Below are 288358 nucleotides of genomic sequence, written 5' to 3'. Positions count from 1 at the left end.
TAACTTCACAGTTGAAACAATAACACACCATACTACAGAAATTGCTTATGAAAACATACTGAATATAAGCTCAGAGCAATAGAATGGGGCTACCTCAATAACAGATATGGCAATAAGTAAAAAAGACAAGAAAGCCCCTTGCTTTTATATGCTGTACTTCAATAAGACGTGGGAATAACAGATGCAAAACTGTAGTGAGTGGTGCCATCAAAATGCAGTGAAATGAGATAGGCTGGCAAAAAAATAAGTCACGGATATATTTTTCTTGTTCTTGTAAAAACTCACCTTTTTAGAGTCAAATCTACAAAGTGTAAATTTCCTATGTTCACATTATTTTTGGATATTTGTGATTGGATTATCATACATTCTGGGAAATCCTGCTAGGAACCTGAATATAAAACACTAATGTGTATTTTATAAATATATATATATATATATATATATATATATATATAAATTGCTATGTATGCCTATTCTTACAATATTATCAGCCCATGGATTAAAAAGTTAATTTTGGAATTCCTATCTAGTTCATCATAAAGTGTTGGAAGCAACTGACTAATTTACAGAATGAATACATAGTAGATATATAAACAGATCAAAGTGACCATATGAAAAAAATCTGAAAAATCTGTCCTGTGGTCTCTAATGATATTGTCTCATTCTGTCTGGTTTTTAATGAAATGATAATTTCTTTATGATAAGAGAATGAAACATATTTTTTAATTAATAGAAAAAAGGTAAAATAAGAGATATGAAACCTTAGGAAAATGGATCAGTATTGCTTTCATCTCATCTCTACCAAAATAGTGGTCAGCAAAAAGTAAGCTAGGAGCTAGCTACCTTTAACTTTTATCTAACAGTAAGTTTCAATTGTTTCTGCCCAAGATCAGCATTGTTAAGCATTTTAAGTTTTATTGCTAACATATTTCAGACTGTTTGATACTATAATATTACAACCTATGTGCCAATTAGGTAACAGAATATGAAACAAAAAAAGAAGATTTAACTAAATAAAATTAAACTTGCCAAGCACCAAGAGATAAGAAAGGAATGTTTAGGAGTTCAAACGATTTCGGGAGAAAATCACAAGTGAAGTATATCATGTCACTGAATGATTTGGTATGTTGGAAAATTATAGCTGTATCTCTGTTACTCTCCACTGAGACTTTGCAGAGACTATGTGATGCTTTACTGTAATGGCGATAAGGAGTGATGAGGAGACTACCGAACACAAAATAATCAGAATGTTTAGTGAGCCAGCGATCATACAATTTTCTATAAAAAATATTCCCTTCTTGGAGGTTTTTCTGTTTTATTGTTAACATTAGATCACAATGGACTGAAGGCTTTTTTATACTAGCCCTCACATGTTATGTTCCACCCAATGCACCCATGCTGTTGTGTGAAAGTAAGCGTGATGAATTGTTACAAAGCATCACACTATTTTCTTTTGTCTTTCCTTTAAAGTTACTGAAATGCATTACCTGAGCAACAGCTAGCATTCCTAGTGCCAGGTCCCCCACTATTTCCGGGTGACTTAGTATTTCCCAAAAAATTCCTAGTGTTCCTTGTGTTTCCTAGTGGAGAATTTTAATAGTGTTCCCCATTGCTTTTGAGTGGTGTATATTCCTAGTGTTTCCAAGTGGAGTAGATTTACCACCAGTGCATCTTAGTGTTTCTAGCTTTCCAAGAGGATTCAGAGTAATCCCCCAGTGCGTCCTTGTATTTATGACTTCCTGATATCCTAGTAATCCTATTCCAGACCCACTTTGTTCCTTAGTGACCATTTGCAAATTCGTCCTGGTGTCTCCCAGTGTGATCTCCTTACCACCAGTGTTCCCAGTGCCTTCCAGCCTTTTCCCAGTGACTCCCTGTGTGTTCTTGCCTTCAATCAGTATCCTTGCATGTGTTGTATCCTCTGAATATTCCAGTGTACTTGTGCCTCAGTTTTTCTGTGTACCTCTGCCAGCTTTCGGTCTTCTTACATCTCCATAATCCCTTGTGAGTTGCAACCTGCATTTCGTCAGTAGCACTCTGTGTCTGCAGTCTGCTTCAGTGTCTCTCTATATATCCTGTTTCCTAACCAGTGTCCTTATGTATTTCTGTCTGCTCCTAGTTATCCCTGTTTGTCTCTTTGCATTGTTCCCACAGAGTCAGAGAACCACAACCTGAGGATCGCCTGCAGCATAACCCATCTTCACCTTCAGGAACTGTGGAGGAGACAAGGTAGTTTCTTCAAATGTCCCTCACCTTCACTAGATGTGTGAGCAGAGTAGGTTCTCTCTAGACAGCACCAATATGTATCCTTCCTGGCTTAAACCACTGTACCCCAATGGTATCATGAGTACTGGGACCCCTGTGCACCTCTGTGTTCCTCATACATATCATTACCCCTTTGTTCCTGTAAGCTCAGCATCCTACTTCTGTAAGATACTCATGTATTTCCATCTGTCTGTGAGCCCTGCACCCTGCTGCTGTAAGTGTCTCTTACTAGTATTCTGTGCCTTGCCCACCTGTAAGCTGCCTTTTATTTTGATAGCTGAGGTGTTAGCATGAACAGGGGTGTCAAAGTCACCAAGACTGATAGTGGATATTTCATAGGAGAGAAAATAGGGTAGCCTGGCAGAGAAGTCAAGGAAGCTTGACACTGTTTTAGGAGCCCAATAAATCAAAGCAATCCTCAAAGAAACTAGAGAGAAAAGAGGGATAAAATGAGATTCAAAAGAGGAGCAGGATATAGAAGGCGGTGAATAAAAACCTGGAAAGTACTTCTTGGGGATAGGATTCCAATTACACCCTGTTTTTTTCCACTGAGTCTTGGTGAGTGAATCCAGTAGAGGCCATCATGGGAGAGCATACTGCTGAAGCTAGGTTTCAGTAGGAGCAAATAGGTTAAAGGAGTTTGAGATGAAAGGTTGTGGAGAGATTACAGACAGAGCGAGCATCCTAGAGGGTACATGAGTACATGGGTGATGGTTATTGGAAGAAGGAGAAAATAAATTAGAGTGCATGGATTGCAGTTGCCTCCAGAGCAGGGGAGTATCTGTCACGAGGCAAACAAGGCGTTTTCCTAGGGCGGCAGTTTTCAGGGGGGCGGCACCGCCCCCAGGCAGAAGGGACAAGGGACTAGGGCTTGTCAGGTCAGGGCAGCTCGGCATGGCTGGGGCGGGAGGCAGGCTCAGGCGGAAGGCAGGGTTTAGGCCTCTCTCTTTTCTCCCTCTCTCTCTTCCCCCCTCTATCTCTCTTCCCCCTCTCTCTCTTCCCCCACTCTCTCTTTCCCTACTCTCTCTCTCTTTATCTCTCTCTCTTTTTGCACAAAATAAAAGTAATCTGGGAGCTAACAAGCCGCTGGATTACTTTTACAGGTGGCGGAAGGGCGTCCCTCCCCCTCCTGCCACCGACGCCTTTACCAGGCTCTACAATGCAGTCTCAATGCAAACGATCAGAATGATCTGTGTCTGATCGCATGCATTGGGAGGCCAGAGGAGAGATTTGGGGTGTAATAGACCATAGATCTCTCCATAAACAGGAACTGGCATTGCCCATGTTATCACAAGGGATGTTCATCCCTTGTAAAAGAAATAAAGTTGATCAAAAAAAAGTAAAAGGTACAGTGTACAAAAAAAAATTTAAATAAAGAAATAATAAAATAGCAAAAAAAAATTAAAGCACCCCTGTTCCCCCATGCTCACACGCACATAGATCCCTTACACATATGTAAATGGAGATTGCACCACACATGTGAGGTACTGCCATGAATGTCAGAGTGAGAGTAACAATTCTAGCACCAGACCTCCTGTGTAACTCTAAACTGGTATCTTGTAAAGGCTTTTAAAATGTTGCCTATGGAGATTTTTAGGTACCACCATTTGGCACCAGATGGTATACCGTGGCTGGTGTGGGACAAATTCAGATGGTGGGGGGCGCCCAATTTTAGTCTTGGGGGTGCCCAATTTTACTCTTGCCTAGGGCAGCACAAAACCAAATTACATCACTGCTCCAGAGGAAGCATATTAGGTATACTGGCTTTAAATCAACATGGTAGCATTTTAACTGGGCCATTGTGTAGACTCTGGGGTGCTTGGAGAGTTGTTGGAGTCAGAGGATGAGGCTATTGAGGAGAGGTGACTGCACTGTCATGGACACAGAAGTACAGAACATAGGGTATCATCACCAGCTCTTGACTGTATAAGCTAGCTAGTAGCTACAAAGACAGCAGTTTTGCCAAGCAAACAATAAGACAGTGGACAGTGGACAGCATGCTTCTTCTAGTGGTGGGCTGCCTGAAAAGGCTTTTCATGCTTGGTGAAAACAAATAAACCCTGGTGAGAATGCATGCCGGTTATTGTAGGAGATTCAGTGACATCTTTGCATATACAGTCTGTATTAATTGGTTCCAGGTTTGTAGGCACCTTACCATGTGAGTGTGATTTTAATATACAGGTGAAACTCAAAAAATTAGAATATCGTGCAAAAGTTAATTTACTTCAGTAATGCAACTTAAAAGGTGAAACTAAAATATGAGATAGACTCATTACATGCAAAGCAAGATAGTTCAAGCTGTGATTTGTCATAATTGTGATGATTATGGCTTACAGCTCATGAAAACCCCAAATCCACAATTTCAGAAAATTAGAATATTACATGCAATCAATAAAACAAGGATTGTACATAGAACAATATCGGACCTCTGAAAAGTATAAGCATGCATATGTACTCAGTACTTGTTTTGGGCCCCTTTTGCAGCAATTACTGCCTCAATGCGGCGTGACATGAAATCTATCAGCCTGTGGCACTGCTGAGGTGTTATGGAAGACCAGAATGCTTCAATAGCGGCCTTCAGCTCTTCTGCATTGTTCAGTCTTATGTCTCTCATCTTTCTCTTTTTTCAATGCCCCATAGATTCTCTATGGGGTTCAGGTCAGGTGAGTTTGCTGGCAAATCAAGCACAGTAATCCCACGGTCATTGATCCAGGTTTTGGTGCTTTTGGCAGTGTGGGCAGGTGCCAAGTCCTGCTGGAAAATGAAGTCAGCATCCCCATAAAGCTCGTCTGTGGAAGGAAGCATGAAGTGCTCCAAAATCTCCTGGTAGATGGCTGCGTTGACCCTGGACTTAATGAAGCACAGTGGACCAACACCAGCAGATGACATGGCTCCCCAAATCAACACAGACTGTGGAAACTTTACACTGGACTTCAAGCATCTTGCAGTGTGTGCCTCTCCATTCTTCCTCCATACTCTGGGTCCTTGGTTTCCAAATGAGATGCAATAGTTGCTCTCATCAGAAAAGAGGACTTAGGACCACTGAGCAACAGACCAGGTCTGTTTTTCTTTAGCCCAGGTAAGACGCTTCTGACGTTGTTTGTTGTTCAGGAGCGGCTTGACAAGAGGAATACAACATTTGAAGCCCATGTCCAGGATCCGTCTGTGTGTGGTGGCTCTTGATGCACTGACTCCAGCCTCAGTCCCCTCCTTGTGAAAGTCCCCAACACTTTTAAATGGCCTTTTCCTGACAATCCTCTCCAGGCTGCGGTCATCCCTGCTGCTTGTGCACCTTTTTCTTCCACACTTTTCCCTTCCACATAACTTTCTATTAATGCGCTTTGATACAGCACTTTGGGAACATCCAACTTCTTTTGCAATTAACTTTTGAGGCTTTCCCTCCTTATGGAGGGTGCCAATGATGGTTTTCTGCACAACTGTCAGGTCAGTAGTCTTTCCCATGATTGTGATTCCTACTGAACCAGACTGAGAGACCATTTAAAGGCTCAGGGACCCTTTGCAGGTGTTATGGCTTAATTAGCTGATTAGAGTGGGACACTTTGAGCCTAGAATATTGCACCTTTTCACAATATTCTCATTTTCTGAGATTCTGGATTTGGGGTTTTCATGAGCTGTAAGCCATAATCATCACAATTATGACAAATCACGGCTTGAACTTTTAAGTTGCATTGTTGAAATAAATGAACTTTTGCACGATATTCTAATTTTTCGAGTTTCACCTGTATTTTATCTGGAACCTTGTTTCTTAATAAATACTGCACTCAGATGCGTTTTCATGGATATTCAATGTTTTATCGAGTCCATTTGAAATATACTATTGAATGAAGGGGAGCCTGGAGAAAATATGTTTGGGGAACCTAGAGCTGTTTGACCATCCTAACAGGGGTTCAAAACCTTCTGGTGAGTGTGGAATTTAATTGTCTAACAGAAGTGGTGAATAAGATTTGTCCGAAATACTGGCATGATCCAGCATCCTCTTAAAAGACTCTTTATTTTTTCTTTATGGTGTTTGGAAATGCAATTAATTGGACTTTTTATATTATTTTGTTTATAATAATATGTCGAGTAAACGCCTTTCTATATATCACTTTCATGCATCATAACTTGTTCTGGATATAAGTGGCTTTACACCCAATACATCTATGCTTCTTGAAACAAAAAATGTGTGATTTAAAAAACAAACAAACTTACATATCCACCTAGGTGGATGCAGCATCATTCTACCTACACCTCTGAGACCGAGAAGCTGTCAGAGACCATTGATCATTCAGTTCCCAGTCTTCACTGAGCAGAGAGCAGTGACTGTCAGTTACTGGGCTCTCTGCTCTTCCCCTTCAACGTTCACTAGAATGCCAGGCTGTGGAGGGACTGGGAGTGGCTTGCTCAGGCTCTCAGCAATCCAACAGCAGAATTTTGCCAACTGTTGGCTAAATATGAGTCACAGGAGTACAGAACTAAGTGCATTCCTGTGACCCACAGGAGAAGTAGGGACAAAAGAGCTTTGGCCATACTTCTCCTCTACTTGAAAAAAAGAACCCTGAAGTAACAGGGATTTGATTTTGTGATATAAATTACTGTATGTATGGATATGGTATTGGATGGTATCTGTATACAAAGGGTCAATATCAAAAATACTTGCCATACACACAGGCTGAACAAAAAAGAAAGGGTTTACTCCATCCAAATTCAGTGCAGATGGATTAATTTCCCGCTCAAGAATACATGAAAAGTGCTTGCATTTAATTGGATGCAGGCACTGTTTGACCCAAAAATTTATGCCTGGATTCTTTGATTTCTTTTACTCGAAGGATGTTGGGCAAAGTGGTGCTGACAGGGCTACCCACTGGTTTCATCTAGTTCATTATACAATTTACTGTATGGCCATCTTTAGACCTGATTTCTGACATTGATCAGACCTTTGTCTCCTTGTATTCTAGCTTCAAAAACTAAGGTTGTTGAAAACACCTACCTGCTATTTCCTTTGATTATTGTTTGAACATTACCTTTATAGTTTTGTTCCTCTTTGTTCACTTTTCTTTTTTTTGGTCTAATGTTAACACATTATAATTACATATATAAATATATCTATTTTTTTAAGCAGGACTAAAGGAAAATCTTTTTTTCTATTTGGGATAAAGTAAGGGAGCGTTTTGACCCCTGTTTTTTTTTTTCTTAATCACCATGTCTCATTGAGGAGATTTCCCTTCACTTCCTGTTCCACAGACAAAACAGTAAGTGAGAGCAAAGCCCTCTAAGGTGTGGTAGTCCCTGTTTGTCACCAGGGTAATCAAAACTAGTAATTCAATGGGAAGAATTTCCCCCCTATTCTTGTTCTGGTGACAACTCAAAATTAGAGTTTTTCTTTCATTTTCAGTGATAATGATAACCAGGTGTTCTAATCCCTCTCCAGTTTATAGCTGGTCATAGACAAATAAAAATTTAGCAGGCTTGGCAGGGACCAGACAAATTTTGATCAGCGTGTGCATGTCCCTTTTTGAAAGAAGTTGATTGTTTCCTAGGTCACTGGAAAAGCTGTCTGGTTGGATGCTGCCACCCCATGTGACTCTGGTTGCCATCTTTGGGTCAGGCAGAGTTTATTTAAGACCCTGACTACCAGGCTTGGCATGCATTTTGTGAGAGGACAGGTTACCCATCTGTCAAGGAAAGTGTGTAGTGGTTCTGGTCGTGGGCCCATCCTGGACAACAGGACCTGCCTCGCTCTGCAATACTGTTGCAAACTGTAAGTGCTCTCAGTTGGGAGTCTTCCCACTGGGTTGTTTGTATATTTGGGTCATGACTTACATACATGTTCTGGTAATTGAAACTGGATTCTGTGTGTTTACTGCCACAGTGCCACACTGCACCCACCCACATTGCATGTAAAGTATTGTTCATCCATTATTTTTTTTCTATCTGTAATGACTAAAGCCTGATTGCAGGCCACTAGTAACATGTTTAAAGACTATGAAGAGTTTGAATAATAAAACACATGTCGTTCTTATTCCAATTTAAAAAAACTGTGAAGTATCAATGATAATTAAATGAGATAATTTGTTAACCATTTGCAACACATATAATACTTTTATTCTATATTCTCCTAATGTTATGGTGACATACTTTATTTAATTATTTTTATATTGTAATTTGCTGCTGTTACTGGCTCGTCACCTTTTTGGCACTGATACTTGAATTAGCAACCAAGTAATAATGAGTAAGAAATTTCATCAAACTTGGTTTTGCAGCTTAATGATTGGTTTTGTGCTTTTAGAAATTATGCAAAAATGATCCTCTAATTTTGCCTTCCAGCCTTTGTCAACCTGAGATGCATTTGCTAGCAGAAAATAAGAATTGATTATAATAATATACAATATTTCATATTTACCTAAAGAAAAATATATTTAAAACTGTATTTACTTAGTCATTAGTAATGGGCGAATGTGTTTTGGGTTAGATTCAGCAAATATGTCCAAAAGTCAGAAAATTGCAAATGTTAATACAAACCCCACTAAAGTCAAAGGGAGGCAAATCTTTAAAATTAATTTTCTCTATTTTTAAGGCTAATATGAAAGGGATTGTCAAACTAAGGGCATGGATAGCAGAGTACTACTTGGGGGATATGAACCAATACAAAATACATTAAAAAATACTGCTCAGCAGCAATCAGCTCTTTTAATAAGGCTAAAGTGAAAGATTAAGAATTCAAAATTCCTTTAAATAACCTGCCCTAAACCTGCCTGTGAAGTGGCACATCTGTATGTGCAAGTATGTACAGCCAAAAAGGGTGTTGTTCTGTCCTTGTTACACATTTCCTTGTGTGCAGCTTGACATGCAGCTAAACCCTCATATTCTGCAATAAGACAAACTTAGTGTAATCTTGAAGCTTTATTAGCAAAACAGGAGGGGTGAAAAACCAGAAAAGAAGTACATATAATCAATGTAAGAACATGCAGAAAACACAATGAATACTTAGGCTATAGATGGCAGAAGGTTCAAGCCTACCAGTGATGCTGCCTCTAAGGGATGCAAAGAGATGCAAGTTTTAGCCCAATGTGTGCTCTAATAGCTGGTTCCTTCTCTCCCAGCCTCTAAGACGGAGTCTGAGCTCCCAAGATGCATCTCTTTCCTTTCTCTCAAAATTATGAGAATTTTTATTAACTCTCAACTCTTATCTAAACAGTCTCTAGTTTCTGTAAAACAGTACAATTAATACCAGCTTCATCTTGTGGACGGATGTAATATTGCAGGCTAAATTTTCCATGCTGGAGGCAGAATAGGTGTTCTCGATAATGGTATAAGGATTTTGAGAGCAACCCAAGCAGCAAAAACAAAAAAACAGCATGCATTCCCCAAAATCATTAAGAGACCCTTATGCTTGATGAGGGTCTGGTATGGATTTAATGGAAGATCCTAATGAAAAAAAAATTCTAAATATGTAGAGTCCTTCCTTGACAGGTCATGTTGAGTAGATGTGGGGGTGTGGGGGGGATTATTGGAAACTGGAAACTCCTTTGAAGAAAAGGGGGCCCCCAGATATCCAGCTCCTCCCTCTATGTGAATGTCTAAAGGGTACATAGTACCCCTGGTTACTCATTTTAAAAGTACAATGTAAATAAACACAAAGTTCTCTATTAAAAATATTTAAAACATGTCCCATTGTTTAACTGTAGATCCATCATGAATCAGGATGAGTACCAATCCCATCAAAACAAAAAGAAAATACACACATTTACAATCTTCTTCTAATAAAGACTAGTCACAACTGACAACACCTTGGCCCTCTGACTGAATGTAAACAAAGGGACATGGGGCATTGCCTGGTGTTATTATCCAAATATAGCCATGGCCAAATTTGATAATTGGCATCAGTAAGCATCCATTACATTCAGCTGCTAGCCAGTGAATCCCCCAATGAATCACACAGCTTTAGCTGGGGATGCATCATTAGCTACTAGTAAATAGGCAGCCTCCAGGCTTCTAGCAACCAACAAGGGAGGAAGATGCATGGCTCTGAGGGGTACGCTGTCATATTTAGTGGAAGCTGTTCAAACCTATGCAATGTAAAGTCACAGTGACACTATTTTGATGTCTTCTTTCATTTGACTTGAGTGCGATAAACTGCAATGTAAACGCTCAAAAGTTGCATGAAAGTCGCATCGTAATGCTATTAATGTGACAGTTGTGCAACAATCAAAGCAAAAGTCAGCAGCCAAAGTCACATCCAAGTCACTCCCATCCAATGTTGCATCAAAGTCGTAATGTAATGTCACAATGGAAATCACATGACTTAAATAAAGGAATCCCAGGTTATTTTTTTTACAAGCAGAAGTAAGCTACTGGGAGCTGTCATTTGCTGGCAAAAAAAAAAAACAGAATAGTTTTTTTTTTTAGTCAATGTCAGTTTTGCTGTAGTAGGCTACATACATCATACAGATGCGGCACTTCAAAGGCAGGTTCAGAGCAGATCAAACAATAAAAGAGAAAAATTCCCAGCTCAACTTACCAACCAGCTTGCAAACAAACTGAATTGTCCTTGTCTAACAGTATGCGTTAAAAACAGGGCTTTAGTTAGCACACATTTTCAAATACATGCGTAAGCTACAGAGTTTCTTTATAGCATCCCGATAGTCTGCAGTTCCTAACTCTAAAAATTGTGAGAGCCCCCATAGTAGAGGTACATTTATTTAATGGATAGACCAAGGGCAGGTGAACCTGAGGGAGCCCACCCCTCCTTAAAGGTACAGGAGCACACTGGACACCCAGCAAGTAGCACAATGGCAGTTAAGGTGTCCAGTGCGCCCCCTCACCAACAATTCAACAGTACAAAAATGACCACTACCCCAGTCTATAATTGGCCATCACATCAAGGAGCACATGGAAGGGCGATACATGTCAAACAACAAAAGAGAAAAATTCCCAGCTCAGCTTACCAACCAACTTGCAAACAAACTGAATTAGCCTGTGCAACAGTATGCGTTAAAAACAGGGGTAAGCTGCAATGACATGCATACGCTGCAGAGCCTCTTTACAGCACCCTAATATTCTGCAGTTCCTAACTCTACAAATTTTAAAAACCCCCATTGTAGAGGTACATGTATTTAATGGATAGACTGCAGGCGGGTGAACCTGAGGTTCAGGGCAGACCCCAGGTATGTTATTTAAAGGAATTTTGCATTTTGAATGGTTCACTTAAAGCACTATTATTATTATTCAGGATTTATATAACGCCAACAGTTTGTGCAGCACTTTACAAAATTAAGGCAGACATGACCCCAACCAAATTGAATCTAAAACTTTTTTGCTTTGGTACATGTGCCCCAGGGCAGTGCCCAACCCCCACTGTCATTTGTTTAAAATTCCTTGCCTAAGAGCCTAGAAAATGGTCCTTTTAACATTTCAGTGGGGTTTGGATTTGGCACCTGACCTTTAGTCGTGTTTTGGAAATCTTACTCTAACAAAACCCAGGTATGTTCTGCTCATCCCTAGTTATAAGCACTGTGCAGCTTAATGTGCAGCTGTATATTTGTATTTATAGTGGTTCTTTATATTAACTGTATTGCATTTCAGTCTTTGTCTTTTTTAATGATCATTCTCCTTTACTTTCTTATGTTTAAAGCTTGATATAGTGAATGACCTTGGATTATATAGGGCAATTGTTGTACTCCCTTCTTAAAATTCAGTGCTCGTACTACTGTTTGTCATAGGGATCGTGCATTTTTCAGCTATTTAAATTAGTAATTTAAAATTTATTACTTAGTATTTTTCATTATTTTCCTTTGTAAAGTGGGTCAGGTTGTGAGTGTGCTTGTTCTATTTGTACTTTTTAATTTGGTATTTTTACATTCTAGAATGCATATTTTAAATGTAAATTTAAATGTAAAGTAATTTTTTACATTATAAAAAAAATGCAGAAATGGAGCATATTTTTCTCAAATTAGTTATGTAAAGTTAAAGCTGAACTTCAGGATATGAAAACAATGAGGCTGCAACCACAATGTGAGGGTTAGCTGCTTATTTAGATCTAGGGGATTTGGAAAAGCACTTTATACTTACAGTACATGGTCCCCCACTCCTTCAGGCTCCTTCATGCTAGAATGGTCCCCTTAGCAGTCTAAGGTTCTCTGACATCAAGAACAAAGCCTGAATATTTTCTGAAGCAGGTTTAAATTAGGCTTGATTTGCTAGTTGACAGTGTTGGGTAATTAGTTTATTGCATGTACTGTATGTGTAGTAAACTGGTTCTTCCATGTACACCTACTTAGAATAGTAAATTCTTGTAGGTTGCCATGTGTTACTAAAGTTGACTTTTCATATTTTTAAATATGTTTAAAAAGTAGTTCTAAATTCACTCACTGCATGCTTATTTTGTATTTGTCACTGATGAAGCAAAAATAAATAAATAAATACATGTTATAAATACATGTATAAATAAATAAATACATAGCAAATAAGTAATTTTTCTTCTTCACTGATGTGTGCTAATGAGGCTGCACTGATGGGAGCTAATGAGGCTGCACTGACGTCCACAGATGGGCACTGATTAGGCTGCACTGATGTGCACTAGTGAGGCTGCGCTAATGTTCACTGATGGGCATTGATGAGGCGGCACTGGTGGGCACTGATAAAGCCACACTGATGGGCACTGATTTGCTGCACAGATGGGCACTGATGGGAACTGATGTGGCTGCACTGATGATGTGCCACTGATAGGCACTAATAGGTGGCTCTGATGGGCATTGATATGCTGCACTGATGGGCACTGATAACCTACACTGAAGGGCACTGATAACCTGCATTGATAGGGCTCCACTGATAATCAGAACACTGATAATCATTGCCCTGATTATCAGTGTAAACAATGTACTCACTGTGCCCTGTCAGACTGGTTGGTTATTAACTCTTCTTTCCTCACACAGAGACAGCATGTGAGGAAAGGAAATGCTAATAACTGGCATGTCTGTTTACATGTGCCCAGCTGTGATTAGACACAGCTGATCACATGGTAAAGGGCCACTGTGATTTTCCCTTTACCACGATCTGTGATTAGCTGTGGTCAAGGAACACAGTAGTCACAGAGTGTGCCTGATGTGTGCCCCAGAGGGTGCATGGGAGGCATGCACAAGGAAGGACATCCACAAATGTCCTCCCAGAACTGGAGAGCTGCACTCTAGCTGTCTTTCGACTATAGTGCTGTCAAGATGCGGTTAAGCAGTAAAACATCATTTACAGTGATGGGGCCAAACCTTCAGGTCAGTGGCCACATGCAGCCCTTGGGCACTTATTGTTTGGCCCATGGGGTACCTACAGACAGTTGTCTGCATTTTTCTACTTTCTAAAGCTAGTGAAGAAACAATATTCTTTAGACTGGCTTCGTGTGGTTAAATAGTTCGGTTTATTTATTTCTTTTTTTTACTATCTTATTTTTTCTGTGCTGTCTATTCTTTTCCTCTTCATAGCCCTGGTGGCCACTCTGAAGCCCAATGGTCCCATGCGGCCCTAAGACACTTTGTTCAGCCATCTACAACTCTGCAGACATTAGTCTGTGTTTTGTTACTTACTGAAGCCAGTGAAGGATTAATATACTATATAAGTAGTTAAATTATTTGGTTTATTTTTTCAGATTTATTTTTCTCTGTGCTGTCTATCACTTTCCGCTTTTTTAATTTATTCCTTCACTTTTATAATGAATTTTGCTGAGAGAAATATCAAATTTGGCACAGGTAATTTTTAGGGGGCTGTATGGAGCACATCCAGCTTGTTGGAAAAAAATATCTCCATCAACACCACCGGATATAGCCATTGGTGATGATCAAGTGTATTTTGATAGTGGGGAAGTCTCCCTGCCATCAGAATACACTAGCTTGGTGGGAGCGATTCCCCTATCTAACTAAAGTGTGTGGGTGAGGAAAATGAGTAATTTTCTTTCTTTCAACCAGCTGACTAAACAAAATATAAAATGGCTCATGCATGGCCAGTCTCTTACAACAGTGTAAGAGAGTGGAAGAGACTCTGTTACTGTATTGCTTCACGTACTCATTATCGTAGCTATTTTTAAAACCGTGAATCGCATTATGTTCCAGCTTCTGATACTAAGACTAATAACCAGCTCACCTATGCTTTTGCAAAATTGTTTTTACAGATATTTCTGCTGTTTTTGATAATAGGCAGCAGAGATCACACTCATTTCAACTTTGAATCTGTGGAATCTGTGGACGTTTTTAATATCGTTTTCCTTTATTTCAAACTGTGTTCTGCTAAAAATGGTTTGCAGTACTTGATGGGGAAATTGTATATTTTGTATTTCCTTATTATTGTTGGCTCACAATATCTAATAAGGAGACAAGAATGGTCACTTTAGATGACATACACCAAAGTAATGTTACTGCAAACTGACTATCACGTACCTGGTGATGGAGGCCAATGGAGAGAGGGCTTCCCTTGCAGCTAAATTTCAGACTCCCCAGAGAAGGGGGACAATGGGAGTCAGGCCCAAAGTGGCACAGGTCGCCTGTAGGAGTGCTGGTTGGTGGTCTACCCAGAAGCACAGCTGATGTACGGAGATAGGTCTGCAGACAGGTGGCATCTGTGCGAGGTATGCAAGCCCTTCCGGGATTTAGAGATTTACTGGATAGCCGGTTCAAGCCAATGTCAGGTACCAGGTGTTAATCAGACACAGAGGATCGAGAGAGAGAGTATCCCTAAGCCAAACCGAGGTCAGATCAGAGGTTAAGCAGAGTAGACAGGTCCAAGAGCAAGCCGAGTCAGTATCAGAAAATCACAGGTCACAATAACACAGGAAACAGGAACAAGGTACGGAGCTAGAGATCATCCAGCAACTTGAGGAAGTGATGAGCCTCCTTATAAAGGCCGCCTGGCACCAAACTGAGGCTGATGTGTGCTTCTGCGGCCATGCAGGGTACTGGCAGAAATGCCAGATCTTCCAGAACTTCTGCAATAGACAGGACCCTGACACTGACCAGGTTCTTAAAAGATCATATTACTTGCAGTGGGGGGGGGGGGGGTGGACATTCCCTACACACAAGTCCAGTATATAACACACAGCTAGACTGGAAATATTTGTCTCGACCTATAGTATGTGTTAAGCATGTTTCTATTCTGATCATCGGCCACGCCATACAATGGAGGGACCAGTGGTGGAAACAGCATCTTTAGTTATGTATTCTTGTTATGTGTTCTTTTACTTTAACTGTATCTGTCATTATTTGTAATAAATGTTTTACTTATAAGTATTTGTGTGATCTCTCTTTGCACATATCGAATACAACCCCAAAACCCTAACAAAACACATGGTACCAGAAGTGGGGTTCAATCTGTGTAAATTAGATACAAAAAATTATGCAGAATTGTGCTAGATTGTTTGTGCTGGGTTTAATGTTGTGTTTTGTATTGTAAACCATAGTACATTCAGAAAACGTAGAAAATGTTTCAGATACTTAGCTGGTTTAATTGACATGCTGGTAGGTGGTCAAGTGCGAGCCTATTCCTGTGTTGGGTGGAATCCCATTGCGCTCGCTTTCCTTACCAATCAGTGAAAGAATTATTTTGGTTTGATAAACTGAGGGAGAGACTGATGTACAAGGGAATGGTTTTATTGCCATGAAGCTTCAGTGTGTGACAATAGTAAAAGCATTGGACTCTGGACTGTAGGCAAGTTTCAGAGAAATTAGCTTTTTTAGATTTGAAAACGATGAGCTGATGCTTGTGAGATGAAGATTGTGAGTACTGCAGAAACACAAGAGATGTGCGTATGTCCGAATCGCAACGTGTTTTGTTTGTAGCTGGTGAATGTTGAGGACATGGTACTTGTATGAAGACATGATGAATGCATTTTGTTTTGTCTGTGGTAAATGTGAGAATGTTACCTGAATTAAAATAGAAAGGTAATGCTAAGTACTGCTGATTTGTAAAATTTGTTTTGCTGCTTATGTCTGAGGGTTTACGTAAGTTTAACATCAGAATGGTTAAGTAATGAAATTAGGCAAAAGCTCTGTAAAGTTGTATATGAGAAAAGTGAGTGCTTTTGAAATTATTTGAAGCAGAGATGGCTGCAGGTTTGGGATGTCTATGTGCATGTGACCCCTCCCTTGCTCCTCGATGGTCAATGGACATATCGGGGTTTATTTACTAAAGCTGGAGAGTCCAAAATCAGACTCCTTTCTGCATAGAAACCAATCAGCTTCTAACCTCAGCTTGTTCAATGAAGCTTTGGCAATGAAACCTGGAAGCTGATTGGTTTCTATGCAGAAGGGAGTCTGATTTTTTGATTAAAGAAATATCAAAGAAGGAAACATAATGGATATATGAATTGGACTGTTTAAAACCAAAAGGTATGAAAATAGATATTGATCTTAACTGTTTTTTGACAAACTTTTGAAAGAATACTTCTTGGATACTCCACATGCTTTGGGTTAAGAAAAAAGAAAAAAACTGAATTTGTGATATATGGGGATTGTGAAGGAATTTTTTGATATATAAAGGAGGATTACTTGTTTCATTTTATGTATAGTTTTTGGTTTGTATTTTTTTGAGATATTTTATGTATTTTTTTTACACATTTATATATGTATTTTTTTATATATATAAATTTTGATTGTAGAGTTCTTCTTTAATGTGGGTATGGCCCTTTAAATGTACAATGTTAACATTTTATGCTGCTTTTTTAGTATTTTGATGCTGTTATATGGCCTGGGATATTTGTGGATGTTTTTTAAAAAGGAATTGCAGGGTGTAAGGCGAGGTTGGAAGCTTGTTTGGAGATTGTGCTGCTTCGCCGTAACATTCTGTAATTGGAGATGCATATTCATGGAGTTGTTAATGTGATTGGTTAAGCTGCTCAGCAATGCAGAGTGCGGGTGGTATATTAGAGAGGAGCTGACGTCTGCATCCAGACCGCCCCTTGAAGACGTCATTCATGACGAAACTAGTAGGGCTTGCTGGATGCTGACGTTTGTGGAGGAAATTGAGTCACGAGCACTGTAGTGAGTGTACGGGGAACAGGAGACTGTTATACCATTTGCTGTTTTATGCTGTTATACTGGTGTCGGTGAAGACACCCTTTTTGTGAGTGTAAATCTTTATTAAATTGTTGGATACTTTTATAAAAAAACTGGCTGCACCATGATTTTCTCTTTCATTCCCAAACATGACCTCGGTGGAGAGATATAAAAAGAGAGAGTGATATAATGCTCCTGGAACCATTATATTGAGTGGTGGATACCTACCTTATGGATGATTGTGTAGCTATTGATCATCACACCTGAGAAGTTGATTTATTGCATCTGCTCCCAGAGCAAAAAGCGTTTTTTGCTGATCTAGAGATTGATCAGCATGGAGCACTGGTGAGTTACCCAACTTTACTTTTGGTGGTGGATTTTGCACAATTTCTTTGAGAGCACCTGAATTTGAAAAGGATTTGTTTGGACATTTGAAGAAATTCAGAATTGGACACTTTTTTTTATATTCACAAATTTATTTATTTAAATTACTTATGCACTAAAAAATAGTTTTGCACATAATTTTGATATTTTTTTATATTAATTGAGAACAGATATATATATCTTTTGCACTAATATTTCTACACTAAATTAGGAATAGTTTGTGTTTTAGCGCATTCCTTTATTTAAGTTATAGCACTAAGAAATTTATTTGGTTTCTTTGAGGTGAAATTGCTGCTTTAGAGTATTAAGGGTGTGGCGCTTTTATTACACTTGTGAAACCCCATCCTGTCTGAGAAAACCTGCTTGTGTGAGAGAGAAGAGCTGTTTCCAGCTCACCTCTCAACTCCCCCTAATAGAAAGTCTGTCTGTGAAGCAAGACATTTTATGACCAAGCTAAGAGTAACAGCTAAAGTTAGGACAATGGTGAATGATCACTAGATATGTACATGTATATCTTTGTATTGTCCTTATTGGTGATTGTAATGAAGTGTAATTTAAGAATACAACACTAGTGATTTTGTTTCTCCAAGTTTTCTTGTTAACACAGAAAGAACCAGATCTTAGAAGTTTTGGAGATTCCAAGATCTGTATGGGATTCAACAATAGGGTGAAATAGAAAAATCAAAATGGATGGTGACGTATAATGTTTGTGCACAAATGTGGAGAGTCTGTGAATGTAATTTCAACCATGGTAAATTGACAACTTTTGATGGACGTCCTTTAGTGAAAATCCACGTGGTAATAATTATTTAACGTATTAATTAATTGATACAAGCTCATTTATTTTGGATAATAGAGTGCACTCAGGAATCAACAACAATGGCCATATGTTTTGTGTCTTATGTAATATGTGTTCTGTGCTAACCATTCATTTATTTCTAGGAAGGAAATTTATTGATACCTCGCTAAGATCTTTTTCTTTATTTAGTTCCTAGATAATACTAAACAGCATTAGTATAGGATTGATTGGAAAGAATTAAAGAAGAAGATTACAGCCTCCATGGACAATTTGCACCATTTTATGATTGTTTTTTTTTATGTTTTTGAGAAATATGTAAATGTAATTTAAAGTTTTTGCTAGAGCCAATTTTAAACCTATTACAGACCTGTGGTAGTGATCCCTTGTAGACCGCCAACTCGGGGTTCCCCAGAGCGTGGAGTCTAAGCCCCAGCCTACTTCTTCACCATAGCCCGTGGGGATGGACTTGCAGCAAGCTGGAACCAGGTCGTGGCCCCCAGGTACGCCCAGCTGAGGATGCGGAGATCAATATCCTGAGAAGAGTGTAACCCAGGAGACAACAGAGAAGCCAATAGACAAGCCGAGGTCAGGACTGGTGGAGATCAATCACAGTCAGTGGCGAAGCTGGGGTTAGTACACAGGTAGTCAGCTACAGGATACAAGCATAGTAATAGACAGGAGCTCAGAGAACTAGGAAGTTGCTCAGGCAAAGTGGCCTAGACTGAGCATGTCTTATATAGGCAGCAAACAAGGAGACGGGACAGGAAGTGATGGAAGGGAAATAAAAAAAACCCAGAGAATAGCAGACAACACCCATAGGTGAGCACAGAGAAACCACACATGTGAAAGGAATCAGGAACAGAACTGCAACAAGGAGGTAAGAATACACAAACAAGAACTGCAGGCTAACTTGTGACAAAACCGAGCAGAAAATAATGTGGATGCTGCATGATGGCTATTTCAGAGTTTTCTCTGGTTAATTTGAATATGAAACAATAGAGAAAAAACTTGTTTTCACACCTGGGATGGTTTACTTGATTTTTGTGTTTTGAAAGGTAAAGAATACCCAAACATTTACACTGAAAATGTGGTTGTACATCTTTCTGTATTGTCCTTTCCTTTGTGTATTTAAGCTAGATTATGGTGGCATGTACTTTGGTATATTCTGCCATAATCATTGTAGTGGAACTGTAAGGCAGAACCACTGGCTGAGTGAAAAAAAGAATCCACAGGATTTGCACAGTACAGGGAGAAAAAGGGTGATACTACAGTAAAGGTTTACCTTGTTTAGAGGAATGACAGCTTGAATTTATGCTAATGATATCATTTTGGTTTACTGCAATGGATGCAAATTTTAAAGTAAGTCCTTTAAAATAAGGTGCTCTAAATACTGATATATACATTTTTGTATCTGACAGTCAGCGATTCTTTGGCCTCCAAGTTTAATACCCTGAATGAGTGTTCATAAAATTTCCTTGGTAGATAACGATTATGAAATAGGTTCCCAGGTTTGATTTTCCTCAACCCTCCCTGATTGCTTGGGGGTGGGACTGGCATGTAGAGTATGATGACACATATGTATGAATAATTTGTACACACATATTGGGGACAATGTAGACAAGAGCCAGTTAGCCTGCCAGAATATCTTTGAATGTGGGAGGAGGCTGGAGTACATAGAGGAAACACATACATTTGAAGATGGGCATATAGTTGTGTGTGTGTGTATATATATATATATATATATATATATATATATATATATATAGATACAGAGTAGTATAAAATTCAGGTGGCAGATTGGTGGTGTTCCTGTAAAAACATTTCACCCTAATGAAAGAAATCTGATTTTTTTCCTTTAGTGTTAGGTCAGGTCACTAGGGATTATGGATTTACCTGTTCAGAAATCTATAATGAGCTATATGGGAATTGTTGTTAATTATGGAATGTTGGACTGACAGCCTTGGCAACACACCTGCCTTGACGTCAACCAGAAGCATGTTGAGGAAAGGAGACAAATGCTTTTGACAGCAGCAATCATCAATAAAGACTTTGCCACTGATCAGCAGCTGAACTGTTTGTGCAAATTTCACCTGCTTAATTACCTGAATTGTTTCATCTGCTATCATGGTCAAGCACAGGAACTGTTCTATCTTGTCATGATGGTCAAATCAAAAGTTCAACCTACCATGGTGCTCATGTGTCTGCACGTCTATAAATTGTGAAGTGTAACAGTCCGGAGGATAAAATGGACTTTGTATTCTACAGTTCTTTGATTTTTACAGTGTTTCATGTGCTGAGCTGCAGCTGCGATCTGATTATCGGATATCTAAGACTCTGCTGTCCAGATATGGAGGACTGTAACAAGCTTCTATGCTTCTAAACTCTGTACTCTCCTGTGTTTTCGAATTCTTGAAAGTCAAAGTTTGGTGTTCTTTTGTAAGTCCAACATGTAGGTTTTTGTTTTTGTTTTTTGAATTGTGGATATTTTTATATTTTTCAGCCCTAAGATAGCCGAATTAGATTTTCTGTGTAGGTAAATCAGATAGGGAAAGTAGACATCTACACTGTAGATAGATACACTTTAGGGCCCCATTTTTCATTTCAGGTAAATTTTACCAGGGGGTGGAAGAACATATCGATTAGTCCATTGTTTACAATAATTAGGTGCTTTCTCTCCACTGTTGACATGTTGCCTTTATGTACAGTGTGAGGCATCACTGTATGATATTTGTGAGCCATGGGGTGGAGTGATAGGGAAATTGTATATTTTATATTTCCTTATTATTGTTGGCTCACAATATCTAATAAGGAGACAAGAATGGTCACTTTAGATGACTCACACCAAAGGAATGTTACTGCAAACTGACCAAGTCCTTAAAAGGTCATATTATTTGCATTGGGGAGGCTGGACATTCCCTACACACAAGTCCAGTATATAACACACAGCTAGACTGGAAATATTTGTCTCGACCTAGAGCATGTGTTAAGCATGCTTCTGTTCTGATAATCAGCCACGCCATATAATGGAGGGACCCATGGCGGAAACAGTATCTTTAGTTATGTTATATTTTCTTTTTCTTTAACTGTATCTATCATTACGTGTAATAAACGTTTTACTTATAAGTATTCGTGTGATCTCTCTTTGCACATATCGAATACAACCCCAAAACCCTAACAAAACAGTACTGCAGGCACAAAATTTTAAAAGCACAAAGCAAAAATACCAATTCAACAGGTTGTATGTATTGTACATGTCCCACTCTTATCTCCCAAATACCAATGCCATTAGGAAAAAATCCTAACATAGTTACATATCAGCATTGTATTTGACTATCCCCTTTCTCACATAGAATTTGCTGAATTTTAAGGCTTATTTAAATATGTCTTTGGCTAATATACAGTAAGTAGACACATGTAGGGGAAAAAAAGTAATTTGTTTTCTTATTTACTTGCTGGTGTACTTTTTGCTAGCATTAGAGCCGCTGCATTCTGCTGTTAGAAAGTATGTCTTCAAGATATCACTCCTACAAATTTGCATGTGTAATATCACTTCTACAAATGTGTATGTGTAATTACTGTATGATCCTTAGGCCAATTACTGTGTAGCACATTTTATTCAAAAGGAGGAATCAAAATAAATATAGCTTTAGCAGTTATCTGTAGAAACATATAGTGGGAAAGGAATTCGTTTTCATATTTACTTTATAACAATTTTCCTATTTACTATACTTGTTTAGAAGTACTGGGGCTGTTTCATTCTGCTCTGTGTTTTGAAGACATTACCTCTGCATATTTTTCTACCAGTTTAAGGCCATATGACAATGCTGTAGCTTTTGGCTCACCTGCTTTACTCACCAATCCTAGCGTAACATTTTGCCTTTTGAGCTTTTGAATGTATAAAATACTAGTAAAGGGCTGCGTAAATTGTCAGCGCTATATAAATACCTGTAATAAATTTAAAAAAAACGTTTTTACTTGTGGATTTGAAAGAATAATAAATAACCATTTATACCTATATAGACAGGTAGCAGCTCTTGTAGTACTATCATGAGTATGAATGGCCTCTTATATTTTCCTATAAAAACACACTAAACTGTAGTACATAGTTCATAGTTATATAGTTAGTCTAGCTGAAAAAAGACAAAAGTCCATCCAGTTCAACCATTAAAAAAAAAAAGTTATAATCCTATGCCCACAGTTGATCCATAAGAAGGAAAAAAAACCCATCAAAGCATGATCCAATTTGCTTCTGCAGGGTCAAAAATTCCTTCCTGATCCCCCGTGAGGCTATTCCCTGGATCAACTTTACCAATAAATGTTAGTATCGATTTATATTCTGTGTATCTAAGAAAGAATCCAGGCCTTTTTTAAAGCAATCCACTGAGCTGGCCAGAACCAACTTTTGAGGGAGTCTATTCCACATTTTCACAGTTCTCACTGTGAAGAAACCTTTCCATGTTTGGAGATTAAATTTATTTTCCTCCAGATGTAAAGAGCACCCCCTTGTCCTCTGTGATGACCTCAAAGTGAATAGCTCTACACCAAGTTCACTATATGAACACATGTTGATCATATCCCCATTAATCTCTTCTTCTGAAGAGAGAATAAATTCAGTTCCTCTAATCTACCCTCATAGCTGAGCTCCTCCATGCCTCTTATCAGTTTGGTTGCCCTTCTCTGTACTTTCTCTAGTTCCCCAATGTTCTTTTTGTGAATTGGTGCCTAAAACTGAACTGCATATTCCAGATGAGGTGTAACTAATGATTTGTACATAATGAATGATGAGGCACATAACAACAAACTGGATTTACAGTTGTAATGCATTTCCAACAGTAATATTTATGTACTCTATTGCAGGAAATTGGACATATGTGTATAGACTCCTAATTTTTTTTGACTGGCTTCACAACTATGCATCCTCTTTATAGTGTATGTAAGGGCCCAGTCTCACCTATGTGCTTATGGACCCATTTACAATAGCATGTCCATTCACTCTGACCCACAATAAATTCTTAGTGGCCCCCCGCTCAGACTAACAAGGTCTGATGAAATGAATGCCACTTGCTAGTGAGGGTGCAGGGTTTGTCCAGACCCAAAGCACTCTGCAGAAAAAAGAAAAGATAGCCCGACCGGGAGGGAAACATGTTGGGGGCATGGCTTGCTAACCACTCATACCAGGCGAGGTGTGCAGTAGTTTGGCTATTTTTCCTACGTCTACACCATCTCCATTCATTTTTAATGGCACCACAATGCACTAAGGCAGTGACCTTAGATTGCAGCATGCCACAACACATGGCAGAACATGTGCGTGCAGCAGGGTGCATTGCATTACATCAAAAGAGTTCACGATCAATTTTCAGCACATCAGGGTGATTTAGCAGCCCATTTATTTCAATAAGCTGCCTTAGAATAATGCAAATAAATGCGTGACAAAACCTGCATTACCACACGTGTTAACACACTAGCACTATAGCAATATAAATCACAACGATGAAATGACAGCAGTTGATTACTATCTCGATCTAGCTGAGAATATCTCCACAACACATAAAACATTCATCTTGGATTTATTGAATTTCACGATGAGAAGCAACTACTTCTGGTTCAATAATATCTTTTATTTACAAACCAGAGGCGTCGCGATGAGGGCCAAATTCGCTCCCAGCCTGGCCAACCTCTTCATGGCCAGGTGGGAGGAGGATATTATTTATTCCAAAGACTGGGCAGAATTAATATTTTACAAGAGGTATATAGACGATGTTCTCTTATTGTGGCAGGGGGAGGAAACAGCCCTAATCAATTTTTTTGGGACATTAAATAAAAATAATCTGAATATCCATCTCTCTTATGAATATAGTGTTGACCGAGTTAATTTTTTAGATATCACCATTATTAACAAAGGAGGATATTGTATTACGGAGGCGTACTTCAAACCATCTGACAACCCCATAGAAAACCTTTGGAGGGAGTTGAAAGTCCGTGTTGCCCAGCGACAGCCCCAAAACATCACTTCTCTAGAGGAGATCTGCATGGAGGAATGGGCCAACATACCAGCAACAGTGTGTGCCAACCTTGTGAAGACTTACAGGAAACGTTTGACCTCTGTCATTGCCAACAAAGGATATATAACAAGGTATTGAGATGAACTTTTGATATTGAGCAAATACTTATTTTCCACCATAATTTGCAAATAAATTCTTTCCAAATCAGCCAATGTGATTGTCTGGATTTTTTATCTCATTTTGTCTCTCATAGTTGAGGTCTACCTATGATGCCAATTACAGGCCTCTCTCATCTTTTTAAGTGGGAGAACTTGAACAATTGGTGGCTGACTAAATACTTTTTTGCCCCACTGTATGTGGCAAGCACTCTGGATTTAAAGATTGACAATGTGGCCCGTATGAATAGACACAACATGCTCTCAGGACCACCTACATTAAAAAAGAATATGTTTTGTCCGTTCATTACCCCTTATTCTATCCAACACAAAACCATACGCCATATTGTGAAGAAAAACTGGGAAGTTATCAGAGTGGATCCCATTCTCTCTAGTGTTTAGGAGCGTACCATCTCTACGCAACACGATTGCTCCCAACATAACTGATCCTCCTTCTCATCCTAGCTTATTCAGTAATCTCAAGGGTTTCTTTCCCAGTAAGAAGTGCCAGATTTGCAAACATAGCAGGATGTCGAAAAAGAAAATTGAGTCTTTTTCCTCAACCACAACGGGAAAAGACTATAACATATCCACCTTTATTTCTTGCAATACCCGACACGCGGTGTACCTCCTGGAATGCCCATGCCGGAAACAGTACATAGGCTACCAGGAGACTCCGTGACCGCTTCCGCGACCATGTGTACAACATTAAAAGAGGATTCTGCGAACATTCATTGTCAAAACACTATAGGGATTTTCATCATAGAGACCCTTCCTCCCTTAAATTTGTAGGGATAGACATTGCACAACATCACTGGCGCGGCACTAATAAATGTAGACAGGTCTCACGTTTAGAAGCTAAATGGATTTTTGAAATGAAATCCATGACCCCCTTAGGCCATAATGTCGAGGTAGATATTAATTGCTACATCGATAACAGCTGAATCTTATATGAAGTTTTCAAGGATTTTATTGGATGTACATAAAATATTAGTATCATGTCTTAATATATTCTAGTTACATTTATATTCTTATTTATATATACTTTTTATAAAACATCTGTTTATATATCTTATTATTATATTATTATTATATATTATATTATATATCTTATTATTGATCTTACACATTTTCCTAAACTCTTCATGCTTTTTCAGATTTATAAATATTTAATACGTTGTCTAACGGACTATTGCCGCTATTATCATGGGATAATACATTTTGCACCCTAATAATCATATATTTTATCGATACATGATCAGGGGCGGACTGACAACTCATGGGGCCCCCGGGCAATAGGAAATCATGGGGCCCCTATGTCCTCGCCCAAACCACACCCAAAAAAGCCTATGAAAGGTACCAGGAACATCTCATGGGACTCCCTACTGACCTCGGGCCCTCGGGCAGTGCCCGAGTACCCAAATGGTCAGTCCGCCCCTGTACACGATTCTCTGTATACTGTTATCATTTAACATTATGTATTATACACTTATTTTATTATATCTTATCATTTTAATTTTTATATTCATATATACTCATGTTTAATTTGCTAGTGACTATGGGAAATCCATCATATACCATATAATCCATCAATATATCATATTACCCATTGTTATCTTACTTTAGATTTATGCATTGTTATAAAATTATGATCACCAGGAAAATGGCAACCGCATTTCTCGCACATGCGCAGTCATTTTATGCGCACACGTTTTCTAATATACACCATATTTGTATATCGAGACAGAAATGAAACGAGCGCTGGACAAAATACAGAAAGCGACATGCATGAAAGGCAAACACCAAAAGCCTCTAATAATAAATATGAACAGAACATGCAGCGCTGTTGAAAATCAATCATACATGTAGAAAATAATACATTATAAGAAGAGTGATAAGGCGACCGCTGCTAAATAATGGCCCATCAAAATGTTCATAAATTGCAATGACATAAATATCTCCAATGAGAGTGTTCTTGTGGTACACAGTGCACAATATCACAATGAAGTGGTGAACAAATTGGTGACTTCCGTGACCATATTCCTCCCACCTAAATGAGTGTAGATAGCACTAACCAGAAAGCGCAATAGAAATGCGCATTTGAGTATTAACCAACTCCTGGTCATCCGTCTATTTAAGCTGGATCACTGGGAGGGTCATCAGGCTAGCGTCCGCTGTGGTTAGGATATTCTGCCCAGTATTCCAGGTACCTGTCCAGGCTGGAGAAGTAAAAGTGTTAGACCAGACCATTATCCACGGCACCTACCATCTGAGCGACCACCAGAGGATACTCCCATCACCAGGCCATACCTTCACAGGACATTCGGCTACATGAGATCTTTATACGCGCATTAAGATTGCGCTTCCGGTGAGTGGGCAATCTCTCCATATCTCCATGTCGGGATACTGGAATACACTCGTTTTTGATTGAAGTTATACTTATTACCTTGGACTGTTCACCAATCTGTTTATAGGACTCTATTACGTAGGATTTTTATCTTGCCGATTGTATATACCGTTTATTGATTTATTCATCTATTTTTTATAGCGCTGCACTCCCTATTTTATGTTGTATACACAAGAAAGGTTTTGTGGTTCCTTTTTAGTGCAATAGCTGCTTACATGGTACGCTTGCTAGCTCACACACTTACACACTTCAAAGATGTGAATGGATCATAACATGCATTGTTGGTTTTTTTATGCATCACTGCAGATTATATTACCTATTGATTACAATGGAAGTGTACATAAAAAGCTTGATTGTTGACAATGTACATAAATTAGCATGAAAATGTAATTGAAAAGGTCACCCATCCAGTATCTCAGGTTTCTTAGCAAGTAGAGTTACTGCCAAATGCAGCACAGGTCCTGGGTGCTGTTCCAGGTCCTGACAGATAAAGCCTCTGTTTTAGCAGAGTTGAACTCATATCCAGATAGGCTGCTAAATTAAATTAGGAAGTTTTGTATGGGGATCTGTAGAGTGTCAGTAGTAAATCATAAGCAAAAAGGGAGAGTTTATATTTCTTATGTTGAGAGGCAATTCTACGTAATTGATATTTGCCCAGATGGCTTCTGAACAAATAAACAAAACAAAGGATGACCAATAAAGGAGAAAGTGGACAGCCTTCATGTGTTCTATCTAGAGATGAGCGAATTATTCAAAAATTCGATTCGACTGATTCGGCGAATTCGTGAAAAAATTTCGATTCGAGTCGAATATATTCGCTGCGAATTTAACTTATACAAGGGTGTTTCTAGGCTTCAGAGAGCCTTTATATTAGTGCAGAACACTGTACCTTTAATTTAAATGCCCTTGGAGTCTGCTGGGGAAGAGAAATAATACTGTCAGTCAGTATGACATGCAGATGAGTGCCGTCGATCTTAGAATCACCGCACACTTCACTCATTTGGGCAGTCACGGGGCCAAAACCAGAGTGTGGAGCCACAGTGTGGCGGTGGAGGCAGCAGCAATGGGAGGCCATACAGCACCCTATGACAAAATGGAACCCACCAGCAGTGTGAGGAGACCTGAAAGTGGCACATGGCAGAGTGTGGCGATGGAGACAGCAGCAATGGGAAGCCGTACAGGGAGCCATGACACACTGTGGACCTGGCAGCAGCATGAGGAGGTGGTACAGGGGCCCATGACAGATTATGGGCCTGGCAGCAGCATGAGGAGTTGGTACGGGGGCCCATGGCAGATTACGGGCCTGGCAGCAGCAATGGGAGGCCGTACAGGGACCCATGACACACTCTGGACCTGGCAGCAGCATGAGGAGGCGGTACAGGGGCCCATGACAGATTACGGGCCTGGCAGCAGCATGAGGAGTCGGTACGGGGGCCCATGACACACTCTGGACCTGGCAGCAGCATGAGGAGGCGGTACAGGGGCGCATGACAGATTACGAGCCTGGCAGCAGCAACTTGGACAGGAGGACGTTCAGCTTCTGCACCGTCGGGTGCGTGCTCGCAAACTTTTGTCTCTTGGAAACGGATTCCAAGAAAGACTGCTGACGGAATCCATGAAGAGGAGTAGCAGGAGAAGGAGCATCTGAACGAGCGGAAGATGCCAACAAGCGACAACAGGGGCCCATGACAGATTACGGGCCTGGCAGCAGCATGAGGAGTCGGTACGGGGGCCCATGGCAGATTACGGGCCTGGCAGCAGCAATGGGAGGCCCGTAATCTGCCAGCACCCTATGACAAAAAATGGAACCCACCAGCAGTGTGAGGAGACCTGAAAGTGGCACATGGCAGAGTGTGGCGATGGAGACAGCAGCAATGGGAGGCCGTACAGGGACCCATGAGAGACTGTGGACCTGGCAGCAGCATGAGGAGGCGGTACTGGGGCCCATGGCAGATTACGGGCCTGGCAGCAGCTATGGGAGGCCCGTAATCTGCCAGCACCCTATGACAAAAAATGGAACACACCAGCAGTGTGAGGAGACCTGAAAGTGGCACATGGCAGAGTGTGGCGATGGAGACAGCAGCAATGGGAGGCGGTACAGGGACCCATGAGACACTGTGGACCTGGCAGCAGCATGAGGAGGCGGTACAGGGGCCCATGGCAGATTAAGGCCTGGCAGCAGCAATGGGAGGCCCGTAATCTGCCAGCACCCTATGACAAAATGGAACCCTGGGCTGGGGCAGGCAGAACCGCCGTAACTTTATCACGGTTTTCCCAGGCCACCGAATGGCGATGCTGCATATGCTGACGCAACGCTGTAGTCCCAACATTGGCCCCCTGGCCACGCTTGACTTTCTGGCCACATAGTCGACATACGGCTACGTTTACTTCCTCGGGCGGCTTGACGAAAAATTGACACACCGCCGAGTAGGAAACTTTGCCCCTGCTACTCCTCACTGGCTGACTGCTACTTCCTCCGTGCACACCGGCACCACTACTGGCCGTGGTGGTAGGCTGCAGTGGAGCTGGTGCTCTACTCCGTGGCCGTTTGCCTCCACTGACACTGCTGCGACCCTGCTGCCTCCTGGCAGCAGCAATGGGAGGCCGTACAGGGACCCATGAGAGACTCTGGACCTGGCAGCAGCATGAGGAGGCGGTACAGGGGCCCATGGCAGATTAGGGGCCTGGCAGCAGCTATGGGAGGCCCGTAATCTGCCAGCACCCTATGACAAAAAATGGAACACACCAGCAGTGTGAAGAGACCTGAAAGTGGCACATGGCATGAGACACTGTGGACCTGGCAGCAGCATGAGGAGGCGGTACAGGGGCCCATGGCAGATTAGGGGCCTGGCAGCAGCTATGGGAGGCCCGTAATCTGCCAGCACCCTATGACAAAAAATGGAACACACCAGCAGTGTGAGGAGACCTGAAAGTGGCACATGGCATGAGACACTGTGGACCTGGCAGCAGCATGAGGAGGCGGTACAGGGGCCCATGGCAGATTAGGGGCCTGGCAGCAGCTATGGGAGGCCCGTAATCTGCCAGCACCCTATGACAAAAAATGGAACACACCAGCAGTGTGAGGAGACCTGAAAGTGGCACATGGCATGAGACACTGTGGACCTGGCAGCAGCATGAGGAGGCGGTACAGGGGCCCATGGCAGATTAGAGGCCTGGCAGCAGCAATGGGAGGCCCGTAATCTGCCAGCACCCTATGACAAAAAATGGAACACACCAGCAGTGTGTGAGGAGACCTGAAAGTGGCACATGGCAGAGTGTGGCGATGGAGACAGCAGCAATGGGAGGCCGTACAGGGACCCATGAGAGACTCTGGACCTGGCAGCAGCATGAGAAGGCGGTACAGGGGCCCATGGCAGATTAGGGGCCTGGCAGCAGCTATGGGAGGCCCGTAATCTGCCAGCACCCTATGACAAAAAATGGAACACACCAGCAGTGTGTGAGGAGACCTGAAAGTGGCACATGGCAGAGTGTGGCGATGGAGACAGCAGCAATGGGAGGCCGTACAGGGACCCATGAGAGACTCTGGACCTGGCAGCAGCATGAGGAGGCGGTACAGGGGCCCATGGCAGATTAGGGGCCTGGCAGCAGCTATGGGAGGCCCGTAATCTGCCAGCACCCTATGACAAAAAATGGAACACACCAGCAGTGTGAGGAGACCTGAAAGTGGCACATGGCATGAGACACTGTGGACCTGGCAGCAGCATGAGGAGGCGGTACAGGGGCCCATGGCAGATTAGGGGCCTGGCAGCAGCAATGGGAGGTCCGTAATCTGCCAGCACCCTATGACAAAAAATGGAACACACCAGCAGTGTGTGAGGAGACCTGAAAGTGGCACATGGCAGAGTGTGGCGATGGAGACAGCAGCAATGGGAGCCCGTACAGGGACCCATGAGTGACTCTGGACCTGGCAGCAGCATGAGGAGGCGGTACAGGGGCCCATGGCAGATTAGGGGCCTGGCAGCAGCTATGGGAGGCCCGTAATCTGCCAGCACCCTATGACAAGAAATGGAACACACCAGCAGTGTGAGGAGACCTGAAAGTGGCACATGGCATGAGACACTGTGGACCTGGCAGCAGCATGAGGAGGCGGTACAGGGGCCCATGGCAGATTAGGGGCCTGGCAGCAGCAATGGGAGGCCCGTAATCTGCCAGCACCCTATGACAAAAAATGGAACACACCAGCAGTGTGAGGAGACCTGAAAGTGGCACATGTTTGGGGCATGATTCATGGCGGATTTAGTCAGTTGTGTCAGGAACTGGTGGTTTGAAATCCAGACTAATCCACGCCTGATTCATTTTCACAAACGTGAGTCTCTCCACACTTTGGGTGGACAGTCGTGTCCTCCGCGGAGTTACAATACCTCCTGCCGCACTAAACACGCGCTCCGATGCCACGCTACTGGCCGGGCATGACAGCCTTTCAAGGGCAAATTCAGCTAGTTGGGGCCAAAGGTCAAGTTTCGTTGCCCAGTAGTCAAGAAGATTGTCTACCTCGGTTGGCAGGGTGCTGTCCAAGTAGGCCCAAGCCTGTTGTTTGAGGTCCTGCTCCAGGTCCACCTGATGCTGCTGCTGCTGCGGCTGGTTAGTAGTTTCCTCACTGCGCTGGTGAAGAAAGCTACTCATCATCGACTGCAGACTGAGGCAGCCGCTGCTGGTGGAGCTGCCACTGCTCCTACCACCCCACCCCTCCCCTGCTGCCATGGCAGCGGAACGCGAGCGCACAGGGCCCACAGTGTCTGAGGATGGACGTTGGCGCACAAAGGCAGAGACCAACTGACTACATAGGTGGTTTTTATAGTACGTTATTTTGGCCTCCCTCTCAGCAGGTGTGAAAAAGGCCACCATTTTTGAACGGTAGCGAGGGTCCAACAAGGTGGACAGCCAAAAGTCATCCCTCTGTCTGATGGTTATTATTCGGCTGTCGCTACGCAAGCAACCGAGCATGCTATGGGCCATTTGTGCCAAGGAATGTGAGGGACTCCCTGCCTCCATCTCCACAGCATACTGCCACGGTGCGTCTGGGTCTTCTGTCTCCTCCTCCTCCTCCTCTACCAGATGCTCCTGCTCCTCCACTCCTGTCCGCTGAGTGGAAAAACCACCCATTTCACTCAATAATTCCTGATCACCAATGTCCTCCTCTACCTCCTCCTCTTCTTCCTGTCCTGCCCCCACAGGGGTCATGTGGCGTTGAGATCTGTGCGCCACGTCTACCGCACCCTGACCAGCCATTGTTAACAGCATTTGTTCCAGGACGTGCAACAGAGGAATGACGTCGTTCATCCTATAGTCCTGCCGACTCACGAATAGCGTGGCCTCCTCAAAGGGCCTGAGCACGCGGCAAGTGTCACGCATGAGCTGCCAATGGCTGACATCTAAGTTACACAGGGGAGTACCTTTATCCGCTTGTAACATCAGGAAATCTGTGATGGCCTTTTGCTGTTCGTAAAGGCGGTCTAACATATGTAGGGTTGAATTCCACCTTGTTGCAACGTCGCAGATCAGGCGATGTTGTGGAATTCCGTTCTGCCGCTGCAGCTCAAGGAGGGTGTGCTTTGCGGTGTAGGAATGGCTGAAATGCATGCAAAGTTTACGTGACATTTTAAGGATGTCTTGCAGTGGGATGGTGGATTTTAGGAACCGCTTGACAACCAGATTGAACACGTGAGCCATGCATGGCGCATGGCACAACCTTCCTTGACGCAGAGCAGACACCATGTTCTTTCCGTTGTCGGTCAACATGGTTCCGATTTTCAGTTTGCGCGGAGACAGCCATCTGTCGATTTCTCTGTTCATTACACTGAGAAGTTCCTCCCCTGTGTGACTACGTTCGCCAAGGCATACCAGGTGCAGCACAGCGTGACACCGTTGCGCCCTGCACATGTGATATGCCGGTCGGGTAATGGGACTTGGCACGGGGGTGGCGGCTGAGGACACGGCGGAAGAAGAGGTGGTAGAGGCGGACATCTTTGCTGGACCAAGGACGTGCAAACGTGGAGGCAAAAGCGGCGTGACCTGTCCAAGTCGCTGGTGCGGCTGTGCCGGCACCACGTTCACCCAGTGGGCCGTAAATGACATGTACTGTCCCTGACCGTAGTTACAGCTCCACACGTCGGCGCTGCCGTGCACTTTGGCAGAGACCGACATGCTCAAAGACTGGCCCACCATCTCTTCTACATGTGAATGCAGGGCTGGCACTGCTTTTTTGGCGAAGAAATGCCAGCTTGGCACTCTCCACCGCGGCGCGGCACAAGCCATCATTTCTCGGAAAGGTGCTGAGTCCACCACTTGGAAAGGGAGGGACTGCAGCACCAGCAACTTGGACAGGAGGACGTTCAGCTTCTGCACCGTCGGGTGCGTGCTCGCAAACTGTTGTCTCTTGGAAACGGATTCCAAGAAAGACTGCTGACGGAATCCGTGAAGAGGAGTAGCAGGAGAAGGAGCATCTGAACGAGCGGAAGATGCCAACGAGCGACAACTCCCCTCAGCAGAGGTGTTGGAGCCTTGACTGGCTGATAGAGGGCGATTGACGTCGGGTGACGGAGCAAGTAACGGAGCGGGTGATGGAGCGGGGGCTGGGGCAGGCAGAACCGCCGTATCTTTATCACGGTTTTCCCAGGCCACCGAATGGCGACGCTGCATATGCTGACGCAACGCTGTAGTCCCAACATGGGCCCCCTGGCCACGCTTGACTTTCTGGCCACATAGTCGACATACGGCTACGTTTACTTCCTCGGGCGGCTTGGCGAAAAATTGCCACACCGCCGAGTAGGAAACTTTGCCCCCGCTACTCCTCACTGGCTGACTGCTACTTCCTCCGTGCACACCGGCACCACTACTGGCCGTGGTGGTAGGCTGCAGTGGAGCTGGTGCTCTACTCCTTGGCCGTTTGCCTCCACTGACACTGCTGCGACCCTGCTGCCTCCTGGGCAACCCACCGACTGTTTTGCTCGCTGGCAAGCTGGCACCCTCTTCTCCTGATGATGCGGAAGCAATAGCCTGATGACGACGAGGCTGCCAAGTGCGATCAGCCTCATCATCATCAATTAGGGTCTCCGCCTCACTACTAGCCCCCTCGGCTGCGTGTGGGTCAGGAGACAGACCTGTCTCTAGACCGGCTACCGAGCCACTCTCCTCGCCACTACTTCTTCGCCTGGCTGCTGAAGAGGCGGATGTCTCCCCCCGTTCCTGACCGCCCTCTGTTAGCTCTTCCTCACTGTACAGTGGGGCTCAGCCCACAGCATGCGATACTTCGCTTGGTGAGGGAACACCAAAGGACAGGGGCAGGTAGAGGACACGTGATTTCAGTGGGCTTGCTCCCGGGCCATGCCAACTAACGGTTGTGTCTGACGTACCCACCGACCGTTGGCTGTAGGTGTCAGAGGTGACCTGGGAAGAGGAAGACGACCGAGCCAACCAATCGATGACGGCAGGGTTGTCGGTGGAGACACGACCGCTGGATGACACCGGGAGCACTGGCCTCTGGCTGCGACTAGTGCTGCCTCGACCCCTTCCTCTGCTGCCACGTCTGCTCGCTCCTGAAACATTGCCTCCTCTGCCACTCCTCTGCGTGTTGTCTGACATACTCTTTAATTCAACGATTCTGTGTCCCTGAGTAACAATTCTGTGTCCCTGAGTAACGATTCTGTGTCCCTGAGTAACAATTCTGTGTCCCTGAGTAACGATTCTGTGTCCCTGAGTAACGATTCTGTGTCCCTCAGTAACGATTCTGTGTCCCTGAGTAACAATTCTGTGTCCCTGAGTAACAATTCTGTGTGTGTCCCTGAGTAACAATTCTGTGTCCCTGAGTAACAATTCTGTGTCCCTCAGTAATGATTCTGTGTCCCTGAGTAACGATTCTGTGTCCCTGAGTAACGATTCTGTGTCCCTGAGTAACGATTCTGTTTCCCTGAGTAACGATTCTGTGTCCCTCAGTAACGATTCTGTGTCCCTCAGTAACGATTCTGTGTCCCTGAGTAACAATTCTGTGTCCCTGAGTAACAATTCTGTGTCCCTGAGTAACAATTCTGTGTCCCTCAGTAACAATTCTGTGTCCCTCAGTAACAATTCTGTGTCCCTGAGTAACAATTCTGTGTCCCTGAGTAACAATTCTGTGTCTGTCCCTGAGTAACAATTCTGTGTCTGTCCCTGAGTAACAATTCTGTGTCCCTGAGTAACGATTCTGTGTCCCTGAGTAACAATTCTGTGTCCCTGAGTAACAATTCTGTGTCTGTCCCTGAGTAACGATTCTGTGTCCCTGAGTAACAATTCTGTGTCCCTGAGTAACAATTCTGTGTCCCTGAGTAACAATTCTGTGTCTGTCCCTGAGTAACGATTCTGTGTCCCTGAGTAACAATTCTGTGTCCCTGAGTAACAATTCTGTGTCCCTAAGTAACAATTCTGTGTCCCTGAGTAACAATTCTGTGTCTGTCCCTGAGTAACGATTCTGTGTCCCTGAGTAACAATTCTGTGTCCCTGAGTAACAATTCTGTGTCCCTAAGTAACGATACTGTGGCCCTAAAGTCTCTCTGTCCCTAATACAGACAGGTCTGTCTCTCTTGAATGACCGGAGGCTAATGGAGAATTGTAAGATGGCCGCAATTTATAGCTCCACCATTACACAGTGCTGGCTGGCGGGCTGCTGATTGGCTAATGCGATCACATGTCATGAATGAATGCATTATGGGTCAGCGCGCCTTGTCTGCGCGCCTTCCCAGAGATCCCCGCTCCGTCGCCACACATGTCGCCGCCATTTTTGGGAAAATTCGATTCGTGCATCCGAAGTTTGCTAATTTTCGGATTCGGCGCGAATCGAATTTTTCCTGATCTTCGAAACAAATTCCACTTCGCCATGTTAGATTCGCTCATCTCTAATCACCATATCCAGTCAAAAATACCTCACTATCTTGAGGAATGCAAATGATGCACTATAAAATGCAGAACAGCCCTCTCCAAAAAAAAGGGGGGGGGGGAGTTGGATGTGCTTTCAAAAAGTGCTCCCAAAGAAAGACCCAAAGAAAAAAAAAGAAACTCTACATGTTTCGCTCCAAAAAAACGGAGCTTTGTCAAGAGTTAAAAGAGGTTACATATTGGCTGGAAGCTGTGGTCAGTTTCACGTGGTTGCAAAAATGTATTTATTTATTTTTTTGCCACCATGTGAAACTGTGCACAACTTTCATTTTACTGTTATAAACAGAAAAGCAGCATTGTCAGCCTAGTATAGGAAATGTGTAAGGATTATGGTACACCTCCCCTCATCTCCATATCATATGCACGAGGTGTTCTGTAGTCCACAGAACTGGGCAGGGCAGATAATACTGCTAACTGATAAAGCACAGTACAGTCACAGGAGTGCACATGAGGTTACAAACTCACCAGATTTATGACAACATGAATCTGGATGAACAGATCTAGCAAAATGCTTTTAGGGCTATTGCATGTGCCTCCTAAGCCAGTTTAGTGTAATGCCAAGTGTATTTTATATTTTTTGCAAAATCACGTACGCTGTACTTGTATTTACGATAGCATCCCCGTATACACAGGAATAGAGGCGCATTCATTATTTTTGTTAAGGACAGGCTGTATGCTGTTGGCCTCAGGAAGTACGCTGGGCCTTACACTTAAATTATTGCCAGAGAACGGGTATGATCATATTAACCGCTTCCCGGCTGCCCTATAGAAAAACTACTGCTATAGGGCGACAGAGCTGTGCAAAATCACGATATTGGCGGCTACAGCTGTCGATCACTGGATCCCGGCTAGAGATTCCCCGCCGGCACGTGGTGATTGCCAAGGAACAGTGACAGAGGAGAGGTCCAGATCTCTCCCCTGTCAGCACCAGCACGCTGCTCTGTATTGCTCTGCATAGCAGAGCAATACAAAGCAGCATGCTTACACAGTACAGCACACACAGACAAAATAGTAAAACAGCACACAGTTAACCCTTTGATCACCCCAGATGTTAGCTCCTTCTTGCCCAGTGTCATTAGTCAGTGCATCACTGCATTAGTGTCACTGGAAATGTCAGTGGCAGTTAGTCAGTTCTCCCCAGTGTCAGAATGCCCACCACAGTCTCGCAAACCCGCTATAAGTCGCTGATCGCCGCCATTACTAGCATAAAAAAAATCCAGTACATATACCTCCATTTGCAGATGCTATAACTTTCACGTAAACCAATTAATTTACATGTATTGGGATTTTTGTTAGCAAAGACATATAGCAAAATACATTTTGGCTTAAATTTATGATGAAATTTGATTTTTTCAATTTTTTTACTGTATATGTGTTATAGCAAAAAGTCAAAAATATGTTTATTTGCTTCAAAATTGTTGTTTATTTTTTAAAGCGCAAAAAAATAAAAAATGCAGAGGCAATCAAATACCACCGAAAGAAAGTTCTATTTGTGGGGAAAAAAAGGACATAAATTTCATTTGGGTGCAGTGCTGCATGACCGCACAATTGTCAGTTAAAGTAACGCAGCGTCATATTGCAAAAAATGGCCTGGTCAGGAAGTGGGGGGGTAAATCCTCTGGAGGGCAAGTGGTTAATTAAAACTCAGAGTAGTGCCTTATTTTAAACTGAGCGCTGTTGCGCTGTATCATAACCAAATGTACAGTCATATATTGTATAGATATTTAAAAAGATTAGCACTAATAATTTTTTTTGTACAGGTCCATTATGTTAGTTTTCTTTTTTTCTTTAAATAATGGCACAATTTTTTTCAATTTATAAAATTCAAAATTCTCTCAGACTTACACAATTCTGATATGTCTTACAGCTATTGTCACTTCTATCCCTTTGTAGCATATGCTTCAAAAGTGTCTAAGCAGAGAATATAATCAAGAATAATTTTTTGAAGGTTTTATTTTAACAATCTTTTGCCATCAGTCAGGAAACCCAGACAGTGGTAATGGGTTTCTAATGCGTTTGGTAGATTTAAAGTCAAGTTGACAAAGAATGATTCCTCCAAAATGTATCTACATAGATTGGCCTCATCACAGTCTTAATGCCTCTGGGTTGAGCAGATACTTCTAACTTATCATCTTTTAAATATATTGCAAGTAATCATACTCTTGGACCAAGATTCCTACACTGAACAAAGCTGCCCAATATCCCTTTAGGGAGAAATTTATCTTTTTACATGTTAGCTCGTCAGAAAATGTAACTGAAACATTTATGAACTAAATGATAAGTGAACATTCTGCAAAAATCTAACCTTCTACTCATATAGGACACTGTTGTCTGTAATTTTCTTTTTCTTTTCTTTTCTTATTTTTCCTTTTCTTTTTTCTTTTCTTTTTCTTTTCATTTCTTTTTCTTTTTCTTTTTCTTTTTCTTTTCTTTTCTTTTCTTATTTCTTTTCTCTTTCTCTTTATCTCCCTTATTTCTTATCTTCCTGCTTTCATTTTCATAATTAAATAGTCATAATTATACAAATAGTATTCTGACTAATTAATAAAAAAAAACAAACAGACTAAAGTATAATTGTGTAGTCCATCCAGCTGCCTAGATATTTATTTTAAAAAATGTTATATCAAAAGTATCAATAAAAGTTCCTTTCTTTTTTTTAGAGAGCAGTAAAAATAATAGCATAATGAAATTATTGGCAATCTGTAGCAGATATTACAGCATGCTTAAAGGGTGCAATGTACATTTGTTTTTGCTGATTGCAAAGCCAATTTTCAGCTTTCAGCGCTGTCACTTTGACCCTGGGTTCACACTGGTGTGGTGCGTCACATCGTATGTGATTCACACAGGAACCACACCGCATTCCTGTGCAAATCACATGCGATTTCTGTGCGGTCTAATTTGAGCCATACAAATCGCACTGCATCCGCACCAAAAAGTGCAGGACCCTTTTTTAGTCCACACCAGAATTGGAACGCATGGGTGTTCACACCTATGCGTTCTGATTCTGCACATTGCACTGCATTTTGCAAACTGATTTCTGGGTGTCGTTAACTTAAAATACATACCCACAGTGGTTCGTATGAATGGGGTGCGATTATGATGCAGTGCGGAAATCTCACAGAAACCGATGCGAATTCCGCACCGCATCAGTGTGAACCCAGGCTGAATGATAATTACTCAGTCATGCAACACTGTACCCAAATACAATTTTTCTCATTTTTTTTACACAAATAGAGTATCCCTTTGGTGGTATTTTCTGCTAAATAAACAAAAAAAGACTTAAGAATTAAAAAAAACATGTTTTTCTTTGTTTCTTTTATAACATTTTGCAAATAAATAATCTTTCTTTATAAATGTAAATGTATTCTGCTACATTTCTTTAGAAAAAATAACCTAAATCTATGAATATTATTTAGAGTTTTAGGAAAGTTATATATGGTATATATTTCAAAAATTGATCAATGCTGATGTACTAATGGCCTCAATCTCATTTCTTTTGCACCCAAAATGCCTAAAATACACTCCAAATGACCCCTTTTTGGAAAATAGACTGTTTAAGGTATTTAGTAATACACATGGTGAGTTTTGAAGTTGTACTTGTAATTTTTTGTCACAAGTTTTTGGAAAATGAAGAAATTAAAAGAATTGGTTATCTTTCACAATTTCTTTTTACATACTGTCACCAGTGCAGTACAGTGTTATCATATAACAGGTGTGGTGGTGATCAGGGACACCGACTGGTGACAGTATGTTAAATAAAAAAAATTATTATTATTTTGACTTTTTTTTTTATTGATTACTTATAAATATGATAAGAACTGTTATGAGCAATCCTTTTTTATGAATTGCGTCCATTCATCCAGTGTGTACTAATGTGAAGCTGTGATTGACAGCAATCACATGGTACAGATGCACTGTGTATGGCCCTGTCTGCAGGGGTGGACTGACAACTCATGGGGCCCCCGGGCAATAGGGGATCATGGGGCCCCTGTGTCCTTGCCCAAACTCAAAAAAGCCTATGAAAAAGGTACCAGGGGCATCTCATGGGGCCCCCTACTGACCCAGGGCCCTCGGGCAGTGCCCGAATTTTCAAATGGTCAGTCCGCCCCTGCCTGACTGTACCATGTGATCACTGTGACCAATCACAGAGATCAGTGAAAGGCATTCAAAGTGTACCACTGTCATGTGATCTACTGTGACTGGTTACAGCGATCACATGCTACCAGCAGCAGCCCAATAAACTGATTTGTCATCCGCTGTATCCAGTTTAAACAGCAGGTGAAAGATCATGCCGCAGCATGATTCTGAGAGGACATCATATGACATCATATGATGTCCACCCAGGGTGTCAGTGCTCCTGCTAGCCATCATTGTACTGCAGGCCAGGCGGGGAACCGTTAAGAAAGAAGAGAACACATTTTTTTAAGATACAATCAGGTTATTGGAAATTTGCTAAAATACTTTTTAAATTCAAATAAACAGTCAGTTGAAATGAGTTTAATACATTCATAGTGCATCAAAGTCAACTGGTGGGCAAAGTCTTACAGTTAGTTTAAAGCTAGTTGAAAGCAGACACAGCCTAAATAGAAAAGCTTGTCCCCTGCCAGCATACTGCAGAAAAGGTCCCTTGCTAACTATGTAGAAGCAATAGAATCTCTGCAGATGTTGGACATAACCCCTTTATGAGTAAAAGCTATATCTTTAAATCAGCAGGGGGTGTAAACTTTGCTGATTGCTGAGCATGCTGAGGGGTCTGGCTTTTCTACGCAAACTTTGGCTGCTTTCTAAAGAAAGCAAACTGTAACACTTGCAAACAAGGCATATATTTAGCAGACTTTAACTGAAAATGTAATTGGGCTTTAATGACTCTTTGAAATGATCACATGTTCATTTATCGTAGGACCAAATGAATTCTAGTCTACTGTATGTCAAGTTAAATGGTATTGTATACTGAACCTGTCACTGGCTCTGTAAAATATGTGCAAGGTGTTGGAGGTCTTTGCCTCTGTATGCCATTTCTTTATAAAGTGCTTCAGTCTACTTTCACCTTTAAAAGATCAACGCCTATATGCAACTTTAGGAGTATTAATAATATTTCATGTTGACAACAAAAAATAAAATAAGTACTGCAGCTCATTCCCTGCCCCTTAGAATTAAAGAACATTTAACTCAGCAAATGTGCAGGAGCTCACTGCAAGGGTATTATTTACAAAAAATAACACACAATTTTACATTGTTATATTCTTACTGGACAAATGGTGTAAACTAAGGGCCCATTCACACAAAAGCACGGTACTGAATAGGTGTGTTCCAGAAGCGTTTCCTGCGCTACAGGTGAATGTGCTGCTCTTGTTTGAGGCACCCCAAAAACATCTCTCAAATGCAGCCACCAAATTGCATGATACCACAGCAATCATGCAATTCGACAGGCTGTCGAAAATGCACAGCACAGGAACATGCAGGATCGGGTGTGAATCGTCCCTAAAGACTATTGGTGAAAAAGTATGAGAAGCCTTCTATTTATTAACTAAAAGTAATGTCATTATTTAAAAATCCTTTAAATAAAATCAAAATGAGAAAATCTGTTTGTAGTTGCTGATAGGACCTATGCAGTGAATAGAGAGGTAGTTTGAATCATTTTTAAATTTTAATTTTTTAATTTTAATTATTTTAGACATGTCTTACTTGAACAGTCTGCTTCAGATCATGCAAAATCATTTTATTTGGACTCAGATCAGGACACTGATTTAGCAAGTACTCCTTTGTGTTAGACTAGGGATGAAGAAGTCAGCCTGGGTTTCAAGAGCCATTCATCAAACTCTAAACTCCTAAATGTATTAAATGAATGCAAACCCTACTAAAGTCAATGGGGGTGTGACTCTTGAAAACCAACTCTGGCCATTTTCAAGGCTAATAGGCAGGGGATTGTCAAAGGACATGGGGAACCACTACTGCTATGGGACTCATGTACCAATGCAAACAAATGTTTTAAAATAACATTCAATGAGAAAAGGGGGCTCCTTTATATGTAACTGCGAGGGGAACATGAAAAAAACACCATTCCATTTTATTAAATGCTTGAGAGATGCCTTTAAAATTTCTTTTTTTACAGAACAGCATAGCTTGGCTTAAGTACAGCAACAACATCTCAATATGAGTGCATTCAACTAGTAAAAAAGGGATTTTTAGGTAGGTATGGCTGATTTTTTTCATCTATAAGTAATAGGACTGAATTGACTAGCCTTGACTGACTTGGAAGTAGAAACCACAACAACTTATAAAACTGTAGGAAAGCTTAATATTGCAGAAAAAAAAGCTAAAACCCTTAACTTAATACAAAGTGGCCAGTGGAAAAACAGTTTCAATAATATAGCTTGTTACATACATTTTCATACATACACTAATAGCATACACAGTTACAATTCCTTTTAGAGGATGATTCAAATTTAGAAGATGATCTGATTCAGAGAAAGCCAAAAAAACTTATAAAGCATGATCCAATTTGCTATAGCTGGGAAAAAAATCCTTTACCAATCCCCGAAAGGTAATTGGATATTCCCTGGATCAACAATCTTTATTTAAAATTTAGGAATGCATCTAGTTCTATTTAAAACAATCTACTGAGCTGATCAGAACTAGTTCCTGGGGGAATCTATTCCAAATTTCCTCTTATGTGAAGGAGAATTTCCATATATGAAGGTAAATCCCTTCCCTCCAGATGGAAAGAGTGTCACCTTGTCCTTTTAATGATCATTACACCTTCATCTAGTTCACTGTTGGACCACTTATGTACTGTACTTATAAATGATGATTATATCACCACCTATTTGTCTGAATAATTTCAGTTGCAATAATATATTCTAATAGCTGAGGTCCTCCATGCCTCTTACTAGTTTGGTTACTTTTACCCACACTTTCTCCAGTTCCCCAATGACCTTTTGTGGACTGGTATCTGACACTGAACTGCACATTTTAGATGAGGTCTTACTAATGCTTTGTACATGGGCAAAATTATTTCCTCTCTTTGGATCTCTTCTAATATAAGAAATATGATTGCTTTAGAAACTGCAGTTTGGAATTGCATGATATTACTATGTAATGTAAGTCTATAAACTACCAGAACACCCAGATTGACCATTGACATCACCGGCTGTACTCCTCCTAGAATGCACTAGAAGTTCATGTTTTTTGGGCATTTTGTTATAACCCCTGCCAACTTATTTTTTGTCATCTGTGTCCCATTGGGGAGATTTACCTTCACTTCCTGTTCCATGATCAAAACAGGATGTGAGAGAAAATCCTTGCAAATCAAGGGAATCCCTTGGGGGCCCCCAGGTCACCAAAACTAGTGTCTCCATTGGAAGATTTCCCCTCTATTACTTTCTGAGAACAACCCAAAATTTGTGATTTTCTTTCACTAATGATAAACAGGACAAAAAGAGAGGGTGAATGTCCCCAATGGGGCACAAACAGCAATAACAATTGGCAGGTGTTCTATTCCATCTCCACTCTGTCCAAAACGAAGAAAAAAGCTTTGCCTTTAATTGTATTTTAAGATCTTTTTGTAATTTATGTAAGGACGCTACTCCACTGCATAGCTTAGTGTTATTTTCAAACACAGAAATGGTACTTTTAGTGCCTGTTCACGCATAGTGTGGCGACTGGTGTTTTTCTGCACTGGAAGAACACCAGTCAACACTAGGACATATAGAAAACAATTGTTTGTTATGTGCTCTATTTACACTGCAGCATAGCCCTGAGGTGCCGTGTAGTGAGCTTCGATAAAATGCAAGCATACTGCATTGCCACTCATGCTGACTATTGTTTGTAATATTGTTTTCTAGCAAAAACTCTTCTATGTGGTTTCCTTATCAAAATCTCCTCTTAACTATAGAAATTAAGCTAACTAGTCTGTGCTTACTTTATGACTTTAATAATGCCTTTAATTACTTTCTAAATACAGACACCATATTGGCCTTGTGCCAATCTAGTGGTAATGAGCCATTTATTACAGAGTCTCTAAAAATTTTAAACAAAGGCTTTGAAATAATAGGTTTTGAGCCATTGTGGGTTTTTTTGGGGTTATGTGGTGCCAATAATTAAAAGGGGTCAAAATCTTTACCAAGTAATTATAGACTTGTTAGTTTAACTTCTATAGTTGTGAAGATACTGGAGAGTTTAATAAAAGACCACATAGATGAGTTCTTGCTGGAAAAAAATATTTTAAGCTACAGACAGCATGGATTCATGAAAGACAGAAGTTGTCAAACAAATCTGATTTCTTTTTATGAAGAGGTGAGCAAAACATTGGACAGAGGGGTGGCGGTGGACGTGGTATACTTGGATTTTGCAAAAGCGTTTGACACAGTTTCCCACTCACAGCTCTGTGGCTCTGAGGAAGAGGCAAGTCCTCGAAATGCATCAGCCTATTGGATGTCTACACTCCCTATTGCGGACTGTTACTCAGCGCGGTGTTGACCCAGCTGTTCTTTACGGAAGACTTACAAGTTGAAACGCGATGGGGTTTTGAATATTGAAGCAATTCATGCCTATGATTCCATTATTTTGTATACAGCATGTAACATCTTTATTCGTATGTTTTTAATATGCTATGTATATATTGGGGTAGGTTTAGCCCTCAGAGGCTCTATTACTCTGTACAAAAAAAATTTAGATTATTTTAATTTTATATTATATATCATTTTAATTAATTGTTATATAATTTGGTATTTTAAAGTCCCCAGTTCCCCTCTTCTGTTTGTATTGTTTACCAATATAACAAATGCATATATATATATATGCAATATGTGCATTTATTATTTTTTCTGTAACAATGAGCCTTTTAAAACAATTTCAGAGAAACAATAGCCACAAATAACCTTGATAGCTGGATCAGTAGAGTAGGCCACAAATATTGCACATTTATAGTACCCGATCACCAGCGTACACCATAAACTTTGATGCTCTACATAGGATCACAAAAAGATTACAATTTTACAGCTGATACCAAGCAGTTGAAGAATTGCCAAGACACCAAAATAGGGAAATAGAAGCACCATGAGATGGTAACAGTGGCAAGCAAGCAGTAGGGGCAGAAGATGATAATGATGGCAGGCCAGCAGCAGTGGAAGGAGGTGGTTATAGTTTTAGGCCATCTGAGGTAGAAGGAGCTAATGGTGGCAGGCCAGCAGTGTTGGCCTTCGTTGGTAATGCTAAAGGGCCAGCAGGGATGGAAAGAGCTGGTAATTGTGGCATGAGCTTACTAGCTCATGCCACGGTGGCACGCTAGCAGTGCTGACAGGAGATGGTAATACTGTAAATAATGCTTTTAGGGCTATATTCAAAGAAAAAATTGTATTTCTTAGTATCAGCTGCAGGGATTTTGTACCCGTTACTGAACTGCACTGAATTCCCTCTCTAGCAGCACACTGGCTGCAGGACAAGCCAAAAGCTCCATTGCGTTCTAAGCTAGCTCTGGAAAGTGGTCCAGCCTGGACACCCATAGTTCAGGGGATCCTTGGTTTAAAGTTGTTTGTATATACCCTTGGCCCATGGTCCCTCTCCTTCATGGCTCAAATGTTGAGGTAATTGTGCTGGCACTGCAGCATGAATGAGCCAATTTACCACAAATTGCCTACAACAAAGGCTCCTAAGTCCTTTGTGTAGCTGAGGACAAGTGTCTTCAACAATCTTACCCTACCCATATCTAGGGGTTGAGAGGGGTTAACCATTCCCCAGAATGGGTACTCCTCCTCTGCCTGCTGCTACCTCAAATGTATGTCAGTTGTGAAAGGATCCTGTAGGCCCTTAAACATCATGATGTCCTATTCTTCTTTCTTTTGCTGTGCTTCCAGTTCTCAGTCCATAATAGCAGGAAAAGTATAATTCCACAGGAACACCAGAGGGATCATGCTGCTGACCCCAACCTCACTGTGTCTCACCAGTCGAATGGTAAAATATTGTACACACATCTTGAATCAAGCCTGCCTATAGGTCACATTTGAAGAGTGAGCGGCACTTTTTATCCAGAAATAGAAATCACAGTGGATTATGTCACAGGTACAAGGCATGAATATTGCACAGACATGTGTAAGCCTTTTTAGTAGGCCACATTTCAAAAGTGAGTGAAGAGGTACTTTTGTGGATTATATTAGGGATGCAAAGCAGAAATATGGCATGGTGAGCATCAAATCAGTTGGAGTAGGACACATTTTGAGAGGGACACACAGCACACAGCTTTTCATCCTACATCCACATCTAAGTGTGTATCTAAGTGTGTATATGTACATACAGAAAAAAAAGGAAGAAATATTGTCCACACTGCAAAGACAGCATTTCAGCTGTTGTAGTAGGCCACATTTTAAGCATGACACAAAACCTGTTAATGCCAAATTAAAACAATGAAGAAATTATTTTATCTACTTTAGCACTGGAGCAACAAAATATGTTTATTTAGATTTAGATAGATAATATGATCAACATAAAATACATAATACTGTATACACTGTAAGAGCCCATTGGTTAAACTACATCTCTCGATGGCCCCACCCTCTCTGGCTTCCGGACAGTATGTATGAAACGCGGTCTGTCATCTGTTCCAGGCCCCCTAACTCCCACTCGCCGAAATCCGGACTTTCCACCTGAAATGACTGCAAACGTCTTGTCAGGTCTAGAACCCCCCAATACCGCTCAAGCCCACACTTTTTTTCACAACAGTGCTTTTTCTTGACTTATTTCCAATTTCCAACTTCACCATTTTCTTCATTCATTAGACCGCGCTCCTATAGTGTTCAGGCCTTTAACTCCGTTTGAACACCTCTGCACGAAAACCTCACCCCAACAGCACTTTATCTCTACGACCCACAACCTGCTATTCCATAATACACCTTTGAACCCTGGAAAGGCCTGCGTAGCATGGGAATGAGACTTGCAACTCATCCTCTCTTCTGAACAATGGGAACACCTATATATTACTGCTTACAAGGGATCCATTAACATTTTGATACAAGAAAACAACTCTAAATTACTATCAAGGCAGTATAGCACTCCAGCCTTACTTCATAAATTCGATCCAGCACCCTTAAACATCTGTTGATGCTGCCACACTGCTGTGGGCTTACTCCTCCATATCTGGTGGGAATGCCTGCTGATTCCCCCTTTTTGGTCAGAAACGCACGCAACGATCTCCCAGGTGACAACATACACTTTGGATTTCTCACCAACTCAATTGCTTCTCAACCACACCTCTCTCTCCCACAAATCCTACTTCAGATCACTTGCGATGCATATGATCAATGCAGCCAAGTTGTGGATCCCGCCACTCAACCACCTTCTCTGTTGGAATGGCTCCACCGCATACCTAAAATTGCTGAAATGGAAGAACTCATAAGCATCGCAAATGATTGAATACATTTTCAAATGGCTGAGACATATAAAATTATGCTAGGTCCCTCAACCCTACCAAACTTAAGTAAAATAGATCTGCCATTTGTGATAGGGATAGACAGACAGGGGAGTATTCCTGTTGGAGGTATCCCATAAAACCCCGCCTACTCCTTACTTACCTGCTTACTCCTTACCTTCCCCTGCCTTCTCCTTCTTCCCTCCACCTCAGCCTCCACTCCCCCATTCTTATTTTTTTCTCTCTTATGTTCTCCCTGTCCTCAACTCCTACTCCTGGGAAATTTCCCACATAGGAAGATGACATTGGCCATAGTTGATACATTTTGTCCCCTTTTGAAGAGCCCTCCCCTGCCCCATGTTATAGATGGTTACTTTTCCAGGAGTGAGAGCCCAGAAACCTATCCTCCTTGGTCCTTTGCTCTTCACTCCCCTCCCCCACAATCTGTGAAAGTGTTCCCGGATGGTTAATTGATGTTAATGTACAGACTGGTTGATGGGAAGTCCTCCCTTACTTGACGTCCGAAAGTCTACTGAATATTTTTGCGTATGTGCTCTATTCCCATTTTATACATGTAGCTATGAGACCTATGACTTACCTCGTGTGCTGTCCATGATACACTGCTCAAAAAAATCAAAGGAACACTTTGAGAACACATCAGATCTCAATGGGGAAAAATATCATGCTGGATATCTGTACTGATATGGACTGGGTAATGTGTTATGAATGTAAGGATGCCCCATCGTTTGATGGAAATGAAAATTATCATCCTACAGAGGACTGAATTCAAACACACCCCAAAAATCAAAGTTAAAAAATGATGCAGCAGGCTAGTCCATTTTGCTGAAATGTCATTGCAGCAACTCAAAATGGTACTCAGTAGTTTGTTTGTGCTCCACGTGCTTGTATGCATGCCAGACAATGTCAGTGGGCATGCTCCTAAAGAGATGACGGATGGTGTCCCGGGGTATTTCCTCCCAGATCTGGACCAGGGCATCACTGAGCTCCTGGACAGTCTGAGATGCAACCTGGCATCAGCGGATGGACCAAAATATGATATCCCAGAGGTGTTCTATTGGATTTAGGTCAGGCAAACGTGGGGGCCATTCAATGGTATTAATTCCTTCATCCGCCAGGAACTGCATGCATACTCTTGCCATATGAGGCTGGGCATTGTCGTGTACCAGGAGGAACTCAGGACCCACTACACCAGCGTGGGTCCATTTTGCTGAAATTTCATTGCAGCAACTCAAAATAGTACTCAGTAGTTTGTATGTTCCACACGTGCTTGTATGCATGCCAGACAATGTCAGTGGGCATGCTCCTAACGATATGACGGATGTTGTCCTGGAGTATTTCCTCCCAGATCTGGACCAGGGCATCACTGAGCTTCTGGACAGTCTGAGGTGAACCTGACGTTGTTGCATGGACCAAAACATGATATCCCAGAGGTGTTCTATTGGATATAGGTTTGACAAGCATGGGGGCTCATTCAATGGTATCAATTCCTTCATCCTCCAGGAACTGCCTGCATACTCTCTCCACATGAGGCATTGTTGTGCACCAGGAGGAACCCAGGACCCATTGAACCATTGTAGGGTCTGACAATGGGTCCAAGGATTTCACCCCTATACCTAATGGCAGTCAGGGTGCCATTTAGTAGGAGCTGGGTGTTGTTTTTTTTTTCCTGAGGGATTTCGAGGGTGTGGTCCGTGGATGGTGTTCGGACAGGGGAAGTTGTGCTATAACGGAAAAACTCAGTGCGGTCTGGGTTCCGGTTCCGTTACATTGGTTAAATTTTAGTAATAAATCTTTCTTTCTGAAAGTGTTAAACTGTTTCTAAGCGCTTACTTGCAATTCACGAATCCCTGCCTTTGAAGAGGCGCTACTGTTTGTATATCTCTGTATAGCAAGGTCCGCGGGCCGTGCTATATAGATCAATATTTCAATCATTATAGTGTATATTTGGTAACGGGAGTTTCCCAGTCTCCGACAAAAGTGGTGGTGGCAGTAGAGGGTTAGTTGCATAACTAACCCGACCCAGTAACAAGCGCATTCAGGCTGCAGGCACCGATTGTAGTCCATTAGCTGGGCAATCGCTGTGTAGGGTGCAGCTGGGTGGGGCCTTGTTACGCGCGTCACACCGCGGTTTTGGATCGGCCGGCCCTTCGGTCACGAGTTTGGTGAGAAGGTCTGGGGTCTGACACCGTGGGCGTGACGTATTACTGTTAGTCGCGGCTGTGCGATTGTCGCCTGTTGGTGGCGGCGACTGCGGGTCGTGACATATTGATGGGGGTGCTGCTTCTGATGGAGTGCGGCTTCGAAAGAGTGCGAAGCAGTTAAACACAGCAATCTAATTATGCCTTCTCTACTTTCACAGGTAAATGCATCTCTCCTACCTCCACTCCTAACTCAAACGCATTGACTCCTGCTGTTTTCCTCCTGGGTAAATGCATCTCTCCTACCTCCACTCCTAACTCAAACGCATTGACTCCTGCTGTTTTCCTCCTGGGTAAATGCATCTCTCCTACCTCCACTCCTAACTCAAACGCATTGACTCCTGCTTGAGATTGCCAATCACTTCAAAAACAAGATTGACACAATTCGCAAGGACATTGCCGCAACTCACACGCCCTCTCAACCCGTCCCCTCTCACACAGCTACCCCCTCATCCCCCCTCCCCCTCGACATTACCCGCAGGGACTTCGTGACTGCTCAAACTCCCTCCAACCCCGTTCCCCCTCACTCAGCTACCCCCTCATCACCCCTCTCCCACGGCCCCACCACTGCTCTGACCTCCACTCCCACCCCACCCTACATTCCTCATACTGAAGCTCCCCCAACACTCCACACCTTTGACCTTACTACCATCGAGGAAGTCTCCAAGATCCTCTCTGATGCCCGCCTCACCACCTGCCCCCTCAACCCTGTCCCCTCACAATTCCTACGACCTCCCTCCCCCTCCATCCTACGCTCCCTCACCCACATCTTTAATCTCTCCCTCTCCTCCGGCACTTTCCCCTCCCCACTGAAGCATGCACACATCACCCCCATACTTAAAAAGCCCTCCCTGGACCCCAATGACCCGAACAGCCTCAGACCCATCTCCCTGCTCCCACTTACATCTAAACTCCTCGAGCGCCTCGTCTACACCCGCCTATGCTCTCACCTCAACAACAACAACCTCCTCGATCCCCTACAGTCTGGCTTCCGCCCCCTACACTCCACCGAAACCGCCTTACTCAAACTCTCCAACGACCTTTTAACCGCCAAAGCTAATGGCCACTATTCAGTGCTCCTACTCCTTGACCTCTCTGAGGCCTTCGACACAGTTGACCACCCCCTCCTCCTCAAAATACTACACTCCCTCGGCCTCAGAGATTCTGCTCTCTCCTGGCTCTCATCCTACCTGTCACAACGCTCTTTCAGCGTTACCTATAATGCTACCACCTCCCCCTCACTCCCCCTCTCTGTTGGGGTCCCTCAAGGCTCTGTCCTTGGGCCCCTTCTCTTCTCCATCTACACCTCCTCCCTTGGCCAACTCATACACTCTCACGGCTTCAACTACCACCTCTATGCCGACGACACACAAATCTATCTCTCAACCCCCCACCTCACCCCCTTGGTCTCTGCCCAAATCACACACCTACTGAGCGACATATCAGATTGGATGTCACTCCACTTCCTTAAACTGAATCTCTCCAAAACCGAGCTCCTTGTCTTCCCCCCAGCCCGAACCCCACCCCCCATTGACTTCTACATCACATCCAACAACGCCAATATCAAACCCGCTCTGCAGGCCAGAGTACTTGGTGTCATTCTGGACTCCAACCTATCCTTCCAGCCCCAAGTCCAATCTTTAACAAACTCGTGCAGACTCCACCTCCGCAACATCGCCAAAATCCGCACGTTCCTAACCCCAGAAACCACTAAACAGCTCATCCACTCCCTCATCATATCACGACTCGACTACTGCAACTCCCTCCTCACTGGCCTGCCTCGCCGCTGGCTATCCCCGCTTCAGTCGATCCTGAATACGGCTGCCAGACTCATTCACCTTTCCAACCGCTCCATTTCCGCCACCCCCCTCTGCCAATCCCTCCACTGGCTTCCGATTGCGCAACGGATCAAATTTAAAATCCTAACACTGACGTACAAAGCTGTCCACCATACTGCCCCGAACTACATCACTGACCTAATATCCAAGTACCGCCCAGCACGCACACTCCGCTCCTCACAAGACCTCCTTCTCTCTAGTTCCCTGGTCTCCTCCTCCCATGCCCGCCTCCAGGACTTCTCCAGGGTGTCACCCATCCTCTGGAACTCCCTTCCCCAACCCATCAGATTATCACCTACTCTCCTCTCCTTTAGGCGTACCCTGAAAACCCATCTCTTCAGGGAAGCCTACCTCACCCCCTGCTAACTTGCTGACCTCCTCCACTCTTCCTACCACTCCATCCCCCACAGCTATCTCCTCCTGTACCACTATCCCGTCCCTTCTAGATTGTAAGCTCGAAAGAGCAGGGCCCTCGAACCCCTCATGTTTTGCATTGCATTGGTATTGTTCTGTCACATGTTCTGTCCCCCTTTGTAATGTACAGCGCTGAGTGAACTATTGGCGCTTTATAAATACTGTATAATAATAATAATTGTCTAGCCATAGAGGTCTGTGTACCCATCCATGGATATGCCTTCCCAGACCATCACTGACCCCCACCAAAAATGGTCATGCTGAATGATGTTACAGGCAGCATAACGTTCTCTGTGGCTTCTCCAGATCCTTTCACGTCTGTCACATGAACCTGCTCTCATCTGTGAAAAGCACAGGGTGCCAATTCTGGTGTTCAATGGCAAATGCCAATCAAGCTCTATGCTGCCAGGCAGTGAGCACAGGGCCCACTAGAGGATGTCAGGCCCTCAGGCCACTCTTATGAAGTCTGTTTTTGTATGTTTGGTCAGAGACATTCACACTAGTGGCCTGCTGGAGGTCATTTTGTAGGGCTCTGGCAGTGCTCAACCTGTTCCTCCTTGCGCAAAGGAGCAGATACCAGTCCTGCTGATGGGTTAAGTACCTTCTATGGCCCTGTCCAGCTCTCATACAGTAACTGCCTGTCTCCTGAAATCTCCTCCATGCTTTTGAGACTGTGCTGGGAGATACAGCAAACCTTCTGGCAATGGCACGCATTGATGTGACATCCTGGAGGAGTTGGACTGCCTGTGCAACCTCTGTAGGGTCCAGGTATCACCTCATGCTACCAGTAGTGATACTGACCCTAGCGAAATGCAAAACTAGTAAAAACTATCTGAAAAGGTGAGTAGGGAAAAAATATCAGTGGCCTCCACTTGTAAAACCATTCCTGGTTTGGGGCTTGTCTCATTGTTGTTCATCTGGTGCACCTGTTGTTAATTTCATTAACTCTAAAGCAGCTGAAACTGATTAATAACCCCCTCTGCTACTTAACTGACCAGATCAATATCCCAGGAGTTTAATTGACTTGATACTATACTCTGATTAAAAGTGTTCCTTTAATTTTTTTGAGCAGTGTATATACATCATATGATACCTCTCACTACATTGTATCTATGAATTAATATCTAACTATGCTCTGTACCTTGACATCTTTTTTCAATAAAACAGTTATGGTTAAAAAAGCACATCTACATTTATTTTGTGAGGGTTCAAAAAAAGGAATCTTTTTTTATTGTATGAAGTATTTATACAATAGCTATAGTATTTATACGATTTCTACAATCTACAATTGTAGACAATATTGACTAAGCCACATTCCCATTTATCCTTGGGTGAATTAAATAAAATATATAAACATATTTATTTTACTGATTCCGAAAGAAGAAGATACTGTATACACAGCATATGCAATAATTCTACAATTTCTTTTAGACTTCATTGGATAAAACATTTCCCCATTTATGGGTCCTACAAACAGTAAAGAAGATTTTTATCATTAACATGGAAGAAATATGGTACAAACTGCATGAACTTAATTTTAATATAGTTTTGGGATGCCTAATCTGATTAAATAAAAATAAATCTCACACAGCTTTTGAGTACAAACAACATAATAAAATGTTTATTTTTAACTTTGAGTTAATTTTTAACTTTGCATAAGGAAATAATATTGTACGTACTGCATAGACAGTATTGCAAAAATCCATTTTAATCCCCATTTTTAAAAATGTCAGACTGAATGCAGTTTTGTATATACAGTATTTCAAATAGGAGAATGAACAAATAAGTCAATAACTGAATATACGTGATTTAAGCTATTAAAATAGTTAAGTTGAATTTTGAATGAGAGGGACCACATTCAGTTTTTAAAATCAGCTTTAGAGTGTACTTTTCCCAATACCTAACCAACATATTGTGCTGACTCACTACACATTAATAAAAAAAATAATAATAATTGTCCACATATCACCATAGAGTGTACTAGTTAACCAAAAACAATTCAATCAAATATTTTCCAGGCTCCATGTACATTATATGAGAGAAACCAAGCATGTGTTAAGGAAAAACTGCCTATTTGAGAAAGACAATAGCTTTTTTTGGATAGGCTAAAAATTAGAGACAAAGACCACAACTTAGCTTGCATAAAACATGAACAGCTGAATAAACAGTAGGTGTGGCACCTTAAGCTTCTTAGATCAGAAAAATACACTTCAAACATTGAGACACTACACAAAAGTAAACTTGCAAAAATGTACCAAATTTGACAACTGTGGAAATATTAGGTGTAGCACCCTGCTGGAGCAGCATGCTATGCTGGAAAGATTGAGGCACAAAGCAGGAATAACCCTGCATAAACAATTTCCAAAATGGGCCTGTTCTGAAAGCACTCTGGCTGCAGGACAGCCCAGCAGCTTTACTGCATACTGGGCAAGCTAGGGACATTGTTCTAGCCTTGACACGCAGTAATCAGTAATGTGTTTTCCATATATGGACATTGCACTGCTTGTGACTACCAGCAGTAAAGCTTGGGTGATGCATCATAAAGAAGGATCTGAAAAGCCTCATATAGGCAGTCCATGCTGCGCCTCCTTTAATAGCCATGAGTATCAAAGGCACGTTGGCCATGGAATGGGGTCTTGCTACTCTCTGAGAAAGAGGTTCTTATGCAGCTCCTAATGCAGATGGTACATTTTTTTGCTCCCTCTGTGATGGAAGAATGAGTTCTGTAATTTTCCCCTCGTAATGCTCCACCTAAAAGGGTGGCCAATCAGTAATGGTCCTTCTCTTTTATGGCACAAATATTGTGTTCACTGAGTAGGCAATGCAGCATAAATTAGCCCACCGCCACAAATTTCCAGTGGGAGAAGAATCCAAGTCTCCCATGTCACTGAGGGCAATGATGTCCTCAACCATGTAGCCCCACCTATGTATAACTCCTGTTGTGTGGTAGTCAAATGAACCCTTGGAGGCCTACCCCATGTTCTCCTCTTCCTTACCACTAGCACCCAACCCCCCCCCCCCCCTTGTGTTCCTCTGGTGACTGGTGCTGCATTACTAGAATAGAGTGAGACTAAAGTAGACCCTGAGGCAGCAGGAAGTTCTCCATTTTCTCCCCTTGCTATGCCACCAGTGCCCAGTTTATTACACCATACTGTGTTTGCTGCAGCAGAAACACCTGCTATTTATGTCTTATCCCTGCTGTGTGTTCTAAATAGGGATGAGATCAAAGTTCAGCCTGAACATAAATTTAGACTGAACTTTGGCTATTTCAGTGTTCATGTGAATGCCAGACTTTTTACTCAAAATGACTGGTAGATATATCATGCTTGATACACTGCAGGCATATACTTCAAACCACTGTGGTTCTATCTGCAACACATATATAAAAAAGAACCATATTGTTGAACCCAGCGGAGTGAACTTAGGAATTCCAGTGGTCTGCATCCATGGAGCATTGCCATGTGGTGGAATAGGGCAGCTGCTCCTTCACTCTATCAAGGTGCATCTGGACCACATCCTGCCTTACTGATGTTGCATGCCACTCCATCACTTTTCTACTCTACATTCTTGGGCACCCAGACAAGGTGTGCAACCTCATGTTCTCTATTCACCTCATCATTTGTGCCAGCTTGGCAGTAATATGCAGCTGCCAGAACATCACTGGCAATTGACTCTCCTCCTTCTATTCTGATATACGTCTATGTGCTCCCTTCCTCAACATCTTATAAAATTAATTTCTGTGCATCCTACTGCAGCAAATGACTGATGCAATGCTCAAAAAATTCAGCCCTCTGCCCCTCCCTTTAGACCTTCCAGGCATATTGACATTTCTAATTTCCTAATTTTATTAGCACCTATGGCAATGGGGGAAATGAGGATGTATATTTTCAGTGTGCTGGATACTGTGATGATTTTGTGCAGTAAACTGCATTACAATGTGTGTGGTCATACGCTGCAGGAGCTTCGCCTGTGTCACCAGAAAGTTCATGCTGCTACCCCCACAAAAAATAAATAAAGACCCTCTCAAAATGAAGTATTTTTTTTGCAAAGATAAGATTAATAAATAAATAAGTAAAAAAGCAAAACAAAATATAAGACACTTAAACCCCCAAAAGGCTAGTCAGCAACAGAAGTTGTTAGGTAGTTCTAACAATTAAGTAGTTCTAAAAAAAGACTGCTGAGTTTATACACTGAGTAGTACACAACACAATTCACAATGAGGGAGCGTTGAACAGGAAAGTAAATATGGGGGGGGGTATGCTTATAAGATCATAACCCACTGGTACAGAACCCCCTCCCTCTTACACAAATGTTACCCTAATACTTCTAACCAATGCTGGAGGTGTGGTCGAGCAAATGGCACCATGTTACATATCTGGTGGAGTTGCGAACTCCTAGTCCTTTTTTTGGTGGGAGGTTCATGAAATCACCTCACAGGTCACCTCTCTTTCTTTGGAATAGACCCCATCTCAGTACCTCCCAAATCATACATCCCTTCCAAAAAGTATATATTTTAAATCCTTAGCCATGCATATGATAAATGCAGCTAGGATTTGTATACCAATCCACTGGCGATCAATACACATTCCAACAATGTGGGAGTGGTTTTGGAGGTTGAATAGAATAGAGTAAATGGAAGGACTTGTCCATATTTCCCAGGAGAATTTGCACAAATGTATGAATACCTGGTTTTGCTGGATGAATTTCAAAACCTCTGAGCATTACTTGGGGAACTGTGGAAGATCTCCCTCCTGTACATGTACATCTATCCTGTCACCGTTCTTTTTGCCCTCGCTCACACTATGGATGTCACAAGGGACTGGAGAAGGAAGAGTTGACTATCTCTCCCCTCTTCCCCTCCCTTTTTTTTCTTTTTCCCTTTCTTTTCTTCTTTCCTCTTTCCTTTTCCTACCCTTCCTTCTCATCTGTAGTTCCCTTCTTAACATATCACCCTTAATTTGTTCTAATGCAAATCAGCTGATATATTATGTTTCTAATTACTAATACATCCTGCAACAATGAACATTGCCCAACCCATCCTCCTCCTATTTTACCAGCACCCCTAATAATACTGGTGAGCAATGTTAAATCTGTCATCAGATTTCTGTGCTGGACTTGATGTTGATCTTGTTTTTTTTCTCTGAACTTTATAATGTACTTGTTTCCATATATTATCAATACAAACATTTATGGAAAAAAAACAAAATATAGGGGGGTACACACTACCACACCGCACTGCAATTCACTCTAATGTAACAGTGAAAATATGCAGCTCTGTATATAGCACTGCATAGCTCTTTAAGTAGTACACTAGCACTGTACAGCAGCACTAATACAACTATCTCTCCCTGAAATTAGTTTCAGCTGTTCCCACTACTCCATTTTCAACACACATTGACAAAAGGCCAATGGGATAGTTAACTTATATAGTAAAGGGGGCAGGCACATTTTCCAAGCCCCATTTGTTACTATAGTCTTCTACCTGACAACAGTTCACAGTCTATGCACTAACCTGTGGGGGATTTGCGTTTGGTGCTCAGATGAATGAATTCATAATGTCACAGTTCAGGAAAATAGCAAAAAGCATAAATCACTGTGAACCCAACCAAGTGCTAAACCTGAATCTCATTCGTAGTCCCTAACTTACCATGCTGTGAACAAACAAAAATCACTGCAAACCCACCCCAGTGGAGAACCCAAACCTCATCCTATTCGCACACTTACCATGCTATCAGCCAACAATTGACATGGCAAGAAGTGACGGATAGTATGGACATATTTGGCTATCCACTTGGGCACTTAATAGCATCACCATAGGATTTCTTGGATATTTTAATAAAGTTGTGTGATGTTTTTAGCTGAGGTTTCCCCATACCTTAGCCATCAGTCTTCTTTATGTTCTTAACACTTGCAAAACTAAATTAAAACCTTACTTTCTCATTCTCTCTCTCTCTCTCTCTCTTTGTATATATATATATATATATATATATATATATATAAAAATGTAATTATTATTATACAGGATTTATATAGCACCAGCAGTTTGCGCAGCGCTTTACAAAATGAAGGTAGACATTACAGTTACAATACAATTTGGTACAAGAGGAAACAGAGGGCCCTACTTGTTAGAGCTTACAATCTAGGAGGAAAGGTTGAGTGATACAAAAAGTAATAGCTGTGGGGGGGGGGATGAGCTGATGGAGGAAATAAATGTTTACTAGGTGGAAGCAGGATAGACTTCTTTAAAGAGAGGTTTTCAGGGATCGTCTAAAGATGGATAGATTAGGAGACAGATTGGGGTAGAGAATTCCATAGGATGGGAGAAGCTCGGGAGAAGTCCTGGAGGTGAGCATGGGAGGAGGTGACACGGGAACTAAAGAGCAGAAGGTCTTGGGAGGATCGAAGAGAGCGGTTTGGTTGATATTTTGAGATATTTTGAGACCAGGTTGGTGATGTAGCTGGGGGCAGAGTTGTGGATGGCCTTGTAAGTTGTTGTTAGCATTTTGAATTTTATTAGTTGAACGAGTGGAAGCCAGTAGAGGGATTGGCAGAGAATTATATATATATATAGATATATATATATATATATATATATATATATATATATATATATATTATACTGGCTTAGTACATGTAACTTAGGCTTTCCCATACAAACTGAATAAAAATTTGGTTTTGGCTGTATGTTTTTAGCCTTTTTGGTCACTGGCAGATGGTTTGAACCGCTAAAAATGTAAAATTTACTAGCAAGAATAGAGTGGTGTTCTTTTATCATGGAACACCACTCTATAGTATATAATGGTGAAAATGTTCAAAGCTGTCAAATAAAATGTTCCCACATTTACGCCAGCTGATGGCTATATGTGTTTTAAAAGTCGTACTAGAATGTCTATGATGGTAAAGTGATCAGTGAATGGAGGACGATGGGATGATTGACAGGTCCTCTTCCTCCATCCTAGATCCTGTTTCATTCATAGAGGCTGAAGTATAGCTACTACAAATGATGGCGATGCATGGAAAGGGAGGGCATAGTTAGGCACTCTTGATGAGAGCCTGTGACAGTCCCTTATTTCTATTAACCTCTCCGCACTGGGAGATTATGATATTATGATGGTGGTAGGGGGGGGGTGGATAGAGGGGAATTCACCTAATAAAAGAGGCCAGAGCACATCCTACCAACAGTAGTTATGTAGCTTGTGCTAATTTTTTTTATTATTTTGCCTGCCCTTAGGCTTTTTAGAATTAAGAGACCCTAGATGATACAGTAGTGTAAAACTGGAAAGCAGCAGGACACTTTTAACCACTTCAGGTCCGGACACTTTTACCCCCTTCCTGCACAGGCCAATTTTCAGCTTTCAGAGCTATCACTCTTTGAATGACAATTGTGCAGTCATGCAACACTGTACCCATATGAATTTTTTTGAGACAGGTAAAGCTTTATTTTGGTGGTATTTATTCACCACTGGGATTTTAAATGTTTTTGCTAAATAAATGAAAAAGTCCAAAAATTTTGAAAAAAGGAGTTTTTCTTATAAAATTTTGCAAATAAATAATATTGCATCATAAATCTTGGCCAAAATGTATTCAGTTATCTTTTTAGTAAAAAAAAAAGCAAAATTAGTTTATAACCAAAAATGATAATTTTATTAAAATTATTTTTACATTTTCATTAAATTTTTTTATATTCTTATTTATGTGGGGTTTTTTTACATACTGTCACCCTAGCAGTACAGTGTCACCATAGTGACATTGTACTACTTGTGGGGGTTCATGAAGATTTTTTTTTTTTTTTACACTGATTGATTTTACACCCATAAAGGATGTAAAAGAAATCATTTCTCCTTCTCTCTGACTACATTCTTGCAGCCATTGAGAAATACTGTGTGAGCTGTGATTGGTCACAGCTTGCCACATGGTACAAGGCTGTTGTGAATAGCCTTGTACCATGTGACCTCTGTGAGCATTCACAGATTTCACACGTAGTAAGCAATGATGTCAGAATTGACATCTATCTTACTACTCTGCATGTGATCACTGATTGGCCAATCAGTGATCACATGATCGGGATGTCGCACAGAGGTCCCGTACAATGATCAGTGTTCCACTGTGTCCGGAAGACACAGCAGGCACTGGATCGTGGTGCTGCGCACTCCCAGGGAGCGCACACAAGCAGGGGGCGAGAGACACCATTTATAAACGGCCACCTGCCCCTGCACTGCCACTGTCCAGCCGTTTATATACAACGTCCGAACGGGAAGTGGTTAATGAGAAAGAATTGACTGAAATGTACTAAAGAAAAGCAATTTTACTACAAGAAGTAGGAGGCCGCTGATGACATAACAGTGTAAAACTAAGGAGCAGATGGTCAATGTTAAATGGCAAGGTTAGATCCAAATTTACTAGAGACAAAATCACAGGCTGCAGGAGATACAGCAGTATAAAAGGGGCCTGCAGCAAGACAGTATTAGTCAGAAATAGTAAGCCTAGCTGGTAACTTTCATTTTATCTATAGAGATGAGGGTGCAGTGTATGTGTATGATACTATGCAAGGTTGTAAGCAAAAGTCAGCTTCTAGAATAGATGGTCAGTCCCAAGTGAATATTCCACTTTAAGCACCCAAAATTAAAAAAAAATGCTATCAAAATACAATAACAATAAAGTTACTTGAGAAAAATAATCAGTTTAACCTAAAATAAAGACCATATCAACATATATACCACCAAAATAAATGAATACCCAAAAATGCCAACACCTGAAATAAAAGTCCATTTTTTGAAAGGGGAGCCTTGCAGTAAACAAAAAAGCTTGTTATAGACAAGACAGCATCCAAAAGAGACCACTGACCTCAAATCAATAAAGAAAAAAAAGACAGTAGGAAGAACAACAAAAAGGTAAAGAACAGGTTGATTGCTAAAAGAGCTAACAATAAAAATTAAAGTACAGTTTCCTAACTGACCCAAACCTCTCCTTGTGAGGCTTATTAGCTTTCTCTATCCTATAGCCGCTTTCAGTACACTGACATGATGGCTGCTCTGTGCCCCCTTTTATAGTGAGGTAGCTGGCTTAACCAAAAGCCCCCTTATTGGCTCTTCTAAGCCTTTTGTTTATCATTGATTAAAATTATTCTCATGAGGAAATCTGCACATAATTTTCATAGGGACCACAAATTTTGAACTTGCAGGATTACAGTGATACTAGATTGTAAGCTCGAAAGAGCAGAGCCCTCGAACCCCTTGTTTATTGTATTGTTACTGTCTTGTCTCATGTTCTGTCCCCCTTGCTACTGTACAGCGCTGAGCATACCCTTTGGCGCTATATAAATACTGTATAATAATAATAATACTAAACCTAAAGATGTTTTTTACCTGAATGCATTGCTTACATTCAGGTAAAAAAAACATTTTTTAATTCCTCTGTCTTCCCCCTTCCCTGTGTGAATGGGAAGAGAGGTAAGAATAGATCAGCACTGTGCATGGCTACATCTCTTCTCCCCTCACTTCCTGTTCACACAGACACTCAAACAGTAGCAAAAGCCATTGGCCAATTAAATGTGGTGAAGAGGAAGCAGGGGTGGGGCTAATTCCCGCTGTGTGTGCCTATGGATCACAGCTCCATAGACACACAGGTCAGGCGTGAGCATACAGCGTGCATCCCCATGGCAAACTGTTTGTTATAGGGTCACACAAAGAAAAGGAGGAGCCAGGATTGCCAGCGGGGGGCCTGAGAAGAGGAGGATGCACAATACCACTGCACAGAGCAGCTGAGTATAATATGTTTGTTATTTTAATTTTAAAAAAATTCTGCCTTTAGTAACACTTTAACTTCAAACTCATGATTGAGACTAACCTGAACCTCATCCCTACATATTACTTAGTAAATAAGGCTCATCAATGTACCCCCTAGTAATCTTGCAAAGGATATTACCTTGTCTATTCATTTAATTTTTAAATTAGTATTTTTGTAACTTTATAATTTTTATATGTAACAGTCTTATGTTTCTTTGAATTGTTTCATTGCTGCTAAATTAACAATTCTTTAAAAGACACATTTTATTAATAAATGAACTAAGCCCAAACGCCACTGTACAAATTAGATGATTAAATAAATCCGTATTAGTTTCACATTCTTTGCCCTACTATTATAAATTGAATTTAAAATCTTTCACGATGAAGAGCCTTGATGAATTGCATGCCACAATCACGATCAAGCTTACATAATGATAAAACTTTTAAAGTCCACATTTCAATACTAAAAACTAATTAATGCACAAAGGACCATTAAAGAAAAAAATCATTAAAATGCCACGAGAATTGGCACAAGCATTTTTTTTTCTTTATTTGACATGGTCAATCTCAATAGCCTAAGAAATATCCTGAAGGAATACAACTTTTCCCAGCATTTAAATTAAATGGCTCATTAATACACTGTACAGAACAGCACAATGGAGTTCAGGTCTCCTTAGCTATGAAAACACTGTGCAAAACAACTTGATGCTTAGTTAATCTCTACACAATTAGCTGCATGTGCTAATCATCCCTGATACTTTTTCACTATGCAAAGTGGGATTCAAAGATTTTATTTTGCTAATCATCTCAGTTTGATCAGGAGAGATGCTAATCATCTGTAGACATTTGTAATGACCCTTGAACAAAACTGAGTAAAACTGAATCAAAGTCCTGACAAGGGAATGGGAGCGGAAACAGAAGCACTAATTATGGCCTTGTGAAGTACACTTTCCCTTTTGCACCATTTGTTAGAGAATTGCATACTTGTCCAAGAACACTTGTTCAGTGTAACTTTTATGGATTCATCCTAGAAAAAGTAATGTCTTCCAGCTCTTCAATGTAAATTAACACATTTGATGTGTGAAGACATTAAAGATGGATCGGTGGTATAAAAAGATCAGGAGACAAAGAATTAGGTAAGATCTGGGCAGTTAAAATTGGCTAACCTGGGAAAAAAAGCCCAAGGAAGTTCATTACTAGGTTCTTAGCTTCAGCAGGCTCCCTATTCTCTTTGCTTGTCATGTAAATATATTTTTGGTTTACAAGTGGCAATGGGAGCAGCGGGTACGAAATGTTAGGAGAAAATGGAAAACAGAGTGGCACATAAAATTAAAGACGAACGAAAACTATTAACTTTCCAGCATCCTTTTCTCAGACCATATTCATTAACTGGCACCTGTTACAGAGTGTTCACTTTGGTATGAACAGTCTGAAATTTGAAGGCTTTGTTAAGAGCTACTTATTAAGCATTGTAAAATCTACATAAAGAACAAAGGTAAGAAAGCTTATGATTTGTATTTATATTAATTGCGATAAAATACCTTTGCTTGTTCCATTATTTTCTTTCTGAGACTCTCTATATATACAGATAGATAGATAGATGGATGGATAGATAGATAGATAGATAGATAGATAGATAGATAGATAGATAGATAGATAGATAGATAGATATATGGATAGATATACAGTATACATACTTATCTTCGATTGCAGAATTCCCAGGCTATATATCCTTTTACTGCAGAATTCCCAGGCTTAAAATAATGTCACTCAAGAATATCTTATAGGAGACCAAACTTACTTGAAAGAATTAGCAGCCTAAAAAGCAATGTGACAGTTCAAAGAAAATAATGAAGCTAATCTAAGTCTAGAGTTTATGTATGTCACAGTTAATTCCCCAAAAGAATAATTAACCCAGAAAATGTTAAAATCTCCAGGTTCTCCATACATTTTTGCTCTTAGCTGCTCTACATTTTAAAACCTTCAACAAAGGATTTTAGAAATTCCTGGGAAATAGTTACAATTTTAGTGTATATACAGCAAGTCAAACTGAAATGCAGTTTTAATCATGCCTAACCATGATCTGTATAAATATGTTTTCATATAAAAAAACATCATAATCCAGTTCAAGAATTGTTTTCTTTTAAAATATAACAAATGTATCCTGAATGTTCCTCCATTATTTATTATCTTTGTTATGTATTATCTGTTTAAAATCATTAGTTCATACAATGCTTTTTTCAGCTTATTATGTGTGAAATAAAATATTTAGAAGTTATTTTTATGGATCCTAAATTTTTATGTATTATTTTTCCCATGCATAAATACATTTTCAGTAATCAGACAGCTGAATATAAGTTATTTATCTTGTCTACCTAAAGTGTAGAATACTGTAGTTTGATGTGATCTCTGTGTACATACACTCTTTGCAAATTGAATAAATAATTATGTAATTAAACATTTATAAGGGTCAAAACTAACATATCTATGAAATGTCTTAACCTTATTTGTACAATGCTGTGTAAAATATTTTTCTAGATTGTTTTCTGGTGCCTGGTTGGTATTAGTATAAATATAACTGCTAACATATATTTGATTTGTGTGGAGTGGTGATTTCTAATAGTGACATAAAATAAATATTTATAAAAAATAAATGAGCAGTCATTGTTAAAATAAAGTGCATACAGTAAGTAAATGTATTCATTTTTTTGGCATTTAGCAAATGCAATCTAAGATTCTTATTTCACTCTTCAAATAGAAGATACTTTAAATAAGTGTCTCATTCAACTATACCTGTCACATTGACAAAATATACATTAAGTCTAACTGTCAAGTTAACTAAAGTTACTCTGCACTCCAACATAGAAAATGTTATTGGCATTCTTAATGTGGAACCTTACCCATAATAACTTGATAACTAACGTTATAAATAACGTTCTTTAGAAGGAAACGTACATTGTTAATAGTTAAGTTACCAAAATTAGTGTGTACTGTAAATTGCCTCCAGCATTGTTCCTGTTTCTTTTTGCTGGAAGCCACCATTTTGCTGAAGCCCAGAGTCCTGAGCAGCAATAAATCTTTAGGCTGTCAGCAGATCAGCCTCTACAAATTTGGCACAATGCCTAAAAATTGAGAGCAACTGAGAATGTGCAGAGCAGGGTGAGACAGTACATTACTGAATTTTAAACAGTATTTTTAATATTTTACATAGCAAAAGGGGCCAGCCTAAAGTGATCTAGCAGTACTTACATTTCTGATTACAGTTCCACTTTAAATAGACAAATGAATCAATATAAAAAAGATTATAGGCTTCGTTATGTGAGTGAGTTAATATTAGGTGAGTGTGAGGTTATTTTGTCAGTTGCGTAATTCATCTAAATATTTTAAGATATATTTAAAAGTGCATGTGTGCATGCGGAATTCTGTGAAATATGGGAATCCAAAATCACAGTAAAATGTATTCCTGCACAGTACAGGTGCATCTTCTAGGATTTGGGATCCTTAGTTTTCCCATGATCCTGTGAGAAGGCAGAATGACATCCTCACTTAGGCAAGCATGTGGTGGAGTGTAAGTAAATACTATTTACTCTGTTCTTTGAATGTTTTATTGGTTTTACGTTTTATCGATGGGTTTCATATGGGGCAGAGGGAGCTATCAAATAAATAGATCTTGCAGGTCCACTCTAAGCATGTTAAGTAATATTCTGTAAATATTGGGTATATTCAGATAATTAACATCAACTGGAATATTTTAATCAGACCTACATTTATATATATCATATATATATAAGATGAACAGTATGAAGAGTGTAATGATATATAGAACCTTTTTTTATCAAATATTGGTGATAAAAATATAATTTTGTATTTGTCGTGTAGTAAATTATATGTTACATTATTTTTGCTGGGCAGTCATTTTAGTTTTAGTTTAGTTTGAGAAACATAGTAGTAATTAATTAAAACATGCCTGAATCTCTTCAGCTCCATTACATTGGGGCAACTTGTAGTTTACAATAGATAGCTAGGAAGAAAGATATTTCTCTGTTCAGTTTACAGGAAGTGACAAGGACAATGCATTTCTGGTACAATCAACAGGTACTTTCTTAAGTTGCTGAAAATGTTCTTGGAAAAAAAAAGAAAATCAAGGCAGCCAGCTTATCTAGGGGCTGTAAACTGCAATATATTGTATTTTGTTTTTGGGCTTAGTTTTCCTTTAAATCTATTCAAACAGCTAACTACAGAGGTAAATGCATATGTTAACTAGTTTACCTGGCAAAATATTTGTAATTCTGTTTTGTTATTTTTGTGAAACATGCATATTTGACACTGCATAGCCAGAAGAATGGCATGACCTTTTCTGTTACAGTTAAATAATAAATAAATAATACAGGGTGTCACCTCCCAGCCTGAAAATCAGACATTAAAGGAGCATAAGCCCAATTATAAGTGCATCTCTGTACCCTCCAACATTCAAGCAGGATTCATGAATTAGACTACGAGCACTATATATATGTGTATATATATATATATATATATATATATATACACAGGGATGGACTGACCATTTGGAAACTCGGGCACTGCCCGAGGGCCCGGGTCATTAAGGGGCCCCATGAGATACCCCTGGTACCTTTTTCATAGGCTTTTTTGAGTTTGGGCAAGGACACAGGGGCCCCATGATCCCCTATTGCCTGGGGGCCCCATGAGTTGTCAGTACGCCCCTGTATATATATATATATATATTTAAAAAAAGAAACAAATGTTTATACCAGCTGTTGGAAAACATATATTTTACATAATTTATAAATGTGTTTTGAGTTTCAGTTTTAATAAAGAAATGATTTTTGGGCCCAATCAAATTAATATTAATTTTTTTTTTAAATTGCTAATTTCCCTTGAATATAATTGGATCAATGCCTCCTAGACTTAGTAAATAACCTCATAATACAGGGGCTAAAATTCACTAGATGTACATTACATTTTTTAAATCAGTAAAACATTGATATTCCTACAAAGCAATTTTTTTTTATACCATTGATGCATTTACTTTTAACAGCTATATAAAACAATCACTAAAACTGTGTTTGTTGCATTGCAGTTCCTTTATTAATCATATGTTTACATCATTATGTTTATAGATTATAGAATGAGAAACAAAGAATACATGATGTATCGTAAGTCACATCATGTGTATTAAAAGCAGAACTATATCCCCAAATGTAATATAGCCTTAAAAGTCTCATGCTGGCTGAGCTACTTAGAACCTTTTTTATTTTTATTTTTTTAACATTTCAGCTGCAAAGCAGCAATTAACCAACGTTTTAACAAGATAACACTGGCAGTTTCAAATGCTCCTGTGCATTTTCTAAGTAATTCTAAGCATCATGGAGATGCTGAGACTCTCACACACTGCACAATTCCGTGACGCTGCCTCTGAAATATGGGTTGTCATGGTAGTGCTGGCATTTTCTGTGCATGCATGGAACTACATACTGGGTAAAGAGGTGGGCAGATCTGAATGACCAGGAAGTAGAGTGGGCTATCATAGTACAGGGTACTGAAAATTGCATTAGGTTTAGAAAGAAGAAATAATTACATTATTTGTGGTAATGTTTGAAGTTATGCCTCACGTGTGACTTCCATTCTGCCTGATATCTCTAGCTAAAAGTTTCATTTTGGATATGGTGGGAAGGGATAAAAGACCTGGTTAAAATGTATTTATTTTCGGCTGTGCAGGCATTGTTAGAGAGATTTTGTTTACTTTTCCTTTCAATACATTTGTATTAAAAAATGTTTCAGGTATACATTGTAACAGCTGACATGTTTAAAACAGGTACCTGAGATCGATAGCTTACAGACCAAGGCAGTTGTACATCATATACAAAAACCGTAATGAGATTTCTTTTACTTTTGTCCCTGTGACAAAGATTTTACTAGACAGACATGAAAAATATCTGCAACCGGGTCACAGACAACAATAAAAAGCTGACAGAGGGTCCAGTCATCTTCTACTCTAGTATTTTTGTTTCTGCTTGTGCTGCTGTTGGAGATTTACTTTGACTTCCTTTTGGGGAAAGCATTGTTATCAGGACAGTAGATGAGGGTAAATCTCTCTAATAAAGTCCCAACACGGGTGCTTACCAAACCCCATCCTATGAAAAAATAGTTTTTGCTAGGAATGCAATTTAATACCTGGATAATTGTGCAATGTTAAATGAAACTATAAAAGAGTTATCATTATTTATTATAATTCAGCTACCATCCTATTGGTTTAATGGAAGCTGTGGTGCTGGACACTGGGGAAAAGAAGTGAACTGGTGTAATATAACACAGATTTGTAACTATTGCTAAATTCATTGAAAAAATATGTTTTGGAGGAACAAATCAGGCAGGGATAAACCCAAATCATGCGACTTCAGACCTAATGAACTTATATTAACACGCTCTTTCTTCATAGAATGCACTGTGCGTATTACTCATGCTGTAGCTTTGACCTAAATTGTCAATAGACAATGTCATTTATTTGCCTTTTGCAAGATGCAATATATAAAAAAAAAGTAGAATCAATGATCAACCTGATATTTTTTGCAGTAAATGTAGCCAAATGTATCAGATTAGGCAGTAGTTAACAGCTTCTTCTAAGTATAAAATTGTGAAGAAACCACACACTAAGGTACTGTACTTGTGTGCAAATTTGAAAATTATAGGCCAATCCTTTTTCCTCATGTTATGCTGAACAAGACTGAGACCATGCCCAAGGATTAACTGTTGGAAAACATTTAATAGCGATATGTCAGACACACCTAGCATCAAAACCATCCATCCGCTCAATTACCCCTGGTTCACATCTGTACAGGTGGTGCTGCTTCGAGACCTATACAAATACCTGCAGCCACACCATGCACACAGAGGAATTTGGGAGCTGCAGGCCAATGCCATTTATTCTAATGGCATATCGTCCGCACTGGAAATCGCAAGCATACTGGGAACCTCCGTTCCTGTGTGGGCTGCGATTTCCCATGTAGTGCAGGGACTTCCCTGCATGTCCGGGGGCAAAGGAGTCTATTAAAATGAATGGGTTCTCATTCACACACAAATCGTGGCCCACACGGCCACACAGATGTGAACCAGGGGTAAGAAAAACATGTTTTTCTGCAGGTATGGTAAAATTCGTTTTTCCAGTGTTGGCCACAGAGACACTAGGAAGATGTGAAAAAAGCTAACTGGTTAATATAGAGACTTAAATCCATGTAAAGTGGCCATAGGGATAATAATTGTAATATTCTGGGAAAAGTTGTTTTTATCTTCAATGTACGTAGAGACAGGTGGAAAGTTCTGTACTGCTCCCAGTAAGACATTGTCAGGCACCAGCTAACAACAGTTGAATTATTTCAGTTTCATGCACAGTAAGACATGAAAATACCTTTTATTATGCCACAGTTACATGTAGAATAGAAAAATACTTTTAATATATCATATTTAAGTGAACATGAGGCCAGACTATTCCTATTTAAATGTTTACATATCCTTAACAAAATTAAATGTGCTTTAAAAAGCCTGTACTAGCTGCTGTAGCTGCAGACACTGTAGATCAATTCACCCTCAAGGTTCACAGCAGAAGCAATGATGTTGTTCAGGTCTCTCTGTCAGACAGCTCCCTCTGCTCCCCCATCCACGCAGTGACTTAGCAACCTTCCAGCTGTCTAATCTTTATAGAAAACACAAAAGAAGGTGTTCTGGAAAGTGGCCTGGGTCAGCTGAGCTGCTAATAGAACTATTTGAATGACTTCATTACTTCTGCAGTGAGCTTTCACCCCCTGCAGCTTCATACTGTAGATCAGAGATGGCGTGTTGAGAATATGTAAATATTCTAATGTCCAGAGCCTGACCACAGGTTCACATTAAAGCTGCAAGCAACAAATATTTCTTATATGAATGCCATTCCAATATTCATGCTGCAAATATTTTACATACCAATGTGATTTCCCATAATTCTGTCAGTATGACTGCCCCTTCTCCTGAAGCAGCAGGGACATCTTTAATAAAACCTCAAGGAGTACATATGTCATAACACATCACAAACATTAACCACTTTAATCTTAACCCTTGACGTTGATCACACGCAAATATGCGGCCTCTCGGCATCTGGGCCTTGATGCCAAGCGGCAGCATATTTGCGTGCAATTAGAAAATACATATGTGCTGAGAGCGCTCGCCCTCCGCTCTCTCAGCACATATGTCCGCGACTCCAGGAAAGGTCCCTATCTCCCCTTTCAATTGGGACCTTTTCAGATCATGTGACTGCCGTGACGGTCACATGACCCTAAAACTCCGCCCCCACCTCCCGACTTCTGAAACTCTTAAAGGGCCGGAAGGCTCCGGCACCAAGGGGTAAAGGCATTCTACTCTGCTCCACTACCCATAGTCTTTGTAACCATGTTTTTTAGTAGAGTAAGACAACAAATTTTAATCTTATAACAGATACAAATACATACATACTACATACAGTGTACGCTACAAAAAATATATAATATATATACTACACCAGGGGTGGGCAACTGTGGCCCTCCAGCTGTTGTAGAACTACAAGTCTCATGAGACATTGCAACACTGACAGTTACAAGCATGACTCCCAAAGGCAGAGGCATGATAGGACTTGTAGTTCACCAACAGCTGGAGTGCCAAAGTTGCCCACCCCTGTACTACACTATGCAATACATATATATATTTATCATTTCACAATGGGTAAACAGGCTAACAGTGCAAAGCCTTCTGGTGCTTGCCAATTCAGGACCAGCCCAATGGTCTAGTTTATAGAATATCCACAACAAGGACTGTGGCACCACTGTAAGGGCTTGTTCACACTTGACTTATTTCTAACTCTTGCCAAATGCCCCTATAGAGTTTGACAGGTGTTAGACAGGTGTTTGGGAAGTGTTTTTAACGCTCCTCAAATGCTCCCAAAACGTCCTATGTGCATTTTTGAGGCATTTTATAGATGTTTGCCAAGCGTTAAAACCGCACCACAAATGCCTATAATGAAGTTTAATGGTATTAACGCTCTGCAACTGCCTCGCAAACGCCGCGCAAATGCCTGCCAGGCGTTTGAGGAGCATCACCATAGACTTGAATGGCAGCCTTCAACTCCTCCTGACTCGACATGAGGCGTCAGTTTTGCTGTGACGCAACACTAACGCTTCAGTGTGAACAGCACTGTGTGCTGCCATGTGCAGAATTTTCATAGGCGTTTGTGTAGCGTTGTTGGTGAAAGTATGAAAAGATGAACTCTGACTGTGTAATATATCTGTGTAAGATAATATGGAATTGTTTCATATGTGATGTAATTTCCGGAGTGCTGTACATAGGAGTATGTGGAAAGTTACATTGTAGCAGAACTGTTTTTCACTGACTTAAGTAAGAAGCTTAAACTGATGCCATTCCATATGTAATGTGAAATGTTAAATAAAAGTTTCACATCTGTGTCACAATCCTTGCAGTGGACTTTACATAAATATGCAATCCATGGGTTTTCATCAGAAAGAAATAGGAGAAGAAATTGCAAAATATACATGTTCCTGCATTTTTACCAAGCAACAGTTACATTATTAGCACATTTCAACCAAAATGTAATTGACAATGTTTACTGAGTATAACATTCATGTGCTTTTTAGGAGAGATTTTCTGTTTTAGAAATTCAAAACAATGCACACAGGGAAAAAATAATCTGCTTCCATTAATAGTCAATAAAGTAAATTTGGGTAAGATTAAAGTAAGTTATGCAGTTGCAGTAATTCTGACTGACATTATGCACTATCACAAGGGTTTTGTCAAAACGCATGCTAGTCTCATATTGAAAGTGAAGAGGTTACTAAAGTTAAGAAAATTTTTGTACGAGAGAATAAAAATTCGGAAGTAATGTAATGTATTGTAATGCATTTGTATTGTATTTTCAGATGAAAAATGTGCTGGTGAAACAAAAAGCACTATCTGGTATCGTATGACAAAACTTTTCATGCTTGCCCCTTCAAATAATTTTGAACAAGTGCTGTGTACTATCAGATTATTGTAAAATTGCTTTGAAAGCGCCATTTTTTGTACAATTTTCTGATCATGTGTATGGGGCTTAGACTTCTCTGCTGTGCTTGTTATTAGTGATAATGAATACAAGCTGCAAGAAGATAGCCCAGTGGACCTAGTGTCTCACACTATACATTTAAAACAATTATTGCAAATGATACATTGACATTGTAACATTTATAAGCTGCTATAACCATACACAGTATTAGTACAATAATATTGTTGATATCATTAAAAAAGTCTCCTCTGAAACGATTCCTCATCTTCCAAAACAGTATTCTTGGAAATAATGTGCCCAGTGCAAACTGTGTTTAAAGTTTTCAATTACTTCTTTATGTCTTCTACCAGTGTTGTGAATAGTATACCACAATGCACACTCACCTGGTGACATTGACCACTTATCTTTACGTTGGTCAAAATTCACATTTTATCTGGATCCACTCATCCAATCACACAGCATATCACAGAAATGCTCTACTCTCTCAATTGGGCAGGATGATGTCACCACTATGCTCCACCTGTCGAAGAAAGTGAAGCATTTCTGTTAGGCATGCACAAATATCAATATCGGTACCGGTATCGGTGCCGATACCAAGTATTTTCATGAGTACTTGTACTCGTGAAAATGTTCCCGATACTGGAAACCGGTAGATTATCATGTGATTTTAACAGGAATGCTGTTCTGTGTCTCCAATCTAAGCATTGATAGTGTGATCTCTGTAACTTGCAGTTGTGATGAGATAGCGATAACTTCAACCTCAGTTGGATACCACAGTCAGTGACTCAATGAGAATCTTGTAGATCTTGTGAAATTTATTCCATAAACTGAGAGAATCTTACAACAATGAAATTCCATAGGTCAAAAGAACATACGGTGTCTTGCTTCATGCCATGAGGCTAGCTGCAATGCATCTCTGGGAAAGGGGGAGGGCTATCTATGCAACATTAAACAAACCAAAGGAAAAGGAGGAGCAGAAACGAAATATAGAAACATCTCAAAGGCATATGACAGTCATGTGAAACATGACAAATGCAATTCCTTTCCAAATCTCATGCGGTTTCCCCACTGATCCCATGTGAACCCAGGCTTGTAATAGCCAGAGTTCACACAGGAGTGATACGGGAAACATCCCTGAAGGGATCCCAAGCTGAGCAGAGAGAGTGGAATGTATACTATGGAGGCAGTTGCTCCATATTCTCACCAGTAGGAGAGGAGAGAAAGTGGTGTGGATTTGAAATCCCCACCTCTTTCTCTCCTCTCCTTGCAGGGATGACAGTTAAGACTAGAAGGCATTTGATTATTCAGCACCATCACATGGACAGTGTTGCCCAATCAGATGCTGTCTCACCTGTACTGTCATCGCTGAAAGAAGAGGAGAAAAAGTCATGGGGGTTACATATCCCCAGACCTGAAACTGAAAATGCACTGAAAAAATGATCTAACATCATATGGAGATCAAAGCTCATTTCTTTTACTCTACAAATTAATGAAACAATGTTACTTTGTAGATCTTTATGTTGGGTTTGGACAGTGTTTTTCAACACCAGCAGCTTTAAGGCTAGGTGTGAAAAGTTAGCCTTCAGTTTCTTGCCTGTGTATTATTACCCACTTGCTGCAGTGCTTTTCCTACACTGATTCCTTTCACATGTGTGGCTTGGCTGTTCTCACCTATGGGCATCGTCTGCTATTTTATGGATTTTATTTCCTTCCCTTCCATCACTTTATAGCCCGCCTCCTAGTTTGCTTGCCTATATAAAACATGCTCATTCTAGCCCACATTACCTGAGCAACTTCACAGTTCTCTGAGCTCCTGTTCATTTGTTACTTGTGTATCCTGTGCCTGACTACCCATGTACCGATCCCAGTGTTGTCCACTGTCTGTGCTTGTTTGCTGCCCATCCCAACCTTGGCTTATCTTCTGGATTTCGTTTTGTCTGCTGCCGTTGTACTATGCTCACATGCGTGGTCTCCGCATTCTCGGCTGGGTGTACCTGGGGGCCACAACCTGATTCCAGTTTGCTGAAATTCCATTCCCATCATCAGGGACCCTGATCAAGAAGCAGGCTTGGGCTAAGAATCTGCACCCTGGGGAATCCTGAGTTGGCGGTCTACAAGGGCTTACTACTACTTGAAATTAGGTTCACACTGCTGCACTCTTATTTCAATCTTATTTTCAGTGCAATTATGTGACACAACTTGGATGCTACTTTGAAGTGGTTTTCATATTCTACAGGACCAAAATCATGCTGGATTTCCACCAAGAACCTTTTCCAAAATTGCACTTGCTGAGTTGCATTGATGTGAATGAACACCATTGAAAACAATGTGATTTCCATTGTCATGCAATTCTCTGTGACTGATGCATCCCATCTGAAATCACATTAGTATTAATGGACCCCTAAAGTGGTTGTAAACCTCAGACATGAAATATGAATAAAGCATATTCCTCTATAGTGTGTGCTTATCTCAATCCAGAGCACTAAGTGTCATTTCTATCTGCTACCTTGTTCCACTGATATCTCCATGAGTCTCTTCTGACAAATTTTCCAGACACCAAGCTAAAATGGTGCCATGGAAAAGCACAGCCTATGATTGACAGCCTCAGTTCTGCTCCTGTGAGCTATGTGGAGGAGGGGGGTGCCCCTTCCCTCCAATCAGCTCTCCTCATTGATGTAAATTCAGCTCCCAGCCCCCTGCTTTTCAGAGCTGTGAGATTCTATGTAAATTCTGCACTTTGAATGGATGTTGGGGAAATATTGCCGTAGATAAAGAAGTACAACTTATGTAGGAAGATTGTTTAACGCCTGTGTAGCACCCAATGCTAGTCACTTCACTGGGTATATATAAGAGTTTACAACCTGTTTAACCCTACTGCATTTACACAACATTGTTTGACTATCATTTTGACAGTCAGAAATGACTGTGGCAAGTGTAAAGAAGGGGGGGGGGGGCAGGACAGGAAGTTCTACAGAAGCCCTTTGGAGTTTGATAACTTTTTTTGGACATGTGCAGTACATCCAGTGTCTATAACTAGCTAAATAAGATAGAAATAAATCAAATTCTACCTCCATCCAACACCTTTTAAGCATTTACAGCACCAGTTTTTCTTTTAGAAAAAATGGTTTAAAAATGGTTTAAACCATATGAATAAAATGTGACAGCTGTAAACATCCCTGGAAGTGTTATATGATTTGTTTTAAGCCATTTGCATAGCAACTTGACCTGTTAAAGGAAGTGAAAAACAACAGATTTACCATCATGATCAACAAGTAATAAAACTACAGTATATTACAGGGAGGTTATATATACAGGTTATAATATACATATAAAATCTACTTTTCACTCGTCCCTGTTGCTGTGTGCTTTTAAAAAGGCAGAACTAACTCAATGTCTATGTTGTAGCTTATAAAGTAAAAAGGGTCAAAGCCTTTTTTATGAACTGTGAAGACCCAAGATTTAAGGAATCAATGTTACAAAACATGCAGAAAGAACCTACTGGTCCACCTCCTCTATAGGATGGTGTATGACTGTGAATCAGGAAAACCTTTCCCCTGCATTTAAGAAGCATTAATCATTGTCATCTGACCACTCCATGAATTCCCTAAGGAAGCATCTGCTTTACAAATTAAAATATGCACTCAGATTAAATGCAACATGAATCCCTGACACTCCACTAATTTTAGAGCATCTGGTTTAAGAAAAATACAGGTTTTCTTTTAGTTGTCTGTAAAAATATACAGTGCATTGAAAGGTCAGTGAAAAACATTTTCTGTTCTGATTTTGAGGTTCAATTGCTTCTTTGTACGTGCAGCTACAGAGGTCAGTAGAGGCTTGTTTTAAAGCTTTTTTCTGTGAATTAGGAATATGGTAATACTTTAACATCTCTAGTTTGGACAGAGATTACAATTTTAAACATTTCAGCGTTTATTCTGCTGGTTTATACCTTTTCACAAAATATTCAGTTCCATTTTATTTTTTTTTTCAATTTTTAATTCATTTTCAGAAACAATTGAGTACTGTCCATAATACTTTTTTTTATTTGCACTAACATGCAATTTTTGAGGACAAAAGTTCAGGATATGTCCCCTTCTGCAAGGTCCAAGCAGTACTAATACAAGCAGTAGTACTATCACAAGCAGTACTAATACACAAAATTTTAGCACAATGTTGAAGCAAGACAATCTCTGATGGGGAAAACACAAAAGGTACACAGCAGTGTTAATTAAACTAGGATAGTTAGTGAGATAAGGAGAGAGGGCTATACAGGTGAAACTCAAAAAATTAGAATATCGTGCAAAAGTTCATTTATTTCAGTAATGCAACTTAAAAGGTGAAACTAATATATGAGATAGACTCATTACATGCAAAGCAAGACAGTTCAAGCCGTGATTTATCATAATTGTGATGATTATGGCTTACAGCTCATGAAAACCTCAAATCCACAATCTCAGAAAATGAGAATATTGTGAAAAGGTGCAATATTCTCGGCTCAAAGTGTCCCACTCTAATCAGCTAATTAAGCCATAACACCTGCAAAGGGTTCCTGAGCCTTTAAATGGTCTCTCAGTCTGGTTCAGTAGGAATCACAATCATGGGAAAGACTACTGACCTGACAGTTGTGCAGAAAACCATCACTGACACCCTCCATAAGGAGGGAAAGCCTCAAAAGGTAATTGCAAAAGAAGTTGGATGTTCCCAAAGTGCTGTATCAAATCACATTAATAGAAAGTTATGTGGAAGGGAAAAGTGTGGAAGAAAAAGGTGCACAAGCAAGAAGGGATGACCGCAGCCTGGAGAGGATTGTCAGGAAAAGGCAATTCAAAAGTGTTGGGCACTTTCACAAGGAGTGGACTGAGGCTGGAGTCAGTGCATCAAGAGCCACCACACACTTGTCAAGCGCTCCTGAACAACAAACAACGTCAGAAGCGTCTTACCTGGGCTAAAGAAAAACAGACCTGGTCTGTTGCTCAATGGTCCAAAGTCCTCTTTTCTGATGAGAGCAACTTTTGCATCTCATTTGGAAACCAAGGACCCAGAGTATGGAGGAAGAATGGAGAGGCACACACTGCAAGATGCTTGAAGTCCAGTGTGAAGTTTCCATAGTCTGTGTTGATTTGGGGAGCCATGTCATCTGCTGGTGTTGGTCCACTGTGCTTCATTAAGTCCAGGGTCAACGCAGCCGTCTACCAGGAGATTTTGGAGCACTTCATGCTTCCTTCTGCAGACGAGCTTTATGGGGATGCTGACTTCTTTTTCCAGCAGGACTTGGCACCTGCCCACATTGCCAAAAGCACCAAAACCTGGTTCAATGGCCCTGGGATTACTGTGCTTGATTTGCCAGCAAACTCGCCTGACCTGAACCCCATAGAGAATCTATGGGGCATTGCCAAGAGAAAGATGAGAGACATGAGACTGAACAATGCAGAATAGCTGAAGGCCGCTATTGAAGCATCCTGGTCTTCCATAACACCTCAGCAGTGCCACAGGCTGATAGCTTCCATGCCACGCTGCATTGAGGCAGTAATTGCTGCAAAAGGGGCCCAAACCAAGTACTGAGTACATATGCATGCTTATACTTTTCAGAGGTCCGATATTGTTCTATGTACAATCCTTGTTTTATTGATTGCATGTAATATTCTAATTTTCTGAGATTGTGGATTTGGAGTTTTCATGAGCTGTAAGCCATAATCATCATAATTATGACAAATCACGGCTTGAACTATCTTGCTTTGCATGTAATGAGTCTATCTCATATATTAGTTTCACCTTTAAAGCTGCATTACTGAAATAAATGAACTTTTGCACGATATTCTAATTTTTCGAGTTTCACCTGTAGACTGGGGAAAGTGGAGTTACAGTCACAGATTGGGTCGTAAAACCCCATTATTTTTTTGTATCAAATAGAATTATTATTACCATTATTATGATTATTATCATACAGGATTTATAAAGTGCCAACAGGTTGCGCAGCTCTCTACAATATAAAGAAACACAGTAATTACAATACACTTCATTATAGAAGGAATAGGAGAGCACTGCTCATGGAGCTTACAATCTAAGGGATGGGGGAGGTGGTATAAAAGGTGATAGCTGCAAGGGATGATCTGATGGAGGTGACTCAAGTACAGTTCTTAGGCGGAGGTGGGGTAGGCTTCCCTGAATAAGTGAGTTTTCAAAGATTGCCTAAAGGCAGACAGGGTGGGGACTGACCGACAATACTGGGGTAGGGAGTTCCTTAGCAGAGCAAGCAATTTGGATGATATCTCTGGATGGGCAATGCTGTGGATGGATTTGTATGTTGTGGTTAGTATTTTGAATTTTATACGTTGGGTTAGTGGAAGCCAGTGAAGGTATTGGCAGAGAGGAGCAGCAGTCGCTGATCTGTTGGTAAGGTGTATAAATCTAGCAGCAGCATTCAAAATAGACTGAAGGGGGGATAGCCTGTATAATGGTAGGCCAGTGAGGAGGGATTTTCAGAAATCAAAGCGGGATACAACCAAGACATGGATAAGTTGTTTTGTGGTGTCATTAGTCAGGAAGGGGTGCATTTTGGAAATGTTGCAGAGGTTGTGGTGGCAGGATTTAGCCAGTGATTGGATGTGGGGCCCAATAGAGAGCCCAGATTCTAGGATTACATCTAGCACCCTGGCGTGAGGGGAAGGAACAATGCTTGGACTGTCTGTTGATCTTAATGGTAAAGTCATGAGTGGGGTATCGGGAGGAGGAAATATTACAAGCTTGGTTTTAGAAAGATTAAGTTTGAGGGAATGGTGTGACATCCATACTTATATGTCGCTTAGTAGATTTGTGATATGTGAGGAGATTTAGGGGTCAGCTGGGGAGTGGAGAGATAGATCTGGGTGTCGTCTGCATAGAGGTGGTATTGGAAGCCATGGGAGTTTATCAATTGGCCCAGGGAGGAGGTGTAGAGAGAGAAAAGTAGGGGCCCAAAGACAGAGACTTGGGGTACTCCAACGGAAAGAGGAAGAGGAGCGGAGGAAGAGTTGTTGTATGTGACGCTGAATGTGCACTGAAAAAGGTATGAGGAGAACCAGGAGAGAGGAAGGGCGGATGGTCCACTGTGTCAAAGGCAGCGAAAAGGTCTAGGAATATGAGTATGAAGTAATGTCCATTGATTTTAGCAATTAGTAGGTCATTAGTGAGTTTTAGTAGGGCGGTTTCAGTGGAATGTTGTGAGCAGAAGCCAGACTGTAGAGGATCAAGAAGGTTGTTGTCAATTCATACGGTTGTGAACAAAGCACTCAAGAAGCTTGGAGGCAAACGGGAGCAAACAGGTGGGGTCCAGGGAGGGTTTTTTAACTATAGGGGTAACCAGTGCATATTTGAGTGAGTCGGGAATGATGCCAGTGGAGAGGGAGAGGTAAGAGAGTTTAGGATAGAGCAGGAAGGAGGCCACAATAATCGTGAGGGGACAGGGTCCAGGGGACAGGTGGTGAGGTGAGCCTTGGAAAGGAGTTTGGCAACTTCCTCAGTGGTAACAGGGTCGAAGGAGGAGAGAGTTGAGTGTGGTGTTGGGCCTGGTATGTTGGTTGGAGGAGGAAGCTTGACACTGGAGATCTCATCACTAATTGTGTCGATCTTGTTCTTGAAATAACTGGCAACCTCCTGGGAAGTAAGTTGGTGGGTGGAGGCAGTGGGGGATGGAGTAAGGAATAAAGGGTAGAAAAGGGTTGATGAGGATTGGATGAGAGGGTTTTGATGAGAGTGTTGTAGTAAGTTTGATTAGCAGCGTGGAGGCTGGAGCTGTATTTGAGATTTGTAGAGGGTGAAGTCTTGCAGGGATTTAGTTTTGCGACATGCTCGCTCAAAAGCACGGCTGCGTCTCTTGAGACTTCTGGTGTCATCTGTTTGCCAGGATTGTGACAGGCGAGGCCTGGTTCTAGAGTGTGTAGAGAGAGGAGTAAATGCATCCAGGGAGGATGATAGTAGGTTGTTGTAGGTAGATGTGGTTAGGTCTGGGCAGGACAGGGGTGCAATCATAAAGGCACTCAGTAGCAGAGTGAAGAAGGGAAGGGCTGAGGTGGTAGACGTTTCTACATGTAACTGTTTGCTGTCTGGAGGCATGGGAGGTAGGAGACAGGGAGAGTTTGAAGCTGATAAAGTTGTGATCACAGAGAGGTAAAGGGGTGTTAGAGAGGTTACAGGGAGTACATAGGTGGGAGAATACAAGGTCGAGGGTGTTGCCATTAGAGTGGGTGGTAGTTTGCGTCCATTGTGTTAAAAGGAGAGGCTAGGTTGAGTGGTTGAGAAGTGGCTGAGGCGTTATCATTTTAACATTGACTGGGATGTTAAAGTCACTGAAGTAATGGCAGGCACCTCAGAGGAGAGAAAGTAGGGTAGCCATGTAATCAAGAAAGCGTGTCACTGGGCCGGGAGGCCTGTAGATGACTATGATCCTCAGACAAACAGGAGAAAAAAACATACAATGCACAAAGAGCAGAGGGACAGAGAGGGAGCTGTAGGAAGAACCTGGAAGGTGCTTTGTGGGGAAAGAAGAAGTCCAACTCTGCCCTCTTTTTGTCCACTGGGTCAGGGAGAGTGAGTCCAGAGGAGGCCACCATGATTGAGTGCAGCTGAGGAGACAGAGTCGAGTTACTGGAGCCAGGTTTCGGTAATAGCAAGTAGACTGAGGGAGTGGGAGAGGAAGAGGTCATTGGCAGTGGAAAGTTTGTTATAGACTGAGCTGGCATTCCAGAGGACACATAAGAAGGAGGGGCTGGCACATGGAAGCAGGAGAATTGAGATAAAAGAGTGTGGGTTGTGGCTGCTGCCAGAGAAAGGAGACTGCTGGTTCTGTGGGTGGGAGTTTGATGGTGGAGGGCCAGGGTTTGGGGCGATGTCTCAAGAAGTTAGTATTAGTAGGAGGATGAGAGAGGTGAGGTGGGAATAGGATTCATATGAGGGCAAATGTCGCAGTGATTTTGGAGTTGTGACATTATGTGGGCTCAAAAAGAGCAGAAGATGATAACTGCAATGATATTCAGAGGGCAGAAGTGAGGGTGATATGTATAGGTTGTGGGGTGGGGACTAGGGGTAAAGAAGAGAGAGTTAGAGAAAAGAGGGCATTATAGCAAAAAAGAAAGTTAGTAAGAGCATGTTGGAGAGTGAGCAGAAATAACAAGGAAGGGCTGAGGGAAAGAGATAAGAGGAGAAAGAGCACTTGCAGACTACTTGGGGTGAAGCACTAATGTTTGTACTTGCCTTAGTTAAGGTGCCTTAGTTAAAGTGCTGTGTTCAAAGTTTCAGTTCAAAGTTTTCTTTTCGGAGTAGTTTCGAAATTCCCTTTAATAAGTAATACATTAAGGTCTTCCATAGTGTGGTCTGGTTGTGAGAAATTATGTCCCACAGGTGAGCAGAAATCTACTTCCTTATATTCCTTGATGGTGTGTCTGCAAATTCATCCTTGTTTGTAAATTATGTCCTGTTTTGCCAGAATGAGATCCTTGGTTACATTTTTTGCATTGGATGAGGTACACAACATTACTGGTAGTGCAGTTGTATAGTTCTGTGATATTAAAGGTCCCTTTTAAGTGTCTGAAACTTTTTGATAGAGTAATTTGGTTGCACAGATATAATTCTACAGACAAACGTGACACTTTAGAGCTCAAAAGTGAATAGAGGCACCCATCACATGCACCATAGTGGCCAGTCTTAGAACAACCAGGGTTTACAAGGGGAACGGTGGTGCAGCCCTCCTCAGATTGGGGGCATGGAAACTGTCAGGGATCCGGGTATGACCAGAGATGTGTGGACCGACACAGGGAAACGCAGACTTCAGGTATAGTATAAAACAATACAATTTATTAAAGGCTAAACAATACATAAACGCAGTGCAAGGCTAAACATAAACACAGTGCAAACAAAACCAAACCTCCAACAGATAACAATATGTACAACACCAAACGTAGTTGGGCAGGCCGGGTCGGTAGCTAATGGGCAGACAAGGTACAAGGAGAAGGCAGGAGAGTGGTCAGGAGTAGCCTAGGTCGGTACAGGCAGAGTTCATGCAGAGTCAGGATCAATGCAGAGAATCAAGCAGGCAGGATACAGGCTCAGGATACAGGGCACAAGGGAGCAATACACCAATACACTGACTGCAGGCCTGGTTCTGCTTAAATACACCTCTTGCAATCAGCCTCAGGTTATGGCCTGATTGCAGGAGTGAGACACTGGCTGCTGAGAGCACCCACTGGCCAGCACTGGTACTGCAGCCCACAAGGCAGGTAAGCCCCAGCACTACCAGAGATAAGACCATTCCTGACAGGTTCCCAGTGTGGTTGCGATTTCCAGAGCTGGCGGCGTTCCATTAGAATTAATGGCAACTGCCTGCGGGTCCCACATTCCTCTGTGTGGGTGGTGCAGCTGCAGGTATTTGTGTGGGTCCCACAGCGGCACCACCCGCACAGATGTGAACCTAGGGTGAATAACAAAAGTTTAAGGTCATCTGTTCTGTTTGCCAAACTTCTAGCAATTGTGTGCATACCTTTTAATTTTGTGCTAGTAATTTGTTCCTTTAATTTGTATTAGTCTTATTTTGTAAGACTTCCTGCACTGGTTTTTGTGTATTAAGATTTCCATGCCTGTGATGTGCTTCCCTATCACTTGATATCACTAAAATCACGCAACCAAGAATATTTGCTGGGGTCTATCAACTCTGAACCAACCTCTCTAACACTTTTCCCTCTACTCTGCCTTCTAACTGTAACTCAGCTACTCTCCTTTGGATCCTGCATCTTCATTTCATCACTCTTCTCTAGGCTAGTCCCTGCAAGCACCTGATGGGTAAGGTCCACACCCCTTTTCAAGTTGCTAATGCTCTGCTGTGTTGCCAGCTGAATTTAGAATCTGGACTTCAAAACAAACAACTTGCTCACATCTTACACAACAGTATTCACCCCCGAATGGTTGCTAAAGGAGTGCATACATGGAGCAGGATGTGAGCTGGTTTGCATCACCAGCGGTGGAAGACATGGTTGTTTCTACTGTGTAGAAATACAAATTTTTTTTAGAGCCCCATGTCAATAAGCATTACTTTGATATACTAGTTACAAATTTTGGCCCTGATTTGCAACCTTTACAGTGCACTATGCTCTTTTGTTAACTATCCACTATGACTGCTACAATAAGTGGTACTTACTGTATTTGGATTAGTTACAGACTTAAACCATGTCTGCTCAGAAACTCTGCTTTTAGTATAGCATTTATCACAACAATGCACTCACCTCAGAAAACTGTATAGTCTCAGAACTTTGCTTGAACAGCAGCCCAAGAGTACCTCACACAGCCCCCTCTCTGCCAGCTAGCTCAGTCACCCATAAAATGCCTTCCTATTAAACAGCAGTTAAACAGCACACAGAGAGTCGCAGGCAGAACAAAGCCTCTCTTCTCTCTTCCAGAGCAGTGTCTTCACTTTGTCTTCCCCTGCTTCCTTAAATTTTCTACCATTTCTCCATTATATTTCCTGGTCCATCTTTCACGACTCCCCTCACAACAATTTCATGAGGGTTCTGATAACAGACCAATCTTTCCATTGCAACCAGAACCACCAAAAATGTTCTCAATCTCTCCTTTTGCTCCCCCGATCCCATAGCTGCATACTCTCTGCATTCCCAGTATCGGTCCTTCAATGTGTCCCTACTTACTCCCAGCTATACTGGTTCCTGTGGGTCCTAAGGTCATGCATGCTCTGCCACACAACCACCTTTGCACAGTCATGATGTACTGTTGCTTCTGCTAGTGCAGTCTGCTGTCAATGGTATGTTCCACATCACTACACTGGTTCAATAATTAACTACACTAGCTCAGTCAAGTCTGCGGTGGGTGGGGTGTTCCAAACTACTACACACTGGCACACTACACACGGGACATCTTCTGGAAACTAGTGATGGATGTCATTGATATCCCCATGTTGTTGACATGAAATATGCAGTGATATACAGCAACTACTGTTTCACTGATATTTAAAGTGTATGTTACTTTTGTCTTTACACTTGTTTACCCAATAAACACATGACTTACAATTAGGTAACATATTGTTGGGAAGAAATATTTATAAAACACATGCATTCTTTTTCACTATCTCACATATAATGAAGAGTTATAAAATTAGCAAGATTTAAACTAAATTCAGGCAATTATCACATTGTGTTTTAGTAGGTGACTTTAACGCATGGTGCAACTGTATAATCTGTATTCCATATGGTGAAGGTAGATGCTAAAGATGACAGTATACAGTGTCAGTGTATTGTAGGTGCATACTATGTTTACATTATGTGAAGTAATTATTTGGTTGTGCACACATTGTTTAAAGGGATTTATTCTCACGTACTCTGGCATGCATATGATAAACAGGGTTTGTGGTATAACAGTAGCAATTTAGAGTAAACTCTTTTGCTAAGTTGGAAAAGGTTCTTGAATTGTGTTTATGTTGTTTTGCTCTTGTTAACTCCTTAACAACCATGCAGCACATACATGCATCTTCTAGAAATTAGGCTTTAATCCTGCATGTGTTCCTCTGTTTGTGCTGGAAGCATGGTCAATCGTGCATTCCTAACACTGAGAATGGGCTGTCAGTGAAAGTCCTAGGTCTCCTAATAGCGATCAGGACGTGCAGAAACCAGATCCCAGTCACATGATTGTTGTGATAGCTTCTGATTGGCTATCACAGTGATCATTTATTCTTTAGCCCACCAATGTTGTTCCTCTGTTTTGTGAAGAGGAGAAACAAGAAACTTCTCTGCTAGTGAGGTGGAAAAGAGAAAATGTATCTATGCCCCCTCACAGGAGATGCCTGCACAAACAAAAGTTTGTTGAAGAAAAAAATAAAGATTAACTAGTTCAAGTGAGTGTAGATGTAAGTGTTAGTGGCAGTGTAGGTGTCAGTATTAGTTGCAATTAATGTCAGTGTCAGTATCAGTGTAAAAATCATTTAGTGGCAGTGTAACTGTCAGTCAGTGTCAGTGCCAGTTAGTGGCAGTACAAATGTCAGTTAGTGCCAGATACTAGCAGTTTTAGTGTCGATGTTAGGGTAACTGTGTTTTAAGTAAGAAAAAAGGTTTTATATTTAGTGTAAGTACAAGTGTCAGTGTGCTTAGGTAGGACAAAAAAAAACCAAAACAAAATGTGTACTATTTTTTCTTGGCCCTACTACCGATAAAAAGAACATATCACACACATGTGTGATATTGCCATGATCGGCAGAAGTAGAATTGTTTTTGCAGGATTTTTCGTGGTGGGTCATTGACATAAAAGTATAAACCTAACTTTTAAAGAGAATATATTTTTTACTATTTTGGTGCAGTTATCTTTTCATAATAAAAAAAAATCAAGAAATATCAAGTACTATTTCCCACAAATGATAGTCCAGTCTGTCCTGGAAAAAAAACAAGGCATAATTCATCTGGATGCACTAAGCAGTTGTATGATATGATACAGTTATACTAACACATGTCAAAGTGGCAAAATTTGGCTTGGGTGTTGGTTTTGACCCTGGTCATGAAGAGGTTAAACAAGTCAGCAATGCAAATACAGTTAAATAATATCTTTGGTCAAATGTAAAATTATATATTCCTTTGCACAGTGAATTTCAATTATTTATAGCCTTCTCCGATTAATTTGATCTAATTAATTGAAGCGAATTTAAATAATTTGACGCAAATTTTGTGACACATATTCACTATGTCCTGTGAATAGGCACTGCTGTGTTCAGGAGGCAATCTGTGCAGGCATTACAGCTTTCAGGCAGCATGGTACCATGGGATATGTAGTCCCTATAAACTGAACATAAACAGCAGAGAAGCTGCAAGGCATCCAGGGAATCCTGGAATTGTGGAAAGAGACAACCAACAGACAGGCAGCACTCACAACATGAAAGCATAATTTTGGAGTAAGCCTATATGGGATTGTCAATAACAATTATTGATTGTATTGCTATTACTGTTATAAAATGAAAGTATATGCTGTGACCATAGAACTCCTTTAACATTGCATAACAACACTGCTGCTATTTAAAGCTGAACTCCAGGATGAAAGTTAATTTCTACAATTACAGTGATACCTTGGTTCACGAACGCCTCTGTTCATGAGCAACTGAGTTTGTGAACAGAAGAGTTCACAAAAATTTGTTTTGGTTCGTGAACTCCGCTTTGGTTGATGAACATGAGCCATGACCATCTTCCCTGCTCTGACACGTGGTTGTGACTTCCTGTAGGCGAGATCACTGATAGTGTACTGTGAAGAGACTTACAGTACTGAGAAGCTTTTTGGTGTGCTTTTTAGCACATACTGTACAGTGCTGTACTGTACATCCCTGTGCACACTTGCTGTAAAGCTGTTTTGTGTGATTTTTAGCACATACTGTATTGGACATCCAGTATGGCGCCAAAGAAAATTCAGAGCAAGCATGGTGGTAAGAAGAAAGTGCGGAGCGGTAATGAAGGTGACAATAACGTGCAGAGAAAGCATGTTATTAAAAAGAAAGTGCAGAGCGGTATTGAAGGTGACAAGAATGTGCAGAGCAAGTATGGTGGTAAAAAGAAAGTGGAGAGCGGTAATGAAGGTGACAAGAATGTGCAGAGTAAGCATGGTGGTAAAAAGAATGTGCAGAGCAGTAATGAAAGTGACAAGAACATGCAGAGTGGTAATGAAGGTGATAAGAATGTGGAGAGCAAGTATGGTGGTAAAAAGAAAGTGTAGAGCAAGAATGGTAAGAATAAGGTTGTGAAGAAAATAATCATTGAGTTGAAGAAAGAAATTGTAGTAAAGCATGACCGTAGTATTCGTGTGACTGATCTGGCCTCAGAGTACAAGATGGTGAAGTTGACAATCTCGATTATTTTGAAGAAGAAAGCTACCATCAAAGGAGCCGATGTGGCAAAAGGAGTAACGACATTGACCAAGCAGAGGATTCAATCACTGGAAGAGGTGGAAACATTTTTGTTAGTGTGGTTGAATAAGAAACAGCTGACAGGTGATAGAGTTAGTGAAACTATGATCTGTGAAAAAGCCAGGAAATTGCACAGTGATTTACTGCAAAAAAACATATCTACAAGTGCAGCAAGTGAAGAATTTAAAGCCAGTAGAGGGTGGTTTGAAAAATTCCGCAAGAGAACTGGCATCCACAGGGACACTGACTGGTGTGGCAGTGATTAGAGTGACTGACTGGCAGCACTAGTATGGTGACATTGTACTACCGTGGTGGAGATCATTAAGAATGGCTGGTGGCACTGACATACAGTGGTATTAGAGCAGCCAGCCATTGTCTCAGTGTAAACTTCTAAACTCTCCAGCTCCCATGTAAGAGAGGCAAAGGCAGACATGCGTGAAGTCTAGCTTGGGTGACAACCCTGGCTCCCTCCATTGTGGATTGAGCTCCTTCCTCAGTGCTATTCTTAGGATTATCTGGTGAAAATAAAGGTAAAAAGCCTGGAAAAAGAAAAATAATGCAGCCATCACATCTACTCTAAGAACTGGTAAACTACAATATATTACATTTTTGGTTTTTGGTTTTGAGATGCAGTTTGCACCTTGCAGAGAACTGCATAGAGTAGTCAGTCCAATTCTCCAAAAACTCAAACTGCTTCTTCCTGACCCAACATTCCAACAACCTATTTATAGTCCTTGTGTCTTTCTGTTGCATTATGGTACTCGCAGTGTATCTAAAAATACTATCTGAACATCTGGTTTTGTTATCTACTCAATTTGTACACTATTGGGCCTTTTCCAGCCCCATCAAGAGACTGTTGTTCCAATACAGAAAGATCAGCAAGGAGCGCTGTTCTAAGTGCAAGAGTGTCATAAATAGAGCCCAAGAGATGAATGACATATGCAAGATTTATTAGGACCATACAACTTGATCATAATTAAAAACTTCCAGAGAGGAGACTGCTTATAGGCATGGATGTTCCGAACCTGATAGTGTCAGACAGCGTTCACGGATAGATGACCCACAATCCTGTGGCCAACGGAAGTTAGATGGAAAAACAAGGTGTCCCCACGGCCAAAAAAAACCCCTGTAAATCCCTGTGTGTTCCAACAACCGCCGTGAGATGCCAATCAATGAGATCTGTTGCCGGTAACTAATGCACATGCGGTGCCCGGAAGTGATGTCTCAGATACCACATGAACTAAATGGAAAAGTACTACAAAGATGAGTAAAGAGCACCGTTCCAGGTATCTGTGAGCTGCCTTCTCTGTGGTGTTAAACAGCAGTATTCCAGAGACATCTGTTTGAGTGCCCAGTTTTTCTGTGGTTTTTCTGTTCCAATATAGAACATGCCAAGTTCATGAATTGAAAAACAACACACAACATTCATGGTCTTGGTGAAAGTTTACCCTATTTGTCTAATGAATAAGTATTCTACTATCAGCACTTACATAGCCTTTGCTGCACTATTTATTTCTGCAAAAATCATTCTCTTTGTTGCTCAGTGATATATACTGTGACAGAAGTGCTACCTCTGAACTAAAATCCCTAATATCAGGTGAATAAGAAAATTTGTTAGGATGTGCCATTTCAAAACTACCCTCCCTAAAACTTTTTTCTCTACCTCTTTCTTCTAATTGTAACTGCAACAAGCTACTTACCTTTGCATCATGGAATTGCCTCCACTTTGCTAGACCCAGCCAGTAACTAGTATTGGTGAGCAACAAACTTTCTCCAAGTGCTGCTTGGGATTCTAAGTTGTAACTTGTAATCTTCCAATAAATGTTACAATCCTGTGAAGCACAAACCGTGTCCACAAATTCCAACACCATCCTGGATCCCTGATATTTAGTAATCTGCATCCTATCCTGTGCACTCTTATCCCAGCCCACTGCCAGGAATCAATGTCCATTAAATACACTGTGCAATCAAAAATTGTCCTGGAGCCAGTAGAAGTAGACATATCTATTATTCTGATTAAATGAGGATTCTAGTGAATGGACTTTACAGCATCAAACCTCTGAGCCTGCCAAGGTTGTTTTTTTAAACCTTTAAACAATGGTCTTGGACAGTAAATGGTATTATTCCTATAGCTTTAATACTGTGACTCAAAGAGGCAACACTGTACATTTATTTGAAAGAATTCTACTGATACATTAGAGTTATAGAATTTAAATCCTTTGTTGGAATTATTGCGGCTGGTTCAATAATTCAGATTAGACCTCATGTTTATTAATGTACTACATCTGTGCAAACAACATGTCAAGCAGAGAGTTTATTGTAATTGCCTGAGCAAACAGAACCTGAAAGAAGCAATTTCCAGTTACAATGTGCTATGACAAGTAATGGGGTAATTGGCATTCTATCCTGATTACTTCCACCTTCTTTTTAATCAGGTCTGTATTGTATGTGATAGATAGATTTATAGGAAGTGAAGGTGTTTGATAATATAGTTAGCTACTTTATAGGGTTAGTGATTAAATACAATAATCATTTTGTCTCAGAGATCTTATTACTTATAACATTATTTATTCATATGTGTAACACATGGGAGCAGAAGAGAAGACTACACAGAGTCAAAATGCAGAATACCTATGCATGGTAATGCTATAGTTAATAGATTAGTTGTAAAAGGTGTATGGGTTTATTGATAGTTATTTTCAGATATGTATGCAAAATCCTTGTTTGGGTATCTTGTATCAATTCTGCTACAATGATAAGTAGGTCAAACAAAATTAATCTCATATTTTTTCTAAACAATCTTATGTTGTGTGTGCATGTTTTAACTTTAACTAATCTCTTTTGTGTGCCATGTTGTTTTCTTGAGATTTTGTCACTTACTTACCAGCAGTGCATTCATCCAGTTGAGTGATAGGTGGTTGTCCATGTCATGTGTAGGGTGGAGTTAGGTATCGAGTGGATAGCTGTAGGTTTGCCTCACTGGTGCATTGCTCTGCCAGTTTTTTATCTACTTCCTCTAGGCTGGTATACTATGGTGTGCTTCTTGGTTTTCTACCCAGATCATACTGCTCTTTTGCTAAGTCTTCTGGGTGCTCCTACATTCCAGATTCCTCTCCTGTTTTCAGGAATGTTCACCTTACCCTGGAGGGGAATAAGTCTATGAGTCACCAGGTATAAGCATGCATTCCAATTGGTTTGAGATCCCTTTTTAAGGACAACTTATTTCACTCTCAAATTGTTCATCTTAGTGTTTGTTAACTTGCAGGTGTAGATCTTTTCAGTTTTGAAGCTGATATTTGGTGCTAGCTCATGTAACTGGCTTATGCTTGCATTCTAGTGTCCTGATATCCCTGAATACATTTTTTTCTCTCTACTCTTTTTGACACTCGGCTCAGATAACCCTGGCAACAACCACCACAGCACTTGAGTAACATTGCACACAATTAAAGCATCTTTAGATGCTTGAAACTAAAGGTAATGCAGCAGTGTTAATGAAGTTTAAGTTAGTACTAGCATATTCCAAGTTACTTTGATAACAAAGAATTAATGAAGGTAAAAAAAAATCTTCAGCCTTCAGAACCACTTTAACGCCCCTCCAAAATAATAAATCTAAGATAAGTATTACGAATGCTGCTCAATTTTCCACTGTGGTGAATTTGAGTACCAGGATTGTGTATGCCAGTGGGGCATTTGCTAAACACTGCTGTGTCTGGTGACACTTCATTGAAGATGTCTTAGCCTTATGACAGGATGACATTGGTTCTCTATTAGCCTTCACTAAGGAATTGAATGGATTTGAAGTATCTATTCAATTTAAAATTAATATTGAAAAGGATCATATCTCCTTTTGGGATACCATATCATATCATATATCATATCATATCAAGCATTATTTGATCTGTCAGTCATCTTTTGTAATGTATATGTTGATCTGCCCTTGCAAACTCATTTATGTGTTAGAAACCACTCAAAAAATTAAGAACATAATAGCTCAACCTCACTCATTAATCAGATTGAAACAACCTCTTCTACCTGTTTCCAGATACTGTACTTAAAAAGGTCATAAAGATAGTGATCTTAGAGTCATGATTTTGGGGGAGGTACCCAGGTTAAGGAAAGTAGGTGCTGAGATCCTTAAGCTGAAAAAGATTCAGATGGATTCACAGATTGTCAACCCTTTGTCCATTGACTATTAATAGAGATTATGATCTTTACTTGTTTCCATAAACAGGGGAGGATCATGTCACAGTGCTCCTATTACTATCCATACCAGTTACTTATTCACTACTATAGACTGATATGTTTCCAATTGTTTTTATTAATCTTTTCATGTGATTATTCTGAATGTGAAATTAAAAAGAGCAGGTACACCCAAAAGAGCTGTTCTCTTGTTCCCTGTGGTGCACAAAAAGATATTAAAATTGAGCACAAGAGAGCTGGTGCCTCTTCCCCTTTTCTGGATTTACATATACAATGCATTTATAAAGTATTCAGACCAATTCACACCCTTTACTCAGTACTTTGTTGAAACACTTTTGGTAACAATTATAGCTTCAAGTCCTTTTGTGTATGATGTGACAAGCTTTGCACACTTGGATTGGGAGATTTTCTGCCATTCTTCATTGCAAATCCTCTCAAACTCAGTCAGGTTGGATGGGTCACTCTAGCACATTCACAGAGTTCTCCTTAAGCCACTCCTGTGTTGGCTTGGCTGTGTGCTTAGGATCATTGTCATGTTGGAAGGTTAAATGTTGGTCCTGAGCTCTGTGGAACAGGTTTTCATTGAGGATACCTCTGTATTTTGCATTCAGCTTTCCCTCAACCCTTACTATTTTCCCAGTCTCTGTTGCTGAAAAACACCCCCTCAACATGATGCTGCCACCACCATGCTTCACTGTTGGGATGGTACTGGACAAGTAATGAGTGGTGCCTTGTTTCCTCCAGACATAATGTTTAGAATTGAGGCCAGACAGTTCTATCTTTGTTTAATCAGATGAGAGAATCTTGTTCCTCACTGTCTGAGAGTCCTTCAGGAGTTTTATTTCAAACTCCAAGCCATAAAGCCCAAATCCGTTGAGGGTTGCAGTGATGGTTGTCCTTCTGGAACTTTGTATCTTTCCCACACAGCATCTCTGGAGCTCAGGCAGAGTGACCATTTGGTTCTTGGTCACTTCTCTTACTAAGATCCTTCTCCCCTGACTGCTCAGTTTAGTCAGGCGACCAGCTCTTGGAAAAGTCCTGGTTGTGCCAAACTTCATCCATTTGGGAATTATGGAGGCCATTGTGCTCTTGGGAACCTTCGGTGCAGCAGAGATTATTTGTAGCTTTCCCCAGATTTGAGCCTTGCAATATTGCTCTCTGTGAGCTCTGCAGTTCCTTTGATCTCATGGCTTTTGCTTTGATACAGTATACTGTACATTGTGTGCACCTATCCAAATCATGTCCAATCAATTTAATTTACCACAGGTGGACTCCAATCATGGTGTAGAAACATCTCTGTAATGATCAAGAGATGTGGGAGGCACCTGACTAAATTTCAAGTGTTGTTGCAAAGGGTCTGAATACTTATGCCAATGTGGTATTTCAGTTTTTCCTTTTTCATAAATTTGCAAACATTTCTAAAACCCTGTTTTTAGTCATTATGAGGTATTGAGTGCAGATTAATGAGGAAAAAAATGAAATTAAACAACTGCAGTATTAGGCTGCAGCATAACAAAATTGAAATAAGGGAAGGGGATCTGAATACTTTATGAATATACTGGGTGTGTGTATGTGTATGTGTATATATATATATATATATATTACTGTGTGAATGTTTTAGTTGTTATTTTTAGCAATGTACAAAATGCAAAGTGAGCAAACAAAAGAAAACTCTGAATCAAATTGATATTTGTTGTAACAACCTTTTGGCTTCAACCCAGCATCAATTCTTATACTTGCATAATTTGTACAGTTACACAGTCAGGAATTTTGTAGGAACAGAGTCAGGTGTATGATTATTCAATCATACCAAACAGGTGCTAATGATCATCAATTTCATATGTAGGTTGAAATGCAGTCGTTACCTGAAACAGAAACAGCTGTGCGGGAGGACTAAAACTGAGTGAGGAGCAGCCAAACACTCTGCTACTAAGGTGAAGTTGTGGAAGACAGTTTCATTGTCACGGGTCATACACCATGGCAAGACTGAACACACAAGGTAGTTATATTGCATCAGCAAGGTCTCTCATAGGCAAAGATTTCACAGCAGACTGGGGTTTCAAGATGTGCTGTTCAAGCTCCTTTGAAGAAGCACAAAGAAACATGCAACTTTGAGGACCTTTGACACAGTGGATGGCCAAGGAAACTTAATGCAGCAGATAAAAGACACACCATGATTACTTCCCTTCAACATCAGAAGATGTCCAGCAGTTCCATCAGCACAGAGCTGGCAGAAACCAGGTATTCCCATCTACTGTCTGGAGAAGTCTGGCCAGAAGTGGTCTTCGTGGAAGAATTGCAGCCACAAATTCATTCCTCTAACGTCAAAACAAAGCTAAGCAACTCAACTATGGACAAAAATATAAGAACTTAGGGGCAGAAAAATGGCACCAGGTGCTCTGGACGGATGAGTCTAAATCATAAATAATTAGCTGTAGCAAGAAGCAGTTTGTTCAAGAAGGGCTGGAGAGCGGTACAACAATAAATATCTGCAGGCAACAGCAAAGCAAGGTGGAGGTTCTTAGCAAGTTTGGGGCTGCAGTTCTGAAAATGGAGTTAGGTATTTGGTAAGGATCAATGGTGTCCTTAATGCTGAGAAATACAGGCAGATAGTTATCCATCATGCAATACCATCACAGAGACATGTGATTGGCCCCAAATTTATTCTGCAGAAAGGTAATGACCACAAACATACAGACAATGTCATTAAAAACTATCTTCAGTGTAAAAAAGAACATAATGTCCTGGCAGGGATGGTTTGGCCTCTACAGAACCCTGATCTAAACATCATCGAGTCTGTCTGCGATTACATGAAGAAATAGAAGGATTTGAGGCAGCCTACATCCACAGAAGATCTGCAGTTAGTTCTCCAAGATGTTCGAAAACAACCTACCTGCCGAGTCCCTTCAAAAAACTGTGTGTAAGTGTACTTATAAGAATTGATGCTGTTTTGAAGGCAAAGGGTGGTCATGCCAAATATTGATCTGAATTGGATTGTTCGTCTGTTCATTTACTTTTTTTTTTACTCATTTTGTTAATTGATAAAATTAAACTATTAACAATTCTATTTTTGAAAGCTTTCTTAAAGCGGAGTTCCACTCAAAAGTGGAAGCTCCACTTATTTGCCTCCCCCCCCCCCCCCCACTGCCATATTTGGCACCTTTTGGGGAGGAGTGGAAACCTGTTTTTGACAGGTACCCACTCCCACTTCCAGCTCAGTTCACTGCAGCGAAGTGACCCAGAAGTTCTGACCCCTCCTGAGGTCTCCTGGGAACTTTCACAGGTCCCAGAAGACTGCCGGACCAATTAGGAGTTGCAGCACAACTCCCGCATGTGCAGTGGGCACCAGGCTGTGAAGCCACAAGCTGTCACATCTTGGTGCCCACAGTTGAGATGCCGGCACCGTGGAGGAGAGAAGGGGAGAAGGGACGACGTGGGTGAGAACATCGCTGGACTCTGGGACAGGTCAGTGTGTGTTTTAAAAGTCAGCATCTACAGCTTTTGTAGCTGCTGACTTCTAATAAACACAAAAAACGGCTGGAACTTTAATGTACAGCATATTTTTACACCTGCCTAAAACTTTGGTTATATATATTTTTGTATCTGTATCTTAGTGTCCCTAAAACAAATAATCTGTAATCTCTTTTAGATTTAGATGTAGATACAATACACTAATTCTCTTTTGCAATAATTTATTTCCATATGCTTCCATTATAAGTCGCCTGGCTTTATTTTATGTAAAATGTTTTTTCAGAGTTGGTAGATTCCACACCAGGATCCTAGTGCTGGTACAGTATGTTTCAGCACAAAAGAGATAGACAGTGCAGAGTTTCCTAGAGCATGCAAACAAGATGTTTAGGGTTACAAGAAGGTTTAATGTAGACTTACAGAGAATGTTAGTCTGAGGGGAACATTTGAGTAGGTTGTCACTCTCAGCAGCCAAACTACTAGCTAATGCTAATTTATAAATGTTACTTTAACAACAATTTTATTACTGTTGTGCTATTAGATCCAGCAAAAAAGTTAATGATATTGAAACCAATTTATTATTGTTTATTTCATTTCACTTTGTTATTGTTTAGTGTTGACCATCTGTTTTATCTGAAAGGGAAGATGAGTTTTATTTTGGATGCCCTTAGGTTGTATTTTTTAGGTTTGCCCCAATGGCAACACCAGGAACCCAGGACCAAGAAACTAATCATGGTACCAAGGAGATAGTCAGAAGTGAAGTTTATAGACCAGCTGCGGTTGTTGCAGGCAAAAGAGAGATAAATCAGAGTAGTGATGTTCAAGTAGTGTTGTAACACAGGAAAAGGACAAGGCAGGCAGACAAACAACATAATCCAAAATTCCAGTTAGGAAAGAACCAGAATGTGGGGAGAAATCTTATAAAGTATTCAAAAGACCAGAAGGACTTTTTTTTGTTCAAACAGTATTTAATGCACAAAGTAGAATATAAAGTATATCTGATGCAGGAAGGCTTCAGAAACAAGTTCAAAACATGCCTATTTGGCAAAAAAATGTAACCACCTATTTTCAGCTTTCAGTGCTGTTGCATTTTGAATGACAATTACTCAGCCATGCAACATTGTACCCGTATGAATTGTTTTGCATTTTTGAGACAAATAGAGCTTTCTTTTGGTGGTATTTAATCACCATTGGGTTGTGTTTTTTTTTGCACTATAAACAATATATATACATACATATATATATATATATATATATATATATATATATATTTTTTTTTTTTTTTTATTTTTTTTTTAAAGGCATGTTGTTTCTTAGTTTCTGTTCTCAAATAAGCAATTCGTCTTTATAAATTTTAACTAAAATGTATACTGCTACATTTCTTTGGTAAAAATAACCCAAATCAGTGCATGTTATTTGGTCTGTGTGAAAGTTATAGAGACTACATGCTATGGTACCTATCACTGAAAGTTGATCACACCTGATGTACTGACAGCCTCTCATCTCTCTGCATCTCATTTCTTGAGGCCCTAACATACCAGGACAGTACAAATACCACCCAAATGACCCCTTTTAGGAAGGTAGACAGTCAAACATATTTAGTAAGAGACATCGCAAGTTGCTTGAAATTGTAATTTTTTTCCACAACTCTTTTGAAAATGAAGAAATTACATAAAATTAGCTTTTTTTTTTTTTTTTTTTTAACATTAGGCATTAGCATACTTTCAACTACAACCCAAAACACATTCTGCTACTCCTCCTGAGTATGGCAATACCACATGTGTGAGATTTTTTCACAGCATAGCCACATAGAGAGGCCCAACATTCAAGCAGCACCTTCAGGCATTAACCACTTTAACCACTTGACTACCAAGCACTTTCACCCCCTTCCTGCCCAGGCCAATTTTCAACTTTCATTGCCATCACACTTTGAATGACTATTGCGCAGTCATGCAACACTGTACCTAATTTTTATCATTTTTTTGAGACAGGTAGAGCTTTCTTTTGGTGATATTTAATCACCACGTGGCTTTTATGTTTTGCTAAACAAACGAAAAAAGACCAAACATTTTGAAAAACATTTTTTTCTTAGTTTCTGTTATAAAATTTTGCAAACAGGTAATTTTTCTCCTTCACTGATGTGCGCTGATGAGGCTGCACTGATAGGCACTGATATGCAGCAGCACTGATGGCCACTGATAGGCTGCACTGATGGGTACTGATGTGGCTGCACTGATAAGCAGCACTGATGGGCACTGATAGGCTGCACTGATGGGCACTGATGAGGAGGCACAGATAAAGCTGCACTGATATGTGGCACTGATAGGTGGCACTGATGGGTACTGATAGGTGGCACTGAAGGTCACTGATAGGTGGTACAAAAACGGTACAAAAATGGCCACTGCTCCAGTCTATAACTGGCCTTCACAGCAAGGAGCACATGGAAGTGCGACGCATGTCAAACAACAAAAAATAAAAATTCCGAGCTCTAACTTGCCAGCCAGCAGACAAACCGAATTAACCTGTCTAACAGTATGCATTATAAATAGGGGTTTAGTTAGTACACATTTGCAAACACATGAGTAAGCTACAGCACCTCGTCATTGGCACCCCAGTATTCTGTAGTTCCTAACTCTCCAATTTTTGGCACTGACTGGTGGCACTAATGGGCACTGACTGGCAGCACTGATGGACACTGACTGGTGGCAATGATGGACACTGACTGGCAATACTTATGGACAATGACTGGCGGCACTGTTGGACACTGACTGCAGCACTGAAGGACACTGTTGGGACTGCACTGATGGAGATTGTTGGGGTGCATTGATGTCCCCTTGTGGCTGCACTGATGTTCTGAAGTGCATATATAGTTGCCAACTACTGGCTCTCTTCTCTTTACATGCTGTGACAGCATGAGGAAAGTGCAGCCGATAACCATCAACTGTATTTACATTGTGATCAGCTGTGTCACTATGTCATGTCATCAGCTGTATCCAAAGGACACAGTGATCACAGAGCTCGCTGGGTGCACGCACGCCATGACATGCATGGCATATGATGCCCTGCCAGAACTGGATGACCATGCTATAGCTGTCATTCGGCTATGGCCCGGTTGTCAAGTGGTTAAACTGTTACTAAACCCACGACCAGGGGCGGACTGACCATTTGGAAACTCGAGCACTGCCTGAGGGCCAGGGGTCAGTAGGGGGCCCCATGAGATGCCTCTGATACCTTTTTCATAAGCTTTTTTGAGTTTGGGCAAGGACACAGGGACCCCATGATCCCCTATTGCCCGGGGGCCCCATGAGTTGTCAGTCCGCCCCTGCCCACAACAGTAAAATCAGTCTGTAAATGGTGGAAAGCATGCTTGTTATACTCACTGTGGAACCTAAGAAGTTAATCCTTAGGTATAAAAAGACTGTTTGATCCTGTCTTCTCTGATCCTCCCCTTCTTCTACTGTCCCCAATCCATTTGCTGATAGTAGAGAACTCTAGGAGTCATTTTACACATACCGTATTTTTCGCCATATAAGACGCTCCGGAATATAAGACGCACCCAATTTTAAAGGAGGAAAATCTAGAAAAAAAAGATTCTGAACCCAATACTGTAGTAAAATATTTTATATCAACTGTATAAAGTTAACAGCAGTTTAAGAACAATTTTATGCCAACCATGTAACATATTAAGAACTATCTTTACTCTCATTAACAGTCAGTAAAGTCAGTAAACAGTGAAAGTAATAATAGCCAGTAACATTGCCCCCACATTAGTAATAATAGCCAGTAACATTGCCCCCACATTAGTAATAATAGCCAGTAACATTGCCCCCAACATAGTAATAATAGCCAGTAACATTGCATCGCTCCTCACCTGTTGTTGTAGATCCGCGCTATGGTAGGATCCACGAGCAGAGGGGGTGATGACGTCAGCGCGCACCAACGGGTGTACTAAGATGGCCGACCGCTCCAAAGATAGGCCAAAGCCGCGGCCTTTCCTACGGCCGTGGCCGCGCCTCACGGATTCTCTCTCTATTCGTCGTATAAGACGCACCAACTTCCCCCCCCCCAGTTTTGGGGAAGAAAAAGTGCGTCTTATACGGTGAAAAATACGGTACTCATTTTAGTGTGTATTGATATAGAGTGTGTTTTTTTCTTCTGGGAGGGTACAGGTGTTCAGCACAGGACCAATCAGCACTGTCCAGACAGAGGGTCAGGGATTATGCGGACTCATAGGACAGTCACAGCAGACTGAAAACTCCTCCTATAAGCTTTAACCAGTGCTCAGCTGGACACTGTTAGAAGTTACAAGACTGCTCTATACTGCTGATGAAAAAAGGTATTTATACCTTTATATTTACTAGAATAATTGCACTTCTATGTTATGTGTACCATGGGAGACCAGATATAGTAAATGCAGGCTCTTAGGTTAATAACACTTTAAGACCAAGCCTTCTTCTGACACTTTTTGTTTACAATTAAAAATCAGTATGTTTGCTAGAAAATTACTATTTTTTATCAGAGGCTCTAGAGAATAAAATGGTGGGATTTGCAAATTTTTATGTCACACGGTATTTGTGCAGCGATTTATCTAACACAATTTTACATACTAATGCAAAAATATAGTTTAATGAATTTCAATGCACACAAACACAATATTATACCCAATTGTTTTGGTAAAATATAAAATATGGCCTAGTAAATAGATACCAAACATGCCACACTTTAATATTGTGCACGCTTGTGAAATCCCCATAGGTGACGCTTTATAAGCCTTTACAGGTTACCATTTTAAAGTTACAGAGGAGGTCTGGTGCTAGAATTATTGCTCTCACTTTGACAATACCCCTCATGTGCGGTGCGATTGCCATTTATGTAAGTGTACGGGACCAACGCGTGCATTCGCAGCACGCAAGCACAGTGGGATGGGGGCACTTTACATTTTTTATTTATTTATTGGTAGGACACTGGTACACTGACAGATGTTTTTGTGCACTTATACACCGTGACATGTTGGTTGTCCATTGGCATACACCGACAGATGTTGATGTTGCAATGGAACACTGACAGATGTTGATATTGTAATGGAACACTAAAATTGGGTGCAGAGCTGATCATAAATAAATATATGTGCAAAAGTGCTTAATCAAATTAAACCATATAAAATGCTGATGGTATGAAATAAAGTGACATAAGTGTTAAAACATATACAAACACACTAAAAGTGCACAATAAGAACCACATATAGTGGTTAAGGTGATAAGTGACTGTCCAATGTATTGAACGCGAGGATCATAGGGGATCTCAAAATAGGTATTCCAATTCCGTAATCCGGAGTGGTAGATGGTATGACCGATATTAGGTAAATTGCGCACTCACCAGATGCGCGATTTAATCACTCATTTGAGATATAACTGTCTTATCAGGTCAGCCAGATCATCCACTCTGGTAATAGTCAGGTTCCTGTTCCCTTCAGGGTCCTCCAATTAGTAAAAGCAACGTCGGGTTTCCTCTAAGATAGGCTCTGTGAATGGTGAGACTCTAGTTACACTCTTTTTATGACTGTGGCCTGTGTCTGGTCAGGACATCTATAGGAGGTTTATGGTTGCCTTTGGTGTTTCAGCTGCTTTGTGTTTTGCAGCGCTCGCTTAGTCCACCTTTTTCATGTAATGGAACACTATTGTAGATGTTTTTGTGCGCTGGCACACTGCGAAAAATGTTGATGTGACACTAGTACACTGCAACAGATTTTGATGTGACACTGGTACACTGCAACAGATGCTGATGGGACACTAGTACACTGTGACAGATTTTGATGTGACACTGGTACACTACGACAGATGTTGATGTGACACTGGTACACTTTGACAGATGTTGATGGGACACTAGTACACTGTGACAGATATTTTATGCACCAGTGTACCAGTGTACCAACGGGACACTGGTACACTGGTGCAAATGTTGATGAGACATTGGTACTTATGTTGATAAGACAGTTGGACAGGGACAGATGGTGCTTGGTGTACTGTGTGGGGATGGCTGCAGTGTGTGTGATCTGTGTGTATCTGAACACTAAAATCATCAGCTACACACAGAACTTGACAGGCTGCAGCCATCCCTCTCCCACCACCTGCACTGAGCTCAGCGGGAGAGCCGACACAGAGATTTGTGTCTTTGTTTACATTGTGCAATGGTTGTGATTGGACCAATCACAGTGCCCATGTCTTGATATGCTGTTTACGAGGGATACAGCCATCACAGGATTGTGCCGCTGTGCGGATATTAGGCTGTGTAAGGCACACGTTCTGACGAGATGTATGGGTCCATCCATTCAGAACACTGAAGCTCCCACCCGGCCGTTTATGTGCAGTGGCTGGGTGGGAAGTGGTTAAAGTATTACCGTATTTTTCGCCGTATAAGACGCACCTGACCATAAGACGCACCTAGGTTTTAGAGGCAGACAACAGGAAAAAAAAAATTCTGAACTAATGGACTGCAGACACAGTACAGGAGATGACCAGAGACTGCGGACAGCACAGGGATGACCAGAGACTGCGGACAGCACAGGGATGACCAGAGACTGCGGACAGCACAGGGATGACCAGAGACTGCGGACAGCACAGGGATGACCAGAGACTGCGGACAGCACAGGGATGACCAGAGACTGCGGAAAGCACAGGGATGACCAGAGACTGCAGACAGTACAGATGACATTTTGGGAGGTGGGGAGCGGGTACCTGAATTTGACAGGTACCCGCTCTTACTTCCGCAGAGTTTTTGTTTGATCTTACCTGTTCCTCGATCCAGCCGCGCGCTGTCTTCCCGGCTTCTGTAATGGCGCTCGGCATGACAGCCGGGTGCCCAGTGCGCATGAGCGAGAAGCACTTGCGCTTTGTGATTGGTCCGGCGGCTTCTGGGATCTGTCATGTGTCCCATGTACCGCCTTACTATTCACAAAAAGCACCGCTTCTTGCGCATGCGCACTTGGCACCCGGCTGTCATGCCCAGCGCCCACACTATAGAAGCCGGGAAGACAGCACGCCGCTGGATAGAGGAACAGGTAAGGTCCCGCTGCAGAGCTGAGCGGCCGGCCCGGTATTCTGACACGGCCGCGGTGGAAATACCGGACCGTCCGCTCCATATTCGCCTTATAAGACGCACTGACATTTCCCCCCCTGTTTTGGGGAAGAAAAAGTGCGTCTTATACAGCAAAAAATACGGTAGTATAGTTAATAGTATACAGAAAAAATGTAAAGCTGACCTAAGACTAGACAACCCTCCCCCACCCTTCCCCAATCAGGTGAATCAAATTAGAGTTTTACAGTATACGAGTATAGTATATAATTTTGTTTGCCAGCTTACTAAATCACAAACATAAAATACTCTACACTATGCAAATTCATGTATATTGCAGAGAGACACTCTGAAAGGATTTGATTTGCCTGGTCTGCTCATTCACCACTGATATATGGATTGGTTAGTTCATTGGGGTTGAATTACTAAAGGCAAACAGGTTCACTCTAAAAAGGAGTTTTCCCCAGAGCTTAATGAATGTGGTGAAGCTCTGTTGACTTCCACCATCCAATCATGTGCAAGCAAAAATACAGTTTTTTATTTTCCTTGCCGATGCAAATTGATTGCAAATTGCAAATAGAATTGTGATCACATTCCATCAATTGAAATTTTACAACATTCACTAAGTTCCAAGGAAGTTTCCTTGCAAAGCACAACTTCCTTTGCAGAAGCTGAAAAAAAGCATATTTACCTTTGGTGAACAATCCCATTGTTTTCTCAGTGACTTCTCTTCCTAAATATTGACACCTGATAGGCAAGTATTCAAAAGCTTCTATCAAAACGTGGCTCTGTTTGAATTATTTTTATCCAAGTTACAAAGTCATATGCAGTGAATTGAAGTGTCCAATCATTTGTTAAAAAAAAAAAAGTTTTATTTATTCAAAATTCTTTTTGTGTGTATGACCTTGTGAGTTGCTATGTATATACACCCTATTTGTGAGCTGCTTTCATTGATAAATTCATATCAAAATTATTTATAACTAAAATAATATACACTATATTCCCAATGTGTTATTATATATACAAAATCCAGATTGCACAGTCCACCATTCTATGCACATTTAAACTTTTTCTGGTATCCTGTTGTAGTGTTACCATTCAGTACTCACAATCTTAATGGATTGGGGCATAAAGGAGAGTGCTTTTAAAATGGTATGTTTTGGCGATTTCCTTTTATGTGTATGGCTGGTTAAAACATGGCATGAGAACACAAGATCTGCAAAGGCTGTGGAGAAGTGGAGTGGTGTAAGGCTCCATTCACACCTGAGCATAGAATTTTTCAGCATTTTTGTTGCATTTTGTCAAGCATGTTTTTGTGCATTTTCATACAGCGTTTTTAGGCGTTTTTGAACTTTATCATTTTTTTATTAGCCAATAGAAAAAAATATCATCTGTTACATCATCTGTTGCTAGGTTTTTCTTTTTTTTAGTTTTCCCATCAGCTCTAGTTTTTATTATTATTATTATTATTATTACTATTATTATTATTAATTTGTTATTTTGTTTTTGTTAGGGTAAAGGGTTAGTTAAGGTTAGGTTAGGGTTAGGGTTAGGATTGGGTTTGGGTTTGGATTAGTATTTTATTAAGATAATAGTAAGCAAACTTAGATAAATAAATAAACAAACATATAAAGTCCCATACACCTAGAGTCCAAAATAAAGTCCAACTTAAAAATCCAAATCCAAAAGAATTCTTGCAAGTGATTTCCCAATATGTCTTTCTCCCCGAATCAGATTGATGGTATACTCCAGAAAATCTTCATATACCTCAAAGGTGGGGCAGGCTACTGATTGCACAAGATGTGCTGCTACTGAACTACTGTGACAACTACTTGTACAAGGACAGTACACAGCATATGGCTGCTAGCTGACAATTCTTGCTGGGACTATTGCTGGAACACAGCTGCTTTTCTAATGAAGTCTATGGGAAGTGTTTGGAGAAGATGGTAGAACAATGTTTGGAGGCATTCTCATCTTTACTATGGATCCTATGCTGATTTTATCTATGTTGGGGTAATTATGCACTCACTATATTGTGTGCAGTGGAGTTACTAATTGAATTATTAGAGTCCTGAGATCTCACGATTGTTGTGGCACTTTCTGTTTGTTTGCATGTGACACGTGTTGCACTTTATTTTAATACTTGGGGTAATACACTATGTTGAGATCTTTTTCTTTGAGGTATATGAAGATTTTCTGGAGTATACCATCAATCTGATTCGGGGAGAAAGACATATTGGGAAATCACTTGCAAGAATTCTTTTGGATTTGGATTTTTAAGTTGGACTTTATTTTGGACTCTAGGTGTATGGGACTTTATATTTTTGTTTATTTATTTATCTAAGTTTGCTTACTATTATTTTATTATTATTTTTGTACTTCAGGGGAAGGAATGTTAAGTAACGTATTGGGGTTTTGGTAGAGGAAGTGAGTGCTAATTTTTGTAATTGGATTAGTATTTTATTTATTATTTTCTTATTATTTATTTATTATTTTATTTATAGTATTTTACGTATTATTTTCTTGTTATTTATTTCTTTGTTAGGGTAATAATAATAATAATAATAATAATAAAAAAAATAAAATGAATAAATAAATGTAAAATAAATACACAAATAAAAATAATCCTAAATAAATGCTTGTAATAGTAAATTAGTATATTAATAATACACAACCCATAACCTTAACCCCAAAACCTAAAAAAGTTATAAAATAATAATAACAATAATTTATTATTATTATAAATAATAATAATACAAATGTGCCAAAAACCTGCACATCTGCCCAATAACAAAAAATGCCAAAAACTTGCACATCTGCCCAAATTGAGCTACAAAAGTAGCTCCAAAACTTTTTTGAGCATCAGGCGTTCTGCTTCAGGCGACTTGGAGTGGAGATGTGAACCATCTCCACAGAGTATTATTGATTTTTTTTCCCCCTGTGTGTTTTGGAGCCTCAAGCTTCACGCTACAAAATGCTCAGGTGTGCATGCAGCATAAAAGAAGAAACACTGATGGATGGAATCTGCTTGATGGGCATATCCTATTTGGTCCTTTAGGGACACAGGCATATGTTCATATGTTGATCATACTTATTTGTAAGGTCACATTATCCCAGGTGAGAGCACATCTGGTGGAGGGTGATTATACTGTTAAGAGGATTATGAGCACTGAATGGTGACACTACAACAGGATATCAGAAAAAGTTTAAATCCGCATACAATGCTGGACTGTGCAATCTGGACTTTGTATATATAATATAGTGTATATTATTTTTGTTATATATAATTTAGATTTTGAATGTATTTATGAAAGTTGTTATAGAAGTGAAGTGTGGCACATATTTATTATTCCAAATTCCCTTCACTTGACTGGATATTTAAAGAATACACTTATTTATGTGACTGGGTGTTTATAGTATAATTCATTTCATTTCACCTAACATCTTACATTTCCACATAAAACCCAGTTTAGCTTTATTATCATTACACTTCAACAAGTGTATTTTTCCGTGTAAGCCCATTCTGAACAATTCCATCTGCTCATAATTCTATTTCTAAACATATGGTGTGGAACCACAAGCATTACCTATATGTCCCTTGTGGAAGAACTTCAATCCATAAGCAAAATCCAAAGCAGTCAGCAGTAGTTCTAGATAAATGAAGATGTATTTATGAGGTACAATGTATTTATGTCAATCTGCAATGATAGGATATCAGTGAGTACTATAACCTTGATAAAGGGAACTGCCATACCCAAAGCATTTCTATTTCACGTTAAAGTGTATGTCCAGCCAAAACTTTTTTATTTTTTTTGGAAAGAATGGGAAAGTTTCAGGGTGCCACTCACACTGTGCAAGTCGCCGACTCTGGATTCCACAAAAAGCCCCAGGCCATCATACTTCCTCCACCATATTTGACAGTTGGTGTCACACACCTAGAAACCATGCTTTCACCTACTCAATGGCATACAAAAACCCTGCATGATGAAGCGAAGATCTTAAATTCTGATTCATCGGTCCATAAGACCTTCATCCAGTCTTCAGTAGTCCACTGGCTCTGCTTCATTGCCCATGCATGCCTCTTTTTCTTATTTCCCTATCTCAGCAATGGCTTTCTTACAGCCATTTGACCTGTCATAACTGCAGCTCGAATTCTTCTATTCACAGTTGAAACTGAGACTTGTTTACTACGATCACGGTTAAGCTGTTGTCCTGTGAGCCACCTGGCATGCAAGCTGTCAATTCTCAGAATCGTGTCTTTTGATTGTGTTGTGGCTTTGGATCTTCCAGATCTCCTTCTGTCAGAGTTTTTCCAGTTGCCAAGTGCCTTTTAATGGTGTAGGAAACTGTATGCACTGACACCTTGGCTTTCTTTGCAGTTCTTTAACTGCCTCCTGCCCACCATATAAGGAGATGACGAGCGCAAGGTGGATCTCTCATTCTGGGAGGACGTCATATGAGGTCCTCCCACTCTAACCGCGTGCAAGTGGCCCAGAGGGTGCGGTGCAGCGCAGTGATCGGTGGTGCGCTGTGTCCCTGGGACACAGTGGACCACCGATCAGTGGAAAGAGCCGATGACTTTGATCGCATGTAAATAAGGAAATGCTGGTTATCGGCATTTCTCTCCTCACGAGCTGTCACGCTGACAGCTTGTGAGGAGAGGAGAGCCAGTAATCGGTATTCCTCAGAGGGAATCAGCGTGCTGATGATCAGTGTAGCCTCATCAGTGCCACCCGTCAGTGTCTGTCAGTGCCACCTGTCATTGTCCATCAATGCCACCTGTCAGTGCCCATCAGTGCACATCAATGCCACATGTCAGGGTCTACCAGTGCACATCAATGCCACATATCAGTGCCCATATGAACTGCCTTTCAGTGCCAACTATCAGTGCCAGCCAGTGCCACCTATCAGTGCCAGTCAGTGCCGCCTATCAGTGCCAGCCAGTGCCGCCTATCAGTGTCTCATAACAGTGCCAGCCAGTGCCACCTAACAGTGCCAGTCAGTGCCGCCTGTCAGTGCCAGTCAGTGCTGCCTATCAATTCCGCCTATCAGTGCCCATCAGTGATGTCTGTGAATGCCCACCAGTGATGCCTGTCAATGACCATCAGTGCCACCTACCAGTGCCTCCTCATCAGTGCCCATCAGTGCCGTCTATAAGGGCCCATCAGTTCAGCCTATCATTGCCCATCACTGCAACCTCATTAGCGCACATCAGTGAAGGAGAAAAATTACTCATTTACAAAATTTTATAACAGAAACTAAGAAATAAACTTTTTTTTCAAAATTTTCAGTTGTTTTTGGTTTGTTTATCAAAAAATAAAAAACCCAGTGGTGATTAAATACCAACAAAAGAAAGCTCTGTCTAAAAAAATGATAAAAATTTCATATGGATACAGTATTGCATGACCGCGCAATTGTCATTGAAAGTGCAACAGTGCTAAAAGCTGAAAATTGTCCTGAGCAGGCAGGGGGTGAAAGTGCCCGGTAGGCAAGTGGTTAAAGGAAAAACGTCCACTTTTAAGGGTTATAATGGTCTTTCTGTCTTCCTTTCCTAATTGCCTTTTTCTCGCCATTTTGAGAGCAGTATATACAACTTCCAGCAGTAAAATACTTTCTAAATAATGCTTAAGATGATGTAGTAACACAGTCTGTTTCAACACTGCTTTTATACAGAGCTTGTAAATAATCAACAAATGTTTGGACACCTGTAGGAATTGTTAGGCTTAATTTACTTATAGCTGTGTGGTTCGCCCATTAATTCTTTCCCGAAAAAAGGCCATTTTGTTTAACCTTGAAATGTACATTATGTTTCCATTTTTGTTAATCTAAACTTTTTTTCACCTCTGGCAGTTTGCTGTTTACCTTTGTACCATTTCAGATTATTCACTGGACTTGAATGGTTTACCTAAAATAAAAACTGGAAAAATTGGGGGTTTCAAAAACTTTAAACTCCTAGTGTACATTTTACTGTTCATTACTAAAATAATTCGTTTTGCTGACCGTGCCATTTTTTGAGTACTCTCATCTATATGCAATAAGCCCTGAAGAACTCCTGAAGCAGACTGGCTGTTTTATGTTTTACACCTGTATTGGACTCTTTGGGGGGTCTATTTATAAAAAAAATTGGTTTGTGAATGTCTCAGCATGTATGCAAAAGTCACAACAAATACCTGTAAAGTTTGGAATATTTGAGTAATATCGGATTGTAATTGTTGCCTTCCAATGGATGAATGCAACATTCCCTAACATTTGATCCTACATCCAAGTACTTAAACTCCCCCCCCCCAAAAAAAATGTTAGTATGACCTTCCCCAAGATACGCGCACATATGAATATTAACTCACCTGTCAGGGGTTCCCTACATATGAAAAGTTTGCTTCAGATACACATGTTACATATCACCATGCACTCGTAAGTGAGTTCAATAATTGGAGGCCCACTATTCATGGTTATCTCTAAACTGATGGTCTGTAGGGGTTTTAAAAATGTTGTCTTGGAAAATATAGGGTACTGAAGTTTGCCATTATTTTGCGGGGTACGTGCAAATTTAAAGCTTTACATGCTGGGTATCTATTTACTCAGAGGAACATCATCTTCTTTACTTTACAAAAAAATGGGTATTATAATTTGTTTGTGTACCACAAAACTAACTTGTGTACTTTTTACTGAAATGTTTGGGGTTTTAAGCTAGTCGTAGACTTTGAACTAATATTTAGGTCTAAAATGATTTTTTAAACATGTGTGCAAAAAATTACTGTGGCAGTGAAAGGGTTAGAGCACATGGTGTCACAGAATAGTATGATTTTCAAGGACAGTTGTAGTGACAACATGCACCGACATTACATGTTTGGCTGTGGAATTGATTTTGCTATTTTACAATTAGTTTGGCTTACATATAGCAGCAGCACCCTGATCTGATTTATTTCAGTTGAAAAAAGTTTGTTTCAGGTGGATTTAGCAGTGACATATTCTATTTCATCAAACGGTAACCAGCCCACATTGACCAGCAGACAGAGATTGGCCAGAAAGTACACTTTGGCTTTCTATGTCCTTGTTGACGTAGAACTGTCCTGCCACTGGGTCATTTTTTACAAAAGCTTCCATTAAGAATTAAGAGACAGAAGATGATACAGCAGTGTAAAACTGGCCAGCAGCAGGACATTTTAATGAGGGAGAATTTATATATATGGATCGGATTTGCGGGGTGACACTGGACCCACTCCACGAAAAGATAAGATGTAAAGAAAGCTGGCAATCCCCACAGGATGGATCGGATCTGCACATTGGAAGCATAATGGATTGGAGTCCGATACATTATGCTCAATCTGCAGATCCGAGCCATTCTGCGGGGATCGTCAAAGGGGGTGTTATCGCACTGGGTGACACCAACCCTAGGGACGCCCCTTCAAGAATTAAAAGTCTGAAGATGACACAGCAGTGTAAAACTGTATAGCATAAATTGAATTAGCAAGGCTAGGCCTGGGAGAGTCGACAAGGGGAGATAGGGGAGGTCCAATCCTCACAAGAGCATTCATTGGCAATGCATGCACAGCAGCTAAAGAAAGCTTAGACTGCAGAAGGGCTTTCTGTGAATGAGTTGAAGAAAGCTGCCTCAATTGAGTACCTATCCAAGGCTTGGAGTGTTCATTATGAACAGAACAAGCCTTTGATAGGTACTCGGTTTGATTTGCTTATTTCCTGTGTCAGGCAGGTGTGCATTATGAATGGAACTCAGAGCTCTCCAGTGTGCAGCTAGAGACAGGTGGGGTACAGAGACACATTGCAGCTGTTAGGTGACAATGGCCCTGTAACTACAGGAGCACAGAACTACAGGGTGATGGTTGGGTATGCTGGAGACAGGCACTATAATTCCTTCTCTCCCGGAAGCCCACGTAGTCTCTTGGTTGGTTCTATAACATTTTTTTTTTGCTTGGTGCCGTAAATGTATTTTGCTGTTGGTGATATTACAGTTCATATTTGCTTGATGGGGAAGTATTTTATATGTGATCCTATGTAGATTGATAATACTCTAAATGTGCTGGTTGCTCAATAATCACTGACCATGTTATAGTAAACGTGATCATTAAAAAAATAAAAAAAAATTCCCCTACAAGGCAATGTCATAATGTGCTAGTATGCAATTATGTACAACTTACCTCACCGCTGACAGGGCTTTCATCTTCACCCAGTCCTGGCGGCCTCCGGTGGCTTGAATGGCTGAACCACAATGAAGCCACTGTTTACTGCACAGAGCTCTCAAGGAACGGCACAGGTAAGCGGTTCCTTTAGAGCGCATGCATCGGTGCTACTACACAAGTAAATGTCTCCTAAATGGTGCACGTTTAGGAGATACTGTATTTACAGTACCTACAGGTAAGCCTTATTATAGGCTTACCTGTAAGTACAAGTCCACAAACAGCCTTTATTACCACTTTAATGAAGTTGTTCTTGAAGAAAGGCCCCTTTCAGATGGAGTGCACTCCATCAAGCAGATCTGCCTGCCCATCTCTCCACTGATCCCCACTGAGCAAACCTATGCTATGCAGAGTGGACACAGACATAGGACCGCATATATGTTTCCATTCGACTGTCATTCTACCCAGTCCACCAGATGGATGGGGAACGGATCTCCATCTGTCTGTTTTCAGTGTACAGGACCGGATCGGATGCTGACGTGTGTCAGCGGACACATGTTCGCTGACACCTTCAGCTCCATAGAGAGCTATGGATGGTCTGATTTGACCATCAGTGTGAAAGGGGCCATAGGCTGTGTGCAGAAAAGCATATAATGGAAGAGGTTTTTTTTTTTTTGCAAATAATGCTAACGTTTGTACTTTCCTGTGCTGATCTCACTTGTGGCACAAAAGCATATTTTGTGGGTACAAGTAGTCTGGAATATGTTATTGTGTACACAGTGAACAGGCTAAAGTTTCAAGCCACTCTTACTGTTAGCGCAACTTTGCCACACCAACAATTTGCAGCAGATAACACTGCCTATTTGTACTCCTCTGGTTAGTCAAGCCTAGGATCCCCCAAGAAAACTAAATATCTATGGCCCTGGGTTTAGGCACAAAGTTACACGAGACAAAGAACACATACTCCCTATGCAGTTTGCAAACTTTCCTTATAATTTTTCTACGACAGATTTAAATTCACTAACACTATAGCTACTCTGTGTCCCACTCTTTTAAATCTTTGGTTTATCCAAAAATCTCCTTACTAGTCCTTCTATAGTTGCTGGATATAGTACAAAGGTTGACATTATGGTTTAAAAAAATTCTCACTGGTGAATCTGCAAATAAATTCCCTTGTTCCTGCCATATACACTTCAATTTCATGGTAGCAGTGAACTTAAACAAGATGGAGATGCTGATAAACCTTTTTATAGTGAAGAATTGATTTTGATAAATTTTACTTCTCTTGATTAGTACATATTCCTTTAAAAATGCATCATACGTGTCACTGGGATGTCATTCCACGCCATCATTTCTTAATCTGTTGCAAAACAATTGTGAAAACGTTTAAAAAATCCACTGTTATGCACTATTTATTTACCCATATAATTGCCTGTGCCTCCAAAATGTGCAAAGCTTCAACATCCATAGCACTTGACACTTTTGGGTACATCCTCCATTACATCACTTTAATGTCATAGTGAACAGCAGGCAGAACCATAGTCCACAATGGGGGATACAGATATCTGACACGCCTGAATGTGTAATATGCTTTGAAGTTTCAATTATATTGTCAAAATTTCAGCTTTTTTCCAAGGCAGTACATTTTAATAAATGTAAGGTATCATTTCTAGCCATTTTAAGGGGACAGTCCCCATTTAAAGAGGTCTGTTTCTGGGAAACAAACATTTTGTTCTGAGGCATTGCACTGCACTTGTTGTCCCAGGCCCTATCCACCTCAGGCAGCAGAGCTGCTGTGTGAATCCCTCCCTTTACCCAGCCGTCCCAAGATATCATCATCATAATCATCATCATCATCATCACAGACATGGATGAGAGCAGAGCAATGGGCTGAGTGAAAATCTTTATTATTGTTGCTCCTGCTGCACTTCTCCTTCACTGGGCAACAAGTCTGAACAGTGAGTGCACCGCTTTCAGTAGGCATTCAAAGCACAATTTTCTAATGTAGAGAAGAAAGTGAAGAAATTGACAGGGCATTTTTATTTTACACTTGAATTTAAAGATCCAGTAAGTACCCAAAATTAATTAATTGCCCAAATGCTGACAGTTTATTTCTGTTTGAATGGTTTAACTACTTTCTGCAGTACCCAGGCGTTTGCTGTCTGTTTTGGTATGCTGTGTAAGATAGTAGACATACATTTTGTTCACAATGTTAAGTATGGTTCTTTGAGAAGAATTTGCAAAGTGGACTTTCAAGAACAATACCCCTGTACTTTTGTGTTATGTACTCCTTACCCATGGACTTTACCTTTACATTACTTATTATTGACCCCTGTGTTCTGTGCATTACTTACTAAAAACCTCTCTACTCTGTGTGTTACCTACTCCTAACCCTTGAAGTCTTTGCATTGATTACTCCTGACCCTTAAGCTGTATGCATTACACAGTCCCAACCCCTGCTCTCTTTGTGTTATGCACTCCTGACACCTGCACTCTGTGTGGTATGTGCGTCTTACCCATTTAAGACCCTCCCACTCATAATTAGGCCAATCCCACAATTTGTCAAGAGTGCACCATGCGGGCCACATGTCGTTTTTCAAAAGGCTGTAGCCCATTGTTTGAGGGTGTGTTAAAAATTTGGGTGAGATTTTTTAGGTCTGTTTACAAATTGTGGTATAGTTTCTGTGGGTGTGGTAAAATGTCGGCATGGTCAGTAGGGTGTCCCTAGACTTCATTTTGAACATATGTTACCTTTGCTCTACTGGATATTTTATTTTTCAAGGAGCATTTTGAGCTCTTAAGCATATCAAAATCTAGATATTTTCCAAAACAAGGAGAGCTTTTTTAATGTTTGGGGTCATGATCTTTCGACTCTTATGGCCACTAAGGTGGGAATATAACTTTAGTTCCAGTGGACATTTCATAGTAAATATATACTGCACACAACATAGGCTACAATCTGCTAACATTCAGAGATACTGGTATGTTAGTGACACCATCATGTAAGAGAGACTATGCTAGACACAATGCTTGGAACTGCCCAGACTTTGCAAGCACCTTGACCCGTCTGACATTCTAGTTTCAGACATGAATTTGGAAAACACTGTTCAGTAACCTTGTCACAAACAATACCCAGCAATGAACATTGATTTTAATAAACACTGTTGTACTGGGTAATTCAAGTAGTTGATATCAATAATGGAATGTTAGTTACTACAGGTAACAATGAATAGGAAATTAAAACAGATCATAATGAACCACTGGGTGAAGCAGTATGGATTATAGTAGTGCTTTCTAAGGGTGTAGCATAGCTGTGAAAGGGATGCCTGCCACCAATGCAGCCAAGCTTTCCACAGCCACCAGTGCAGTATTTGGAAGGAAGTTAGTAGTTCTCTATGGGTAGAGCAGAGACACTCCTAGGTGGGGCCCTTTAACACTTGAAATATAGGCGCTGATGATTGAGTCAGATCTGCATACATTGAGGGCATGATAGCAAGATTTCCTTAATTGAGATGGGGGATAAAGATAGCTGCTAGTTGTGTCCATGTATGAAAAAAAAAACAGAATAAAGGATGGGCAAACTGCCCTCTCCTCAATCCCAATTGGAGATGGGACTCCAAAGCAAGAAGGTTGATTGAACAGGCTTTGGATCAGCAGTAAGTGGCGAGTGCACAGCAGATTGTGGTTGCATTGGTGGGAAGCTGCAGGTGGCAATCAGTGCTGATGTCTCTATATCTCTGGCCACTAAGGACAGCTGTGTAACTGGGTGTCTGGCAATGAGATGCGTAGTGTCACTGAACTACTGGTGCAGACCAATCTGTGTACTGCTGCTTGTGTGAAACGGGATCCTTGTATCTCAGTTTAGCTGCGAGTAGGATAGCAGCTACTGACTGACCTCTCACCAGCTGGCACCACGGTAAGCCACAGTATAGCTTGAAATTTATTGAACTACCTTACTTGCTAACCTCCCACGTTTATGTTTGGGAGGTCTTCTCAACCTCAAAAATCCTGAATGCTGATGAAAGGGAAGAACACCATATAAATGTTTATTGCCTATATGTTACTTCAAATTTCTCTGTCAGCAAGGATCTTCCTTGCTGTTTATTTTGGTACTTGGCCATGTGCACATAAAACAACAGTGTGTAATCTGGACTTTTGTGAGGCCTATTTGGTTCTTTCTCAACTTATATATGCTTATACAGACTATTTTCATGTGTAACCTGTGCATTTCTTACTTGGAAAACAATATCCGTATCTTTTTTATTTTAAAAAATATTTAAAAATAAAGATTATACAGAAAAAAGCCTGGGGGACTTGGGGTAGCCATGGGGACAGATACCAATGCAAAAAAAGAAAAAAACATCATCATTTTGTGGTGAGAGGGTACTCTTTTTAAAACACCAATCCTATAAATTACATATTTGGGAGATGCCTTTAGGCTGCATGCAATGTTAAAGTAGAAGTTTACCCAAAACCTAACTAACTCTAAACCTATTTGCAGCCACATTCCAAAACTAATCTATCTAGTCCTGTAAAGAAGAAATCGCTATACATACCTTTTATAAAGCCAATCTGGTCCGGTCTCCAGCGGCAGATGCTGTGTGCAGGAGAGAATGCTAATGGCTGTGAAATGTCTGGGAAGTGGCATCACCCATAGACTTATTATGGGACTTCAGTTGTCGGCTGCCTCCCCTGCACACATCTACACACTGAAGCTGCAGCTGACAACTCTGCGTGCAGAACAGGTATGTATAACAATTTCTTCTGTACAGGGCTAGATAGATTAGTTTTAGAATGTGGCTGTGAGTAGTTTTAGAGTTAGTTAGGTTTTGGGTGAACTTCTGCTTTAAGGAACAGTCTCACAGACAGCATTAGAGGCCTGTATTCTGGGATCACATATTTTAGATATGTAATTTTTTTTTAGTTTTTTTATTCAGCTTGGCTAAAATACAGCAGCAGCACATCAATCTGATTTTTTGCTCAGCAGTAATAGGCCTAAATTGAATGGTGAAAGTAGCAGCCAAAATAGATCTAAAGGATTTGGGAAAGTTACCTCTTAGAAAAGCTAAAGGTCTGGAATTTGTACAAAGTGTCCAGTGACACATTTTATTAGTATAGTGTGTTGTGAGCTTTTTTTCACATATTACCACACTGCATTTGGCTTAAATTTGTAATAAAATGTCAAAACAGAGTACACAAAAACACTCCAAAACAACAACCCCATGTTCCCTGAATGCCTGTCTATCCCCATATCGCATCTATTTCCCAAAAATTCGAAATACAGTACTTTAGTAATGTGTTGGAAGAAACTAGCTAGCATCAGGACAGTATGCAATAATTTGAAAAGGCACCAAATGGAAAGGGACAAGGCAGTTTTTATCTTGCAATAAAACTTAGAGTGTATGATCTGAAAGACAGTAGGCATAAATATTGTTCAGTCGCTGGACAAGTGGTTTGGTTAAGCTACAACATAGGAAGGGGAGATGAGGCATATTTTGTCTTGAATAATTAATGAGTGCATTTTTTAAAGGCAATATTCAGAAACATTGTACAGTGTCTTTACATACATTAATTGCCATTGTGAGCTGCAAAACACAGCTACACTATACTATTACTATTAAATTATTATTATTAAATCATAATACTACTCCTGAGTCATTATATAGCTCTAAAGCACTAAGGGGTCCTGAAAGATTTTTTTGATGTGATGCCACACTGTTTTTTTTTTATTATTGAAACAAGTTGTTTAAACTGTTGTTTTGGGTAGTGTGTAAACCATAGTGAGGATACATGACAATTAATTTTTCCAACTACAAATTACAAGTTTGCAGGTGGAGTGATTCAGGTCAGACATATCATGTTTGTATGTTTTATAATTATTTCTAGCTGTTGTGCATGCTGACATACAGCATATTCTGTAAATTTTTTCTTTAAAGTTGCTGAGTAGATTCATATTTCATAAGACTGCTTTAGAGAATTGATTCACTTTATGGGATGCATTATAAAAATAGTCCTTCTGCCATCAGTCATGGAAATAATCAGAGAATGTTTTATTATTGTAGGGATAACAGGTAAAGCATCACAATAGGCTGTGTGGTGCTAAAGGCACCACTAGATATTGTAAGGCTAACTGGGGCATAGTCTGAGATTGCTTTAGGGTGCATGTCGGCGTGTTGCCTGTCAAAGATTCATCAGTAGAGGTCTAGTAACCAAACTCATATCCAGCTGGACAGTGTGCTGTGAGCTGATGAAACATTTAAAAAACCATGTTCAAACAGATTCAGATGTCTCCAGGCATCTGCAAGGTTTGAAGCATGAGTTTAAAATACACTCCTGGCTAAGATAGTCAAACCGACTATCTGGGTTAAGGTGAAAGTGATTCAGAAGCTGCAATAGGTAAAGAAAAAAATTTAAAAAATAATATAAATAAATAACATGCATTACACATGTTACATAACACCACACATTCCAAACTGAGAGCATTTATTCTGGATCTATTATTTGTAGTTACCGCTAAACCGATTACCTGTAAGGGCTTTTAAAGTGTCTCCATTTCATGGCACACACAATTTAAAGACTTGATATGCTGAGTATATATTTACTTGATGCAACCTCATCTTTTATATTTAGGAAATAAAGTAGTATACTGTAAACACTAAAATTACTTTTTATAAAAAAATTTCTAAACATTTCCATTTGATAAATGTGCACTAATATCATGTGACATAAAAAATTGCAACTACCACTATGCTTTCAGAATATAATATGTGTGGGGATTTAATTATTTTTCATGCATAGCATGAACATTTTAACGTGTGCAAAAATATTGCAAACTTGTCTCTGACAGCAAAAGGTTTAAAGGATCCTGAATATTGTTGTAGTCCCCCCTCCAACAATAAGATGGGTATTATTTTCACATTGAGTAAGTATCTTGGTCATAGCTTTAAAAAAGGTGGAGCTGACAAAAAGAAATGACAGGCCAGGTTTTTACTAACCAGGATATTGACTTCTGCCCAGGGGCGGACTGACAACTCATGGGGCCCCGGGCAATAGGGGATCATGAGGCCCCTGTGTCCTTGCCCAAACTAAAAAAAGCCTATGAAAGAGGTACCAGGGGCATCTCATGGGGCCCCCTACTGACCCCGGGCCCTCGGGCAGTGCTCGAGTTTCCAAATGGTCAGTCTGCCCCTGCTTCTGCCATGAATCCACAAGCAAAGACACTCAAAGCAGATCTGACCTATGATTTTCATAGGTATTTATATCCAGATTCATGGATGCGGGTCTCTTGAAATAGGGCAATGGCAGCTTGCAATTTTTTAAGCTGATGCAAAATGTTGGTGCTTTAGTTAGGGGACCTTTAATGTGTCATGCCACTTACCTCATGTAATGCCTTGATCACTGATTGTATAAACTTGATGAAAATGACAAGGAATGAAAAAATATTGGCAAGGGAAGGTCTCAGCCAAGTACTTCTTTGAGCATTTAGGAGCCACCCCCTAGGAAATGCTCAATAAGGGCAATGATAAAGGAACACAAATGAAGAGAAACAACTGTGAGAGAAAAAAAAGGGAAACACTATTTGACATGAAGGGGACTAAAAACCCCTTGGATACTATAGGGTAGTGTGGGGCTCCATCCTTTATGATAAAGAGTAGGGGAAAGATAGGATATAAAAAATAATCCCACTCTGAAATCAAATAAAGAAAAAAGTGTGACATCCCTCCAAAAATCCACACCAGACTGGCCAAGAAAGGGAGGAACGACCCCCCTCTCCTTAACCATAACGTACCACATGCCCTCAACATGGAGGATACATTGCAGAGGAGGACCCCCCTCCCCCCTGGCAAAATACCTTGCCCCTATGATGATGAGGAAGAGGGCCTCAGGGCCTATCCCAGTTGTTGAGGTGGTCTGTTGACAGGAGGCTTACTGGGATCTGGAAGCTCCTTTTAGCGATTAGAGTGCACCCAGATACCCCTACTAGTTCACAAAAATATGTAAAGTGAAAATAAGCACACATATAGTGTTTGAGAAGACCTTTAGTTTAAAAAAGGCCCATGGTGTATTTCCATCCCTAATAAAATCATGCAGCAATGCAGATCTATGTCATCATGATGCCAAATGCCATCTGAACAACTGAAAGAATAAAAACCTGGCGACTGCTGAAAAACATCTGATTTTTTCACTTCCCTGAATGGCAGATTCGGTCCCTGCTGTTAAAATGTAAACAAACTGGCAGGGATTTCCAGGTGATAACATAGTCATGTTCATACAGTATTTGGTCAATGACATTACCCAGAAGAACCCCACCCTTTTTTATATTTTAGCTGAGGGAACTGAAGATGTCAATCGCTTGAAGGAAGTGACCTAACCAGATGTGTTAGACTTTGAGACAGGTTTATTAGACAATCTCCAGGGCTCTGGGTTGAATTATCTTATGTACTCACTAATGCTTGCTGCAATTCAAAGTTCCTCCTTACCTTTGATTGTACAAATTTGGGAAAGGAGCCTTAGCAAACCTATAATGCTGTAAAACTGGAGCCAGATCTGGGGTATGGCAGTTAAATATTTGGCACATGTTTTGGCTGTGGAGGCCATCTACAAACGCTTCCTCTGATAGTACTTGGGAATCCTTAAGGACATCTTGCATTATCCCTTCTTATATCAATTTTGGTGAGATCACCCTAAGGTCAAACATGTTTGGAACATGACTGGCCTGTACAGAGTCCTGGCCTCAACCTGATAGAATGCCTTTGGGATGAATTAGAGCGGAGACTGTTAGCCAGGCCTTCTTGTCTGACATCTGTGCCTGCCTGACAAATGAGCTTCTGAAAGAATGGTCAAACATTCCCATAGACACACTCCTAAACCTTGTGGACAGCCTTCCCAGAAGAGTTGAAGCTGTTATAGCTGCAAAGGATGGGACAACTCAATATTGAACTCTACGGACTAAGACTGGGAAACCATTAAAGTTCATGTGCGTGTAAAGGCAGGAGTCCCAATACTTTTGGCAATATAGTATGTGTGTGTGTGTGTGTATATATATATATATATATATATATATATATATATATATATATATAAAATGTGATATGGGGTGATTAGACTCAATGTGGTGAGCATTTTTTAAGTGAGTCTTGGTCTGAATTCCAGTTCCAGGGCATGGCAGCCCACTTTGATTAAATAAAGACTTGCTGTCTTTTTGGTGTCAGGATGCATCCAGAGGAGGTAAAATGCTATGCATTATTAGCATCAGAGAATAGAGAATATTGCCACCAGATATTGCAAGATTTCACTAGTGAGCACCTACTGGAGTATATTTGTATAGCTCATTCCCAGGGCATCTTTTTGTTTAGTGAAGTTCATTATCTATTATAATTAAGCTCTGAACGTGCTAACCTTAATTATGTAGATTTTTCACCTGCCTTTGGAGTGTCTTATGTTGTATCTCTGGTGTTGTTGTTGGAAGATGAAAAACCATACTTGTTGGAAAATTATACAGAATATTTATAGGAGGTTCTGCTGGATTATATCAATTCTGTACATTATCCAGTCCGCCAAGAGCATTACAAGCTAAGTTTTGTTCAACCCCATACTCCCAGGTCTGATCAAACAGCCTCAGTTAACTTACACCAAAGCATTCCAGCTTCTAGATACCAGCTTCTGCAAGTTTTCTTCTATGTTACCCATATCAACCACAGCTGCAACTCACTTCACTCACTTCAGTCATATATCAGTATACTACTTCCTATTCCTGCTCACACTAGGCATGCAGTCTCTCTAATCAATATCCTGAAATCTCTTTCCATAGCTCCACTACCTATGGCAACTCCTCAGACACCAAATCCTGTCTTTGCTATTTTATCTTTTCCAGTGTCCAGATCCAAAAAGAAGAAATTATTTTCTAACCTACACAATTCTGTCACTGTCCACTCTTGCCTCAACAGTTGTTCAGATAGATCTTGTACCAAGTCCAGGGGCCATAAATGCTGCTGCACCAGCCTCTGACCAGTGTGTGTTGCCACCACAAACCAGTCTGCCTCTATGCCTGCTGCACCGGGCAAGACTATCTCCTTGCTATCTGCTTCCGCCCAGGTCTGTTCTAGTGCCACTGGCTCTGGTCCAGCCTGTTCTAGAGCCAGCTGCTCAGGTCCACAATGTTCAAGTTCCAGCTGCTCTGATCCAGCTTGTTCCAGTGCCAGCTCCTCTGATCCTCTGTCTACTGTCCAGCCTGACTCTGCTGATCTGATTTCTGCTGCCCACCCTGATTCTACTGATTCTCTGCTGGCCAGCCTGACTCTACTGATTCTTTGCCTGCTGTCCAGCTAGATTCTGCTACCTCTGTCTGCTGCCCAGCCTGCCGCTGTTGATTCTTTGCCTGCTGCCCAGCCTGACTCCAGTGCTTAGGTTAAACTTCCACCAGCTAATGGGTCCGATACTACCAAGTCTCCATTTTTGTCACATACCTTGGATGGGTTCTCTGTCTGGTCTGCGATTCCTCTGGTAATTGTCTTGTTCGATACCCTTTTTCAACATAGTGCTCTTGTGCCAAAGCCTGGTGGTTTTTCAGACATTTCCTCTGTAAGTAGCTGCATTTTTCACAACAGTCCTAGTAGTAGCGATCTTCTAGGGAGTGATAATATTTATACCTTTCCATGACTTAGATGCAATTACTGCAACTCCAGGTGCATCATGAGACAAGGATTGGGTAACCAGAGCCCTGGAAAGACCTACGTGGCAGTCAGTATGCAGGACCGGTCCTAAAAATCAGGAAAGCTTGCCAGCTGCAATGAAACACCTGTGCTATCAAATATTCCAGTGCTAAGTCTTCTGATTACCATGGTATCTCAGTGTTGGGGTACCTGCAACCTTGAGGGACTTGAAGTGTTGGATTTCATATCTCTCTAATAATCAGATGACTAGACATCCAGCCAGTTCCTAGACTTGCAAGACCCGACGTCTGGTATGTTATTAGACTCCAGATGCAGGGCACCTTGTCAGTTACCAGACTCTGAAAGTAGGGAATCTGGCATGTTTACAGACACTGATGGTGGGAAATCTTCTCTTTTGACCTATTTTTCACTAAGGTCTCTCATCAAATTCTTATGCTGGGGAATGTTAGACTCTGCAATTATCATATGGACTTGTATAGCCAAGGCTTATTAAAGCATCCAGAGGCCACTCCACAGAGGGTGAGAACTATCAGAAGCTATAGCACCTGCTGGTGACACTTTGGTTCCTGGATCTGATGGGTAGAACACAGTAATTAATTCCTACCTGATGTCGACTGCTGAGAGGGTATTTTACCCCTACTCTAGCTTTCCAAAGTATTTCAGTGTTTTGCCCTATGTGTTCTGATCATACTACCCTGACCCTTGCTCCCTTGTACCTGTTTCCCTGATCCCACTGCCTCTACCTGTTCCCCTTATACTGTTGCCCCACTCTGCCCTCCCCTCTTCCTAATCCATCTCACCTGCTGTCCCTTGCACCTTCTGCCTGACCCAGCCTTGCCTGATATTTCCTCCTACTTTGTATATGTTGTATCATAGTTACTTTGTTAGTTACATGTTTTTTTCACTATGTTTCACTTGTCATGTGTGTTTCTTTATTGTTTGTATACTTGGTGTTAGATAATTTTGTCCCTTGCAGTGTTATTAATAAATCATTATAATCTTTACATTTAAAATCTTTATAATTGCACTTGGCTTAGTTCCAGTCTCCTTTGTGCAGCTAAACAGATTGTGTCACACCTGCGTGCAGCACTTGTTATCCTAACACCTGCAGATTCCCTCAAGATGCTTGCCCTAGTATGGCTGATTTGGCCCTGTGAATGAGGCCTTAGATGTCAAAACACTTCGTTTTCCACACCCCAGTTCCCCAAGATAGACAAAAATGTTGCTATCTACAGGACATTCATTAAAGGCTTTACATTTACTTTAAAAGACCAGTACCTATCAGTTCTACACCACTCTGTCCCTATGCACGTTATCAGCAGCACTTTTTTGCCTTCCCTATTACAGCTAAGCACATTGCCACTATGGCTGCTGGGAACCCAAGGGCTGACCTGTCTTACTGGGCATTCTAAGCCATCTAGCATAAGCTCAAAGGCCAGAAAGTGCATTATTGATAGCTTCAAAATCGAACATTAGTTTGTTGGGTGTGCAAACTATAAATGGGCTGCGTTCACCTCAAACCCACATTGATCTTGAACCCTAGTCAGTACTAATAAATGTATAGCACTTTAAATGTGAAGTGGCCAAGAGCAGGGGTATATTTATCACAAGGCAAACAAGGCATTTGCCTAGGGCGGCATTTTTCAGGGGGGGCAGCACTGCCCCTTGGAAGAAGGGACAGAAGAAGGGACACATGCGGCATGGGGACCTGGTGGGTTCCAAGAGAGGCTGTAGGTATCATGACGGTGTATGCACAGCCCGACTCTCGTTCCTGGGGATATCCGGAAATGTGAAGGTGAGTGTTCCTCCCTTGCTATGGGGGATGGTGGCTGGTGTTGGGGGTAGTGGTAGTGGAAGGCTCTCTCTGGTGGGGGGCAGGGGTGTTGTTGGTCAATGTCAGGCTCTCTCTGCTTGATGATTTTTGTGTTGCCTAGGGCAGCACAAAACCTAAATACACCACTGGTCAGGAGTATGTAACATACAGCACATTTTACAGAGTGCAGTGGTCAGGAGTATTGGATGTATAGCACAGGATAAGGAGTGCAGTAGTCAGAGATATGTTTGTGGTATCTGATATTCAAGTGATTGCGAACCTTTTTGAGCCTGAGTGCCTAAACTGCAACACAAAACAATCTTATTTATTTCAAAGTGCCAACACTGCAATTAAACCTGAAAACTGAGGTTTTAGTTTAGTTAAAACAACTCATACAGTTGTCCAAACTAATTAGCATCTTTTGTCTTAAAAGAAAAACACAATAACAGAGCTTTCAATGATACAAACAGTTTTTCATTGAAAAAAAAAAACATCAATTCTACATATGCATGTATTTTTCGATATGGGATACTCTACTTATAATATCATTATATGCCAGACTGAAATTGTATGGGGCAAGCTTTACTCCAGGTCCTTTCCCTGCTTCTACAGGTGTTGGATTAGTAAAGGTCAACCTGTATTAGGATGAGCAAGATAAACAAGAAAGCTAACATTGCTTAACACACTTTAAACAACTCCTAAACTAAGGTCTTGGACTGCAAACACTGCATTAGGTAAAAGTTTTCACTTGGCATGCTTTTGCACAATTAATGTGATTTTTGATGTTGTATGCATGCTGATAATTTGTCAAACCTTGGCTCATACTTCTGTACCAAAATATTATTGTCACATTTACTAACCCCACTCATATATGATATACTGTAAGGCTCCATGCACACTGGGCGTTTTGATAACGCTGGTAACGTTAGCTGTGTAAAGTCACATTAAAAACATGAGGTTTTCAGCTTTTTTTTAGCATTTTTGCATTAGCGTTTAGTGGCATTTTGCTGCATTTTGCGTTTTCCCTCATTTGCACTTTTTAGCGTTTTTTTTTACCAAAAAAAAAACTTTTTTGGTTAAAAAAAGTTTTACTGCATTTTGCTGCATTTTTCAGCGTTAGAACGTTTTTACAGCTAAAAAAACTCCTCTAGAAACCCACTAGTCCTGGGTTTTTTTTCCAGCCAAAAAACATCCCTGCCAAAAAATGTTGATTACAGTCTGTGTGCATGGACACATAGGATAACATGCTGGGCGGTTTACTGGCTGTAGAAAAAAACATTAAAAGTCAAAAACAGCAGCTGTAAAAATGTCCAGTGTGCATGAGGACTTAATGTTCTCAAAATATGGCTATATATACAGTGGGGATCGAAAGTTTGGGCACCCCAGCTAAAAATTTGTATTAATGTGCATAAAGAAGCCAAGGAAAGATAGAAAAATCTCCAAAAGGCATCAAATTACAGATTAGACATTCTTATAATATGTCAACAAAAGTTAGATTTTATTTCCATCATTTACACTTTCAAAATAACAGAAAACTAAAAAATGGCGTCTGCAAAAGTTTGGGCACCCTGCAGAATTTATAGCATACACTGCCCCCTTTGCAAAGCTGAGACCTGCCAGTGTCATGGATTGTTCTCAATCATTGTCTGGGAAAACCAGGTGATGTCAATCTCAAAGGTTTTAAATGCCCAGACTCATCTGACCTTGCCCCACCAATCAGCACCATGGGTTCTTCTAAGCAGTTGTCTAGAAAACTGAAACTGAAAATAGTTGACGCTCACAAAGCTGGAGAAGGCTATAAGAAGATAGCAAAGCGTTTTCAGATGTCAATATCCTCTGTTCGGAATGTAATTAAGAAATGGCAGTCATCAGGAACAGTGGAAGTTAAAGCAAGATCTGGAAGACCAAGAAAAATATCAGACAGAACAGCTCGCAGGATTGTGAGAAAAACAATTCAAAACCCACGTTTGACTGCACGATCCCTCCAGAAAGATCTGGCAGACACTGGAGTTGTGATATACTATTCCACTATAAAGAGATACTTGTACAAATATGGTCTTCGTGGAAGAGTCATCAGATGAAAACCTCTTCTACGTCCTCACCACAAAATTCATTGTTTGAACTTTGCAAATGAACATATAGACAAGCCTGATGCATTTTGGAAACAAGTTCTGTGGACCGATGAGGTTAAAATGGAACTTTTTGGCCGGAATGAGCAAAGGTACGTTTGGAGAAGAAGGGGCACAGAATTTATTGAAAAGAACCTCTGTCCAACTGTTAAGCATGGGGTTGGATCAATCATGCTTTGGGGTTGTGTTGCAGCCAGTGGCACAGGGAACATCTCACGAGTAGAAGGAAAAATGGATTCAATAAAATTTCAGCAAATTTTGGATGGTAACTTGATGCCATCTGTGAAAAATCTGAAGTTAAAGAGAGGATGGCTTCTACAAATGGATAATGATCCTAAACACACCTCGAAATCCACGGGGGATTACATCAAGAGGCGTAAACTGAAGGTTTTGCCATGGCCTTCACAATCTCCTGACCTCAACATAATTGAAAATCTATGGATAGACCTTAAAAGAGCAGTGCGTGACAGACAGCCCAGAAATCTCAAAGAACTGGAAGACTTTTGTAAGGAAAAATGGGCAAAGATACCTCAAACAAGAATTGAAAGACTCTTGGCTGTCTACAAAAAGCATTTACAAGCTGTGATACTTGCCAAAGGGGGCAGTACAAGATATTAACTCTGCAGGGTGCCCAAACTTTTGCAGACGCCATTTTTTTGTTTTCTGTTATTCTGAAAGTGTAAATGATGAAAATAAAATCTAACTTTTGTTGACATATTATAAGAATGTCTAATCTGTAATTTGATGCCTTTTGGAGATTTTTCCATCTTTCCTTGGCTTCTTTATGCACATTAATACAAATTTTTAGCTGGGGTGCCCAAACTTTCGATTCCCACTGTAAGTCTGCAGTTCAGGACAAGCCTCAGGGAAAGGTTGAAGCAGTCTCCAGGCAAAATACAAGACAGAAGGCGCCCGTAAGTGCAGACTGATAAAAAAAAGTATTTATTAAACACATAATTGTAAGAGAACAACTCACATTTATGTACACAGATATAGTCACAGTCCAATGTCCTGTGAAACAACAAGGCACTCTGTGTCTGGGAAAGAGAAATCCTCATGGATACCGCTGTGCCACTGGTGACACCGCTCTGCTGGGTCTGGAAGCCGGCTCTGTGTATAGAAAGATCCAGAAGAGAGGGCTGGAATGCTCTTTGAGTACAGTGTCAGGCGTGATGACATCACTGGATGAGCCACGACTTGTTTTCGAGCATGCACATTGGTGATGGCCAGTCAGTGTGCGCTCCTTTCTGAGGTTCGGCTGCCTGGGGTAGCAATCTGGTGACTTAGCTAGCTTGCCCACAGAGAGGACTCTGCATGCCAGCTGCGGCACCTGTGCCATAGGTTCGCCATCACTGCGATATGCAAGTATTTAGTGTAGTGATCCCTTAAATTGGTGGTCAGAGGAGAAGTTCCCACTTACCTTATTAAAAGGTGCCAACTATCCATTGTAATAAGACTTTGGATAGGAATATTTACCACTAGAACATTTTAGGGTGCCCATAGATATATAACTGTTAATGATAACAAATGCATTTATGTGGGGGTAAAAAAATTGTTCAGAAACTCAGTCTTTTGCCTGTGTTTAAGGTGTGTGTGTGGAGGGGCGGGGGTTGGAATCACATTTATAAGGGTATCAACAAATGATAATTAGAAATTTCAAAGACTTTAAACTTTAAACTTTAAAATTATATAGCTTGTTATATGCAGTTCAGTTGCTACCAACCACCACTACTATGCACTATCAAACTATAACAGTGGCACTTTAGTTTGCTGCTTTACAACACCAACATTACCCAAATTCTTGGGTTGGTATCTTTGATGCACCACTGGTCCAATCTTCATTAGTTCTACTGGCACTGCACATGTTGTGACCACAACCAAAGTGAGAACTATGCCAGAATCCACATTGCATTAGGAAAGATTTATATATATATTTATCCTTCAAAGAGATCCTGTCAAAACTTAAAAAGATCAGGTAAAAGCACTGAAAAGTAAAACATAAAAGTGTGCTACATGTAACCAAAACGTTTATGGAAAGTAAGTGGAATAAATTGGAAGTCCAATTCGCATGTAAAGGAAAAATGACGTAAAATAAGCCCCTCTTTACTGGGATATCAATGTTGTCATTAATGCTTCAAATCTGGTCAAGAAGATGAAGGAAATCCACCATCACCAACACCCAAAAAATTCAGCCTCTTACCAGACCAAATTGACCCCCAGTTAAGGACGTGTCAAAATGTGCAATGCAAATTCCAGACACATACCATGGACCTGGACACTTTTTGACACCAAAAGGATCGAATTGGCCCTCAATGGTAGATGGATAAACACCCGCTGGATAATTCCAAAAGCAAGCTGTAATCGGCCCCTAGATCTGGTGGATGTACGTGAGGTATTTTCTTTTTTCAGGATAAAAATATCTCCTTAGCCTGTGGTAAGTTTCGTAGAAAGCTTTTTCAGTTCCTGGAATGTAGACAGAGGACAGAGGAGCTAGTAGGACCCCGGAAGCAGATTACCAGCTGATCTCATTAGCACACGTATCTTGCACTGATCTCATTAGCATACGTATCCTGCACTGACCTCATTAGCGCAAAAGCACTGAATAATTAAGTATTTTAAATGATCATTTGCAGTGTTTTTCATTCAATAATTAATTATATAATCAGAAGCATTGTGAACTTTTTAGAAAATTAGATTACTCCAGAAAGAGTCAAATTCTCTTCCCCCCTTTCCTTGTATGCCTCTCCTCTTCTGAGACTGTTTGATTACTCTCTGTGCTGGCCCACCATCTCTTAACCACACCTCAGTTCACCTCCACTTTTATGTAGTGCCCAGGGGTTTACTATAGAAAGAGGTATACTATAGAATGTCACTTGGGTGACAGCTTTCAGTCTGCTGGAGCTGCTGACACCACTTTCAAGAGGCATCCAGTCTCAGGGCTTGGGATGTCTACACAAGGGAAGCTTTTACAGGTAAATAACATCCACAATATACCCTAAAACCCATCTGTGGGAAAAGTAAAAATGCTCCCTTGCAGTGGGGCTGCTCCCCTCTTCAATGGTTAAATGCTTGCTTAGGTGTAAGGGTCCCACAAACAGCAAATGTATTTACATGATCCTTCACTGATCATCAGCCAGTGATCTCCTCTTCTCCCCTTTGCAGTGGACTGTCCCTCAGCGTATTCCTCTATGGGTGTTGAATTGGACTTGATGATATCAGAGGACCTGTGACTGCCGGAGCATAGGAGATAGTGGTTACAGGGACCAGCATGTGGTAACAAAGGATCCCCTGGTCCTCTGTATGTAAACAATACAGTTCTCTCCCCCGTCATCTCCTGCACACTGTTTTGCATTGCTCTGCATACTGGACATGTTTAATAGCAAAAAGTCAAAAATATTGTTTTCTTCTCAAAATTGTCGTCTTTTTTTTTATAGTGCAAAAATAAAAAATGCACAGGTGATCAAAAACACCAAAAGAAAGCTCTATTTGTGGGAAATAAAGACGTAAATTTAATTTAGGTGCAGCATTGCATGACCGTGCAATTGCCAGTTAAAGTAACGTAGCACCGTAACGCAAAAAATGGCCTGGTCAGGAAGAGGGGTAATTCCTCTAGAGGGCAAGTGCAACAATCAATTGTCCTCTTTCATATATTGTGTTTTCTTTATGTGCAAAACAACCATACAACTTGCAACATAGCAATTCAAAAGAAATAGTGAATGTTCAGTACTTCACTCCACCACTGTGTACCACCACCACACTGGAGAACTCACCAACCATGACCAGGGGTGGACTGACAACTCATGGGGCCCCCGGGCAATAGGGGATCATGGGGCCCCTGTGCCCTTACCCAAACTCAAAAAAGCCTATGAAAAAGGCATCAGGGGCATCTCATGGGGCCCCCTACTGACCACGGGCCCTCGGGCAGTGCCCGTTTTTCCAAATGGTCAGTCCGCCCCTGCCCATGACCCCCTGTAATAGAGTAGGTTTGTATGCGCTTTGTCCCCCAAGGGGTTAAACATCCAGAACTGCACCACACCTTCCTCACAGTATCATCAAGATTATAAAATCAGAGGAGAAAGACTCCAATAATGTAAAACCTCTAATTTCTCACCTGTTCACTCTCTAATAGTACAGTATTGCTATAATATAGCCTTGATGGTTATCTCAACATCATTTACTGAAGCTGCAGGGCCACTCAGGAAGTTCCACATTGCTTGGAGCTTTGTCTTCCCACAAGCATGTGCCAGCAGCAGATCATGTTCTTTCATCTCTAGGCCAAAAGGACAGACCTTTGCATAGGTGGGCATATTTATAGGAAGTCAGCCATTTTTTTCTCACTCAACTTTATTTGTATCAGTGCTAAACTGACAAAGCTCAATAACGTTTTCTTTTGAGATCAGTGTCCAGATGAGTCGCTATTTGCTGCGTGTTTTAGGAACACTCAAGCTTTCATCACCATAATTGCATGCTAACCGCAATTGGGGTGTCATTAACAATTACTCTTCATTCACAACCCACACAGAAATAGTGAGTTTTCCTGTGCATTTCAGACACATGCTGGAAATGCACATTGCACTTGTGTTGCCATATTGGCAATGCAATCTCGATGCGTGTTTGCAGTGTGTTTCCAAAATGCTTGGTATAACTTGTATTTTCTACGCAGGTAGCCCTGCGCTTGGAAACACAATTGGTAATGACACCCCAATCACGGTTAGCAGATGAAAAAAAAGGGTTAAAAATGCACCAAAATGCGCACAGATAAAACACGCAATGTTTCACAATGGTTTTTGAGCTACTTTGGTGCGTTTGTCGCAAGTAGGGCAGCACATGAGTTAATGAGCTGCCCTATCCCAAGACACATGAAAAAATGCCCTGGGAACGGGAACAAGCATTTCTGCTATACTTAGGTGTGAATGGAATGTGCTTGGGAGAAGAGTTTTTAGGCAGCAAGGATGACTTGGGAAGAGAGGAGAGGATTAAAAAAGAATAAACTGGAATCGCTTCTTAGGAATCACTTCTTATCTAATGCTGATGCAACTTTGAGCAAACAGAGAGGTCTATACTCTCCCAGAGATAAGGGGCAGATTTCTAAAATCTATAGATATTTTAATGAATATTCTCTCCTGGATATGTCAAATGCTATGATCCAATGGGAAGCTGAGTCAGGCAGCACGTTTTCCTCTCAGAACTGGGAGGACATGATTTATTACCTACTCAAGTGCACCCATTTGGTCTCAATTCGGAAGACAGCTATAAAATACACACCAGATGGTACATAACTCCCGCCAAGCTTCATTCCTTCTATCCATCTGTCTCCCTGGGCTGTTTTCGTAGGTGCCCTGACCATGGTACATTTATTCACATTTTAGGAGCTGTAAGCAGCTCCCCCTATGGCAACAGGAAGCTACTAAATCAACCCAAATAGCAGGTTGTAATGTCTCTTTAACTATACAAATTTATTTTCCCCTATACCTGATTTTCCCACCCCTGCAAAAGATTACTGCACATCCTTTTCAGCTCCATTCAGTGGGTGATAGCCTATAATTGGCATTCCTCATCTGCTCCTTGGTCTCAAGTCGTAGCTAGGATGGAAATGATCAAACTCTCTGAAGATATACATCATACTCTATATGGCACAATGTATGTATGTCATAAAAAAATAGGATTATTCAGATATATCGCTGTTCTAACCTTTACAGTATATTGTATGATCAGACACTTTAAACATTTGAAAGACCATTTTGTTATTCCAACTTGTACACCTCTAACCTGTAGTATTGTATCACATGTACTAACTGTCGGGAACATCAATTTAGGGCCCTCTTCCTGCACACAATGACATGCAGTTCAAAGTACTTTGGGAACACTGCGACCCAAATACCTAGATTTGTGAGGCAAAATTCAACTTCTTTATTATTGATCAGGCCTTAACCTCCCTGGCGGTATGATTATTTCAGATTTTTGGTGCTGAAAGCGGTACCATTTTTTTGCATGGAAATATGTATTTTTTTTATTGTAGGCTGTAATTTTTAGGAAAAACTCACTGAAATCTGTCCGAACAAGAGTCTAGTAAACATCCCGGGTATGATAAAATTTGAAACACAAAATCATAAATTATAATTTAATAAATAATCATAAAAATAATATAAAAATAATAAAAAATTTAATTCAATAATATAATCAAACCAAAAACACTGAAATGTGAAATAGAGCGCCAAGTTCGCACATTGCTGAGCTCAGTCGCAAAATCGTTTTCAGTTTCTGATGACGAATTTCCCCCACGAATCATTATCACTCAATTCTGTAAGTGGTTCTGATTTACTATCGCTGTTCTCTAGCTGATCTAAACCCGCTTTTGACCTAAAGGGACACTTTTTGGACGCCATGGACATTTCTCAGTTTCCAGGCAGAAAGAATAGACAAAATGCAGGCAGGGCGCAGGACAAAGCACTAGGGACAATATGTATGTGAAATAGGTTGAAACAGCAATGTTTTACTGTGTAAAATGTAAAAAAAAAAAAATGACATTTTTTAAAATTTTTAAATTTCCCGCCGGCGGCGGCGCCCGTACGTCCCGACGTCACAGGGACAGGACACAGAAGCCGGATGCCGGCATCGGCCGGAGGAGATGGCCGGGGACGCTGCAGGGGACACATCGTGGGAGCGCAGGGTAAGGTAAGTGAAGACAACTTGCCGGAGCAGTGCCGCAGGGTAAGCCCGAGTGTAGCTCGGGGTTACCGCTTTTGGTACTGAAATGTTACCCCGAGCTACACTCGGGAATACCGTCAGGGAGGTTAAGTAATAAATGATAAAACTACATATTATAGGCAGTTTCCATAAAGCACCAATCAGAATACAGTAAAAAGATTTCAGTAAACTAATATATGGCTAATCATAACAGAAATGCAACAGAGTAGTAACTTCTGCAATTTCTCAGGGGAAAAATGTGTGCATAGATAATAGCATTTCAATCCCAAGGGAACATGAGAATGAAATAAACCAGTTAGTAGGCACGAAGCAAAAGTTAGTTAACTGTTAACCCTTTCACTAACCTTTCAGGTGTTCATATACTCTTGTTACGTTTTGTGATTTTGTATCCTGGAATATGCACTATTTTCATCTAGAGCTATATGGCTTTCGTTTTAATATAGATTGTATACTGTATTTGTTCTCTTTTACTGCCATACGGCGATTGTTCTTGCTACTGACCTTCCCAATAAAATTGTTTGAAGACAATAAAAAAACACAGAGGTTTATGGGGTTGATATCGCACTGGGGTTGCGCCAGAGTAGCACAGGAACCTTTTCCAAAATCACACCATGCCGAGTCACATTGGTCAGGATGGGCACTATTGAAAACAGAGGGGTTTATTTACTAAAGCTGGAGAGTGCAAAATCAAGCTCACATCAGCATAGAAACCAATCGGCTTCCAGGTTTTATTGCCAAGTCTTAATTGAACAAGCTGATTAGTTTCTACACAGAGGTGAGCCTAATTTTGCACTTTCCAGCTTTAGTAAATAAACCTCAATGTGATTTCCTTTGTCATGCGATTCTGTGCGAAGCAAGAAGATGCAGTAGTGCAGACTGGGGCTAACCCGATAACTTTAATAATGAAACATTGTGATTGTACTAAAATGTAAAACTTCAATTTAATTCATTGCATTCCTGGGTTCTAAAAAGCTTCTTGTCACTTGATGTTACTCTGCTGATCATCTTTCTTTTTTCTCTCTATCTCTGTGAGAGTTAAACTGGGGACACCCTGTCTACATTTTTATATTGGTGACCAGATAACAGGCAACATAGACCATTCAACAATAGAGGTAACAAGCCATGTCTGTTAACAGATGCCTTAAGTATTTAGGCTGTATTCCTTGCATGGATTTAAATGGTTAATTTTCAGTTAATAAACAGTTAACTTCCTAGAAACTCCAATTTATAGTAGTAGTACAAATGGCTGTACATAATTTGTGCACTTGACTAAAAATTATCCAGCTTTCTATGTACAACAATAAATTTTTTATATTGAAGAATATTCCCTTAATATAACAACAATGATTTCAGACTTTTTTTCAGCACATTCATACAAGTGATCCATTGAAATATCCTGTTAATAGCACTTAAAGCTTTTAGCTAGCTACACAGTGTGATTTGTGATGGGATTAATATTTCCTGTCTGCTAATGACTACACTCACAGGACATGATTTACTAAAGCTGAAAAGGTAGCTTGTCAACCAACAATCCCTAGGGATTCAGTAGGGATACCTTACCCTGATTTACAAAAAATCTGTCAGGATTAGGCTGAATGCGTGTTTAGGCAACAATCCTATTGGCCCTCACTTCCTAATCTCAAGTGTAAGATAATTTACCAACCTATCCTCCCATTAGAACAAAGTACTTTTTATGTTAGCATCCTAAATTAGTAAATACACTATGATCTTATTAAGTCTTGTACATCACAGAGGTTTAACAATGTATTTGTCCCATTAACCTGTGCAGTGTTAAGAGTTTGATCCCAGTGGGATCCCTATAGATGACAAACATGCCCACATCAGGGCTGAGAACTCTTGAGAGAATTACTGAGGCAGAGTGCTGTGAAGATTCAGGAAACTATGTAGAACAACCTGTTGGCCCCTCTCACCAGCCATGCCTTGTATAGAGAAACACAGAGACCAGGGGCGGACTGACCATTTGGAAACTCGGGCACTGCCCGAGGGCCTGGGGTCAGTAGGGGGCCCCATGAGATGCCCCTGGTGCCTTTTTCATAGGCTTTTCTGAGTTTGGCCAAAGACACAGGGGCCCCATGATCCCCTATTGCCCGGGGGCCCCATGAGTTGTCAGTCCGCCCCTGACAGAGACCCAGTGATGATGCAACTGGGTCTAAAATAAGTTACGTAAGGAAAACAGAAAGTTTCTTTTAACATTTTCATTAGCATGGAACAAGTGCAGACAAAATATAAGTTGATTAAACTTCAGCTTTAATCATAACATCAGTAAAGAATATTGTTTTAACCACTTCTGAGGATTTACCCCCCTTCCTGATCAGGCCATTTTTTGCATTACAGGCTCTGCGTTATTTTAAGTGACAATTGCGCAGTCATGCAATGCTGCACCCAAATTAAATTTACCTCCTTTTTCCCACAAATTTAGATTTTTTTTGGTGGTATTTGAATATTTCTGTGTGTTTTTTATTTTTTGCGCTATAAAAAAAAAGGTCAACAATTTTGAGAAAAAAACTATATTTTTTACTTTTTGCTATTAAACATGTCCAGTATAAAAATTAAAAAACCAAATTTCATCATAAATTTATACCAAAATGTATTCTGCTACATATCTTTGCTTAAAAAAATCCCAATACGTGTAAATTAATTGGTTTACATTAAAGTTATAGCATTTACAATTAGCAGTATATATACTGGGATTTTATTTTATGATTTAATTTTACTAGTAATGGCGGTGATCAACAACTTATAGTGGGACTGAGGCGGACATTCTGACACGGGGGGAACTGACTTTGTGTCATTGACATCCCCAGTGACACCAATACAGTGATTAGTGCTAAAAAAAAAAGCACTGACACTGTACTAATGGCACTGGGAAGGAAGGGGTTAACATGAGGGGTGATCAAAGGGTTAACTGTGTGCTGGGAGTGTTTTACTAGGGGGCTGTGTCAGTGTGCTTCACTGTAATCACACTGCTTTAGATGGCTGTGATGTGCCTGAATTGACAGGGAGGAGAACTGTTAGTAAACAAAACAGTTCTCCTGTCCATTGGAAATTGTCGGAAATCATCAGGCGCCAGCAAGTAATCCCTGGCTGGGACCCGGTGATTGACAGCAGCAGCCGCAAGCAAAATCACATATATATACATGTGATTTTGCGCACCCGTGCCACCCTGTAGCAGTATTTCTGCTATAGGGCAGTCAGGAAGCAGTTAAATAGCATCTAAAATAATCAACATTTAAGGTATATGTCCAACCAAAACTTTTAAACCTTGCTTGGTGAAGTTCGTACTGCTATCTGGGGTTCTGTTAGAGAGATTTTCCCTTATTTATTCTTCTGGCGTATTCCCTAGACAGGAAGTTAGGGACTGGGACAAAGACAGCAATAAAAAAAATGAGTAAGGGAAGACTATAATTTCCGTTTTTTTGCTGTTGGGGTGCTTGTTACAATTTTTCCCTTACTTCCTGTCTGGCAAAACTGTTGTTATTTGGAGAATATATGAGGAGAAATATCACTAACAGAGCCCTTAATAACAGTCAAACTCAGAATGAGTTCTAGCACATTGCCACCATGTAAAGATCTACAAAGAACACTTTGGGCTGGATATACACTTTTTAAAATAATTCATTTATATTATTGGCTTTATTAATAAAAAGACCTTGTCACCAACCTAAAAAAAATTGCAAACAGAAGCACAGAAAATGTTAATTAAATGCTTACTTGCAGTATTTTTTCTTTCCATAAAACAATTATATTGACATACAATGTGCCTCCCCTATGGGAAGATTGTCATTCACATGTCGAGTGACAGGGTCTCTTTATTGTACTTTATGATGTTGACCATTTTGCTTTCAAATCAATTTTTCCTGCAAAATGTTCAAATCTGCTACCTGCACTTGGCATACTTATTCTGCAAAATTGCATTTCAAAGTGACCTTTGAATTTGTTTTTTGAAGTTTAATAAATATAGAGAACTTGTTTAAAATAAAGAATTCAACAGCAAAAAGGCATCTGAAATAAAATGGACAACAAGGAGCATTAAATTTAGGAGAAAAATCATTAATAAAGGCAGTGAACATAAAAATTCACCATACATTTGGAATTTGTATTAGCAAGAACAGAACAATTCATGCATGGTGCAGTAGTGCCAGCATCATAGAGAGGCTTTGGCAGGCTATCAGCCCAAAATACACTAAAGCATTCCTGGTTTATTGGTGTGTAATGTATCTAAATGCAGCACTCACACCCAGGCCATTTGATCCCGAAGACTCACAATTAATAAAACCCTTTACCAGAGATCAGATATAATGTAAATGGAATCTTGAATTAACTTCATGGGTACACTTTCTTTCTCTTCTTTTTATTCAGCTTCCTTAACCTGTTGGGGCTGACCGTATGCAAGTTTGCAACGTCTCGTGGCTGGGCCTTGATTCCAAGAGGCCCCATATTTGCATACCTAAAGTAAACACACATTTGTCAAGAGTGCATGTCAAGCGCACTCCCGGCACATTTACCGGCGCCTCGCGGAAATGTTCCGATCGCTACTTGCGATCAGGACCTTTTCCGATCATGTGACCGCTGTGACAGCCAATCACAGTGGTCACATGACCCTAAACGCCACTCCACCTCCCGGTGTCAAAAACCCCTTAAAAGGCCGGGAGGCGCTGGAGCCAAGGGGTTAACAATCACAGTTACTTATAATATACCTTTATGAGAGATTATACTCACACAGTAAAGATGATGGTTTCTATGGTTGAGCTAAGTTCAGCACAAACCAGTGGGAAACTATCACATGAGAGTAGGCTGCCATACCAATCAGCTGTCACCATGGAATTCCCTGCTTTGCAGCCACACATAACAGGCGAGCAGTGATGCTGGTGACATCATTGGCCTAATATGGCCACATGGCAATATTAGAACAATGTCGTTCATTGAATGTGGTCATGTGGCTATATTAGGCCAATTATTTCATCAGCATCCCTTTTATTATGTGTGGCTGCAGGTGGGAAATTCCACATCCACCACTGATTGGGCCAGCATCCTGCTGTCATGTGAGTTTGGCCTGAACTTTAGCTCATCCTTTCTGCCAACCTACAGCTATTGATAAATTTTCTCTCTGATTACTTTATTAATGCTATTAAGAGAGACAGCTGAAAACACCTTAAAGGGCTCCTTACAGTGGAACTAAAGTTTGAAATAAACATTGATGGCAAGTAGTCTTTCATTGCAAAAGAGACTAAAATCGTATCTCAATAAAGCATTTTTAGCACTTTTCTGGAAATAAATAAAAAATGCCTTGTGATAGTTTTGTTAGGAGATCTGACACACATGCCAGACTCAAATACTGTAGTTATTTTTTCCACCACTTTAAAAATCTGTCACCATGGTTACAACAGATTAAAACATAATTACCTCTAGTTTGCAGATAAAAAAACTACGGTTTAGGGGTAATTTAGACCAACTGTTGGCATTCATTGCTAAAGACAGAGTAAGAAATGTTGTGCTGGAAAACTTCCATGACGGACATAATCACCCAGATATGGCAGTGGCCATATTTGGATAATGCCAATTTTTTTCTTTAAAGTGTATCAATAGAAAAACTTTTTTTTCACTTTGGACAGAGTTGGGAAGGACTACTATCAAGTTCTTTTGCTATCTGAGACTCTGTTGAAGAGATGATTTCACTTCCTATCTGATAGAACATTGTCTCCAGAACAGAAAGTGAAGGAAGATCTTTGTAACAGAGTCCCATGTAGATGTAGGACCTGAAAGTTGCTCTAACCTCCATTCTATCCAAAAGAAAAGGGCTTTGGATATTGATACACTTTAACTTGGGGCACTGGGATTTTTGTTAAATGCAGTTTAGTGACTTTGTCTCTTCTTGATATAAGATCTTATTTGGCTTGTTTTTTTTAATACGTTATGCTGTGGTAATTACTGTTTTGCATTTTATTGTGTGTGCTAGTCTGTTATTATTATGGCCAAACATGTTTGATGGTTGATAAATTATATAATTAATAGATAATCACTATATTCTATACAGCATTTGCTTTTTTGTCAAAACAAGCTTGATTAGTAAGTTAGCATACCGTTTAGGAGGAAAACATTATTTTCTCTGGTTTGTCTATGTGCCTTAAGAAAATTAACTTTTTTCTGCAATATACTTTACAGAGTCGAGCAAGTTTTATTATTGCATAATTGACAACACTGGGAGATGTGCTGTGGGTATGTATAAAATATGCAAAAGGAATAACATTCTTTACAGCAGGAGAGTGATCATTTATAAAAGCATGTTCACTCTAAAATAGTTTGCTTGTTAAGCTAGTAATGTGCCTCATACATTGAAGACATATATTTTAACCACTTGAAGACTGGACTGTTTCACTTCCCTTCAGTCCAGGCCATTTTTCTCTTTTCTGCACTGTCACATTTTGAATGACAATTACTCAGTCATACATTGTACCCAAATGAAATTTATATAATTTTTTGAGACAGATAGAGCTTTCTTTTGGTGGTATTTAATTACCACTGGATTTTTTATTATCTGCTTTAAAAAAGAAAAAAGACTACAAATTTAAAACAGGTTAGTTTAAATAATTTTTTTCTGCAAAGTTGTGATTCTAACTAGAGATGAGCGAAGTATTCAAAAATTCGATTCGGCTGATTCGGCGAATTCGAGGAATAAATTTGATTCGATGCGAATATATTCGCTGCGAATTTAACTTATAAAAGGGTGTTTCTAGGCTTCAGAGAGCCTTCATATTAGTGCAGAACACTGTACCTTTAATTTAAATGCCCTTGGAGTCTGCTGGGGAAGAGAAATAATACTGTCAGTCAGTATGACATGCAGATGAGTGCCGTCGATCTTAGAATCACCGCACACTTCACTCATTTGGGCAGTCACGGGGCCAAAATCAGAGTGTGGAGCCACAGTGTGGCGGTGGAGGCAGCAGCAATGGGAGGCCATACAGCACCCTATGACAAAAATGGAACCCACCAGCAGTGTGAGGAGACCTGAAAGTGGCACATGGCAGAGTGTGGCGATGGAGACAGCAGCAATGGGAGGCCGTACAGGGACCCATGAGAGACTCTGGACCTGGCAGCAGCATGAGGAGGCGGTATAGGGGCCCATGGCAGATTAGGGGCCTGGCAGCAGCTATGGGAGGCCCGTAATCTGCCAGCACCCTATGACAAAAAATGGAACACACCAGCAGTGTGAGGAGACCTGAAAGTGGCACATGGCAGAGTGTGGCGATGGAGACAGCAGCAATGGGAGGCCGTACAGGGACCCATGAGAGACTCTGGACCTGGCAGCAGCATGAGGAGGTGGTACGGGGGCCCATTGGCAGATTACGGGCCTGGCAGCAGCAATGGGAGGCCCGTAATCTGCCAGCACCCTATGACAAAATGGAACACACCAGCAGTGTGAGGAGACCTGAAAGTGGCACATGGCAGAGTGTGGCGATGGAGACAGCAGCAATGGGAGGCTGTACAGGGACCCATGAGACACTGTGGACCTGGCAGCAGCATGAAGAGGCGGTACGGGGGCCCATGGCAGATTACAGGCCTGGCAGCAGCAATGGGAGGCCCGTAATCTGCCAGCACCCCATGACAAAAAATGGAACACACCAGCAGTGTGAGGAGACCTGAAAGTGGCACATGGCAGAGTGTGGCGATGGAGACAGCAGCAATGGGAGGCCGTACAGGGACCCATGAGAGAGTCTGGACCTGGCAGCAGCATGAGGAGGCGGTACGGGGGCCCATGGCAGATTACGGGCCTGGCAGCAGCAATGGGAGGCCCGTAATCTGCCAGCACCCTATGGCAAAATGGAAAACACCAGCAGTGTGAGGAGACCTGAAAGTGGCACATGGCAGAGTGTGGCGATGGAGACAGCAGCAATGGGAGGCCGTACAGGGACCCATGAGACACTGTGGACCTGGCAGCAGCATGAGGAGGCGGTACGGGGGCCCATGGCAGATTACGGGCCTAGCAGCATCAATGGGAGGCCCGTAATCTGCCAGCACCCTATGACAAAATGGAACACACCAGCAGTGTGAGGAGACCTGAAAGTGGCACATGGCAGAGTGTGGCGATGGAGACAGCAGCAATGGGAGGCCGTACAGGGACCCATGAGACACTCTGGACCTGGCAGCAGCATGAGGAGGCGGTACGGGGGCCCATGGCAGATTACGGGCCTGGCAGCAGAAATGGGAGGCCCGTAATCTGCCAGCACCCTATGACAAAAAATGGAACACACCAGCAGTGTGAGGAGACCTGAAAGTGGCACATGGCAGAGTGTGGCGATGGAGACAGCAGCAATGGGAGGCCGTACAGGGACCCATGAGACACTCTGGACCTGGCAGCAGCATGAAGAGGCGGTACAGGGGCCCATGGCAGATTACAGGCCTGGCAGCAGCAATGGGAGGCCCGTAATCTGCCAGCACCCTATGACAAAAAATGGAACACACCAGCAGTGTGAGGAGACCTGAAAGTGGCACATGGCAGAGTGTGGCGATGGAGACAGCAGCAATGGGAGGCCGTACAGGGACCCATGAGACACTCTGGACCTGGCAGCAGCATGAGGAGGCGGTACAGGGGCCCATGGCAGATTACGGGCCTGGCAGCAGCAATGGGAGGCCCGTAATCTGCCAGCACCCTATGACAAAATGGAACACACCAGCAGTGTGAGGAGACCTGAAAGTGGCACATGGCAGAGTGTGGCGATGGAGACAGCAGCAATGGGAGGCCGTACAGGGACCCATGAGACACTCTGGACCTGGCAGCAGCATGAGGAGGCGGTACAGGGGCCCATGGCAGATTACGGGCCTGGCAGCAGCAATGGGAGGCCCGTAATCTGCCAGCACCCTATGACAAAATGGAATACACCAGCAGTGTGAGGAGACGTGAAAGTGGCACATGGCAGAGTGTGGCGATGGAGACAGCAGCAATGGGAGGCCGTACAGGGAACCATGAGACACTCTGGACCTGGCAGCAGCATGAAGAGGCGGTACAGGGGCCCATGGCAGATTACAGGCCTGGCAGCAGCAATGGGAGGCCCGTAATCTGCCAGCACCCTATGACAAAAAATGGAACACACCAGCAGTGTGAGGAGACCTGAAAGTGGCACATGGCAGAGTGTGGCGATGGAGACAGCAGCAATGGGGGGCCGTACAGGGACCCATGAGACACTCTGGACCTGGCAGCAGCATGAGGAGGCGGTACGGGGGCCCATGGCAGATTACGGGCCTGGAAGCAGCAATGGGAGGCCCGTAATCTGCCAGCACCCTATGACAAAAAATGGAACACACCAGCAGTGTGAGGAGACCTGAAAGTGGCACATGTTTGGGACATGATTCATGGCGGATTTAGTCAGTTGTGTCAGGAACTGGTGGTTTGAAATCCAGACTAATCCACGCCTGATTCATTTTCACAAACGTGAGTCTCTCCACACTTTGGGTGGACAGTCGTGTCCTCCGCGGAGTTACAATACCTCCTGCCGCACTAAACACGCGCTCCAATGCCACGATACTGGCCGGGCATGACAGCCTTTCAAGGGCAAATTCAGCTAGTTGGGGCCAAGGTCAAGTTTCGTTGCCCAGTAGTCAAGGGGATTGTCTACCTCGGTTGGCAGGGTGCTGTCCAAGTAGGCCCAAGCCTGTTGTTTGAGGTCCTGCTCCAGGTCCACCTGATGCTGCTGCTGCTGCTTCGGCTGGTTAGTAGTTTCCTCACTGCGCTGGTGAAGAAAGCTACTCATCATCGACTGCAGACTGAGGCAGCCGCTGCTGGTGGAGCTGCCACTGCTCCTACCACCCCACCCCTCCCCTGCTGCCATGGCAGCGGAACGCGAGCGCATAGGGCCCACAGTGTCTGAGGATGGACGTTGGCGCAGAAAGGCAGAGACCAACTGACTACATAGGTGGTTTTTATAGTACGTTATTTTGGCCTCCCTCTCAGCAGGTGTGAAAAAGGCCACCATTTTTGAACGGTAGCGAGGGTCCAACAAGGTGGACAGCCAAAAGTCATCCCTCTGTCTGATGGTTATTATTTGGCTGTCGCTACGCAAGCAACCGAGCATGCTATGGGCCATTTGTGCCAAGGAATGCGAGGGACTCCCTGCCTCCATCTCCACAGCATACTGCCACGGTGCGTCTGGGTCCTCTGTCTCCTCCTCCTCCTCCTCTACCAGATGCTCCTGCTCCTCCACTCCTGTCCGCTGAGTGGAAAAACCACCCATTTCACTCAATCCCTGAGTAACAATTCTGTGTCTGTCCCTGAGTAACAATTCTGTGTCCCTCAGTAACAATTCTGTGTCTGTCCCTGAGTAACAATTCTGTGTCTGTCCCTGAGTAACAATTCTGTGTCTGTCCCTGAGTAACAATTCTGTGTCTGTCCCTGAGTAACAATTCTGTGTCCCTCAGTAACAATTCTGTGTCCCTCAGTAACAATTCTGTGTCTGTCCCTGAGTAACAATTCTGTGTCTGTCCCTGAGTATCAATTCTGTGTCTGTCCCTGAGTATCAATTCTGTGTCTGTCCCTGAGTAACAATTCTGTGTCCCTCAGTAACAATTCTGTGTCCCTCAGTAGCAATTCTGTGTCCCTGAGTAACAATTCTGTGTCTGTCCCTGAGTAACAATTCTGTGTCCCTCAGTAACAATTCTGTGTCCCTCAGTAACAATTCTGTGTCCCTGAGTAACAATTCTGTGTCTGTCCCTGAGTAACAATTCTGTGTCCCTCAGTAACAATTCTGTGTCCCTCAGTAACAATTCTGTGTCCCTCAGTAACAATTCTGTGTCTGTCCCTGAGTAACAATTCTGTGTCTGTCCCTCAGTAACAATTCTGTGTCCCTCAGTAACAATTCTGTGTCTGTCCCTCAGTAACAATTCTGTGTCTGTCCCTCAGTAACAATTCTGTGTCTGTCCCTCAGTAACAATTCTGTGTCTGTCCCTGAGTAACAATTCTGTGTCTGTCCCTCAGTAACTATTCTGTGTCCCTCAGTAACAATTCTGTGTCTGTCCCTGAGTAACAATTCTGTGTCTGTCCCTCAGAAACAATTCTGTGTCCCTCAGTAACAATTCTGTGTCCCTCAGTAACAATTCTGTGTCTGTCCCTGAGTAACAATTCTGTGTCCCTCAGTAATAATTCTGTGTCCCTGAGTAACAATTCTGTGTCTGTCCCTGAGTAACAATTCTGTGTCCCTGAGTAACAATTCTGTGTCCCTGAGTAACAATTCTGTGTCTGTCCCTGAGTAACAATTCTGTGTCTGTCCCTGAGTAACAATTCTGTGTCTGTCCCTGAGTAACAATTCTGTGTCTGTCCCTCAGTAACAATTCTGTGTCCCTCAGTAACAATTCTGTGTCTGTCCCTGAGTAACAATTCTGTGTCTGTCCCTGAGTAACAATTCTGTGTCTGTCCCTGAGTAACAATTCTGTGTCCCTCAGTAACAATTCTGTGTCCCTCAGTAACAATTCTGTGTCTGTCCCTGAGTAACAATTCTGTGTCTGTCCCTGAGTATCAATTCTGTGTCTGTCCCTGAGTATCAATTCTGTGTCTGTCCCTGAGTAACAATTCTGTGTCCCTCAGTAACAATTCTGTGTCCCTCAGTAGCAATTCTGTGTCCCTGAGTAACAATTCTGTGTCTGTCCCTGAGTAACAATTCTGTGTCCCTCAGTAACAATTCTGTGTCCCTCAGTAACAATTCTGTGTCCCTGAGTAACAATTCTGTGTCTGTCCCTGAGTAACAATTCTGTGTCCCTCAGTAACATTTCTGTGTCCCTCAGTAACAATTCTGTGTCCCTCAGTAACAATTCTGTGTCCCTCAGTAACAATTCTGTGTCTGTCCCTGAGTAATAATTCTGTGTCTGTCCCTCAGTAACAATTCTGTGTCCCTCAGTAACAATTCTGTGTCTGTCCCTGAGTAACAATTATGTGTCTGTCCCTGAGTAACAATTCTGTGTCTGTCCCTGAGTAACAATTCTGTGTCTGTCCCTCAGTAACAATTCTGTGTCCCTCAGTAACAATTCTGTGTCTGTCCCTGAGTAACAATTCTGTGTCTGTCCCTGAGTAACAATTCTGTGTCCCTCAGTAACAATTCTGTGTCCCTCAGTAACAATTCTGTGTCCCTCAGTAACAATTCTGTGTCTGTCCCTGAGTAACAATTCTGTGTCCCTCAGTAACAATTCTGTGTCCCTCAGTAACAATTCTGTGTCCCTCAGTAACAATTCTGTGTCTGTCCCTGAGTAACAATTCTGTGTCTGTCCCTGAGTAACAGTTCTGTGTCTGTCCCTCAGTAACAATTCTGTGTCCCTCAGTAACAATTCTGTGTCCCTCAGTAACAATTCTGTGTCTGTCCCTGCGTAACAATTCTGTGTCCCTCAGTAACAATTCTGTGTCCCTCAGTAACAATTCTGTGTCCCTCAGTAACAATTCTGTGTCTGTCCCTGAGTAACAATTCTGTGTCTGTCCCTGAGTAACAATTCTGTGTCCCTCAGTAACAATTCTGTGTCCCTCAGTAACAATTCTGTGTCCCTCAGTAACAATTCTGTGTCCCTGAGTAACAATTCTGTGTCTGTCCCTGAGTAACAATTCTGTGTCTGTCCCTGAGTAACAATTATGTGTCACTCAGTAACAATTCTGTGTCCCTCAGTAACAATTCTGTGTCCCTCAGTAACAATTCTGTGTCTGTCCCTGAGTAACAATTCTGTGTCTGTCCCTGAGTAACAATTCTGTGTCTGTCCCTGAGTAACAAGTCTGTGTCCCTCAGTAACAATTCTGTGTCCCTCAGTAACAATTCTGTGTCTGTCCCTGAGTAACAATTCTGTGTCTGTCCCTGAGTAACAATTCTGTGTTCCTCAGTAACAATTCTGTGTCCCTCAGTAACAATTCTGTGTCCCTCAGTAACAATTCTGTGTCTGTCCCTGAGTAACAATTCTGTGTCTGTATCTGAGTAACAATTCTGTGTCCCTCAGTAACAATTCTGTGTCCCTCAGTAACAATTCTGTGTCTGTCCCTCAGTAACAATTCTGTGTCTGTCCCTCAGTAACAATTCTGTGTCCCTCAGTAACAATTCTGTGTCTGTCCCTGAGTAACAATTCTGTATCTGTATCTGAGTAACAATTCTGTGTCCCTCAGTAACAATTCTGTGTCCCTCAGTATCAATTCTGTGTCCCTCAGTAACAATTCTGTGTCTGTCCCTGAGTAACAATTCTGTGTCTGTCCCTGAGTAACAATTCTGTGTCTGTCCCTGAGTAACAATTCTGTGTCCCTCAGTAACAATTCTGTGTCCCTCAGTAACAATTCTGTGTCCCTGAGTAACAATTCTGTGTCCCTCAGTAACAATTCTGTGTCTGTCCCTGAGTAACAATTCTGTGTCCCTCAGTAACAATTCTGTGTCTCTCAGTAACAATTCTGTGTCTGTCCCTGAGTAACAATTCTGTGTCCCTCAGTAACAATTCTGTGTCCCTGAGTAACAATTCTGTGTCTGTCCGTGAGTAACAATTCTATGTCTGTCCCTGAGTAACAATTCTGTGTCTGTCCCTGAGTAACAATTCTGTGTCCCTCAGTAACAATTCTGTGTCCCTCAGTATCAATTCTGTGTCCCTCAGTAACAATTCTGTGTCTGTCCGTGAGTAACAATTCTGTGTCTGTCCCTGAGTAACAATTCTGTGTCTGTCCCTGAGTAACAATTCTGTGTCCCTCAGTAACAATTCTGTGTCCCTCAGTAACAATTCTGTGTCCCTCAGTAACAATTCTGTGTCTGTCCCTGAGTAACAATTCTGTGTCCCTCAGTAACAATTCGGTGTCCCTCAGTAACAATTCTGTGTCTGTCCCTGAGTAACAATTCTGTGTCTCTCCCTGAGTAACAATTCTGTGTCCCTCAGTAACAATTCTGTGTCCCTCAGTAACAATTCTGTGTCCCTGAGTAACAATTCTGTGTCTGTCCCTGAGTAACAATTCTGTGTCTGTCCCTGAGTAACAATTCTGTGTCTGTCCCTGAGTAACAATTCTGTGTCTGTCCCTGAGTAACAATTCTGTGTCCCTCAGTAACAATTCTGTGTCCCTCAGTAACAATTCTGTGTCTGTCCCTGAGTAACAATTCTGTGTCTGTCCCTGAGTAACAATTCTGTGTCTGTCCCTGAGTAACAATTCTGTGTCCCTCAGTAACAATTCTGTGTCCCTCAGTAACAATTCTGTGTCCCTCAGTAACAATTCTGTGTCTGTCCCTGAGTAACAATTCTGTGTCCCTCAGTAACAATTCTGTGTCCCTCAGTAACAATTCTGTGTCCCTCAGTAACAATTCTGTGTCTTTCCCTGAGTAACAATTCTGTGTCTGTCCCTGAGTAACAATTCTGTGTCTGTCCCTGAGTAACAATTCTGTGTCTGTCCCTGAGTAACAATTCTGTGTCTGTCCCTGAGTAACAATTCTGTGTCCCTCAGTAACAATTCTGTGTCCCTCAGTAACAATTCTGTGTCTGTCCCTGAGTAACAATTCTGTGTCTGTCCCTGAGTAACAATTCTGTGTCTGTCCCTGAGTAACAATTCTGTGTCCCTCAGTAACAATTCTGTGTCCCTCAGTAACAATTCTGTGTCTGTCCCTGAGTAACAATTCTGTGTCCCTAAGTAACGTTTCTGTGGCCCTAAGTAACGGTTCTGTGTCCCTAAGTAACGATTCTGTGGCCCTAAGTAACGTTTCTGTGGCCCTAAGTAACGATTCTGTGGCCCTAAGTAACGATTCTGTGGCCCTAAGTAACGTTTCTGTGTCCCTAACTCTCTCCCTCAATACAGCCAGGTCTGCCTCTCTTGAATGACTGGAGGCAAATGGAGAATTCTAAAATGGCCGCAATTTATAGCTCGACCATTACACAGTGCTGGCTGGCTGCTGATTGGCTAATGCGATCACATGTCATGAATGAATGCATTATGGGTCAGCGCGTCTTGTCTGCGCGCCTTCCCAGAGATCCCCAGAGGTCGCCGCACATGTCGCCGCCATTTTTGGAAAAATTTCGATTCGCGCATCCGAAGTGTGCTAATTTTCGGATTCGTCGCGAATCGAAATTTTCCTAATATTCGAAACGAATTCCACTTCGCCAAGTTCGATTCGCTCATCTCTAATTCTAACAAATTAATTCTCCCACACATCATAGGCATATTTACAATTACACCCCCAAAACACAATCTACTACTCTTTTTAAGTTTGGTGATGCCACATGTGTGAGACTTTTTCATAGCCTAACTACTTAGAGAGGCCCAAAATCCAAAGAGCACCTTATGGTTTTTTAGGAGCATGAATTATTCATTTAATTTCCTGACTACCTATCACATTTTTGTGGCCCTGGAATACAGGACAGCAGAATCACCCACAAATTGACCATATTTTGGGAAGAAAATACTTTAAAGTATTTTCTAAGAGGCATAGTGAATATTTTGAAAATTAAATTTTTGTCACATGATTTTGGAAAATGTGGAAAGAAAATGAAAATGTATTTTTTTACACAAAGTTGCCTACTAATAAGATATGTCTGTCACATAGCATAGGCATACTTAAAGTTACAATCCAAAACACATTTTTCTACTCATCTTGAGTATTTGAATATAACATGTGTGAGACTTTTTTATATCCTAACAACACAGAGAAGCCCAAAATCCAAGAAAAATGCTTTTTAGGGGTATAAATTATGCATCTAATTTCCTGCAATACCACCAGTACAGGGGAAACACTCCTAAGCAAACACATTTTAGAAAGCAAATACCCTAACATATTTTCTAAAAGGTTTATTGAGTTGTTTGGAAATCCTATTTTTTTTCCACAAGTTTTTGGAAATTGTGGAAAGATAATGAAAATTTGTTTTTTTACACAGTTGTTAATTAAAAAGATATTTCTAACATGCAGCATAGGCATACTTAGAATTACACCTCAAAACACATTCTGCTATTCCTTCTGAGTATGGGTGTTAGGAATGGACTTGCCAGTAATGGTGGGACTCACCTGCCTTGTGGGCTGCAGTACCAGGGCTGGCCAGCGGGTGCTCCCAGCAATCAGAGACTCAACCCTGCAGCCAGCCAAACACCTGAAACTGCTTATGCAGGTGTATTTAAGTGATGGCCAGACCTGCAGTCTTTGCCTTGGTGTGTGTGTTTTTCCTGGGCCCTGTATCTTGTTCCTGCATTCTTGTCCCTGTCTGACTGATTCGTTGCTGACCCTGCCTGATCTGGACCTCTGCTGACTTCTCCTGTTTCATCCCTGGCTTGTGACCCCGACCATTCTCTGCCTGACCCCCCTGTACCTACCTGCCCGATTGTTATTGACCTGGCCTGCCTGACGACGCTTGCATTGTATGTATTATCTGTGGGTGGTTTGGCTTGGTTCGTTTGCACTGTGTTATGTTTTAGTATTGCACTGCGTTTATGTTTGTATTGTTAGTCTTTAATAAATTATATTGTTTATAACTTATCTGAAGCCTGCGTTTCCCTGCGTCAGTCACAGACCTCTGGTCATACCCTGGAGCCCTGACAATGGGGATACCACATGTGTAAGACTTCTTCAATATTTGGATTGACTGTGTACCCGTCATTGCATCTTGTACATCACAAAAATCAACCAACACTGCAAAGAATACAATGTACTGTAATGGTCATCTCTGTACAGGTGGTCAGGGAATATAGCTAAGTGTAGCTTCACATACAGCAGTCCTCATTGTGAAAAAGCCAAGCATGCCTAAACTACTAGTATGTGGCTATCCTCATAACACAATACTATGTTCACTGGCCAGGAAGTACAGGAGGCTGAACAAAAGAGTACCAGTGGTTCCAATTGTTCAGTTATCCACAGAGGATGGGTGAGACCGGAGTTGCAGGAATATAGTCAGTGGAACAAGCAGATAGGTCAGTAATAGTGACAGGCAGAGACCTGGTCAGCAAAGAGGCAAAGAATTGGTCCAAAGATAATATAAGAAATAGAGAAAAAAAGCGCCACAAACTAAAAAGAACAAAAGCTGCACTCCTAACCAAAAAAAGGTAAAAATGTGAATAAATCAAACAGTGCGCTAAATATAAGTAAATACAAAAATTACTAGTTTAAAATAATGATGTCCGTGATAAAAAAATATTATATAAAAGTCCATCCACCATCACGTGAGGACATCGGATGACGAAACTATTAGTGTGGGGCTTCTTTTGGATGTGACGCCAGGACGCTCCTCGTAGACTGTCGGCTGTGATATCGCGGTGAGCGAGGCTCATCCCTGCTTTCTTGAGGCTGTCATTGCTGCTGTCGGCCAAACACCCTGTTTGTGAGTGCATTTCTGACATTTTAATAAAACATTTTGGTTTTAAACGTACTGCACCATGATTTCCTTTTTTGATTCCCCGAACATGATCTATGGTATGGAGACGTGATGACTACCTGCTGTTAAGGCTATTCCATATTGTGCTGATTGGCTGCTTGTAGTATATTGATCCCAGTTTGGATTACTTCTGCTGATCATCGCTCCCAGAGCAAACGCTATCTTTGCTGAATTATAATCTGGTCAGCATGGAGCTCTAGTAAGTGTGCCCATTTCATTCAGTGGTGGATTTTTTTTGCACGGTGTTTGATTTATACAAGATTTCAGAACTGTTTAATTACTTTGTGATGGTGGATGGACTTTTATATAATATTTTTTTATCACGGACATCATTATTTTAAACGAATAATTTTTGTATTTACTTATATTTAGCACACTCTTTGATTTATTCACAAAAGAATTGGTCCAGGCAGCAGGCAGGAACATGGCCGATAAATAGACCAGAGTTACTTCATGTGGAAGGATGAGATGTGGCCAGTATGCAGGCAAAGGTTAAGTCCAGGCATCAGGCAGAAATTTTGGCAATTAACAGGTCAAGGTCAGTTCAGGCAGCAGGCAGACAAATGGTCAGCATACAGTGTGATATTCTGGGGGTAGTAGCCTGCTGGTGTCTGGTAAGACCTGGGCATGGGGGTAGAGGTATCTTCCCATCCAGCGCTCTTCAAAGCCTGCATTCTTTGGAATTTCAAAACCCAATTGTGACAGCTTTGCCATTGGACATGTGATAAAAGCCCGCTGTGATTGGCCTTTTACCTTGTCATGTGTTCAGCTGTATCTGTATGGCACAGTAATCACTGACCGTGATGGGTGAATGCAGCTGCGGAAGTGCAGGGGCCATGTTCTGGGAGGACATCCATGGACCTCCTCCCAGAACTGAACAACCACGCTGTAGCTGTCTTTCGGCTATAGCGCGGTTAGCAAGCGGTTAAAGCATACAGTGCAAAAGAGAACAACTCAATTTTGTAATAAATGGCTCACAATATTGATTGTGCTTACAATGCTTCTGGTTATTCCTTCTGCTGCTAAACTGAGCACACCCAAACTACCACTTTTCCAAAAAATCTATAGGAATACATGTTTTTTTCACAAAAGTTAAAATGGATTTCCAAGGCTTCTAGTAGCTGCTGTTTTTTTTTTTTTTTACTTCATTTCCTTTGGCCTAATTTCTTCCAGTGTTTACATCTGCCCCAAGTTGTGCAGAGGCAACCTATGGAGGTGTATGCAGACAAAGCAACTGCATGGGCACAGTCAAAATTGGACAACCATGCAAGAGTGTTTTATAAGGGGATAATAAACTTGGATGGGGTGAGGGGTGTACAGGATGCTCAGTGGAACTGGAACTGCGGACAAACCTCCTGAAGCTATTTACAAGTCTTTACTGCAAAAATCCTCTTCTGGAGAGCTGGCCAGCCTTTCCTGATGTACCACCACAGACCCTAGATTCTCCTTAATCCAGCATCTCAGGGTGAGCCCCTGGGCAGGGGATCCAGTGCCTGTTCCTTTAAATATTGAAGTAGTCCCAGGCAGCAGCTAATCCAGTTTCCCTCCAGAGTGCTCCTTCCCCTATGTGGCCCAGGGGGTGCAGGTCTACTCACATGGTGCCTCTCCTGCATTGCCAATGGGTCAGATGCTGCTACCAGGCCTTCTAGCTGGGCCACACCATCCCTGCCACACAGGTGGTCCTCTCTCAGGGTGGTGGTGAAGTCTCAAGCTTTCCTCCTTCCAAGGTCCTCTACCTGCAGATGAGCCCCTCTCCATCTGGGCCCCCTCACAGGCTCATTCCTCTCCTCATCTCTCACATCTTCCACCTGTCTTCCTCTCCAGCCATTATCCTCCTGCTGAGCAGGCTTAGTAACTCTTAAAGGTTGTCCTGACCCCTTGTTAAGCCTCCCATTGGGGATTGGCCAGGATCCTCTAAGAGTACAGACCAGCCACTCCTCAGATCCACCCACTGCTTCTAGACCTTTCTCCAAAGTTCTAGAGCAGGGGGAAATTCCAGAGGGCTGGTCTACAGAACTGCTCAGTTCTGACCAAAGTTTGACCCCTGCTAGCTATCACACCCAGGCTGCTACTCAGTCCTAACTAACAATTAGAGTTTATCTCTCCCTAGCTGACTAGGAGGGTGCTATATTAGCATACTAAGACCACACATTTGTTTGCACAAGCAAACAGGCTTTTATAAGTGAACTGTGAACTTCTATATCTCTTGTTAGTGATAATGTTATAGCTCCTGTTGCCACTATCTCAAATCCAACCACAACTACAATTTTCCCTCCCTGTTCTCTTCCTCCTCACAGGCTTCCATCTCTACTATTTCAAAGATGTGTCCACTTCATTTATTGGTTCAGCAGTTTTGGTTAATGCTACATGCTTGGAACTTTGTAAGTGCACCTGTTAAAAGTTACCTTAAGTGCTATATAAAGAATTGCTCAGTTTTATTCAAATGTCTTAGTGAATACGTTTTTAGCATTTCTCAACCCTTTACTGAACCCTGGTGTTTACTCGGGATCCTGTATCCTATTTCTATGTTCAGTACATTGCCCCTAATATTCTTGCTCCAGATTCCTGCTACTCTTCTAATTAATTATCAAGTGTTGGCCCTGTTCTGGACTGTCCCTGATTCTACATCTGGCCTATTATTTGGTACTTTGACTTTGGTTCATACTTGCTGTCAGCTGTCTCCATCAGGGAAAATCTCAGGTTCACTCCTTTGGGGAGTCTGCTGCCGAAGTCCCATGGTGCTCATATCCCCAGGTAAGCCAGCACAAGTCTGCACCATCCACTTTCAAGCCTGGTAGGTGACAGGAATATCTACTGACCCTGGTATATGAAGCCCATAACTAAAATGTTCACCTAGGATTTACAACCATGACCAGTGTTTTCACACTGCTTTTATATTTTGATTATTCACCATAACAATTTGTTACAAATTTCCTCTAGATTGAACAAAAGAAAACACACAAACAATACATATAGTGAGCTACAAAAGAAGTCTGTGATTTTCAAACGCAGAGGCATGTTTTACTAGCTATATTTGTTATGCTTTTTCCTTTCTGCAAGAATGAGACACGTTATGACTTGTTTGTAATGCAGCCAATAATAAATTGTTCAAATTGTAAATTTTTTCAGTATCATAGTGTTGATTAAGCCATGGTTGGAAGAGTATTGTTTTAAAGGCTAGTTTAATTTTCTGTGGTTATGTGTATCCCAATTACTTCTACTTTATATTTTTTACTTGGATTTAAAAAAATCAACAGATAAATAATTATTCTAAGATAAGTATGATGTTCATTTTATTAGAAAAATGATTTTGACACTTGTGGCTTTATCACATAAAGTGGATAAATGTTAAAATATTTTTTTTGTGATCGTACAGTGATTGTAATTACAGAAAAAATAGCTTTATCTGTAACATTTAACCACTTGCAATCCAAGAACTTTCTGTAAGCATCCTACAGGATTTTGGTTTACCCCATAAGGTGTACCTGGTATGTAGTTCTAGTTCAGACCCACCTAAATGAGCCAGCCAAGAAGCTGTCGCCTGTACTGGGCCAATTATAAGCAAACAGGGCATTCTGCTCCTAGCAGCCACATATATACAATCGGAATATACAGTGCTCAGCATAAATGAGTATACCCCTTTTGGAAAGTAACATTTGAATCAATATCTCAATGAACACAAGAACAATTTCAAAAATGTTGTGTTTTATAGAACATTTGTTTAGCTCATTGCATGAAAGTAAGGTTAATAATATAACTTAAATTACAAAATCTTCAGTTTTACTCAAATTAGTTGATGCAAAAATGAATACACCCCACAACAAAAACGACTCCATCTAGTATTTTGTATGACGTCCATGATTTGTAAGATCAACACCAAGTCTTCTAGGCATGGAATGCACAAGTTGGCAACATATTGCAACATCTATCCTTTTCCATTCTTCAAGAAAGACCTCTTTTAGAGCCTGGATGTTGGATGGAGAGTGATGCTTAACTTGTCTCTTCAGAATTCCCCATAGGTGTTTGATTGGGATCAGATAAGGAGACATACTTGGCTACTGAATTACTTTCACCCTGTTCTTCTTCAGAAATGCAACAGTGGCCTTAGATGTGTGTTTTGGATTATTGTCGTGTTGGAAAAGTGCATGACGATTAAGGCATGGAGTGACGGTAGCATCTTCTCTTTCAATATAGTACATCTGTGAATTCATGATACCATCAATGAAATGCATCTCCCCAACACCAGCAACACTCATACAGCCCCACAGGAGGACACTGCCACCACCATGTTTCATTGTAGGTGCCATGCATTTTTCTTTGTACTCCTTACCTTTGCGATGCCATACAGTATTAAAGCCATCAGTTCGGAATACATTTATCTTGGTCTCATCACTCCAGAGTACAGAGTCCTAGTAGTCTTCTTTTTTAGCATGAGCCCTGGCAAATTCTAGGTGGGCTTTTTTGTGCATGAGCTTCAGGAGAGGCTTCCTTCATGGACGACACTGATGCATGCCATTCCTCTGCAATGTACACTGTATTGTATCATAGGAAATAATCACTCCAGTTTGGTTTTCTACTTCTTTAGCTAACTGCAGTAAACTTGCATGGTGCATGGTAATTTTCTTCAACCCTTCTCACCAGAAAATGCTCCTGTTGAGGACTTCCTGTGGAAGGCCTGGATGTCTCTGTGAGATGTTCGCAGTCCCATCTTTGTTACATTTTTATATCACTTTTGCTACAGTATTCTGACTGATAAGTAAGGCTTTGCTGATCTTCTTGTAGCCTTCACCTTTCTTGTGTAAAGAAATTATTGTCTTTCTCAGGCCTTGTGATATTTCTCTTCCATGTGGTGCTATTGCTGACAGCATACAATGTTAAGGGGTTTTCTTTAATAATCAGCTGTCTGCTGGATAACTTTTTAATCAATAATTAGCCTCTTGTTAATTCCTGTTAATTAGGATTTTGTTGTCTAAAATTTAGCTTTGTTCCTAGGATTAAATTTTGGGTGTATTCATTTTTGCAACATGGTCTTGAATAAATTTGTTAGAAAAAATATTTTTTTTTGTGTGTACAAATTAACAAATCTTGTTAATCAATGGTCCGCATTTGTGGGAGTATTTTGTAGTATAGTGTCACCTAGAAAATGTTGATTCTGAAAGGAAAGGAAAGGTTTTCTGACAAATCTGTTAGGGTGTACTCATTTATGCTGAGCACTGTATATGCGCAACTGTGGTGTGGCGAATTGCCTGGCCACTTATGGTTGGTTCAGTACAGTGACAGATTTCTCTCATGTTGATTTGAACTAGGATCCAAATACACCTGAGCTCATCCCCACTGGTTAGCACTGAAAACCCCCAAACTGTTATATGCACTCCCACAGATGGCATGCTTTAAAAAGGTGATTGTATAAATCATTGAGTAAAGCAGAACACTTAATTTGAAAAGTAAATGATGAAAACAAAATATAGATAGAAACTGTTTTGCAAGGGTATAACACCTGTATTAATTTATATTGATGTAAATATTTTGCTTACTTTCTCCATAGGACAAGATTTTATGATGCACATTACTTTACATTTCTGCAACTAACAATAGGTATGGATATTAAGGTATTTAGACATTCAAGAAGCAGTAAAAAAACAAACTTTAAAACAAGCCATCTAACTTTTCTAACTGCTTGTACTGTGAACTAACATTTGCACTTGTGAATAAGGCCATTAGTTCAGCCTGTATAAAGGAATTGCAGGCTGACAAGCTGTCGCTGTCAGCCTGCCATTGATTTGTACAGGCTGAGCTGTCACAGCTGTTTGCACACATACCTGTGATTTTTGTCATAGGAAACTGCAGATTCATAATGCAGGAAGTGAGAATAGGACCTAAAATCAGTTTCAATCATATTTCAAAAGCATACACCTGCTGTGTGCTTACATTAGTAGGCTGTCAGGCTGATAAGATTCTGCAGCAATAAGGCTATAGATGCTTAGCCCCTGTGCATTCAGTCCTCATATTTTCATGTGCCTGGGATGCACAGGTGCAGCATCCACCCATGCTGTTTGCAGCCTGTCAAAGTCTACGGTAGGCTGAAATACGTTGCGGCTAGGTGCTCTACAGAGTTGTACTCATGTTTAGGGTTGTATTCCCAGAACGTAGGTATTCTGGGGCTAGACACACAGTGTGTATGTGGCCCAAAAATAGTAGGAGCTATGAGCTATGGTTTCAGTACCACTGTTGTGAAATTTGGACATTCATTTCTCCACTATTCCTATAGCTACAGATACTGGCTCATTTTAAAGCATTTTTATTGTCTGTTGTGAATATGAAAGTGTTTTAGTGTGCATGATCTGGGCACAGGTTTATACCTATTACTTTCATCTTCTAAATTCTAGAAAAATTAAATGATGACATGCATATACTTACTTTTCATTAAGTGTATAATCAATAAAAAGCAAGAATCAAATGCAACTAAATTCTCTAATGTTATGTTAAACAACTTAAATTGTAGGTTACCCCAGCATTTCATATTTCTGATATGTGCTTCTGTTACCATGTACATATATTAACAAGTACCCTGTTCCCTTTACATTGCTTCCTTTGTGTGGAAAATTTGGTGACCTTGCCAGCCCCCCTGATTTCTTATTTTCAAACTGAACACACTAGAACATGGAATCATATCCATCCCATGATCAGTTTAATTCTTTCCATTCTATGTGGGAGCGCAGCCTGCCTGTACGCCAATGGTCAGAATTCTGCTGACACCCCCCTGCACACTAAATCAGTGGTCATGACCCCCTGCAGTCTCCAACCACCTTGCAAGGCCTTCATGCTGCTGATAAAAGAGGTCATATACAGTGGGGCAAAAAATTATTTAGTCAGCCACCAATTGTGCAAGTTCTCCCACTTAAAAAGATGAGAGAGGCCTGTAATTGGCATCATAGGTAGACCTCAACTATGAGAGACAAAATGAGAAAAAAAAATCCAGACAATCACATCGGTTTTTGATTTGGAAAGAATTTATTTGCAAATTATGGTGGAAAATAAGTATTTGGTCACCTACAAACAAGCAAGATTTCTGGCTCTCACAGACCTGTACCTTCTTCTGTAAGAGGCTCCTCTGTCCTGCACTCATTACCTGTATCAATGGCACCTGTTTGAACTTGTTATCAGTATAAAAGACACCTGTCCACAACCTCAAACAGTCACACTCCAAACTCCACTACGGTGAAGACCAAAGCGCTGTCGAAGGACACCAGAAACAAAATTGTAGACCTGCACCAGGCTGGGAAGACTGAATCTGCAATAGGCAAGCAGCTTGGTGTGAACAAATCAACTGTGGGAGCAATAATTAGAAAATGGAAGACATACAAGACCACTGATAATCTCCCTTGATCTGGGGCTCCACGCAAGAACTCACACCGTGGGGTCAAAATGATCACAAGAACGGTGAGCAAAAATCCCAGGACCACACGGGGGGACCTAGTGAATGACCTGCAGAGAGCTGGGACGAACATAACAAAGGCTACCATCAGTAACACACTACGCCGCCAGGGACTCAGATCCTGCAGTGCCAGACGTGTCCCCCTGCTTAAGCCAGTACATGTCCAGGCCCGTCTGAAGTTTGCTAGAGAGCATTTGGATGATCCAGAAGAGGATTGGGAGAATGTCATATGGTCAGATGAAACCAAAATAGAACTGTTTGGTAGAAACACAACTCGTCGTGTTTGGAGGAGAGAGAATGCTGACTTGCATCCAAAGAACACCATACCTACTGTGAAGCATGGGGGTGGCAACATCATGATTTGGGGCTGTTTCTCCGCAAAGGGACCAGGACGACTGATCCATGTACAGGACAGAATGAATGGGGCCATGTATTGTGAGCTTTTCAGTGCAAACCTCCTTCCATCAGCAAGGGCATTGAAGATGAAACGTGGCTGGGTCTTCCAACATGACAATGATCCCAAACATACCGCCCGGGCAACGAAGGAGTGGCTTCGTAAGAAGCATTTCAAGGTCTTGGAGTGGCCTAGCCAGTCTCCAGATCTCAACCCCATAGAAAACCTTTGGAGGGAGTTGAAAGTCCGTGTTGCCCAGCGACAGCCCCAAAATATCACTGCTCTAGAGGAGATCTGCATGGAGGAATGGGCCAACATACCAGCAACAGTGTGTGCCAACCTTGTGAAGACTTACAGGAAACGTTTGACCTCTGTCATAGCCAACAAAGGATATATAACAAAGTATTGAGATGAACTTTTGATATTGACCAAATACTTATTTTCCACCATAATTTGCAAATAAATTCTTTCCAAATCAGCCAATGTGATTGTCTGGATTTTTTTTCTCATTTTGTCTCTCATAGTTGAAGTCTACCTATGATGCCAATTACAGGCCTCTCTCATCTTTTTAAAAGTGGGAGAACTTGCACAATTGGTGGCTGACTAAATACTTTTTTACCCCACTGTGTGTATATATATATATATATATATATATACACACTATATTGCCAAAAGCATTGGGATGTCTGCCTGTACACACACATGAACTTTAATGGCGTTCCAGTCTTAGTCCGTAGGGTTCAATATTGAACACCCTTTGAAGCTATAACAGCATCAACTCTTCTGGGAAAGCAGTACGCAAGGTTTAGGAGTGTGTCTATGGGAATGTTTGACCATTCTTCCAGAAGCAAATTTGTGAAGTCATGTACTGATGTCGGTGTCCGCTCTAATTCATCACAAAGGCGTTCTGTCGGGTCAAGGTCAGGACTCAAGTCAGGTCAAGGCAGGCCAGTCAAGTTCCTCCACCCAAACTCGCTCATTCATGTCTTTATGGACCTTTCCGTTCTGCACTGGTGCGTAGTCATGTTTGAACAGGAAGGGGCCATCCCCAAACTGTTCCCACAAAGTTGAGAGCATGAAATTGTCCAAAATGTCTTGGTATGCTAACGCCTTAAGAGTTCCCTTTACTGGAACTAAGAGGCCAAGCCCAACCCCTGAAAAACAACCCACACCATAATCCCCCCTCCACCAAACTTTACACTTGGCACAATGCAGTCAGGCAAGTATCGTTCTCCTGGTAACTGCCAAACCCAGGCATGTCTATCGGATTGCCAGACAGAGTGTGATTCATCACTCCAGAGTACATGTCTCCACTGCTCTAGAGTCCAGTGGCTCAGTGCTGTACACTACTGCATCCGAAACTTTGCATTGCACTTGGTAATGTAAGGCTTGGATGCAGCTGCTCGGCCATGGAAACCTATTCCATGAAGCTCTCTACGCACTTTTGTTCTGCTAATTTGAAGGTCACACAAAGTTTGGAGGTTCTTAGCTATTGAATCTGCAGACAGTTGGTGTCAGGGCTCCCAGGTGAGACCAGAGGTGTGTGACTGACGCAGGGAAACGCAGACTTCAGATATGTGATAAACAATATAATTTATTAACACTAACCATACAAACATAAACGCAGTGCAATACTAAAACATAATACAGTGCAAACAAACCAAGCCAACCACCCACAGATAACAGTACATACAAGCAAGCGTCGTCAGGCAGGCCGGGTCAATATCAATAGGGCAGGTAGGTACAGGGGGAGCAAGCGGAGATGGGTCGGGGTCACAGGCCAGGTTCAGCAGGTAGCCAGCAGCGTAGTACAGAGGGTCAGGCAGAGGGATGGTCAGGGTCACAAGCCAGGGATCAGAACAGGTAGCAAGCAGCGTGGTACAGAGGGTCAGGCAGAGGGATGGTCAGGAGCGAGCCGGGATCAGAGCAGGAGAAGTCAGCAGCGGTTCAGATCAGGCAGGGTCAGCAAAGGAACAGAAACAGGATGCAGGACAGATACAGGGCCCAGGACAAACACAACACCAAGGCAGAGTCTGCAAGTCTGGCCATCCCTTAAATACACCAGTATCATCAGTTCCAGGTGTTAGCTGGCTGAAAGGTTGAGTCTCTGATTGCTGGGAGCACCCGCTGGCCAGCCCTGGTACTGCAGATCAAACGGCAGGTGAGTCCCACCATTGCTGGCCAGTCCATTCCTGACAGTACCCCCCCCTCAAGGAGCGGCCTCAGGACGCTCCAAACAGTCCTAGCTGGGCAAAATGTTCCACCGCCCGGGTCTGGTAACTGGCGGGATATCAAAGACTGGCACACCGGGCAGGACTCCGGGCAGCGGCACACCGGGCTGGACTCCGGGCAGAGGCACATCGGGCTGGACTCCGGGCAGAGGCACATCGGGCTAGACTCCGGGCAGAGGCACATCGGGCTAAACTCCGGGCAGAGGCACATCGGGCTGGACTCCGGGCAGAGGCACATCGGGCAGAGGCACATCGGGCAGAGGCACATCGGGCTAAACTCCGGGCAGAGGCACATCGGGCTGGACTCCGGGCAGAGGCACATCGGGCAGGACTCCGGGCAGAGGCACATCGGGCAGGACTCCGGGCAGAGGCACATCGGGCAGGACTCCGGGCAGAGGCACATCGGATTACCAGGCGAAGCAGCAGGCAGCGGGCCAGCAGGCGGAGCAGCAGGCACCGGGCCCCCGGGCGGAGCAGCGGGCACCGGGCCCCCGGGCGGGGCGACAGGCACCGGGCCCCCAGGCGGGGCGACAGGCATCGGGCCCCCAGGCGGAGCGGCGGGCGCCGGGCCCCCAGGCGGGGCGACAGGCATCGGGCCCCCAGGCGGGGCGACGGGCATCGGGCCCCCAGGCAGGGCGACAGGCATCGGGCCCCCAGGCGGAGCGGTGGGCGCCGGACCCCCAGGCGGAGCGACAGGTCTCAGGCCCTCAGGCGGAGCGACAGGTCTCGGGCCCTCAGGCGGAGCGGCGGGCGCCGGACCCCCAGGTGGAGCGACAGGTCTCGGGCCCTCAGGTGGAGCGGCGGGCGCCGGACCCCCAGGTGGAGCGACAGGTCTCGGGCCCTCAGGCGGAGCGGCGGGTGCCGGACCCCCAGGTGGAGCGACAGGTCTCGGGCCCTCAGGCGGAGCGGCGGGCGCCGGACCCCCAGGCGGAGCGACAGGTCTCGGGCCCTCAGGCGGAGCGGCGGGCGCCGGACCCCCAGGCAGAGCGACAGGTCTCGGGCCCTCAGGCGGAGCGACAGGTCTCAGGCCCTCAGGCGGGGCGGCGGGCGCCGGACCCCCAGGCGGAGCGGCGGGCGCCGGACCCCCAGGCGGAGCGACAGGTCTCGGGCCCCCAGGCGAAGCGGCGGGCACCGAGTCACCAGGCACGACAGTGGGCTCCGAGTCAACTGGCATGACCGCTGGCACTGGGTAAGACATTGGATCGTCTGGCTGGACAGCGGGCATCGGGTCACCAGGCATCAGGTCATTTGGCTCGACAGTGGGCACCGCGTCATCTGGCAAGGCAGTGGACTCCGAGTCAACTGGTATGACCGCGGGCACTGGGTCAGACATTGGATCGTCTGACTGGACAGCGGGCATCGGGTCACCAGGCATCAAGTCATTTGGCTCGACAGCGGGCACCGCGTCATCTGGCAAGGCAGTGGGCTCCGAGTCAACTGGTATGACCGCGGGTACTGGGTCAGACATTGGATCGTCTGACTGGACAGCGGGCATCGGGTCACCAGGCATCAGGTCATTTGGCTCGACAGCGGGCACCGCGTCATCTGGCAAGGCAGTGGGCTCCGAGTCAACAGGCACGACAGTGGGCACCGGGTCACCAGGCATTGGATCGTCTGGCTCGACAGCGGGCATCGGGTCACCAGGTATGACAGCGGGCCCTGGGTCACCAGGCATCAGGTCATTTGGCTCGCCAGCGGGCACCGCGTCATCTGGCAAGGCAGTGGGCTCCGAGTCAACAGGCACGACAGTGGGCACCGGGTCACCAGGCATTGGATCATCTGGCTCGACAGCGGGCATCGGGTCACCAGGTATGACAGCGGGCCCTGGGTCACCAGGCATCAGGTCATTTGGCTCGCCAGCGGGCACCGCGTCATCTGGCAAGGCAGTGGGCACCGAGTCACCAGGTACGACAGCGGGCTCTGAGTCAATCGGCACGATGGCAGGCACCGGATCAGGTACCGGATCATCTGGATCAACAGCGGGCATCGAGTCAACTGGCCTAATAGGATCGTCAGGCTGGATCAGTTCATCATGCTGGGTAGAGGCATCAGGCTGAATGCCGGCGTCCGGCTGAGTAGAGGCTTCAGGCTGAGTAGAGGCTTCAGGCCGAGTAGAGGCTTCAGGCCGAGTAGAGGCTCCAGGCCGAGTAGAGGCTCCAGGCCGAGTAGAGGCTTGAGGCCGAGTAGAGGCTCCAGGCCGAGTAGAGGCTTCAGGCCGAGTAGAGGCTTCAGGCAGAAGAGAGGCATCAGGCTGCGTACAGGCATCAGGCTGCGTACAGGCATCAGGCTGAGTACAGGCATCAGGCTGAGTAGAGGATTCAGGCTGAGTAGAGGATTCAGGCTGAGTAGAGGCTTCAGGCTGAACCACGGAAGGCAGGTTCACCGGTTTGGATACTGGCAGGATGGTATTGGTTGGAAAGAATTTTCGCTTTTTTCTGGTTTTAACTACTGGAGCACTGCAAGTAAACGCAGGTCTGCAAACGAATGGAGCAGCTGGAGACAGAGAAGAACTGGAGGATGGAACAGGAGAGGGAGCAGTTGCTACAGAGGGCTTTTTTACAGGGTTAAAGGCAGGATAGGTGCAGCGAGTGGGAACAGGGTACTGACATGCGGTAGATAGCCAAGTATACTGGGCTGTAACTGGGGGAGTTGTTGGGAATACAGGAGTAGAGCTTTGAGGAAATAGATTAGAAGCAGGACTGGGTCTTTGTAAGCTGACTGAGGCTGGGTGCAACAAGTCTGTCCATGTCTGCAGTATGGATTGAACAAAGCTGAGCTTACACAAAGCCTGTCTGACCAAAGGCTGCACTGCGTTTATACAATCTCTTAGTGTCTGTGGTGAACATGTGGAATAATGCTCCAGAAAGTAACCCACATCATCCTCTAATAACCACTCCAGGGACTCTACCTGGTCTGCACTAAATGGTGGCAAAAATTCATCCCTGCATTCGGGGGAACCAGATGAAACCAACTCAACACAAACCTTAATCAATGGCTGCACCATAGAGAAATCTGTGCCCTGATCTACTAGAACATGAGCGAGCCGTATACATTCTAGCAGTTCATCCCAGGGATACTCCTTCAGAGTCTGATAAGCATATTTCCTGTCATCAAGCACTAGCAGAGATAAATACTCAACCTCATCCAGATCCATCCTTCCCAGCAACAAGCCAAGATGGCTTCCCTGTGCAGCCACTTCTGATCAGGATTGGCCTTGGTGTAATGTCAGGGCTCCCAGGTGTGACCAGAGGTGTGTGACTGATGCAGGGAAATGCAGACTTCAGATATGTGATAAACAATATAATTTATTAACACTAACCATACAAACATAAACGCAGTGCAATACTAAAACATAATACAGTGCAAACAAACCAAACCAACCACCCACAGATAACAGTACATACAAGCAAGCGTCGTCAGGCAGGCCGGGTCAATATCAATAGGGCAGGTAGGTACAGGGGGAGCAAGCGGAGATGGGTCGGGGTCACAGGCCAGGTTCAGCAGGTAGCCAGCAGCGTAGTACAGAGGGTCAGGCAGAGGGATGGTCAGGGTCACAAGCCAGGGATCAGAACAGGTAGCAAGCAGCGTGGTACAGAGGGTCAGGCAGAGGGATGGTCAGGAGCGAGCCGGGATCAGAGCAGGAGAAGTCAGCAGCGGTTCAGATCAGGCAGGGTCAGCAAAGGAACAGAAACAGGATGCAGGACAGATACAGGGCCCAGGACAAACACAACACCAAGGCAGAGTCTGCAAGTCTGGCCATCCCTTAAATACACCAGTATCATCAGTTCCAGGTGTTAGCTGGCTGAAAGGTTGAGTCTCTGATTGCTGGGAGCACCCGCTGGCCAGCCCTGGTACTGCAGATCAAAAGGCAGGTGAGTCCCACCATTGCTGGCCAGTCCATTCCTGACAGTTGGTGACTTCTGTGCACTATGCACTGTGCGCTTCAGCATTTTTTGCTATGGTACATGTCCCCCAGGGCCATGCCCAGCCCCTTAAACTATCAGTTTGCCAATCCCTTGCCTGTTAGACTACAAAATGGGCAATAATATTTTATAGCCATCTGCTCCCATTGACATCAACAGCGTTCAGATTTGGCATCTGAACTTCAGTGGTGTTCAGCAAACCCACCCTAAATGAAACAAAGGTATGTTCCACTCATCAATACTCCTATGTTCTAAAAGGACCCCAGGTGATATGTCTGAGTTGGAATCATTTCACTTGTGCCCAGGGTAACAAGTTGTGTACCGAAAGACTACTAAAAATTGTGGGATTGTATAGGATATTGAGCATAGGAGAAAATGAGGAGGATAAAGTCAGTTGTTTTTTGTTCAATTTTTTAGAAACATTGACAGGTTACAGTTTAATTTATGTCACAATAATGGTATATAAAAGTATACTGTAACAATGTTGTATATCCTGTGTTAAAGGTGTACAGGGGGTAGCAGGGGGGGGCAAAGGACAAAGGACAGGCTGGGTGAGGGTGGGGGTAGGTAGGAAGTGGTAGGAATGGGCTTTGGGAAGGGGTTCTTGGGGGTATGATGTAGTTATTGGGTACTATGAGACTGGTATTAGTTTTGTGGTGTTTTAAGGGTTCTAATAAAGAGGAGTCAAAGCCTGGTGTGAGACTTTTATCTATCCAGGGTGAATTATATTGGTGTAGAAGTGTTGAATTTTATGACTTGTGAACTCAGAATGTTATGTGTCTCCCGTAAAACCTGGAAAAGCTTGATTCAATCGATACCCACTAATTGATGTAATCTGGTCAGGGGCAGTGCAGACCAGGCTGTTTAAAGAGGTGATGCATGCATAGCTCTAGTATAATATAGGATTTCACATGAAAGAGAGTAAGAATAAATGTGGTGAAAGTAGTCCAGAGGTTTGTTTACTTTGACCCCATTAATCAGTGAGTGTAGGGTAACAGAGTTAGACACTCTTTTACATTCTGATGGTTTTAACTAGTTAATGTTGTCAATAGAGGGTCACAATCTACTGCTTCAAGTCCTAATCATAGAGGATTTTGTCAGGTGGTGTAGAATTTAGTCAATTGTACTATCTGCGAGACATGATAATATTTTGTACAGTTGGGAAGTCCCAAGCTCCAATTTAATCTATGTTGAAATAAAATCACTTTGGGGAATCCTGATTTAATTGTCCCCCAGATGCAGAGCAGCCACTTTCCTTTGTAGAGCCACTCATGCATACTTTCCTCCTCTTCTAGTAATCTCACCATAGCCCTGCCCACTGAATCATTTTACTGCTGCCATTCCCATGGATAGAATACAAGTTAGACATACAACAGGTATGCCTATTATCCCTGATTAAACCTACTATTGACCAATTTTGCATTTCATGCCATTTACTAGGTAAATGAAAATAGTAAGACTGAACAGAGCAAGATACAACATTTTTTAGTTTTTAAAAACCTGTCACCATTTATTAGCTGCCTAAGCCTACTTAGGCCTTATACAGTAGGCTGCATATACAATATTTTTTTCTGCTATAAGCTTTGGATTGTTTGAGCTAGGTCAGCTTGTGCATTCTCATCAAACACTTCATCTTTGTCAGGCAAGGGAGTAATATCAGCTTTGGCAATCATGAACTTGCCTCTGTACAACCAATGCAACAAAGTAAGCTGAATGTAATACCTTTTGCTTTGGTAAACTCCTTTAGTTTAGGAGTTCCATTTGATTTGAGTGAACATTCTTTGTTACCAATGCAGAGCCTAAGGCAGATCATTCCATAGGTATATATGCTTACTGGCCACTTTATTGGGTACACCTGTTCAATTGCTTGGTAACACAAATTGCTAATTAGCCAATCACATGGCGGAAACTCAGGGCATGTAGATGTGGTAAAGACGACTTACTGAAGTTCAAACCGAGCATCAGAATGGGGAAGAAAGCGGATTTAAATTACTTTGAACGTGGCATGGTTGTTAATGCCAGACCGATTGGTCTGAGTATTTCAAAATATCATGATATACTGGGATTTTCATGCACAACCATCCCTAGGGTTTACAGAGAATGGTCCAAAAAAGAGAAAAAAATCCAGTGAGCGGCAGTTGTGTGGATGAAAATACCTTGTTGATGTCAGAGGTCAGAGGAGAATGGGCAGAGTGGTTGCTGAGACATTCAGATGGTAGGGTCAGAATGAAAGCATGGATCCATCCTGCCTTGTATCAATGGTCCAGGCTAGTGGTGGTGGTGTAATGGTGTGAGAGATATATTCTTGAAACTAGCAAGGTGTACCTAATATAGTGGCTGGTGAGTGTACATCTGTGGCAGCAGAAATAGGCTATCCTGCCTTTAATTCAGGAGAAATAATTGCGTAACCTGGTCAGGGATTGCCTTATGAGGAAAGAAATTAAAAATAATAAATTGAAATGATACAAAATGCTAATCTGCCTATCAGTGCCGCCTATCAGTGCCATATATTAGTACTGCCTTTTAATGCCCATCAGTGATGTCTGTGAATGCCCATCACTGCCATCTACCAGTGCCTCTTCATCAGTGCCCATTAGTGCCACCAATCAGTGTCCATCAGTGAAGCCTATCAGTGCCCATCACTGCAGTCTCATTAGCACACATCAGTGAAGGAAAAAAATAAATTACTAAATTTTATAACAGAAACAAAGGAAAAAACTTTTGTTTTCAAAATTTTCAGTTGTTTTTGGCTTCTTTACCAAAAAAATAAAAAAAACAGTGTTGATTAAATACCACCAAAAGAAAGCTCTATTTGTGTGAAAAAGGATGAAAATTTCATATGGGTACAGTGTTGCAGGACCATGCAATTGTCATTAAAATTGCGACAGTGATGAAAGTTGAAAATTGGCCTGGGCAGAAAGGGGGTGAAAGTGCCCAGTAGGCAAGTGATTAAACAAAAACAAGTTCCAAGATGCACATGCATTGTCAATCACATCATTCAGGGATGGAAGTCAAGATGAATGGAGCCTGATGCCCTCTAGAAGAAAAAAGATCCCATTGACCAACAGACATGTCTTATCCCATTGCTGACTCATGCCAACTGACATCTGCTGGGGCTCTGCCACTAAAAGTAAAAAAAGAACGAGCTCTTACAGGTGACATCACTGACTAAATATGGCCACAGCAATATTTTGTCAATGTCATTGCCTAAATATGGCCAGATTTCATCAGTGATGTCACACTATCCCCACCCCTTTATTCACATGGACAAGAATTCCTGGTTTATAAATGAAAGAGGTTGTCACTGGTTGCTAAGGGTACAGTGGGCATAAGCACTGCTTCATAAGCAACTGTTGACAGGAAGCTGTCGTATATAGTAGTGGTAGAAATACCACTACTATACAGTTGCAAGAAAAAGTATGTGAACCCCTTGGGATTACGTGGAGTTTTGCATGAATTGGGCATAAAATGTGTCCTGAACGTCATCTAAGTCACAACAATAAAAGAACACAGTCTGCTGAACATAATACTACACAAACATTAGATGTTGCCATGGTTTAATTGCACATAACATGTAAACATTCACAGTGCAGGGAGGAAAAAGTATGTGAGGCCCTAGCTTAATGACTTCTCCCAGAGCTAATTGGAGCCAGGAGTGAGCCAACCTTGACTCCAATCAGTGTGATGATATTGGATGTGTTGCTGACAGCTGTCCTTCCCTTAAAAAACACACAGCTGTTTTGGGTTTACTGGTTTCAAGAAGCACTGTCTGATGTGAACCATGCCTCGCAGAAAAGAGCTCTCAGAAGACTTACGACCAGGAATTGTTGACTTGCATGAAGCTGGAAAGGGTTACAAAAGTATCTCCAAAAGCCTTGATGTTCATGTGTCCACGGTAAGACAGACTGTCTACAAATGGAGAAAGTTTAGCACTGTTGCTACTCTCCCTAGGCGTGGTCGTCCTGTAAAAATGACTGCAAGAGCACAGCGCAGAATGCTGCATGAGGTAAAGAAGAATCCCAGAGTGTCAGCTAAAGACCTACAGAAATCTCTGGCACATGCTAACATTTTTGTTGACACATCTACAATAAGGAAAACATTAAACAAGAATGGAGTACATGGGAGGACACCACGGAGGAAGCCATTGCTGTCCAAAAAGAATATTGCAGCACGTTTGAAGTTTGCAAAAGAGCACCTGGATGTTCCACAGCACTACTGGCAAAATATACTGTGGACAGATGAAACCAAGATTGAGTTGTTTGGGAAGAACACACAATACTATGTGTGGAGAAAAAAAGGCACAGCACACCAACATCAAAACCTCATCCCCACTGTAAAACATGGCGGAGGGAGCATCATGGTTTGGGGCTGCTTTGCTGCCTCAGAGCCTGGACGGATTGTTGTCATTGATGGGAAAATGAATTCCAGAGTTTATCAAGACATTTTGCAGGAAAACGTACGACCATCTGTCCGCCAACTGAAGCTCCGCAGAGGATGGGTGATGCAACAGGACAATGATCCAAAGCATACACGTAATTCAACAAAACAATGGCTGCAACAGCACAGAATACGCCTTCTGGAGTGGCCCAGTCAGAGTCCTGACCTCAACCCGATTGAAATGCTGTGGCATGACCTTAAGAGAGCGATTCACACCAGACATCCCAAGAATATTGCTACACTGAAACAGTTTTGTGAAGAGGAGTGGTCCAAACTTACTCCAGATCTTTGTGCAGGTCTGATCTACAACTACAGGAAACATTTGGTTGAGGTTATTGCTGCCAAAGGAGGGTCAACCAGTTATTAAGTCCAAAGGTTCACATACTTTTTCCTCCCTGCACTGGGAATGTTTACATGTTATGTGCAATTAAACCATGGCAACATCTAATGTTTGTGTAGTATTATGTTCAGCAGACTGTGTTCTTCTATTGTGACTTAGATGACATTCAGAGCACATTTTATGCCCAATTCATGCAAAACTCCACGTAATCCCAAGGGGTGCACATACTTTTTCTTGCAACTGTATATGATGTTTGGCTTCTACCAAACAGGCTCAAAACCTATTGTTCAGATGGAACCTTGAGCTCATCTCTACTCTCCAACATGCAAATAGCACAGTTGGTCCACTATTCATTTTTTCTTTGACATAAATGGCATTTTTAATCCATTAGAGATATTCCTCTCCTACAAAGTGGTATTTGTAGCTAATGCGTTCACCTCTGCCAGCCAATTGTCTTTTTTTTTTCTTGCAATGCTATGGACAATTTCACTGAATGCATCTGACTTTTTCATGTTACTGCTTTCTATCACGTTCCACCTCAGCTGACCTTCAAGTCCTTTTATTGTCTTATTGACTGCTATTTAGTCATCAAAATTTTGATGATGGAGCCAGAAAGATCTTAGGCAACAACACCATGCATAGGACACTCATCTGGGGTATAGTTTATGTAATCAGCAAACAATTATAAAAGAACAACAGCAGTGTTTAAAGTGGAACCTAGTTCAACCACAGGACTGCGATAGCAGTACAGGCTAGGATCACGGAGCAGGCCAGAAATTCATTTAAAAACCTGAGTGAGAGGTGCTAGCCCTGATTAAGCATTGACTGGTGTAGCTACCTGCCAAATCAGTGCAGTCTACTACATTCACTTCAGTCCTGTCTGCCACGGTGACTACAGTCCAGTCTTCCTCTGTCATTTAAGTCCATTTTGCTGTAGTCACTACAGTCCAGTCTGCTACAGTCTCTACAGTCCAGTCTGTTACACTCACTACAGTCCTGTCTGCTACAATTACTAGGGTCCAGTCTGCTATTGCCTAGTAAGCTATTGGCAAGTCTGCTGCTCTGCCAGTGCACCTCCCAGTACAGTGTCACACCTGGTCTTACTATCAGAGCAACCATTTCAAGATCCATGCAGCCATTCATCTCTTCAGACACCACATCACCTCTGCAACCACAAGTATTTGTTAGGTTATCAGGGGGTAGCCTGGAGCTAAGTCTAAACTCCTCCGTGGATGTCCCTAGCATAACACCAGCTATCCTCTAGAATCCACCTTCAGGAAAAGCAGTTGTGGTAAGGAAACGGGTCTGCTCATGACAATACTGGATAGGCCTAGCCAGCGGCAGACTGACAACTCATGGGGCCCCCGGGCAATAGGGGATCATGGGGCCCCTGTGTCCTTGCCCAAACTCAAAAAAGCCTATTAAAAAGGTACGAGGGGCATCTCATGGGGCCCCCTACTGACCCCGGGCCCTCGGGCAGTGCCTGAGTTTCCAAATGGTCAGTCCGCCCCTGGGCCTAGCAGAGTTAGTGCATGAGGGCTCAAAGGCAAGTTAGACATGGAAGCCAGGTAGGTAACTGAAGATTATCCACAGTGACCTTAAATATGGCTGGACTATAAATAGGTCATGTAATAGGATTTCAGTTCTGACACTTTTTCAAGCAAGACTCAGGTCAGAATTGACCCAAAATGTAATATTTTATTATGGAGTGCTGTTTTTGTCATATTCTTCATTTAGGAACAATTCTGATTTTAAATAAGAAACTGTTGGAACATTTTTGATGAGGTGTTAGGCCAGATTATTGCCTAGGGCTCTATATTTATTAAAGGAGCTGTACAGTCATTCATTGATTCTTCAGCGTGACACTTAGCACTGGCTGCAGTGCTATAGTGTGTAGATCTGTTTAACTATCTCACGTACCTAATACATGGGGACCTTTAATTCATGCTAATTGAAGGTGAAGTCCTATTGTTAAAATGCAGAATATATCAGGTAGGTGGCTCCACACATAATTCAGCACAGGCCAGCCTACCTATTGTCCCATGCTTCACTTTCTGTGCATATCAATGCATGAAAAAAATGTCCGTATACACTCAAAAAATATAGCAAATGTACATGTTAGATTTCAGAAATATATATACACTGCAGAATGTAATATATATATATACACATTAGAGGTGCATACAGACATGAACACTGCTTTGTGTAGCATAGTAGATTGAGCACATTCTACCACAGATTCAATTTGACCTTTAAGAAAATCAGGAAAAATCCAGGGAAACTCTTAGCTGTGGTAAAGTGCTAGGCTGCAAGACTCTGACTTGTTACATTTTACTCTCCTGAGTGTAATTGCACTAAGATCATTTCGTTTCCATTTGGAAAGTGAGTGGCAATTACTAGAATACAATGTATCATGCATTTGCTCACAGGATATAAAATGTATATACTAATTCGCAATAAAATGTAACAGCTGTCAGTGTATTTTCTGCTCTGTTACTTCAATAAATTGGAAGTCTGACTAGAAAATGGGAATATTGCATTTTTACATACTATATAATGTCTCTACTTTTAACAAATACAATTTATTTTTTTTTTACAACACAAAATGGTGGTTTGTTATTACTGCTAGTGCATAAACATCTGTATATCCAGGAGGAATAGCACAAAGTAAGAGGGCAAGAAAGTATATTTAGCTTGCAATACAAATATCTCAAGAAAACAAAATCCACTTAACTTACTTCTCTCTATGATACCATTTCCTGTATTTATAGTAAACAGCATTTTTTTCTCTCATCCAAATTCATATACATGCAACTGAGTAGCCCAAATCTGTTTCAAAAGGACACATTCATTTATTGAAAGATTTTGGTACATAGTGGGCACATTTTCGAAGGAGCCATTCTTAAGCTGCTTTAGTCAACAAATCAGCATTCAACAAAAATCGTAATACAGACAGTTTCTGTAAATCTGATTGGATATTTGAGACACACAGGTTTGCATGGCCAATAAAATATACTATGGTAGCATTTCCTCTGTAAGGGCTGTTGGATTTTTTTGGTCTCTCATAGCCTTTCCAGTGGTGATCTGCCATGTAGCTGCACCCAGACACTTGCCAACCCACTGATGATGACAGACAGACTTTAGTATCTTTGATCAAATCAATCAATCAATCAAATCAAAAAAATCACACCACGTGGATAGTTAGTACTCCCTAACTGCAGCTGCAATCACTGAAGGCACTCTGAAAAAATACAAAAGAAAAATTTTGACTGTGCTTACAACTAAAAAACAATACATATGTAAATAAAAAATGTGACTAAAGGAATAAATAAATATCAGTGCAAAAATTACAAAAACATTAACATAAATAAAATATACGATTGCTGCTAAACAAAACTATGCCAAATCCAACAAAACTCATCAATCTTAAATCAGTTCATAATATAGTAAGAGCCTTTAAAAAAATCATGTGTCCATATAGATAAATACCAAGATTTTTCATCCACCAGTCCAAAGTGCCACAGTGCTATGCAAAATAGTCTATAATAATATTTACAGTGCACACTCCAAAGCTGATTTGTGACTACCACCTTGGGAAACACTCACCCATGGATGACAAGACAAATCAATAATATCCAGTGAGCAACTTTAATGTTCTTGTATACCCAGTAATCAGCATGTCAGCAAGTCAATCTCCTGCAAAAATGCTCTCCTAGATGGTCATCAAAGGGTTACAGCATCTCCATTATTCCAGGGATTGTATCACTGCTCACTAAGTCCATCCACATCCACACAAGCAGGAAAGAAAAAAATACCACAATAGTGTAAAAAGCTTCCAATTTATTAGGAAATAACAGCAAGGGTCACGCTTACATTTGCCAGTGTCAGACCCAACACTAAGGAATTTAGCAAATACACATTACTATGCCCTGCCAGCTCTAGCCTAGGAAGAAGAGTCAGCCACACGCAGGAGGATTGATGAATATAGTGTATATTTATTGATCCATAGGACACACAAAACACCTGGACATGAATACAGGACCTGTTAACACGTTTCACAGGGTCTCGTGCTTAATCATAATTTGGTTCTTCCTGACCCTTCTTCCTGTTGCATCGTGTGTGATGGTGAGCAAGAGCCTGCAACTGTTGTAGATTGATCTGGATTGTTTGCCTGAGCGATATACCTCTGTTCTTTGGATTCAGCTCTTGCCTAGGCTGTGAATGGATAGGCAATGTGGGATGACATCGCTTCAAATTAGGCTCCTCCCTATGTGTTTTCAAGGTGTCTTCATTAGCAGATCCTGATGATGACAACACCTTGAAATGTGCTGGGCGGAGTAACATCATCCTGCACCACCTGTCTGCTCACAGCCAGAGCTACACAGTACTCTGGCACCTTGGACTGGTGAATGAAAATTTTCATTTTTATGTATATGAACATTTGAGGCATTTATTATATTATGAACTGATTTTTTTTTTAAGACACATGAATTTCAATAATGGTGATCATGTTTTATAATTTTTGCACCAATATTTATTGATTTATTGTAGTTGTGAGCACAGTCACTTTTTTTTTGTATTTACTATCTTTGACCTTTGTCTTGGAATTAATTGGCTCAGTTGCCTAGGGGAAAGTATGGGAAGCCTAAAAACAGTAGCAAATATCCCTCCACACAGCAGACATCTCAGATAATTGTTTAGGTTAAGAGGGGACACAATCTTCCAGTATTGTTTAGACTCTGCCAAAGGTCAACTTTAAGACTCTTTATGACTCTGCCGCAATCCAATGTGGTTTATGTAGGCCCTCAATGGCAGCTCCCTAATTTCTTCTGTGCCTCTGCCAAAACCAGCTTAGGACTCTTTAGGCCTCTGCCACAGGCTGGTGTAGAACATTTTAGGCCCAGAAGGAAAGCTAGGAGAAAAAAAACACTTCTTGGCTTTGGATTCCTCCCCAGGCAAAGGGCAATGACTGGACCCTTATGGACCTACTGTACATACTCTCCAGGTGGTAGTCTGGGAGGAACAGAAAATGTTGTAGCTACAGCCTCTCCAGGCAGTAAGTAGCCTAAGATGGAAGGATCCTTCTTGAAGGTCTCTTAAAATGATTATCCTTTTCTCCAGCCCACATCACTGGCATATGTTTCTCAGTAACTGGCAGATGCAAAATAGATATTCATAACCCAATACATTGTATCTTCTCAATCTATCAACTGGAGAGCACCCAGCAGGGGCGGACTGACCATTTGGAAACTCAGGCACTGCCCGAGGGCCCAGGGTCAGTGGGAGGCCCCATGAGATGCCCCTGGTACCTTTTTCATAGGCTTTTTTGAGTTTGGGCAAGGACACAGGGGCCCCATGATCCCCTATTGCCCAGGGGCCCCATGAGTTGTCAGTCCGCTCCTGGTACCCAGCAGACAGATGCAAACAATATCCTTGGGTTTCTAAGAAACAGACCAGACAACATAAACAAAGCTCAGACTGGCTACAGTCTAGCTGCAAACATGAAACTGGGAGACTCCAGCTTAAGGCATGATCTCTACACTACACTCATAAACTACTTACATTTTCAAATAGTATCATGGTAATGTCAGTAATATTGACAATATTATGCTGATTTCACCACTTGTCCTCCAGAGGATTTGCCCCATTTCCTGACCAAGCTATTTTTTGAGGTCCGGCTCTGCGTTACTTTAACTGACAATTACGCAGTCATACAATGCTGCACCCAAATTAAATGTATGTCCTTTCTTCCCACAAATAGAGCTTTCAGTGGTATTTGATCACCTGTGTATTTTTATTTTTTGCGCTATAAACAAAAAAGGACTGAAAATTTTGAAAAAACAACATTTTTGACTTTTTGCTATAAAATTAAAAAATTAAAAAAATTAAAACCCTAATTTTTTCATAAATTTAGACCAAAATGTATTCTGCTACGTGTCTTTGTTAAAAAAAAGTAAACGTTATAGTGCCTACAAATGTGCAGTATATATCCTGGAATTTTTATGTTTATTTCTTTAAACTAGCAATGGCAGTGATCAGTGTCTTATAGCAGGACTGTGGGACTGCAGTGATTATTCTGACACTGTGGGGGAACTCACTGCCACTGACATCCCAAAGACACTAACACAGTGATCAGTGCTAATAAAAAGCACTGACACTGTAATAATGACACTGGACAGAAAGAGGTTAACATCTGGGGCAATCAAAGGGTTAACTGTGTGCTGTTTTACATAATGTGCTGTGTGCGTTTCACTTGGGAAACATGCTGCTGTGTATTTCTCTTCTGTTCTTGCTGGCAGGAGAGAAACCTGTGTTGTTTACAGACAGGTCTCTCCCCTGTCAGTGTAACTCAGTGATCACTGGTTACCCAATCTCCGACTGGGACCCGGTGATTGACATCCGTAGCCACCAATGGTGGCACGGGTAGGGCGGCGCGCACGCACCACCTACCCGGCAATGCAAATTAGGTATATATACATGACTTTGCACATCCCTGCCGCCCTGTAGCAATATTCCTGCTATAGGGCGGGGGAAAGAGGTTAATAAAGGAATTGAGACTCATCCAAAACAATACTATGATTATATATTATATAGTATTACTGTTACCAGGGGCGGACTGACCATTTAGAAACTCGAGCACTGCCCGAGGCCCCAGGGTCAGTAGGGGACCCCATGAGATGCCCCTGGTACCTTTTTCATAGGCTTTTTTGAGTTTGGGCAAGGACACAGGGGCCCCATGATCCCCTATTGCCTGGGGGCCCCATGAGTTGTCAGTCCGCCCCTGACTGATACTATTTATTTAGTTTATTCAGCAATACCTGCTTACGTATTTCAGAAATTTTCTTTTTATATGATTGGATAATTTAAGTAAATATTCACACAATTTATTGAGTGAGGATTCTCAAATCCTTCAGTGAATAAGCTACACTGTGTGAAAATTTAAAAACATTTTTTGGGGAGTGAGGTTAACTATATTTGCTCACCATATGGGCAGTCTGTATTTCCAATGTAATGTCCATCACAAAGCTTGCTCTCAACATCTCTTATGGCTAGGTCAGTTTACTACTTTAACTTCTTGCCGACTAACCACTGTAGAAATACGGTGGCAGGTCGGCACGGCTGGGCAAAAGCACGTTTTAAAACATGCGTTTGCAAAACAGGTAGGGGCGTGTGCGCGAGATGCGTGCCCGTCCTACCTGTCTCGCCGATCGCGGCCACGGGTGTCAGTCAACGGGTCACGGCCGGTCATTACCGGCCGTGTCCCGCCGATTAGTGGCAATCACTGACAGAGAGCAGGGCTGCAGTAGCTCTGCTTTCTGTCAGTTCCCTGACAGTTCCTGACACACTGATCCGGAGAGAAGAGTTTATCTCTCCCGATCAGCGTGTCCCCGTGCAGAACACCCCCCTGCCCCCTACTAAAACACTCCCCTCACACAGTTAACCCTTTCAGTAAATAAAAAAGTTAACCCCTTCCTCCCCAGTGCCATTAGTACAGTGTCAGTGTTTTTTTTTGCACTGATCACTGTACTGGTGTCACTGGGGATGTCAGTGATCCCAAGTCAGTTCCCCCCAGTGTCAGAATGTCCGCCGCAGCCCCACAGTCCTGCCATAAGTCGCTGATTGCCGCCATAAGTCGCTGATCGCCGCCATAAGTCACTGATCGCCGCCATAAGACGCTGATTGCCGCCATTATTAGTATAAAGAAAAATTAAAAATCCCATTATCTTTCCCACCATTTGTAAATGCTATAACTTTCACGTAAACCAATTAATTTACACTAATTGTTTTTTTTTTTTTTAGCAAAGACATGTCGCAGAATGCAGTTTGGTAGAAATTTATGACTAAATTTGATTTTTACATTTTTTTTACCGGACATGTTTTATAGCAAAAAGTCCAAAATATTGTTTTTTTTCCTCAAAATTGTCAGCCTTTTTCTTATAGCGCAAAAAATAAAAAAACGCACAGGCGATCAAATACCACCAAAAGAAAGCTCAATTTGTGGGAAAAAAAGAATGTAAATTTCATTTATGTACCGTATTGCATGACCGCGCAATTGTCCGTTAAACTAGCGCAGCGCTGTATAGCAAAAAAATGGCGTAAATTGCAGTATCTATACCATAGTTTGTAGACATTATAACTTTCACACAAAGCAATCAATATACACTTATTGGGATTTTTTTTACCAAAAACATGTAGCAGAATACATGTTGGCCTAAATTTATAACCAACTTTGAGTTTACTATATATTTTTTATAGCTGAAAGTAAAAAATATTGTTTTTCTTCAAATTTTGGTCTTTTTTTGTTTATAGCGTGAAAAATAAAAAGTGCACAGGTGATCAAATACCACCGAAAGAAAGCTCTATTTGTGTGAAAAAAAGGACGTAAATTTCATTTGGGTGCAGCATTGTATGACTGCGCAATTATCAGTTGAATTAGTGCAGCGCCGAGTAGCAAAAAGAGGCCTGGTCATTAAGGGGGGGTAAATCCTCAGGAGGGCAAGTGGTTAATTAACAACTGTGGAAGTGACATTGAACAAAAAAAGTTCTAGCTTAGGTAAAGCTTAGGGTAAAATACAACACATTGTCCTGGAAATCATTTTTCCATAGCAGTCATTTAGCAACAGTACTAATTGCACCTACTGTTAAACGGCAGAGTGTACCTGTACCTGGCTACCATCTTAACATAAACTATAATTGTGAAAAAAATATAACACCAATAGCCTAAAGAAATAAAAACTGTCTGACAAGAGTTTCCTTGGCTTACTAAATACAAACTTTTTTTTTCTATTCTCAAATCTGAACTGATTTCTTGTTTTTCTAAATTAAATTTTTTTTTATATAATGGCGTACTTTATTTAATTGAGGGAATAGTAACACTTTTGTAACCCCAAATTGTGCAAAATGTAATAATTCTATTGCACTATGTGATATTACCTTTGGAAGTCAGATTTTTCAGATAATTACCTTTTTACACACTGTGAAATCAACCTGCACTGGCTATTTGGCTAGATGCTTTGCTTTACATCTGTATTCCCAGAAGGTTGAAAAGGCTGTCTCTTTGTATTGCTAATTATGCTACTGCATAATTATTAATATTAGGAACAGGAAGAGGAAACAGGCACACAAAATAATGGTGAATTTTAACGTTCTGGCAGGAAGCTAGTTGTACATTAATAAAATGTGCCTGTGCCAATATCACATAAGATAGGAACATTCCTTGTTAAGGATCATTTATTAACTGAGATCATCTTTTAGTTCGCCTTGGGGTAATGACTAATGTCAATGGCAAATTTCACAGTTGTCTAGAGAAATGAATTAAATTTGTAATAAAAAGCCCTTCGGCTTGTTGTACATGTTCATTTATTGGAGTAGTTGAACTAGAAGAACTGTAAAGCAACCAAGAACATCATCTTAATTTTTCTTACATATAATGGTGGCCTTTAGCTCTGTTCAGTAGAAAGTTACCTACTATGATCAAGTAAATTGAATGAGAAGTCCTTTTAATGCAAATGAAACTAGGTGACTCTATTAAACTAGGAAGACCTTTAACGCTCACTTAAAACATAAGGCATCAGTTTTATCTGTTTAGGCCAGCAGATCATTTTTTCATTAGGGCTGTTAGTCGCCAAGTGAATGAATTACACGTTCAATTGAATACGAACTGCAACTATTTTAAGTAAGTAAGATCTTGATTTGAATGCTTTAAAACGTGACTTTAGTTTTGCATAAATGATATTAGCAGTGACATTCATAGCAGTGATAAAGACACAAAATGTACATTTGCACCTGTGCCCCTGACTGCTAATTATGCCTACAGCCTGATTTACTAAAGTGTTAGGTGAGGTGAAGGGCAGTTAAATGAATCTGTGTAAATTACAAACACCCAACCATGAGCACTCAATTCACACTTTAATGAATCAAGCATTTTTTGTGCACTATCCTGCAAATAAAACACACTGAAAGTGCAAGACAATTACATTATATACCCTTTTTTACTATTATTGTACAGGATTTAAGTAGTGCCAACAGTTTGTTTAGTGCTTTACTAAGTTACAATGCAATTCAGGAAAAGAGGATTAGAAGGCACTTATTTACACTCAAAAAGGAGGTACAACTGATACAAAAATGTAATGAAATGCAGAAGGATGAGTTGATGGAAAAACAGGTAGAGGCAGAATAGAATAGAATAGAACCCCTGAAAAGAAGAGCTTTCAGGGATTACCTAAAGGCAAACAGAGTAGGAGATAGAGTAGAAAGATTTGGGTAGGGAGTTCCAAAGGACAGGAGAGACACTGGAGAAGTGCAAGAGGTGAGCATGGGAGTAGGTGAGGAAGGTGCTAGAGAGCAAGAGGTCTTAGGAGGAATGAAGAGAATGGATTGAGTGATATTCAATTCCACAAGAATTTTCAACGCCATGGTTTACATTTTCATGTTTTGGTACACTGCATTACCTAAAACTGTTGCTTGCTTCTATTAATGGATACTTTTTGTGTTAAAATAAAAATGTTATATTTTTATTAAATAATAAATAAAAGATGTTATATTTACCTGTTCTGTATCATGATGGTGCACAGAGAAGTCCCTTACCTCCTCTTTGGCAGTCTTCCACTAGCACTCTCTACTCCCCTTCCTCCTAGTGCTTCCTAAGCAAACTGAGTGCTAAGGGTGCACTCCAAGCTGGGTTGTGTGCATCCATAGACACACTTACCACCAACATCCCAAATCCCTTCTCACAAGAGTTCTACTGACAGCAGAAGTTGCTCATAATGTCTTCTGTGAGACCAGGAAGTGAAAGGGGTAGTGCTGCAGCCAGGATGTGCAGGAGAAAGAGGAGGAGTAAGGTAAGTCCTTAGGGGCGGGGGCATAGAACAGGTAGTGAGGCATTTTTTACCTTAATGCAGGGAATGCATTAAGGTAAAAAAAAAAAAAACGTTTTGACTTTAGAACCACTTTAAGTCAGACTGCAATAACAAGTTAAAATAAAGGATCTATGGCCTATTAATAAAAACCAGCATCTTGAAATGTTGAGTCCATTTCCATGTATGCAGTGTTTGAGAGTCTGTGCACCAGCTGTTCTCTGCCACATTTCTAAATTGATAAACTGTTACTGAAATATAGTAAACAAAAGTGGTATGAAAAAATAATGTATTTAGTAAAAAAGGGGGAACATATCTTCTAAAGTGGTTGCAACTTGTTGAACTTAGAGGAAGGGGAGGAGGATAGATGACACACTGAACATTTTGTCTATGGAAGCCTCTTACAGATGTGGTATATTACTGAAATGTGTACAGTATATGTCAAGGGTTTGTCAAAATGGCTAAAATTGGTTGGTTACTTGTAGAAGGGCTGAACCATTCCCCTTGTAAATAAAATCATCGAACATAGGACAAAAAAAGACCATAAAGGAACAGCATCTACACAAAAAAGTTTGTACAAAATTATCCTACCCTTTATAAATATCTCCCTTGGTAATGTTAATTTTTCTACATCAAACTTGTCTTTATAGCTAGCTGTTCACTATAGATTGTTCTAATACATATATATATATAGAGAGAGAGAGAGAGAGAGAGAGAGACACAATGCTGTATGTCTACCTTTAAATGAATGCAGTTACACACAACTAACAATAGAATGTTGGCATAAACAACATTTTACTGCAGCTATTATATCCACATGGCAGAATTAACCTTTCCATATTTGCATTAGGCAAATTAGACACTTTGCAAAAGAGTTGAGCAAAAGAGTTAATTATGAATTTAATTTCTTACGTTATGTATTTACAAAAAAATACACAAACTTACATCAACTAATTCTAATTTGAAATGGGTAAAGTAAAAATTTGTATGTATTGAGAAAAAGCTAAGAACATGACACATAGGTTTTCTTTGGTCTATGAAATCAGTGCAGCTATAGTGGCTGTAGCTGAAGGCGGCTATGTTAGTCCCCCCTCACATTATGTAATCGTGGATGAGGTCATGGAAATAATTCAACAAAGAGAATTGTATTGTGAGTAGTGCACAGAAGCCATTCATTAATTTTCTGTTACTTGCCATAGAATTTCAGCCCCCAACATAACTCAGCTCAAGTCTCTTTTGATTCCTCTAAATCTGGAATAAATGTTGGTGTATGCAATGAATAAAAAGGAGGGGCAACTGGAGAGTGACCTCTGTGTGAATCCCTGGGAATGGGGTAACCATTTTCTCTGTGATATACTACTTGGTTAATTTATCAAAGCTTCCCAATTTCAGTCTGTGAATTTCAGTTTCTCTTTATTCTTCTTTTAGCTAAAAGTATAATAAAGCAAACTAGCACAACACACAAAATCTACACATAAAATGTAATGCATGTAATGGACATGTTTATTACAGCAAAGTTTTTTAAGCTTATATTTAAAATATGTAATTGATTAAATGTCCCTTAATGCTGTATACATTTCTTACTCACAACAGACATATGAAAAATATTGGTGGTGTTTAAATTAATAAAAAAATACTAATAAGACATTTTTATTGTGATATTGAAGCTTGAAAGGAAATCATTAGGTTCCTTATATTCTAAGAGGGCAAGACCACCTTGTTTAGGAGAGGTAGAAACTATCATCTTTAACCACTTCCTACTGGACTGTGTTACCCCTTTTCTGTCCAGGTAATTTTTCAGCTTTCAGCACTGTCACACTTTGAATGACAATTAAATTTTTTATCATTTTGTTTAGACAGATAGTTCTTTCTTTTGGTGATATTTAATCACCACTGAGTTTTTTTTATTTATTGCTATATAAAGTTAAAAAGACCTAACATTTTGATAAAAAAAACACTATTCTTAAAAAAACTTTGCAAATAAATATGGATTCCTCAGAGGTTTTGTACACAATGTATTCCACTACATGGTGAAAAAAAACAAAAACAAATACGTGTATATTATTTCATCTAATTTAGAATCTACAAATAATAGTATATATATACCGATCAGCCATATTATTATGACTACCCACCATAACATAACCACCCACTTAATATGAGTAGGTCCCCCTTCTGTCCCTAAAACAACCCTGATCAGTGGAGGCATAGTCTGCACTAGACCTCTGAAGGTATGCTGTGGTATCTGACACCAAGTAGCATTCCTTTAAATCCTGTAAGTTGCTAGGTGGGGCCTCCATGGATGGGACTTGTTTTTCCAACACATCCAACAGATACTTGATTGGATTGAGATCTGAAGAATATGGAGGCCCTCAAAGAGACCTTCTTCCATTGATCTGCTGTCCAATTCTGATGCTCATGTGCCATTGTAGGCGCTTTTGGTCAGCATGGGCATTCTGACAGGTCTGCAGCTACAGTTCCATACACAACAAACTGTGATGCACTGTGTGTTCTGACACCTTTTTATCATTACCAGTATTATTTTTTTCAGCAATTTAAGCTACAGTATTTCTTCTATTAGATCAGACTACATGGGCCAGCCATTGCTCCCTATGTGCATCGATGAGCTTTGGTTGACAGTTTGCTGGTTTTCCTTACTTGAACCAATTTTGGTAGATTCTGACCCATGCTGACTGGAACATCCCACAAGAGCTGCAGTCCTGGAGTTGCTCTGACTCTAGCCATTACAATTTTGTCATTCCCAAATCCTTACACTTGCTCATTCTTTCTGCTTTCAACACATCAACTTCAGGGACAACATGTTCACCTGTTGCCTAATATAATCCACCCACTTTCAGGGCCTATTGTCGCAAGATAATTCATGTTATTCACTTTATCTGTCAGTGGCCATGGTGTTATGGCTGATCGGTGTATATGAATAAAATTTGGAAGATATTATTATATGATGGAACAGACTTTTAACAGTCCTGAATCCACAATATAAGTGTCACAGTTGTATTTCAGCTGTGTTGGTTTGGAATTATTATTGTATTTATAATCTTTATATGTAAGTAGTTGTAACATTTTTTTGGGGTAACAAAAAAGGGGGAATTGCATTGTAGTGATGTTCAAAACAGAGGTTGTTGGTACAGATTTTTTTATGAATATTTTTTTTGAGACCATTAAGGAGTAGTGTTGCACCAATACTGATTTTGGTGTCGGTATCGGTGCCACTAAGCATTTGCATGAGTATTGGTACTCAAGCAAATGCACCGATATTAAAAACCAACACCTTCTGATTTGGTTCTTTCAGCTGTCAGTGGGATTCCCCCGCTGACAGCTGAAATGTAAACAAAAGAATGCAGGCAATTATTGGTTGTTAAGGAACGGACCCCCACATCCCTCACAATCGATCACTCAAACACCTTAGCCACTCTCACCTGTTAGTTTTAAATGTGCAGAATTTCTTCTGCGCCGTCCAGAGTGGGCTGGGAGCCTTCACCAGACTGCAATGTTGCCTGCCCTTACACCACTGGTAAGGCATATCATGAGCATTCCTCTACACCAGCCTCTTCCCCCTCCCCTACCTCAGGACCGCTGAGGTGCGACCTATGTGTGTAGGAGCGGCGGCAGCGGAGGAGGAGGTGAAGTGCTCGGTGCATATGGTGGAGGTGCGGCTGATGTGCTGGTCCTGTGAGGGATACCAAGGGGTAGCTGGGTGGCAGGCCCCTAAAACAGTACTGATCGGTGCTGGGGAGAGCTCTGGTCAGCTTGATGATGGAGGACATGGAGAGGTGAGGAGGATCCACCGCTTTACATTGTGCTTTGTGTGGGGGGCTGTACAGAGGGCTGGAGATCACTTCCTAGCAGATGTGCAGGACTTTCCCGTCAGAGTTAGTAGGAATCAGGTAGGTCAGTGTAGTAATCAGGTAGGTCAGTGTGGTTGTCAGGTAGGTCAGTGCATGAATTAGATAGGTCAGTCAGTGTAGTAGTCAGGTAGGCCAGCATACAAATCATGTAGGTCAGTGTAGGAATCAGGTAAGTCAGTGTAGTAGTCAGGTAGGTCAGTGTAGGTATTAGATAGGTTAGTCAGTGTAGTAGTCAGGGAGGTAAATGTAGGGATCAGGTAGGTCAGTCAGTTTAGTAGTCAGGTAGGTCAGTGTAGGAATCAGGTGGGTCAGTCAGTGTAGCAGTTACATAGGTCAGTGTAGGAATCAGGTAGGTCAGTGTAGTAGTCAGGTAGGTCAGTGTAGGAATCAGGTAGGTCAGTCATTTTAGTAGTCAGGTAGATCAGTGTAGGAATCAGGTAGGTTAGTCAGTGTAGTAGGTACATAGGTCAGTGTAGGAATCAGGTAGGTCAGTGTAGTAGTCAGGTAGGTCAGTGTAGGACTCAGTTAGGTTGGTCAGTGTGGTAGTCAGGTAGATCAGTGTAGGAATCAGGTCAGTCAGTTTAGTAGTCAGGTAGGTCAGTGTAGGAATCAGGTAGGTTAGTCAGTGTAGTAGTTACATAGGTCAGTGTAGGAATCAGGTAGGTCAGTGTAGCAGTCAGGCAGGTCAGTGTAGGAATCAGGTAGGTTGGTCAGTGTGCTAGTCAGGTAGATCAGTGTAGGAATCAGGTAGGTCAGTGCAGTAGTCACGTAGGTCAACGTAGGAACGCGGTAGGTCAGTCAGTGTAGTAACCAGATAGGTCAGTGTAGGAATCAGGTAGGTCAGTGTAGTAGTCACATAGGTAGGTCAGCTTCCCGCATAGGTCAGTTTCTCAAAGTGACTACAATCTGAGTTCACACAGCAGTGGTGCGGTAAAACGCACGTGATTTGGACAGGAATCGCACTGCATTCCTGTTCAAATCATGTGCTATTCTTTACAGTGCAATTTGAGGCCATTCATTTTATGTGGGCTCAAATCGCACAGCACTGCATGAAAAATATGTATCAGTAATTGATATTGGCGAGTACCTGATAAAAAGTATTGGTACTCATACTCGTTCTTAAAAAACTGGTATTGGTGCAACCCTATTGAGGACTATGTTGTGAATATTATATGTAATTAGAGACTGATAATTTATACATAAGGTATGGGGTTTTCCACATGAGTGCAGCACTTTTATATTTTATTACTGGTGTACTGACTGCCTATCTCATTTCTTGAGCTAAATTGAGGTAATTTTTTGTCACAATTTTTTGGAAAATAACAAACTAAGTAATTTTTTTTCAAAAAGCAGTCATTTTAATAGGCTATTTCTCACACACAGCATAGGCACACTTACAATTATACCACAAAACACATTCTACTACTCCTAAGTATGGGGATACCGCATTTTTTATACTTTTTCCAGCCTAGATGCATAAAGGGGCCCAAAGATTATTGATTGACCTTAATGGAGCATAAATTATGAGTATAATTACCTGACAACCTATCATATTTTCCAAGTGCCTGAAGTGCCAGGACAAGAGAAACACCCACAAAATGACCAGATTTTGAGAAACAAACACCAAAGGTAATTTTTAAAAGGCATAGTGAATCTTTTGAAAATGTCATTTTTTTGCCACAAGTTTTTGGAAAATGCAGGAAAGAAAACCCAAAAATTTTTTTTTACACAAATTAATACTATTTACACAATTAATAAGATAATTCTAATACACAGCATGGGCATACTTTGATTTATACCTCAATGCACATTCTGCTACTCCTGAGTATGAGGATTCCACATCCAGTATGTGAGACTTTTTTTCACAGCCTAACCAGATAGAGGGGCCCAAAATACAAGGAGCACATTCAAGCTTTCTAGGGGCATAAATTATTCATCTAATTTCATGACTTCCTATCACATTTTAGGAGACCCTGGAGTGCTGGGGCAGTAGAAACATCTGAAGGTATGTTTTAAGAGACATGGAGAGTCTTAAAGACTTAATAATATTGCCACAAGTTTTTGTAAAATGTGGAAAGAAAATTAAACCTTTTTTTTTTTTTACACAAAGTTGTCAATTTAATAAGATATAACATGCAGCATGGGCATACTTAGAATTACAATCCAAAACACATTCTGTTACTTCTCCTGAGTATGGCGATACTACATATGTGAGACTTTCAATGTTCAGACTGATTATGTACCTGACACTGTATTTTGTGCATCACACAAATCAACAAATTCTATCAAAAACATTTGTATGATAATGGTCGCCTCTGCACGAGTGGTCAGGAATTATACTATAGTTTAGCTTAATTAAAGCAACTTCAGCAGTAAAAATATGAATATTAATATAATAAAAAAATTGTAATTAAAAATAGTTTTTTTAACCCTGAGTGAACCCTAAGCAGCCCTAATTTGCCAAGCTAAATGGGGTGAACCATTGAGTCATACCCATTAAACTGTCATGCAAGATACCCCACCAGTTTGTTTACATTCAGCTTTTAGGTAGAGAGCTGTCATTTGTGGTAAACAGACATCATGATCGGATTGTGCGTATTTTTCAGTGGAAATCATTTACCATTTTTAACATAAACCTGTATTGCTGGACAACATAATTGACAATATATTTACATTGCAAGATTTGTTTTCAATACAGAACTTGTCAAAGTAAACTGGTGTGTTTATATAGGTGTGTTTGTATATTTAACACTTTTTTGTGAATGAGTAGGGGTAATCTCTTTTCTTGTTCATATAGGGGGAACCCTATATATCTGTTAGCCTTCTATACTTGATAACATATATATCTGCTAAGCCCCCTGCCCACAAATCACCACACCAGGCCAGGGTTGTGGGGAAGAGACCTTTGTCCCCATCAACATAGGGACAAGGTGCTTTGCTCCCCTGACAAGGTGCCCTCCCTATTTGGAGGTCATGTGGCCTGGTATAGTTCAGATGTTAGGAGCTACAGTTCCCTTTCCAAAGGGAACTGAAAGGTCTGATATGGATTTTCAGAGGAACACCATTTTGTCCGCTTTTTTGCATATCTATATTAGGCATCTTCCATTAACATCTATAAAAGGGTCTGGTATATATGAAGGAAATTCCTGGCCATTTTTTTACAAACAGAACAAAATAACTAATAACTGTCATATACCTGCAATTTAAACTTTTTTTATTTATAAATGTTAATTTTGCTTAGTGGGCTGTATATCTCATTCACAGGCAGGTCCAGGTCAACCCCAAGCAGTTTTAATATGAATGTGTCACCTTAAATATTATTAAAAATGTTGCCCCACACCAAACAAAATGTATTTATTTATATTTTTGCTTTGGTACATGTCCTTCTGGGCCATGCCAAGCAGCACTTTGTTTGAAATCTCTTGCCTATCAGCCTAGAAAAATGGTCATTCATGATTTCTAAAATTCAGCACTCTTTAATTTCAATGAGGTTTGGATTCAGATGCCAAACTTTGTTAAAGTCCTTCATCCCTTTCTCTTTTTTGCTGTTTGCTTTTTTCATAATGTTTTTCAGTTTATAAATACCTTTACCATGCTTTGTACCAAAAACCAAATTTTTGTATCATTATAAAGAAGACATATCCATAACAAAATGCACTTTTTATCTATAATAACACTTGTGAATTTATGTATAAACTTTTTTTCACCACTATTCCCACTTTTTTAAATGGAAAAAGGTTGAAAATCCTGGGTGAAAGTTGTGTGAATCGTGGGTGAAATTTATAAATAGACCCTTGGTATTTTAACGCTATTATTGGTCAAACTCAGAAAAAAAGCATATTTTTCTTTAGATACATCTTTCTACCCTTCTTTCTGGCCTTGTATCATTGAAGAATTGTCTGTTCATTTTTCTTTTGAACTCTCTCAAGTTGTGTAACGAATGTTTAAACCATTAATTGAGAAGAAGAGCAGAAGGAACTCAATTAACAGGCTATTACTGTACTTATTAACACACATTAACAATTAGTGACTATTGTTTTGTTTTCAAAGAGATTTAATAAAATTTCACTGCAGGTTGTGAGTGACTAGGATTGGACTACCCTGTGAACCTCAAGGAGGCACATTCATTCAAAGCTGACTGCTTAACCTGTTGTTAACAGTAGTTCAATGACCACATCTCACTGTTGAATAGTAAGACACAATAGGAAACTATTGTGTACCTTACTTTGTGTCATGTGAGTCACCAGCTTAAAATAAGTAAGCTGGTCTGAAGTCTTGACTTTGCTGGCTACTGAGGTTCAGTGACCAGCTACTGAAGCAAGAACAAGAATAACAGTTCTAGAGTATGTGACCTCAAGAAGAAATCGGCAATGGCAGTTCCCATATCTCTATGCTGACAAGTTTTTATTAATTATTATATGTCAGGGATAGGCACCAGATCTAAAAATTCCCCTTGTGATGTCAATATTTGCAATATGTGCCTTTAATTTCTGTGCCACTCCTTGGTCCACGTTTCCTGTGTGCTTCTGGCTTACTTTTGTAGCCTTTTTCTATGCCATTGCATTTTGGATTTTAGGTATTTGACTGATTTTTTATTTGCTCTCCCAAACACTTCAGAGCATGGGATTTTCAAACATTTGCCTTCCACTCTTCAATCCATTAATAGACTATGGTTCAAGTTCACCTAACACTCATTAACTGCTGCCCCTAGCAGCCAGAAAGTTGAAGAACCCAGGTGATTGAATGCATTTGCATTTCAGCACTGGATGTTCCTGTAAACACATGCAGATACATCCTAAAAAATAAGTACGGCCTATTTATACTTACCTAGGTGGATGAAGCATTGTTCTGATGCTGCATCTGTCCCCTACCTGCTCTAAGGGGGAGAACTCTCTGGGCTCTCACAGCCTCTCTGAGCAGAGAGCGGGACTGTCGGACACCTCTGTCTGCTCAGCACCCCCCCCCCCCAGCACTCACTGGAGCACTGGGCTGTGGAGGGGGAGGGAGCAGTTGGCTCAGTCTCTCAGCGCTTTGCTGAGAGATTGAGCCAGGTGCCGCTCCAGACTCTGGGGTGGATCTTGACTTTGAAGTCTGGATCTTTCCTCAGCTTGGACCGGCTGAGTGATGTCAGCCATCAGTGGACTTCAGTCCGCTGTCAGCTGAAAATGGGTCGCAGAATGAACTGCACTCCTGTGATCCAAAAGAGAAGTACAGCCAAAAGAGATTTGGCTGTACTTCTCCTTTAAGGCACCAACATGCATAGTTGGGACTATTGTAGCTAAACATAAAGAAACTAGCTCACCTGTCTGTATGCATATACATTTGTGGGAACAGGATCCTCAAAACACACAATAATTATGTCTATTTTAACATAAATGTACTACAAAGAAAAAAACAACCATTATTAGCATAGCCCAGATAAATGTCAGTTATTTAACTTGCTCATTTCATGCTCTTCCCTTTCAGATATTGTTTGATTGAACTTTATTAATTTACTAATAGGACATTATTTTTTTTGTCTATACACAATAAAATTTTTACCCCCATACCCTATCTGAAAGTAATTGATAATATTGATAATACTTGACCTTTATTAGCTCTGCAGAAGTCCACAGGTAAAAAGGATTTTCAAGAAAAAAAATAACACTGTTACACACCCTGTTCTTTTGACTAAATGCATACAGAATGTGTACATTGCTCATCAAAGGGACAGTGAGTACTGACATCTTACATTAAAGATGAATGACTTCTATGGTCACACATGCACAATAGGTGGTTGGAAAGCGGTGAATGTACTCATACTGCTCTGTAAGTAGTAACCATGGAGCTAGGTTAGCTGCCTATAAACATATCTGAAATAAAGAGACCATTTACCAAATTTGTCAAGTTTAAACCAAACAAACTGGTGTGAAGTAAATACAAAAACAAACAATTTACAATTCAATACCTTCTGATGCTTGAGAAAGTGGCACTTACCCTTACACGTTTCTAGTATGATAATGATTAAGCAAAAAAAGTATCTTTTAAAATTAATTTTCAAAAAAGATCTGTTGGTAATTAGGTCTAAATAAACTTTCCCTTAAAGACATTTACTTTTAGAAGCATGTAGACTTACTCTTAGCATCAACTTAAGGGAAAGTACACAGGAGGAATTTTAGAAACACATAGGAATTGTCATCACTTTTATATAGCTTATGTTTCTGTCCAGCTTATTTGCTATAGCCATCTATATGTCCATGATATAGAGCTTTTTGACCAACTGCTTCATTCTACATTTTTTTTGACAATTGTCCAAAGTTCCCACTTCAAAATTCCCAAGTGCAGCCAATTTCATAAGCCTCTAAAATATTGAAAATGAACCTTAAAGTAATTTGGCTTGAAAAATCTTTAATTATTTTGAATAAACCCTCAATGGGACTACCTCTTTTGAAGTGAGTGAAGTTAATCTAATTGGTGTATAATTAATACTAAAGGCTTAAAATACAAGGACAGAAATTATTCATTATGGAGTTCTTCCTTATTAAATTAAAACAAAAAGCTTTTCTAAAGCTGTTTGAACACATTTAATTGTGACCAGGATAATTTAGCTAGAAGATTTATTCTTGGAATTCATACACAAGTCAACAAGATTGAGCAATATATGCTAATGAAAAGCAATACATAGATCCAAAGTATTCCAGGTGTATGTGCTGAATACTGTATACTGTACCTTACTGAAGTAAAACACATGGTTACCAAACTTTTTACCTTACCATTAAATGCTACAGCCCTTGAAAGGGCTTGGCCTTGCAAACAATTTTTATCATTCTGATCTATACCATGCCTTCTTTTTCTAAAATCTGATTTCCAATCTTATGGTGTTATTCTCAGCATCAGCTAGCAAAGACAGAACTAGGAACTTTTTGGCATGAAGGTTAATGCAAATTGCATGGCTGTTTCCTGTTGGCTGTGGTGCTGGAGTGAAGTGAGTATTGTCTTTAAGAACCTAGTTTATTTTGTTACAGCTTTTCACATATAAATGAAATGGACAAGTTGACTTTTGCTTTATTAACCACTTGACCTCCAAAAGGTTTACCTCCATCATGACCAGGGCTTTTTTGCTATTCAGCACTGTGCTACTTTAACTGGCAATTGCTTGGTCAGGCAACACTGTACACAAATTAAATTTATACACTGCTCAAAAAATTGAAGGAACACTTTTTAATCAGAATATAGCATCAAGTCAATTAAACTCCTGGGATATTGATCTGATCAGTTAAGTAGCAGAGGGGGTTGTTAATCAGTTTCAGCTGCTTTGGTGTTAATGAAATTAACAGGTGCACTAGATGGACAACATTGAGACAACCACCAAAATAGGAATGGGTTTACAGGTGGAGGCCACTGACATTTTTTTCCTTACTCATCTTTTCTGACTGTTTTTCAGTAGTTTTGCATTCGGTTAGGGTCAGTGTCACAACTGGTAACATGAGGCGATACCTGGACCCTACAGAGATTGCACAGGCAGTCCAACTCCTCCAGGATGGCTCATCAGTACGTGCCATTGGCAGAAGGTTTGCTGTGTCTTTCAGCACAGTCTCAAGAGCATGTAGGAGATTCCAGGAAACAGACAGTTACTCTAGTAGAGCTGGACAGGGCCGTAGAAGATCCTTAGCCCATCAGCAGGACTGGTATCTGCTCCTTTGTGCAAGGAGAAACAGAATGAGCACTGCCAGAGCCCTACAAAATGACCTCCAGCAGGCCACTGGTGTGAATGTCTCTGACCAAACAATAAGAAACAGACTTCATAAGGGTGGCTTGAGAGCCTGATGTCCTCTAGTGGGCCCTGTGCTTACTGCCCAGGACCATAGAGCTCGATTGGCATTTGCCATTGAACACCAGAATTGGCAGGTCCACCACTGGCGCCCTGTGCTTTTCACAGATGAGAGCAAGTTCACCCTGAGCACATGTGACAGATGTGAAAGGGTCTGGAGAAGCCGTGGAGAACATTATGCTGCCTGTAATATCATTCAGCATGACCGTTTTGGTGGTGGGTCAGTGATGGTCTGGGGAGGCATATCCATGGAGGGACACACAGACCTCTACAGGCTAGACAATGACACCCTGATTGCCATTAGGTATCGGGATGAAATCCTTGGACCCATTGTCAGACCCTATACTGCTACAGTGGGTCCTGGGTTCCTCCTTGTGCACGGCAATTCCCAGCCTCATGTGGCGAGATTATACAGGCAGTTCCTAGAGGATGAAGGAATTGATACCATTGAATGGTCCCCACACTCGCCTAACCTAAATCCAATAGAACACCTCTGAGATATCTGCTAGGTTGCACCTCAAACTATCCAGGAGCTCAGCGATGCCTTGGTTCAGATCTGGGAGGAAATACTCCAGGACACCATTGTCAGGCATGCATACAAGCATGTGGGGGCCATACAAACTACTGAGCACCATTTTGAGTCACTGCAATGAAATTTCAGCAAAATGGACTAGCCTGCTGCATCATTTTTTCACTTTGATTTTTGGGGTGTCATTGAATTCAGTCCTTTGTAGGTTGATAGTTTTTATTTCCATCAAACGATGGGGCATCCTTATGTTCCTAACACATTACCCAGTCCACATCAGTATAGATGACCAGCATGATATTTTTCCCCATTGAGATCTGGTTTTCAAATTGTCCCTTTAATTTTTTTGAGCAGTGCAAATTTTTTTCACACAAATAGAGCTTACTTTTGGTGGTATTTGATCACCACTGGGTTTTTTACATTTTAATTATATAAATGAAAAAGGCAGAACATTTTGAAAAAAAGCCCTAAAATATAAAAATTTTTATTAACAGGTTGTTGAACAGCTTGTCCCTCCAGGTGGATGCCATATGGCGTCCTTTCAGGCATGCACAGTGCATCTGCCCGCAGGGCCGCTCTGCGGCGTGATCTGTCACCGGCCGTGTACCTCGGACACGACCAATGACAGATCTGTGTCCAATCACAGCTGATCACATGTAAACAGATTGCTGGTTTTCGGCTTTTCCTTTCCTCAGAGCTGTCTCTGTGTGAGGAAAGGATCGCCAATAACTGACAATCCTGATAGCACTTTGTTTACACTGATAACCAGTGCACTGATCATCAGTGCCCTGACTATCAGTGCAGCCCCAGCAGTGCCCAACAGTGCAGCTTGTCAGTGCCCATCCGTGCAGCTTATCAGTGCCAATCAGTGCCCATCAATGCCACCTACCAGTGCACATCAGTACTGCCTATCAGTGTCCATTAGTGCCACCTATCAGTGCTGCCTTATCAGTGTCCATCATTGTCCATCAGTGCAGCCTCATTAGTGCCCATCAGTGCAGCCTCACAAGTGCCCATCAGTGCAGCATCACCAGAGCCCATCAGTGCAGCATCACCAGTGTCTATCACTGTAGCCTTTCAGTGCCCATCAGTGAAGCCTCATGAGTGCACATCTGTGAAGAAGAAAAATTACTTATTTGCAACATTTTATAACAGAAACAAAGGAAAAGTATTTTTTTCAAAATGTTTGGTCTTTTTTTGTTTGTTTAGCAAAAAATGCAATTCCCAGAAGTGATTAAATACCACCTAAAGAAATCTTATCTGTCCCAAAAAAATGACTGGGTACAGTGTTGCATGACCGCACAAGTGTCATTCAAAGTGTGAAAGTGCTGAAAGCTGAAAATTGGTTTGAGCAGGAAGGGGTTGAAAGTGCCCAGTATTGAAGTGATTTAATAAAAAATAAAATTTTTTATAAATTTAGGCCAAAATGTACTCTGCTCTTGGTCTTTGGTAAAAAAAATCCCAAATACGTGTATATTAATTGGTTTGTGTGAATGTTATAGTGTCTACAAACTATGGTATATACAGTAAACTGGAATTTATGAAGCTATACATGCTATACTGGTAATGGCTGGATCATCAACTAATAGTGGCACTAGCTGGTGCTGGCTGGGAGGTACGCTAACTGACTAACTGTCATCAATACTGACACTAATGCAGTGATCAGTGCTAGCACCATACACTGTACTAATGACTGGGAAGAGGTTAACATCTAGGGGGAATCAAGGGGTTAACTGTGTGCCTTACAAGTGCAATGTGAGTAATGTGTAATGTGAGCAGTGCAGCGCTAATGTGAGTAAAGTGTGCTGCTTTTAGGGAGAAAAAACAGCCAGATCGCTCCTCTGTGTTCTGTGCTGTGATTCGACAGAGCCGATCAGCAGGTTTAAGATAAAATTATTGGCTGAAACCTGCTGACAAACCTGTGCTATGTCTGATCACAGCACAGGTCAGCAGGGGGCATGTGCATGCATGCATGCTCGAAACCCAGAAGCCAGGATGCAACGTACTGGTACATTGCCTAGCCTGGCTGTGCCACCTGCTGTAAGTACATATACTGTGGACTAGGTGGCAAGCACTTAATATGATATGATTTCAGCTGAATAAAGTACTATGTAAAATGCCATGCCATTATCATTAATATTATTCATCATTCAGCTTCCTTTAACAAAATAGCATGTATTTGCTTTTTTCTTGCATATTCTGGATTTTTACTTCAAGTAATTACTTACATTGGTTTCTACAGACAACCAGTTTACAGTATTAGCATTCACCTAGGTAGCAGAAAAATTGAGACCCATGTTACCTTATAGTCCTGTGATTTGTAAGTCATGAAATGTGATGTCAAGCTAAAGACACCTATAATGCTATAATGCTCCTAATTACCAACTCTATCTAAACTGACAATACATTTAATTTCCCTAAACAAATAACTGCTGTGTTTAGTTCAACCAACATTTAAAGTTTTAGGGTCCTGGTAATTCTAATAGTCATACATAAGATGTGTGGGGCCACAATATGACAGCAAGGCATAGCTGTCAGTGCTGGGAATGTGCATAGACACAACATGACAACATGACAAACTAGAAATGATTTACAAAATTCCTGTGTGGATTAGGAGATCAGCCGATTTGCATGTTATCTTTTACCACCCTCCCCCTAATTAAAAAAATACTGTTCATAAATTTTTTGAGGGAATCTAAACAATTTCTAAATAGCAAAAACAGGTTGGTTAATACAGTATTTAATCCAGACTTCCTCTTCAAATGCATGATGAAACGGTAATATTCAGGCAACCAATAACTGTTTTTAATAGAAACTAGTACAATAGTACCTTTTCTAGAATAGGAAATGTTGGGAATTTAACAAACAATTATAAAGAAATGTATTAGGGTGCAATAATAGTTGTAAATTATTGGGAATGGAATGCTAGCAGGCAGGAGAAAAGTACACAGGGTATAACAGTGGGCAGTATGTGAAGGAGTGAGGTGTACAGGTATAATAGTGTAAAGGATGTGCAGGAGAGGAGTGCAGAGGATATGACAGTGAGCATTATGCAAGGAAGAGGCAGAGTGTATGACAGTAGGTGGTATGTGCAGGAGAAAAGTATTGAGGATATGACAGTAGACAGTATATACAGGGAAAAAGGAAGGCAGGATATGATAGGCAGCCCAGTGGCTAAATGGTTAGAATATCTGCATGGTAGTACAAGGGTGGTTGGGTCGAATCACAACCATGGCACCACCTGCCTGGAGTTTGCAGGTTCCCCCCTGTGGCTGCATGGGTTTTCTCCAGGTACTCAAGTTTCCTCCCACACTCTAAAGGTAGATTATTTGGATCTTGTCTAAATTGCCCCTGGTATGTAGGTAGCACAACTCTCTTAATCACTGAGTTTTGGGTCCCCCTTCAGCTCTGCACAGTCAGGCAACATGCATTTTCTTCCACACCTGCACACTGGAGACAGTAAACAGTCTTCGAGCTTGGTTTTGTGATTTTATTAAGGGGTTTTGAACTTGGATGGGATTAAGGGGTGTATGGGATGCCCAAGGAAACTGTGAACAGTGGGGATGAACTCCTTAACAACTATGTACAAGTCTGTGGACAAACAGTCTCTCCTTTAAAGAGCTCTCCAGCTCTCTGAGGTACCTCCTCGGACCCCAGATAAATCCTACTCTTCACCCAGCTGATACCTGAGGGTATCCCTGGGCATGGGGACCAAGAAACTGCCAACATAAAGTCCCCCATGAGGAGCTAACTGGGCTCTCCAACTGGCTGCCCTCTTCCCTTATCCAGCCCAGAGTGTGTAAGGTTACTTACACTGTCCTTCCTGATAGCTCAATGGGTAGGTGGCTGCCTTCAGGCCTTTTGCTGGGCTGGCTCCTTCCCTCCTGTCCAGACTGTCCTTCCTAGAAGACAGTGGTACAGTGGAGCCTCCCTTGTCCAGCACCAGCTCGTAGGTAGGTCCCATCCCTGGGCCCCTTCCCAGGCTCCACACTCCAGTCTTCACTCCATCTTCCACCCGACACTACTCCTCCTGCTGATCAGGCTCTGTTATAATTAAGGGCTGTCCTGACCCCATGCAAAGCCTCCTGCTTGGGAATTGGTCAAGATCCCTTATACAGTACATGCAGATCAGCCCCTTCTCACTCCCACTCACTGACTTCTAGAAACTTCTCAAGCTTCTAAAGGGGGGGGGGGGGGTATCAGGGAACTGACCTGCACAGCCCTCAGCCCTGACCCAAAGTAACCTGGCTGACTCATCCTAAGCTGGCTCATCCTAGGCCAGTGTTTCTCAACTCCAGTCCTCATGGACCCCCAACAGGTCATGTCTTCAGGATTTCCATTATTTTGCACAGGTGATTTGATCAGTTTCACTGCCTTAGTAATTACCACAGCTGTTTCATCTGAGGGAAATCCTGAAAACATGACCTGTTGGGGGTCCATGAGGACTGGAGTTGAGAAACACTGTCCTAGGCTGACTCATCCCAGGCATATGTAAAGCACTGCATACATTGACGGCACTATATAAGTACCTGTAATAAATAACAATAAATAAAATATGACAGCGGACAGTATGTACAGGAAAGAAGAGCTTATACAACCCCAATTTCCAAAAAGTTTGGATGCTGTGTAAAATCTGCATAAAAAAAGAATGCAATTTCATAAACCCATATATTTTTCACAATAGAAAACAGAAAACATATCAAATGTTTTTTAACCTCTTCCCGTCCACCCATTCTACACAGACAGCGGACAGGAAGCAGCGCTGATGTGGGCTAATGTTCCTGTACGTCAGCCCCCATCAATTGCTCCTGCACGGCTCACACAGCATGCACCCAGGAGCTCGGTGATCACATTACCGCTGTGTTTGGGCAATCACGTGGTGTTTTACCATGTGACTGCTATGACCAATCACAGTACCAATCACAGTACTCACATAGCAAACACTAGAAGCTGAAAGCAAAGATCGGTTCTCTCTGCTCTCAGTGTGAGAGCAGAGAGAAGCAATCCTGCAGTGTGTGAGTGTACAGCAGCCTGTTAGGCTGCTGTACACTCATACACTACAGTGCCAGCCACCCCAGTGCCCCAGTTTAGTTCCCCTGTGTCCTTGATCACTGTCCCACAATAACAATAATAAATAATGCAGGTAGGCACTGTCACATTTCCCAGCGCACACAAAACACCCCATACACCATATTAATGTTCTGGTCACCGCCATACCAGTGTCCTGATCACCACCATACCCCAAACCAACACCCTGATCACTGCCATATGCCATACCAATGCTCTGATCACCTCCATACACCATACCAGAGCCCTGATCACCGCCATAAACCATACCAGTGCCCTGATCACCGCCATACACCATACTAGTGCCTTGATCACAGCCATACCCCATACCAGCATCCTGATCACCACCATACCCCATACCAGCATCCTGATCACCGCCATACCCCATACCAGCATCCTGATCACCGCCATACCCCGTACCAGCATCTCGATCACCTCTATGCTCCATACCAGCATCCTAATGACCCCATATGCCATACCAGAGTTCTGATCACCACCATACCCCATACCAGCATTTTGATCACCGCCATACCCCATACCATCACCCTGATCACCACACCATACCCCATACCAGCGTTTTGATCACCGCCATACCCTATACCAGCATCCTGATCACAGCCATACCCCATACCAGCATCCTAATCACAACCATACCCCATAAAAGTGTCCTGGCTATTGTCATAGTAGCGTCCTGATCACTTCCATACCTCATTTTAGGATCTCAACTGATCAATTTTCAAATTTATATCTCATAGTTTGTAGACTCTATAGCTTTCACACAAACTAAATAATATAAACTGTTTTGGGTTATTTTTACCCTAAAAAATCAGCAGAATACATTTTGGCCTAAATTTATCAAGAAAAATTATCTATTTGCAAACTTTTATAACAAAAACTAAGCAAAAAATGCCCTTTTTATACTCAGTCATATTACTGAATTGTTGCCAATTAACCTAATTAGTTGCTTTTTTGAGATGTGTAGCTGCTATCAGTTTCAAAATGACCTTTTTTTTTTCCTAAACTGTACATTTTCTCAGTTTAAACATTTGGTATGTTTTCTATTTTCCATTGTGAATAAAATATGGGTTCATGAGATTTGCAAAACATTCCCTTACGTTTTTTACGTAGATTTTACACAATGTCTCAACCTATTTTTAGAAATAGGGTTGTAGTATGACAGCAGACTGTGCAGGAGAGGAGTGCAGAGGGCATGACGTGCAGATATATGCAGAATGGGAGTGTGGAGGGTATGACCGGGACAGAATGTGCTGTGGAAGAGTGTGAAGAGTACAACCGTAGACAGTGTGAGAATGAAGGGAGTGGGGGCAAAGGGTATGACTGTGGCTTGTATGTACAGAAGAGAAGTATGTCTGGTACAAAGAAAGAAATATGTGCAGAAGAGGAGTGGGAAGGTATGACAGCCAGCAGAACAGCTCATCTTTGGATTCACAAATAGTGGTTACTGACTGCCCCATAAATATCAACAAATAATTAAAATATGCATATATAGCCATACCAATAAATTATAGGGTTGGGAATCACTCCCCATAATGCATTTGAGCACCTATTCCTAAAACTGACTAATTATATATATGGATAATCTAGATCAGGGGTTAAAATTTCGAGTCCAGACCTACTAGCCGGTCAGTTGCCCAGGTCCGCCAACAAACCCGGCCCACCCCAAACCCCACCCCTGGCCCACCCCTAACCATGCCCCCTTAAAGCTTATAAAATTACGTTTTTCTTTAGAATAAAGAGTCCAAAATATAAAACTGTACACAGTAATGTATATCCCAGCTCCCCTGTACTCCATTATAGTGATATGACATGTATATAATGTATATCCCAGCTCCCCTGTACTCCATTATAGTGATATGACATGTATACAGTAATGTATATCCCCCCTCCCCTGTACTCCATTATAGTGATATGACATGTATACAGTAATGTATATCCCAGCTCCCCTGTACTCCATTATAGTGATATGACATGTATACAGTATGTATATCCCAGCTCCCCTGTACTCCATTATAGTGATATGACATGTATACAGTAATGTACTGTATATCCCAGCTCCCCTGTACTCCATTATAGTGATATTACATGTATACAGTAATGTGTATCCCAGCTCCCCTGTACTCCATTATAGTGATATGACATGTATACAGTAATGTATATCCCAGCTCCCCTGTACTCCATTATAGTGATATGACATGTATACAGTAATGTATTTCCCAGCTCCCCTGTACTCCATTATAGTGATATAACATGTATACAGTGATGTATATCCCAGCTCCCCTGTACTCTATTATAGTGATATGACATGTATACAGTAATGTATATCCCAGCTCCCCTGTACTCCATTATAGTGATATGGCATGTATACAGTAATGTATATCCCAGCTCCCCTGTACTCCATTATAGTGATATGACATGTATACAGTAATGTATATCCCAGCTCCCCTGTACTCCATTATAGTGATATGACATGTATACAGTAATGTATTTCCCAGCTCCCCTGTACTCCATTATAGTGATATGACATGTATACAGTAATGTATATCCCAGCTCCCCTGTACTCCATTATAGTGATATGACATGTATACAGTATGTATATCCCAGCTCCCCTGTACTCCATTATAGTGATATGACATGTATACAGTAATGTACTGTATATCCCAGCTCCCCTGTACTCCATTATAGTGATATGACATGTATACAGTAATGTATATCCCAGCTCCCCTGTACTCCATTATAGTGATATGACATGTATACAGTAATATATATCCCAGCTCCCCTGTACTCCATTATAGTGATATGACATGTATACAGTAATGTATATCCCCCCTCCCCTGTACTCCATTATAGTGATATGACATGTATACAGTAATGTATATCCCAGCTCCCCTGTACTCCATTATAGTGATATGACATGTATACAGTAATGTACTGTATATCCCAGCTCCCCTGTACTCCATTATAGTGATATGACATGTATACAGTAATGTGTATCCAGCTCCCCTGTACTCCATTATAGTGATATGACATGTATACAGTAATGTATATCCCAGCTCCCCTGTACTCCATTATAGTGATATGACATGTATACAGTAATGTATATCCCAGCTCCCCTGTACTCCATTATAGTGATATGACATGTATACAGTAATGTATATCCCAGCTCCCCTGTACTCCATTATAGTGATATGACATGTATACAGTAATGTATTTCCCAGCTCCCCTGTACTCCATTATAGTGATATGACATGTATACAGTAATCATTACTGTATACATGTCATAACTATAATGGAGTACAGGGGAGCTGGGATATACATTACTGTATACATGTCATATCACTATAATGGAGTACAGGGGAGCTGGGATATACATTACTGAGTAATGTATATCCCAGCTTCCCTGTACTCCATTATAGTGATATGACATGTTGTATACACTACAGTAATACACTACAGTACTTACTCCTAGTCCCTCCGAGTCCCCCACGGTGTTGGAGAGGGTGTCTCCTCTCAGCGGAGCCTAAGAAGCCGGAAACCAGAAGTTGTAAACTGAAACTTGGCTTCACAATGAGCCTTGGAGCGCAGGTGCAGTCGCTTCATGCTTCATCTGTGCTCGCCACAGAGGAATTTCTCCTCGCATTTGGTGAGCGGGCAAGCGACTTTTTCAAGCCCTGATCTTGACTAACTATTAGCAGGGACAGTGTCATAGAGTCCATGTACAGTGGAAGGCAGAGCTGGACGTGGGAGATTATTATTATAATACAGGATTTATATAGCGCCAACAGTTTGTTCAGCGCTTTACAATATGAAGGGAGACAATACAACAACGGTAAAGTTCAATACAAGAGGGTTAGGAGGGCATTGCTCCTTGGAACTTACAATCTAAGAGGGGGCAGGGCTTTGTTTCCAGGGAATGTTGAAGTAGAAAATGGGACAGTGAAGAAGAGATTACTACTGGACCAGAGTCAGTGGAGATTAGATTGATATTTGGAGTAGTGCACTGCATAAATGTGATTATGCTGTAGACTGTGTGCTGAGGGGTTAATTTGCCTGTCTTGGGCACTTAAGGGTAATTATACATGCACTGGGTACTGACAGCTGAGGGATGAATGCACACAAGTACAAAAATAGGTGTGGAGAGTTAAACCACATACGCTGAATGTGTAACCTACATGAGCTCATTCTTACTCATACCAGGGGAGTGAGCACTAGGGAAATATCACACATGGACTAAGGAACTGAGGGGTTATTCCATATGCTGGGGATAGGACACTGAGCAGTTAATGCAACATTTGTCACTGAGGGGTTTTAAAGCAGATTGCATGCAGAGTGAAACTGTGCTGTGAAAATTAAAATCTGACATAGCCATTATATTATTGGGGATTCTCAATATTCCCTGCAAATCAGTTGCTATTTTAATTACCTTAGTACAGGGCAAATTCTGACACTTCTTACATACATGTAAAAATCTGAATTTTTTTTTTTTTGCTAGAAAATTACTTAGAACTCCCAAACGTTATACACTGCTCCAAAAAATTTAAAGAACACTTTGAAAACCAGATCTCAATGGTGAAAAATATCATGTTGGATATCTATACTGATATGGATGGATAATGTGTTAGGATTGTAAGGATGCCCCATCGTTTGATGGAAATGAAAATTATCAACCTACAGAGGACTGAATTCAAAGACACCCTGAAAATCCAAGTGAAAAAAATTATGCAGCAGGCTAGTCCATTTTGCTGAAATGTCATTGCAGCAACTCAAAATGGTACTTAGTAGTTTGTATGGCCGCCACGTGCTTGTATGCATGCCTGACATGAGAGGACCGAAACATGATATCTCAGAGGTGTTCTATTGGATTTAGGTCAGGCGAGCTTGGAGGCCATTCAATGGTTTCGATTCCTTCATCCTGCAGGAACTGCTTGCATACTCTTGCCACATGAGGCCGGGCATTGTCAAGCACCAGGAGGAACCCAGGACACACTGCACCAGTGTAGGGCCTGACAATGGGTCAGTAGGTCAGCGGGACAATGGGTATATTTTACCAAAACAAATTGGTATTGTGTTTGTGTTCACTAAAGTGTATTTTTATAAAAAAAATAGTTTGAAAACCACTGTGCAAATAACAAGTAGCAGAGAGGGTTGTCAATGAGTTTCAGCGGCTTTGGCGTTAATAAAATTAACAACAGGTTCACTATATGGGCAACAATGAGATGGCCCCCAAAATATTAATGATTTTACAGGTGGAGGCCACTGACAATATTTTCCCTACTCATCTTTTCTGACTGTTTTTCACTAGTTTTGCATTCGGCTAGAGTCTATACTGGTAGCATCAGTTGGACCCTACAGAGGTTGCACAGACAGTCCAACTCCTCCAGGATGGCACATCAATATGTGCCATTGCCAGAAGGTTTGCTGTGTCTCCCAGCACAGTTTCAAGAGCATGGAGGAGATTCCAGGAGACAGGCAGTTACTCTACAAGAGCTGGACGGAGTGTAGAAGGTCCTTAACCGGCATCTGCTCCTTTGTGCAAGGAGGAACAGGATGAGCAATGCTAGAGCACTACAAAATGACCTCCAGCAGACCACTGGTGTGAATGTCTCTGACCAAACAATCAGAAACAGACTTCATGGGGGTGAATTGAGGACCCAACATCCTCTAGTGGGCCCTGTGCTCACTGCTCAGCACCATAGAGCTCCATTGGCATTTGCCATTGAACACCAGAATTGGCAGGTCCACCACTAGCACCCTGTGCTTTTCACAGATGAGAGTAGGTTCACCCTGAGCACGTGACAGACGTGAAAGGGTCTGGAGAAGCCGTGGAGAACGTTATGCTTCCTGTAACATCGTTCAGCATGACCGTTTTAATGGTGGGTCACTGATGGCCTGGTGAGGCATATCCATGGAGGGATGCACAGACCTCTACAGGGTAGACAATGGCACTCTGACTACCATTGGGTATTGGGATGAAATCCTTGGACCGATTGTCAAACCCTACGCTGGTGCAGTGTGTCCTGGGTTCCTCCTGGTGCACAACAATGCCCGGTCTCATGTGGCAAGAGTATGCAGGCAGTTCCTGGAGGATAAAGGTATTGATACCATTGAATGGCCCCCACAGTCACTTGACCTAATTCCAATAGAACACCTTGGGGATATCATGTTTCTGTCCAACTAACGCAGCCAGGTTGCACTTCAGACTGTCCAGGAGCTCAGTGATGCCCTGGTCCAGACCTGGGAGGAAATACTCCAGGACACCACCCTGCCCTTGTCAGGCATGCATACAAGCACGAGTGGGCCATAAAAAACTATTGAGTACCATTTTGAGTTGCTGCAATGAAATTTCAGCAAAATTAACTAGCCTGCTGCATCATTTTTTTAATTTTATTTTTGGGGTGTTTTTTAATTCAGTCCTCTGTAGTCCTTATGTTCTTAACACATTACCCAGTCCATATCAGTATAGATATCCTTTAATTTTTTTGAGCAGTATATATATATATATATATATATATATATATATACGGCATCCTCTCCCTGTTGGCTGGTACTGAACCATGGTCATTGGTGAAAGCTTCAGCTTACAACGCCGACTTTGCCTGACAACAGGCTCGTTAACATTTTATGGTCTTGCTCCCTATTTTTTTCTGCAACAATACAGGCACATAATCACATGCTATGCAATATTAAATTTAAAAGTGAATGCGTTGAAATTTTATATTACAAAAGAATGCCCAATCACATGCACACGGAAAATAAAACAAATTGTATATTTGCGTGCACATAATTGGATTATGGATGTCAGCAAAGTTTCATCTCATTCACTAAATTTAAGAAAAATTCCCTTGCAAAAGAGAAAATTCTATTGCATAGTGAACAGCCTATTTTCCTTCAGTAAACTAATCCCAATGCCAAGGGCATGATCACACACAAAGTAGATCCCACACACTAAAATGATAATGAATCCAAAACCTTTTTTTTATTTTTTGTAGTCCTAAAACACAGACACCAGAGCTGCCAGAGGTTCTATCACATTGACACCAGAGCTGCCACTATATGTGCATAATCATGTGTACACTATATCCCACAAATAATAAACAGGAAAACTGCCCTGATCTAAGTAATGTAAATATATATTAATATAATAATAATAAATATTTTGTGTCCCTCACAAAACACTCCCAGCACTGAAACAAAGTATCTCTTTCTTCTCGCAACCATTCCGAGGAGAAAGAGATACCATGGAGGTATTTTACAAGCTTCCCTTTCATGTGATCACTGATCATTGTGGCTGACTGTGGCATTGCCAGGAAGAATGATCTCCTGTCCAACAGAAGCTACATAGTACCTGTGTTGATGTCACTGCACAGCTGCACAGGACAAAGATTTCAGACTCAGGTAAATAATCTCTATTCAATTTACAATTCATCTATGCTCGAGAAAGGGGAAAAAGCTCTGACACTAATATTTTTAAGGGGGGAGGAGGATAAGGCACTGACAATACTTTTTTGGAAGGAGAACAGGGATAAGACAATGTCAATGTTTTGGAAGGGGAAGGGGGACAAGGCACTGATACTAATGTTTTGGAATGGGAAGGGTGACAAAGCACTGACAATAATGTTTTGGAATGTGAAGGGGGACAAAGCACTAACAATAATATTTTAAAAGAGGAGGTGGATAAGGCACTGACACTAATTCTTTGAAACGGGAGGGGGACAAGGCACTGAGATGGATGTTTTGGAATGTGAAGGGGAAAAAGCACTGACACTAATATTTTAAAGAGGAGGGGGATAAGGCACTGACACTAATGTTTTGAAAGGGGAGGGGGCAAAGCACTGGTACTAATGTTTTGGAACAGTAAGGGGGACAAGAAGGCACTGACATTGATGTTTTGGGATGGAAAGGGGGATAAGGTGCTGACACTAGTGTTTAAAAGAGGAGGGGAAAAAGAGGAGGGGAATAAGAGGAGGGGAATAAGAGGGGGGGGGGGGTAAGGCACTGATACTAATGTTTTGGAATGGGAAGGAGGGCAAAGCACAAACACTAATGTTTTAAGAGAGGAGGGGGAATAAGACATTGACACTAATGTTCTGGAGAGAGGAGGGGGACAAGTCACTGAGACCAATGTTTTAAGGGATACATTGACACTAATTTTTTGGAGGGGGACAATGCACTCACTAAAAATGCTTTGTGGGTGGATAATACACAGACCACTAATTTTTTGGAAAGGAATCAATGACACTAATTCTTTGGAGGAGAAACACTTGATGACTGTTTTAGGATGAAAGGGCTAAAATGCTCTGATCCACTATTGCTTTAGGAGATAGAATACACTGACTACTAGGCTTTGGGTGAGGGGGGAGGAATAATCTAATTGCTTGTGACCACTGACAATAATGGTTGTTGGGGGCAAGGATGTGGCTCTTATTAATACTGACCACAAATAATTCAGGGGTTTTCTTTTACTTCTTGTGACTAGTAATGTAAGGGCAATATGTTACTTGGTTTATATGATATACTACTGCACCACTGCACTCTGTGTACTATGTTGTACATTCTCCTTTAACTTAAGCCAGGACAAAGAGTTACCTCTATGCCAATATTTTAGGGAGAAAAATGCATATGTAATGGAAGAGGTGATCTTTTGTGCTAATGTGAAGGTGTGTCTGTAATGCTGTCACTTGTGGCACTGATTTGGCACTGTCATTTGTGGCATAGTAATTAAGGTATATTGTGTGGGTACAAGGACAGCAGCATATGTGTGCACTATATACAGCAAGAAGGTGCTGACTCTATGTAGCTATGCTTCTCAAGTTGCGCCCAATATTCACCACAATGTGGCATGGATGGCATACTGCTCTAAAGTTGGGAGGGATGCAATATGATGGGCCCTGTCACAGTCTACCACTGGCTATTTCTATCTTATTTTATAACAGTATCCTATATAGTATTTTTTATATACATTTATTAATTTAGTATATAAACATAAAAAATTCAGTTGTAACATCATTTTCATTTATCATTTATTTATTTATTTCAATCACATTGTGGTTATGATTACAAAGATTTTTAGGCATCAGTTCTATATGTATCATGTTGTTGGCACTAGAGATAATAGTCATAATACCCATGTGCAAACTTTCTGCAACAGAGGTTGTTTCACTTCTGTACTAGGGCTTTAAATAATGATTATCAGAGCTGTACATAAAACAACTAGCTAACCCTGTCGACTCCCTGTTATGGAGCAGTGATTACTACAGGAAGATGGTAAAACATACTTACATTATGTGATTAAGCAATTTTTACTGCAGTGCTCTACAGTATGTAGGGTCGCTCAGCTACTTTTTCAGGTAAATGCTTATAATTCGGTATTACTACTTATATGCTGATTTACTGTGGAATGTTTAGAAGTGTTCTCCTATACTTTTGCTCTACAGACAAAATGGCTCAGAGATGATGATTTCAAAAGTACATGCAATTTTTTATGGCACACATCTCAAAGCACTTATAACCATTTTAGGTATGAGGTTGGAGTATGAAACAAAGTTCAATTGGGTCAGAACTTTGCATTTAAATTTTTATGGGAATTCAGTGGGAATTTCCCATAATGACTTTCTGTACACTTTGAACTGATATTGTAAAAAAAGATAATACAAATGGTAAGAAATTTATAAAAATAATAAAACAACAAAAATTGAAACTATTTAAAAACCTGTGGTGGAACTACAAAGGTTGCAAAGGTCTTGCTTGCGACCGGGCCCTGGTGTTCTACCACTGGGCTCAAAGGGAAGGGCCGCAGCCAGGGGTCAGGGGGGCCCTTCATGTTTTCTTGCACCAGGGCTCTGAAGGTTTTGTTATGCCTCTGACACATACAATTTATATACATTTAGATTACAATGTCATTAATGCTGTCCCAGAGAACTGTACTGTTCTGCAAAACTATGTACAGCTTTTTGTACATTATTTAAAGGATTGTTTTGCCCTGAAGTAACCTGAAAATATTCTCTTGCTGCTAAACTATATTTCTAAAAAAAATTTATTTGCATTAGCACATGTCCCCCTCACAGTGTCCAGCCCCCTTGCCTTTTTTGACAATTCCTTGAAATTCTATCATTGTAAATAGCCATACTAATTTTTAAAGATTTGGCTCCCATTGACATCAATGAGGTTCAAATTTGCATTACAATTTTGGAAACGTTTGGTGAACATCTCCCGAACTGAAACCAGCTCCATTTGGCTCATCACTAATCCCTTCATCCATGGGAGTACTAGCCTGTTTATCTGCTGTATTAAGCTGGTATCTTCAACAGGGCACACATCATTTTTTTTATAATATTGTATATATAAAAGATAAATTAGAATAATTGACAGATCAGAATTTGAATCGTCACTGGCTTTGAATCTTAAATTGAGGATCAATATTTTATTTTTTTTATATATATGAACATGCATAAAATATATTTTCAATAAATAGAACAAATGCATTTTTAGACTATTACGTTTTTTGAAGAATTATGATTTATTTTAAGTTGTGCTGTAAAGTTTCAGGAATTTCTTAGAGCTTCGCAATAATTATTACCATACAATTGTTTCTGATTTTGCTGATGGCAAGGTGGGGGGTATTTTCATCAGAATTTGTGTGTACTGGCATGACTTCTCTATAAGCTAATGTGAACAGAATTAGCCTATTTTATAACTTCCTCTGTTAAAAAGCTTGACATGAGTGCAAAATATAATTTGCTGAAGGGGAAGAGTGGAGAACACTTTTCCTGCTGTGCACAGTTGCATCTTTAAGTAATAAAATAGAGCTTGTTGGAAAATAACAGTATAGAGTTCAAAAGAGCAATTAAGAAAGAGGATGTACTGTAGCTCAATTTAAATAATCTTTACTGACCTATATGACTATGTCATTACACTAGAAACAAGGAAATCATTTATATATTTCTCCCTCCAACTTTTAAAAAATCATCACCCAATGTATAGGATTGATGAGAACATAAAAGGTTGTATGAAAATTGTATGCAAATTGCTGAAATATGGAAATTATGTTTGTAATTCACAACAAAGATTAAATGAAAGCTAATAGCCTTCCTAAAGCTGAAGGTCCTTGTTTACCTATCCTATAATAAGTTTATTGGAGTTATCAGTATCACACAGTGAAAAACAAAAGATTTGATTCCTCTTATTTTTCATCTGTGTGAGCAAACTTTCTATACAAAATCAGAATTTCATTTTAGATAAAAAAAAAATCTTTATTTTCATTTAATATTATATATGCATGCCATGGATCAATAGCATTTTCTTGTTAGCATTTGCAGGTTATATCAAACGAATTATCAATAAAAAAAATTGAAAGATTAATTGGAATAAAAATAATCAATGCAATAAATCCTTTTTTTTAAAGTACAGTATATTAGAAGCCAAAGCTGTTTTTTTAGTTTTGAATAAAGTGCAGATGAGTAAGAATCCCTGTCTGTGTCCCCACTGAGCAGATTCACCCTCACTATAGGTCCTGGTGACTAATGTCACCATGTGAGAAAACAAAAATGATGGAATATTTACAATTTATAGTTGTCACTGGAACAAGGTGAGGGGTAATCTTTCAATAAATACATATATTTCAGTGAAAAAGGCCAGGAAGGGAAGATTATGCCCAGATTTAAGAAATGTAGTCAATTTCTCCTCAGAACGGGAAGTAAATGACTAAAAAACCAATGGGACACAGCAAAGATGACTAAAATTAAAATGTTTTGGTTTCTGAAATATGAATGATAAATGATAATAAAGAATGTATAGCCACTAATAGATAAATAGAGAAGGAATCATAAGAAGGTGGTTAACCAAGGAGGATTTTGTTTAATGATACACCATCACTATCAGGGGCGGACTGACAACTCATGGGGCCCCCGGGCAATAAATGAAAAATTGAAAAATGAAAAATTGATAGACCTAAACTTTGAAGATTTAGTGTTATTTTTTTGAAAATCCAGAATAATGGTGTTTTTGTTACGTTTTCCCTACATCTAAAAGCCCAAGGGATTCTAGTTCTTTATTTCAAACAGTTTCTCCATCTCTCCTTTCATTCTTCATGCACATTATATTTGCAAGAGTACTTGCTTTTTACTATCTTCACATTTAGTGGGTCCACAGTAGTCATATGTGAAAGCATCCTACAGCATATCTAGTAAACTATTTCCCCTCTAATGGTCTCTCTCCACCCAGGGTCATTAGTACTCACTAAGATTGGATTTATGCAGTCACCTCCCCCATGGGTACACCTCTCCTGGGACCCTCCATGGGGATTGCTTAATTCCAGGGAACTTTTAGCCTGGCCCAAAAGGCTTTTTGTAATGTCTCCCTCACCTCCCTAAGGTTCATAAAGGCTCTTCTGGATTCGGGTCTATTTCTCCTCAGCTTCCAGCCCTGTCCATTGCCTCCACTTGCTAGCCACATTTGCCTGATGCTGAGGTCTCTGGCTCCCATTCTCAAACTACACTAACTTCCAACCAGCTGATATATAGGCTCTCATCCACACACCAAAAAGGCCACAGGGTTAAAACCTAACTTTAATTAGAGTTACTTAAAAAAAGGGCATTATCCCAACAGTGGAGACTGGTAGATGAAATCTATCATCACTGACTGTGGCTCATATGTTCTGGTTAGTTTATTTATATTCCTGCAAATTAACCCACAAAGCTGTACATCAGTGTTGCAGAAGAATAAACACAAAGGGCTGGGGCTCTAACACACACTTTAGATAAAGCATGTCATCACTAACTGTGGCTCATATGTTCCAGTCAATGTATTTATATCTCTGCAAATCAACTCACAAATCTATACATTAGTGTCCCCAATATAGCCTGTATAGAGGAAAGTTATAAGCAAGTGAATGCTTTCCTGTTAGCTAGAGCCTTCCTATAGTGATGTCATAGTTGAGGTAAAGCCTACAGTTGCAAGAAAAAGTATGTGAACCTCTTGGGATTACGTGGAGTTTTGCATGAATTGGGCATAAAGTGTGCTCTGAACGTCATCTAAGTCACAACAATAGAAGAACACAGTCTGCTGAACATAATACTACACAAACATTAGATGTTGCCATGGTTTAATTGCACATAACATGTAAACATTCACAGTGCAGGGAGGAAAAAGTATGTGAGGCCCTAGCTTAATGACTTCTCCCAGAGCTAATTGGAGCCAGGAGTGAGCCAACCTTGACTCCAATCAGTGTGATGATATTGGATGTGTTGCTGACAGCTGTCCTGCACTTAAAACACACACACACCTGTTTTGGGTTTACTGGTTTCAAGAAGCACTGTCTGATGTGAACCATGCCTCGCAGAAAAGAGCTCTCAGAAGAACTACGATCAAGAATTGTTGACTTGCATGAAGCTGGAAAGGGTTACAAAAGTATCTCCAAAAGCCTTGATGTTCATGTGTCCATGGTAAGACAGACTGTCTACAAATGGAGAAAGTTTAGCACTGTTGCTACTCTCGCTAGGCGTGGTCGTCCTGTAAAAATGACTGCAAGAGCACAGCGCAGAATGCTACATGAGGTAAAGAAGAATCCCAGAGTGTCAGCTAAAGACCTACAGAAATCTCTGGCACATGCTAATATTTTTGTTGACACATCTACAATAAGGAAAACATTAAACAAGAATGGAGTACATGGGAGGACACCACGGAGGAAGCCATTGCTGTCCAAAAAGAATATTGCAGCACGTTTGAAGTTTGCAAAAGAGCACCTGGATGTTCCACAGCACTACTGGCAAAATATACTGTGGACAGATGAAACCAAGATTGAGTTGTTTGGGAAGAACACGCAACACTATGTGTGGAGAAAAAAAGGCACAGCACACCAACATCAAAACCTCATCCCCACTGTAAAACATGGCGGAGGGAGCATCATGGTTTGGGGCTGCTTTGCTGCCTCAGGGCCTGGACGGATTGTTGTCATTGCTGGGAAAATGAATTCCAGAGTTTATCAAGACATTTTGCAGGAAAACGTACGACCATCTGTCTGCCAACTGAAGTTCCGCAGAGGATGGGTGATGCAACAGGACAATGACCCAAAACATACAAGTAATTCAACAAAACAATGGCTACAACAGCACAGAATACGCCTTCTGGAGTGGCCCAGTCAGAGTCCTGACCTCAACCCGATTGAAATGCTGTGGCATGACCTTAAGAGAGCGATTCACACCAGACATCCCAAGAATATTGCTACACTGAAATCGTTTTGTGAAGAGGAGTTGTCCAAAATTACTCCAGATTGTTGTGCAGGTCTGATCTGCAACAACAGGAAACGTTTGGTTGAGGTTATTGCTGCCAAAGGAGGGTCAACCAGTTATTAAGTCCAAAGGTTCATATACTTTTTCCTCCCTGCACTGTGAATGTTTACATGGTATGTGCAATTAAACCATGGCAACATCTAATGTTTGTGTAGTATTATGTTCAGCAGACTGTGTTCTTCTATTGTTGTGACTTAGATGACGTTCAGAGCACATTTTATGCCCAATTCATGCAAAACTCCACGTAATCCCAAGGGGTTCACATACTTTTTCTTGCAACTGTATATATAATACATGAACTGAAGAGCCCAAATGTTTGAAAATATGTGGATATGTGATATATAAGTGGAGGCTAGGGCTCTAACACACTCTTCAGATGAAGCCTCTCATCACTGACTATGACTCATATTCTGATCAGTTTATTTATATCTCTGGAACCTTGACATATAATTTAGACAGCTTTTTTTATACATTTAAAGAAACTTTATGGATCATCCCACATTTTCCCCACAGGCCTACCTCATTTCTCTCAGAAGCATTGAGAGATTATATTTGGAAATTATTCCCTTGGTATAATTTGACTGGGCAACCAGGGTAAATATAGGAGTGGGACTAAGATTACCCATTTGGTCCTTTTCGTGTGCCTGGAAGGCATGTTGAATCTGTTTGCAAACAAGTCACATAGCTTGGAGAAGATGTTACTGTTATTGTAGCATGGAAAAATGTTTCAGCTCACCCCCACCAACAAATGACTTAGCTTTTACACTTGAAATGTATTCCGCACTGCTCCACACTAAAGATTATTGAGCTAGAAAGTAATGTTTATACCAAGTTACTTTCCTCAACTGGAGGGCTTTCCACATAATTTTCAGAATATCATATGTAATAAAATACTTTTTGGGAAAAATCATCCTACTGACTTCCAAAGCTTACATAAATTGGTGGTAACATCTTGCACAGAGGTTTTTTTAGATTCTATCACATTCAGACCTTTAATTTGTTAAAGTTATGCAGAAAGATAGTATACTCAAAAATTAAGGAGGGCAATTCCCTCTTTCTCCTTGGGACATTGTAGACACTCTAAAGTTATACATGGTTGCTTCTTTTTTCCCTAAAAATTGTATTAGCAACCCTAAAGATTTTGAAGGTGAGTGTTATTGGGGCATTTTTTATTTTGTGCCTTTCTGGCAGATTTGTTGCTGACCCGTCCTGCCTGACTATGCTTAAGCCTCTACCTTCGGCCTAAGCTCTGCTTTGGACTCTACCTTAAAACAGGTACCTTACAATATTCTCATAAGCATGCTCATTAGAGTGGATGAATGTGCACTAATGTTTTGGCCTCCAATTGCTTATTTAAAACTGTACAGGAATTCAGAAATTCAGATTGGTTGTAGGCTTCTGTGATCTGTGATCATGACCTGTACTAGCATCTGTGTTTTGACCTGGATTTGACCTGGATTTTTCTTGTCTCTACTTGATCCTGATTTTCTGTTACTGACTCTGGTTTCTAACCCAACATTGTTGCTGATTTGGTACCTACTCACTTATCTGATACTGACCTTGACCTGGGCCCCTACTCTGCCTCTGCTTCTTGATTCTGCACTTCTGCTGTGCAGTTGTTGCTAACTCCTGCCTGCTCAATTATACTGCTAGATCATGCATCTAGATTACCTTCTGAATTAAAGCCCAGCACTCTCTGCATTCCTTGCTATTCAGATCATCTTCCAGCAGGATATTCTACATGCACCCATGCCACTCTGTGCTCGGTTATACCCTGCAACTAACTCCAGGGGACACAGGACAGTAGATGTAAGGGAATCCCTCTCATCAACTCGGCCTTGACTAGGTACTGTATGGGACATTGATGCTTTGGATTTTGACCTGAACTTAAGGTTTAAGGGAGTTATATTTAAGTGAACATAGATAGAAATACCTGTAATATATAAATGTAAAGATACTTGAATGATTCCACTACTAGTATCTAACACTTAGAAAAAGTTTGACTCTGAGGCCCACCATGAGCAACAGTTGGGTGATTGAGACATATCACCCAGAAAAGGAAGAAAACTATCAGCAAAAAGCATTATTTTTCATAGACGTTAGCAAAACAAAAGCTTTCAATAGTGGGATAATCTCTAACAAGGCTGTTCAGTGGTTGCAGGGGGTGGCAAATGGCACCCATGCCTAGTTCCCTTCAGAAACTGCAAAATGTTCTTGCCATGTTTTGTAATAAAGTAATTGCACCCATTTAAAGGCTCCCCAACGCTAAAACACCTTATCACACCATATCATAGATATGGCCATTTGACACTTATGAATATCTTACAGATTCTGTAATGAAGAAGAAGTCTTATATTGGTTGCAGTAGATTTGTTTGGAATAAAGCTGGCAAGATCAAAAAGGATCAAGTGAACTATAACCTTGCATAGATGTTAGCCAGCAATATTTTGTCAAAATGTTAATGTTGTTAGTAAAGAGAAAGATTTTATATTATATATAAATAAACAGATATGCAGAATGTCAATATACTACAGTACTATAGTTTAAATATTTCAACAAGTAGACCTGGTGTCTTGTTGTTGGACGGTACTGAGGCAGCCTCTGCCAATTCCTCCACTGTTAGTGATGAATCAAGGGAGTTTCAGAGGCCCTGAGTCATTTATTGCAAATTTACTTGTTGCACACAATTTTGAGTATCTGTGGATATTATAGTCAACTTAAATTGCCAGATTATCTGGTAGTAATGTGCCAATTCCATTAGTGCATCACACTGATTAACAACTGTTCCATGTCTAGATTGGATTGCCCTAGTATAGCACAGAAGCTGTTGGGACCTGGCTATAGTGGCCAAGAGGTGTCCAGTTCATTCCCCCTCTTCGTAAGATGCCAGTTTACAAAAAAAGCCTTTTTTTTGCCTTTTAGAGCATCCTGCACTGCCAACCATTCAGTTTGATTTTGACGATAGGGGAACTGTCTGACATACCCATCAGGCCAGCAACACCTTTGACTCCCTGGTAGGTGGATTCCCTCTATGGATCTCTCTATTAAAAAGGCTTTGCAAATACTTTATGCCTCAAACATATTCAACACCAGCAATGGGTCTCTGTGATTGGAGTTCCATTTGAATAAGCTTTCTATCTGATCTTAAATTTGGTCCCAGGTGTTAAGTAACTTTGAACAGTATGAATTGAGCTTCCAAAGTGGCTTTTGAAATGTGCTAGGAGATTGGGCTCATGGTGATACAACCATAGGAGAGTGATTAGTTCTCTAGGGACATATTGAATTTAAGAGATATAGGGGAACATCAAGGGATTATCTGGGAAATACCTATTCTTATAGGGGATCTGTGAGTCTTTGAGAAGCAAGAGAATTGCCACTAATATTAGGAGTGGTATGTCACACTTTATCAACAAGTATTCCCGCAGGTTAAGCAAAACCTCTTCTATAAAGTGAGGAGGGATACAAATTGCCACCAGTACATGGGTTAAGAATAGCTTACAATGGATAAAAATGTACCAACTTGGACATCAAGAATGGTAAAGTGCAAACGTCAAGGAATCAGTGGAATGATACACATAGCTCATCCATGCCCTGGAAATGGAATTACAAGACTTCACAGTCAAATGTCATGTGATATGGAGGATCGGGATTACCAACCAGTCATTTGTAAAAGTGACACAGTCTTTATTGTTTCTTCAAAAAGACAGGAAAATAAACAGCTTTTTTCAGTGTATCAAGCTAAAACAAAATAGTCCACACTCCAGATACACAAATAAAGAGTAAGAGTCAGCTCAGCACCAGTATAAACAAGTCCCACTCCAGGGATTAAGTTTCCCACCTGCTTTGTGGCCACAGGAGCTCAGTAGCATTGTCTCAGCTCATAATCCTCACATGGCTGTATCCTGTATCCTGCTCTCTCAAAATCTCACAGGCAACAGCTTACAGCTTTCTGTTCTTGCTCTTTAAGCCTCTCTTGCAGTCCAAAGCCAAAGTCCTTTTAATTAGGGTGTGGAGGTTCTTTCCCACTCAAAAATCTTTCTGAACCTCCACATTCCTGGTCCCAAATGAGGACTTATCACTCCCGAGAGAACTGTAAATCATCCTTCTTCTCTCCTGCTGGACTACCCTGGAACCCCTTATTCTGTATGGGTGAGAACCCCTTACTACTCAAAAATGCGTGCAAGTCATCCCCCTTAAATATACCAAATAACAGTGAAACATTTCCTCCATTTAGGACCCATCCCTGGCATCCTGAACATTACATATTCACAAATTTGTTTTCCAATCAGAAAGAAAAAAAGACATTTTGAACGGTTGAACGGTTCTTTGCGCCAACCAGATCTAAAAGGAAATTGTAGAGAATAAAAAACTTACATCCAAACTAGGAAAGTGAAAATCGTCACTTGCATTGGGAGTATAGACTTCACCTTTGGAAATTCCAGAGGGACATAAGAATGAGGGTTGAAAGAAAATTGTCGATGACATAATAGCTCCATAAAACATATGCAGGGTTTTATATCCCTTGGGGTAATTGTAAGAGGGGAAGGAGCGACCTAGAGTTCAGTCATACTGGTAAAACAAGATCAGAGTTACTAATCCAGGTGGTGCTATAGATGCTATGGGCACTTCTTAACATGTGCAAACTTTGTTCTGCTTCTCTGTACTGCTGCAGTGAAATCTGTGAAGAAAGATATTTTGACACTTTTATATTCAATATCCTTGCATTCCCTTACAAATCTCAAGATATGTAAATTATCTTTATGATGTAGCATTTTAACAAGTATGGATTTTGGTGGGTTTCAGGCAGTGGCCTCAACAGGGTTTCATACGCCCATTCAATAATGAAGGCATCCTTCTCAAACATACGTATGAGCCATTGCTCCAAAAATTCCATGGGGTTATAGCCCTCCACATACTCTTACATTCCAAATACAGTGCTCAGCATAAATGAGTTGTCAGAAAACCTTTCCTTTCCTTTTCTTTCAGAATCAATATTTTCTATAGGACACTATACTACAAAATACTCCACAAATGCCAGGCATTGGTTGCAAACAAGATTTTTTCATTTGCACACACAAAAAAGTATTTTTCCTAACAAATTTATTCAAGACAAAAATGAATACACCCCAATGAAAGTCTTAGGAGCAAAGCTAAAGTTTAGACAACACAATCCTAATTAACAATAATTCAACTCCAGGTGAGTCTAATTTTTCATTAAACAGGTGTCCAGGAGGCAGTTGATTATAAAATGGTGTTACTTAACAAAGAAAGCCCCTCCCATTTCATGCTGTCAGCAATGACACCACAAGGAAGAGAAATATTACAATGCCTGAGAAAGAAAATAATTTCTTTACACAAGAAAAGTGAAGGCTACAAGAAGAACAGCAAAGCTTTACTTATCAGTTAGAATACTGTAGCAAAAGTTATACAAAAATTTAACAAAGATGGAACATCAACTATCTCACAGAGATGTCCAGGCCATCCACAGAAGTTAACACCTCGACAGGAGCATCTTCTGATGAAAAGGGTTGAAGAAAATCACCATGCAAGTTCACTGCAGTTAGCTAAAGAAGTAGAGAGCCAAACTGGGGTGGACACATTATGGCGTACACTGCAGAGGAATGGCATGCACGAAGGAAGCCTCTCCTAAAGCCCATGCACAAAAAAGCCTGCCTAGAATTTTCCAGGACCCCTGCTGAAAAAGAAGAAGACTATTGGGACTCTGTACTCTGGAGTGATGAGACTAAGATAAATGTTTTTGGAACTGATGGCTTTAATACTGTATGGCGTTGCAAAGGTAAGGAGCACAACGAAAAATGCATGGCGCCTAAAATGAAACATGGTGGTGGCAGTGTCCTCCTGTGGGGCTGCATTAGTGTTGCTGGTGTGGGGGAGCTACATTTCATTGATGGCATCAATAATTCACAGATGTACTATATTGAAAGGCATCACTCCATGCCTTAATCGCCGTGCGCTTTTCCAACACGACAATAATCCAAAACACACATCTAAGGCCACTGTTGCATTTCTGAAGAAGAACAGGGTGAAAGTGATTCAGTGGCCAAGTATGTCTCCTGATCTGAACCCAATCGAACACCTATGGGGAATTCTGAAGAGACAAGTTGAGCATCACTCTCCATCCAGCATCCAGGCTCTAAAATAGGTTGCTCTTGAAGAATGGATAAAGATTGCTGTTGCCAACTTGTTCATTCCATGCCTAGAACACTGGTGCTGTCCTTACAAATCATGGAGCTCATACAAAATACTATTATTAACAGTACTTTCATTTAATGAGGGAAACAAATGTTCTATAAAACTCAATTTTGTCAAAATTTTGGAAATTGTTCTTGTGTTTATTGAGATATTGATTAAAATCTTACTTTTCAAAAGGAGTGTACTCATTTATGCTGAGCACTGTATATGGATGTTATTACAAGGGATTCAGCTTTTGCCACCTGAAGGACTGAGGCCCAGTGTCTGGTAAGTAATTCCATTCTATGCTCTAAATTGCTCATTCTGCCAAGCAGTTTAATGCAATCTTGCATACAGCTGTATGAAAGATCTGGAACAGAGAAGAAATACTGGACACATAGTACAGCAGGAGTTTTAAATTTTTAATCATTTTTGCATTTTATTTAGGCGTATACAGGCAGGGGAACCATACACTTAGAAAGAAATCCAGACTGTCTAGATGACAAGTCAAAAAGTAGGATTTTAGGATTTTTTTCTTTTTTTATTTACCTAGGATCTGTCTGGTTGGCTCCCCAATCCCTACACCGCCTGGTCTATGGATAACCAAAAAAATTCCAAAGCAATCTGTGAACTAATAAAAAGAATCATAAACAATTAGGTAAACAATAATAAAGTACTCTTAATCCAACAAAATTGTAAAAACCCCTTTAAGTGGGGTAACTATTGCCATGAATGGTCTACCCCTTATGTCCATTGTGCAGTGAGTGATGTCTGTGTTTTGGGATTTCAACATGAGTTACTTCAAATCCAATAATAAAAGTTGCAGTGCCAGAAGTAAGACTATAATGTAATTTAACCTAGGAACACTTTTCTTTGGTTCCTTGGTTACGATACACACAGTTATTGTTTTTTTTTTTTGGTCGCTTTAATAAGAACATTGCATACTGAGAAGAAAAGGACACTTATATACAATTTTAGTGGATTAAGAGTACCTAATTATTGTTTATGTAAGTGTTTTCAATTTTTTTTATGGTATATAGAAATACTGCTCAACACTGTTTTTGAATTTTGGATTTCTCTTCTTGATCTATGGTGTATGATCATTGCTTCTTTGAGGTAGTGTATACACCTGAGGCATTCCACCATACTTAATGCTATGGAATAATCAGAATTAGTGAGCCTGATGAAAGTTATTTACATTCCCAGCAGTACTATAACAAAGATTTTTACTTTTCTATAGGCCACCCTCTTTTATACCCCCTTCAACTGAATAGCCTTAGATGTACATAGATGTCATAGTAACACAAATAGATGTCATAAGAACACAAGGGAAAATGAGGCTGGGGGCAGGGATGTTTAAAAACACAATTTACCTACTGCATCAGTACACCTTCAACTTATGACAAGAAAAAAAAGGCAATTTTTCTTGCTAGAACACCCCCCCCCCCCACCTCCCCAATGGAATCATAGACGGAAAAACTGTCATAAATGAAAAAAAAAACCAAAACCATGCAGTTACAGAAGGTATGAGGAACTAATTCATTATAGAGACCTTGTTCTTAAAACTAAACTTGTCCATACTCTTTAAAGAATTTGGGGTGTTTTAGGGCTGATCTTTACTATAGCAATTTCAAGATTACATTGTGTGCTTTCTCTAACATCCTAATTTTTTTTTGGAAGCAGAAAAACTAAAAACACTGGCATTACTTTTTAGTCTTTGATTTCCTATCCTTGTTTTATCTGGATAGTCAAATAAAAAAAGTCTACATTCTAAGCAACACACTGAGTTAAATATTTCCTGTGGCAAAACTGAGTCTCTCCTGGGTAACCTGGAACACATGGAAAACCTGCTTTTAATATGTGTTCATATCCAAAAAGTATTTCAGTACCACTGATTTTCATTGGTTCCAGATGTCTGGCTTGGTTAACCTAAAGTAACTCCATTTTCTTCATAATTTATAAGTATGTTCATGTTTATACTGTAAATACATAACTTTGAATTTATATATTAAACTGCATTCATTGTTTTCAAACCACTTTTACCACTTACCCTTTTGCGTTTTAAATTTATTTGACAAAAAATACTCATGGGCTTGTTTATAAAAATTAAAAACTGAACTCTGGGGGAATATAAAATATAAATAACTAATACAGTTGTGTATTAAATAATCTATCATGAAATGTATTGTTTAATGCAAGCAGTGTAAGCACCTAAATTTACCTTGGTATCAGCCACTTGCAGTCCCCATACAGCAGAGTTCAGACAAGAAAAGGGAGAAGCAACACTATGGGCCAATCAGTTGTGATACTGTCAGGAATCAGCACCTGGGAAGAATACTGTATGTAGCTACACCAAGAAATCTTTAAATTGAGATTTATTTACAGTGAACAATAAACACACACCAACAGAAATAAACACGAGAATACAAGAAAACCAAAACTGAACAACCAAAATACAGAAACCTAACAACTAATTAAATATACAAATGTATCCAAGTGTGAAATATGCAAGGCAGGGGAAAACTAAGGGAACAAAACTGGGAAAGGAGCAAGGCAACAAGGTATTCGCTACAGGACAGGAGCAAGAGCAGGATCAAGAGTTAATGACAAGAGTATGGCAGTAGCACAGCAAACAGGGTACAATGCAGGAGCAGCCAAAACACAGACGCAATGAGCCTTAGCAGGAGTGAAAAGTACCTTTCCAGCAGGTGTGACCAGGTGAGCTGATTGCTGGAAGCTGCTGACTGGTGGAGACTAAAGATGCAGCTTTCCACCCAGGGAAGCACAGTGCCACCAGCAGGTGAACCAGGTCATGACAGATAAAGTACTACTGTACTAACAAGGAACATGCTAATAGGAGGGGAGGGCAGAGTTACAAAGATCACCAGTGTGCTGCTGCTTCTTCTTCTTTCAATTTCCAGTCATAGGCCTTGGAGGGACAAGACTTGTATGAAGTGATGAACCATACATCTTAGCTTTGAATGTAGTGCAAATTTGCAGAACACAGCTGAAGTTCAGATGCTAAATCTGGACCCTATTGAATTCAATGGGAGCAGAATCTTTAAATTTTTTTTAGCCAAGGCTAAAACAGAAAAAGATTGTCAAAAGAATGGCAACAATAGCTGGGCATTACCCTGGGGGACATGTATCAAAAATGTAAAATGTATAAAAATTATTTTTAAAATTCTGTTCAACAGGTAGCAGTATTTATATTAATAATTATAACATAACACACTAAATTCAGGGGTACCCTAATCCTGTCATTGCAGGAGAGCATCTGTACAATGTGTTGGGAGTCTTGCAGCAAACATGACGTTTTAGAGAAAAAAGTAATTTACATTCTGGTAATTGTAATTTCTCTGCTGGCTTTTGGGGTTTTTTTTGTAAAAAAAAAAAATACATATTAGAACTTTAGAATCATGAATGTATTTTGGAGGTCCCTAGCAGGAATACCAGCAAGAAAATGCCATTTACAGCAATTTAAATTACTTTCTTTTCTTTCTAAGGCTTCATGCAAACTGGATAATTTTGACACTGCTGTCAGGGACATCTGGTGGTTTTTTTTTTCAATCTATAAATGCCCCTCCATGTTTGCCTATGTGTCCACGCACAAATAGATGTTTAGAGGCAAAAAAAACACTTTCAGTGCATCCAGGAGCAGCAGTGTTTTGGCATAAAAACACTTAAAGCATGTACATGCTTCTAAACATGTGTTAACGCTAGAAGTTGTTAGTGCTTGAGCGTTAATTCATTTCAATGGTCAGAATAAATTGTTATTCTGCAGCACTGCACTTTTTGTTTCTATGTATATGTGCTTTGTATTAGAGTACAGTGTCAACTGCTGGTATATGATATAGTTTTTGTTTGCCTTAGCACAGATTTCTCTCTATTTTCAAATGAGTATTCTGGCAAGTGAAATGAATTAATGCCAAAGCATTTGACATGTCTAATTGCATTACACTCGCTGCCAGGAGGAAAGGTGTCTAGGAGAGATGGCGAAGCATCCAGTGTGAACAAGGCCTAAATGTCACTTTTGCTGCAGAACAATCTAAAGGAACAAATGACAAAAACCAAACAAAATGACCCTTGGCCTGGTATAGAGGGGAACTTCAGGGCAATTAAAAAAAGCTGTGGCTTCCTTCCCAGAATCCAGATCCTTAATTCATCTCTATGTTGATGAGGAAAAGGGCCTCTTCCTGGCCTGGTGGTTGTGGAAGTGCAGAGGGAAAAAATAAAATAAGGGGGCCCTAGGTGCCATGCACCCCCACAGGAATGCATAAGGGGTAGTAACCTTAGTTACTTACAAAAAAACATGAAAAGTAAATAAACGCACATACACCTTAGAAAAAGTTATTTATTAAAAAATGCACACACTCTCTCAAGGGTTCAAAACACACACACTCTTTGACAAGTCCTTTATTAAAATTGGTAGGCAGGATTGCGTATTGTGTGTATGAGTCATCTAGATTTCTCACATACACCTGGTGGAGGGCTTCAGGGTTTTTGGCCGCTGTGGAGAAAAAAAAACCCTTTTTATTTTCTCAACATTGTACTAAGTTCTGTTTGGGTCTAGGAGCCCTAATGTCCACATGGTATGTGCTAGCTACACATCATTATTAGTCTCAGCTGTTCATGGGTGTTTATATATGCTAGCTGACTGATGCTTCATTGGGTGAAAAGCTGAGTGCTGACAGAATGCAAAAAAAAGGTAAAAGTACTGCCTGTTTCTGTTGGGGAGGACATCAGCCAGAAACTGACATACGGTTAGTTATTAGCTTAGACTAGTAGATGCTGTGTTTGTTTTATGGTATGGACTTAAAGCAAAGTTCCAGTGAAAATAAAAAAATAAAAGTCAGCAGCTACAAAAACTGTAGCTGCTTTTAAAAAACTGACACTTACCTGTCCCTCGGTCCAGAGGTGTCCTCCCCGCAGCCTGTTTCACCAGCTGCCCTGTGTTCTTGGTGCCGGCATCTTCAGTGTGGGCACCAAGCTGTGACAGCTTGCAGCTTCACAGCTGGGTGCTCACTGCACATGCGCCCATAGTCCCATAGTCTAATGAATGGTCCTGTAGTCTTCTGGGACTTGTCACATATCCTACGGGGAGGGGGGAGGACAACTTCGGCTTCTGATTGCCTAGGTGATCGCAGCGTATGTGTGAGCGAGTGGGTAACTGTCAATTTCAAGTATCCACCCCCCCTGCTCCCCAAAGGTTCAAATCCTTAATGGGGAGTGGGGAACCAGTCCTTAAAGCAGAACTTCCCCTTTTGGGTAGAGCTTTGCTTTAATGTACAAAACCCTCCTGCATTGAACTGTGCTTTTGGACTTTTTCTGGGTGTCCCTGTTGCCACTGCCAATATTAGTTAAGTCTGTCTCCAGTGTGTTTTTTGATGCATTGTGTATTAGGTTTGTATTAGGCTCATTATGCTTGAACTCTAAAGCAAATGCATTTTAATAAAAGCACATCCAAGGTGCGACATGCACAATTATTTTTAACACAACACACCTAAAATGCACATAAAACACATGGGTATGAAGAGGGCATGTTCAATCTGAACACAAGTTTAGACCGAAGCTTGTATTTTTGGGCATTCAGACGAATGCTTGAACATTTACCTGCTCAGTGGTAGCCGATGGGTAATAATGGTAATATCTTCTCCTTTTTATACATGACAGTTTCCCACTGTCAATGGTCCTTAACAGCCAGTGATGTAACTTACATGGCCAGGAACCCCCCTGGCAATGCCACCCCCATGCTGAGTACATGTAGCCTGGTATGTTTCAGGAGTGGGGCTCACACACACACACACTCCTGTTTCCTGGCCTGCAGTCTTTTCACTCTGCAAATGCTGGATGCCTGGCTGTTATTCTGAGTATCTTCTTCAATACACTACTTACTAACTCAAAGCACTTATTCAGAACAGGACTTCTAGCTTTCCTGATATGTACTGTATACTTCTGGGATTGTAGACAGCAATGAATGAGAATAAAACAAGTACACAATCAGTGGAGATTAATTAGCTATGGTCTCTTTATTATTGGCATAAACATATTAGTAATAACCATTCTTTTCAGTAACTAATTAATATTTAAAACACTAATAACCACCCAGCCACTACGATTCGGGTTGCAATGCTACCAAAAACACCTAAATAAACTGTCCTCCTTTCTACATGAAAGGTGACCAAACCACATAATAATATGGACAGGACAAGGGAGGTGGGGTGGAGGGGAGTTGACAGGCAAGAGGTCTTGAGGACTGGCAAGGAGTCTCTCACGGAGCAGGTTTAAATAGACCCTTCCAGAACCTTCCAAAGGGTCAGCTGACCCTGTTTCCAGAATATTCTAAAAGGTCAGCTGACCTCACCAGTATCCAGGTCAGCTGACTTCTGAGGGGTCAGGTGTATTACTATACTACCTGACCAACTGTGACTCATTACAATCACATCTGGCTGAGCTGAGGGAAAAAAAGGGGAGCCTTAAAATTGTCCTCCCTGCTGCCAGAATCCCATTAGTGCAGGGGGCCTTAAAACAGGCTCCCCTTTACTTTCATTCTGAGGCTAGGTTAAAAAAAAGAGCTCAGCAATGCAACCCCCATAGCTCTCTTAGGACATTTTTGGTTTAAGGAAACGTTATCATCCCTTTAAAAAAACATTTAATTTGTATTTGTATTAGTTGACATGATTGGATTGTATAACAGTCCTCACAGTGCCAATGTAACTCAGGCCTGAGCATGAACATTAGTTGTGAATCTCTGTCCAAAATGTTATTATGGATACCCAAAGTTAGATTTTTCTTCACCCTCCTTGCAATAATTTACACATAGTAAAAGCCAATCCCTTAACAAATTCACAAGTAGGATTATGACCATGAGCTATCCCTACCCCCTTTTAACCAAAATCTTTGGCCAGCAAAACCCCTGTCATGCTATACTCTGTAACAGCTTTTCCCCCACATTTCACACTAAATCTTTATCAGCTCTTTTTTTTTAATACTGCCGGCACTGGAGTTGATTTGCTAAAACTGGAAAGTGTAAAATCTGGTGCAATTCTGCAGAGAAACCAATCAGCTTCCAATTTTTTTGTCAAAGTAATTGAACAAGCTAAAGTTAGAAGCTGATTGGCTGCCATGCAGAGCTGTACCAGATTTTTCACTCTCCAGTTTTAGTAAATCAACCCCACTATGTTCTCTGAGAGCTCTGTTTTCCCTGTCCATAGTAGCTTCTCTTGCAGCTTTCTCCCACTGTCCACACTGCAGCCCAAAAACTGTCTCGTGGCTTCCAAACTCTTAAGCAGATATGTAATTTTAAAAATAAGCAGGAGCCCTTCATGTACTAAGCCTTGCCCTTTGACCCCCTTTTGTTAAATCCCATTTCACACATCAAGGGAATAGATATTAAACTTCCCATGAAGGGGGCATAACAGTTAAAGTGATAGTAAAGGTTTTTTGTAAATTACAAACATGTTATACTTACTCACTCAATGCAATGGTTTTGCACAGAATGGCCCCAAACCTCCTCTTCAGGGGTCCCCCCCACATGCCCCCATAGCAGTGCCCCCATAGCAAGTTCCTCAGTCAGGATGTGTGTACCTATAGACACGCTTTGAGTTGTTTGGTCTGCCCTCACAGGCTTTGACTGATAGCATAAGGAGCTGCTGCCTAGTCTCCAGTGAGTAGCGAAAGAGAGGAGGGAAGAACTGCTGCAGATGGATCGGGCTCAGGAAAGTGTTGGGAAGGATGGCTGGGAGAGAAGCATTTAAGTTTTTTTACCTTAGTGCAGATAATGCAGCAAGTTAAAATTCATTTTACCTTTACAAAGACTTTAAATACTGTTAATCCCTCTTTGACTCCTCTCTCTTCAGTCCTTCACTTTTACGTTTAAGACAAGGTCCTCCTGTGCATCCTATTTCAGAGGAACACTATCAGCTACAAGCCTTCTTTCTCCTTCCTTTTAAGCAAGAATCAAGGCACACTCTGCCTTTTCTCTTACTTTGCCTGCTTCAGTTGCAGAAATAATCATCTTACCCTCTGTCCCCAACTATGGTTCAGCCATCTCCTACTGTGCCTCCCCCATTGTTCCATGGCCAGCTCTGTCCACTCTCCTTTCACTCACAACCTACTTTATTCAGCTTCCTATCATTCTTACCTTTTACCTCTCCCCTTCTCATATGATCCATGTTCACCCATCATTCTCTTCCTTTTCTCTTCTCTTTCTCCCATATGGGTCCACAATCTTCTCCTGTTTCGTCTGCTCTCTTCATGGTCTAAATTTTGCTCCCTTTTTTCCTCCTATACCCCTCCAGCTATTCAAGTTCAAGCCCCCCTCTCAGAACATGCATCCAGATAAATGTTGCCTGATTGACCAGGAATGCAAACCAGTATGTTTTGAATAAGAACAAAATCATTTCAGCCTGAGCCAAATATTCTGTAAATGGGTACATGTTTGCTAGCAAGTCTTAAAATATAAAAAAATTTTGGCTTAATATTGAAATAATTATTGAACAAGCAAATGTAATCTATACAAAAGCCTAAAAAAGTCCCTAATTGCATAAATATTTTTTAGGCCAGCATTGAATCAGAAGTAAACTTAAGCAAACTGGCACAATATTCAGCAAAACCAGCAAGTTATTTTTTTACCTCCACATAGACCAGCTGGATCCAGCGACTACTTACAACAATATGTTTTTTTTTATTTTATAGGACTCTTAAAGTTATATAGCACATGGCTATAAACGTTTACCTCAAATCTTCAGTACACTGCAGAATACATCCTCCCACTGTAGGGGAGTCCTTTAAATTAGCTTGGTGTTATCATCTCACATTCTTTTATCTTAAGTACAACTGTTATTTGTAAAATCTCTCTTTCCCCTTCTCTGTTTCTATGACAAAACGCCACTTTCAAATCCATATCTTACTTATCCTATCTTTTCCTATTTCTCTTGTTGCTGGTATTATTTATCCAAACCCTGGCCAATCTTTCAAACTGTAATCTTCCATTTAAACAATGACAAAGTTAATACCTAACATCTGCCAACATCCCAACACTTCTAAGACCTGTAACCTAAATATTCTTACTAGCATATTTTCCTTCTAGCCCCTTCATTCCTGTAACCAGCAATATCTGGAATACTCACTTACTATGTAGCAAATTTACCCAAATCCATGACCAGACACCAAAAAACATGATTAAAGATAATGTTTGGGTTTGCTGCTGCCAAGCGTTTATAGCAAATTCCTGGTATTTGTACTTCTTTCCTTCATAACTAAGTTCATTGGACTACACATGCACTGAGAATTTGACCGCTATATCATATCTAATTCCCTGCTTGATCATTTTCAATCTGTATTCTGCCCTAATCATTACACTAAAGGGCTCTTTTTATAAAGCAGTGAATGTGACTTTCACTAAACTTTGTCAGGTGAAGAATCAATTACCTTCATTAAAAACACATAGATGTGGAAGATCCACCTGCAAGAAATATTAGCTGAATTTCAGATTCACTGCTTTACAGATATGTGCACCCCGGCAATTTTCATTTTATTTCAGATGCATTCTTTCATTGAAGAATTTTGTTTCATCATATTTCGCTTTTGGAATTAGTTTTGTATCTTCGGTATTCACTTCATATATTTGTTGGTCCAGAGGATTAAAAAATATTTTCAGTTTTTATGGAAGATTGTAATACCGTGTTTCCCCGAAAATAAAACATCCTCCGAAAATAAGTCCTACTTACAGGTTTCCTTCTGGGTGAAATATAAGGCATCCCCCCGAAAATAAGGCCCCCCTAGGCTCTGTCTCGGAATGAAAATTATTTTACCGTAAACTGGTTGCTAGGGCCGCCCCCACTGGCGTCTAGCAACCAGTGACGTTACACGGAGTCCTGACGTCACTGCTGTGTGGAGGCAGAGCGGAGGTCGGAGAACGCGGGGCGGGAGAGAGGAGGAGACTTGTAGAAGAACAGGAGGATCAGACCTCCTTGAGGGTTAGGGACTGTTGTGAATGTATAATATATGTAAAGCGCTGTGTAAATAGATATACAAGTACTGGAAATAAATCAAATTTAATTCATTTCCCCATGGGAATGAAATACTATCATGTGACATCATCCAACTTAAATTAATAAAATATATGCATTTGTTAATTTTGGTATAACTTTTTTTGGATTTGTTTACATTCATTACTATGTCAATTTGGAGCTTCGTATACATCTGAATCTCCGAAAATAAAAAACTTTGTGTGAAAAATGAATCATAACGAAATGAAACGCATATGTCTACTGCTTTATATAAAACTGTCCTCACTATAATTGGCCTTGATAAAAATATAAAATCCTCTACTCCATTAACATTTTCCGTAACTTGTCTTAAGCCTTTGACACTGTTGATTTCTCATTGCAAGTCTGGCCCCGCTCATTTTAAGTATCAAAGACCTATATGAATCATTTTTTTAGTGTCTGTAATTTTTTTTTAGAAAAGATGGCATGATTATATTTAGAGATGAGCGAAGTATTCAAAAATTCGATTCGGCTGATTCGGCGAATTCGAGGAATAAATTCGATTCGAGGCGAATATATTCGCTGCGAATTTAACTTATAAAAGGGTGTTTCTAGGCTTCAGAGAGCCTTTATATGAGTGCAGAACACTGTACCTTTAATTTAAATGCCCTTGGAGTCTGCTGGGGAAGAGAAATAATACTGTCAGTCAGTATGACATGCAGATGAGTGCCGTCGATCTTAGAATCACCGCACACTTCACTCATTTGGGCAGTCACGGGGCCAAAACCAGAGTGTGGAGCCACAGTGTGGCGGTGGAGGCAGCAGCAATGGGAGGCCATACAGCACCCTATGACAAAAATGGAACCCACCAGCAGTGTGAGGAGACCTGAAAGTGGCACATGGCAGAGTGTGGCGATGGAGACAGCAGCAATGGGAGGCCGTACAGGGACCCATGACACACTCTGGACCTGGCAGCAGCATGAGGAGGCGGTACAGGGGCCCATGGAAGATTACAGGCCTGGCAGCAGCAATGGGAGGCCCGTAATCTGCCAGCACCCTATGACAAAATGGAACACACCAGCAGTGTGAGGAGACCTGAAAGTGGCACATGGCAGAGTGTGGCGATGGAGACAGCAGCAATGGGAGGCCGTACAGGGACCCATGACAGATTACGGGCCTGGCAGCAGCATGAGGAGGCGGTACAGGGGCCCATGGCAGATTACAGGCCTGGCAGCAGCAATGGGAGGCCCGTAATCTGCCAGCACCCTATGACAAAATGGAACCCACCAGCAGTGTGAGGAGACCTGAAAGTGGCACATGTTTGGGGCATGATTCATGGCGGATTTAGTCAGTTGTGTCAGGAACTGGTGGTTTGAAATCCAGACTAATCCACGCCTTATTCATTTTCACAAACGTGAGTCTCTCCACACTTTGGGTGGACAGTCGTGTCCTCCGCGGAGTTACAATACCTCCTGCCGCACTAAACACGCGCTCCGATGCCACGCTACTGGCCGGGCATGACAGCCTTTCAAGGGCAAATTCAGCTAGTTGGGACCAAAGGTCAAGTTTCGTTGCCCAGTAGTCAAGGGGATTGTCTACCTCGGTTGGCAGGGTGCTGTCCAAGTAGGCCCAAGCCTGTTGTTTGAGGTCCTGCTCCAGGTCCACCTGATGCTGCTGCTGCTGCGGCTGGTTAGTAGTTTCCTCACTGCGCTGGTGAAGAAAGCTACTCATCATCGACTGCAGACTGAGGCAGCCGCTGCTGGTGGAGCTGCCACTGCTCCTACCACCCCACCCCTCCCCTGCTGCCATGGCAGCGGAACGCGAGCGCACAGGGCCCACAGTGTCTGAGGATGGACGTTGGCGCAGAAAGGCAGAGACCAACTGACTACATAGGTGGTTTTTATAGAACTTTATTTTGGCCTCCCTCTCAGCAGGTGTGAAAAAGGCCACCATTTTTGAACGGTAGCGAGGGTCCAACAAGGTGGACAGCCAAAAGTCAGCCCTCTGTCTTATGGTTATTATTCGGCTGTCGCTACGCAAGCAACCGAGCATGCTATGGGCCATTTGTGCCAAAGGAATGCGAGGGACTCCCTGCCTCCATCTCCACAGCATACTGCCACGGTGCGTCTGGGTCTTCTGTCTCCTCCTCCTCCTCCTCTACCAGATGCTCCTGCTCCTCCACTCCTGTCCGCTGAGTGGAAAAACCACCCATTTCACTCAATATTTGCTGAGCACCAATGTCCTCCTCTACCTCCTCCTCTTCTTCCTGTCCTGCCTCCACAGGGGTCATGTGGCGTTGAGATCTGTGTGCCACGTCTACCGCACCCTGACCAGCCATTGTTAACAGCATTTGTTCCAGGACGTGCAACAGAGGAATGACGTCGTTCATCCCATAGTCCTGCCGACTCACGAATAGCGTGGCCTCCTCAAAGGGCCTGAGCAAGCGGCAGGTGTCACGCATGAGCTGCCAATGGCTGACATCTAAGTTACACAGGGGAGTACCTTTATCCGCTTGTAACATCAGGAAATCGGTGATGGCCTTTCGCTGTTCGTAAAGGTGGTCTAACATATGTAGGGTTGAATTCCACCTTGTTGCAAAGTCACAGCATGAGGAGTCGGTACGGGGGCCCATGGCAGATTACGGGCCTGGCAGCAGCAATGGGAGGCCGTACAGGGACCCATGAGAGACTCTGGACCTGGCAGCAGCATGAGGAGGCGGTACGGGGGCCCATGGCAGATTACGGGCCTGGCAGCAGCAATGGGAGGCCCGTAATCTGCCAGCACCCTATGACAAAATGGAACACACCAGCAGTGTGAGGAGACCTGAAAGTGGCACATGGCAGAGTGTGGCGATGGAGACAGCAGCAATGGGAGGCCGTACAGGGACCCATGAGACACTGTGGACCTGGCAGCAGCATGAGGAGGCGGTACGGGGGCCCATGGCAGATTACGGGCCTGGCAGCAGCAATGGGAGGCCCGTAATCTGCCAGCACCCTATGACAAAATGGAACACACCAGCAGTGTGAGGAGACCTGAAAGTGGCACATGGCAGAGTGTGGCGATGGAGACAGCAGCAATGGGAGGCCGTACAGGGACCCATGAGACACTGTGGACCTGGCAGCAGCATGAGGAGGCGGTACAGGGGCCCATGGCAGATTACAGGCCTGGCAGCAGCAATGGGAGGCCCGTAATCTGCCAGCACCCTATGACAAAATGGAACACACCAGCAGTGTGAGGAGACCTGAAAGTGGCACATGGCAGAGTGTGGCGATGGAGACAGCAGCAATGGGAGGCCGTACAGGGACCCATGAGACACTGTGGACCTGGCAGCAGCATGAGGAGGCGGTACGGGGGCCCATGGCAGATTACGGGCCTGGCAGCAGCAATGGGAGGCCCGTAATCTGCCAGCACCCTATGACAAAATGGAACACACCAGCAGTGTGAGGAGACCTGAAAGTGGCACATGGCAGAGTGTGGCGATGGAGACAGCAGCAATGGGAGGCCGTACAGGGACCCATGAGACACTGTGGACCTGGCAGCAGCATGAGGAGGCGGTACGGGGGCCCATGGCAGATTACGGGCCTGGCAGCAGCAATGGGAGGCCCGTAATCTGCCAGCACCCTATGACAAAATGGAACCCACCAGCAGTGTGAGGAGACCTGAAAGTGGCACATGGCAGAGTGTGGCGATGGAGACAGCAGCAATGGGAGGCCGTACAGGGACCCATGAGACACTGTTGACCTGGCAGCAGCATGAGGAGGCGGTACAGGGGCCCATGGCAGATTACAGGCCTGGCAGCAGCAATGGGAGGCCGGTAATCTGCCAGCACCCTATGACAAAATGGAACACACCAGCAGTGTGAGGAGACCTGAAAGTGGCACATGTTTGGGGCATGATTCATGGCGGATTTAGTCAGTTGTGTCAGGAACTGGTGGTTTGAAATCCAGACTAATCCACGCCTTATTCATTTTCACAAACGTGAGTCTCTCCACACTTTGGGTGGACAGTCGTGTCCTCCGCGGAGTTACAATACCTCCTGCCGCACTAAACACGCGCTCCGATGCCACGCTACTGGCCGGGCATGACAGCCTTTCAAGGGCAAATTCAGCTAGTTGGGACCAAAGGTCAAGTTTCGTTGCCCAGTAGTCAAGGGGATTGTCTACCTCGGTTGGCAGGGTTCTGTCCAAGTAGGCCCAAGCCTGTTGTTTGAGGTCCTGCTCCAGGTCCACCTGATGCTGCTGCTGCTGCGGCTGGTTAGTAGTTTCCTCACTGCGCTGGTGAAGAAAGCTACTCATCATCGACTGCAGACTGTGGCAGCCGCTGCTGGTGGAGCTGCCACTGCTCCTACCACCCCACCCCTCCCCTGCTGCCATGGCAGCGGAACGCGAGCGCACAGGGCCCACAGTGTCTGAGGATGGACGTTGGCGCAGAAAGGCAGAGACCAACTGACTACCTAGGTGGTTTTTATAGTACATTATTTTGGCCTCCCTCTCAGCAGGTGTGAAAAAGGCCACCATTTTTGAACGGTAGCGAGGGTCCAACAAGGTGGACAGCCAAGAGTCATCCCTCTGTCTGATGGTTATTATTCGGCTGTCGCTACGCAAGCAACCGAGCATGCTATGGGCCATTTCTGCCAAGGAATGCGAGGGACTCCCTGCCTCCATCTCCACAGCATACTGCCACGGTGCGTCTGGGTCCTCTGTCTCCTCCTCCTCCTCCTCTACCAGATGCTCCTGCTCCTCCACTCCTGTCCGCTGAGTGGAAAAACCACCCATTTCACTCAATAATTCCTGAGCACCAATGTCCTCCTCTACCTCCTCCTCTTCTTCCTGTCCTGCCCCCACAGGGGTCATGTGGCGTTGAGATCTGTGCGCCACGTCTACCGCACCCTGACCAGCCATTGTTAACAGCATTTGTTCCAGGACGTGCAACAGAGGAATGACGTCGTTCATCCCATAGTCCTGCCGACTCACGAATAGCGTGGCCTCCTCAAAGGGCCTGAGCAAGCGGCAGGTGTCACGCATGAGCTTCCAATGGCTGACATCGAAGTTACACAGGGGAGTACCTTTCTCCGCTTGTAACATCAGGAAATCGGTGATGGCCTTTCGCTGTTCGTAAAGGCGGTCTAACATGTGTAGGGTTGAATTCCACCTTGTTGCAATGTCGCAGATCAGGCGATGCTGTGGAATTCCGTTCTGCCGCTGCAGCTCAAGGAGGGTGTGCTTTGCAGTGCAGGAATGGCTGAAATGCATGCAAAGTTTACGTGACATTTTAAGGATGTCTTGCAGTGGGATGGTGGATTTTAGGAACCGCTTGACAACCAGATTGAACACGTGAGCCATGCATGGCGCATGGCACAACCTTCCTTGACGCAGAGCAGACACCATGTTCTTTCCGTTGTCGGTCAACATGGTTCCGATTTTCAGTTTGCGCGGAGACAGCCATCTGTCGATTTCTCTGTTCATTACACTCAGAAGTTCCTCCCCTGTGTGACTACGTTCGCCAAGGCATACCAGGTGCAGCACAGAGTGACACCGTTGCGCCCTGCACATGTGATATTCTGGTCGGGTAATGGGACTTGGCACGGGGGTGGCGGCTGAGGACACGGCGGAAGAAGAGGTGGTAGAGGCGGACATCTTTGCCGGACCAAGGACATGCAAACGTGGAGTCAAAAGCGGCATGACCTGTCCAAGTTGCTGGTGCTGCTGTGCCGGCACCACGTTCACCCAGTGGGCCGTAAATGACATGTACTGTCCCTGACCGTAGTTACAGCTCCACACGTCGGCGCTGCCGTGCACTTTGGCAGAGACCGACATGCTCAAAGACTGGCCCACCATCTCTTCTACATGTGAATGCAGGGCTGGCACTGCCTTTTTGGCGAAGAAATGACGGCTTGGCACTCTCCACCGCGGCGCGGCACAAGCCATCATTTCTCGGAAAGGTGCTGAGTCCACCACTTGGAAAGGGAGGGACTGCAGCACCAGCAACTTGGACAGGAGGACGTTCAGCTTCTGCACCGTCGGGTGCGTGCTCGCAAACTGTTGTCTCTTGGAAACGGATTCCAAGAAAGACTGCTGACGGAATCCGTGAAGAGGAGTAGCAGGAGAAGGAGCATCTGAACGAGCGGAAGATGCCAACGAGCGACAACTCCCCTCAGCAGAGGTGTTGGAGCCTTGACTGGCTGATAGAGGGCGATTGACGTCGGGTGACGGAGCAAGTAACGGAGCGGGTGATGGAGCGGGGGCTGGGGCAGGCAGAACCGCCGTATCTTTATCACGGTTTTCCCAGGCCACCAAATGGCGACGCTGCATATGCTGACGCAACGCTGTAGTCCCAACATGGGCCCCCTGGCCACGCTTGACTTTCTGGCCACATAGTCGACATACGGCTACGTTTACTTCCTCGGGCGGCTTGACGAAAAATTGCCACACCGCCGAGTAGGAAACTTTGCCCCCGCTACTCCTCACTGGCTGACTGCTACTTCCTCCGTGCACACCGGCACCACTACTGGCCGTGGTGGTAGGCTGCAGTGGAGCTGGTGCTCTACTCCGTGGCCGTTTGCCTCCACTGACACTGCTGCGACCCTGCTGCCTCCTGGGCAACCCACCGACTGTTTTGCTCGCTGCCAAGCTGGCACCCTATTCTCCTGATGATGCGGAAGCAATAGCCTGATGACGACGAGGCTGCCAAGTGCGATCAGCCTCATCATCATCAATTAGGGTCTCCGCCTCACTACTAGCCCCCTCGGCTGCGTGTGGGTCAGGAGACAGACCTGTCTCTAGACCGGCTACCGAGCCACTCTCCTCGCCAGTACTTCTTTGCCTGGCTGCTGAAGAGGCGGATGTCTCCCCCCGTTCCTGACCGCCCTCTGTTAGCTCTTCCTCACTGTACAGTGGGGCTGAGCCCACAGCATGCGATACTTCGCTTGGTGAGGGAACACCAAAGGACAGGGGCAGGTAGAGGACACGTGATTTCAGTGGGCTTGCTCCCGGGCCATGCCAACTAACGGTTGTGTCTGACGTACCCACCGACCGTTGGCTGTAGGTGTCAGAGGTGACCTGGGAAGAGGAAGACGACCGAGCCAACCAATCGATGACGGCAGGGTTGTCGGTGGAGACACGACCGCTGGATGATACCGGGAGCACTGGCCTCTGGCTGCGACTAGTGCTGCCTCGACCCCTTCCTCTGCTGCCACGTCTGCTCGCTCCTAAAACATTGCCTCCTCTGCCACTCCTCTGCATGTTGTCTGACATACTCTTTAATTCAAAGATTCTGTGTCCCTGAGTAACAATTCTGTGTCCCTCAGTAACAATTCCGTGTCTGTCCCTCAGTAACAATTCCGTGTCTGTCCCTGAGTAACAATTCTGTGTCTCTGAGTAACAATTCTGTGTCTCTGAGTAACAATTCTGTGTCCCTCAGTAACAATTCTGTGTCCCTCAGTAACAATTCTGTGTCCCTCAGTAACAATTCTGTGTCTGTCCCTGAGTAACAATTCTGTGTCCCTCAGTAACAATTCTGTGTCCCTCAGTAACAATTCTGTGTCTGTCCCTGAGTAACAATTCTGTGTCTGTCCCTGAGTAACAATTCTGTGTCTGTCCCTGAGTAACAATTCTGTGTCTGTCCCTGAGTAACAATTCTGTGTCTGTCCCTCAGTAACAATTCTGTGTCCCTGAGTAGCGATTCTGTGTCCCTGAGTAACGATTCTGTGTCCCTGAGTAACAATTCTGTGTCCCTGAGTAACAATTCTGTGTCCCTGAGTAACAATTCTGTGTCCCTGAGTAACAATTCTGTGTCCCTCAGTAACAATTCTGTGTCTGTCCCTGAGTAACAATTCTGTGTCCCTGAGTAACAATTCTGTGTCCCTGAGTAACAATTCTGTGTCCCTCAGTAACAATTCTGTGTCCTTCAGTAACAATTCTGTGTCCCTCAGTAACAATTCTGTGTCCCGCAGTAACAATTCTGTGTCCCGCAGTAACGATTCTGTGTCCCGCAGTAACGATTCTGTGTCCCTGAGTAACGATTCTGTGTCCCTCAGTAACATTTCTGTGTCCCTCAGTAACAATTCTGTGTCTGTCCCTGAGTAACAATTCTGTGTCCCTCAGTAACAATTCTGTGTCCCTCCCTGAGTAACAATTCTGTGTCCCTGAGTAACAATTCTGTGTCCCTCAGTAACAATTCTGTGTCCCTCAGTAACAATTCTGTGTCCCTCAGTAACAATTCTGTGTCTGTCCCTGAGTAACAATTCTGTGTCCCTGAGTAACAGTTCTGTGTCCCTGAGTAACAGTTCTGTGTCCCTGAGTAACAATTCTGTGTCCCTCAGTAACAATTCTGTGTCCCTCCGTAACAATTCTGTGTCTGTCCCTGAGTAACAATTCTGTGTCCCTGAGTAACAATTCTGTGTCCCTCAGTAACAATTCTGTGTCCCTCAGTAACAAATCTGTGTCCCTCAGTAACAATTCTGTGTCTGTCCCTCAGTAACAATTCTGTGTCCCTCAGTAACAATGCTGTGTCCCTCAGTAACAATTCTGTGTCTGTCCCTCAGTAACAATTCTGTGTCTGTCCCTGAGTAACAATTCTGTGTCTGTCCCTGAGTAACAATTCTGTGTCTGTCCCTGAGTAACAATTCTGTGTCTGTCCCTGAGTAACAATTCTGTGTCTGTCCCTGAGTAACAATTCTGTGTCTGTCCCTGAGTAACGGTTCTGTGTCTGTCCCTGAGTAACGGTTCTGTGTCCCTAAGTTACGGTTCTGTGTCCCTAAGTAACGGTTCTGTGTCCCTAAGTAACGGTTCTGTGTCCCTAAGTAACGATTCTGTGTCCCTAATACAGAGAGATCTGTCTCTCTTGAATGACCAGAGGCAAATGGAGAATTGTAAGATGGCCGCAATTTATAGCTCCACCACTACACAGTGCTGGCTGGCTGGCTGGCTGCTGATTGGCTAATGCGATCACATGTCATGAATGAATGCATTATGGGTCAGCGCGCCTTGTCTGCGCGCCTTCCCAGAGATCCCTGCTCCGTCGCCGCACATGTCGCCGCCATTTTTGGAAAAATTTTCCTAATATTCTAAACGAATTCCACTTTGCCTAGTTCAATTCGCTCATCTCTAATTATATTGCTAGGATAGGTAGGGAGATTCTGTATTTAAGGATGTACCAAGTGTGTAAATGTTTCACCAGGTGAAATATTTTAGCCCAGTGTGACACTGGCAGGAGCTTTATCCAATGCCACCCATTATACCTGTTATTATCTGAACAAATTAACTAGTTGTATCATGCATTAGAGCAACACATACATACTGTATATTTAGTGGTTATATTTAGTACCACCTTTAACAGACTGAGTAAACTCTGATACTAGATGTTCCTCTTTCCTGCCAGCTGCTGTTTGTACAATATACCATTCATGCAGCTTGAAGCACTGTCTTTCCATATTGAATCTACTGACCCTTGGAGATAGAGCCCATGGGTTCCCCATTTTTTATTGCATGTAATGTAGTAAGCAATAATAGTAAGAACTTTTTTACTACTGGGCTACTACTGTTCCTAAGAATACCGACATATGGTTCATGCTCTGATGTTATCATTAGTTCTTTGCCTACTTAACTTCCTCACCTCCAAAAGGAATTATATGATCATGGACTATATATTCGGTTTGCATAAGCAACTTATATTGCATATTTGGCTTTTTAAAACATATGACAGTGAGCACATGTTACATAAAAGTTACATTTGCCATATAAAAGGAATCAAATTCTGTAGATAGCCAATACAAATTGTGTATTTTCATGATAGTTCTAGTTTAAAGTATCATATATTGCTGTTAGTTATACAGTTTGACTTGACTTGTAGAACCAAATTACTGAAGATGATACAGATTACATATTTTTTACAGTAAAGGGGGTGATTTACGGCAAACAGACTGTGCACTTTGCAAAGTGCAATTGCACTCTGCAAGTGCAGTTGCTCCAGAGCTTAGTAAATGAGCTAAAGCTCTACTTTGCAAAGAATACCCAATCACGTGCAAGGAAAATTAAAAAAAACAGCATTTTTGCTTGCACATAATTGGATGATGAAAGGCTGCAGAGCTTCTGCTCATTTACTAAGCTCTGGAGAAACTGCCCTTGCAGATGGCAACTGCAATTTGCAAAGTGCACAGACTATTCACCTTTAGTAAATCAACCCCTATATCTATAGAATGTATATCCTATGGGCACTTTTGTGAATAAAAACATTGTCGGAGAACAATGGAGTAAGCTATGTTCTTTTAACTTCATGTAAAAGATTATATTTTCAATAAAAAAGCCTATTATTTCTAAATAAGTTCTGAGCACAAATAGTTAACACTTTAGAGTTTAAAAAATACAGAAACTTTGAATATATTGAAATTTACAATACTACATCTCACTCTCAGTTTAAGAAGGAAATTATTCTCTAATAGGGTATTTGACATTTTAAAATACAATTGTAATGATTTATTTGCTGTATATACTTGAATGCATTTATTTGCTCAACCCATAATGAATGCAGTTGTATTGTAACGTTAATGGCTAATTTAAATATGAAGCTTTCTTAAGACATTTTGAAATGATAAAAGGCAAAAAAAATTCTATTGGGATTTTAAGACATTTAGAGCTACTAAAAAAGTAAGTTAAACCCAGGCCATCAGTATAAATACTCCTCTGAGATTTTTCTCTTTATTACAGAAACAGATCATAAATATCTCACTCTCTGAAGATTGAAAATTGATTAGGAATTAACTATACAAATAAGATAAAAAACAGGTTTTCTGAAGAATTCAATACTTTCAAATAAAAAAATAAAATATAGTAAATAAATATAGTAAAAAAAATAAAATATAGTAATGCATTATTTCATTACAGATACCTTAGATATACAATCATTTTTTTTTCTCAGTATTTTTAAAGATACACACCAGACCAGGGACGCACTGACAACTCATGGGGCCCCTGGGAAATAGGGGATCATGGGGCCCCTGTGTCCTCACCCACACTCAAACCACACCCAAAAAAAACCTATGAAAGGTACCAGGGACATCTCATGGGGCCCCCTACTGACCCCGGGCCCTCAGGCAGTGCCCGAGTTCCCCAATGGTCAGTCCACCCCTGCACCAGACCAATTTGCAGAGAAACTATGGCAGTTAGCAATTTAAATAAGATATGTATTTTTAAAAAAAATTATGTATCCACAACCATTAGTGTCCTCTGTATGTTGGACACATTTTCCTATGCCCCTTTCATATGCAGGATATTATTTTATGACTTTTTATTCTGACTTCAGTAGAAACCAGAGTTAGCAATTGCAAGTACTGCGAAATATTAATAATTCTTTATTGCAATACTTTTCCTGTAAAGTTGAAAACAGTAAATATATTTGTCAGACATAATTAAAGCCAGGTATGTAGCATGGTGTGCTTGCTTCCAGGTATGCATGCACGCATGCATTCCCCAAACCCAATAGCAAACACGCCATGTTTATATACATTGTTGAGCCTGCAGCTGCCACCTGGTCAGTCCAAGATACACATCATGGCAGTGATAGCAGTTAGAGACCAAGATATTTTGATATATATTATAGAGAAGCAGTTTCAAGAGAATGGAGACATCCTGTCCTCAAACAGTAATCTAGGGCCCAGGTTTAATCCAAAAGGGGGGTCTCCCAGACTCCCTAGAGGTGTATGTTCAGACTGCAACACAATCTGTTTGAGAAAATTATATATGGTCTACAATTAATGAGGCCAATCCCACAAAAGACCCTATTAATTAAGGCCCCATTTGTTGTAGACCATATTTCCCTTAGATTGTAAGCTCCAAGGAGTAGGGCCCTCCTATCCCTCTTGTATTGAACTGTATTGTTGCTGTATTGTCTCCTGTTATATTGTAAAGTGCTGAGCAAACTGTTGGCTCTATATAAATCCTGTATAATAACAAGAATAATACTATATCCCTTTTGGAAGTCTGTGACAACACCCCGATCTCAATTTCGTAAACTGCGTGCGTTTTTTTTTATACTTTTCCAGGTTGATTATACTGTCATGTTTTGATGGAGCTGTCCTATTGTGTGGCGGTGTAGGTGCATCCCATCAGTGTAATGTCTCTGTAACAGTTATCTATTCGGTTGTGAGTATATTACTACATATGAAAATGTATTAATTACATGCTTAGTCAGTGGTAATGCTATGCTTCTGTTTATTTTCAGTGCATATTTTTTTCTCAGTTTCCCTAAAGAAGAGAATTTCTCAAAACACATTGGAACATGGGAAACTTACACCCAAATTGCATCATGATTGCTATTAAATGTTTTATCTTCTTTTTATGTGATTTTAATGAAATATGTTGAATACAATTTATATGATTTTTATAATCTGTGCACTGATAGCTGTGTCTTAAAAGTCCCATTCCAAACTAATTTTGTTAAACCTTTCATATTTTATGCAAAACTACAAAAAAAGTTTTATTGTTATTTGAACTTTATTGCATAAATATATTTTTATTATTATTTTTCATATACAGCCTATGAACCCTAAACCTTGCATGCATATATTGCTACAAGGAAGAATGCGGAATGAAAAGTTTCCTGATAATCACTGAGGTGAAGTGAAGAGTGAGAGGTCTGCATGCTGAAAGAGTGTGCTCGAGCTCATTTAACTGTGAAGTCACATCAGAGATGAACAGTCTACTAGAATGAGCCCTCATACACAGGCATGGTAGCGGAGGGATTGAAAGAGCATTAAAGCATTAAAAAGTCAATTTAATTTTATGCATATTATAAAACAGCATACAACAGTACAAACAATAGTGATGTCACATCTGGTCGGTAGAACGCATGCGAACGAGTGGCGTTCCTGCAATTTGCTGGAGCTTCTGCCTTCTACTTTTCTACATTTTTACAAAGTAGATGCATTCTTTAATTTATGTAAGTGAAATCTTAATCCCTGATCTCAATGAACTTAATAAAGTTACTACACTATGAGAGTTCCCTCTTCCCCTCTGATTTTTGTTATTGCAAGCAGCACTGCCATTCATCTATAGCCATATACTCCATATTAATGGTTCACCACACACATTTGGAAGAAGGTTGAAGACCAGGAAGAGAGAAGATACCTTTCACTAGAAAAAAACCCACTAGATTCTTATGCTTAATAGCAGTGGGTCCATCTTGTCTGGTGAGTGCGGATAAAGGAGGGACACAGGTCACCAATCACATTGTGGTTTTTGAGCACTAAGGCACTTCATGATTTACAAGAGCAAGGAGCACCTTATACAGGAAGATTCATTATAGTAGTGGAAATATTGCACTGTTTAAACACTATTTGGACACTGGAGGACACGTTAGAAGTCACTATTGTTTGTTTGTACTGTTGTGTGCTGTGTTAAATTATGTATTTGATCTGTTAAGTGTTTTACACTTGAGCAGCAGCTCCAGTTGTTAGCATTTACACATATCACAATTTTCTTTTACTCCTAGCGCAAGTTTTTTAGATTATAGTTTAATTTTATGGGCAGACTTTTGCAAGCTTTGGCTTGGGTTGGAATTGAGTACAGTATATGTTTAGGTGGATTTGTTAATAAATGACCAAAATATGTGTATTTTATTAATTTATATAACACCAACATTTTTGTTGTCTTTACAGATTCTACTGAACCCTTTATAAGCTGTTTTGCTAGAGAATTTCACAGTCTGATGTTCCTACTGTAATCTTATAGACACACACATGTAATAAAATACTTCATATAACATATATAATATCCCAGATAACATTTAGTGGATTGGCTTCATGCTTGTGAGCAACTGCAGCAGGTGTTCAGTTGGGTTCCAAGCAACTGCAACCTGCCTTGAACATATTCCAAATAGCTCAGCTCCAAATTTGGTTCAAAACTACTGATTGGAAATCACTGTATAGACATTAAAAGGCAATAACATGTCTTATAATATATACATAGACTATATGTCTCCATCTTAGCATGTTATGTTCTTTCACAAGCATCTGTAAATTGTGCTTTATATTAATCTATTTTCATTTTTTTCAATTCACATTGCATTTGCCCATCATCGTCCATGAGAAATCTAAAAATGACAACATGAGACTACACCACAATTATAGGAAAATGAATAGGAAGGCAGTACATACATTTATTAGTATGAAAATTATAGTAACTTGGCCAAACAAATCTCTGCCCTGAATGGAATATATATAATCTGTACTCAGTACTCCATGGGAGTGAAGTGATAACAAATACACATTCTTTGCTGACACAAAGGAAGGCTCCTCCTCTCTGTTAGAATGTCTTTTGAATGTTAGAAGTAATATGAAGTGAAATGAAAAAAAATATAATTGCTGGGGCATTACAAAGACGCTAACTTGGAAAGAAGGGCTGCTATTAAATTAGTCTATCTCCTGTGATGTTATTATACTAATTACAGAGATTTTAATTTGGAACAATTCCCAGATGTTATTAGTAATCTTTGTTGTATTTATCCCAACTGTTTGGTTTTTGTAGAACTGATTTCTGGTAGATACTGTGTTTAAGATTGATAAGTGTAGGTAACACAATGCAAATGTAAATTAAGAAAAATGCATACAACATATCTGAATAAAAAATTGCATATTCAGTCTAATAACCTGTATTATCCCTTCTGAGAAATGAGACAAAAATTACATTTTGTGAAACCATTTTTTACCATTGTTTTAACCATTTGTTTTTATTTCTACTGCTTTACAGCCAAGACTGAAGTAACTACAAAACCGTTCATAAATAAGAACTTCACAGTTTTAAAGTTAAGCTTTCTTTTTCCCATTCAGGGTAAAGTAAAAGGTTCATATAGTTCTCTTCTTCTCTTGGGTGAACATATGTTCTGCTTCCAGTATCAATGTGACAGCACTAGGCGCGTTGTCATTGCTCAAGTGCTATCACATGGGGCTGGATAAGGAGCCCATAGTCCTGTGTAAGCTCTGTCAAATAGACTTGGAATTTGCAAAGGGCTTTCTTTCCACCATGCCAAAAGCCTAAAAGAGGAAGAGAGTATGCATAGACTTCTGGGTAGAAAAAGAGCAAAATTAACCTCTTACTTTGCCTTACATGGACTTGACAAAATAATGTTACTTATATATTAATAACAGACAGCAAGAGACAGTGCAAAATTTGTAAATGATTCTGTTGAGCTCTTGATCTGCAATGAAACCAAATGTACAATATGTGAATTTTTTTTTAAATCCAAAATAGAACTGCCAAGCTGCCCTGATCTGAATTTTACCTTTCAAAAAGTTTTTGTTTTAGTAGACTGTAAACTAATTATGTGCTGATAGACATTAATAGACTGCTATTGCTGAAAAAGTATGCAGATTTAACTTTGAGACTTACTCTGATTTGCTTCATGCCTTTTCTGTTCAACTGACACACTAGGTAACCAGCATTCAGAAATGGCAAACTACATATTTATCTGAACAATTTTTTTTTTTACTGAATATGTTCCACCCAGTATGCAGGCATAATTATTTGCCAGTATAAATGATCAAATATCCTAAGCCTTAAATGTTTCAAATCCAACCAAAACAGTACAGACTTTAGGCCTCATTCACACCATATGTGCAGAAAAACTGAGGGAAACTGACATGCAGATTTCACTTGCAGTGACATCACTTGATCAGTGTTCATGTGAGCTTCAATGAGTTTTATACACATAGTAAATTACTGCGCAGAAAAAAATCTGCATGTGATACTAGTGTTGTGGTGTGAACGGGGCATATAGATAACAACTGATTTTATTGTGCCTTTGCAGTACTCATGAATAAAAATTGATGTCTCTTCACCATGCTGTGAACGAGCCCTTCAAGTCTGACTTTTCAAATTTTAATAGTCTGAATGTGCTACTAAATGTCTCAGGCTGCATTCTTCCTTGAGCACTTTGTAGTTTGAAGCTCAAAAAACACTCAAACTTAAAAAAATCAATTGTTCTCTATGGTGCCTGTTCACACCTGATTGTTCGAACAGGCACCATAGAGAACAATTCACTTTTTTAAGTTTGAGCATTTTTGGAGCCTTGAGCTTCAAGATACAAATCGCTCAAGTGTAAATGCAGCCTTAGCTTTAGTACAAAACTTCCTAGCAATCTGGCAAACACATTTGTGTCCAGTTCTCTGCCTACCATGCAGAAAATAAATCAAGACCTCTCCATCTGGCACATGGACATTTTTTCATGAATTGAGAGATGAGTTATTCCTAAAATGAACGGCACACCCCATATTCTTTACCAACAGTATTACAGTCCCTCCCCATTCACATACCCTCTTCTTACATAAATGACATGAACAGAATATTCCTCCTTCTGACAATCTCTTAGACTCCCTTAAAGGATAAGTTCACATTTCAAAATATGTTACACCCATATTTAGGGTATACCATTGAGCATCTACCATCTCACCCCCCCCCCAATCTCCCCTTCCTTTTGACAGTGGGCAGGGAAACTTATCCCCTCACCCACTTTCACAATTTGAAAACTGCGTGGCTGTGTGGTGCTACACCCAAAATGCCAAAATTCACAGAGTTCTGAGAATGTATGAAGTACAACTACTGTCAGCTGCTTGTATTTCTTAACCTCCCTGGAGGTATTCCCGAGTGTAGCTCGGGGTAAAGTTTCAGCACCACAAGCGGTAACCTCGAGCTACACTCGGGAATACTCTGCAGCATTGCTGCAGGATCTCTTCTTCACTTACCTTGTCCTGCGCTCTCATGATGTCCCTCCTGCAGAGTCCCTGGCAATGTCCTCCGGCTGATCCGGCATCTGTCTTCTGGGTTCTGTTCCCTGCGATGTCAGGAGGTACGGGGACCGAATGGCAGGAAATTTAAAAATGTGAAAAAGTGACATTCACTAAATACACTAAAATCACATAGTAAAACATTACTGTATCAAACCATTTCACATACATTTTGTCCCGAATGCTTTGTCCTGTGCCCTGCCTGCATTTTTACCATTCTTTCTGCCTGGAAACTGAGAAATGTCCATGGCGTCTAAAAAGCGTCCCTTTAGATCAAAAGCAGTTTTAGACCAGCTAGAGAACAGCGACAGTAAATTAAAACCACTTGCAGAATTGAGTGATAATGATTTGTGGGGAAATTCGTCATCAGACACTGAAAACAATTTTGCGACTTTGCTCAGTGATGTGCGAACTTTGCGCTATATTTCAAATTTCAGTGTTTTTGGTTTGATTATATTATTGAATTAAATGTATTATTATATTATTATTTTTTATGATTATTTATTAAATTATAATTTATGATTTTGTGTTTCAAATTTTAACATACCTGGGATGTTTACTAGACTCTTGTTGAATAAAAAAATGTACCTGATTCCCCTATTCACACATTCAATATGGATGGGGGAATAACTCCCAGTGAGCTATTGTGCTTATGGGCCAAATTTCAAGCCATGTATGACTACCTCTAGATGGTGTGTGCATACAATGTATATCATATTTAGTGTCTATCACATAATGATTTTATTTCTGTGCAATAATATATTGGTGGTCCAACTGTAAAACATGGTCATCTGGAACAATGGATGTAGTTAGAAAAACTGGCATGTAGGAAGTGTCTTCTGAACTATCATAAAATATTTTGTCAGCCCCTCAGACGTTTCATTGGTTATAATATTTTTGTAACCACTCTCCTCAAGGAACTGCATCTAGAGCTCCTGTTCTCTAGTTTTACCATCAAAACTATTCACATATGCTGAGGGGTTTATTTACTAAAACAGGAGAGTGCAACATCTGGTACAGCTCTGCACATAAACCAACCAGCTTCCTGGTTTTTTGTCAAGGCTTAATTGAACAAGCTGAAGATAGAAGCTGATTGGCTACCATGCACAGCTGCACCTGATTTTTCACTCTCCAAATTTGGTAAATCAACCCCTAATGTAGGCCATAGACAGGAAGAAAACCGGCCGGTTTTTTAACAAAAAAACGAAAAATCGGTCGTTCAATAGGCCGACGTTACCACCAACAGTAAATTTTTCTTCTCGTCTACGGCCTGCATTTAATTACTTCTGTCCCTGCAGAGAGCCCCACTATTATATTTGACATTAAAAAGTATTGCAGTTGCAACATTGTATCTATTTGTATCCATTTTGGATACAGATGGTTTTTTCGGATACAAATAGATACATTGTTGCAACCGCAATACTTTTTAATGTCAAATATATTAGCGGACTGGAATTCTTCTTTTTTCTCTTCTTCTTCTTTTTCCTCTCCTTCTTTCTCTTCTTCTTCCTCTTCTTCTTCTTCCTCTTCTTCTTCTTCCTCTTCTTCGTCTTTCTCTTCTTCTTCTTCCTCTTCTTCGTCTTTCTCTTCTTATTCTTTCTCTTCTTCTTCTTTCTCCTCTTCTTCTTTCTCTTCTTCTTCTTTCTCTTCTTCTTTCTCCTTCTTCTTCTTCTTTCTCTTCTTCTTCTTTCTCCTTCTTCTTTCTCTTCTTCTTTCTCCTTCTTCTTCTTCTTTCTCTTCCTCTTCTTCTTTCTCTTCTTCTCTCTTCTTTCTCTTCTTCTCTCTTCTTTCTCTTCCTCTTTCTCTTCTTCTTCCTCTTCTTTTTCTTCTTCCTCTTCTTTCTCTTCTCCTTCCTCTTCTTCTTTCTCTTCTTCTTCTTCCCCCTCTTCTTTCTCTTCTTCTTCTTCTCCTTTTCTTCTTCCTCTTCTTTCTCTTCTTCTTCTTTTTCTTCCCCTTCTTCTTCTTCCTCTTTTTTCTCTTCTTCTTCTTCTTCCTCCTCTTCTTTCTCTTCTTCTTCTTCTTTCTCTTCTTCTTCTTTCTCTTCTTATTTTTTTCTTTTTCTTCTGCTTCTTCTTTTTCTTCTGCTTCTTCTTTTTCTTCTGCTTCTTCTTTTTCTTCTGCTTCTTCTTTTTCTTCTGCTTCTTCTTTTTCTTCTGCTTCTTCTTTTTCTTCTGCTCTTCTTCTTTTTCTTTTTTTCTTCTGCTTCTTCTTGCAGGTCATGGCCCATGAGCAGATTTTTTTATCGGTAAAAAAAAAATCGGCCGATTTGCCCATCATTGCCGCAAAAATCGTTCGATTGGCAAAATCATCCAATTTTTTTCCAACTTTACCGATCAAAAAAATCTGACAAAATCCAGAAAAATGGCTGACCAATTAACCCATTAACAGTGCGAAAATTGGCCGATTTCTTTTTTTCGCCCGAAAAATCGGCCGATTTTCGACCCATCTATGGCCTGCATAAGAGTCTCTCAGAGGGCCAGTGACTGTCAGAATCAGACTTATGTTGCAGTGAATTGAACTCTGCCAGAACCATTGATCAGGCAAACTTTGTACTTTCCATTGTTAATCTCATTTATTTTATTGTCACTTGTTGCTCATATTTTCTAATAGTAAGTAAATATTTATCTTTCACTATTTTCTTTCCTTTTCATTAATTATTAATGGCATTTAAAAATCATTAAGCTCTTCCGCCGAACTTTGATGATACTCTACTTCTCCCTTAGCACTATCTAGTCCCTCCTTGTGAAGGCACTACCATTTTCATTTAAATTATACGTTGGTCTGGTCCTGAGAATACCCTTTCTGCCCCAGAAGTCATACACCTCCCCATCTCCTCAGTACCTTCCTCTGATTCTTCCTATTCTCCTCCCCTCCTCTCTCTCTCCTACCTTAATCCTTTTGCCATTGCCTTACGCAGAACCCTCGTGTAGTTCAAGAAAATATTGCTCTCCTCCCAGAGCTTGTCATGTCTCACCTTCCCTTGTTATGCAACACTTTCAACTGTTCTCAAGGATTCCTCATTAACTGTGTATCATATTGCAATCCCTTTCTGTGGAAAGGCAACCTGTTCTCCTTTATCTCCCCCCCCCCCTCCCGCTTGTTTTATTTTCTGTTTTTTGTTTTGTTTTGTTCATTTACATGTATTTGAGATGCCTTATGTTTGTTCTTTTGGCTCTGTAAATTAATAAAATGTTTGAACAAGAAAAATCATTAAGCTGTTCTCTAAATGTTTTAGACAAGAGCTTAAAGAATTTTTTTTTTGCCTTTGTGGAATACCACCATATTGTAACTCTCTTATATCCCTGTTCGGAGGTTTAGTAAATGTAACAGTCTTCTTAATGAATTGGTACAGAAGATACTGGGAACAGTGTGAGCTTTCCATTATACAACAGGGTGGCAGCTATTGTTTGTGTATATAAAGGTTTCTCCAAGGAGTTAACACTCTCAGCCTGCTGGCATTTAGATTGTTGTCCCTTGAGCTGGAAAATCCCTGTGCAGGGTGAGACTGAGAGTGCCATCATCACAATTACAGACATATAGATAAAGATAATACAAATATATATATAACAAACAACATATATTTTTCCATTAATTGTATCATAATTTTTATTTAAATGCCTGTATACTTCTTCAAAATAATTGTTAACAAATATTATTGCTTCTAGTATTTTGTTTACTTATAGTCTTTTAAAAATTTATTTTAGTATTTTTGCAAAAATTATTTGCAAGAAATTTGCAAGAAATAATTATGTAGTATTAGTTGTCAGAGAAGCTGAAATGTACTATAGTTCAGGAGAAAGCTTTGACAGAGTCTGGGAGAAACAAAATCCCATGGTTTCTATTGCTTTTAATCCAACCCTTTTACCCGCACACCTACTGTGCATAGCAACTTGTCACTGACCCTAGCCATGTCCTATTTTCTCTCACCCTTTGAGGTTGCACATGTGCAACAGTGCTGAGCGACAAACTAATTGTACAACATTGTCTAGCACAAGCCATGCAGAAACTTGACTGCCTCTGTGCAGGGCCAGTGCTCTCAAGGAAGGAAATTTCTTTCTAGGTGGTCAGCACAAAAGCTCAATTTTAACAAACATCATTGTGTATATTTCAGGCCACAGAATCACTGAAGTAGAAATTTGAACTATAATAGCTAGAATATAAAAGACACGAGAAAATAAATTGCATCTATGTCCTGGGTTTGTTCAGTGCTACTTAAAGCAAAGCCTTTCATTTCTAACTTTGCTTCTTGGTTTTAAAATGTAATATTCTACATTTAAGATATATACGTACAAATAAGTCTACCTTGTGTGAATAATGTGTTTAGGAGTGAGGGCTTAGAATTACTTTATTATCATTATTATTATTATTAGAAATACTTTATTTCATTCATTTTACCTTTCAATTAAAAATAATTACAAATGCCTTTTGATAGTGTATTTAAAAACTATTTAACACACCCAATATATAAAAATAATCTGTAGCAATAGATAATAGATCACTGTTATAGTACTGAAACTTACAGTATATGAGATATATACAGTATATACTATATATAAATTGCTTAAAATACCCTTGTCTATAGGAGTTAATTTACCAAAGAATCTGAGAATTTTAATTCTCCTAGTTAACCCCTTTGTGACTGCAATATGTCCACATGAAAAAATTCTCTTTCTGTGAGAACATTACTTAAGCTTGCAGCTTTTGTGTGTTTTTAGTTCTCCGGCCTGATGCTAAACTGGCAAATTTGTCATATTGTTATTGTCAAGTTAACTGATCCATACTGACTGAACTTTTTCTGAGTATCTAAGCTTCAAAAACCTCTGGTCACGAAATGGTAAATATGTGTTCACATCGATCATCAAAAATATATATACATTATTTTTGTTTCCCTTGCTCACAATCGGATAATAAATAAAGCTTATCTGCCACACTAAGTAAGCATTTAAAAAAAAAATTTGCCCAGTTCAGTTTAGTAAATTAGCGCTCTGGATTTTTTTATTACATATACTGTATATCTACATACTATATTCTGTGTGTACACACCACATGAAATATTGCTAGATTTAGCCATTTCATTTTATACTCCTCTGATTTTATAATCATTACTAATAGTGAAAATGTGAAGGGAAATAGAAAATTTTGTTGTAATGCAGTTATTTAACCAAATAGCCAAATGATCTGACAGGGAGTAACTGTAAGTGGCAGTTTACTAATGTGACAGTATGAGACTGTGCCAACATGTATATGGCCACAAAAGTGACATAGGATTCTCAAACTAGCAGTTTGAGATGCTCGGACTTGTTGATTGTGAATGGAGAGTATATTGTTTTATGTTTTCTCCTGATTTGGTAGTTCTGGACTGGGGCTGGGAGCTTGAAGATTCAAAAGAGCATTGGACAGGATGGAACCTTTAATCCAGTATCCAGGTTTCCCTTGACTCTTGCAGCCTGTGTGAGGTCATAGGTGTGCAAGGTCATTATAAGGCGAATCTGAGCATAGCTCAAGGGAGGCAGAGTAGGAATTGTTGCTGGGGGGGGGGGGGGTGTTGGCTCCTGTCTGGAGCCCAAGGCAATATCCGCTAGACTTCACTCCAGATGGGAGAGATTCCAGGCTATTGGACTGAGAGAGTCAGGCCAGCTGAATGAGTCTGGGAGAATGTGCAAGTCTGGGAGTTGAGACAGTAGGGAGAGATTCCAGGGGGCCAGAGGAATCTGTGAGTCTTGGGGGAGTAAGGGTGCCTGGGGTATTAGGAGAGCCTCTACCTAGGGCCTGGAGGACCATATGTAGAGGCCAGCTGTGGGCCCATGCAATGAGGTACGGCAATTATAGTGGAGTATGTATAAGAGCTAGGTGGCTCAGCATTATTGTTTGGTGTGAACCTGAAACCCCTGCTTGGGAAACCTGATATTGTAAGGAATTTCTTTTCTGTTTCTTTTTCATAAAAGTGGGCTATCAGGACCTTAACTATTGTTCCTGTCTCCTGTGGACTCACTGTACAAACACATCTAACATGAAAGCCAACACCCCACACATCACACTAAATAGGAGCAAAGTTAAAAGCAATAGTGCAAAACAGATTCAAGATGACAAATAAAATGCAGAATATTACACCACGGATTAAGAGAGCTGCACAAACATGCACTCTTTACACACTGTAACTTAATCAGGATAACATGTGGCTGCATAGCATTGTTGCTGCTTCAGTAAAACAGTTCAGAACACAAACTGCTACTTGCAATTATCCTTATAAACATCATTCTTTGTTGAAATTCAGGGTAGCTTTGGTAACACAGGCAAACAGCTGGAGAGGTCTAGGGCCCAATGTCATAGGCCACTCCACTGGAATAGAGTGCTCTGGTAGAAATTAGAGAGGGACTTTCTACAGTAGCTGGGTTTTAATGGGCAGCTGCCTGCTATTAGGTTCTGCCTGGCTGACCACACTCTGGGTGTGACAGCAAAGGGCAGTCCATCTGGCTGCAGGTTATTTCTCCTGCTACTTCCGCATCATCTGGTGTGGCCTTTCTGATCTGCTGAGGGAAGGAAGCTGAGGAGCTTACCTTTCCTGGTTGTATCCAGGAACCCAAGGTGTTGTGAAAAATTGGAGTTAAAAGGGCCTCTGCCTGCATCTGAAGATAATGAGTATATGGAGTATAGGTACATTAACAGATAATATTGATTTGTCCCTTTCAGTTGGGCTCGTTTTGTAATGCCGATGACATTTTTGCTTCTCCCAGCCACTCCTACATTTCTAATCAATGTCAGGGTGACGGACACTCATTAGAACTAAGGATGTAGCTTGGAAAAAATCTGTGAAATTTCCTTAACATTACAAAACAAGTCCAGTTGAATGTGACTACTACTAGCTATACTATGACCTGCATAAATAAGAATCTTCACAGAGATATTGTTATGTAGTTGCTAGCAAATATCATAAACAAACCAATTTTAATTACTGTACTTTATGGGGCTTAACTGTAAGCGTTTATTAATACAAACTAAATGTTCATTACAAATTTCCGTAGAAATGATAAAATATCATGTAAGGAATGAATCATTTGCACGGATCATTAATTCCTCTATTTTCATGTAATTGAATTTGTCAGTAGTACCCTCTCTAACTGAAAACCAGTCATAACCACTAAATTAAATAATAATTAAAGAAACAAGTATTCAAAGAATTGCTCAGAAGCTAAGGTGCCATTTAACTAACACATAGCAATTTAATGTAAATTGCACTTCTTATACGAGCAGTTCCGAAAATTGTGCATCCTGTGGTTCATATATGTTTTATTTAACAAACATGTTAAGTATTTCACAGTAGGCTCACTCTCTGCGCTCAGAAAACCTAAATAAGAAGTAAAAGCAAACGAATGAAAGCAATACATTGAATAACACGAGGAAGTTAATAGTAATATGTTGGTTGATATGTATACTTGCTTTATTATTTCATTGCATTGCACCAGAAGTAAAGTTTGTTGTAAAAAATGTTTGCAAAATTAATATACAACATATATTACATTTTTAAAAATCTTTTCCATAAATACTGTATGTTTGTGTAAAGACTTTTAAAGAAGGACTCTGCATGCAGCATGTTTCTAAAGCCAAAAGTTTTATTTTAGCTTTGGACAGATGATGATCATTTAAAACTAGAGTTGTGCATGATGGAAAAATTTGTTTTGTTTAGTTTCAGTTTCATTTGTGAAGTAAATCATTTTGTTTCGTCATAATCGTTATGTTGGAATGATTAAATTTTGGAACAATTAGTTATTTCGGGAGAGTATATATTTGTTGTTCAGAATCAATTCCTATTTTCAGAAGTTCTGTTATTTTTCTGTTATTTCAGAAGATTGACCATATCCCTGCTAGTCCAACCCACAAAGAGAAATGGAATGAGCTGACTGGATAATATTGACTGGAGTTACATACTTCCGAAAGTAATGAATGGAATGAAATGAATTTTGGATACATTTGTTATTGCTCAGAGATTCTAATGGATCCACCTCCATCCAACCCAAACAGAATAAGTAGGAATCATATTATTGCTCTTATATAACTTAATGTATTTATTGCAATATATTTTCAATTAATATTTAGTGCATATTTTATATTAATGAAGAATGTTAATGCAAAAAGAATTGGCTGATTATCCAAGAGTCAAAGACTCTCATCCAAATAAAACAAATTAATCCAAATTAATACTTATTCATTTGTTATGCTATTAAGTTGAATTAATTTCCCCATTCTCAACCGACTTTCTTTGTTGGGCCACGCACATACAAATTAAACAAATGATCTCTCAAGTTCAACCCCAATACAAAAATAATCTTATTAGAACTAGAATATTAGAATATTACGCTCACTGGAATACAAACCAATGGATCTGAGTCAATTTGGATCATTTATTATGTCATTATGTAATTACAGATGCTTCAAACATAAACAAAAGTCCCAAATTATCACATCATGTCATCCGAATGAAACAAATGAATACAAATGAATTAGCTGTTTTCATTATAACTTATTTCGGATTAGTTGAAATTTCTTACTAATATGATTCAGAGATTCGGATACATCAGAAACTCCTAATCATGCAAATGTCCGAATTTTGATTTGTAACAGAACGAATCACTCATGTCTATTTTGAAACCTTGTCTGTTTTTTATTTCTGCCTATGTCCTCATTGGGGAGATTCCCTCTTTCAATTGGTCATGGTAAGCATTACCACTAGGACTTAAAATAAGGGAAAAAACTAAATTTGGGGTTGCCATCGGAACAGGAGAAGAGATTAAATTTTTCTCTGCGAACATCTGTTCCAGTGACAGTAAGATGACATTTATCTACTGTAGAGAGTTTTTCTTACTTCCTTCTGAGTCTATAGAACAGGAAGTGGATATAAATCTCCCCAATGAGGCAAAGATAGGGAAAAAATCTATTTAAGAGGGCAAGTGAAAATCATAGTTCATTTCTCAGTAAGGGAAATGAACCCATAGGAATAAATGAGGCCACAGCGCACATGCACAATATGAAGAGAAGCTGGCCGACCTGTATTGAGCTAAGGTCATTGGTTTGGGTGGTAAGGAAAGTAGTATCTTAAATGGGCTTCATTTACTGGTGTGGGACATTAATTAAAGGACAACTTTACCAAAGGTTAAAGTATATGTAAAGTAAACCTATACTTAAAAAAATGTAGGCTATCATTGTTGACTTTTCTCTTTGAAAATGCTGTTTAAAACTTGCTTCTCCTGGCAAGGTTTGTTTCAGAATTGATTAAGAGAATTTGCCAACATCTGTTTATTATGAGGATTTTGATCCTACCTAATTGGATATAATTTGGATGAAATGTTTCAGTAGGACAAATACACACGGGGAAGTGAATGGACATGAATTACCTCTGCTCTGCACCATCTGGGCTGACTAATTGCCTTAAAGCACATCATGTGCTCTTGGAATCAGCAAAACACCACCTAGCTACACGTGTGACCTGACAGGCATCAGTGGACAACCAGGGGTTACCAAACAAAACAAACAAAAAAAAATCCTCACACAAACTCTACTAGCAAAATCCAAAATGGTGCCAACCCCACTAGATGAAGAGGACTTCCGGATCTTGGCAGAGGACTTCAGCAGTTTAGTGGACAGAGAAATCCTTTTCCCATCCCATCCAACCTATTTCACAGACTCACATCATCCTTTAATACCAGACTATGCTCTGTGTAAGGGTGAAGAAATAGCTAGTCTCAAAAAAAAAAAAAATGCTCTGCCAACCTCTTGAAAGAGGGTAGAGAGCTGAGACTAGACCTGTGCATGCTGGAAATTTGTGTTTAGTTCCTATTCAGATGCTTTCAGTTAATGAAGAATTTAGTTTTACTATTCATTATGGTGAACCAATTTGTTTTGTTTGTTTCATATATTTGTTGGTCTGGGTGGATTAAAAAAATGTTGCAGTTTTTTTGGAAGATTACAGTATATTTCAATATTGGGTGGATTCATTATTCATGTATCAAGAATATTCAATATTTTCAGAGAAAACTGAAAAAATATAATGCAAAATTTAGAGTCCCTAAATATTTCAAACATAAGAATTGCATTAGACTGTGGAACTCCACTGATTAACTATGACAATTACAAATTCAATTTAAATCACAAATTTACTCAAAATCGAAAATATCTAACAAATTTGAAAATTTAATTTGATTCCCCTTGGGCTTGAACTACTATTGCATCAGGTGATAACCTCCAAATGAAATGAATGCATTCATTCATTTTTTTTTTACATTCTTTTGGGATTCATTGATATTCTTTACTATGTCCATTTGGAGATTTGTATACATTAGAATCTCTGAAAATCAAATTTTCATCCAAAAATTGATTTGTAACTAAATGAAACGCACATGTCTAGCAGGAACACTGCACCTCTTCATTTCAGGATGGATAATGTAGCAACTGTTTTACAAGCCATAAGAAAATGAGTTGTAAGAGAATTTACAATCTTTAAAGGATAAGTAGGATGATATTGAGAACAGAAATCACAAAACAATGAGTGCCTAGTCCTGGAACAACTTGGGGGTAAATACTCCACACTGAAAGTCCAAGGAATGCCCGGCAATATGCATAAAATGTCACAGCTTTATTATAAAAAAAAGTCACATAAGCGGCAACATACCATATAAACGAATTCACAAGACGCATTCATAAAACTCACAAGCCCTCTGGGTGGAAGATGCCAAAGCCCAGTGGGGCATGGTGGAAGAATTGACCAGGAAGATGAACTGCAGTGACACCAGCTACCATCGATAATAAATTCCAAAATTGGCCCCAGCTCCAGGTGATTCCAGCCCTGCTCACAGTGGTAACACACCATCTACTGGTACCCTTACTACAGCATCCTCCTAGATCTACTTCCGCTCTCATCCCGCATCACTTATGGTCCTCTGTTGACATCCCTTCCGGCCAGGGTGGGCTGAAGTTTGGTGTCCCCCAGCAGCTGGTGTCACCACAGTTCATCTTCCTGGTCAATTCTTCCACCCTGTTCCACCGGTTTTGGCATCTTCCACCCAGAGGGCTTGTGAGTCTTAGGAATGCATTTTGTGAATTCGTTTTTATGGTATGTGGCTGCTTATGTGACTTTTTTTTAAATAATGTTGTGACATTTTTTGCATATTGCCTGGTGTTCCTTGGACTTTCAGAGTGGAGTATTCACCCCCAAGCTGTTGCAGGACTAGGCGCTCCTTGTTTTGTGGTTTTTTAACTCTCATCACTGGTCAGCTCAGTAGGAGAGCAGCCAAACTTTTTGCCTTTCCACACACCATCTTATTATGGCACAGGTCAAGCGCCCCTCTCCATGTGTATATCTATATTGAGAACTGAGCATGTAGAGGTAACCTGCATTTGAACAAGGCTGAAACACAGCCCTCTTTTAAAGGCTTACTCTGGACAATCCACCAGAAATCCCTGAATTTGATAGAATTCATAAGGAAATTAATAAAATACAATCTAATGGCCATCTTCGGGAACATTATAGTCTTTTTAAGCCATCCCTTACAACTTTGTGGAAACCTATAAGCAACAATCCTGAAGAGCTCTTATACCTTACCTGCAAATCCTCCAAAAGCAATAGATCCAATATCATTGAGGCTGTCCTTTTAGACTTTTTTTACTTGGCAGAATTATCAGTTCCAAGCCACTTTACAACAGCAGATCATGCTCATCTTCCAGGAACTATCATCCAACCCTCCTGCCCCGGATTCCTTGCAGTCTTCACAGGCCTCTCACAACTCTACCACTGCATGAGGCAGTGAAGCCTGAGATCCACCCTCTCTGGATGACCTCACCACATTCAAAGTCATTGTTATCACCTTGAATGAAGGAAGTGGCAATTTAAGCCTCCCGTACAGCTCCGGCTCGAGAGCTACTGATAGTGGGACAGTGGCCGCAGAAGTACGGCGAGGTATGAGTGCCTGTGATCAGTCCAGTAGTGGGTGTGCCAGAAGTAGCAGAAAGATCACATAGAGCTGGATGGATGGATCGCTGGGGAGCAAGATGGAGCAAGGTGGAGGATGCGAGGTCAGAAGATCTGAGTTGGTAGCAGTCGGCAGATCTGGCTTAGATGGCAGGAGGTAGAGTAGTCAGGTCACAAGCCAGGTCAGCAGCAGAGGATCAATCAGACAAGAGCAGGAGACAGAAGAGTAATCCAAAGCAAGCCAGAGGTCAGGGCAGGTAGCGTACAAGCCAGGAGCAAATTGGTTCAGTATCATGAATCAAGCACAAGGATCAGGATACACATGCAGAGGCTAAGACCAAATGGCAAGGAGACATTAACTGCAGCCAGTTTAAATAGTCCTTTTGGCGCCTGGATGCGAGAGTTTGCATATCTGTCTGCCTGGATGCCCAAGTACGTGCATATCTGTCCTGTCCATCATTGTTCTGCGCATGCGCATATTTGTGCGCCACGAGTCTACACCTGTGTAATGGGCAAGCCTTTCCTGACACCATTCTAGCATTTAGATGCTGAGCATGTGGATGGGTGGGACAGAAATTTTTTTTTATGGTTCAGCAACTGAGGTAGCAAAATGTGCCTGGTGAATTCAATAGGTGGTTTACTGCAAGCAGATTTGGTGCAAGGACCTGTGGCACCCGTTGCTATACCATCATCCCTCTAAGAAGAGGCTGTTGAGATGGATTGAGGTAAAGTAAGGATAGAAATCCCAGATGAGGAGCAAGGAGAAGTCTGCACTCTCTTATGATATAGGTCTTTCAGGTGCTGTTACCAACGGGCTGCGTGGCAGGTCGTCATATGTCTTGTCAAACATGTGGTGCCCAAACGCCTGGTGTTTTGGCCACACTTGATCCGCTTCAGACAGAGACTGCAAACAGCAACGCTGCGGTCTGCTGCACATGTGTTGAAAAAAGTCCACACCAATGAACTTTTGGAAGTCAGTGGGGAGTCAGCAGTGCACTGCACCTGTGGAGCTCTGTTGTGTGATGCAATAGGGTGGCTGCCCTTACTCCTGCCCCTGGAGGACATCCTGCCTTGTTGGAGTTGTGCCTCCTCCTCACTTTCCACCTCTATTCTCTCAGGTATCCAAGTACAGTCAGTGACCTCATCATCCCCTCCCTCCTCGTCACCAACTTGGCACTATTCTGCAACTGGGGCAACATGACTGCCAATTTCTTGTCCGTCATTGGCACCCCCTCCCTCTAGGCTCATGTCACTCCCTTCCTCAACCTGGGAACCAGCATTGGAGCATTGAAATTGCTGCGCTTCCTCAAGCAGCATGTGACTGACACTACAGTGAAGGAAATAAGTATTTGATCCCCTGCTGATTTTGAATGTTTGCCCACTCAGAAAGAAATGATCAGTCTAAAAAATGAATGGTAGATGTATTGTAACACTGAGAGACAGAATAGCAACAAAAAATTCACAAGAAATTCATGTTTAACAAATAGTGCACTGATTTGCATGTTCATGAGGGAAATAAATATTTGATCCCCTATCATTCAGCAGGATTTCTGCTACCAGGTGTCTTTTGTACAGGTAATAAGCTGAGATTAGAAGCAGTCTCTTAAAGGGAGTGCTGCTAATCTCATTTTGTTACCTGTATAAAAGACACCTGTCCACAGGAGCAATCAAACAATCAGATTCCAAACTCTCCACCATGGCAAAGACCAAAGAGCTGTCCAAGGATGTCAGGGACAAGATTGTAGATCTACACAAGGCTGGACTGGGCTACCAAACTATTGCCAAGCAGCTTGGTGAGAAGGTGACAACAGTTGGTGCAATCATTCGCAAATGGAAGAAACACAAAACAGCTGTCAGTCTCCCTAGGTCTGGTGCACCATGCACCTCGTGGAGTGTCTATGATCATGAGAACAGTTAGGAATCATCCAGAACTACACGTGAGGATCTTGTCAATGATCTTCAGGCAGCTGGGACCACAGTCACCAAGAAAACAATTGGTGACACACTACGCCGACAAGGATTGAAATCCTGCAGTGCCGCAAGGTCCTTCTGCTCAAGAAAGCACATGTCCAGGCCAGTCTGAAGTTTTCCACTGTCAGTGTCCTGTCCACAGCAGAAGTTCTGGAAGATCTGGCATTTCTGCCAGTACCCTGCATGGCCGCAGAAGCACACATCAGCCTCAGTTTGCTGCCAGATGGCCTTTATAAGGAGGCTCATCACTTCCTCAAGTTGCTGGATGATCTCTAGCTCCCCATGCCTTGTTCCTGTTTCCTGTGACCTGTGACTTCCTGATACCGCCTTGGCTTGCTCTTGGACCTGTCTACTCTACTTAACCCCTGATCTGACCTCGGCTTGGTTAAAGGATACTCTCTCTCTCTATCCTCTGTGTATGACCTCGGCTTGGCTAAAGGATACTCTCTCTCTCTCGCTCCTCTGTGTATGACCTTGGCTATCCCATCTGACTTCGTCTGCTCTGATTCCCACCTGGTACCTGACCTTGGTTTGAACCAGCTATGCAGTAAATCTCTAAATCCTGGAACGGCTTGCATACCTCGCACAGGCGCCACCTGTCTGCAGACCTATCTCCATGTATCAGCTGTGCTTCTGGGTGAACCACCAATCAGCACTCCTACAGGCGACCTGTGCCACTTTGGGCCTGACTCCCGCTGTCCCACTCTCAGGGGAGTCTGGAACTTAGCCACAAGGGATGTCCTCTCTCCATTGGCCTCCATCACCAGGTACGTGATAGCCACTGAACATCTGAATGATGCAGAGGAGGACTGGTTGAAAGTGTTGTGGTCAGATGAGACCAAAATTGAGCTCTTTAGCATCAACTCAACTCGCTGTGTTTCGAGGAGGAGGAATGCTGCTTATGACCCCAAGAACACCATCTCAACTGTCAAACATGGTGGTGGAAACATTCTGCTTTGGGGTGTTTTTCTGTTAAGGGGACAGGACAACTGCACTTTATCAAAGGGACGATGGATGGGGCAATGTACCATCAAATCTTGGGTGAGAACCTTCTTCCCTCAGCCAGGGCATTGAAAATGGGTCGTGGATGGGTGTTCCAGCATGAGAATGACCCAAAAGACATAGCCAAGGCAACAAAGGAGTGGCTCAAGAAGAAGCACATTAAGATCCTGGAGTGGCCTAGCCAGTCTCCAGACTGTAATCAGATTGAAAATCTGTAGAGGGAGATGAAAGTTCGAGTTGTCAGACATCAGCAACCAAACCTTAATGACTTGGAGAGGATCTGCTAAGAGAAGTGGGCCAAAATCCCTCCTGAGATGTGTGCAAACCTGGTGGCCAGCTACAGGAAACGTCTGACCTCTGTGATTGCCAACAAGGGATTTGCCACCAAGTACTAAGTCATGTTTTGTGAAGGGGATCAAATACTTATTTCCCTCATGAACATGCAAATAAGTGCAGAATTTGTTAGACATACATTTCTTTTGAATTTTTTGTTGCTATTCTGTCTCTCAGTGTTACTGTCAGGGCTCCCAGGTGTGACCAGAGGTGTGTGGCTGACGCAGGGAAACGCAGACCTCAGATATGTTATAAACAATATAATTTATTAACACTAACAATACAAACATAAACGCAGTGCAATACTAAAACATAATACAGTGCAACCAAACCAAACCAAACCAACCACCCACAGATAACAGTACATACAAGCAAGCGTCGTCAGGCAGGCCGGGTCAATATCAATAGGGCAGGTAGGTACAGGGGGAGCAAGCGGAGATTGGTCGGGGTCACAGGCCAGGTTCAGCAGGTAGCAAGCAGCGTAGTACAGAGGGTAAGGCAGAGGGATGGTCAGGGTCACAAGCCAGGGATCAGAACAGGTAGCAAGCAGCGTAGTACAGAGGGTCAGGCAGAGGGATGGTCAGACAAGCCAGGGATCAGAGCAGGGTCAGCAGAGAATCAGACAGGAACAGAGAGCAGGAACAGGATACAGGGCCCAAGAGAACACAACACCAAGGCAGAGTCTGCAAGTCTGGCCATCCCTTAAATACCCCAGCATAATCAGTTCCAGGTGTTAGCTGGCTGCAAAGTTGAGTCTCTGATTGCTGGGAGCACCCGCTGGCCAGCCCTGGTACTGCAGATCAAAAGGCAGGTGAGTCCCACCATTGCTGGCTAGTCCATTCCTGACAGTACCCCCCCCTCAAGGAGCGGCCTCAGGACGCTCCAAACAGTCCTAGCTGGGCAAAATGTTCCACCACCCGGGTCTGGTAACTGGCGGGATATCAAAGACTGGCACACCGGGCAGGACTCCGGGCAGCGGCACACCGGGCAGGGGCACACCGGGCAGAGGCACATTGGGCAAAGGCACACCGGGCAGAGGCACATTGGGCAAAGGCACACCGGGCAGAGGCACATCGGGCTGGACTCCGGGCAGAGGCACATCGGGCTGGACTCCGGGCAGAGGCACATCGGGCTGGACTCCGGGCAGAGGCACATCGGGCTGGACTCCGGGCAGAGGCACATCGGGCTGGACTCCGGGCAGAGGCACATCGGGCTGGACTCCGGGCAGAGGCACATCGGATTACCAGGCGAAGCGGCAGGCAGCGGGCCACCGGGCGGGGCGGCAGGCACCGGGCCCCCGGGCGGGGCGGCAGGCACCGGGCCCCCGGGCGGGGCGACAGGCACCGGGCCCCCGGGCGGGGCGACAGGCACCGGGCCCTCAGGCGGAGCGGCGGGCGCTGGGCCCCCAGGTGGAGCGACAGGTCTCGGGCCCCCAGGCGGAGCGACAGGTCTCGGGCCCCCAGGCGGAGCGACAGGTCTCGGGCCCCCAGGCGGTGCGACAGGTCTCGGGCCCCCAGGCGGAGCGACAGGTCTCGGGCCCCCAGGCGGAGCGACAGGTCTCGGGCCCCCAGGCGGAGCGACAGGTCTCGGGCCCCCAGGCGGAGCGGCGGGCGCCGGACCCCCAGGTGGAGCGACAGGTCTCGGGCCCTCAGGCGGAGCGACAGGTCTCGGGCCCCCAGGCGGAGCGACAGGTCTCGGGCCCCCAGGCGGAGCGGCGGGCGCCGGACCCCCAGGTGGAGCGACAGGTCTCGGGCCCCCAGGCGGAGCGACAGGTCTCGGGCCCTCAGGCGGAGCGGCGGGCGCCGGACCCCCAGATGGAGCGACAGGTCTCGGGCCCCCAGGCGGAGCGACAGGTCTCGGGCCCTCAGGCGGAGCGGCGGGCGCCGGACCCCCAGATGGAGCGACAGGTCTCGGGCCCTCAGGCGGAGCAACAGGTCTCGGGCCCCCAGGCGAAGCGGCGGGCACCGAGTCACCAGGCACGACAGTGGGCACCGAGTCGTCTGGCAAGACTGCGGGCACCGAGTCAACTGGCGGAACAGCGGGCACCGAGTCGTCTGGCAAGACTGCGGGCACCGAGTCGTCTGGCAAGACTGCGGGCACCGAGTCGTCTGGCAAGACTGCGGGCACCGAGTCGTCTGGCAAGACTGCGGGCACCGAGTCATCTGGCAAGACTGCGGGCACCGAGTCGTCTGGCAAGACTGCGGGCATTGAGTCAACTGGCGGAACAGCGGGCATTGAGTCAACTGGCGGAACAGCGGGCATCGAGTCAACTGGCGGAACTGCGGGCACCGAGTCAACTGGCAAGACTGAGGGCATCGAGTCAACTGGCGGAACAGCGGGCACCGAGTCGTCTGGCAAGACTGCGGGCACCGAGTCGTCTGGCGGAACAGCGGGCACCGAGTCGTCTGGCAAGACTGCGGGCACCGAGTCGACTGGCAAGACTGCGGGCACCGAATCGACTGGCGGAACAGCGGGCACCGAATCGACTGGCGGAACAGCGGGCACCGAGTCGTCTGGCAAGACAGTGGGCTCCGAGTCAACAGGCACGACAGTGGGCACCGGGTCATCAGGTATCGGATTGTCTGGCTCGACAGCGGGCATCGGGTCACCAGGTATGACAGCGGGCACTGGGTCACCAGGCATCAGGTCATTTGGCTTGCCAGCGGGCACTGCGTCATCTGGCAAGGCAGTGGGCACCGGGTCACCAGGTATGACAGCGGGCTCTGAGTCAATTGGCACGACAGCGGGCACTGGATCAGGTACCGGATCATCTGGATCAACAGCGGGCATCGAGTCAACTGGCCTAATAGGATCGTCGGGCTGGATCAGTTCATCATGCTGAGTAGCGGCATCAGGCTGAATGCAGGCATCAGGCTGAGTAGAGGCTTCAGGCTGAGGAGAGGCTTCAGGCTGAGGAGAGGCATCCGGCTGAAGAGAGGCATCCGGCTGAAGAGAGGCATCCGGCTGAGTAGAGGCTTCAGGCTGAGTAGAGGCTTCAGGCTGAGTAGAGGCTTCAGGCTGAGTAGAGGCTTCAGGCTAAGTAGAGGCTTCAGGCTGAGTCACGGAAGGCAGGTTCACCGGTTTGGATACTGGCAGGATGGTATTGGTTGGAAAGAATTTTCGCTTTTTCTGGTTTTAACTACTGGAGCACTGCAAGTAAACGCAGGTCTGCAAACGAATGGAGCAGCTGGAGACAGAGAAAAACTGGAGGATGGAACAGGAGAGGGAGCAGTTGCTACAGAGGGCTTTTTTACAGGGTTAAAGGCAGGATAGGTGCAGCGAGTGGGAACAGGGTACTGACATGCGGTAGATAGCCAAGTATACTGGGCTGTAACTGGAGGAGCTGGTGGGAATACAGGAGTAGAGTTAGAAGCAGGACTGGGTTTTTGTAAGCTGACTGAGGCTGGGTGCAACAAGTCTGTCCATGTCTGCAGCATGGGTTGAACAAAGCTGAGCTTACACAAAGCCTGTCTGGTCAATGACTGCACTGCGTTTATACAATCTCTTAGTGTCTGTGGTGAACATGTGGAATAACGCTCCAGAAAGTAACCCACATCATCCTCTAATAACCACACCAGGGACTCTACCTGGTCTGCACTAAATGGTGGCAAAAATTCATCCCTGCATTCGGGGGAACCAGATGAAACCAACTCAGCACAAACCTCAATCAAAGGCTGCACCTCAGAGAACTCTGTGCCCTGATCTACTAGAACATGAGCGAGCCGTATACATTCTAGTAGTTGATCCCTGGGATACTCCTTCAGAGTTTGATAAGCATACTCCCTGTCATCAAACACCAGCAGATATAAATACACAACCTCATCCAGATCCATCCTTCCCAGCAACAAGCCAAGATGGCTTCCCTGTGCAGCCACTTCTGGTCAGGATTGGCCTTGGTGTAATGTCAGGGCTCCCAGGTGTGACCAGAGGTGTGTGGCTGACGCAGGGAAACGCAGACCTCAGATATGTTATAAACAATATAATTTATTAACACTAACAATACAAACATAAACGCAGTGCAATACTAAAACATAATACAGTGCAACCAAACCAAACCAAACCAACCACCCACAGATAACAGTACATACAAGCAAGCGGAGATTGGTCGGGGTCACAGGCCAGGTTCAGCAGGTAGCAAGCAGCGTAGTACAGAGGGTAAGGCAGAGGGATGGTCAGGGTCACAAGCCAGGGATCAGAACAGGTAGCAAGCAGCGTAGTACAGAGGGTCAGGCAGAGGGATGGTCAGGGTCACAAGCCAGGGATCAGAACAGGTAGCAAGCAGCGTAGTACAGAGGGTCAGGCAGAGGGATGGTCAGACAAGCCAGGGATCAGAGCAGGGTCAGCAGAGAATCAGACAGGAACAGAGAGCAGGAACAGGATACAGGGCCCAAGAGAACACAACACCAAGGCAGAGTCTGCAAGTCTGGCCATCCCTTAAATACACCATGGAAAATCGAAAAAGAATTCTCCTGCGCTCCAAGACTCAGACAGGTGGCACAAGATGGAACCAGGCCTGGGGAGAACGAACACCACTGCATAAAGGGCTGTGCAGCTCCAAACCAAGGCTGGGGAAGCCCAATCAGCACTGTAAAATGAAATAAAAAACAAGAAGCGCACCAGCCTTGCGCATTACCTCAGCGACCAAAATTTATTACTTGTAAAAAACATACTCACAAACAGCGAATAAAATCAGGCATGTAAGTCCTCTCAGGGACTTGAAGATAACATGAGTCCCATCAGGGGAATGGGTGTTCAGTACAGCTCATGTTATCTTCAAGTCCCTGAGAGGACTTACATGCCTGATTTTATTCGCTGTTTGTGAGTATGTTTTTTACAAGTAATAAATTTTGGTCGCTGAGGTAATGCGCAAGGCTGGTGCGCTTCTTGTTTTTTATTTCATTTTACATCCCTTAAATACCCCAGCATAATCAGTTCCAGGTGTTAGCTGGCTGCAAAGTTGAGTCTCTGATTGCTGGGAGCACCCGCTGGCCAGCCCTGGTACTGCAGATCAAAAGGCAGGTGAGTCCCACCATTGCTGGCTAGTCCATTCCTGACAGTTACAATACACCTACCATTCAATTTTTAGACTGATCACTTCTTTGTGAGTGGGCAAACATTCAAAATCAGCAAGGGATCAAATACTTATTTCCTTCCCTGTATGTTCGAATAATTCAGGTGACTCCTTCATGCATGATGGTGGGGCTATGGAAGGAGTAGCTGTGGACAAGGAGCCTTGTGGAATAAGCTGCTTTGGCAGTTGCAGTTGAAGGCAAACTAATATAAGCCTGGGTGACAGAGGATGAGGAGGATGAAGATGGCTTAGTTATCCACTCCACCACCTCTTCTGCATGTTGTAGCTCAATAACATGGCCAGTATCGGAAAAAAAGGACACGCATACCCTGCCTGTAGACGATGCATCCTGTCCACAACCACCACTTTTTCACTGTGGAAACAGAGGCTGTCTGCCCTCTTTTAGCTGCCTGTGAGTGTCTGCCTCTCCTTTTTGGCCTTTCGGACATGATGGGGATTTTTTTTAACTTTTTATTTTAGAGTGTGGAATGGGAATTTGGTGCTTGGGTACAATAGTTTTGTGCTTGGTGCACTATAAACTGTTTTTTAATTGTTTTTTTAATAAAGAAAATAGGGGATACAGTAATCATGGAGAATTTTTTTCTGCTGCAAAAAAAAATTTAAATAAAATAAATATAAAAAAATTAAGCAAAAAAAAAAAACCCACTGGTGACGCAGAAGGAAGAACACCCATGACTCAGAAGAAGGAACAGCAGTTATGGAGACATTTTTCTGCTGCTGGAAAAAAAGAATTCAGAAAGCTAAAAAAAAAAAGGGAAGCCACTGCTGATGCAGAAGGAGGAACACCTGTGATACAGAAGGGGAAACAGCAATTATGCCCTAAACACTTTTACAGCTGCTGCTGCAAGAAAAAAAAATTACATTTAAAAAAAATTAAGAAAGCAAAAAAAAAGGAAACCACTGCTGATGCAAAAGGAGGGACACCTGCAACACAGAAGGGGGGACACTAATAATGCATAAACAGAACTTGATACTGCAAAAAAATTTAAGGAAGCAGACAAAATTGGGAATAGCTGTGATGCAGAAGTGCTGTAAAACACACTGACACTTCACTGACACCACTACACTGCTCTTCACAACACCACCCTACACTAAACTACACTCCTAACACACCACTAACTACTTCACTAAACTCCAGCAACACTATACTCAAGGCTGCTGTGTAAGCAGCCTTATATAGTGTGGGGCATGGACTTAACTGTGAGCCATGACTAGCCAAAGTCACTGTGACTTTGGCCAATCATGGCTCTCACAGTGCATTGTGCTGTGATTGGCCAAAGCATTGCTGTGGTCAGGTGCATTGCTTTGGCCAATCACAATGCACTGTGAGAGGGCAGTGCATAGTGGGGCACGGCTGGCACACTGTACACCAAACGCCCTAGCTATTTTTGTGTTCCGCGAACACATGAACAGCTGTTCGAGACCAACTTACATTCAACTCGAACATAAAGCCCATCACCTTTTAAGAAACACACTCATGCATTTGTGTACATTTAACGTGTACTTTGTTGTGTGAATAATCCCTTAGAAATAAGGTGCACGTTAATTTTTATTATAGTGATTAATATTGTGTTTCTTTATAATATTTAACATTGTTGTAGGTTATCCAACATCCACCTCTGTTTCTGTGCTATATGTCTGCTTTTATTTTTACCTGTTAGATACACCTGATCTGTACCTTCAGATCATGTGCTCCTATAAATTTGCATCAGACTTTATTTTAAACTATACTATGTCTAAGGCTGTTTGCCGAAACATGTAAGCGTCTCTTTCTGCAATTTTACTGGTCATGCCAATAAAAGCTACAGCATGTTTTAGCAAAGACAGAAGTTGACTGCACACCTTCCTATCTTGGACTAGGAATCATGCTAACCCTAAAATATAACGCCCTCTATAAGGCTAATTTACCACTACTTTTTTTTTTTTTTCCAAAAAAAAAGGTGTTTATTGAAAACAAAACACACAGATTGATACAAGACAGAATAAAATTTCAAACGGGTTGAACATAGGTCATGTGGCAAAACATATATCATACAGAAGAGCATGAAATCCAATGCAGAAATGAACAAATTGGATGAGTAAAACCACGACAAGGTTGTGCCTGCAATATTCCAGTGTGCTTGTCAAACGAATAGAGCAAGGAGGCACCAGGCATTCCACAGTAATGTCTCAAAGTATGGTGCTATGGAGGAAAGGAAGGTGCGTACAATATCTAAGCAGAAGTCCAAACTACAGGTTTGAGATAGTGGAGGTGGCGGAGAGCGTATATGGGAGTAGATTGTCATGGAAATCGCTAATGGGAAAGGAGATAAGATGTTGACATCATGCCTAATGCTCTGCGGAATAATTATCTGGAGCTTGTACAAGCATAAGAGAGGAGAAAAAAAAAGAGGAAGGAGAGAAGCGCGAAGGAAAGAAAGAGAAAGAAAAGGGGAAGAGAAGGAAAAAGAAAAAAAAAAAAAAAAAAAAAAAAAAAAAAGGGGGGGGGGAGGGAAACATATGGGTAGAAGGGAGTGAGGGAGGGGGTGACTGCAAAAATTATTGGATCATCAATACGGGTCATATCAGGTGCGGTAGAAGTCTAAATTAACATTAGTTGCAAATAAATGTGGGATGTACACGAAGGAGGAGGAGTATGTTGACCACCATCGGGTCAAATACAACTGAGTTACAACAGTAGGGAACCTAAGTCAAGTCAAACAGGTTGGTCCATAAGAGACTGATATGCAGGGGTGGTCAGGAAATGAGTCCAGCAGGCCCAAGTGTGGGAAAATTTCGTAGGGGTATCAAGTGCAGTCGCAATCAGTTCTTCCATAACTGCCGTTTTACCCACTCGGGTGAGCCAATCGCGTATAGAAGGAGGGCGTGTGGAACCCCACAGAACAGGGATGCAGAGTCTGGCTGCATTGATCATGTGCATAGCTAAGGATTTGAAATACTGCCCCCCGGAAAGGGAAGAGTGATGAAGGAGGAATTGAGCCGGAGAGAAATCCACAGGCAAGGTAGTTACAGACACCACTAGCCTGTGTACTTCTTGCCAAAACGGTTGCAGAACAGAGCAAGACCACCAGATGTGAAGGAATGATCCATCTGAGGTCCCACATCTCCAACAACTGTTGGGGAAAGCGGGGTTGAACCGATGAATTTTCCAAGGGGTTCGGTACCATCTCGAGGCTATTTTGTAGCCATTTTCCTGAGTCGAGACGTTGAGGGAGCATTTATGAGAATGCTTAAATACCCGGTCCCAGTCTAAGTCCAATAGGTTAGTTTCAAGATCTCTATTCCACGCTCGACATGATGGGAGGGAGTCATAAGTCCGATTCTCCAGTAGGAGGGGATAGATCTCCGAGATCAGGTGCTTTCGTGGTTCAGCTTTAGCGCAGATAGTTTCAAAAGGGGTAAGAGAACGGCCCCAGTCGAACGGGGGTTTCTGTGAAAGCAGATAGTGTCTAATCTGAAAATATACCCAAAAAGGGAAATCGCGGACACCAAGACTTTCAGTCAGTTCTCTGAGTGTTTTCACCTTGCCTTTGTGGAGAAAATGTTTCACCAAGATCTGTTTATGCGGCCAAAATTTCAGTAAGAAGTCCTTGTGCATTCCTGGAGGGAAAGCAGGATTGAGACGAATAGAGGTTAACGGGTTGGGTGTTTCGGAGATGGATGCAAATTTACAAGCCAAGCGAAAAGTTTTTAAGGTAGGCCCCACCAAAGGGTGAGTGAGAAGGGTATGAGGCGTGTGCTGCGGCAGAAGCCAAGGAATCGATGCCAGGGGTAAGGGTGAGCACGCATCTTCTATATATATCCAGTCCTTGGAGGCAGTGTGAACGTGCCAATCAACTACCCGGGAAAGGTGACATGCCCAGTAGTAGCGGTGAAGGTCAGGGAAGCCAATTCCACCTCTAAGCTTAGGAAGGGTCATTTGGGAGAAAGCAATGCGCGGACGCTTATGATGCCATAGGAATGATGAGCAAAGTCTTTTGCACGATATAAAAAAGACAAGGGGTAAATGAATTGGCAATGTTTGGAAGAGATATAGAAGGCGAGGAAGTATATTCATTTTGATTATTGCTGCCCTTCCAAACCAAGAGAAGGAAGGACGATGCCATTTATTAAGGTCTTCCTGCAGAGAGCGCAGAGCGGGAAGGAAATTTTTCACATAGAGGTCGTCCAGATTACGGGTAAGCTGAATACCGAGATAGGTTAAGGATTCCTTTTCCCAATGGAATGGGAATTGGAGCTCACAGGAGGAGACAAGCTCAACAGGCAGGGTAATGTTAAGGGCAGCCGACTTGGAGAAGTTAATTTTAAAATTCGATAAGAATCTGAAGAGGGCAAAATCCTTCAGTAGGTTGGGCAAGGTGATGTGAGGATCAGTAAGAAATAGGAGAATATCGTCTACGTAGGCTGCGAGCTTGTAGTCTTTGTCCGCTACCCTAATCCCCTTGATATCGGAATTCGAGCGAATTTTCCGTAGCAAAGGTTCAAGGGAGAGAACAAACAGGAGCGGAGAGAGGGGGCATCCTTGCCGTGTGCCATTCCTTAGATGAAAGGAATTCGATAAATGACCGTTCACCCTCACTCGAGCTGTCGGATCGGAGTATAGGGCCATTATGAAGTTAAGCATCTTCTCACCTAAACCCAGTGCTACTAGAGATGCCTTCAAGAAGTCCCACGCAATCCTATCGAAGGCCTTTTCTGCATCCAGGGAGAGAAAAAAACCAGGAGAGTTAGACTTATGGAGCCAATGGTTAAGGTTAAGGGCCTTAATGGTATTGTCCCTTGCTTCTCTCCCAGGGACAAAACCCACTTGGTCTAGGTCAATCAGGGAGGGGAGCAGGGGAAGAAGACGATTAGCGATGATCTTCGCAAATAACTTGATGTCCACATTCAGCAAGGAAATGGGTCTGTAATTAGAGACCTGTGTGGTATCTTTCCCACTCTTAGGGATAACTGTGATGTGAGCCTCCAAAAGGCAGTTTTGCGATCGGGAAGGATGAGAGAGAGTATTGAAAGCCAAAAGAAATGGGACACTCAGGATATCCAGGAAAGATTTATAGTAAGCTACTGTAAAACCATCAGGGCCCGGACTCTTACCCGGTTTCATCTGTTTTGTCGCGGACTGAAGCTCAGTTAGGGTCAGGTCCCCTTCCATAGCCTGAACCAGATCTTCGGAGAGGGCCGCAGGACCGTAAAGGCGAAGGAATTCGGAGATCAAGGAGGTTCTGGACCTGTCTGTATGTATAGGGGGACGTTCCGGAGAAAGATTGTATAAATCTCTATAGAAGCGTTCAAAGTGGGAGGCAATATCGGGGTCAGATGTAGCCTCGGTGCCATCAGAGCCCTTGATTTTATGTACCGTCATGCTGGCTCGTTTCTCACGAAGCGCTCTAGCTAGAAATTTCCCGCTCTTATTTGCGAATTCGTAGTACAGTTTTTGAGAAAGAATGTATTTTTTCCTAACAACCTTACCCAATTCCGTAAGAAGTTGTGAGCGAGTATTCGTAAGGTCTGCAAGGGTCGACGCAGCCAGAGTCCGCTTATGTGCTCTCTCCAAGGAGTGAATCCTGTCTGTGAGGAGTCTCAGGCGCTCCTGCTTGGCTCTCCTACGTCTCGACGCAGTAGCCATGAGGATACCCCGTATAACACACTTATGAGCTTCCCACTGCGTGAGGGGAGAGGTGTCCGATGAGCTATTCAAAGAGAAATATTCAATCAACTTAGAGCGGATCTCTTGTTCAATAGCAGCGTCCGCTAGAAGGGAAGCATCCAGACGCCAATATGTTGAGCGTGAGTGAGCAGTGGGGAACCGTAGAGACATAGTGATGGGATGGTGATCTGAGAGAGTCATCGGTTCTATGGTAGCAGCATGGAGGAATGGAAGATCTGATTGCGACAGAAAAAAGTAGTCTATCCTAGAGTATTTGTTGTGTGGCGGAGAGAAAAAAGTGTAGTCTTTGACGGTAGGGTTGAGGATACGCCAGGAGTCGTGTAGTTGCAAGAGCTGAAGTTGTATGCGTATTTGCTTCAGAGCCTTGTAAGGCAAAAAAGAACATCCCGAAGAGGAATCTATCAGGGGGCTCAAAGGTACATTCAAATCACCTCCCAGTATCAGCATCCCTGATTGAAAAGCCGCTAAAGTGGAGGTAAGTGAACGTATAAAAGGGACCTGTTTAATATTGGGCGCATATACGTTAGCAAGTGTGATTGGTCTGTTGGCAAAGACTCCCTTTATAAGCAAATATCTACCTTCGGGGTCCGCCAGGGAATCTGTTATTTGGAACGGAAGGTGCCTGGCGAACAATATGGCCACCCCCTTTGATTTAGCTAGAGGGTTAGTGGCATGGAGGACCGTAGGAAAGTGGAAATTATATAACTTGGGAATGGAGTCTTGTCGAAAGTGCGTCTCTTGCAGAAAGACCACATCTGCTTTCTGTTTGTGTAAATAGGAGAGAATCATGGAACGTTTTTCCGGTGTGTTCAATCCCTTTACATTTAGTGAGAGGATTTTCAAAGACAAATGACCCGCCATTGAGGTGGAAGAGAGCATGATTGCTATCTAGTGTCTTCTAAGTCAGATGTAACGGTGTACTACGGATCAGGAGGGGGGGGGGAAGGAGGAGGGGAGAAGGGGAAAAAAAAAAAAAAAAAAAAAAAAAAGGGGGGGGGGGGAAGTAGAAGGAGAAAGAAAAAGAAAACAGACGTATGAGAACAAGAAAAGGAAAAAGAGGAAAGTAGGTAATAGACGGCTTGGGGAACAGACCCGCTGTTCCACGTGAGAAAAAAAAAAAAAAAAAAAGGGAAAGGAAGTTCAGGAAGAAAAAGAGAGAAGCGCGAGAAAAAAAAGGGAGAGAGACCAGAAAAGATAATAATAATAGTAGCCGAATAGAGGAATCAGTATAAGCTCACTGAGCTCACTGTGTGGGGGTCAAAGTCGACGTAGAACTAGGAAGTGAACCATTGCCGGCCGGCATCCCTCTGTGAGCAATGATGTAGAGGGAAAAAGGAAGGATGCGGGGTACGAAGGGTGCAAATAGTGTCGGGAGTCCTATAGATTAAATAACCAGAAAATGACCACCTGTCCTCTGCGGGGAAAGAAATGTAACGTAACGCTCAAAGGGTGAGAACTGGGAGAAGGGGCATAGGCGCAATATGACTGGGGGGCCGCAAAACGAGGAGCAACAGTACACTATGTGTAGAAAAAGTGCGCGGACGCTTACAAACCAGGATAGCCTATACTAGTGTGAGATCAAGACCGGTTAGGGACTCAGCATTATGAGTAGAGTAGTGAGGGGCCCTCACAAATATTACAGGCAAACCGTATCATAAGGCGTAAGGAAAATTAGACATCAACAGCAAAACATGTGAAATCGTGTCATAACAGGCTTAACACACAGAAACCCCTAAGCAACCACCGGTGAGCGACTAAGCTTCTTAGGATCAAAACCAGGCATGCAAGCTTATAATCTGAAATGAGCTAGCTGATATGCATATATATATATACACATATACATACATGTACACATACACCTACAAGAACAAATAAAAAAAAAAAAAAAAAAAAAAAAAAAAAAACCCACACACCCATAGAACAAAATGACCTCTGAATCCTCCGAGTAGCAGGGGGGGGGGGGGCATCACCTCTCCCAGTTCAGCATAGTAAAGGGGACGAGGAGGCGAAAGGGGGATGTGTACGAGGGTAATCGAGGGCGTGATAGTCCTCAGGTTAACCTCGTCAGTCAAAGTAATAGGTAAGGACAACCCGGAGAGAAAAAAGGAGGACTCAAATCCGGGTGAACTATCTAGTGGCAGAGGGAGGCGATGCTCATCCACACAGCCAAACTCCATGTACAGTAATTGCTGCTACCAACCCCTATAACGCTACTGCCCATCCCAGCATACAGTAACCATATCCCCTCAAACCGCCCCCCAAGAGAGAAATTAGGTCACTGACACAATCCCACAAAGAGAATACATTACAGATCAGGCAGAGGCGTCATCCGAAGGACCAAGATGTGCCGGGCAGTCCAAGGTGTAGGGGGAGCGAACAGCGTAATACTGAGCAGTCTCTTGCAGGCCGCAGGACATCTTCAGGGACGTAAGAGTGAAGCTCATTTAATACCATAAGGACGGAGCTGAAGGATGGAAGTCTTCCAGAATGCAGACGGATGGTCAGAGGGCCCAGGAGGCTGTGAAGAGGCGCAGGTCAAGAAACAGCGGGGGGCGGAGAGACTGCCAAAGGAAGCTGAGTGTGTTTGAGCGATGACCTGGATGGATCCAAAAAAAAACTGTTCCCCAATGTGGGGGGTGAAACCGGTTTGCATACGGTCAATGTCCGTTCCCATATCATGTAGGGAGAAGTGAGGAGGCCCTTTAAGTGTATACAGGGCCATAACTGTATGTAAGTTCTGTAGAGCAGAGGATGCCATCCTGGTGGAGAAGAGGTATGTGTCGCAAAGTGTAAGTTCAACAGGCATTGATCAGTGCACAAAGAGGTAACTGGAACTTTCGTGGCAAAACTGTAAGAAAGCGTTCGTGGAATTGGCAAAATATAGAAACCTGGCGAAAACATGCGCCGGAAAGGTATTGCTGTGTGGGGATTCCGGACTATTAGATTTCGCGCCGCGGCTTCCTATGTGCAGGAGAGGCCGTCGGGCTGAGGATGGCTGTTGCGTCCCCTGTGGGGAGTCTCGGAGGAGTCGTCGGAGGCATCCGACCTCTACGGTTAGATTGAGCATGCCAATCCATAGCACTGTCCACCGATCCCGGGCCCTGAACTGGTGGCAATCTTATGGAGCTGTACCAGTCAGGTAGGTCAATCAAAGGTATGTCCAGGGAGGAACAAAACAATGGCAATTCTTCAGGGGATCTCAGGTTGCATGATTGTCCGTTAGCTTGTACAGAGAGGCAGAACGGAAACCTCCATCTATAAGTGATGTTACGTGATCGGAGCATGTCCAGAAGGGGACGTAATGCACGGCGTTGTTGTAGGGTAATGCTGGATAGGTCTTGAAACAGTTGTAAGTCTGCGCCTTCATATGAAAGATGCCTTCTGTCTCTAGCACATCTGAGGATATCCTCTTTGAGCGGGAAACTTACAAGGCAACAAATGACATCCCTGGGTGGGTCTGCGTCTCCCCTCCTAGGGCGGGTCGCTCTGTGTACACGTTCGATGTCAATTGGGGTTGCTGGCGGGCGACCAAGGAGGTCATTAAATATGGCCATTACCGCTTTGGGGATATCGTTAGTTTCCACTGATTCTGGGAGACCACGTATTCTAATGTTATGTCTGCGGCCACGGTTGTCTAGATCCTCAACATGTCTGCAAAGTTCTCTGATAGTAGAAGTGTGCCTCACTGATTTTTGGTGTATGTCTAAAATGGCAGATTCGTTTTGCCTGGAGGTGGATTCCACCTGCTCCATGCGTGAGCCCATGGCCCTTATATCCTCCCTTAAATCTCCTAGGGCATTAGTGAGCGTGGCAGACAGGGTGGCCTTGATGTCTGCTGCCACTGCATGAAGATCCCTTAAGGACAGGGATTGGGATGCAGGATGGATGTCATGGTGTGGCACTGTGTCTGGAGCAGCCGACAAGGCAGAGCAGGAGGGAGCTGTTATATCAGTGGCAGCAGAGGGAGGGGGCGAGGGGGATGCAGAGGGAGAAGGAGATGACTGCGGCCTTTCCCTCTGCTGCTGGGAGCGGAAGAGCTCCTGTATATGCCGCCCCTGCGTTCCCTGGCTCCGTGGGGATCGTGATCGGGCACCGGCTGATGTCCGGTCCGACTTCCCCATAGTGAGACAGCACTCACTCACCCCGCTCCTCCGTAAGGTGGTGTAGAGGGATCCGGCCGGCGGGAGCTCTCACTCTAAGCGGCCATCATCCAGCCGCGGCAGACCACGCCCCCTAATTTACCACTACTAATGCATAAGTTCAATCAGCTCCTGTCAACATTTCCTCTTTTTTTCTATGTATTCTCCAACAGGACATCCTTAAATTTATTTGTGGCCAATCTAAACAGACTGAACAAAGTATTGTCCAAAACTAAATGAAGGATTGGGAGTCCTGAATCTCTCTGGCAATTATGGAGTGGCCAACATAGTGCTCCGCATTCTCCAATGAGCCTAATATAAAAAAAACATTATTGGTGTCTTTAGATGAAGTGGACTTTTCATTATATATATTTTTCTACATTCTAATTTTTAGCTTGGGTTGATTAAAGTCCATCGGCTGTTGTTGCTTACAGTCCATGTAAGCATTTTTTACATCTTAAAAAGACAGCAAGAACTGTGTGCACTTTAAAAAAAACTTACATTACATCATTCACATTTACCACACCCCCCCATCTCCAAAGTTAAATGACTCCATACACCTGCTGGGTCTATTATCCATGATTAAAACCGTTCCGCTGCTGGCCAATTGTACATTGCTTTATCTTCTGTGGTATCTTCAATTTTTTTTAATTCAAAAACTCTTTATGCCATTACTAGTAGGTATATGAAAATAGTCAGTAAGAACAAGAAGCAAAATTAAATAAATATGTTAGGCCTGAGTTCATCTGCTGCTGGCACTGTGGTTCTCTGGGCTGATAGCTGCAGTTCCAGTGACCACCAGTGGTGCCTCCCAGCGGCCAGCAGGTTCCTGCAATCAGTTCCATCTTGCCCCAGCTGCTGGGAGGTGCTTTTGTTTCTTATGTCAGTGTTTTGATTGCCTCCCTTGCTGCCAGAACCTTATGCCTGTTTATCCTGCTACTGATCTAGCCTTGCATCCTGTACCCTGCTGCTTTATTTCTACTCCCCTTGTTCTTGTACCCAGTCCTGATTCCCCCTTTCTTTGCATCACTGGAATTTCCCTGTTACTCATGCTTCCCATCTTGTATATATACTATATTGCCAAAAGTATTGGACACCCCTCCAAATCATTGGATTCAGGTGCTCAAATCACCTCCATGGCTACAGGTGTTCAAGCGTGGTACCGTGATAGGTTGTCACCTGTGCAATAAGTCCATCCGTGAAATTTCCTTGCTACTAAATATTCCACGGTCAGCTGTTAGTGGCATTATAACAAAGTGGAAGAAACTGGGAACAACAGCAGCTCACAAAGTGGTAGGCCACGTAAAATGACAGAGCAGGGTCAGCGCATGCTGAAGCGCACGGTGCACAGAAGTCGCAAAATGTCTGCACAGTCAATAGCTAAATACCTCCAATCTGGCCTTCAGATTAGCATAACAACAGTGTGTAGAAAGCTTCATGGAATAGGTTTCTGTGGCCGAGCAGCTGCATCCAAGCCTTACATAACCAAGTGCAATGCAAAGCGTTAAATGCAGTGGTGTAAAGCATACCACCACTGAACTCTAGAGCAATGGAGACGTGTTCTCTGGAGTGATGAATCATGCTTCTCTGTGTGGCAATTTGATGGATGTGTCTGGGTTTGGTAATTACCAGGAGAACGGTACTTGCCTGACTGCATTGTGCCAAGTGTAAAGTTTGGTGGAGGGGGGATTATAGTGTGGGGTTGTTTTTCAGGGGTTGGACTTGGCCCCTTAGTTCCAGTGAAGGGAACTCTTAAGGTGTGAGCATACCAAGACATTTTGGACACCTTTGGGATGAATTAGAGCAGAAACTGCGAGCCAGGCCTTCTCGTCCGACATTAGTGCCTGACCTCACAAATGCACTTCTGGAAGAGTGGTCAAACATTCCCATAAACACACTCCTAAACCTTGTGGACAGCCTTCCCAGAAGAGTTGAAGCTGTTAGAGCTGCAAAGGGTGGGCCAACTCAATATTGAACCCTACGGGCTAAGACTGGGATGCCATTAAATTTCATGTGTGTGCAAAGGCAGTTGTCCCAATACTTTTTGCAATATAGTATATTTTGTACATATTGTATATAGTTTGCTGGCATGTGGTTATCTTTCACTGTAAATAATTCTCACTTTAAAGATATATTTATAAGGTCTCTGGTCCCCTTTTTCCTTGTGTAGCACAAAAATCTGGTCATCTCAACTGCTGACTCCTGACAAATTATTTGTAAGGTGCTCAGAAAACAGTAAGTTAATAGTTGCCTAAACGCACTTAGGTCTTACACAATAGGCTACATAATCAGATAAAATATTTTTGTTCTTTCTTTTTCACCAATTAAAGTGATTCTACCATCTATCTATTCAGTCATATCTGACCCTTGGCGATTGCATGGACTGTCACTCGTAAGCAACTTTTTCCATGAATTCTCTTAGCAATTATTTTACAGGGTAGGTTGCAAGGTCTTTCCCCAACCCGTACCATGCAGGAAATCCCACGTGGCCAAGGATGAAACTAGGACAATTTAGACAGGAGCCAATTAACCTACCAGCATGTCTTTGGAGTGTGGGAGGAAACCGTAGTACCCGGAGGAAACCCACGCAAACACAGGGAGAACATGCAAACTCCATGCAGGAGGCACCATGGTTGGGAATTGAACCCATGACCCAATTACTGCAAGGCACAAGTGCTAACCACTAAACCACTGTGCCGCCCAATTCTAACATAGACACTGGCATTTTTAAGCAAAGTCAGCTGGTGCAATCTCATCAAATGCTTTCTCTTTTTCAAGCAAGGGAATGATGTCTGCTTTGGTAATCAGAAAATATGTGTGAATTTTGATCTGCTTTGCTTCCATGTGATAACCACATCAAAGTAAACTTGGTAAAAGACCTCCACATCAATCCTGTTTAGATCTGGAGTTCCATTTGGTTAAAAGGGAATGATGTCTAATTTGGCAATCAGAAAATATTTGTGAATTTTGATCTGCTTTGCTCCATGTGATAACCATATCAAAGTAAACTTGGTAGAAGACCTCCACATCAATCCTGTTTAGATCTGGAGTTTCATTTGGTTAAAATATAATATCTTTGTTTCTAATACAAAGCCATAACAAGATCATCCCATCTGTATACAGTACATGTCTGTGGCAGCAGAAAAAGGCAGACATACCTTTAATTTAGGAGAGATGATTGCTTAGAAGCATTTCACTGACAACCTTACTGTACCTTTGCACTTTCTTTGCCGAGATAGGACAAGGATGGACTTACAAGGAAAAAAAAATGAATAAAATTTAAAAAGTAAGGTAAAAAATGTAATCTGCAAACACAAACTACTATTAAAAAAACAAGTATTTAACAATATATTAATTATAAAACAAGTACTTTCTCAGCATTTATTTTCTCAATAAAAATGTGGTGCTTTTGGTGCACACAAATGCACACGTATTCACACTGCAAATAAAGGCAGCTTTTCCTATGTCAGCAACAAGTGTAAAGCCAAAGCCATCACATGGAAGGGTGGCCAGCCTATGCTCTAAGGTTTCCTCTTGTAGCTATGCCTACAATGCAAGGGATCCAGCCATTATCAGGAAATGCAACAAAGAAGTTCTTTGTACAAAATCTTTAGAGTGGGTCACTGTGGGGCCCACTCTTGAATGGTGTCAGTATATCCCCCAGATTTTTCCCTTTGTATCTTGGAGGGGCAAAATCATCCTTGACAAGCCCCCCCACCCCCCCAAAAAAAAACATTTCCTCCTCCTCACTTCAATTTAATTCCTCCTTTCTCACTTCGATTAGGCCTTATTACCACTGGATACAAAAAAATCAGGTGTTAAAGCCAAAAATAACCTAACACAAAGCCTTTTCTTTCAAATTGTAAGCTGCCAGATTGAGGTTATGCTGCTATGTTACATTAAAAGGATGATCCTCTCTATGGTATGTATATTTAAAACAAGAAATGCATGTCCCTCATGGCAGTTCTAAGCTTCATGTGCACTATTTTGACAATATGTTGTCAATTAGCCTTAAAAATTACCAGAATTATTATTATTATTATTATTATACAGTATATATATAGTGCCAAAAGGTTTGCTCAGCGCTGTACATTATAGTGGGGGACAGAACATGAGACAATACAGTAACAAAACAATACACGAGAATTAATTTTGAAAATCAACCCACTACAGACGTGAATAGGGTTTAAGTTAGCAATTTATGGACTTTGTGATGGATACAATGATCCCAATACAGACATATTCACTCATATCTAGCTGTTACATATCATTACCCATGAAAAATGTGTCAATATCCTGAATTACAGCTAGAGCTGGATTTTATCAGATGAACATGATTTGGATATGGATCTCTCTATTCCATCATCTCATAACTTCATGTTTCTGGATTCTTTGTATCTAACAATACATAAACATTGCTTTCAATTTCTGTTAACATATCTTTAATTCATCTCATCTGTGTACCTCCTTGTTTATCTTAAAACAATACAAACTTTGTAAAAAACTGTTTCATTAGATCCTCACACTGCACAGTTGTTGGTAAATATTTTAATATAGCAAATAAAATAGGTGTATTTGACAAATCAACGCTCAATTAAAATGTTATTGTGATGCAAGCTTTCGATGTACAAATAAAGTTAGGAACGTGGCTATAGATATTTGGTCAGCTACGCAGCAATGATTGGACTGCCCTTTATGGCACAGTGTTCTATAAAGGAATGTATTGTTAAGTTGAATGTTCCTATATATGGAAATGGAAAGATGTGGGGACAGACCAGTGTGGCTCAGATATACAGTAAATTATCTTGTGAGCCACTGGAGTTTACAAATGGATAAATATATTAGTTCACTGGTTTACTTGCCCACCCTCATGTATTGTGTGCTCATTGTGAGATGATTTATAAATAAATAACAGCTCTCTAATACTATCATTCCATTGGAAAGTGTATATTACCTGTGCAAATTCTAATATTATATTAAAAATTGTAAATTAATAACTCATGATTTGATTTACCTTAATATATTAATTTGTGATCAACCAAGTGTCACCTAATGTGTAATATCCGTATAAGTGTAAATTTTTTTTGCACTTATACGGATAATACACATTAGGTGACACTTGGTTGATCACAAATTAATATATTAAGGTAAATCAAATTATGAGTTATTAATTTACAATTTTTAATATAATATTAGAATTTGCACAGGTAATATACACTTTCCAATGGAATGATAGCATTAGAGCACGGTTATTTATTTATAAATCCGCTCAGATATACAGTACTGGTGCTAGGGGAAACAAATAGCATTAAGGGCAGTTATCTTAATGTCCAATCAATGTTCCCCCTAGGAGTGGTCAGCTGGTAGACCTCGGCCTACTTTTGAGTAGTAATACAGAGCATCAGATCGCTGACTTAGAACAAATATAGTAGACAGTGCTCTGACCTCAGTCTGACTTCAGTCGCTGCATGCAGTTTTTGGTCACTGATCAAAAGAGCCAAAAAAGTCAGCAGATAAATACTTTACTGCATCAATGCCAGCCTACATACTTTTCATACAGATTTGCCTTGAGATTTTCCACACACTCCTTTTTCCTGTACTTAACTGCTTAAATGTAAATTTGCAGTTCTAACCTGTTTAAAGCTGCATTTTTTAAAAATAGCTTTTTTTCCCCAAGTATGACAGGTTCGCCCTGATTCATCAAGCTGAAATAGAAGAGAAGGAAACCAAAAATGAGCCAGAACAAAGCCAATAAATAATAAAATGCTTCCAACATCTCAATTAAATAGTGCAGACAAGCGACCAAAAGGTAAGAGAAAACCCCCAAAGGACTTTGAAGGCAGAAAATATGAAAACATGAGATATATTTAAAAGATGAATAGTCAGTCTTTATTATTAGTACCATAAATTAGCCAAATGGCCACTGGGATAGGATAAAACATGAGTATAATACACCATATAAATAGGCCAACATATACCCAGATGCATTAGAAATACAGCAATATAGATACATATCTTAATTGGCAGTGGTATAGTCTTCCCATACTTCCCAACATGTTTCGTAACGGAGTTCCTTCTTCAGGAAAAATTACTGGTATAGTGATACTTCAATACAACAATGTCATATCAATGATTACCTACAAGTTACAACGTATAATCAAATCGTAGACAAATATAAAACACTGCAAAATAAGAATGTATGCGGATGCCTCTATAGGTACAAAGACTTACAATTGTTAGGTGTACTGTATAACTTGTTTTAAAATGGACATCCAAAACAAAATAACAATAAAACCAAGATCAGAAATGAGATCAATCTATGTAAACAATATGCGTCAACTAAAGTTTGGCTCACTAGGCAGGTGAATATATGCATATATAATGCAAACCAAAAATTAAATACCAATAGGGTTAATGGTGATGAGATGTTAGTGCTGCAGCACAGTAAATCCACAGAAAGTGTGGCATAAAGCTGACATCTATAGGACACATAATAATGAACTTGTTAATGGTGTCAGCAAAAAATGTATATACTATGTCTAAGGCATCACAATAAGGGAGAGAGAAGTTGGAGTAGAATAAAAAGCAAACACGCTATCTTGCCACAGGAGGTGTGCTCCACAAGGAAGTCAAGCAGCGAGTGACTGAATAATGAGTATATATGGGTAAAAGAAGGAGAGGTTAATCCTCTATTGTGGCCAATGGTGTCCCTAAACATGGATGCACGCCTACTGCCCAGGTGCATCGCAGTGCAGCATGCACCCTGTGATCCCCAGGCATGGTGGTGCGCGGTGTCATCGTGTCAAGAAGGTATTTGATAACGACATGCGTCGCGATGACAACACGCGTTGCCATTCCTCTGGCACGCAGAGGATGGCCACCACGCCGGAAACTGGTGGACAAAGGCCCAAAGGCTCCGGGAGAGATGTAAGGTAAGTTTAAAAACTTACCGATCTCAAATCTGGACTCCTTGTCACCCTGTAAGACATGCACTTGGTGGAGACTGGAAGCAACTGTGACAACACATTTTGCACAGGCTTTGACCACCATTGTCACTGCTAGGAAGTCAGTCCAGATGTGCAGCCAACACAGTAATGGGTGCTTAATAACAGGATGTAGCTGCAAGAAGCCAAAAAAGATCAGCAGTACTGATATGCAACAAAGGATGAAAAAAAGTCAAAAACAGTATTTTATGGCAAAAGACTTAAACATTTTACTCAGAGCTTTAGCAAACTAAATGGCATCCCATTTGAGTTTAAGTGTACTTTATGGCATTCTAAAATGGCATGACACATTATTAAATGAGTGGTCACTTAAGCATGCCTTATATGCATGTAAATTGCCTAAGGTTTTATTGCAGCTTGATGAATTGGGGGATTTCCTTTTACTGTTGCTTGCATTTTCCAAATGGGGCTTGGATGACAATGACAGTGTCCCCATGTCCCTATAAAGTTTGTGAATGCCATCATTTGGACTGAATTTGTGTTTTCTTTTGGCTTGCCATGAGACCTTTTAGAGATATCAAATCTCTGTGGTAAATGCAATTGCAGTGCATAACTATTGTGTTTAAAATGCCCCCAAATGATTTCATGCAAGCTACACAAGGCAGTGTGTACTGCAACTGCCTTGCAAGTTTAGAGCTGTGTGATGACTGGTTAAACTGATATTTATTTCAGGCTGTATCTGGGTATATATCAGTAGTTTAGTCAGCACCATTGGGCACTGTGGAGGGATTACTATTTTGAAGATAAGAGCTATTACACATTTTCTTTCTAGAAGGATTTTAATAAAAATGTAATGATTAATTTCAATTACCTAAAGAGGAAACCTAACAGTTCTTATATAATCTTGGCAGCTTTAGTAGTGATCAGTATTAATCTCTAGGCCAGTGAAAATGCCTATCATAGCCCAAGACACAGTAGTGACATAGGGGCTGGCAGATTGAACCATTGGGCGACCAGGCGTCCAACCCACTTGGATGCAGAAGATCCTACAGGCGCCTAAGTTGATGGAGTCACCTCCTCCCAGGGAGGTACTGTATGCATTATAGCTCTTTTTTTACAGATAGCGTTTTTGCCATCTTCTTGTTACAGTGACCATGTCACTTTAGGGTGATCAAACTAGTACATTCAAATATAATTGGTTGTTACTACACTTTGTATATAGTCACTGAGTTTGCAAAACCAGAAAGTCTTTGTGACTTTTTTCCAGATGTGTGCATTGTTATGATCTGAAGGACTTTTTTAAGACATTGTCTATCATTTGTAAAATTAAAGTGCATTTGTTCTTTATGTGTCTCTCAGAACTTTTCTTTTGCTATTTGTTACATTGTGATAAAGAGACCCCTTTCATTTAACGAACAATCTTCTCACAGGATTATATCTGAATTTAAAATCTTTTATACAGTATATGTTATTTACCTGTAATAGCCTCCCTCATGCAAGTATCCCAAAGCCCTATGACTGTTACTGGGTACCACTGTCTTTTCATATGATGTCAGCAGCCCCAGCAGACTCAGAGCTGTCATTCAAGTGACACTCTGTAGTGTTTCCCTTTGCTCCTCCCCCGGCAGCTACATAAAAGGCTTTGTATGGAGGTGAGGGAAGGGTGGAAAAGCTGCCAGCACAGGCAGTAATTAGACTGCAAGGGAATTGACTCTTGTCAAATTTGCTAGCAAGTTCAGAAGTACATAAGTAGGTACATAAGAAGTAAATAAAAAATGTTTATGGAAAGGAAAACTGCTACAACAAAACATTAACATTCTTGATTTTTATGTGTTTTTACCTGCAATATTTTATGTTGGTGACAGCGTCTTTTTTTAACTTTCACGTCACTTTTCTGATTTACCAAAACCACGAAGGAAATCGTTGCTAGTATATACAAAAAGTAATATTAATATTTTTATCACCTAAAATTGGTGTCCATGTTTGCAATACGAGAATGACTTTGGGTTAGTTGGACATGTGATGCTCTTCATGAAGCATGTATTGCTAAGTACCTAATGACTAAATACTACCAAATACTAAATAATGACTAAAATCATTCTGGCTGAAAACAAGCTCATAGGCATTACATTTGTCTCTTCAGTGAAATAAAAAGCAAAGGTTCTGCTTCAGAAATGAGTTTAATTTTAGGATAATGTGCTGTGCCTAGTCTTCTGATGTACATTGCATGGGATGCAGAAGTAGGAAGCAATGAACAGAATCTATCATTCCCAAACTAAACATTATATGACAGTATATTTTTTGTGTATACATCATTATTTTTTAATTAAAAGAAAACATGTAAAACGTGTGATGTATGTAAACAGTTGTATCCACTTGCAGAAGTCTATGGATTTACATTTGTGGAGGGGAAGAAAGGGTTATTGGCAATTATCCATTTCACAACATGGAAATCTAAATTGGCTGTGTAAATACAGAATCCAGTGTTGGGTCGTAAGGTTTTGTTTGGAGCGTTGCCAAAGATGTAATGTATTTAGCTGGGAAAAGTGCCTAAAAGTTAATTGAGAGGAAAACACTAATATAAAGATCCTTCCTCTATCACTTCCCCTAATAAAAACATGCAATCGTTTTACATATGTCACTGACAATTTAAAAATATACAGTATATTCATGTATATGTTTATTTCCACATATATTTGAAAGGAGTCATCATTAGTTATTGTCTTTTCTACTGCTGTATTGTTATTTGTATATATGCCAATTAATGCTAGTACAGATAAAATGGTTGCTTTTATATATAAGATATATTTGAGGAAGTTAAATCTATTTGGAGCAAGTGTTAAATCTCACAATCTGAGTTCTGTATATAGTGATAAATATATAATTTTAATGACAGGTACAGTTGGAGAGGCTATGGGGGCAGTTATAAAAAGAAGCCATTTTTAGGTTACCTCATCAAACCAGTTCTTTTTTTTTAAAACACTGTCAGCTTTGGGGAAATAAAAAAAAAGAAATGTGAAACTGAACATGTGAAGCGAAAACAGGTGCATTGATCCATCGTTAAACCAAAAGTCAATTATATGAATAATCTCTAAAATGTATGCAATTTAACTAAATTAAATCATCGTGCACAAGACTGATCGCAAAATTGTGCATTTCATAATTGTTTGATTTTGCTCCATAGAGATTCTTGTAAATGCAATTCTGTAGTAAGCCACACGATCACGTGATCAAAAATCACTCAAGGCCAAAGCAGAAAGGCAAAATACATCACTATCTGTTTAAAAAATTGATCACACAATAAGGTTGTAGTAAGCATATTGTAAGTAGTTTGACAAAACATCAGGATTTGCCATTTATAACATTTTGTACCAGCAGGAGCCATACTATCCTATGTTTCTGTTTGCACCATCCTTCACACACATGATCCTCCAACACATTTGTCTGATGCTTTGTTGGGAGGTACAAAATTAGCTAAAACAAACAAAAAATGTATTTTTATTAAATGTGTATTTTGAGTTTTTATTGCAGTGTTTTCTATAAAGTAATATTTAATGTGACCTTAAAGTGGAACTAAATTCGGCTGGATGGGCTCTTACCTTAATGTGCAACTACTTGCACATCATGGTACACTTAAATTCCAGTGTGCCTTCCTCCAGTGATGACAAGTCCAGGCTCTACTTGCAATTTTGTCTGCCATAGTTACCATCTTCTCTGCTGTTTCTAGGTCCAATGGCAGGTGGCAGGGAGGGCCACACACTGCACATATGCCTCTGTGGGGTAGAGGTTTCTGTGTTGCAAATGTGCTCACTGCACACTCCAAACACAGTGACCAATGTGTCACAGAAAGCTGCTCGTCTCTGTTCATGATTGGGAGTTGGCGGGATAGGCTCCCACTCATATGACCACTGTGACAGCCAATCACAGTGAAACCTGATCATGAAGTTCTTCCCATCTCCCAGTTAAAATGCTGCAGGTAATGGGCATGGTTTAACATACCATAAGCATGCTGATCCATATTTCTGTAGTTGTGTTAAATACAAAAAATTGTAGATTAGCAATTAGAGGGAACACTCAGTGAGGCTGATTTAATAAATGATAAGAGGCTGTTCACTTAGCAAAATTAATAAAGTAAAGATGTGTCCATTTCAGTCAGTCAAGTTTCTGCCATTTTTAATTTACCTTGCAAATTACTGGATAATTGAAGAAAATACAGCTTGCTGTATGCACAAGCTAACCTAACTTTAGATTGCAAAGTAAACTGTCTCTTCTCCTTCTACAATGGCTTGCACTGTAAAAAGGAGCAGTAAAGCACAACATTGTGTAACACTGCAAAGTAGGAAATAGACACTTTACTGTATACAGTATGTTGTCTATGTGTATGTGTAATTTTGTCATTAAACCGATATGTTGAAACTTTTTTAAGAATGATTCCAATTAATGAAAGGAATGAAAGCATAAATATATAAACAAACAAATAAACATCCTTGAAATACAATTAAAAGGGCATGGTCTAAAAAGTAACCAGCAATTCATTTTTGGTATACAACTTGTGTTTAGCTCAAAAATTTTAGTTCAGTGGAAATCTGCTTTTATAACATCCTTTAAAATGTATACTCTGGAAAACCATGAAAACTCTTCTTTTAAACCCAGCCAAGGATCTAATTTTTTTGCCCCGTGTCACTTTTTTTTCTTAGGTCTCTGACTGCAGTTTGAGCAAATTGATAATTGCCTGCCCGATCCTCTGAGAAAAACCAGCCATTGTCATTTCTGGTTCATGCATCACCCTGTATTTGAGATCACTGATGCCACACTTACATACATAAGAGGGAATTTTTACAAGCTAGGAACATGGGAGAAGAGGCTACTGGTTCACTTAAAAGCTCACATGGAAAAATGCTAAATTCTGGAGGCATTACAGCTTTAACATAATTTCAGAGTTTCCCAAATAGCATTAGTAACTCACTGGTTGTATTATACTTGTTTCTGCAGTTGCTCTTTAAGCTAATTGTGTGTTTGGTGAGATCAAAAGTGCATTTAGTCATAATAAAAATGACTCCTTTAGCAAATAAGCAATCAGAAGACATCCTAGCTTGTGTTCTAAAAGTAAAAATGAAGCAGTGTATTTATTCTTTACATTTGTATTTTCGTCTGTCAAAGCCTTCATATGAAATGTGATAATTCAGCTTAACTCCTATAGAAAATGACTAGCTTGAATTCCTGCCACTTACCCTTGGTAATGAATTGGACTAATAATGTTCATAAGTGGCAGGAGTCGGTGAACAGCTGCATCAAGGCAGGTAATACAGCTCGGATTTAATTGGTAGCAGGTATTGGAGGGCTGTATTACTTTAATTGGTGAGGGTTTTTCTAAACGGAATGGACAAAGTATAATGGACAAATTGTGCTATACAATAGCACTTAGGCTGGGATTGTATGCATTTGTTAATCTGCTGAGGAATGAGGCAATTCTAAACAATTTTCTCAGTGAAATCAACTCCAGAAAGCTTGTCCCTTTTTTCTCCCTTGGGAAAATGCGAGATTGAAACAGAAAATACCTTTACCAAGGCAATCATATGCCACGTGTGGAAAGCGGATACAGCTGTAAAGTATGAAAAGGGGATCTTTGTAGGATAATAAGGGACAGAGAAAAGAGATAAAGCTTGGGATAAGAGTCGGCTTGTCACAGCATCCAAAAGAGAAATAAAGTGATGACATTTACAGTGACAGATGAGACCGTAAATAGAACTCAGGACAATTTCATGTGGGATACTTGATATTTTAAAGAAAGGGCTTTGATAATTAAAAGTAGAGTTGCATTAAACTGTTATGCATGTCATTAAGTGACAGAAGGGAACTGAGGCCTTTTTAAAAGTTAATGATGCATGCGGATTAGTGCTGAGTTTTTTTCCCACAAAGTTTAATGTTGAGTCCAACATAATTAATATAATGCTATGTCCCCTTTACTAGTATTGCTAGTCAGTTTTTAGACCATATGATTTGTTGGCTGCATCTCATTACAAAGACAGCATTGAAACATAATAGATGCCTTATTGCAGCAATCCATTTCTTTGTTATAGTCACCCTCTCACTATAGAGCATTTATAAGATTTAAACCATTGCCATCTGAATTGGTTTTTCACTAAGTCCTTGTCAAGTTCAAGTTCGTTAACTTCTCAGCAAACCCATCAAACTTGTTAAATGTCAGAGGGGTTAACAGTGTTATTGCAGCTGATCTTTTACTGGTACAGTTTGCTCTTGTATATTTTGTTACTAGTGAGAAAACTGGAAGGATTGTATGTCCTCAAGGGTCCATGTAGGCCCTTTGGTAGGAGGAGACAAACAAAATGAAGTATAATGACAGCGTTGAACAGGCTTTCCCATGATCCCCAGGTGGTTTCATTTATTACTTAATGTTGAAAATGAAACCGATTCAGCTTTCTTCTCTTGCTGTAAAAGCTGAATTATCTTACCTTTTCTATTGTCTGCTGCTAAAGCTAATAGGATAGAACTGTAACCTCTTTCAATCTATTTCAGGAATTCTTTGTTACTCAAGTAGCTTATTTTCTATAGCTCTATCTACTTTTCTGAGTTTAGACAAGAACATAGTTTTCAAATGGTCAACATAATTGTTAAATTGTTAGTGTGTCTGTGAAGGGTGAATATTTAAACGGCCACAGTAAAATGTGGAAAATAATTTCAGTATTTTGATGTATTAAAACAAGACATGCCTGACATTAAACATTATAACATGTAATAATAAATCTACAATATTCTAAGTAAAACATCAATATAATTCTGTCATAATCCATGTTGATTGCATATTAATACCTTCATTAAATGTCACAGTTTTTTTCTTGATAACTGAAGTGCTCCATATAGCTGCCTTAAAACTCTATGGATGGTCTCTAACTTACTTGTTTTCCTACCAAGTCAGTTTAAGGAAAACGCTTATCATTGTGTAGCAACCAGCACCAGGCAACTATTGTGGAATTCCAGATCATAGTTTCGGTGATTCTATACCCCAGAGAAAAATTATGAGTACAAGTCCTCAGTAAAATTGGCATTATCAAAAATTCAAATTTACATCATTCTGTAGTAGTGATAATTGTCCTTTGTTGCATGATATATATAAGGCATTCAATAAACCCCCTTCAACATTACTTATATGTATGTATAGTATGTATGCTGTCCAGAGTCATAAGCGTTAGCTTAATCTGTCCATAAATGAAAAAGGTATTTTTTTTAAATCTAGTAGGAACCCCAGTAGTGAAACTCTCCCACAAAGACTGTATAAAAGAATACTTCAAATTCAGCTTAGCTTTAACTCTGTTGCTGTCACTGCAGTGACAATTACAGCATATGGGCTAAAATTCCTTGGAATGTGTTTTTTTTGTACAAAAATTCCATTCCATTGATTAAAATCAGTATATCATTTGATTTACAAAATTACAGCTGCTACCATTTTATTTTAGAGTCTCTGCCTCATAAAATATATAGTTTTTTTGGGTTTACAGGTGCATTTTCATGTACAAAATGTGTATTTTAATATGTGTGTGCAAATAGAGGGTTTTGTTTGCACACATTTGAAAATATATGCGTAAGCTGCAGTGCCCACGTCAAGGGTCCTCTGTATACTACGGTCCTAACTCTATAATTTTTAGAGTCTCCCAAGTAGGAGCACATATAGCAATCAATAGATTGAGGGCAGGTGTGGCAGGAGGGAGCCCACTACTCTTTATCCACTTGCCCTCTGGAAGATTTACTCTCCTTCATGACCAGGCCATTTATTGTGATATGGCGCTGTGTTACTTTAACTGACAATTTCCCACAAGTCGAGATTTTTTTGTTGGTATTTGATCACATCTGTAGTTTTTAATTTTTTGCACTATAAATGAAAAAAAGAGTAACAATTTTGAAAAATAATATTTTTTACTTTTTGCTATAAAACATATCCAATAAAAAAATAAAATGTCCTCATAAACTTAGCCCAAAATGTATTCTAGTACATGTCTTTGGTAATACAAAAATCCCAACAAGTGTAAATATATTGGTTTGCGTGAAAGTTATAGTGTCTACATATGGTGGTATACTGTATATACTGGAATTTTTTTTATTTATTTTTTTTAATACTAGTAATGGCGGTGATCAGCGACTTATAGCAGGACTGCGGGACTGTGGGACTGCAGCGGGCTTTTTGACCCTAACTGACACTGGGTTGGAGCTGAATAACAGCCACTTACATTTCCAGTGACACTAATACAGTGATCAGTGCTAATAAAAGCACTGACAATTTACTAATGACACTGGGCAGGAAGGGGTTAACATCAGGGGTGATCAAAGGGTTAACTATGTACCATTTTTACTATGCTTTACTGTATATACTGGAATTTTTTATTTATTTTTTTAATACTAGTAATGGTGGTGATCAGCGACTTATAGCAGGACTGCAGGACTGTGGCGGGCATTTTGACCCTAACTGACACAGGGCGGGAACTGAATAACAGCCAATGACATTTCCAGTGACACTAATACAGTGATCAGTGCTAATAAAAGCACTGACAATTTACTAATGACACTGGGCAGGAAGGGGTTAACATCAGGGGCGATCAAAAGGTTAACTATGTACCGTTTTTACTGTGCTTTACTGTATTAGGAGATTAGAGAGAAAGCAGCACTTCCTTGCTGACAGGAGAGAGATCTGTGTTGTTTACACACAGATCTCTCCCCTGTTAGCCTCTCTGCCCATCAACGAGTCCCGGCCATGAATCACTGGGCGGGACCCTGTAATTGACATCCTTGGGAGCCAATGACAGAGCGGGAAGTGCCGGGCGCACATACCCCCTACCTAGGAATGCAAAAATCAAGTATATATACGTGATTTTGCACAGCACAGCCACCCTGTAGCAGTACATCTGCTATGGGGTGGTCTTTAAATGG

At 41.5% G+C, this 288358-nt stretch overlaps 1 long non-coding RNA gene across 1 annotated transcript; it reads left to right on the top strand.

Annotated features, from left to right (window-relative positions):
- The first annotated feature begins 114165 nt into the window (after positions 1-114165).
- LOC149459351 (uncharacterized) lies at positions 114166-250506 on the top strand. Its single transcript, XR_016313285.1, has 3 exons — positions 114166-114231; positions 237574-237673; positions 250154-250506. It is a non-coding gene; the product is annotated as an uncharacterized LOC149459351 (long non-coding RNA).
- The last annotated feature ends 37852 nt before the right edge of the window (positions 250507-288358 follow it).

The sequence above is a fragment of the Staurois parvus genome, unplaced genomic scaffold (assembly GCF_062004578.1).
Source record: "Staurois parvus isolate SC_StPar_1 unplaced genomic scaffold, SC_StPar_1.0 ptg000262l, whole genome shotgun sequence".
NCBI lineage: Eukaryota > Metazoa > Chordata > Amphibia > Anura > Ranidae > Staurois > Staurois parvus.
The sequence above is the reverse complement of the archived record's forward strand: the minus strand, read 5'-3'. Positions and strand labels throughout refer to the sequence as shown.